The following is a 243,793-nucleotide window of genomic DNA, read 5'->3' as shown; positions in this document are numbered from 1 at the left end:
CCCTGAACTCAAGAGGCTAAATGGGGCTCCTTTACCAGAGAGCGCCCTCGGGGCTCGTCTGTCATTGGTGGAGAGGGAGTGGTCGTCCTCAGTTACACGGTCTGGTCGCAGGAAGTAGTCCCTCTGGCTTTGACACACTCATCCCCACTACACCCATCTTTCAGTCTGCGAGACTGGTCTGTTTATGTCCATTTAGTCTGCTTTTTGCCACTTCAGGAAACAGAAAACATTGATGAATCACTAACACATCACGCATGAGTAGAAACGAATGACTTTACAACATTTTTTTTTTAACAAGGTGTTGATTTGTAGTCTGAAGCTTGGCTCTACTGAATCATAATCACCATCTTACTCACACCACGTCACTGCTACGAAGCAACAACTTCACCCTTTCGTTCTTACTTTTTTGGTATTTTTATCCTTCCCAGAACTGATTTGCAAGTCAAAAGATGCCGTATTTGAGCACAGATGTTCATTCCTGACTGCAGGACCACATGTTTGTGATGAAATAGTCATCAGTAAACGTTGATTCTCTGGGTTTTCCTGGAATTTCAGCGAATGGCAAAAGAGGGATTTGAGATATGGCTGAAAGCTCCAGAAAAAGCTAGTAAGTGAGCATTTAGTTTTGTTCATATTTTGGGAAAAATTTGGCTGATTTTGGTAAAATGTAATTGATTCATGACACTGTTGCTTTAACCATTTAAATGACTTTGTCAGTGTGAAACAGGCACTAACTAAACATTGAAATCATAGACTGTATAAAGATGTTTATATACAGTCTACGATTGAAATATAACCCAGGGCTGACCAAAATATGCGATTAATCAATTAGTGAATCAGTCGGAAACATTTTAGGTATTATCAATTAAGAGTTTAACAGCAATCGACAACTATTTTGATAATTGATTAATCGTTTACATCATTGATAAAGAAAAACACCAAACATTTGCTGCATCTATTTGAGAAAGATGAGAACTTGCTGCTTTTGTCTGTTTTATATAACTAGTAATTTAATATTTTTGGTCTGTTGTGCAGACAAAACAAGCAATTTGAAGACATGACCTTGCACTGTGGGAAATTGGTATTTTCCACTATTTTTTTTTTTTTACATTTCATAGACTAGATAGTTAAACATAATTGATAAAATAGTCAATAAAAATCGTATTTGCAACTCCAATATAGTCATAGAAATGCTGTTAAAATAAAAGTTTTATGTAACCAAATTGTCTGAAAAACATCCTAATTTTAGACTAGTAGATTCCTAAATGTGTTTTGATCTGCAAATTTCCAAAACCATGCATACCGGGAGTATTTTTCCTAAAACCTTCCATGTGTTTATCCTACAAAACCCTTCAGCCAAGACAAAGAGGCAGCAGCAGACACAGACACACACAGTCTCAGACCTGGATGTGAATGTCTACATTACCTTCATGTATGTCAGTGACTCAGAGTTTGACAGGGTCCTGACTTCTTGTGTTGTATTACTTGCTCTAGCAGAGTCTATCTGCTACAGATGCCTTGTATTTTCCTCCTCCTCCTCTCTTACTCTTTCTGGCTGCACTTGCAAGCATAGCAAATGATTTTAGTTCTCGCCTTGGGAGAAATTATATCCAATAGTTTCAGAGTGTTGCGCCTCTGATGAAGAAGTCATGGGAGTTTAGTCGGCTACTGCTGCTTGCAGACTACGTTCACAATACAAACTGTTTCAGAATGGCAGCAGAAAATGTTTTGAAGTTTGTATCTCGACTAATAGCTCTGTCCTTTTTCTGTTTTTCCACTGTGACTGCACGCACAGATTCACACTTAAAAGGAGGATGAGCAGGAATAAACAGCCTGAAGACAGATATGTTCTGCTCAGAGTTTCTTGTTTTTAAAAGGATGTTAATTCATAAAAAACAACATATTTAGTCCTTACAAAACCTCTAGTGAAGCACAACCAATGTAGATAGTTTTGGTTCTCTTTGTGCAGAGTTTGAAATCTTTGTCTCTGAAATTTCTGCTTCAAGAAATTCTGATTGTGGCGCTTAAAGCACAGAAAAAAATATTGTGAAAATAAAAATCAACATCATTTCTTACTAGGAACAGTGTCCCCAAGTCTAGATAATAAGTGGACAGTAGTTCTACTGGTTAAATTTAAACAAAACTATTGGCATTTGCTAGATACTACTAGTAGTTATGTATTTTTTATAATTAGGGTAAACTGTCCCTTTAAGGGATCAGGGTAAGGGTTTAGGTTTCTTTCCTGTGTCTATACATACACGCCTACCTGCCGATTGCATGACCATCAAATAATTTCAATATACTGTACATTCAGCATTACATCTTCTCTTGGCATGTATAATCATAGTTACTCACAGGTTTATTTAAAGCCGTTTTGGCTCGATGTGCAAAATGTGAGTTAGAGCAGGAAATGAAAGAAAACAGACACTTACACATGCAAGTGGCACAGAGGAAGACTGCACTAGAGTCATTTTCCATCATTGGCCAAATTCTAGGTGGACTAATATTATTTCCAGCTGTTTTTGCAGCTGATACCAACATTAATCAAACAGCTAAAGGGCACCACCAGCTGTTCAGCAATGGTTACTGCATGAGACAGACAAATTCAAGAAAGTCCATGGAAATGATGCTTTGCTGGCACCCAGTGGATTCACATTGTTTTTACAATTCTGATCAACAAACCCTTTACCTTTAAAATAAATGATCATATCATTACTGCAAGGTTAACCAAACAACATCATTTAATAAATGATTTTGCAATACAAAACATCTGTGCAAAAATGTTCAGACAAAATACAAAGACAAGGCCTCTCTTGGTCAATATGTAAACCTTTTGTAATGGGCTATGGAAATTTACTTGTATGGTGTTAAAAAAAGGATCTAGAATAAAATAAAACAAAAAGGCACAATAATGTTTTTTTTTTTGCCAAATACAAAAATACCTAGACTTGATTAAGATTCACAGTCTTGTGTATAAGTGGTTTTTGCACTGCTATATTTTAGTACACATAAATCCTTTACATGTTGGAGGTCATGTGTACAAACTCAGATGCCTAGGTAGCTCAATCTTCAGAAGAAGCTTCAGAAGAAAAAAAAAAGATAAAGTACAGAAATAATCGACGGCAATGACATAACAACTCAATGGGCAAAATTAACTTTAAATGGTTCAAATCACCTTGGACTGGATTGTCGAGGAATAAAACATGTCTAAATTTGGAAACAAGAGCTGACTTGGAGCTGCTACTATTTCCTTGTGAGGTTACCAACATGGACTGAACAGTCTCAAAACATATAAATTACTTCAGCAAATATGTCAGGTTTTAAGGGTAGATGAAGTAGTTATTGAACAGATTACAGTAATGTTTATCTACATTCCTCAAATGTCTACTGGAAACTTTTCTATTAAACAATTAACACACATTACCATGTAGGCTGTGAGCCATCTTTACTGTGCTTTATGCTCTACACAGCCACAGTGAAACGCTATCGGGGTACCTATAGTATGTGTTGCGCTGAATGTGTGCTTTGTTAACAGATACAGCTGACTGAGAGCATGATAGTCTGTACAAAACACTGAAGTGCAACACATACAGTGAGGAACATTACACCAATGATTGTCTACTTCACAGGTACTGGGGGAGAGTTCAGAGTTTTAACAAAACTAAGGTCACAAATGGTTTCCTAGTTACTGCAGTTGTGATTTTTTTTATCAGTAAGAAAAGAAAAGAAAAGTTTCACATTCACTTGTGCTTCTAATCAACTATCAGCAGAAAGTAAAAGATGGCTGAGGCATCATGTGTGTGATTACAGGACTGAGAATGAATCATTTACACACATACGGTTACCTGCTGCTGGACATTGGACATGATGAAATATAAATACACTTTTAATGAGAGAGACTCACAAAAAAAAAACGTCTTTCTTTTCTTATAAAACCTGCACCTGCCCTCGTTGGGATTACCTACATGTTAGTACAGCTGCAGTAAGGCATAAGAAGTGTCTGATTGTATCTTTTGAGTAAACCTGTGTGTCTTCTCTGCATGATGGAAGTCCAGCGTGTACAGAGACTAATAACAGGGCCAGATGTTAAAAAAAAAACAGCTCCACTTACTGATACAGAAGCAAATAAAGCAACATACCATACATATAAATCTCTCTGCACACAGTGATTCAATTTCTCTCCAGCTTTCTAAATGAATCCTGTTAAGGTGAAACATTCTTCTCTTCAGGCAAGTTTAACATGACATCCATAGCATTTACCTTGTTCATGTACTGGCTGAGCCCTTAAAAATACCCATGCATACAACTTGATAAAAAAAAAAAAAAAATCGTAAAGGTAGTGCTGTTTACTATGAGCCTTCTCTGTTTTGTGTACTTACATGTCTTAAATGCTCTATTTTGTACAATTCGATGCAGAAACAAGGAGAGGAAAGGACAAAGACACATGAATGCAAGATCTGAAATCTATAAGTTCCTTCAAAATTCAAAACACTGAAAACACTCTCCTGTAAAAAAAATTATGTCGAAACGTCATATCCGATCTACATCAAAATAAAAAATAATGTTCTTTTGTGAGAGTTGAAATTTCAGCTTACATTACTGACAGTAAAATTGATGTGTTGAATGAAGTGTTTGCCCTGAGACCGATCCAGTTTAACTGTGGAGGATATGAGCGCTGTGTGCTTTCATTTGTACATCTGTAGGTGGTCTGCTGCAGCCGGCTTTGAAGTCAGATGCTGTATCCGCTTGGAGGGGCAGAAGTGAGAGTAAGAGAGAGAGAGAGGCATGATGGGTCTTGGTGTATGAGAGCCAGGAAGGAAGGGAGGATAAAAAGTCTGATATAGAGTTTAATATCCAATCATAAGAACTCCCAGCTTCTCTGTTTCTCCGCTGAGGTTTGAGCAAGATGAATGTCACAGATGAGTCATTGAGGCTGCGCAAAAAAAACATTCAGGTGTCATGTCCGAAGAAATTTTGTGTGAAAATGATGCACTTAAAAGCACTTGTAGCAAATCTGTTTTAGCTTCAATTCCAACTGCTTCTATGGGGGAACTGACACATAGCTGTTGGCTGTCAGCTTCAGGGTCCAAAGAGCAGGGTATGTCACCTCTACACCTTGCATGAAGCCTTGCAAACTGTTGCTTTTGAGTAGTTCGATGTTGGTCACGGGTTTGTTCAATCTGCTGTTCCCGTTCTTTATAAATGTAGTTTTTTACTGTACAAGCAAATGTACAGCACATTTTTGTCCACCAACAAGCAAGTCACACCAACGCTGAAAGGCACCTCATGATATGAATGTTACCGTCTCCTTAGGATTTCTGCACGAAACAGCCCACAGACCGGGTTGTTGACACAGGAACTTTTTGCTGAGTTGCCTGTCAGTCAGAGGACACAAGATGGACTTTTTCATCTTAAAAGTTTTTTTTTTTCCTTAATAAAATGTTCTCTTGAATATATATCTTTGTATTTCATTCATTCATTCAGGACTTATGTACCGTATTTACAGAGAGGTTAAAATAATAACACAACATTTTCAAACCATGATAGTAAGTACACTTGCTTTAAACAATAAGGCATTACAAAGCTGTGTGTATACTTGTGTAGCTGCGGCAGTGTTTCTCACAAGCCTGTTTGTTGAGTCTCCATATGACCAGAGTATAATTCTTAGACCGGTCCCTTAGTGAGAGGCTAAACTTCTCAAATGTGGGTCCCGAGCTGAAAAAGTGTGAGTATCCCTCTATTTATCTACAGATCTGCGGTGATGACTGAGTCGTTGTACATCAGTACGTCGGAATCAGCAGCAAGCAGCGCTGATGTTTGTGACACGTGGTCCAGCTGCTTCTGAGATAGTTGTCCGTACATCTGAGCCGGCCCTCCGCCGCTCCCCGGCATGATGCAGTGAGACAGCAGCGGCGTGTTGGCGTCATGGTTGGAGCCCGTGGTGGAGGGAACGCCGCTGACGTGACCCGTGCTGGTGGAGCCGCTGGCGCTGCTGGGTGAGCGGCTTTTAGGAGGGGGCAGGTGGTGCTGGATTACTCTGGTGGGTGGGGCCGGGGGAGCGAAGTGGGCAGGAAAAGCAGCGTATCCTGGCGGGATGGGGTAGCCATTGACGGGGATAAAGCGCGGGTGGGTTTGGGGCACAGTCATGGGTGCCCAGGCTGGCATCTGAGCCATCTGGCCTGATGAGGGAATAGCCTGGGCCGGGTAGAGGTACCCTGCAGCGGTGGCGGCAGCGTAACGGGGGTTGCTCAGGTTGCTGACGGGGCTGGCGCTGAGGGAGGTGGTCTGGGTGGTGGCGTTGCCTCCACCGCCGGAGGGCGTGCTGGAGCTGGCGTGAGATGACAGCCCCTCCCAGGCTCGCAGGCGGCCGTGGATGTCCTTGAATCGTGGTCGCCGTCCAGGTCCCTCCTGCCAGCACTCAGTCATCAAACCATAAAACCTGAGTGACAACAAAATTAGTTTGTTATCATTTATGTTTATTTATGTCACAATTATTTTTGAAGCCGTAATACTTTTCACAGTTTAAGTAACACTACTGACTCCAAATCAGTATTTGCTTGGATGTGGTGAATGAATACTTAGTTAATTATGTAATATATAATGCTGGAACAATCATTTTGTTCATTGATCGGTTGATTCAATAAGTTGACTGACGATCATTTTGATAATTTAATAATATTAAGCTATTTATCAAGCAAAAATGCCAAATATTCTTTGTTTAAAGCTTCTTAAATGTGAAGCTGCTTTTCCTTGTTTTCTATTTTGTAAACAACTAGACAATTAAAAAAAAAAAAAAACTGTACTGTGAACTGTGATCATGATTCAGTCTTGATTAAAAATGTCCAAAACTAAAGCAAAATGCAGAGACTGAAGTAAAATCATGTATTTTGAGGAACAAGTCTTTAACAGACATTAAAAAAGCTGTTAGTGACTGAGAGTAGGTATGACATCTGAACAGCAGATTGATTCATATGTTTTCATTTGCACATCTGTTTTCTGCATGAAGGTTCCTCTGGAAATCTGCTAGCTAACATGAGTTTTTTTTTTCCTTTTTTGGCATTAAGATGAAGAATAAAGTCTTCAGTGGTGATAAACAAAATACATACTTATGTGCTTTGAAACACAAGGTGAAGATAAATAGAAGTGACATCATTTATAAGATGTATTAAAGTCCCACACTTTATGTCACACCTGCAACATTGACCTAAACATACCTCGGTGGACAGTCCTCAGGGCAAGGCAGCAGCTGCCTCTTTCTCACCATCTCCATCACTTCCTGGTTGGAGAAGCCGTAATATGGCTGCAGGCCGTAGCTGAAGATCTCCCACAGCACCACTCCGAACGACCAGATGTCTGAGTCTGTGGTGAACTTTCCATAGGCGATGGCCTCAGGGGGCATCCAGCGGATGGGCAGCAGGGTTTTAGGCTGGAGGCAGTAGTAGTCTGAGGAGTAGATCTCTCTGGAGAGGCCCAGGTCAGAGATTTTGACGTGCAGCTGTTCGCCTACCAGAATGTTCCGTGCTGCAAGGTCCTTATGGATGTAGAAGTGACTGGCCAAGTACTCCATCCCGGCAGCCACCTGGGTTACATTAGTTAGAAAAAGTCATTTAAGGATTAATTTGACGTGACAGCAAGCAGTGAAAGGAGCAGTAGGAGGAGAGATGACTTAACCACATTTAGATCTTGAGATGACGCAACTATGTGCTGTTTTTGACTGAGCAAGCAGAGAAACCTCCATTCATCAGCATTTCGAAACGCTTAATACAAATACATGTAATTTATGACAATCCCAGTGATTTAAGTTTAAACGGGTGAGAAATTGGCAGCATGGGAGCCTCCTGGATAATTTAACAATACTATAAGTTTATATTTCATCAGTGGTTGTAAATATTTCTGAGAGGTCCTGTTTTTCCATCAGTTTGGTTTGAGCAATAGCTCGAAATATTAAGGTAGTCATTAATCAGCGCTGTAGCACAATAGAGGCAAAAAATGCTCTGTTTTTGCAATCGGGAATCACATTATTGCTCAATTAATCTGTCATCTGTTTCGCCACATTTCTACAGTTTCAACTTCAGCTTACCCTCGCTGATAGCAGCACACACACACAACACAGTTTTAAGTTCAACCAGGAGAGTTTAATGCCCATTCACACTCTCAAGACACTTAAATCTAAATTAAGAAGCACTGATCTACCTGAACTGTAAGAAAATGTAAAAAAACAAACCCCAACATTATATCCCTGGATGATGTTTAAAGGCTATACTGCTTTCTGATCCCACCTGTATGGACATGTGCAGGAAGTCGCCGTGATCCAGGCTGGATTTAACTGTACCATCCTCGTCACTGCTGCAGCCAACGTCAGAGTGTGGTGAACGCATGATGAGGAACTCGTGGAGGTCGCCTTGAGGAAGAAACTCAAACAGCATACAGACCGGCTGCTCCTGGGTTACCACACCCAGAAGGCACACCACGTTGGGGTGTTGGAGCTCTGTCAGCACTGCGGCCTCCTGTATTGGGAACCAAAACGTACTGGTGAATTTCAAGCGAAAAGAAAGGCAGTTGTTTTGTTTGAATAAGAAATTTGGGGAAAATAGTTTCTTTAGATCGATACTTTTGATATCATAATGGCTCTAATGGTTCACTCTAAGCTCACTCCACTTTTTACTGCTGCTTTTCAAACCTACCAGGGGTGAGTTTTTCATTATCAAAAAGACACATTTTGGGGGGGGAGCATCACTTTAAAGGCTGGCAGTTCAGGTCTAACCTCATTCTCTGCAAATGCAAAGTGATTATTATATTTTAATCCTTCCAAATTTATCTGGACAGCCTGCCAATAGTTAGTTTATTTATTTTTGGAGCTATTTCAAGTGAACATCCATGAATTCATCTGCTGTTCTGTGATTTTTTAGCTGTATACACTCTCCCAACGCCTACCACATTTACCTCCTGTGGAAATATAACAAGTCATGCTTCAAGTCTTGTGGGAAGAGAGATCTTTCCGCTGGGAAAGAAGCGCTTTGCAGTTTATAACAGCATTTAGCGTATTTTAGTACCACATTTCATGTTACCAATCCATGCAAAATTGCCAGTTGGAAGCATGTATTTTAAAATTACTGGCTGTTAAGCCTTACAGCTGTGTTAGGTTGTTATTTTCTTCTTTTTGAGATAAGACTTGTTGCCTATTATTCCCCATGTCGAGTGAATCATCTACCAGCTCACCAAATGGATATCTTTACAAGACTTTGAGTATTTCTTGAAATTAAACGAAACTGGAGGAAGTTAACTTGGGCGGAGATCCATTCTGTACCTGCTGGAAGTCACCCCACTGCTGCGTGCTGGAGATATCCTTCAGGGTCTTTATGGCCACAAGCTGTGCCTGGTCCATGCCTGGCAGGTACAAGTGACCCTTGTAGATCTTCCCTAAGGTGCACTCTCCGAGCTCCTCCATGAAACGCACAGCCGACAGGGGAAGCTCTTTAGCCTTACTCTGCAGAGAGAAAAAGAGAAGGGGAAGGGAGAGACAGAAAAATTAGATCATTAGATCATTATTTTCTTTGTTAGGCCAGTACACGTTCCTCACCATTATCCTTGTGTGGAAAATATTGACATGAAGTTCACATTAGTGCCTCTAATTCGATGCAGGCAAACTGCCTAATACAACACCAAATAAGTGTCTGACTTTGTTTGAGCATGGCAGTGCACGTAAGACAAATACAACTGTAGCCTGGAGAATTGATAATTGTCATAATCAGATTCAATCCATTACATCAGCTCCTAATGACTCCCTTTAAGCCAAGTGGGAAAATCTTTAAATCTGGCAACATGTTCACAGCTTAAAAATGCCATTTAGCTGACAGGTTAGCAGTATTTAGGAAGACGAAGCAATTATCTCCTTTGCCAGCAAGACTGTAGAATCAGAGAGGCTGCTGAAATAACAATGCTCTTTGTGAGGGATGACATTGCCTTTTTAGTCTTTCTCATCTACAGAGAGACTTAGACTGGGGGGGTTTGTTTGAGCAGCTAAATCCAGCCAGACTGAGCTGAAATGTGGGGTTTTAACAGGCTTGCAGACTTTTGAGGATTCACTTGGAATAAATCAAATGTAGGTCTCACTGAAAAATGATGACAGAGAGAAAAAAGGAGACTAAAGGATTTCATACAAACAATTATGCCGTATTGTGAAGGAAAACATACATTCAGCTTCAGTTAAAGAAAAACTGACAATATAAGTTTAAAGGATAAAGATGACAACATATTCATTCATTACTATGAACATGGCCACTTTTGTTTATTTTGAGTCAGTCCCACATACCAGAGCACCAGACATTTTATCCAAAGCCACTTACAAGTGAGGAAAGACAATCAAGCATTAAAGGACAGTGACTCAAAAGAGCCGCAGCACAACTACTCAACTGCTCAAAAGGCTGTGCAATGAGAAAGAGAGCTAGACAGAAGTTTTTTTTTTCCTTTTTTTAAGTTTAAGTAAGAAATGACTGGAAGTAGACAGGTGCATATAAAATAATACAAAAAAGAAAATAGTGCAACAATCAACAAAGTGCTAAAAGATTTAAGGGGCTCAAGTGTTGAGGTGTTCACAGAAAAGCTGAGTATTCAGCCACTAATGAAAAGAGTCTGGATCATTGTGATTACACATTGATCCGCATCTAAAACTAGTCCCCACTTAACTTTTACTCCTGTTTGAGTGTTGTTCGAGTGCTCAACTGTTTAGGGAAATCTTTTGCCTTATTTACAAATGAAACTATATCCTGTATTTGTGAGTTGTTTTTCACAGATCAGGGTCATCAGTAGCAATGACTGGACATGGAGATGAGTTGAGTACAGAGATACAGACTAACGCATTGTTGATTTATGTCTTTTCATGGGATTTGTATCCTATAAAGTTGGACCGAAGCCAGTTTTTTTTTTTTTGATTTCATTACTTAAAAGTTGAGCCATTTCTAACCACCCCTGTGCTACAGATTCAAAACCAGAGTAGATATTTAAAGTTATGTTAACATTCACTGTTACTCGCCAAAACTCATTGTGTGTATCCATGTGATCTACAGATGTGTTGACTCGATTTCCTTCCTCATAAAACATTTGCAAATCTGATTTTGTGTTTTAAATCCTGCATTGTTTACATCCATGTTTACTGGCTCGCAGTCTTCTTCTTCTTCTCTGCCCTTGTTGGTGCATTGCTGTGTTTCTTGGTGCATTAGAGCCACTTACAGATCAGTGGAATGATTGGTAGGACAGTGTATTGCATCACTTGCTTATGTGCAAAACACGAATAAAATCTGTTCCATAGCACTACTAGAGGTCAAAAACTCCACAAGGAACATAAAGGGTTGTTCATTTCAAAATATGCACATCCAGAAGATGAATAATCAGGGAATAAGTGTAACTGTGTGTGTAAATCAGTGTGTGGGTGTGTGTTTGTTTGTCCTCCGTGACTTCAGCTAAACTCTCATATCTAAGAGTTGTCCAGGTGATCACTGAGAGGAAGAGGGGAGTGTGTGTGTGTGCGTGAGAGAGAGAGAGAGAGAGAGAGAGAGAGAGAGAGAGAGAGAGAGAGAGGTGTGTGTGTGTAGCTGTACTTGGGAGAAGATAAAAGGTGAGGAGAGGTTGGCAGAGATTTTCAGATTCCAGGAACTCTGAGATGAATAATGAAATTCCTCGGTGAGGAGAGACACACAGGCCTGTGTGAGCTCTGAGGGGGGTGGTGTGTGTGTGTGTGTGTGTGTGTGTATGAATGTGTGTGTGAGGGGAGCGTGGGGGCCTGCTGATGTTATGAGAGACACAGATGTTTTTAGTTATGGGTTTGTTTCACCCCTTCTTTCCTCCCTACACCCAAACCCTCAGATCCTCCTCACACCACTGCAGGTTGTGTGTGTGTATGTTTATGTGTGTCTAAATGGATTGTCACAGGGAATGGCCTCTGGGTGACCCTGCAGCAAAGCCTGCTGGGTAGCAGCCTAAGCTTAAACCAAGACAAAGGGTAAAAAAAAAAAAAAAAAAGGGAAGAAAGATATTCGATTATAATTTGAAGTTTTACCACCTATCAAAAAGATTTAAAAAAGGTAGAAATCACACATCAGGCTTGTAAATTCCAGTATTTAGATACACGTACTGGCAAACAGAGGTGAGAGCTGCACCTCTGTAAAAGTTTTTTCTGCTTAAAATGGATCATAATGTGGTCTGTTATGTGTAAACCATCTTCCAAACCCTTATTGTCCATAAGAACATTTAAAATCCTCTGTATAATTCCATAACTGCATGCTTGTCACTTTCTCTTTGATCTCTCTGTAAACCTGACTCTTTGCAGATACAAAGTCATCTAAACACAGCGAGGAGAGACTCCCTTTTTAGGTCAGCGAAACATTCGTTCCATTCCGAAAAAACAAAATAAACCCAAAGATATTAATGGTTTCTGACGCTTCTGTGACATTTTGCGGTTCTGTCTACAGCTGTTGACGGTAATATTATACACATTACCTTGAGCATCAAGGTCTGGTTCGCAACAGGCAGACACATTGTCTAGATAAGCCCCCCCCACCCACCACTGCCACCACAAAAATTATGTGGAAAAAGATAAACAGACATGATACGACTGAGTGTGCAACCTTAAAAGAAATATAATCCAAATGTGAGCTATGTATTAGCTGGCAGAGCGGAGGCTTGATGATCTACATTACAAAGACGTTCTGTGAAAGAGGGGAGGGGAGGAGAAAGAGAGAGTGAAAGGGACGGAGGGAGAGACAGAGGAAGAGCAACAAAGAAAGATGGATTAAGTGAGAGCAGGAGGGGAGAGGAGGAGCGTGAAAAAGAAATGTGGAAGAAGACAAGAGACAGTGGGAGAGAAATAAACAGAGAGGAAAAGTGCTGCAGTTGAACATTCCTGGACCTGCTGGGCTCTGATGATAAAGATCTGAAGCTTTGCCTGAGACAGGTCATGTCCACCCAACCAACCACCCACCCACCCACACACCAGTAACCACAGCATGCTGCGAGGTATCCCAGTTGACACACACACGGGGGCTGTGCCAGTGTTTTGACTCCTTCTGCAGGGCTGCTCGTATGACTTCAAAAGACAAACACAGCAAAAAAGAGCTCATTTAGATTCACCGCAGAAGAGCCTAAAATGCTGTGTGAGTATATATGTGTTTGTTTAGCATCTCTGGTGATACGAGATGTTCTGTAAGCAGGGAACGCAAGAGTGACATGATGGCAGGAAGAGTTTACATGTCTGATGTATTCTGAGAGAAAGTGGCAGACAGTGAAAAAATATAGTATATACTGTGAGACAGATGGCTTTCACACCTGTAGTTTGGCTCATTTGGTCCGGTCAATGGAAAAAAACATCACTGATTTTTAGTTTTAGTCCTGTTCGTGTTCACACTGGCTTTTTACAAGCAAACCAAGAGCTGTAAACATGAAGAAACATGAAGTCATATGATTGGACAAAGTAACTCATTGATTGGATGGTTTTGGTGATGTGAAGATCTGCTGCTCTCTTTGTTGTATTTGATAGTAAACTGAATATCTTTGGGTTTTAGACTTTTGGTCGGACAAAACAAGCAATTTGAAGAAGTCATCTCGGGCTTTAGGAAATTGTGACATGATATTAACAGATTATTGCAGTGAAGACACACCAATAGTGTCTCTATTACATAGTTTGTCCACCAGAAAGCACTGAAAATGTGCCGCTCGGTACATATCTAGGTCACACTTATTTAATAACAAAATTAAAGGGATCCTTAGGAAAACTGTTTTGTGTTTTTGTAAAAAAAAAGAACATCGGTTATATCATTAGCAGATGTTTGAAGATCTCAAATTTCATATAAGAAATGTATGTCAAAAACAAAATATTGATATGATATGATATACTCTGCCTGCTTTCACGAGCTGCAGCATAAAAAAAAATATGTAAATGTGCTCAACTCAAATAAGAAAGCATGTTCTTTCCCAGCATCTCTCTACCGCACACACACACACTCAAACCTGGGAGCTGTTTCTTAGTCTCAGTGTGACAGAGAGGAACCTCCATTATTTACATTTTCTACCTTGGGCTTGTACGCAGTTGTGAGCATGGACATCTCAACGTTTTGTCCACGGACTGGTTTGGGTTGGCGGGGTGCAGGAGGTCTGGAGGACTTCTGGTTGTTGCGGCACACGCAAATAAAGAAGAAGAGCAAGGCGATGGCTAAGGGGATCGCCACACTGGGAACCAGGATGTACAAGATCTCCATGTTGCTGCCGCCAGACTTGTCCTTATGGTCTATAGGGATAGACGGAGAATAATATCAGATGTATAGATTATTGTATGTCTGGGAAATATAATGTAAAGCAAACCAACTATCTGCATATGTGTCACAAAGACAACATCACAAAATATGAATCTCCTAAGTACAGACTTATAGATGTTCTAGTCTCTCACCACAGATAGGTATGTCGCAGAGCTCCGTGCGGACCCCCTCGTCCAGCGTGAAGCACCAGGGGGCCTCATTTTTGTTCCCTGGGTTGCGGCAGTACGAATGTCCCCCGTTCAGCTCTGGGTAGCGGACGGCCAGGAAGGTGTGGCTGTGGGGATACTGGGAGTTCCACGGCTGACACTGACGCCCCGACTTAGTCATACTGATGGTCCCGCGGTAGTCTGTCCCACTGTTATTGTAACACTTGTGATCTGTGTGGGAGAGCAAGGAGAGAGTGTGCATTAGGTGTTTGTTTGTGTATGTGTGAGTTAGTTAAAAAAACAAAATCTTGTTTAATATGTTTCAATGCTCCGTAACATTTTCCGAAGCTTACCACACATTTTTAGATTTCCATCTGTTAGGTTTCCTTTTAAAGTAGTCTAGTCTAGACATCTAGTCTAAGGAAACTAGATGGAAACATTTTTGCAGTTTTCCATAGAAGTAAACTATCAAAAACAACTTGAAAAGAAGATAAACCTTTTTGAGATAAGCAAGTCATTACGGTCAACACTTTTTTTTCTTGTTAAAGTTACACCGTTGTCACACATAAATGCAGCTGAGAGCAGGGGGTGTTAAATCTGAGATTTGTTTTAGAAATCTTTGCATTTACAAACTACTTTACCGGAATATCAAATCCAGACATACTACATTAAACATGGATGTTATGATTGCAATCAGAAATTGGCAACAGATTTTTTCAGTGTTTATGCACCCAAAGCTCAGAACATCCTACCTGCTGAATTGAAGTTTGCACAAACATTGTCTCCTTTTAAAAATAATCTTCAGACTCTTCTGTTTAATTTAGCTTTTAATTAGTTTGGTGCGTGTGTGTGTTCATGTATCCATGTTGTCTGTCTATCACTCTGTAACTGTACCTTTAACTTTGACTAGCTTTTGTATGATGTTGTGCAGTCAAATCCCTTGTATGTTTAAACATATTTTGCCAAAATAGTTGAATATGATTCTGATATCGGAGCATCTTTTGACTTGCCAACAAGCAGATTTTTTAAAAGCAGTTAGACAGAGGACACAAGGATGTGTCTCCTCAGATAATAATAAAGCGTAGTATTGGAAAGCAGCAGTCAGTATAGTACAATCAGTAGGAGATCATGTCTTACTCTTGTTAATGGGCTCGGCCATGGGGATGCCGATCCTCAGACAGTTGGCGGCCTCCGGGCTGTCAAAGGCAGCCAGGTCGTCACAGTTTGGCAGCTTCAGTCTTTTCAGTATAATGGGGTTTGAGCGGGCGATGATGTACTCCGTCTTGCACAAGTCGTTCTCCAGGATCTCGCACTCGTCCTTACACAGGTCCCGAGGTTTGTCGGTTCCCGTGCTGCGGTCACAAGTCGGGAAGGCGAAGTGGCAGAGGGAAGGGATGGCAAACTGGGAGCAACGATCGGACAAGTGGTTGGATGTCCCGATCATGGTGAAGGCAGCTGGGAACAGGTGAAGCAAAGTTAGAGTTCGGATACAAAAAAGCTCTCTTGGATTTATCCTAATATATTAATCTCATCCATTTTTTAAACAACATAGTCCAACATCATGACACATCTTTAAACCTTGGATCTGGACACATTTTCCTGTTGCTGTTTTAGAAAAGAAATTCTTTCCCACATTAATCAGAGGATGCAAAAAGAGGACGAGACAAAAATAGTCTAAAAAAACAATCTTGCGCTCACATTTTTTCTTTATTTGCTGTAAAATAACAGATTTAAAAGACAACAAATAGACATTCTTATTTCCGTTATGCTCTTTGAGCATTTACACACACATGGAGGATCAAAGAGGTTGACTGACAATAAAAACCTGCAGCTTTAAATGTATGATTGTATGATTCATAGTCATACGGGACGGTTATTGAAAACATATGCTTCTCTGTGGCTGTGATTATCAGGAGAAGCATCTCTTTGGGGGTAGAGGAGAAGACGGGCGATTAAAAAGTGAATAAGTAAAGTTGGCAATTTTCCAAACCCAAAGCACATGTTTCTCGAATAAGATGATATTCAAGATCAGTAAAGGTGACATTAAATTTAAGAGCACAAATGGCTACTGAATGTGCATGTTCTGGCTTTCTTATGCATGATTTACAGTCCTACTGTAGGCTTATTACGACCCTGCGGCATCATAAATCTTAATTATCACTCGTCCTTGATGTTTCAGATTAGAGGCCGAGTTCATGGCTGCTTTGTCCCCGAACTGTTCACAGCTGACAGCTGTGCGGATGTAATCAATAACATACACATTAAATGGACCTCTCATATATGCATGCAAACACGCAAAACAAAACATGGAAAGCAGAGACGCAGACGTGTGTAAGAGACTGAAGCGGTATGTGGGCCATGTGTGCGCTATACAGAGTGGTACCGCTGCTGAACTTACTTTGAACTCCTTGACTGATGTCCTGTTTGCTTTTCTACCAGATATTAATTAAGGTTCTAAACAGTCCGCATTAGCAAAAGATTTTGATTGATTTAGTGTATGCAGACAGTTAAACTTTACAAAGATGCTATATCAGCCTGTTAACAGGTTATGAAGACAAACGTTTGCAGGGTTTTTCTAATCAAGGCAGAACTGCTAAATGCTGGTTGAACTAGTGAACTCGCTGCATGAAAGTTTTTCCCTGTCGACTTTGTCCTTAAAGAGATATAAGGCTTTGTTGATGCATTTATTATAATTATAAATAAATGTATAAATCTGAAATGAATGTGTCCAAACTATGTCTGAATAATCACCAAACGCTCAGTAGACATTTGTGCATAATATGAAACTTTGAATAGAGAATGTATATGAAGAAAATGTATATTATGAGTGAAAGCCATCCACTGTACATTTATAGGTATTTTTGGACCATTCCTGAGATATTTTTAAGCGTAAGGATAATGTTTTTTGGTTTTTTTTGCAGGAAAGGGGTCAAACACATTCAAATGCATCTCCTGTTTCTCACCTGTGATCTGGGTCTCGATCTCGCCCTGCATCTGCAACGAGTCCACGAAGATGCTGCGGTTACCGATGAAGCGGGCGCAGGCGATGCCTCTGTACGGCTGGCAGAATCCCTCTTCATCGAAATCGTCCCTGAGACATACAGAGAGACATCGGAGAATTTAAAGTCTGTTTACAGGTATCTCGACAATATCAACACATACCGTATTTCTGCAATATTTGTACAACTGGAAGACATCTGCAGATAGATACAGATGCACAAAAATGCTGCAATACACAGAAACGCCACTAGAGGTCAGGCTTTGTTTGAATATGACACAAAACCGACTTGTTGCACTTCTGTGGAGGGAAAGGCTGTTTCTTGTTGCTGGTCCTAAAACAAGAGGTCTGCCTTTGCTTGGATAAAGATATGTCACACACACTCAAAGATCTAAAACACACACACACACACACACACACACACACGTCCCTGTTCATGGCATAGATCTTTTAAGAATGAATTTTTGGCTGTTTGACTTTATTCCTGTTTATGGCAGAGAGTTGTCATCATGAGCCATAATCTGAAACATATGCACACACAGAGAGAAAGAGAGAGAAAGGGGTTGATGATTATGTTTTCACAACTATACAACTTTAACTTCCTTCAGTGACTCTTGATTTTTTGGCCCTTTCATAGTTTACATATTCATTCTCCGTTCTCACCCGTCTTTTTAAATCCATTTATCTCTCTCCTGCTTCCTTGTTCTGCTTCAATCTCTCACCTCTCTCATTTCACATACACACACATACACACACACACACACACACACACACAAACCACATGCTGACTAGCGGGCTATTCGCTCAGTGTGAGATCACTGTGTCATGTGCTTTAAGTCGTGCCATATGGGGACTTTAAGACTAGGCACAACCACAATATATAGGGTTAGTGCACGATGCCACTGCGCATGCACTCACACACAAACACACACAAAACTAAGCACAAAAGAACCATATTGTAGTTATTGGCTGATCATCCTCATACTTTACACACACTGCTGCTCAACTGATGCCAAAAAGAAGCACTCCAAACACTCCAAACATGACATTTGCCTCTGAAAGAGCTGTTTTTAATATTAACACAGAGACTAACAAGTTTGTTTGTTGGTAATTTAATATACATGTTCTACTTTGTCCTTTGATACATCGATGTATTGCTTCCATTTTATGAAAAACAGTAACGCACTGCTTCATTTCACATCGTGTCCAACTGTAAAATAGAGTCTCTTGAGGCTTTATGCTTCATTCGCATCCAATCATGTCTGCTGCCTCTTTGCTGGTGAGAGTCAGGTAGTTAACAAGCGACGTAACAATGTGTCCATTGCACTAATTACTCCACAAAAAACAGGGTGACAATAGTGCAGGCGTGCACATGTAAATGCATGGACATCCATGGCGGCACAAAAACACAAATCATATCGCCTTAGTAACGCTGAGGGTGTGTAAGCATGGTGTGAGTATAGGGTCATTAGGTTCCCTCTCTCTGAGGAGTGTTAAGTGACTGAAGGGCCAAGGTCAGCTCTCTCCCTCTACCCCCGTCTTTACAAATCTAAATGGGCTTTCCAGACATGGACACACACACACACACACAGACACACACACAGAACTACAGGGCAATGGTCTATATACTGCCGATTCCACAGAGATATGGTAACATTACATTTATAGCTTAATACAGGTTTAAGCAGATTTTATCCTCCAAATATGTAATTTCCTACTAAAATGTGGAAATCAGTAATAATGAGTTCATGTTGCGGTGTGCCTGCAGACGGCTTAGCACCCCTTCATCAAGCCACAAACTCCCAAACTGCTACATCTTCAGATATTTTTCCTTTGGCAAAGAGCTTCATCTCTTTAGGTGAAAATCATGTCTGGCAGTGTAGCTGTAAGGGGAGAGTCTTGCAATAAAAAAGCTGCCACACTATGCAGTAGATGAATGATTTGAGGGATAGTTGATTGATTGGGCTGTTACATTCTGGATGTAATGAACCAGAATATGAAAAAGGGAGCTAAAAGCAAACACACACACACACACACACAAACACACAAGATACAGGGTGAAGGCTGGAGTGTGTCCAGGGCAGTTTGGTTGTGCGTCACAGAGGATGGTGGACACACACATCCCCTCTAACATCAAGCCACACACAGACAAGTAAATGACAAGGGAGAGCAGACGATACACCACAATGCAGCCAGATCCCCGCCGGGCAAATTACAACTCTGAACCGGTCCAAACAGCCTCAACCAAACCAGCTCAGCCCAAATCACAAATCGCCCCTCACTGCTTTCTATATTTTAATTTCTTTCACTCTTTTCCAACTCCACTTAGATTGAAAGCCGAGTCTGAGAGGAATTCATGCAACAGCGCAGTTGGAAAGTGTCTGTATCCTGTTCTGTGAAGTAGCAATAACTTACAAACATGGCTAAGAAGATAAATGGAAAGGAAAGACACATCTACAAAAACCCAGTGGCTGTGAGACATCTGAGGGTTTCTAGTTTTGTCTTTGTGCTTCCATTTATTTCTGTGTGCGCGTCTGTGTGTGTTTTTGTGCATGTCAGCTATCCCAGGCAGGGTGAGCCAAATGCGGTTGCTATTTGTGTAAACAGTGGATGGCTGTTCAAGCCTTTTATTTTACACACCAACGCCACGGGCCCTCTGTGTAATGTTTTATAATAGTTAATTACAAGGAGAGGCTTTTCCCTCTGAGACCCGATCTATAATCCAGATCTAAACAGAAAGGCCAGCCTCACCACAGAACCTAAACAAGGTATTGAGGACATTGATTCATTGTCCAATTAAATTTTTTCCAACCTCATTATTTATTGAGGGAAGTGCTTGCTAAGCAGCCATGCTCTTTTTCCAGCACCACCCTGATTCACATCCATATGGTTACATGCATTCACACCTGGGTGGTGCCAGTGAAACCAAGACTGCAGCTCCATTGCTTAAGACAGCCTAAATATTGGCTGTTCAGAGAAGGGGGACAAAGCTTTTTAATACATCCTGAAGGATGGTGATAAGGTTTTTTCTTCTAAAACTGTACACATAGTATGCAGAATTTTATTGCATTTTTTTTTAATTTAAGAAAGAGATGTAAGCAAGCAAACCAGTGAAGAAGTATGGAGAAAGTAAAATATGAAAAGTTGAAACTTTTAACTCAGGTCCTCTTGGTTTGATTATTTATAGAAATTAAGACAACAAGACAAGTTAGGCAATATTTATAAAATGGCAACACCCTAAACATATCAAAAAGGCACATAAATAGAAGCAGAAATAAATAGGTCAAGGATAGTTGAACTAGATAAATACAAAAAAGGGAAACTCAGCCAGAAATCATTTGTAAAAAAATTTTACAAAAAAACAAAACAAAAACAAACTGGCAACATATCTGCAAAGCACCAACAGTATATAATTACACACATGAGCGAGTATTTATTTAACTGTAGGTCTAGAGCTCACACAAAACTCCAGCATATAAACATACAAAAAGACAAGCACTAGTTTGTATATTGTCCTGTTCACTTTCTCATATACACAAATGTATGGGTACACAAAGGAGGCTCAGATCTTTAACTGATAAACCAGAAACTGTTGACATGATGAATCAAGCCATTTTTTTTGTGTGTGTGTGTGTTTTGGCTGCAACCTTATAAAAACAGAAAATTTGAAAGTAGATTTCACTTGAATAAAAATGTTTTAACACAGGAACAGACACACGTACACTTTCTTGACCCCAGTGAGAAACGTTAAGAGTTTATGACTGATGACAAATATAACACTAACAGGAAAGGGAGAGTTTTTTAAAGTTGGGGAGGTTGAATGTTCAAACCCACAAAAATGAATGATTCATTGAGAGTCAACTCTGCACTTAATCATCTTCAGAAAGATGTGCGATTTGGCGCAAAGGACAAAATGGACTGGATTCCTGCAAATATCATAATCGATCAAAATGTCAAGTCTTTCCCTACCTCCGCAGGATCTGCCAACACTCCCCACTCCACCTCCAACTTTCCCTCCACCTCTCTCTCAACATGAGGCTCTCTCCTGCAAAGATGACTCTTCTTCAGTTTCAACTGTTTCAATCCTTCCACCGAGACAGTCAGAGGATCAAACAGAAATGAAAAAAAAGTCCACAAACTCAACGACGTCAGAAACAAGCGTCGGCTTTTGGGCAAAGCTAGTGGCATGCTGGTTTATGCTGCGGCAAAACCCCGACAGTTCTTTTATTAGTTTCATTGTCAGTCTGTGTGATCTGTCCAAACTCCACTGCTGGACTTGAAAAATCTATATTTTCAAGCCATTATTGTTAGGATGCAGAAGGTGCAAAAGAAAAAGGGAATTACTGTATGTACAGCTCAGACTGAACAACTCCTGATAGTATTTTGAATGCATTACTTTCTCAATTCATCAAAACTTTAAGGGGTGGCCTTTTTAACCTTTTGAAAATATTCAAAATATTTGCATCTTCAAAAACACTTGTGTGGAACATCCTCTGTACCACATGCTCTGCTTATTCCAGAATAAATAAACTTGCTTAGGGTTTCATTGTTGGGCCTACACTCTGGTTGAGGTTTTGATTATGGAAGAAATCTTTAAGTCTTGGGCATGTAAACTTGGGTATTCCTCATCAAGAAGCTGTGGGTTGGGATGAAGGGTTTGTGTTGAGTTTTGGGGTTAAGAGGATGTGAAACTCAACACTCTTTGTTGGAGGGGATATAGAAAAGATGGGATTTAAGGGTGAGGAGGCGAGGGGCGGATCCCGATGACATTTTAGATTTCAGGGTTTCGTTTCCAGGAGCTGCTGTGGGTGCTGAGTGAAGAGGAGATGAGCTGCCGGCACCATGAGGTCACAGCTGTTGTATCCTGATTGGGGATGCCCCTCCGCTTGTGCTATATGTGTTTTTTAAAGACACACTCCCTGGTTTTGTTTCGGTGCCAGACAGCAACCCCAAATATCCAAATTTCCTCACAGCTTTCAGATGTTTGGAAGCTCATCTATGAACTGTGGTGACTTTTGGAACAACAATGACCTGGCAGAAATTTCGGGGATCTGAGGGTGCTATTCAACACAAATCAGGAAGTGTGTGTGTTTTTTTTTAAAGGACCAAACCAATGTTTTAACTTATAAACCACAAATTTTATGAGTACTTTACTATCTTGTTATTTCATTCTATTTTAAGGGTGCCTCTTTAAAATCTGTACATGGACAACAGATAAAAAGTTGTTTTGTTGGATAACTCTGGCTCATTTACAGCTCATATTGTTCTGTTGTTGGGCCTCGTCTCTAACAAATTAACCACTAAAATGAATAAAATAAGCTCAAATAAATCATGTATATTTTTTGCAACCAATTATTTTCAAATTCACAATGTATACTTTTTTTCAGTGTGTTTTTTCCTACTGTTCCAGGCAGTCATTGGTTTCCACTGATTTCCATACACTATTCAAATCAAATATTAGTGCAGATTGCAGTTCATACTTTTCAAATCAATCAATCTGCACTTCAACTTTACAAGCTTTACGATACAGCAATAATCTAACACTGACAAAAATGAATGCAGAATTGATTTTCAACATGATAAATTGCACATCTCAGGCAAGTTTTATGTCTGCCGATTATCAAAGGAAAATTAATGTAAAGCAATTAACAGAGTGCATCCAAAATTTCTAAAATACAGCAGCATGTTCTGCAAAATGGTTAGTAGTGATGTAAAGTAAGTTGTTTAAGGTAAAAGACCTACAGAATACCACAGTCTGTTTAAGTCTGATTTGTAGTTAGTGGTTGTGACGAGTGATGAGTGTGTCAATGTATTTCTGTATGATTTTGCAATAATGTAAAATTGAAAAGAATGAATGCAGAAGTGATTTTCTGCATGAAAATCTGTATGATTTTGCAATGAACCTGCTGGAGTTGGTAAGATTAGGTGACGTATGGAAGGGATGACATCCAAAACAGCTCATGACTTGGATTTCAATATGTTTTTGAGCTCAATGACTCACTGGGATACTACTCCCTTGTGCCTTTTTAGAGGGTGTTTGTGAATGTATGTGTTTGTGTGTGACATGGTGTGCGTGTACAGTATTATAGGGAGGGTGTCCAACAACAAATCAAGGACACTTGTGGGTCTGGAAAGGAACGGATGGACAGAGAAGATGAGAAGAAGAAAACAATGGATAATCGCATGGCCGCTGTCCTCAAGAGACTGCATTGCCTCACTCGAAGTAAGTCTGACATACACGATAAAAAAGATCAGAAAACAAAATCTGTTCAGAATTATTCTGACTGTTCACAATTATGAAAAGGTACCACAGAATTAGTACTCAGCTAAAACATAAATTTTGAATGTTGCCAAAGTTTTATCTGTGCAATGCTGGTGAATTGCATAATGATATTTCGCAATGATCAACAATGACTGTAGGGCTGTTTTTGGGCTCTCTATACGGCTCATGGACAGTGTAACTTCATTACCATAGGAGAATTGTAGAATGCGTATGTGGTTGCAGTGTGTAATGATCTCTCACTGACAGGGAGCCAAAACGGCCACCAGAGGCTGAGGTTGATTGGGGTCTGTGGCTGCCAGTGGCCCGTGACCGCAGTGGGAATGAACAGCGAGCAAGGGCAACTGAGGCGCTGCATTAGGATACAATGGAGAATGAAAAGGCCCTCCTGGGTCCTCGTGTTACTACTGCTTACTGACTGCAACAATAGAGACTTCTGTCAGAAGGAAGGACGGAGAGATTCAGAGCGTACTGGCAAAGGAGGGAAGCAAGAATGTAAATGTAAGAGATGGGGAAGAGAGGACACCAAGGACAGATTTAAGTTGGAGTATTTTCTTCTAGTAAAATATATTAAAAATGGTCACATCTGATCAACAGCTCTTTAGTAGAGATCAAAGGAATCATGAAGATTTTTTTCAGTGGGGCAACATCTTTGATGATAAGTGGATTTTTGTGCTTTGAGCTAAATGTCAGCATGTTAGCATGCTAGCAAGTTAAGTATGTATAATGTTTACCAGGCTCATCATTTTAATTTAGCTTTTTAGCATGTTAATGTTTGCTAATTGTTGTTAGTTCGTTGTTGTTAGTCTTGTGGGTATTTGGTGATAGCCAAACTATTGGACTAATTACAATGTTGACCTGATGATGGCGCTAGATGAAAAGTTATTTCAATTCATCCTGGAATGGACTTGAATGTCTGTACCAAATTTTATGACAATCCATCCGATAGTTGTTGAGACCTTTCACTTTAAAACACAAATGTCAACATCATTTTGGCAGTTGAGGAAACATTAGGAGGTCACCAAAGTCAGTAGCATTCATCATCTGGGGATCATAAATGTCTACACAAAAATTACAAAATGGTAATCCATCCAATAGTTATTCAGGCTGGATTAAAGTTGTGGACGGACCGTTGTACCAACATGTAGCCATGCTGCTAGTGTGCCTAAAAAATGCAAAGGGGCTGCACTGGTGTGGACAAGCTGCTACAGATACTGGTGAGGAGTTGAAATACAATCCACAAAGTCTTATTTGAGTAATAGGTCCATTAGTTTGAAGGCTTATCAGACAACATAACACTGCACAGCAGCTTGTAATACAAGCAGACAAGATTTTAAAACTAATTTTATCCTTTGCATTAATGATCACGAGGTAAACAGTAGAATAATGTGTTACAAATTTACAAAAATATAGTTGACTGGCCAGTGCAGTGCTTCTTGGACAATATTGCATTGCATTGTAGCGGGATTTAAGCCAGGTTTAACCTTTTTGCAGAAGCCCTGTGCATCAAAACCCCCACTGTGTCAATGGGGTGGTCTCATTGAAATGAATGACGAGGATGTGTTTTTTCACGCGGCGCTAATGTCGGTCTGAAAACGTCCTTTAGTCACGCTGGCTATCTCCGCTAATGCTAAATATACAGTTCTTGTTCATATTTCAAACAAGCAAGTGTTCCTGCTGCCAAAAAAATGTAAAATGCATGACTTCCAATGAGTCTGAGGAATTTTCCCAGAAAGACATAACAAGCCGTGGTTTGTTAGAACAGTAAAGCGTTATGAAATTGCCAATGGTTGAATTACTCTTGATGTGAGATAGAAAGTAAACATTTATTTATGTTAACATTTCACTGAATGTAACTTGGATACCAATCTTATCTAAAACAGGGCTCAGAATGACTCCCAGATATACTGTATATGCTGGCGCTTGACGTGTTGGACTGCACTCTGCTGAAGAATTTGTTGTAGGGCCTAGACTTTGCCCACACAGGTTGGAAGTCAGGGCTATGAATGAAGCTAAAGAGTTTTAATAATAGGGTTAACACATACATGGTGATTCGACATGCAGGGAGGGACCCTACATCAATCCTGTCACTCCTCACAACGCTCCTGACCTGGTGACATCACTTCCCCTAAGGAGTGCATGGTATCAGGAGGTCCTGATAGGGGGGAGGGGGAGGTGTCAATCTGCCTGTCAATTTGGCAAGACAGGAGGGCAAATATGTCTCCTAAAACCTAACATAAACCCAATGGTGTTTATACAGACACATACACACACAAATAAATGGAGCACAGGGGTTACGCAGTAAAATCCATTACTAAAGAGGAGAATTAGAGGAGGAGAAGTTTTGGTTTGACTAATGACTGACCCACTGGGTGTAGAGATCCCTGAAAACAAATGACACAGTTAGATAGAGCACAGAAAGCCTCGGAAAGTGAAAAAAAAAAAAAAGTAAAAAGTGAAAGAGGAGGGAGAGAAAAGTGTAACTCAGGGAGAAAAAGAGAAAGAGGTTGGGTGATAATTGAGGAAAACAGGGAGACTGAGGACTGGAAACAGTTAGGAGATCTAAAAAAATCTTTTTATTTTGGTACTGTGCATTTATCATAATTTACAGGTGACGAGGTGCCGCAAAAATCTGACTGAAACTAGCGGTATGGATCTTTTTATCATGGCTTTACAGACAATCAATACAAAAGGGTATAGTACTTCAAAATCTATTTTATAAGAAGTATTTTTCCCCCCTGGAGCAGTTTTATAAACTTCATTTTTGTTTTCCATTTTTGTTGCTATAAAAATTCCTGTCTTCGGTTTTCTTAATAGTGTTCCTTGAACTGACTCCAAAACATCCGTGTGGAAATAATAATAACAGGAAAAGCAAAGAGCACAAAAGAAAGAACAGGGGGAAAGAGATAGCCGAGAGCGAAGCTACTTCTGTGATTTAGACAGCATGTAACCCTCTCTCTCTCCACACACACACACACACACACACACACACACTTTCCTGCATGATTTACGACAGCTTATTGCCTAGATCCCAGATCCCAATCTGAACACACAAAGGCAGACACTTAAAAAAGACAGGAGGACACATGTTTTGGCTGACTGGCTACTGACGGAGCTGAAGGAACAAGAATACACACGTTTAAACACAAGCACGGCTTCCTGACGAAAGTGGAATAATCCTTGATGAGAACGATTAAGAGTCACTAAAGGCTCTGTATTGTCGGGAAGGAAAACACTGAGTCCATAAATAATCCCTCTTTACACACTCTGCTGTAAAAAGGCGTATGTAGGACGCAGAAAACTAATAAAAAGGGCTTAAAGACTTGTTAAAGCATAAACAAAGGATCATTTTTACAAAGCTGTTAAACAGCTGTTGACAGTATCCTTCATTACGTCTTTGTCCAATTCAGCATTTTTCAGTTATGTTTTCAGGTATAAATCAGTGGAAAATGTATCTCAAAGTTAAACTCTTGGTTACTCTTCCTGCAGTGATCCAATGACAGTAACCTTGTTGAATGCGATGCAGCTGCAAGATTTACTGATGACTTATTGATGACTACTTATGACTTATACACTGTTCCTCTGCTTTTGGTATCACTACAATAATTACTTTCCCTGTCCTCACATAAAACCCACATCTGACGTTCAGTGAATTCAGGCATGTCGCCTGATGTCTCTGAGGACTGTGGAAAAAATAAGCGGATATCACCTCATTAAGCCGAAGCACGCTGAAGAAATGTGGGCACAACAGAAAGGGAAGTCACAACATTTCATAAGAAAATGACTCCTGGTGCACACTGAAGATCACAGTCGCAGTTATATTAGTGACATTAATCCCTGGCTCAAAGGCTGTGTTCACTATTACACGTCTTAATGCTCAAATCTGATCACAACCGCGTTTTGTAAGTGACATGTATCCGGCTCTGGTGTGAATACCTAAACTGCCACACATGCATACAACGATAACAACAATAATGTGATTTGTGCGACAGTCAAATCATAAAAGGCGGATGGCATGGATGTGCTAGCGTTCGGTTACGATAAGTTCCTTCCGGTTTGTCTTGAATAGAAGCTTCTCCATGAATGTCAAACAAATTCGAAACTTCCTCGTCTCTCCGTTGACCTGTTGCTGTTGTTTTTCCTCCTCCGTGTTTACTGTTACCAGGCTGTGAGGTGCCAACACTGAACGATGACGACAGGCGATATGTGCAGGAAAGTGAGATGTTTAACAAAAAACAAAAAAAAACATGAACACTTATCTGAGTGTTCTGACAGCGCTTGGACAGCTAGAGATCAGATATGAATCAGATCTTGGACCACGTATGCAAGAGACTCAGATCTGATATGAAACAATCTGATTTGGCTTCTTTACACTGCAGTGGAAATTTACTGAACAACTGACCAATACAACATAAAAAGAATTGTTAAACTATGTATAATGTCTATTAAACACCTATGTAACTGAAGTAATTGACTTATACACCGATTTTATGATCTATGACCTTTTTATACTGTAATCACATTGTTTTGTCTTGAGTAGATGTCTCTCCAGATCATGTTCTTTGTCTCGTTTAAGGAAAATTTGATGATCCTGAATCTAAGAAGTGATTGTTATAAAAAAGGGCTCCTGTGTGACATCAGTTTCACACAAGCTTGCACTGATGTACTGCTTTCCATGCCCATGTAATAAAGAAGTCTTTAAATCAGAAGCCTTGATTGAGACTTTTGTTTAATTAAAGATTTTCCATGAAACTACTTCAATGGAAAAAAAAAACAGATCTGTGTCACTTTGAGGCAAAGAAATCAGATTCGTGCTGCTTTAGCATGTAATGTGAATGTAGCCAAAGATAACTTGTGGTGCAACAAGTGAGACTTTTGTGAAAAAATTACAGGGAGGACTCAAAACACACAAACCTGGATAGTTCTCAACAAATGGATAAAATTACATACAAGCCTGAAAACAGACATCTAAATGCATATACACACGCATACTGTACACTCACAACCTTTCTGATAATCTTCCATTATAAAGATAATTTACAGGCTCTTGAGCTCTTAAAAACAAACATGAATAAACAACACATTATTCAGCTGGTACAAAGGCCAAACACATACTCTCAGACCTATCACCCAGATTTTTCAATGTGGTCTAGATAAATATTTACGTGAGAAGAGGTGGGAGCTAAACCCTAAATGCCTCCAAGTCATATGCGTGCAATTTGATAAGCGCCAGGTCAAATAAATACAAAACTGATTGATAAAAGGAGCTCAGCTGAAAAAAAAGGGTAAAAGGGTAACCTTTATCAACACTCCCTACATCAAACTGCATTGATCTAGTTAAGTTCTACAAATTACCAAACATCCTCTGGCTCAGGCTTGCAGGATACATGACCAAACTGCAAACAAAAGCCTCTATTTATACCTTGAAATACTTGAAGCGGGCTGTGTCTCCCTCTGTTTCTCTCATACACTTCACCAGCACCACCGAGGGCAAAGAAAGAACACTCTCTGTGCATACTTGTCTGCATGTATGTGTTTTTTTTTCTGTTCGGGACTGTGTGTGTGTGTGTGTGTGTGTTCATGGGAGGTTTAGGGCAGAGTTCAGGGAAACCCCACATACCCCATCTAGGCCTTGTAACCCTTAGGGAGAAACTATGATTCACACAGACACACACACACGCACACACTTTTTGTTGAACCACAGACTTTACCAGACCTGACCTTGACCAGACCTGCCAACAGGATCACCAACAGACAGACACAGGGGATTCTGGGAAACAGGAAACAGGAGGTGGGCCCTGTCCAAGCTGAGTGTGAAAGCCTCGTTCATAATGAGTTGTGTATGAACCTCTTGATCTAAAGAGTGTAAAGAGAGACTTATACCTTACCTAACACCTGATAATGTAATAATTGTTTTAATGGCTGATTATGGTTCCCCACATGTGTGTGTGTGTGTGTGTTCACATGTGCCTGCCTGTATGTGTGTGAAGCCCCCTGATCTGGGCAGCATTTAGCAGAGAGGCATCCAGGCTTGTGGAGGGAGAGGGGGGGGGGGGCTGTGGTGGGATCTCTGGTTTCAAATAGTGGTGGTGCCCAGGGACCAGGTCATGTCAAAGGCCCTGTCCCTGATGAGTCATATTAGGGCCCTGATCCCCAATCAATCAGCACTGCGCTAAAAAGAATCCACAACAAGACGGCAATTAAGCCCCGCCGAGGGCTTAACTAAACACGTGCAAGAGATAGGGTTTGTAAGAGTAACTGCGTGTGCAGTTCTTAGACTCTGTGTTTTATGTAGGACTGCAAGCATGCACATTTGTGTGACTGCGTGTGTGGGTGAAAGTCTTGTGAAACAGAAAAAAAAAAAAAAAAAGCCCCAGTCTACTCCGGACGTGAAAAGTAGAGGACAGAGTTGAAAAAAGTCTCAGTAGACTGTCTTTGTTTTTCCTTATGTATCACGAACTATATACACATAGTGGTGGCATACATACACATCCAATCATTGAAACCCTGTCCAAAAATAAATGCAAACACAGACAGAATTCCCTCTCCCTATTTTTTTTTTTTTTTTTTTACCTTTTCCCACACAGGTTTAATCCATTTTCCATGTTTGGCAGTTAACAGCACTACGAAGCTATAATGGGGATACTGCAGCGGCTGTTAAACTAAGCTGAAAAAACTCCACTGGTACAAAGCCTGATGAGTTCCAAAGAGAGAGACATATTTTTTTAACAGTATCCCAAATTGAAATAAGTTTAGCAGAACCCTTGTGTTAGTCTGATGTAGAGTGTTGAAGTGGATCAGTATGTGGCAGAGGAGTAGTGCATCCAAAAACTGAGTGGGCCTGTCAACCCCTCAGTCTGAATGGGTGCAATGCTTGTGGTATGGAGCAAATCATCATCAATCCTGGCCAGTATCGGAGAACCACAGCAGTGTTGACACTGGCACCGAGGTGAGGAGAAGTGAAACCAAAATCCACAGTTTCTCAACAGAACATGGGCTAGTTCACAGTCTGAGCTAAGAGCCTATTGTGACCAAAAACAGCATGTGCTGTATGCTGAGGGCAGCCGAGTGGTGGAATGAGATGGAAGAGTGTTTTTTAACCAGTGGGCTTGGGTTCAAACCTGCATATCTCTCTGGCTCCACTGTCCTTAAGCAGGACATGCAGGGCCATATCAAGTTTTGTGCTTCATTTCAGATTCTGCACCTACAATAGGGAGGCACATTTAAGACACCATCTAAAGTGATGTTAGTACACACATGCACCTCTTGCATTCAAAGAAGGATCATGGGAATATTAGGAAGAGATGTAGTAAGTGTCCTGCAACTTGCAAGGGTTGGTTCTGTGTGGAAATGTCTCATTCCTTAAAAAAATGTGTGCAGATACATTAAGAAGGCTGTGGTGCGGAAAATAAAATTAACCTGTATTTTATAGAAAGCAAAGGAGCTGCACTGTATGAAAAACAGTCAATACATGAAAACAATTTTTGACAATAGTTGTAGACTCCAAGAGCAGACAGGGAGCTGTGCACATGTGCTGATTAAACTTGAACGTGACGTTCACTGTGCAGCTAACTCACGATGGCGACTGCACTATATTTATAAGACATTTATCTTGTGGCGACACCAGTGTTAGTCTGTCGGTCTATATCTTTTCAATATCTGAGAGAGACAATGCCAGATATAGCTGATAGCAAAATATCTTTAAGAGATGTTCTAAATATTGTTCTGAGTTAAAACCTCAATTGCAGTTTTAGTAAATGTTTGGACATGTTGTTAAATCATTAATGATGGCTTTGGAAGCTGATGTTTGCCAGACAAAACCCCTAAACGGCTCCTTTTTTTTATCCTCCTACAAACGTGGAACCTTGCAGGCAGCACGGCACAGTGATTGTATAACTACCTGCCATCTTAATAAATCAGATGCTAATTACACAGACGTTGTAAGTACAAACCTTTCACAACAGCTGTAGATGTTGAAGAAAAACATAAATTTCAGGATATCAATCAAACTATTATGAGTACGGTACACACATATTTTAGCACCTAATACCTGTGAGCAAGCCTGAGCAAAGCTTCGAGATCAACTTTGTGTGACATCTTCAAGTCATTACACATTTTGGAAACTACTTCCTTAAACTAATTTGTCAATCAACTCATGCACCGCTGTGGGTAAGACACACACACACACACACACGCTACAGTCCTGTCTACACAAAGTCAAATTACTCCCTCCTTTTAACTCTTTGATGCTTCGACTAGATTGCCAGCGGGCTGATGGCAGTGAACACCTCGCAGTCCTTGTCACGTCAGCTCCAAGGACAATTTAATCCAGTGTTGACGGCTGGCTAATTACGGAGCCATTTGCCGTGTGTTGGTTAGTTTCTAGCTTCACACCACACACACACACAGATATACAGTATATATAGATACATACAAGTTGCGGGCAAGGTTTTACAGTATAAACACACATGCAAGGTAACAGTTAAACAAACCTGATTAGAGTAATTACACTGAGTCGTCAAATTACACCTAAACAAGTTCTCAACTGGGAAATTAATTACAAAATTATAGGTGCCTAAATGTAAATAAAGGTCTTACTGTATTACATAGTTATTTGAAGACTATGATCAAATACATATACACACATAAATCTAATCATTAACAAACCAGAGCTTTTCAATTGTTCTATTTATTGTCAAAAGTGGCTTTAATTTGAGAGTAAAATATTCGTCAAATAAGGTCTTTCGGTGTTTGAAGTTGAGTAATGAGGAGGCGAATGCTTTCGGCCATCAATTCTTTTAAAAGGGAAATGAGTTGAAGCAAATGACAGGAAGATTGAAAATAAGCAAGGAGCAGAAAGGTTAGAGCAGAGACAAAAAAGAAGCCAGTAAAAACAGGGCTGAGAGAATCTGTTCTTTGTTAAAACTGTCTCCTTTATTCTCAAGTGCAGAGTGGACAGAGGAGAAAGCAGAGAGGCGCAGTGGAGGGAAAAGGGAAAGAAAAAAAAAAAACGCAGCTATTTTTGTAATTTCTTTTTTTTTTTTTTTTTTTTTTTTGCCAGCGCTGAGAGAAAAGTGGTGAGGAAAGTTTTGAGAAATTTAAACGGCCTTGACAGCCACGGTGTAGTGGTATTAATCTTTTCAAACAGGGAGAAAACCCCTCTATTATAAACACAGACAGAGACTCTGGGATCCGTCCGTTTATCGCTGCTGTCAGATTCAAAACTTTTATATCCAGTAGGTCAAAATTTTAAGGAATAAAAAAGCAAACTGTACACCATGTGTTGTTAGATTCTGATAAATTTCTGTCTTTGTTTTGGAACAGTTTTATTGGTTTTCTGTGATTAATTCAATTGGATCTAACAATGAAAGAAAAAAAAAAACTAATGAAAGAACTGAAGAACTTATAAAAGAAATTTACAGTTCAGTTTCTGCCTGCCTGTTTCACATGTGTCTGATGCAACTGTATTTAATCTAACTGATTAATTCGCTTGCAAAAAATGACTAAGAAAAAAGAAAACAGACCGAAAGGAAAGAGAGATAAAAAAGAAGAGGGAAGTGTATAATTGCGTCTGACATGGACAGTTTTAGGCCTGCTCTGTCAGAGTGTGGGCAGTTTGCACGTAGGCCTCAGTTAGGAGTTATTAACTGCCTCTGATCTGAGCTTACAAGCTAAACCTCCTGTCGGCTCACACGGCTAATCACACCTGAACGCCGCCAACCCTGCAAAACCCAGGAATCAAAGAACAACATGCAACCCTGAGTGTTAATGGTACCATCCTCCTCCTACTCTGCTAACACTGTTTTTCTTTCACTCCCCTCACCCTCCCGCCGTCTCCATCATGTTCTTTTTTTCTGCGAGTGAAGGAAGTGTGGCAGGGTGCGGAGAGAGAAAGAGAGAGGGGGAGAAAGTTAGGGGGTCTAATTTTGGCAGGTGAGACTTTTTCCCCTCACCCTGTGTTTGTTCTGGCTCTATGAAAACATCTCCGAGGAGGAGAGAAGAGGGAAGGAGGAGGAAGATGGAGGGAGGAGGATAAAGAGAAAGAGCATGGGCGGGTGTAGAGTAGAAGCCCTTGTCTGTCTCTTAGTTTACGATAACTGCTGGCATATTGATGAACTTTGGACTGGACATTAACTGGACTCAGCTGTAGATGCAAGGCTCTAGACTTGGACTTGAATCAGGCTTAAAGCGAAACTTCAGTATTTTTCAACCTGGACCCTATTTTCCCATCTTTTTGTGTCTACTTGACTAATGGGGACAACAATTTTTTAAATTAGTCCAGTTATCTGACGAGGCAATTGCACACTGTCAATGTGCATCCACTAAAAGTGCTTGTTTTTTTCCACTGACAGGCTTAGACACAAAGAGATGGGAAAATAGGGTCCAGGTTGAAAAATACTGAAGTTTCCCTTCAAGTCACAAAAATTAGAAGTTGAGAGTTGACTTTTGGGAAACATGATTTTTGGCTTTCTTGCTGAGAGTTAGATGAAAAGATCATTACCACTCTCATATCTATTTCTTGGCCAGGTGCAGTTAACTTCCTGAAGTCTTGTGGTCAGTGTGAGGTAGCAAAGCAACTAGCATGGACTTAAAGTAGTTCCTGGCCAAGAAACAGTACACCACATAACCCCCCATAAAACCACAGCGTGCCATTTTTACAATTTAGTTTTTGTATGGTTTAAACAAACAAGACCTTACTTGCTTTTGCGAGCTTTTGCAGTGGTTGTGAGCAGATTTTTTTACTTTTGGAATGAGCCAGGCTAGCTGTTTCCCTGGTTTCAAGTCGTTATGCTGAGCTAAGTTAACCACCTGCTGGTTACAGTGTCATATTTAATGGACAAATATTGATTGACGAAAAGGCGAATAAGCTTATTTCCCAAAGTGTCAAACTATTCTAGAGCTGCAACGATTAGCCAGTTGACTGATTTGTCCAACAGCAAATTACTCCACATTTTTCAAGCAAAAAACTCAAAACATTCGCTGGTTCTAGCTTCTAAAATGTGATGATTTGCTGAATTGACTATCTTAACATTTTAGGCTCTTAGCCAAAACAAGCAAATTGAAGACATTACTGTGACCTTGTTACTTATAAAAGCCAGTTTTTCACTATTTTCTATGATTTCATAAACAAAATAATTTTACGTAGATTTATCTGTAACGAAAATGATCATTAGTTGCAGCCCTAAGTTTTTCCTTACATCTTCATGTTTTGACCTGGTAAAATCCTTACTTATTTAATCATGAGGCTGCTGCATTGAAAGAACTTGGTGTGTACCAATTTTAAAAAAAACACCATTAATACAGCTCATTTGCTTATGAAAACTTATCACTTGTCTTGGATTTGTCTTAAATGACTTGAGACTTGCCTTGGTTGAGCCCCAAAATTTTTTAAAACCAGCTCTGCAAGGAATACTTTCAAATCTAAAAATGACTTCACTAAAGGAAAAGTTCCTGCCTCAAACTTTCCACCATCTCTTCTCTCTTTCTCTCTCTATCTCAATCATCCTCCTGTCACCTCCTTCTTATATTTCTGCTCTGCTGTAGTTTTATACTAAGGTCTTGGGTAGCGAAGCTGGACACGGGCTGTCTGGATTGTAGTTTAGACCTCTGGCCTGTCAGCTTTGAGTTTGCCTGTGGCTACTCTCAAAAACCCCAACCCTCGGGATACATAAGAACACACACATACTGTAATGTCCCACACACCACAGTGTATACTTAAGCCCGACGTGGAGGTGATGGAAATCAGAGCACAGAGCGAAGCAAAGACAACACGGAGGAAATGAAGTTCATGTTATGTTCAGGTTCAACAAGGTGGGTGGCAAGAATTTTTCCCCCCCAATTTGTGAGTAATATTTGTGGGTAATTTATCCCAAGAAAACGGAAGCCACTGTGCTCTCTGTAACCCTCTCTGCTGCATATGTAGAGGTTGGAGGAGAGAGAGAGAGAGAGAGAGAGGGAGACACAAAAAAATAGTGGAACGAAAATGAATAAATTTCACTTAAACTGACAAGCTTCTGTGCCAGATGTCTTTCCGAAAACGTTGAGTCAAGGAGGAGAAGTTTTGACGCTCAGACAGCTGCAGCATGAGGTAAGCGGTACACAGTTCATCGCGTGTCATCATTAGGTGACCTTGTCTTCTTGACGCCTGCCACCCTACTTTACATCTAATAAGTTGCCCGTGACACTAATGATGAGCAGCAGTGACGATCAGCCCACCATCACCGCAGCTCCGCCGCTGTCAAAGGAGGCCCCTGTCCGTTTAAATGAATTCTGCAATGACTATAATGAGACTCAAGATCTCATGCTGTTCTTCGCTCCGCTGCAACACTTTCCTTTACAAGTTGGCTGGAAAAAAAATAAGGGGAACTTAATTTATTTGAACTTGCAAAGTAGAATTTAGCATCTGGCGTGTTGAAGCAAATGTGCCTTAACAAGTTTTAATCTTTCTAATGCTACATCTGGAGCAGCCCTGACGACCGGACAAGAAGCTTCTGTGGGATTGAGCTGGAACGTCGGCCGTTGAGTGCTTGCCTTGCACAAAAACCCACAAATATAATTCTTGCTGTACAAAAAGTCCCATCGTGGTGATTTCCATGGTACTAGGTCCAATTAAAGAAACTACAGCCTGACTGATACTGGATTCTTTGAGGCAGATACTGATATTTCAGTTTCTAAATCACTTAAAACATATCTTTGGCGTTTATGTACGGCAATTTCTTGCTATTTTTCAGACAACATACACACCGTTATGATATATCTGTATTAAGTTGGTCGATATGTACGATGCATATAATTTCTCTATCGGAAGGGCTCTAAAAGAAACATAATTCATTTATGGAAATACGTTATTTTATCACTAGTTGATCATTTGAAGCCTTTTATAAACCGTCATGGCCTCGAAATGTACCTCATGCATCAAGGCCATGAAGAAGAAAGGTTGTTTTTTTTTTAATTCTTGAAAAAGGTACAAGAGAATCCAAAGTTTTCACTGGAAAAACACAAATCTACACAAAAGCTTACAGGTGTGCATGGACTTTAAGAAAGCACATATAGACTTAAAATATCCCGAAAGAGTAGCTATAAGCAGTGACGAAGTTAACAATTATCAGTTTTCTTTTTATTAGATTGTTGCAATATCTTCCCTCTAATATGAGTAATAGGTTTACAAAATTATCAAACACAGATCAAGGCAATGTCATCATGTTAATCTCTTCTTTCAACATGTTCAGTAACTTTGCCAAAATCACATCCTCCTTCACTCATTTCGCAGTTTAGTTTATTTCCAATATCTTCACTTTGCTGGCTCTGATGCCACATTCGCTTTCAATTCTATTGATAACTCCCGAGAGAAAACTGCATCGTGAGCCAACTGTCTCATCTAAGAAACAAGCTGTAATTTAGTCGTTCAGGAAAAATTAAAAACATGTAAACAAAGGAGTGGTAGAAACAGATGTTTGAGAAAGAGCATGCGTACATGTTCAAATGTGTGTGACTGTGCACGTATTTGTCTGTGTGTGAGTGGATTTAGTAAGTGTCTGTTACCCACTTTGTGCCAGCAGTTTTGATTCACAGAACGCTGCATGGAACATGGCAGTGAGCCTTCCCATAATGTCATTGGGGAAAATCATCCAGCTTAGCTCCTTTGATCCTGCGAGAATCAAATGAGCTGAGAAAGTTCATAGAGTTTTATCCCATAACGCTGGGGAGACATCTAAACAAAGCAAAGGAAGCTAGCCAGACTCAGACACAATTTTTGATTTGGGCAGCAGCGTTACGATCGCCAAAGAACATGAAAATGTTTTAGTGGAGTGTATTTCTTGATTCTTTCTGAAAATATTTTGTATCGTTTGGTTTTATTTGCTACTCTCAAGGCCCCCCTTACATTCATATACATGTTCATGTTACGAGATCAGAACTGCGGTTGGATTTGCTGTACATTCAAACAGCTGGCAGCTAATTGGGTAACTATAAAATGTTACATAACAAAAACCACACAGACAGATGTGGGTAATTTTTCTACACTGCTTGTTTCAGGCAGCAATATTTTTAAGGAGACTTCAGTTAATCAACTAAACTCACCAGTAGACACAAGACATTCACTCTTAATTATGATAATGTAATTATAGTCCTGAAATCTGATGAATGCATCGTTATTACCCTTAAATGAAATTAATAGCACATGTTTTGAATTTGTTCACATTTTAAGTCACGTCCTGTTTTCTGTTGTGTGTCTAATAGGCGCTTTATGTCAACATCTGCTTTAAGCCCCAATTTGTGATTAGTGCATAAAGTTGTTACTGCCCAACAGTCTACATTCCAACTGTGGTCCACAGCACAGTGTTCATACACAGAATATTCAAATGTGAACCATGTGAGCTGTGATGGTTGGGCAGTGACAGCGGTGTACTAGATCAAACCAGCAGAGATTTAAAGGCTCATATTAAATATTCATTTAGCCACACTGAGACCTGCACCAATAAAAATGGAAAATTACAGACCCGCCCTTCATATTCTGTGAGTAATTACTCAATGAATATGCTGTATAGTACTTTTTAGGCTGGCTCTAACTACGCTAGCAGACAGTAAACTACTATAAGAAGTATAAACAGGCCTAAAACGATTATCAGTACAGATAGAAAATCATGATTACTTTGTTTATTCTCTCTCGCTCTCTCTCGCTCTGTCTCTCTGTGATCCAGGGCCTCGTTTCACCAAATTTTCAACATACAAGCTGTGATTTGCAGCTGGAGATCCTTTCCTCTTGTCTTATTTTAACACATTCGACTTACGCATCAACAAGGCAAGATCCTTGTAGGATCTGGAATAGACATGTAAACAGCGCTCACAAAATTGGCGCAGTAAGTACAGCATTGATAGACTGTAAGAGGAAAGAAAACTAGTTATAGGATAAGAAACTTACGTTGGCCTTCCTGCAAGAGGTGTAGGGAGTGGATCTGGAAAAGAAGACAAGGGGATTTTTTAAATACAGGATAAACAATATTGTTCCCAGATTTTTCTCTCCGCAAGCTGCCAGCTATAAGCAAGAATCAGCAGTGTTGCTAAGAGGAGCCAGATCTCTGGTAGGAAATGATGAATAAGAAAAGATTGTAATTCTTTGTCACACAAAGTGCGTCAAACACTTGTCATAAAGCCAGTTCATTGTGACATCTGCATGCCAGTAAGTCTTTAAAAGGCTTGGCTTGGCTTAGATTGTGTAGATGCTACTGTCACACAACTCTTCTTACCGAATTTGACGAACAGCACACCTGTCGTGGACACTGTACCCTGGGTGTTGGTGGCTACACACTGGAAATAGCCCGTGTCGGTGGTGTCCAGGTTGCGGATGCGGAGGCGTGATCCAAACGGCGTGGACCTGTAGGAGACCCGTCGTGGCTCCTGTACCACAGGGGCGTCATTCTTCAGCCAGCGCACGGTGGGCTGAGGGTTGCCAGACACGCGGCAGAGGAGCTCAGCTGTTTGGCCCAGAGAGGTGGTGATGTTGTTCATAGGAGCATCAAGACGGATAAAGAAGGACCCTGGGAGACAGAGCAGTGTAGAACAGATGACAGGAATAAATAGGAGGTGGGGGTAGGAGGTAAAGAGAGCAGGGGAGGATGGAGAGAGTCAGGAAAAGGAGTGAAAAGAAGAGGAGTAGGAAGAAAAAGCATCAGGAGTGAGAGGAAGACAAAATGAGAAGGAAGAGATTTTATTACACAAGGAAAAGAACTAAGACATAAATCAAACAACACTTACTGTAAAATATCAATGCCAGACATTTCTAAAAAAACATGCTGCTGTACAAGAAAATAGTGGTAAAACAACTCAATGTTTTCAGACACACATATTCAAAGTCTTGGTTTTGCAAGTTATTTTGTGGTTGCCACTGTGGTGACACCTAATTTCACTTTTCATCAGGGTTGTAGGATGCCAGAGGGTTTTCCCCTGGCTTGTGTAGGAGCTTATGAGGCAACATCACCTGCTTGATGAGTAAAGACTTTTGACTTTGAAGAAGAAAAAAAAATCTCGAGGAGAAAACAAGGCAATCAGAACCCACTGTGTGATGCCCCGCTGTGACGCTGATGAGTTCAGAAGGTGTTGGAAAAAAAAACAGCACAACATTTTTACATGGTTATCTCAAGGGCAACATTTTTCCTCGAGGTAGTTAGAAGAAAACAATCTGGAGGGCCACCTAAGAGTTTAATGTGCAGGAAAAACATTGGTGTTTATGTCATGAAAAACCTCTGGAAAGTTCCCTCAACCCCAAAACCCATCTTAGGTATGCAGAAATGCTTCTGGTCACACAAACTGGCCAAAACAAACAAAGGAGGAAAAGTACATACAGGGGAATCTCAAATACTAGTCAGACAAACTTCAGTGTGTGTGAATAGAGAGGCTGATGAGTAAATATAGAGGAACACACTTATATATTCAAGCGCACCCACACTAAAACATTTACTATGCCATGCAAATTCATTAGTTAAGGCATCTCTGCGCTGGACTTTTAATATGACCGAACTCTCCGACATGTTATTTGACATTTCTCATAAAATGTCTATATTTTGAGAAATCTGTTTGTCTGATGAAATCACATGGAAAGGTTAGGAACAGAGAGTTGATTGAACTCATAACTTATTCAAAAACATCTCACAGTAGCCAAGTCTTTTTTCCCATCAAGGGTTTTCCCTACAAGGACATTGCTGTCTTCTACAGAGCTGCTATCTGTCTTACTCTGTCTCTCCTCTGTTGTTCAGTGTAAATACAGTTTAAGGTTTTATGTGTTATGCAATACTGGGAATGTGACTTGCAGATTCTAACCAATAGTTTTATTGCTCCCTGAAGTTTCTGAATTTTGACATTGTGTCTCTTAAACGTTTTGATGCTCTTTGCCATTACATACTGTAGTCATTTTAAAACCATTTGCAGTAAAGTTAAAAAATTGCATGTCAGCAGGATAAAATGTCCAATAATCAAAATACAATCACCACCAGTATTTACTGTAATAATTCTGTTAGGAACAACAAATAACTTTCAGTCAATTAAAATCAATTAATCTTCAGTTTTTTGTTGAAAGGTTAATTCTGCATCATTCCTATAATAATTGGTATGAACCTGCCTTTTCAAGTCAGCTTTTCTTCCCTGAATTAAGTCTGTCAGGTAGTCGAGAATGCAAATGCTGTCTGAGAAGCCGGATTAAGGGAAAAGAAAGGCCTTAAAACATCTATCTATTTGTGAGGAAGCTGATTTGTTGAGGTCAAAGTTTGATTTAGTTTGAACTGTTCTCCTAACAATGTCTCTAAATGAGATAATATAAAAGAGCAAGTGATGATGGCATTTTCCTATTGATTGGTTACTGATCGTCAAGAAGGCGGGTCAGAGTTAAGAGTTAACTCCAATGCAAGAAAGATGGGTGTGCTGCAGAATACCGAATAACTCCTTTGTTGAGACCTAGATGGATAACGAATAATAACGCTGAGCTGTGAGCAGTCAGTGCACAGGTGGGGCATAAGAGAACACCGCCATCCAGCTTGACTGACGCAACAGCGCAGGGAACAAGTCAGACTCACCGGAGCTCAGGTAAGGCTCACATCCTATCTTTGATGTCTGCAACTGAGTTCTACCTGCGCCATGACAGAAGATCATATGTGTATACCACTGATGTGTCATTTTATAATTGTTCTTAACCTTAGAGCCGTTGCAACAAACAGCTATCTTACTCACTATTCTTACTTGGCTATTCTCGGTCACCAGGTCATTTGACTCCTAACATATTGTCATGAGGTGCGCAAAGTGTTTGTGAAACAGAAAAGACGGCACATTTGTCTTGGCATATAGCCTTGGTGTGTGTGATTGTTGGACTGTCAAACACACTCTCACACTGCTCTCCCCTGAAACCCCAGGTTTAACACAGCGATGTGGTACTAACAAGTGTGTGACAATATGAGGAGACTCCCACCACCGCCATTCTTCCCTCACCCACTTTTTATCTGTCCTCCTTTCTCTCCACACATAACTGTCTCCCTTATTTGTACAGTCCTGTTTTTTTTTTCCATGTTACAGCACTGGAGACAAGAAAACCTCCGGCGAATCAATGTTCAAATTATCAATAAAAATGATATCAGCGTTTTAGCGAAATCACTACATTGCTACCAATAACAATGAAATGGTTTACTACTGCAGAGAAATGGACCATCCCTTTCCACTTTCCCATCTCTCCCCTATTTATTTTCTCCTCCACTCCCTTGCACATGTGTATGCCATAAAAATGATATCTCACTTAGGTGTGTGTTGGGGGGATGCTCTTGCATTACATCATATGGACACCATGTGTAAATAAACACAATTTATTATTGTGTGACTGCCCTTTCGCAAAGCTTGGATACCAAGAAACTTCCAATGTTTGGTTTTGTTGTGTTGGGTTTATTTTTCTCCAGACAGCAAGACACACAAACACTTAAATCATCTTTACTGGTCAGACACAGACTCCTGTGTTTTCTCTTTGCTTTAATGAGCCTTGTAAATGGATTTTCAAGGGAAAATTTGATAATAAAACGTAATAGGTGGTGTAATGGGTTGTACATAATTGACAACCAGGTAAAAATCTGATATGATCATAAATTAAGAAGCATAAAATGTAACGTGTGTGAGTGTGAGAGAGAGACTGAATTAAGTGAAATATTGACTGCAGTTCATTTGTGTCACTTGTTTCATTTCATAAGTTGTTTACTCTGCTACTTTGTGTTTTGCTTTATGTTTCAATTTAATCTGTCCAGTCTGATTATGTTACCATTTGTAACCACTTTAAATGTCATGAGACAACTGTAGGAGTACTGACTTGGAGGACATGACTATGTTCCTTAAGGTAGGATGCATTAGCCCTTTCACCAACGTTGCCCAGCAAAAACGTCTCATTAAAATTTACTCTGCTGTGTTGTTTACATTGAATTTTTCACATTGGTCGACTCCAACGAAAATATCATCATCTCCAAAAGGTAAAAATGTTCCATGACTTTAAGTGTGGAACATGCTACTAGGCTTTAATTACCAAGTGGCAACTACCACGGCTTGAGGCTGAAGTCACTGTGGAAGTACCTTTAACTGCAAAGCCACTGACGGCTGCTAAATTCTGGCTCCAAAAAATCCCTGGCTCTAAATGACTGCCATTCAAAAAGTGTCAACTTCTCTCAAGAAATACTAAGTCAATTTTTTTCAAGAAGTCTTTATGGTATCAATTGCTAAATTTGGTCTCTCTAATAAGTGTGCTGGTGGATATTTAAGAAATTATTGCTCCATTAATAAGATTTGAAGATGTATAGTAGCTTCAATGTTTGTTGTGTGGACATTGATTGACAGTTGGCTCACCTGCTGCTCTCCCAGGCTGCAGGACTTGTGTTGACTATTGTTGCAACATTTCGGTAAGTTTAATGTTACTTGATTACGATAACTGCCCTGTTAGCACAATTTAGCTAAGGTAGCTAACATGAGCCCAAGTGTGCACAGTAGGCGACTCTTCCCACCTTAATCTGACTATTGAATCTGACTTTATTATCTGAAAAGCGTTTTATATATTAAATGGGAACAGACCCGCTCTTAATAGACTTGTGTGTTTTGCCAAAGGCAAGAAGGTCACAAAAACCGAGTCATTTTATCGCTCATCTCATCTCATTAGTTGAGTTGATGGAAAAGAAAATGGTTTTTGGATCTGTGTGCCTGCTCACTTCATTAGCTGTTATAATAACTGACAATAAAGCAGCGGGGAGCAGAAGGAAGGAATGAGGAGACAAGAGGGGTCGATGTGAAGATAGGTGAAGAGGAGAAAGATGTTCTTCCAGTGTCTGTGTAACAAAGCCACTCTGTGTAATTGTCTCGTGGTGAGTGTTGTGGTATTTGGCACCAGGAGCTCTGTGAAACTCAAACCCTTGTTGCGGACTGTCCCTTTAATGTGGCAGGCGGCTAAATGGTACCCTGTCATCAGCCTGCATATTCTCACAGTGGCTTTGTACAATCAAACACTCACACGCAGGCACACATATGTAAACACACGCACACCCACACGACCGCAACACACACAAACAATTCATGTTTCAAAGTAGACTAAATCACACAATACATTTTCATTTAACCAGCAACATTGTATTTTATGTGTGAGTCATCATTCAATAACACACACAAGACTGACGCTGTGCTTCGCAGGCTGCTCTCAGCAAGACACAGACCCAGAAACCTGAGTGGCTGCACAGCTAACTAAACAGACTCAGTAGATACACTGAGGAGTCTGCACTGCCAGCTATGGCTAAAGGTGAATTTCATTAAAGTTGGGTCACTCTCCAACAGAGAAAGGGAGAAAAGGAAGGGGAGAAAAAATGAATAAAATGAAACAAAGAAAAAGAAAGGAGGACTGAGAGAAAGCTCCAGGGGAAAATGAGTTCAGTAAACTATCATCACCCCTGATTTCAGCCCAGTAATGAGCCTCTTTCAGCATGATAACTTCCTGCTACTGATGCATACTGATAGAGCCACGCTACCTGAATGCTGTCTGCTCGGTCAATCAAAACCATTCCCTGCCTGCAGACAAAACAAGTGGTGCAATCACAATTCATCCATCAGATAAGAAACAGATGTTAGTCATGGGGCTGAGCTCAAAATGACACACATACACACATACACACACAGATACACTGGGTTGAAAACATTGGGTGCGCGCATGCACATGTGCAGCGTTTTTTTAGGTTTTCATATTTCATCTTGTTGTGGAAAAATAAAGCTGTCTCTATGATTTGTTTGGAACTACTCCTCATTGTATTTATGACTTTTTAAACATCCTTGATTGGTCACCATAATCATTATCTTGACTAAACTGCTCAATCATGCCCAAAAACTACTGCCTTCCAATGTGCCTCTGTATTTAACAATGTCTGTTTTTCTGTACACAGAATTTGTTGTGGGATGGATGTTGTGGGAGAGTTGGACCCGCAAGAGATGAATTAAACAAACCAGACAAAATGAGAGAGCGAAAAAAAAGGTCTCTTGTTGAAGGTCTTCCAAGTTAGGGTATCTTCGTGGGGGATTAGGAGGATGTCTGCTCTCCAAAGCCCAGGGGAAACTGAGGAGAGGGGGTGAGATATGACTGATAATTCTGGGCAACAGTGTTGAGAAAATATCTAAAAAACTTTATGGATCTGACTCAGTTGTTCCTCCAGTGCTCTCAGAAGAGCAGCAGTTTTAAATGCTTCCTCAGTTGGGATATGTTGCTCTAAACCTGGGCAGCTTTGGGACACATGACCATCCTCGCCACAGTATGTAAACCGGCAAGAATCCTTACTGATCAAGGAAAGGAAGTAGTAAGCTGTGCTTGATTAGCTGACATAAAAAGTCCATGTAAGAACAGCCTTCAAGACATTTCCTTCCCTATATAGCATCCCACAGTCAATTCTCTTGGGGGTTTGATCCAGGTGCAATGCACGTTAAATGTGACTTGTTGACAGGTTTGATCTCTACAAGCCTGTCAAATGTATAAGTCATTGTTGGACTGTGCAGCTCCTGGAGATATTGAGCACATCTGTCCAGTGCAGAATCTTCTGTGAGGAGGAAGCTCTCTCATGCATGTACATGAACCAGCTCTGTAAAACCGATTGAGAGCGCTGATAGATTTGTTTCTAAAGTTTAACTCTTCATTTTCATGTGCATGATGGCTACCACAAGTATCTTGAGTCCCTTCAAAGCATAAGTTGTGTGCATCCTTTGAAATTATATCAGAATGCCAAGTAGGGTCAGCAGGAAACTCTGACCAAACAATGGCTGACAGTTTTAAAAAGCTTGTTGCCACTGCCACTTTTTCAGTTATGATCTTAACATTAACAGTATAATAACATCATCAAGTGTCACAGTTTTTAGTTACGTTCATGTGGTGCAAAATCTCAAGTTCTTAAGGAAGTTATTCGATAGTAGCTTGTTACCAGACAGTGGTTGTTTCCCTCGGTTGGAGAAACAGTCAATCAATCAGAGCTTTATAGGCGGGATTAAGAGTTGGGATGTCACCTTCCCAAAAGGCTAGTTAGCTACCTCGCATCATCCATCAAAAATAGCCACAGTAAAATGGCCACTTAAATTGACATCTTCGATTGATGTGAAAAACTGCTCTTCGCAACCGCTACCACAGCTTTCATGCCAGTGGAAAATTACACAGGCAGGATGGATATATTGCTCACTACTGATTAGTTAGAGCAAAACAAAACAAAAAATAAACCTTCTTCCCGAACATAATTTGTAAGAAGCACAAACATTATGTCAGGCTGAATGAATGAACTGGCAATTCAGTTTGATTATCAGGCTAATTCCTGTGTTGACCAGGGATTCTGCCCTGATTTGCCCCCTAGTGGATGTAAATTAAAAAGCAGACGAGTATGTGATCAATGTCTGCACACAGGCATTGATGAAAAGCAACTACAGTATATCATGACCCTAATGATGCTTTGTGTCCATATGTAAGTAAAATAAGCACCAACATTTCAATCGCAAAGTCACACGTTCTGTGGGCTCTCTCAGAGGGCGTTTTGGGGCAAATGAAGGAAATTGCTATTTGAATATTGAAGTAATGTGTGCCTTATCTGATTCTGCTACCGCTGCTCAGTTACAATCTCTATCCTGAGATCTGCTCCAGCAGCACATCTGCAAACAACTCTGGGTGTCTGCTTCACCTGAACACACTTCATATTTCCTGTATATTCCTGTAAGTTTCCTGTATGGGATGGAAATGGCTGGCTGAGTGCGAGTGTGTGTGTGTAAACTCAGCATGTTGATGAATCAGGGGAGTTACTGCATTAGTCAGCAGAAATATACTTTTATTGAATATACAGAGCAAAGTGTAAGAGGATGTACTGAACACACAACGTGAGGCTCCACTGCTAGCGTTTGCTTAAGAGAAAACTTAAAGTAGGTCAGTGGAAATTAGGGAAATGCAGTGCACCTGTGGCTCTATTTCCACATGTTGAGTAGATCAATGTGTAATTCGTTCCATCAATTATCCTCTACAGTGGCCTGGGCCGGGACAATGGGTGTTGCCTGGGTTGCTGAAGGTGACCATTCACAGAGGATGAGTAATTTTCAACACATCATCGAATGTAATTTCAGACATCACACCTGGGGTAACAGTTCAGCACACCATGTGTTATTTTCACAGCGAACATGTAATCATGTACTGCCTGTAACAGATGTGTTTGCGTCTATAGTTTTCTAATTTAAAGATGGCTGTCGAGGATGTGTTATTATAAATTAGACCCTGCTTTCTGTGAGTGTGTTTAGTATGTGTGTGCATTTACCATCACTAGAGGTGTTCCATGAGGTGGCAGCTAGCACACTGGGGTCTTGGGGAAACTCAGACCCTGTAAACAGAGAAAATGGAGCAGTCCATTAGCATGTTTCTGAATTTTGAATCATACAAAAATACAAATATAAAAAGGGAACGAGGTTCTATAATTAGTTCCATTTCGCTGGGTGGATCATGAACGTCTCAGTTAAAATTTATTGCAAAGTATTTAGAGTATGTGAGTGTCACTACAAACAGCAACAACACACAAAACCGCTCTGTCAGACCTTCTGGACCAATGGGATTGCCCAAAATTTAAGATAACAACAACAGCAAAGACGGGACGAAAGGAGTCAAATAACAAGATAGACAACCAAATGGAGGCTAATTCTGTTTTAAATGTATTAAATCAATCAAACAAACAGCTCAAATCTACAATTTCAAATGTTGCTGCCACTTTTCTATGTAAAATAAAATCACTGACATAAATACACAATGCTTAGATAGTTTTCCTGTCTTGAATGCTCACTGGTGATAGCACTGTACATTTGCTGGTGTAGATCAAAGCTTTAAATGTATAACAGGGAGCCTATCAGCGAGCCATGTGGACCTAATGCTGTGTTATTACCAGCTGACGACAGAACAGCCCTCTGCTTTTCATTACGGGAAGAGAAGAGACAGAAAATGGGCTTCAGTGTGCACCGCCACAGGTCACAAGGTGATTCCTGACAAATGAAAAAGCCTGTGCAGGACTTACAAGATGCAGGACTGACAAAGATGGAACCTGACACAGTTTTATCTTTAACTCATGCTCCGGGGTCAGCAGAACTGACAAACACTCAACACACATACATTATTACACGGTTACAATCAGCTTCAATGCTCAATTTAGCTCTGCCTTTCCAGACCTAATGTGTGTGTATCCTGGTGCAGGCTGGGATAGTTTAACTTGACGAATGAACAAATGGCTGCCTGCCAACTTCAGACATGCACCTTACATTCACAAACACATGCAAAAACGCAAGCATGTGTCCTCACACAACTGTACAAAAAAATATATCTGCAAACCCAACCTTCCCTATAAATGCTGTACTTGTATATGTTTCAATATCAAAGCTGTAAACAACTTAATTGAAACAGTTTACTTCCCCTACATTTGCAACTTTCTTGTTATGTGTGCGGCATCCATGGTGACAGTCTGAGAGTTCAAGGAAAGAAAGTCAAACAGGACCAGGCGCCTGACACAGGGTCATGCTAATTGGGTGATAATGTGTTGTTTCACACGTGCTGTGTCAGGATGGTAACGACTGTGTGGTGGTGCTTGTGAAATGAGCTGTGTTAATGAGAAGCACTCTGGGCCTCTGCACCTGTTAGTGAGGCAGTCTGGAGGCTTGGCAACAGGCTGGCAGCTTTATGAGTTAGATTCAAGACTCTGACAGCGATATAGCAACAAGAGTTGATGTAGAATAAAAATAGGAACAGTATGTGTTCATTATGTTACCTCTTTTCTAAACTGGTATTTATCGTTTATTCAAGCAATAACTAATAACATATCCTTGCTAGGCTGTTGCCCTTTGCTTTCACATGCTTCCAAGTTCACTATGGGGCCCAAAATTACTTGCTTGTCATTTTGCTCCTGAAGGCTCCTAACACAACAGTGTATTATAGCAAGTCTGGGCCCCAAGGTGAGTCTAAATTTACTTCGTGTTCTGGGTTGATAGAGTTAAAAAGGCCAGGGGCTCCATGGTTGACAAAGGACAGAGGAGAGAGGACGTTGCAGCTCACTAGCTTCACTAATAAACAGCTACTCAAGTGCAGCCTGGTGAGAGCTCAATAGAGGGGACTGGACATGGGAATAGAAGGGGAATGGGAAGGAGGAGGGAAGGAAAACAATATGGAGGAGGCAGGAGCTGTAGTGTTGGGTCTGTCCACTTATAGGAATATATATTTTTGACCTGGTTATCCTATAATTCAGGTACAAACAGTGGCGCATGAGATTTCAATTACATTGACTGTGCAGATAAGACAAATGTCCAACTAGTCAAAAGGGTTATTTACAACTTTTTCTTCTACTTCTCTTTATCTCCTCTCTATTTAGGTCACATCTGTGAGTTCTCTTTCATTGAGACAATCATCTGGAATATCTGGGATGAATTGCAGAGTAATTTTGAGATTAGCTTTCTAATGTTTCTCAGTAATTGAGGGAAACAATTGTATTAGGCTCATTTATTAATGAGGGCCTAAAAATAGGAACCGTCACAGTGCCTGTCAGTTTAAATCAGCAGTTCTTACAGTTGCGGTTCTGGTCCCTGATTGGATCATGAGACAGACTCTGATGGTTCCCCATTTGTTAACTGGAGCTGTGTATTATAAGGATCCTCTTCTGCCAGTATGAATCAAAGGATCAATAGCAGAAAAAGGAAGTTCCTTAAGTTTTAGCTGAAATACTCACACATACTCGAACAGCGTGTCTGACTTGTACCTATTTTTTGTTTCGGTATGAAGACTTGTTGGGCATGCCATCCTGCAGATGGAGGCACCAGATCAGAAATTGTTCATGTGGGTCCTTTTGGAAGGAAATGAAACCCAAACTAACAAATGCAGATGCACTTATGCATATATCATAAAGCAAGTAAGCAAGATATGCTGTTATTCAACTCTCTAAGAGACATTGTCATGATGATATAGCAACATATTTTAAATGATTTAAAATACATTAACTGTGTTTCCTCATATGTATGCAGGCTAACTGATTTTATCTAGAAGCTGATCTCAACAACCTGAGGTGCACTGACAATTTCACTGACTACTTGATGATGCATGACATAATATCAGCAAACATAAACAACAACCCCAGTGCATTATTTATAATTAGCGCTATCTTCTTAGTCTATTAGTACCAGGCTAGCTGGGACTTAAATTGTTAGTTTTTTGCTGCCAAAAGTATATACCACAGTCAAACTAAAGTTGAGCTTACATATAAATACCTTCCCCCTTTTTGTAATTAGCTGTCAATAACATTTCTGTCCCTTCATGCGTATGCGGTTCTACTGTACCTCCCGAAATCCCCATTTAATGAATTGTGTCACCGAATTGAATCAGTTTATCGTCAGTCCACGTCTGTTTCGTGCTGTCTCTCATGCCAAGAGCCAAACTGCCTTTTAGCTGGTTGTCTACCATTTCAAATCACTTCTATTTGAACAGCCACAAGTCAGCTTCCCATCTCTGATACCATCTCTGCCTATTGGTTTTTATTAGGATGACGATTATCTGAAGTGTTAAAAACCCTGATCTTAATTTCCCTTCCTTTAAGCAGCTTCAAAGAAAAGCAATATAACGTGGATCATACAGCCATGCACATATTTCCATAGCATGTCAGTAGTGGTATGTTAAACTTCAGAGGCCATTTTGGTATAGCAGTGAACACCCATCGAAAATCTGGATGTCTGACAACCTTTATTATAGTATCACTTTCCCCTCTTGGCTGATAATGGCATATTTCATGCAACTGAAAGTTTTGGAACTTCTTCTTTCATTTGACTGCCACTCATTTACCATCCTAGTGGCAAAATATACAGTAAATGGTTTACATGAAAGTGTCTTTGAGAAGTCCAGACACAGAAATATTCTATTAGAGCAGCCTCTGATCCCCATCCAGCTGTATTTGGCTTATGATGATAAAAATCACACAGGGACATGAGCTTAACCCCTATAAAGCTCTGAGAATCTGATGTGACTTTACTGTGACAGCGGCACATGGGAATTAGTGCAGAACTTCAAACTATATGGCATGGGAATGAGGGAAAGGAATGAAGTAAAGAAAAGCAAAGAAAAAAGTGAGAAAGAGGGAGTCTTAAAGGGTAAAGCTGAACCAGATCAGAAATGTTCAATTTGAGCGGTTATGCATAGCAACTAATATGCTGTTATATGGTCTGGGGGGCTGTGATTGGAGCCAGGGTGGTTGGTGTGGTGAGTGAGACTGATGTATGAGCTCTCCCGCTCTGTTATTAGGGCCTCTCCCAAGGTCCTCTTCCATCCCTATTAGCTGGAAAACTGACCTAACTCAGGGGTTATCTGGAAGTACAGCAAACCCACCGTTTTCACAATGCAGCTCTGTCACATTTATGTCTTAAAGAGGTGAAAGATCGATATGTGTAGATGAGGAAAATTCAGAAATGATGAACATTTCCTTCTCAAATCTGTCTCCATTGGAGCTTACTTTCTGACAACCAAGTTACAGCTCTTTTCCCCCACTAACCACTGTCTCAACTCACCCCTCTCATGCATGTTTACCTAAAGGAAGTGGTTAAAATTTTTATGTGAACATCTACTCCTTTCATATACCCAAATGTGCAGTTACAGACAATGAGAAGAATTAATCAAACAGCTAATGTCCCGGCGCTGCATCCAGAAACGGCCAAACTGCCATATAGGGCTCAAGATGACTTAATGAAATATTAGCACAATTAGGCTCAAGATTGGAAAACGAGTGGAAAGTTAGAGTCTTGGCGAAAGGACAAGGATTTGAGAGAATGCCAAAAGGAAGAGGAAAAAAAAGTGTGTCAGAGAGCGGGGGGAGAGGAAAAAAAAGTGGGATGACGGTAAAGAAGAGTAGAGGAATTAGAGATAAATGGAGAAAAGAAGACATGGAAAATGTGAAAGTACAGACAAAAAGACAGCAAGAGAGAAAAAGAAAAAGGGAAACTTCGTAATAAACCCAGAGTGACGGCAATCGTAAAATCGTCTTTTTAAGAAGTGGGCCTCTGTCCCACCGGGCAGAGTGCAGGTTTATGTTGGCTGGAGAGTTTATCCACTGTCATTGTGTAAGATATGAATAATCGTTAAACTGGTCATACATGGCACTGTCCAATGTAACATTTTTTTCCCCGTTGGCCCACTTGGCCAGCAGATCAGAGTTTTGCTGGCACCTTTTATATTTTCACTGGCCCGACAGCCCAAAAATGAAAATAACTTGTTTTTTTCCATAATTTTGGTGATTTATTCATTGTATACATAATACACACAACAGTGAAATTCCTCAGGGGAACAAAGTCAGAGGGGGCAAGAGACACAAGTGATCAAATGATCCGGGTTGTAAACAAGCCAGTGCTCTATTTACAGTTCAGCCAGATTATCTAGAAACCTTTATTTGAAGGTAAAACCAAAAGTATGTGCACCTGAAGTTTGAGTAGTAATCTCTAATTGTACAGAACATGGTATGCATTCACAACTACTGCATGTACAAAAGATTAAAGTTGGACCACGAAGTTGCATGCATAGGAAACCGTACACTGGTTTACAATACTTTTACTTCTTTGTTTTCTCTTTGTTTTGGCTCACCCGAAAATTGCCCAACTGACTGTTAATATTTCATGCTCCATCTGACTTCTGACATTTTACCATGTTACCCTTTAAAGAGAGACAGAGGAGAGAAGACAGAAAAGTTAGAAAACTAAAACCTAAAAAGGATAATGATATATACCCCTGCCATGTGTGTGTGTGTGTGTGTGTGTGTGTGTGTGTGTGCTTGTATAACTGCACCTGCATATGTGTGTGCAGGTGTTTGTTCTCAGGCTCAACTGGAGCGTACAGAGGAATAAAAGCAGGCCCAGTTCAGGGGCTGACTGTTCACCTGAGGACATCATGGACCAAAGAACACAGGAACTGCTAACTTACACACACACAGCCCACATTGCCTCAGAAAGTTCTGCTGTGTAACCTTATAAGACCACAGAAGGGGGAGAGAGACAGAAAGAGAGAGAGAGAGAGAGAGAGAGAGAGAGAGAGAGAGAAGCGGGAGGGCTGAGGGGGAGAGAGATGTGAGCAGGGTGGATGACAGGAGGGTGCGTGACAAGGCTCTTTTTGGATCAGAACAATAGACAACAAGAGAAAGAAAGGGCTCAAGTTGCAAGACATTTGTGCTAACATGAAAAAGTACAGCTGAAAAAAAAGAAAAAAACTATTACTTCCCCTCCTAAAAATCACAAAAACCTGAGCAGGGAGGATGTTTTATGCAACGTATACCACACATTGTGGAAAGGTGTGTTGTATTTGGAATTATAGTTTGGTTTGAGCTAAATTCTCCATAAATTTTATTAGAAACTTCAGCTATTTCTTTGTGTTAAACATGCTAAAAATACCAGTTTTTTTTAAAAGTCTTCTTTTTTAAATATTAAGGATCATGATGACTGGTATGTACTTTCTGGAGGCACAGACTGATATTACCCACTTATTTCAGTGACATTTTGTGGGAATAAGACCAATTCAAGTAAAAGAGACTTCTCCAGTCTCAGCTTTGTAAATACAGCAGGGTCCAACAGTCTGAGTCCACTTTACCAATCACTTGAATAGGAAAGTGGTCTCAGACTTTTGGACCCTACTGTATTTATCTTTAAAATAGCTTTGTAAGTACCAAACAGTGATCGGTATTTACATAGCTGTATCGCTGACCTACTGAACATCAAATCTGGACTCCAAACTACCTCGGAGGGTTTTTTCTGCTGCAGAGTGACTTCCGAGGAAACTTGAGCACACCCAGAATAAGCTAAAGCTGACACAGACCAACGAGATGATTACTTTAAACAGCAGCTTGTCACGTCACCGAAAATTATCTCACAGCAACAGGCTCACACTGACAACTGTCACTACCCAGCATTCCTAAGTCCATGTTGGGGAGCATGGCTGAGTGGACAGTGGAGTAGTGTAGTGGGCAAGAGGGTCACCACTGAGCTGGGAGACCAGCCAGATCTCTGCTAAAGGGATTTTAATGAATCAACACCAGAGACCAGGATGCTGGTCTGTAGCAAATTCTGACCTCTGACCTCTCTGGAGATCATAAGCAAGCGAAAAAAAAAAACCCTGCATCTATAGGGATTTTCCTGTCATAATTCTGATCTAGGCCAGTAGTTTAGTAGTCTCCACTACTAGTCTGCCTAACAACACACGCTCACACAGGGGGAGGGGGCTCCCACGACTGTATTTGCACTGAAACCCTATAGTGGCTTCTCTCCCACAAGGCCAAATTGGGTGGCGTACCAATACCATGTCAAGTTCTGGTGATTGGACTGGCATCAAGTGTGACCCTTGATGGCATTGTTCATTTAACCTTTATATATGTAAGATCTAAATTAGCCAACACAAGGGATGGGAATTGCATCATGATGACACTGTCATATTATCACTTAAAAAGATTTTGTTGTTTAATGATTCCAAGCAAATTGCAATTAAAAAAATAATTATTAAAATTTGTTGTTGAAGTTCTTTTACTGTATTATTTGATAACAGTTTTGTCTGATGTAATACATAAGAGTGGAACACACAGAGCTTCCAGTCTGCTACGCTCCTTGCGTGTCTTCAAAATATGGGAGGAAACCTGAGAGTGCCAAGGATACCCACGCAAACACACGGCATGTAAACGTCACACAGAAAGGGCTGCAGCCTGGGAATCAACTTATGTTTGTCTGAATTTATGTACAATGGCAAAAGGCAATTTCACCCATTTCCATTGTACTGAAAAATTGGCTATGTCTGATGAATGAATTAAGCTACAGTTCATCTAACACATTTGTCTGTTTCATCATGACAGGAACTTTGCTCTCAGAGTAACTCCATGCTGTGCTGATGGCTTTCCAGAAGCCCAGCCTTGCCCTGTTTGGCCCTAAAAGGCCTCTATTTGGCCTCAAAGGCTTAACAGGATAATGCACAAGCCCCTGCTGTCTCTGTGAGGATCTGCAATGGAAACCACGCTGATGTAAAAGGCCTGGTTAGCCCATTTTGGGTGAGGCTCCCCTAGGCTCCGATTACCAGCGGCGTAAGCAGACTAGTGAGGAATGTGCACAAGCATGTTACCACCTACTGTGTAGCTCATCTGTTTCCACCTGACAGGTCCAGTACAAGTGTGTGTGTGCTCAACTTTCTGGAAAACCTGATCACTTCCAAGCAGATAGACTGAGACCTTGACGTAATCTGCAGAGGTAGCCGTCTGTCTGTGGAATGTGAATAGAGTCATCACACCTGCGTGTTAGTGTGTCACTTTATTGCAGAGGATGTGCAACTCAGTGCTTTGTGCAGAAAGAACATAGTATTTCATGATGTGAATATGGTGCACATTAACGTGGTGTCCATGTTGAGGTCTCTGTGTGTCACGGGTCAGGTGTGGAATGTGAGATTTAAGACCTAAAGTCAAAGTCAGTCAGGCTGTCTGTGCGGGGGACATGAATATAGTCATCTCTCTTGGCTTTTCGTACGTGGCTTTTCTCTAAATAGTGTATCATGTGTGCTAACAGTGCGCATGGTGTGACAACAAGATACTTGCCATGTTGCATGCCTGCCTGTGCATGTGTGTTGAACAAAAACCTGTGTGTGTGAGTGTGTGTGTGGGGTCCAGGTATTCCTCATGTTGTGGGGATGTAAATCTGTTGACACAGTCATTTTGTGGGGGAGGCATCCCTTATGGAGTCCCCTTAACGTAAATCATTCATTTTAGGGTGAAGTTAAGGTTAGTTTAGGGTTATTTTAAGGTAGGGTAAGGGTTGGGGTTAGACAAGTAGTGGTAATGGTTAAAGTTAGGATAAGTGTCAAGGAAATTAATGTAAGTCACTTTACTGACAGAAACATGACTGTGTGTGTGTGTGTGTGTGTGTGTGTGTGTGTGTGTGTGTGTGTGTGTGTGTGTGTCTACCCAGGTGCAGTCAGGGACACGTACACATTCTATAAGCTCACGGACGGCATTCCCAGATTCCTCCAGGATGACAAATTCAAAAGGAGAGGCCCCTAGCAGATGGAATCTGGGAACGCCGGGATAATGCTGCCGGATTTCAAAACGTGACTCGGATTTAGACATCATGTGACTACATTTGAGCCGGGCGTCATTCCAAAACCATTCTTTACGTCTGTCAGTATTTCCTCACTCACCAGACTGAATCTCTCCTTGTCTGCGGGACATATAATGACTGAAAAATGTTGGCAGGCTGACTTAAATCAATGAGAGTATTTAGCCGAGATGCTGCTGATGAAACGCAGAGCGTGACCGTTTCAAGCTAAGGATGTTATACATGACACATCAAGCGCAGTGATGGTGTAATTTGGGGAACATTAGCATTATTATCCACGTTACTGCGGGTCTGTCTTCCATCAGGCTGCCGGCCATGCTTGCTTTGATTCTTATGAATGAATATGAATGATATACTGTGCATACACATCCAATAATGCAGTGTGGTAAACATCTGTGTATTTCTCTGTTTGTATTTCTAAATACAATTAAGATAAATGCTTTTTTTCAGTCATATAAATAAATGTTCATGGTCTTTTTTGCTTTTTAAGCTCTACATGTTTTCCTCCACGTACTCCTTTCATTTAACCACTGTGATCAGCAAGTTTTCTCTTTACTACCACTGTGCTAAATTGAACTGATTTACCTGATGTGTGACAAGGGCCACTGATTGTTGGCTTCTGGCTGCACAGATAAATTGTGTTGAATGATTCTGGGATGCTTCTGGGAAACTGGGTGTGAGACATCATGTCTCCATCAACTCATAAGACTTAGTCAGCTCTCAGCGGCTGACGCTAGGATAGACTCAGCCACAAGAAATCTGACTCGAAGCCAAAGTGAAAGTTAGAGTGGGAAAGAGGAAGAAACCGAGATAGAGACAAACACAGAACAAGCAGTGGGAGAAAAGACAGACAGGCAGATATACTGGAGAGACAAAGACAGAGGAGATGAAAGTGAGAAAGAAACGCCATGCTTGCAAGAGATATTCATTCCAGTAAAAACGTCCTGTGTTATTCTTAATCTTTGGTTTTCCAGCTCTATATTGGGCTGCCAACAGTGAGAGTCCGAAGCAAACACTGAACCTCTGAGCCTTTCCAGCACGCTTCCCTGTCAATCACACCAATGCTCTCCGGGAACCTCTCCTCGTCCCAGGTTAAGAAAATAAGCACCAGCATTCCTCGGCTTGTTTAGAGGGAAAAGGTAGCCGGCTAATGAGGAAGACAGGAGGATGGAAGAGAGAAAAGGACAGGATGAAAGAGATGAGTGGTGGGAAGGAGAAGTGAGCGCTTAGTCCCCAAAGGGAGAGCTGAAAACAAGCCATTGAGACAAACCCACATTGTCGACGTCCAAAACACTTTCCGCTACTGCAGAAAAAATTATCTAGAGCCAGGGAATTGGACTGGAGCATTTCCACATCCCATACCACAAAAATAGATTTCACATATATTTCAAAATGCGCTGAGAGATACAGTATATTTTAAAATATACAAATGTTGGCCAAGACAGTAAATGCATTTGACATGTTGATGGTATTCATTCAAGATATATGATGTGTGTGTTCAAGTTTCATGCTGTACTGGTAGATAGCCAATTATTATAAATACACAAATGTTTTCTGTGTGGAAAAGAAACTTTATATTTGACAACGTCATTTTTCATTTATCCACTTTTCTATGTTATTCTGTGTAGTGATGAATCTGTAACATGAGAGATCTCACCTACTATACTATGATCTGTGGCATGTCAATCGTTTTTGTAAATATGAATATAAATATAAGAGTGAAGACAACGAGGGACTCAATCATTCAAAAACACTGTCATCAATTTGCTGGAGACTCAAAATAATGGGGAGGAAAAAAAGGGATGGTAGGATTTTAAATCTACGATTAGTCGGCAATGTAGATTTGTAGCCCAGAATGACTCACTCACCATTACATGTGGAAAACACAAAACACACATCTCATTCAGAGAATGAGACTATGAAAATATAATACTGTGTTACAGACTCAGCCGTGTCCATTTCATGCCATTAAATTCAAAATAGAGTGTCACATAATCAGCTGTTGACAGATGAGACTAAACTGGCCCACCATTGCAATTTGAAGAAGTTAACTACATGTGTTACACTGTATATCAAATGTATAAAATTGTATTCAAAAAGTGATGCAATCAAGTAAAAATAATGCAGGTCTATTAAAATACAAAAAAACAAGCAATTACGTGTAGTTCAAATTTTATGGCATTTTTATGGTGCTCCTATAAAAAGATGTTCTGCAAGACTAGTAGTCGATCTTTACTCTTTTTAAAAATAACTAGTTTATTAGAATTACGGTTATAGTGTTGCTGCAATACCAGAATTTTGACTTTCACAATATTGAGTTTATCACTTTCTGTGTAAATTCATAACTACTAAAGTAATCAGGAAAACAAGGAAAACAAATCGCTGCTTGTACTTTTAAATAAATCTGTGGCATGTCTGACAAAGGGGTTTTGATTTGTTGGTTGGGTTTCCATTTTTGTTGGCTCAGAAAACAAAGTAGTTTCATATCAACACTCACTTTGACAAAAAAAAAGTTGAAGTGAGCTGGCATCCTCTGGGCAGTTTGGCACCGCTGACATGTTGTCAGCTCTAAAAGACTGCTCGGTCTGTTCCAATCTCCTTTTCAGTCCATACTGCATGTATACGCCCTCTAGAGGTAAAATTGTAATCCCTTTTTAGCTTGCAGAAAAATCTTAAAAATGTTCGATTCAGCTTTTTTTAAGACAGCACGCTGAACTCATCAATTATAAATACGGTAAGTAAGATACAAAAAGGAAAAAAGAAGAAGTGCTTTTTACACATGTGGGGGAGGGTTCAGGTGATTCAGGCGCTCATAAAGCTCCCCTAATGGAGAGGATTTGTCAAAAAGGATTCTCTTTTAATGAAACGTTCCCTTCCGTAATAAGTGAAGAACCAGATGTACCAAAAGTGTGTGTTTATGTGTGTACACACTGTGTGCGTGTTTTGGAGACAGACTCCCTGGTTTCCGATTCCCCTTTGACCCATCTCTAATATCAGAGGGAGGGACACCTGCTCCACATCTGCCTCAGTTTGGAAAAAAAAAAAAAAAAAGAGGGCAACCAAATGTGAAAGAAGAACAAAAGAGGAAAAATAAAACGGACAAAATGTCAAGCGGATGTAAGTGATGAAAACTGTGGAGATGATATAATGTAAACTTGACGTTGTGGGAAACTCACTGCGTGGAAACACAAGCTGAAAAAGATTCCTAAATGGTATGTTGGGAATCATCAGTGTGTGCAGAGAAGAATAACAAAGCGCAAAGAAAAATTCTGAAAACTATCAAAGGGAGGCAGGCAGGGTTTGTAAGAGTACACAGTGATGACAAGACGGAGGGAAGAACGATGGAAAACCCAGCATGGAAAAAAAACACCAGGCACCGCTACGAAGAGCTGCATGCCAATCTAAAGGATACAATAACGTTCAAAGTCCTAAGATATACTTGAATGTGGTTTCTCATTTATGTAATAAGTGGGAAGCAATTGATTTAACTCACCCAACCCTCTAAAAATAGATAAAAGTTCATTTTAATGTCCCAATAACAGTCAAATTATGTTAATTATTTATTAGTAGTTAGGTAGCTGCAGTTGTTCTACTAAAGCCCATAGTGGAAATATCTTTTACTGTAGATATACAATAAAATATTTTAAATTTTATGCTGGCTGCTTTGAAATGTTACCCAGTAAGATTGTAAAGTAAAACCTTTGCACATTTTTTTTTTATTTTTGACTAACATCAAAGTGTCATCTTTTTATGGAGATGATTTATGATACACGAAGCTTCACAGACACAGTTCAAAACAAACAAGTAGCTGCTGGGTGGAACATCATGCCTGATCTCGCTTTATTTGACGCAGTTTTCCATTGGCTGCAACCGGGTGCTGATTATGAAAACACTTCCATCCAGAGTTGTCTTTATGAATTGAACATTGAGAACTTGGAAGAGGGAGTGGGGCGGGGCTGGGGGGCTGGGGGGGGGGGGGGATCGCTGAGGGATTTAGAAAGCCTGGATTTTATTAGAGCGGGCAAACTACAGAAAAGAGTGGCAGAGAGAGACACAAAATCTTCCACAGGAGACAAAGACGATCACAGTTCTTCTCACATTTCCAAAGCTTGTTGTAATTTCCATCTCATTTCACCAGATGACTGGTGCGGGGGCTGACTAAGCACACCTTGTAAAGCATCCCAGCTTGCTTCTCCAAACACAGTCTCACCTCACCTCCCATAAACCCCCGCTCTCTCAAACACACACTTCATAACTGATCCACCTCCACCCCAGACGATGGAAAGGAGGATAGGCAGATGGCAGAGAAGAAAGAGGTGTTAAAGGAGGAATACAGGCACAAAGATCTCTATTGTATTACCTCATTTCCTGTCCAGAATCTTCCAGGTTGCAGAGATGAAATCTGTTAGATCCCTCTGAGTGCAGGATCCCACCGCCTGCTACGTACCATGTTATTACTTCTCATCACTGTGCCAGACCTTTGAACCCTAGACTTTCTAGACTACATTCACTTCATTTTTGGATGAATACGTTTTGAGTTTTGGCATTGCCTTAATGCTTTGGGTGATGCAGTAAGTGAGTTAGATGTGGGCTTCACCTGAAACAAATGTTTTACTGCCTTAATCTGTTTACTTTGTGGCAAATCCGCGCCGTCGAAAGTCAAGCTGCATTAGCTGCTAACGGTTTGAGTTTTGGGCATGTTTATGTCTTTATTTAAGTGGAGAGAAGATACGAAATGAGGGAGAGATGCAATAAAAGTCGCCCGGCCGGAGTCCAACTGGGAACATTGTGGTTCATGGTTGGCGTCTTGACCCCTAAGCTATGGAGGCAATCAAGTCAACTTTATTTATATAGCTCAATATCACAAATTTGTTTCAGGGAGCTTTACAGTCTGTACAGCATACATCATCCTCTATCCTTAGACTCTCGATTTCAATAAGGAAATAACTCCCAAAGAAACTTTTAACAGGGGAAAAAAATAGTTTGTATCATAACCACAAATGTATAGTGGATGTACAGAAAATACATCAACTGGGTTACTTTTGATACTAAAAAAAGTTTGATCTGAAGTTATAAGGAGCATCTTTTTATATAGTTTTTAAATAGATTTATGGAAAATTATCCTCAACAAAGATGGTAGACAATGTTTTTATTAACTTATTTAATCCTTTACATTAACAGGTAGTCTCACTGAGATCACAATCTCCTTGTCAAGAAAGACCTGTCTACAAGGATAAACATATGCAGCATATACAGTTAACCCACGGTGATTTTTGATGGAAAAGGCAGGGCATCAGTGTAAAAAGCAAGAAATATATGTAATCCCGGTGCTTTGAGACAGTATTATTTGATCTCTGGCTCTCTGTCACTCCAGAGCATGCTGTAGATAAAGTGGGATGACAGGTATGACTGATATACCTGCAACAGTTTCCCGCTGATAAGATGACATGAACTAGTTGGCAGCTAAAAGATCACCGACTGATCGGCGAGTTTTCTAGTCCTCATATTTACTGTCGGTTTTTTTTATGAGACTGCTGTGTACGGAATTTAAAAAAGAAAGGGTGGGGCGACAAAATGTGTGCAATATAGGCCTTCAAATGTGGTGAGCTGTGTGAAGCCTCTTGTCATGAGCGAGCCTGTGAGTGTGTGTGAGAGAGTCCAGTGTGCAGTGTCTATGTACGTGTTACAATTGGCAGCAGGTTGGGGTATTCTGGCCTCCATTAGGCGTCTCTTTCCAGTCCACCAGTCGCTGAAAGAAGCAGTGAATTACGCTGCCATCTCGGCGGTGTAATTGGGGACACATGCAGCCTTAAAAGCCCTCCCTCCCTCCTTCTCTCCCCCTCCCTCCATCTTTAGGTCAAAGCAGCAGTAAGATCAAATGCTCTCCTCGGCGGAGCATTTCTCAATAAAACAACAAGCGGGCAGGGGAGACGTGGGGAAGAGAGACAAGGAGTGAGTAAAAGGAGAAAGAAAGGAAATCAAAAGAGATGGGGCAAGACAGGCAGACAGCAGAAAAGGAGACAGAGGTGGAGACAGTGAGAGAGCATATGGAACATGTTTACAGTAATATCGCTGGGCCCTGATGTTATCGTGGCGCTTCATTTGGTGGATCAGAACTCCTCATCAAATTGCACTATCATCTGTCCTTTTCTCTTCCCCGCCGTGTCACTTTTCCTCTCCCACCCTTACATAGTTTTACTCCATTACCTTTTGCAGGAATCCCCACTTTTTCAAGTCTATCCCACCAGCTTATACTGTATACAGTGTCTCTCTTCTCTATACACATTACGCAGCGTCCTGGGTTCTTTTCAAAGCAATAAAGCCATGATGGGCTCAGGGCTGGTTCATACTAACATAAACAATCCTCCCTCCTCAAAAGGCAGAGAGGAACAGAGATTGAGAAATGGGCTGCTAGGCTACTGAAACACTCATTCGAGATCTGCAGGGACAAATGTGGGCACGGAAATAGTCTGGATGAAAGCGATTGCAAAGCTTGTGAGAGCACAAAACAATTTGTCATGAGTAAGGACAAAGTTGAAGAATTCTTTTCCCGGTTCTATCCAAGTCTTTGATGATACAGTCGGAGTCTGATGACGCACATAGTCCTGCGCTGTCAGAATGATTTCACAGGTTTCTTTTTGCCGTTTTATAAAAAGGCATGAAACTGTTGTCTTAGTAGGAGGAAACCATTTAGGGGATCAACTGAACCCGTGTCTTGGATAGTAGGTTGATAGATAGTGAAATTGAGCCAGTGAGCAAGTGAAAAAGACATAGGAACAAAGACAGAGTAAGAAGAGCATGGGAGACCACTAAACTCCCTATGAGGAAATGTAGAGATATACTATTAATTCTCAGTTTCATGTCTGAGTGTCTGTGAATGTTCCCTGCTTGTCAGTGTGTGTATTGTATAGCTCCAGGCTGCCGACAGACAGCACAGACACTGGAGTGTGTCAGACTCCACATCTGGTGGATGGGCTCTGTTAGCTCCGTCTGTCTGCCTATTATTATGTACTATGAAGCCTTTGAACTGCGTAGCCACTGCTGACAATCACCAGACTCCAACAGACTGGGTCAGTCCCTGATTTTAAAAAAGGAGACAATGCAGTTATTTCCCACTAAGTGTTTTTTGTGCTGTAAAGAGACAGTACAGCTTGTTCATTTTTCCTCAAACTCAGAAAATGTGACAGGTAGGTGGAGGGAGAGGAGGAGAAGTGAAGCAATGGGGAAAAAAAGGGAATGAGCGAATCAGGAAAAATATCTCAGTTTAAAAAATGATCCTGATGTTACAGATGGAGGTGGTGGAGAGAGAAAAAAGGAGGAGGTGTGTGTATACTAGCCCCCGCATGTGTGTGCTGTCCTTTTTTTTTAAACAGAGTGAAGTGAATTTCAAAGGAAAGGAGAAAGTCATAATGTTGCTTCACAAAGATCTGCAGACCAGCTGGACCTAACAACTATTTCTTAATGTGCACCTGTCATCACTTTGTATGGAATGGCCTTGAAATATTGATGAAGTGTCTCAACACATTTTGATACACACAAGGCCTTCATACAGTAAGTCTTTTATAATGGGAGACTAAATGTGGTAATACTGGGTGGGTAAAAGACCATCCATTTCTCACTGGCTGCCAGCATGACAAGTTTTGGAGGCGTTCAACTCTTCCTGCTGTTTCTATGAGTCAGTCCAGCTTTTTTATGCCAGTGACAGTTGAGAAAAAGATTTACTTGAAATTTAAGGCCCAACACTAACATTTCAAAGACATGCTTTTGGTACTGACAAAAAAAATTAAGAGGTTAAGTATAAGACATGAAGTTTGAAACCACACAGAGATCTACTAAAATGAGAATTTTAAAGTGCGCTGCCCTTTATGTGCAGCCAATTTCAAAGGTCGAAAATCTATTCGTTTATTTCAATTTCAAATCCAGCTCTGACAATGAAGTTTAAATGTTAGCATGATTATATTTTTAGGATACATTCAGTGATATCTCTTTGAAGCTTCATGCTATATATGAACTTCTCAGTGTCTCCAGTCTGACTTTATCAGGGTCAAGGTTTGTGGTGACTCCTTTCTTGATGAGCTGAGCATACAAAGCTAAGTAGAGAAACGACTGGAGACTCAGACTACTGATGACATTTACAGCCCTGCTCAGCCTGTTTGTGAGACCAGGGTTTCCGCCAGTGTATTGCAAGCCCGGTGTACCAGATGTGCTTGGCCTGCCAGATCTGCTCGGGGTCCTGCATTTACAGATGACATCGCACATTATGACTGGCTGTATGTCGGAAAGTGTATGGATGCCGTGTGTTTCCACCGCAGACGGCCGCAGACTTACCGTTTAAATTAGCAAATTTTTATGGTGTGACTGAAACCTCAGTTGTGTCTCCAGCATTCAAATTTCATACCAACTTTCTCTTAACGCAATATCCTAATTAAGAGTCTCTCCTAGAACCATATATTCATCCCAAACCGTCACGGTATGGACATTATGGTTTGGTGCATGCAGTCGTACAAAGAATACGCTCTGTGACCCAAACAATTACTGTCAAGATAGTTTCAAAATACACTTACTCTGATGTGCGGAACAATAATTCTATAGTTCCACCCGCAACATTTTGGCAGCGCGTCACTTAGCTGTAGCATGGATGTATGCTAGAACCCAAAAAATATATATATACTCTATAGCAAGACACACACTAACTCCAAACAAACAAACAGAACTTGTGACATTTTGTAGAGGACAATATTCTTTTATATTATTCTTAGATTAGCTACCTAGTTAACGTTAGCTTATGTTAGCTAACAAATGAAGACCACAAGGAAGTAGGTCATCATTAGTCTGCAGGACACCTGAGCCACCCAAACAGATCCAACACCAGTGGCCTGCCAGGCCTAAAGCATTGGGGGATTTTTTAAAAACGTATTTTTAAGATGTTTTCTAAACTAAAATGTGTTATACAAGTAGTGTGGTTCCTTTAAGGAATAACTCAGCATGTAGGTTGTGTGTGCAGTGAGTGTGCAGTTGAGAGAGAGTGAGAGAGAGAGTGAGTGTGTATGTACAGTATGTACCATTGACTGTATATAATATGGATCTCCACTTCTTACCGCCATGCAAAAGTGAAGCCAAAATATCTCCTTTACAAGAGCCGCCATCTTGCTTGTGTGACGTCATTTGGAGCCAAAGTCTGTGCAGTAGAGTTGGGCGGTGGGATAATGGCCTGCGGGACACGCCCTCTCAGCTGTCCCACAGAGAGTGCCTGTCGCAGCTGTCAATCATGACTTCGCACCCCTTTTTTATATCATCAAATAACTAATTAAAAGCAAACTTATCAGAAGAATGAGCACTTGGGCATACATCAGTGTGATAAGAACTACCTGAAATGACAGAAACCATCTCTGGAAAAACATTTTTTTGACATGAACTTCAATATTTTTGTTTGGCTCATGTCCCATTTGCTAACATGGACTGCAGCCAGCCACCAGGGGGTGATCGACATGTTTTGGCTTCACTTTTGGGGAGCCATCATGACATCTGTATTTATATACAGTCAATGGTATGTACCCTTAAACGATGAAGCACGTGAAATCAGTGAGATAAGGACAAGGAGTGAAGTCAGTAAACATCCAATTTTCTGCACAGGAGACTGAATAAAGCCATATTTGCAAAGTAGGCTGTGGAATAAACTAGTAGATCACAGTATCACTTCCACATGTGAAGGGATGAAGTCGAATGGAATTAAAGTGAAATCTGAAAACAGTTTACTTGTCAAATTTCACCAGCCAACAGCTCCAGCTGCAATTTTACACAGATAGTTAGAGGGTAGCGTGTGCAAGTGTGTGTTTGTTTGTGTATTTTTTTTTGGGATGGGGGGGGGGGGGGGGGGCGATAATAAAGCACACAACAAACCAACCAGGTCTAAGAAACCATATAATGCAGTGAAATGACTGTGAAACAAGCAAAGACATACACACACACACACACAAGCCCCGTCACACAAATGTCTTTATGTAACAGAACCTTTATTCCTCCACTTGCACCACACACAATCTGTGAGTGCCCCCCTCCCTCCCACTCACACACACACATTACACTGTACTGTCAGCCCCCTGAGTTAAATCACTTGCAGGCTCGGAGTTTTCCTGCTCTCCAAATGCCTTATTACTCCTCCTTTGTTTGACTGGAACGTGATTTGAGCTCAGGCCCTTTTACATTCTTTCATTACTCTCCAGTCAACACACAGGCACGCCAGAGGGACTCTATGATCCACACTTCACTTGCTTTGATTGTTTTTGGTAGAAATTGCTATTCTGGCTGGCACTCTGCTATTGGTGCAGCACGCCTGGGGTCTGGTTAAGTGGGATGATCTGTTCCAAAGTATATCACTGTTGCCCGATGGAAACCTACACATGTTTTTGTGATTTTTATATTTTAATTTAAATGGAAGGATTACATGCTTTTCTAAAGGTTATAAAATCTCCAACCCTCGGGCTTATTAACATAAAGTCCTGCTTTTCTTTCAAGGCTGTTCCTGAAAAGCTGATATTCTGTAGATGAATGTAATCTCTGTGCTTTAGTGTCTATTTAACTATTTGAACATTTGAAGGATTTAATGGTCACAAGCCTGATTTTTTTGCAAGTATTTATAAAAGGTCATCAGTTTTTGATCTGATTTGGCATAGAACAGAGAGAAAAGTGTGAGTTGTGTCACTATAGTAATGTATTGTGTATGTCTAACAATAGCATTCAACTCCTCATTTGGTTGGTTGGGCCCCATGTGGACCCTGCAAGAACCCTTGAGCTGTCCAGCTGGACTGAGAATCCAATATTGGTCAAGGTCACTGCAAGGACAAACTATTAAATCCCTTGGTGCTCTGTTTTTGCTTTCAGCACAGATGACAAAACAGCAGACATAACGGTTGCCTATCAAGGCATAAGAGCAGCGACTGTACCATCCATGACTATCTGACCTTTCATTAGAAGCAGAGTGACAGTGAGGCAAGACAGCTGGGCAGAGAGGAGAAAATGAGCAGTCACTCAGATTATGAATAGAGCTTTGTATCATCTCCTCTGTGCAGGAGAGGAGAGGAGAGGAGAGGAGAGGAGAGGAGAGGAGAGGCGAGGAGAGCAGACTAACAGGGGGAAGGAGTGACCTGGATGGTGTTAGCAGATAGGAGGAGGGTTCTCCAGAGTCCTATTTAACCAGTTAGGATCTGAGGGATCCTCAATGCTGTAAATCCACTGGAATTCAGAGTGTGCCCGCTGCCTAGAAAACAAAGTGTGTGTTTTCCTTTGGCCCTGTCGTTTAATCACTTGCACATGAGGGGGAGGAACAACAAAGCTGGAACAGCAGAGACTAAAAGAGAGGGAAGAAGGGAAGCACGGGGATGAGAGCAGGAGACCACTCGGGGGCCAAAGCCTTTGATGCCCTTTCTGTCTTTGAAGCTTTCCAACAGTTGGGGAGGACAGAGAAGACAACCAAGCAGCCGCACAGCAAGAAAAGACAACATAAAGAACCAAAGACAGACAGTATTTGGCATAGAGACAATAAGAAAAAAACATGATAAATTGGGGAAAATAGAAGGTGAGATCAGCTTTATCAACACATACATATGTGGTGACTGAACTTAGAAGATGTTCTGAGAACTTTTAAGATAAAGTATCCCTCCGGGCCACAGGTGAGATCACATGAACTCCACCTTGATCATGAAATACAGTGTCATTACTTGACATATTCCAACACTGACATTATAATACAGCCTCCTTTAGTATAATCAACAGGTGAAAATGTTGCACAACCCTGAAACCGAACTCTTCAACATGCTCGCCTTTAAATAATAAACTCCTGTACCCCTCTAAACTCCTCATAATAAACCTGATAACAATCCCTGAGCTGGGGTTAAACACAACAGACTTTAAATCTAGTTCACTCCCCACTACATGTTACTCCTGCTTTATATTCTTGCTTGGCTCATTCCATTCATATCTATCCCAAGGATAACACTGCAAAAAAATAACAAGCATGCAAACCAGGAACATTGTCATGCTTATCAGGCTCGTTTTTCTGACGTTAAAGTTTATTTCATCACATATTTAAAATCAGATTATCTTGTTGTAGCTTGTGGACTGTTTTGTTTCATGGTAATGCCGCATCCCTCAACATATTTACTTCAAATTTGAGTGTCCGAAGCCAAGTTTTCTCTTTCTAGACATTTTCCTTGGTGTACGACAATATGATGTAATAAGTAAATTTTGACTTGCAATATCTTAAAAGAATCATAATGTTTATTTTGTGTTTTGTTTTCGACTGCAGACCTCTGCAAATCTGCTATATCTGCAAATGCTCAAAGATGAGAGAGCATATCACTGTAGCTCTGGTGTGTTTTTAAACCCTGCAGTTTAGCTGATTTAGACAACTCCCAAAAGCCAACTATGGCACAGATTTTATCTGAATTTGCAAACAGTAAACTGCTGCTGGGAACAGATGATGGGGAAAATACTTATATATATATGTAAGAAATGAAATGAGTGAGTGACTACTCCCACACTGTAAAATCAGTTTGAATTACTGCAGTTGATGGCCAAGAGCACAGCTGTTACTATGAATTATAACTATATTGTCTTACAGGATTCCCCAAACACCTTTCATAACTTATTTTATATTTCATTTATGTGTCTGCTGTGCTCCTCCCTTCTCAGTGCAGTAATCCGCTTCGAGAAATCTCCTCCTTTTTCTTTTCTTTTCTTTTCTTTATTATTACTCCTTCAAACATTCACATTTCACCGGGCACTTGTGCCAATCATCACTTTACTTGAAATTCTTGAAAAGCAAAACTGTAATTTACGATGGCAGTTCAACATAAAGACAGGAGCCACGGTTCTGCATTCTGGGGAATGTGAAAGACTAAACACAACAGCTGAGGGTCAGAAATGAATTTCATCTTCTCCACACACGCAACCTGTGCGTAACCTTTCCTTTGTAGTAGGAAATCTATGCTGCTGATCCTGGGTTTAGTATCTACAGTATCTAAATCTGGGGTTCTCTAAAGTATCTTAGACCCAAGATCTTACAGTCCAGTACGAGTGCAGGGTCACTCAGTTTTCTAGGTTCAGTAAATTCACTAGGTTCAGTAAGGAGACTTGGCGGCAGCAGACCCTACAAAGAGACATTGTCTGTCAACCCTGAGTGTCTTTATGACATCAGTTCTAGTCAGTGGTTAGTCTGTCTTGGGCCCAAGAACAAAAAAAAAGAAAGATCTCAGGAAAAAGCACAAAAATAAAATAGAAATCTCCTTTGTTAGGTTTCCCTTGATTTGGTTCCTTCCGCCCGTTTAGAACATCACAACGTCCACATGTCAGCATCCCGACAAGATGAAGGCATCCACAAGCAGTGGGGATGATCTGGATGGCAGATGAAGTTTTTTCCAGTTTAGCCTTCTAACTTGAATGGGGATAAAATAATCCAATTGTGAGGATCTTCTAGACTTTCTGAATATTATCAGACCAAATGGATCAAATTCTGATAGTGAAACCAGTCATTTCAGTTGTGACGTGTCACAGCCGCTACTTTTTTCATGACTGTGTGCAGGAAAAAATGCCTTTTGGGCCCAAGGTAGACCCGGAAGTTATAATTCCACAGTTTGGCTACTATATCAAATTGGCTCCAAAGCCTGGTGCACTTCCTGGGGCCTTGCTGAGGGGGGACTAGCCACCTAGCTAGCATCTACCGATAGCCTGCATGCGAGGCGTTTAGTGGACAGCTATAATTTGTAGCTACAGAAAATAACCTGGGCTACACTGACACATAAAATAACTCAAACATTCAGCCTGAGCTTTTCATTGCACGCACACACACACACAAACACACAAGCACACACACATACACACACACTTTGCTTTATTACTTTTCATTATCTTTGATGGCTATCTGTACTGCCAAATCCAGCTCTATGTTGTTCTTTTGGCTGTGCAGCTAATCCAGTGTCTTGAAAGACAATCCTCCTGCGATTCAGTTTATACTTCAGCTTTTATTTCATTTTAAACTAAATATTTATGCTTAGCAATACAAGCCAAAGATTTGCTTACAAACTGGCCCTAGGTTTTTCACTCTTCCATTAACACTACCAGGAGCATTTTTAAACAGTTCAAGTATCATTAATAATTAGTCACTATAGCCACTGACACATCACTTATTAATAACTCTACTGTGGAGAGATAGCTGCACACTAGTGGCAAGCTAAGTAAAATCTCCACAGAATAATGATGAATAAGAGATTGAATAAGAGTGTGTGGGATATGATTTCCTTTTTGCATTATCTTATCACTATTTCTGATTGGTTAAAATGACTGCCTACACTTAAACTCCTGGCTGAAAATAGAGCAGAAGTTTCCCTGCCAAAAAAAAGTACAAGGCAGCCAAACCCAAACGCTCTTTTCTGAACCAAATAGGAAAATCTGACATGCCCATTCCATGTGATAAGGGGTTTTCATGAGTGCTTGTGAATGGGCACCGCATTCCTTATGTTTGCCCTGATGTTTCTGAGCCTTATGTTTGTTTGACTCTTCAATCTTCAATCCCCATGGAAAACTCACTATGCTTGCAATGTTAGCTACTTTAGAATCTCTGAAATCCCAACAAATCCCATCATACCCACCCAGAAGCCAAACTAGGCCACTGCCCAGGTCTGAGAACACCAGTCATAATACTAACAATGCTGGACTCGCACCATTAACCCTCAAGTGCAAAATGATGGCGTGGACAATAAAGCAAAGTTGTCTTTGTGGCGCAAAGCCAGTGTTATTAGAAAGTAGTCAGCCTTGGCCTCTGCCCTGCTGACCGCCTGTCCACATTAACTCCCATTGCTGCATTTATTCAATTTGGTACACCTGACTGCAAAGCCTTATTGTCTCTATTACAGTGATGTCCATTGTTCCACATTAAGCATCTGTGCTAAATTAATCCTACAGTCCTTTATTCATACTCTATTTAAACTGCAATCTGCTTTCAATGAAGTTCTCTTCAATGTCTCATGATGGTCTATGACCAAACATCCATCTATCCATCCCTCTACTATCAATACCTGCTTATCTCATGTAAGATATGACCAAAACACAACTATGTTCATGCATTTTATGCTGCAGCAGTTCACCAACTTTTCATTACATTTCATTTGTCTGTGCATAGGCCTTACAGTTGTGCATTAAGTTATACTGCTCTACTGTTTTGGAAGCTGGAGTCAAGGTTCAACAGAAACTAACACAGAGTGAAGGGAAGAGAGGGAAAATGCGGGGATTTTATACCTTCTGAGCCAAGTAGGGATTTCTGGCACAACTTCACCTATTTCCAAGTTGCAGGGAGAAGGAAAGAAGTACGAACAACTTAATAAAGTTTTGACCCCTTCAGATTTTATACCTTATTCAAGGCACTCAAGACCATGTTAATCAAGTCAAGACTAAGACCAAAGCAAAGTGAGTCACTTAATACCAAACAAGGAAGTAAATAAAGTACATGTCTTCTTCAAATGTCACATTTATGCTCTACAAGGACCAATAGGTGTATAGATCTACCTGTGGAAGCTCCAGACTGAATCCTTCACGATTAACAAATGAATCTGAAGGATTTGGTCTATAAATTAAAATATATTTGATACTATATACCCATGAAATCTCTTATTTTCTGTCAGGGCTACCTACAAGAAAATACACAATATTGGAGCAGGCGGAGAAAATGTATCATTAAAAACGAAAAAGATAATGGGCTCAGTAGTGGCTGAGGCGAAGATGACTTCAGTTCAAAATAGGCAAAAGAGAGCCAGACAAGTTCAAGACTTCAGAGAAAATAGCCAGACTAGGTTCAAGCAATAAGCCATGCCTCCTTCTGTATGCGCAGTGTTGTGGGCAGTAGAAACTATAGTTACACATAATGAGGGTGCTGCTGTAATCTACACCCAATCGTTCACCCGCTCATAACTCTTCATCCAGTAACATTAGAAGACCTGAACCATTTAAAAGCTAAGCCCTGATCTCACTATTTATGTATCTTTGCCAGTGCCAGATGTTATGAGGTCCTAAAAAATGCTTCGGTTCCCTATATGATGTTGGTTAATATGGATTTGTGGCGGGCGAACACAGTCCAAACACTTCCAGAGTCTGGGCCTGTAGAGCATTTTGCGGGCTGTTAATGTTGCTCAAAGGACCTTTCTACCCTTTTGCTCCCTCCTGCCCTGGATATTTTCTGGTCTTGCTGGCAGACATATTACAGTACATAGACATCTGTCTATCAGTATGTGTGTGTGTGTATTTTGTTTTGGCTGGAAAAATACTGTATTGTCTATATTAACACCATAGTTGTTCCCAGTTTTGGAAAATAAGAGCTTTTTCATTTTCCATTTTGCCCCAAGTAAAGAGGTCTGACAGCAACAAGCTCCAACTGCAGCTTCCAACAGTGACAGTCTCATAAAGAGAGGCCTCCTAAACTTTTACAGGCTGACAACAGCCTGGCTTCCACTAGCAGTACTGCTAGCCCAAATAGTCCCAATCAGGCTTATATAATTTCTGTGTTGACAACTTAAGCAGTAACCTCAGTAGCTCTAAGAGCATAGAGCCAAAAATAAACTTGAAAAAACAACTGATCAAGCAGCAGTCATCTCATCATCACCACTGTGGTGCCCTTGAACAAAGCACATTGTATAGCATCCTAACTAATCTGTGTGAATATGGAAGAGGGTCCCACTTTTAAAACTCAAAATCAGTTGACAGACTACAGCTCAACATACGCAAATACAACACTGTTATCTGTTAATATGCTCTCTAATATTAAGTTTGGCAAAAACATCCAAGATTATTTAGTATAACATAACAGGTAGACCAACATTAAATCAATCAATGTCACATTTACAAATGCAAACTGAATTTTACTGAATGGATACATTTCTAATTTACTTCATAATGTCATACAAACTGTTTAAAATTGCCTTCAACAAAGCCATAAGTGAAACTAGGCTTTTGCAGCATGTTAAACACCATACATATTAGCTTGGATGCCACCGTACTACACTTGAGCCCCTGCTGAGTGGCAGTAATGACAGAAAATGTGTTACTCCTGTAGAACTGCTATAAAAAGAAAAGGCATAATCGCCAGTCTGAGTTGCCTAGTCTGTGGAAAAGAACTTCAAGCTGCTGTCTAACAGATTTGGCATTGCTCTCCATCCGTCTGCTCAGACGTACAGCCTGGCAATGTTGGGCAGCGTGGAGCCAGATCCGATTGCAGGGTTTACGCATGTTACTAACATTGTCATTATCCCCAGAGGCCTTCAGAAAAGCCGTGCCCTAGAATAACTGCGAATAATAAGCAGGAATAACTGAGAACGGCTGGTCATTCCTACTGTGATTTATGAATGACAATCGACAATATGTGTGCGCCATCTGAGGGTGATTGTATATCTGGATTTATGACTGTATTTTCCTGATCAACGCCTTGTCTGCCTATATCTTTATCATTCTCAAGAGTAAAATCTAACTTTGTGTGACAGCTTTTTACGTCATTAAGAGTAGCTTCTCAAAAGGTCAGTTTAGTCGTGGTTGTGTACTCCTATTTTCAACGGGCCATTAAACCGAGGTCTCTACACTGTAAACCATATCTGGGGAGACCAGAGGAGGAAAGAGAGAGTTAAAGAAAGGAACAAAGATTGAATAAAGAGAGGATTGCAATGACTCATCAAACCAAACTGTGTGTCACGAAGCACTTTCACCTTCACAGTGGGAGAAATCTTAGGAAAGACAGAAAGAAAGGAAAGGGAGGGGGAATAGACCCAAAAGAGAGAGGAAAAAGTCAAAGAAAGCTCATAAAAGCAGCATGCATCTCTTTAATTTTCACACTCGCCGTGACTTTTACAAGCTGCTGTGGCAGAGCTGGGAAGCGGGTGAGTAAAAAGGGGCAGGAGCGAGGCCCCCGGGCGCCCACATCGTACTGCAGCACACGACCCTGCTCAGGCAATAATGTGATCACAGGTGTAGGGCAGGTCCGTTCCTGAGCATAAACGATCCAAAAGCGGCGCTGTGTTAAAAAAACACGTGTCGTTTTTAACACGTCTGCGAAAGGTGTTTGGCGACAACACGTCAACACACGAGCTTGTGTTAAGAACAAATGAAGAGGTGGCAAGAGGGCGTACATGAAAATTCGACTAATCTTTTAATGCTCCACCTAAACACATAATCTGCCCTTATCTACAAATGGGACACACTTTTGCAATAAGCAGACATCTGTCAGCTGAATGTGCTGATGCTTGTGTGTGTGTGTGTGTGCTGTGGGAGGCATGTCAATGTAAGCTGTGTGGTATTTAAAGAGGGTGTATGTGATCTCATTGGGGCTTGGCGGCAAATTGGTGTGTTTACAGGTGTGTGCGAGATAGAAAGAGAGGTGCGTTTGTATTCAGAAGTGTGTGTATGCGGAGAAAATGGTTGTCTGGTGTGAGTGAGTGGTTAGGTGATATTGGGTTTAAAAAACTGCTGACTCAGAAGTTCTATCTCTTGACTAACCTGTAATTTCACGCTCGTAAGTCGAGATCAAGGTAGGAGGAACATCGTTGGATGGATTTGGAGTGTGTATGTAGAGCAGATAAAGAGAAAGAGTAAGAATGACGGCAGGTAGTTCACGTTGGAGTGTTTGTGCGCGGCAGCATGTAGGTTATGTTTGACTACCTTTTTGTGTGTATGAGATAAGGGCTACTTTAGAGAAGAAGCCTCAAGGCAATTCAGGGCTAATAAATCTGTGTGTGTGTGTGTGTCTGTTGGTGGTATGTGTCAATCTGAGGGCTTGGTGGGTGGAGGACAAGACACTGATGTCAAACTTGATATGGTAACAGCTGGAAACTTCACTTTACCTCCGCCCTCCACACGCTCTCTCTCTCTCTCACCCTCTTCCCCTCAGGGCAGTTGTTCTGGTTGGCATGTGGCTAATTTGGCTAAGTTCTGCCATCTGTCTACTTTTCAGGGTCTGCATGCGTGCACGTGTTTGAAACACTGTGTGTAATTTCATTTTATTTCTGTGGCCTGTTGCTGGCCAGGTCATTGTTAATTCTCTGCAAAAGTAGGTTCAAACTGAGGTTTTATAGAGTTGGCAGCCTTGTACTTCTACCAGGCTGTGGTCCAAAATCCACGTAGATAGACACGGTTTTGTGTGTGTAGACAGGTCAGACATGATTAACTAGATAATTGTGTCTTCTACATGAGTTAACTTTGGACATCTCCATTACCTCCATGTGTTGTTTGTGCTCTGAACTCCCTCTGAGCTCTACAGGGAAATCCAACCACCAGGATGACACAAGACCTCAAAAATGTTGCCCCTGTCACCTCATTAAAACCAAACTGTTTCATTTGACTCGTGTATGATGAAACTTAATTAACACCTACAGTAAAATTTCAGTGAGATTTTTCCCCCTTTCATTCAACAATGACAGACATCTCCAGCAACCTTTTGATGACTGAACAGAAGGCCAATCAGACAGTTATTTACTGCCTTGTTCTCCTGACCACTCCCTGCTGCTACTGTTGATAAGTGGAGTGAAGGAGATATCACCAGATTCCTCTTTTATCTTCGCTATCTCTGTCCATCTCCCTCTCTTTACAAACCACAGGTTGCACAAGCTGCGTCTCCGAGCTCTGCCATTTTCTTCCACTCCTCTTTTAGTCTCATTGTATTTAGTCTCTTTCTCAGAGTTTAGATGAAGACTTTAGATAACAGGACCCATTAGCTGTTGGTGGACCGCATCTGAAAGATTCAAACATGTGACCTTGTGGCAATATGATGATCTCTGTTGGAATTTACCCATTACTTGTTATGTCTAAACTCTGCACATTTTCTACCAATCAAGCCATTGTTAATTTCTCCGCTGCTCTCCATGTCTTCTTTCTTCCTCCTCATTTTCCTTTAAGGGAACCCTCGTCACTGTCATTACACCTCCCACCCTGATGAAAACCTCACAGGACCCAGCAGTAACATGCCCGCTTGTTTTACAACCTTCTCCCTACTAATAGCTCTGATCCAGCTGCCTTCAAATAAAGCCTCTGTCATTTTCACCCAGTCTGCCGCTGTCTTGAACATGCACACATATATACACACACATACAGCGTAAAAATGCAAGACAAATTACACGCCCTTGCATTATCTGTATGTTTATCCTTCCAACTTTTTCTTGGCAAAGAAACTTATTATTAATTGTCGATCAGGGTTTTCTGTTGCTTCTAGCCACAGGAGAAATGTACAAAAACAAGATGATGTTTCACATCTGGGAGGTGGAGTGTAATTCATAATGGAAAAAAAAACAATAGCCGTCCTATACCAGCACATACACACAGACTGGTGACAGCAGGGCTGGAGAGGGATGCTGATTGCAGCCCAAAGATTACAAAACACGTTTTTGTGACGTCAAGTTCAATGTAGCTAATTAAGTTAAGCTGATGTCCAACTAATGAATCATCAGATTCCAAGCCGTCCAGCCTATAGACCCACACAGTGTCTTAGAACAATCAGTTCTTTAGTCTCTGCATTATTGTCTGTCATGGATGAGTCTCCAGTTTGTATTTAACAGCGACGAGGAAGCATTCAGATCCTTCACATAGCTAAAAGTAGAAATGCCTGTTTTCAATTTGGACTGCCAAACCTCCTACACGCAGCAGTTGTTACTGCTAAACTCTGTTTAGGAGGATGTAGACAGCAAATTGCCACTTCCATGATACCCTTGGTGTCACTAGCTGCTTCTTTTCATCCACTAGTGAGGAGTTTCATCAGTCTGGTGTAACTTGGTAAGGTTCCACCCCTCACTGCATGTATTAGTATATTAGTATATTATTTTCGTGCCACTCATGTTTGTGGGGAGATTGACTTAGCCAGAGATGGACTCTTATGTGCTTAAAATTGTGCAAGCCTGAATAAGTTTTTCAGTGTGTGCACTCAGTGAGCAAATTTGATTGGAATAAATGGGGTGCCATCTTGAAACACAGTATCAAGTTCTCATACTGCATCAATGGTTAGAAATATGGCCAAGACAGAGATGTTGCTAACCATATTTGAATGCCAGCCCTGCAGTGGCGGTACATCTGCACCATGCATGTGCCTCATATGCTAAAATGAATTAATTCATTATAAAAATAAATTCAGACAAATCAGCGGTTTCCTTTTTGCGTGAGTGGCTAAAAATCTAATCAAATAGAATCTTTGGATAGTGAAAGAACAGGCAGCTTAATTGTGCCAACTTTACTTCAAAACTTCAGTTACAGTTCAATCATGTTTATATCATTTAACAGCCAAAGAAGAGAGTCTATCTTCAGGGTTACGAACATATTGCAGTGTAGATGACAATGTTTCATTCTATCAAACTCACTAATGCACACACACACACACGCACATACACACACACAAGACAAAGGGCCCATTGAAGGCAATGCGGTAACAGCCCTTGGTAATAAAGGCAAGCTGGAGCTGACTGAAAGAGAGAGCACACAGCCAGGTCCAAAGTCTTCATGAAACTGGACATTCGATAGCTGCTTGCGGGGCTGTTTGTGTGAGATTGTGAAATTGATACCTTCTAATAAAACAGCCGACTGCATCCATGCATCCAGCCAGTTGAAAGGTCACTCCTAATAGGTCAACCTTGGACAGATGGGCATGGACAGAGAGGATGGTGTCAGTGTGTGTCTGACTGTGAGTGTTTTTGGTGGTTTATTCCCAGAAAACAACTGAGCTCCACAGGCACTATACTGCTTCCTCTCATTCACTCACACAAGCTGATATTAAAAAGGTCAAATGAGAGAGGAAGCTGTATATATATATGCACACTTCATTAAGGAGACCACAGCCACCTCTGCTATGGAAAAAAAACATGGTAATGGGACAATAATGATAATAGGAGGACCAGTAGTCTGTATGGTTGTACACTGTCTTGCACAAATATGAGGAGTAAGGGGCTGAGGTGAGTGTGTGTGTGTGTGTGTGTGTGTGTGTGTGTGTGTGTGTGTGTGTGGATATGAACAGTAAGTGTGTGGTAGGTGAGTAATTTTGTGCCATGCTGTGTTTACCATCTATTTGGTACTGCCCCTGTTCCTACAACTTTGTGAAATTACTCCCAGATTTAGGATCAGTTAACACACACACACACAAACACACACACCCAGCATCAGCATAGCATGCTTGGAGAAGGTGTGTTACGCTCATCTGTATCCCTTTGTCAAGCTATGACGGGAAATATACAGTTGTATACAAAAGTTTGGGAACCTTTTGACAGATAACATATTTTGGTGATTTTGTAATTGAAAAGATGTAAACACAGTCTCTTTAGGATATGGAAAAAAGAACAATATTTTCAGCAAACATTAATGCATGGTTACTTTTTATGTCATACATTGGTCAAAAATTTCGAAAAAAAAATAAAAACATCATTGTGGCATGTTCAAAAGTTTGGGAACCCTAAGAGTTCCGAAGTCTCGGATTCTGTTTACGAGCTCAGACCTTAATCAGCTCATTAAGCCTGAGGCATGTCAACAATTGTCATTAGGAAATGTCAGCTGGTGCCAATTTAAAAGCTTTACAAATACTCTGACTCTTGAAACCTTGTGCGAACACTCAGCAACCATGGGTTCCTCTAACCAGTTGTGTAAGCCTCTGAAAATTAAAGTTATTGATGCCCACAATGCAGGGGAAGGCCACAAGAAGATAGCAAAGCGTTGTCAGCTTGCAGACTCCACAGTGTGAAATGTAATTAAGAGATGGCAGTTTTGGGGAATTATGGAGATCAAGATGAGATCTGGAAGACCAAGAAAAATTTGGGAGAGAACTGCTCCTATGCTGGTCAGAAAGGCAAATCAAAACCCCCATTTGACTGCAAAAAACCTGCAGGAAGATTTAGCAGACTCAGGAGTGGTGGCGCACCTTGCCACTGTGCAGAAATGCTTGCACAAACAAGACCTTTATGGAAGAGTCAGTAGAAGAAAGCCTTACCTGTGTCCTCATCATTAAATCCAATGTCAGCAGTATGCAACTGAATATCTACAGAAGCCTGATGTGTTTTGGAAACAAGTGCTGTGGACTGATGAAGTTAAAACAGGATTCTTTGGACACAATCAGCAAAGGTATGTTTGGAGAAAAAAAGAAGCAGCATTCCATGAAAAGAACACCTTGTCAACTGTTAAGCATGGGGGTGGATCTATCATGCTTTGGTTTGTGTTGCAGCCAGTGGCACAGGAAACATTGTAAAGGTGAAAGGAAGAATGGATTCCACTAAATACCATCACACTGTCTTTATGACATAAAAAGTAACTATGCATTAATGTTCGCTGAGAAGATCCAAAAATCACCAAAATATGTTATTTGTCAAGGGGTGCCAAAACTTTTGCATACGACCAGTATATCCATATATTAAATCTGCATGGCCATGCCTGGACTTTCTTACCAAAACAAGAACAGTGATCCAAGAATCACATTTTTTGTTTAAGGAGAAGTCCAGAATGTGTCTTTCTCTTCCTTAAGACATGCACAACTTAGATTGCATAGCATGTCATTTCATTTACATACGTCAAGAAAGAATGTATAAAACAAAATATTAAAGAAAGAAAGGATGCTATATGTTCCTAAGAAGAAGAAATATTGACTATGAACCTCACAGTGCAACAACTTCAGACCATGTACTGTTGACAAATTGTTTCAACGCTAGAACACACATACGCAGTTTTGTTCAACTGGACCGAGGAGAGAACAACAGAATAGGTGGAAGACTGACGTTATCGCGCGACAAAGGTCAAGGGCCAAATCCAAACACACATGATACATGTTATTTGCTTAGACTCGCCACACCACAGGGTACCCTCGGTCTCATCGTTTTCTCCCATTTCCCCTCTTCATCTTAGTGAAGCATGAATGAATGATGCTCTGGTGGAAGCAGGGGGGAGTTCATAGCAAGTCTTGGTTCAGGTGAAGTGAAGTGAAGAGACCCTGTCCCGGGAGAGTTACGGCAGATTACACATCCAGACAAACTTGGCAGATGTGGGGAAGGGGGTTGTGGGTTAAATAAGAAAAGGTAGGAAGGTGAATAGAGTGAAAAGACAGAGAAAATGAGAGAACTGGGTAACCCTGCACTACAGGGAACTGTTGCTCAATTTGACAGGGGAGCTAGTTTTCTCGGATAAAGCCAAAGAACACCCACATATTGAGACACTTCTGATTTTGTTCAGTGAAAAACAATGAGGCTGCATTCAGACAAACTGAACCTGATGGTATGCAGCCGCTCGCTTTGTGAATGCAAGTGCTGCTGACTGAATAAATTTTAGCTTAAAATGCAGTTTATAATTGCATGGAGGTGTGGGTGATGAATAAAATCTTCTATCATAGTATATATGTAGTTTTAGGTGAAGATATTAATATGCAGTATTTTGTGATATATTTAATTTTGTGGAAATTCAATTCTATTTTCTATTTAACCAGTGAATTAAATACCTGCTTATGAATTGCAGTGGCTTAATACAACCAGATATATCAAAAGCAAGCAGGTAGCTTCTGGTCTGAAAAGTGAAGCCAATGCAGAAGTGCCTTAGACCTGCATTATTTCTAATGGCCAGCAGGGGGCGATTCCAAGTCTGATTCTCTGGAAGTCTATGAGAAAATGACTCTACTTCTCACTTGATTTATTACCCCAGTAAACACTTTCCTAATGACTTTATGGTCTCAATCGCTAGTTTCAAGTCTTCTTCAATACAGCATGATATTCATTTTGTAAATTATGGCCCAATTTAGAGTAAAATAGACAATAAAGCAGGGTATGCTTTACAGCGTGGCTACCTTGTGATTGACAAGTCGCTACTGCAGCGAAAACGTTGATTACGTAATGTAACCATGGCGTAACCCCAGATTCAGACAGTATAGCTGTAGCTGTCGCTATTTCACTATTCGCTATTTGTGTTTTCAGTTCACGAAAGTTAACTGTAATGTTTTGGTCACCTAAAAAAGTCTTGTTCAGCATTTGGTTGTACTAAAAGACTCTCTAAGGAGTCGGCTGTTCAGTTTTTCTGGTAAGTACATTTTGTTTTAATGGTTTAAACCCATTTTTCGCTAGTGAAATGTAGCATTAGCATTATCACAGTTAACCATAGACTGTAAATGCACTTTGCTAACCGAGCTAGCAGCAGTGCTAGGATCAGCTCCACCCTCTCATCCAATTACGGTCACTTCTGGCTCTAAAAATCAAAGCTGGCGACGGTCGAATCCAAATAGTGTCAGTCAAATCGCCAAACTCAAGGCTTCAAAACAGCAGTCCACATATCAATGGGTGACCACATACATATTTTTTTTACAGTCTAAGACCAAAAGGGATTGTTAGCTAACTCAGTAACAGTACAGCAAAATTTATCTCAAGATACATATAATCATATCACTCATAACCCTAACTGCATGTGATGTAAACAAAACACTTAACTGTTCATATCAAATGACTCCTGTTTGTGTCCATTTGTGTGCTTACAGTACATGTTAAACAAGTAAACTTCAAAGCACAAGCTTATCCTGTATGCTCATTTCTATTCTATGCTTCATTAAAGCATCAGATGACTTAAGTTAAAATCAAAGCAATGTGATCTTCAATCTGGCATTAAGGTATTTTACATAAGAATCCACTAATCCCACTTTTGATCTTCTGCAGGGTCATCAAACTACTAAAGTAGAGATGCATAACTTTGGCAAGCCACATAGAGTACCAGTCAAAAGTTTGGACATTCTTTCTCATTCTAGTGAATGGGAAGGTGTGTCCAACTTTTGAATGGTACTGTACAATGTCCAATCAGCAGGGTAATTGTGAGTAAAGACATCTATAAAGATAAATCAGATGTGCTTTAGTCCCAGCCACTGCATTCCAGGTTTGACCAGTCCAGCAACTGCATACCTGGGAGGTAAGTCTGGAGGGATTTCAGGAAGACAGATAAGACAAAGATTGAACTGACCAACAGAAGTCAGGCCTTTCATCTCAATACACAGGGTCAGATACTTCAGTGTGCGTGGTACGAGTGTGTACTATCAGTGCTCCATCTACACGCATTTTAAAACATGTTCTGACAGAAGCTTAGATGTTATCCTCTTTTCTCTGACACACAAATGCAAACCCACACAAGTCTGTACTGTATTTTTCTGTAATGTTTATATCGTGAAACAAACAAGGAACAGTTGTGCTATTTGTTGATGCACTGTGCCAACTATGTGTGTGATGTCCTCATGTCATCCTGAATCTTCCTGACTATATGGATTTCAAATTCTCTGAAACCAAAAGCACTTTGCTCACAAATAACACAGAAACACATGGCAAAAAAAATCCAAGTAACAACCCTCCGTATCAGTTTCAAATCCCTGTAACAGTACAAAATATCAGACCTCACTAACATGCCCTGATGGATGCCAAAAAGCCATTTTACCACAGTTATAATACTGAGTTTCAGCACTTACATCATCATTTAGCTAGGCAAAGTTTTCCCATTCACATGCTGTTATGAGGTGTTTTCCCTTGTAGCTGGCTGTAGTCAACAAGCATCTGGTTGCAAGCAGGCATAAAAACAAGCCCCCAAGACAAGTGAAAGCAGCAGTGATTTTCAATTAATTAGAGGTTAATCACTGCCGGATGTCTCTCTGGCCAACCTGTGAGGGTTGAGGAAAAGCAGTAGGATGTGTATTAGGTAAAGAGGAGAAAAAAAAGTGGTGAAAGACATAGACAGTAGTTAGACAGTTAGCAGAGAGATGAAGAGAAAGCAGAGACGAACATTAAAAAATTAATGGAAAAGGGTGGGAAGGATGAGAATGCAAACTGTCAACACCTTTACTGGAAAGCTAGAATATCCCTTTAAGAATATACTCTTCAGCTACAAATACAGTTGGCAGTATGTGTCTATGATCTAAAAGATGTATGGGTGAGTTTCCATATAAGTCCTGGGTCAACGGCCGTGACAAAGCTCCTTTCTGCTGTCAAGCTGATTCAGACTAGGTCATGGGTTTAAGGCAGAGAGGTCAATCATCTGTGAAGATTCTCAGTCATCCAGGTCATCGTTATCCAAGGAGGGTTAAATCGAGGGCAAGTGGACTTGGTTGTACATACTTGAAGATGTTTCGCCAAGGGGCTTCTTCAGTTCTAACTGACTGGCAGGGAGTCCCAGGTATTTAAACCTTTGTGGGGTTGTTATCAAGGTTGTTGATACCACTTGGCTCGTCAGTGCTCCTGGCTGTTGTAATGACAATTGTTAAGGTTGTTGAAGTGACATGAGGCCAAGTGTGAATGACACTCGTTGTTACAAAAGTTGTTAAATTATGATTTTGCCTTACTGTAAGCTACTTACAGGTTCATGACATGGAGGGTGATGGTCTCATAACTTTTGATGCTTATTCTTTAGTGCAGCCTTATTGATATGGCTTTTATTAACAGAAATATGTACAATAATTACTCTAGAAGCAATATAATTTCAGATTGTAAAGTTATTCTATCCATTTTACAAGTTTTTGTGTAATCTATGAAACAAAGACATTCACACTTCACCATGACTACATGCCTGTATACCCTGAAACAATACACCTGCAATATGCCAGTGTGAGTACAAAGCTACACAGTCTTTGTGAGTGTGAGCTTTAGGGATGCAACTAACAATTATTGTCATTATTGATTAATCATGCGATTATTGTCTCAATTAATTGGTTAGTTGTTTGGTCTATAAATGTCAGAAAATGGTAAAAATGTGAATCACTGTTCCCAAAGCCCAAGGTGAAGTCCTCTAATGTCCTTTGTACCAACCAACAGTCCATAACCCAAAGATATTTAGTTTACTATCACACAAGGCTAAATTTTAAAAAAGAAATGAGGAGGAATGAGAGAATTTAGACATTATTCTTTTAAAAGTCACCCAAAAAAATCGATTATTGAAATAGTTACTGATTTGTTTTCTGTCAGTTGACTAATCGATTAATCGTTGCAGCTCTAGTGAGCTATTTCGCTTCCATATTCACGAGGAAACACAAGCTCTATGTGAAAACAACTGTTGTGTTTTCAGCTAATATAATTAAGTACAATCTTTTTCAACTCATAATGTTTTAACCAGCTTTTGTATCACATTTACAAAAAAATGTTATAGCCCGACCCAGAGGGAGTGTGAAAAGTGAGTCAAATGGTTCCATACAGTAACTGCAAAGCAGACTAGTAATAAATAGCAGTGAAAGAGCAATAAAGTTTAACACAGAACAATGCCAATAATAAATGTCATAGAAAAAGACTGGAAAGATGGGAAAGACACTCCACAGCGGAAAGAACTTACACACCAAAGTCATGACACAGCTATTTTCATCAGACTGCTGGAACAGAAAGCATGAACAAAGCAAGGTAGGCTAAGAACAAGCAAGAGAGATGAAGACATTTCAAAGCTTTCATCTCAGAATACTGTTATCTGCCCATCATATCACAGCCCAGAGCAGCAGGACAGCTTCAATCACATACACAGAGCTCTTCTTCTCTGGCCTGCATGGACACAGCATACCTGGGATTCCTGCATGTGTGTGTGTGTGTGTGTGTCAGAGGAGAGGAGAGACAGAGCAAGAGATAAAGAGAGAGAAGGAAACAGAAACAGAGGAGGTGAAGCGGAGGAAAAACATAGGCCTGTAACTAATGACTATTTTCATTATTTAATAATCAGTTGATAATTTTTCAATGAATTGTTTGGTCTATAAAATATCAGAAAGTAATGAAAATGACGATCACCATTTCCCAGAGCCCGAGGTGATGTCTTATTTCGTCCAACAAACAGCCCAAAACCCAAAAGTTTTCAATAAACAATGACTGAGAACAAAGAAATCAGGCAATTTTCACATTTGGAAGCTGACTTTAAAGCATTTTTGGCTGTTGAACGACTTAAATGATCTATTATCACAACTATCATGACTATCATGACTATGACTTAGCGATTAATTATTTTGGCATTAAACAAAACACTAACCATGAGGATGTTTCTTTCACCTTCTTAGCAACAAGCTTACCTTGCCACTGTCCTGTTCCTGACTGTCTCGCCCATCCATCTACTCCAGAAATAGAATTCACAGGAAGATGTAGACGTGTGTGTGTTTATTTTTGTGTGAAAGCCAGAGAAGGATATATGCAGAGACTTGTCTGTTATGCCTCTCAGATGGCACCTCAGGGTCGGATATGATTTCTCACTAACACACAGACACACACGCATACACGCACACACACACACACACACACACACACGCACACACATACACACACACATTTGATTTACTGCTCTGAGACAGATTTCACAGATTACGTGGGCAATATACAAATCTTTCCCCCTAGGTTTTAAATAGGCAGGGTTCAGTAAGTGGGAGGTGAAGACCATGTCACAGCACTCACAACCAAACATAAGGAAACTGGAAGCTCTTTAAACGCCTTGGGCGAGGAACACATGCCAGTCATCCTGCATGGTGTTTGAGATTTTAGATGTTGCAGATGTTTCTTATGTAGTCAGAGAGGAACAAGACAAAGAGTCCACAGCCATGCTAGCAGCTTTGTGAGGCTGTATTCATAGGCACAGCGGTGCTTTGAACTAAATGCTAACATAATGCTAACATGGTGATGTTTAAAAGGACCAGTGTGTAAGATTTAGGGGGATCTACTGGCAGAAATGGAATATAATATCCATAAGTATGTTTTAAGTAGTGTATAATCACCTGAAAATAAGAATCGTATTGTTTTCATTACCTTAGAATGAGACCTTTATATCTACATAGGGAGTGGGTCCTCTTCCATGGAGTCTGCCATGTTGCAATGCCATGTTTGTACAGTAGCCCGAACAGACCTTTTGCATTTTTCACGCATTTCGCAACCACCGTAGTTCTTCTACATGCTTGGAAGGGGAGGAGGGGGGGGCGATATTCAGTTGGTTGTAATCTGAAACCTCACAGCTAGATGCCACTAAATCCCACACACTGGTTCTTTAATACCGTATGTTTACAATGTTCAAAATCAGTTTAGCGTGTTAGCATGCTAACATTCGCTAATCAGTACCAAGCATAAAGTACAGCAGGGGCTGATGGGAATGTCATGAGCTTTGCCTGTATTTGGTCATGAACCAAATTATTGGGAAAATAAAAATGTTGATCTGATGATGGTGCTTGATGAAAAGCTAAGTTGCTAAGTCACCAGGAGTTACATCCTGAGGTAAACATGAATATCTTTACCAAATGTCATAGAAATCCATCAAATACCTGAGACACTAAAAAACACAAAAGTCAACCTCATTGTGGCACAAGAGGAAAAGTCAGGGGATCAGTTTGGTTGGCTGGCTAAAAAAAGTTTCCATTTATTATCTTTTTAAAAAGACAACAAATTACTATTTATGCAAGTAATGTAGTAAAGTTACTAGTTAGTTCTCACATCCAGCTTTTATTAAAAACTCAGGGCTACATTATGCTTGAAGGTTCAGTTTTTGCCAACTTTCAATGCCAAAAGAAAAATTTAAGGAACAGATCCGTTTTCATACTGATTTTCACACAGATTTTATCCAAAATTTGCTGTGTTTATTGCTGCAAGAAGACACCGACCATCAAAGTTTACAGTAAACAAGATTCTGTTGCAAAGAGGACAACTCAGAAAATCATCTGGTAATAGAAAGTGAAGGAGAAAAAAAGAAATAGAAATGTAAAGATTTATTTACTCATCTTTAAAATAATGATCTCTGATTGTGCTCCTTTTTAGTACAAACCCATCCTGCATCACTAAATCACAACCTGACATTGGCATAATTAGCACAGTGAAACCACATTAATCTGAACTTCAGAATTCCCAGATGCCTATGTAACTGAATAGGTGAGCACAAAACAGAAAGATAGGGGTTTTTTGCTCCGGCTATGAGACTCTTGACAAAACCTGAGACAGGAAAAGTGTGGAGAAACAAAAAGAAGGTGGAAAAGAAAGAATGAAGGAGCAACAAGGGAGCAGAGAGACGTAGGGAGATGAATGGTTGTGTTTTCGCTTAGAGTAGAGCTTTTCCAGCCTACATTTTTTTGCAACAGGGGTGTAAGGTATCCTGCTGTATAATCCTCTGGTGGTGACAGACACAGACACAGAAAGATGGAGGGAGTGAGGGATGGAGGTGGAGACGATGTGTGCGAGTGTGGTTGTACGTGCGTGTGAGTCCAGATGCTTGCAATAACGTTCATTTGTCACTGTGTGCCTACTGTATGTCGATACAGTGTGTGTGTGTGTGTATCTGTGTGTGTGTGTGTGTGTGTGAATGCATGATTTGACAAGCCATCTATCCCCCTCTGAGAGCAAATTAGTCTTGTTCACCTTCACAGTCCTGCTCTCTCTCTATTACACTGTAAAACCCATTTACACTCACTCTGCACTGCAAAACCTGCTGGTTCAATTTCAAGTTGTGCAGCTGCACAAATACTCAATTTAAATCACTTGCGACCATAAGCTGATTAAATGGTTTTTTGGAGTCTAGTATACCTGGGGATATCACGGCTCATCTGACATGGCTATTACATTTAGATGCACCTCCAAGACAGTTAACATTATCTTTTGTTTTCATGCGTGTATAGTAGGTGTAATGTTGAAGAGAGCAGTTTGAGACTGCTGACATAAACTGTAGATTTAAAGTGCCAATTAATCTGAACTTTTATTATTATTACTGTTATATTTTATTAGATTTAAGTGGTCACTGCCACACTTTTTTAATCTATTAGTGTGCCTCATTCTGTGACTTCAATTTCCTTGGATCATTTTACATTTATCTATAATTATTTGTTAATCACATACTTTAAAAAAATGTCAAAAATTATGACAAATGCCCATCACAAGTTAACAGTTATGTCTCACAATTACATTAAACAAAGATGATAGGAATATGAAACTTGAAATAGATAATTAATACTCTAATTTATGAAGCTATAACCAGTTTTACTTTATACATACCTTAAAAACATAATATCAAAAGCATAAAAATCAATTTTCTATTGAACTAACTGATTCATTGTTTCAGTATTACAACTGTGCATCTTTCCTTACACTTTAAATACTAACTGTACATGGACAAGATTAACAAAGAGCTCCATTTGTCTGTGCCTTGTCACCTTTTTGGTGACCCCTCTGCTTCCCACATCTCCTCCTCAATCTATTTTGTCTTTATCTCTGTCTTCTCTCTCGGGAGATGTCAATCCCAAGCAACACCTCGTCCATTTCCCTCAGGCATGGAAGTCTATTTCAGTATGCCTGTTCACAAACTCAGCAAACTCCTCTTCACTAGCTGTGACCTGGGGTCTATGGGGGAGGGGAGATGCAACCTTCTGGCCAAAGGGAAGAGATCGGAGCCTTGCAGTCCTGTGAAGTCTGCCTCTGTAGGTTAGCTGGGGTCAGGGGGACAAATTGTCAAAGACTTCCTGCCTCTCAGTGTCTGCTTTGAGGGCCCCAGGCATCTCGTCCATCCACTGAGAACTGAGGATCTATACAGGGCCAAAAGAATTACAGCAAAGCAAAAAGGTTTTCCTACACTTTGCGAGGGCTTGGCTTGAGCAGGATGGGAAAGTAGCACAGGTAATGGCTGCCAATATAAATCACTGCTAAGTGAGGATACCCTTAAAAAACGCTGTGTGTGCTATGTGTGTGTCTGTAGGAGTGAGTAAATGAATCAGTGCTAGAGAAACTTCCAACCCTGGATGCCATGATGATTTAAAGGCTAGGTAAGCACTGAGATGAAAAATGGTGACCCAGAAAGACTTATTTGTATTGATCAGAGCACGGGTAGGAAATTAGTTAAATGAGCGGACACACATCTGGTAAAATACACAAAGGCAAATATAGTCATGCAGCATGTAAACCTGAGATGGTGACGATTGAGGTAGTGATTACTACCACTGGGCAGACCAGTGTTACATCTGCTATAAAGAGAAATCCTGCACAATGTACAGCCCAGTCACCAGGAAAAATGTTGGCATTGTATGTTTCTGCAAACCATTGATACGTTTACTCTCTACGTTTCAATACATTTAATACTTAACAACATTTCTACAATATGTATCATAGGGAAAGCAACATAGTTCAAAAGCATCAAAGCAGCAGAGACCACTGTTCGAGACCACTGGTCGCGTCCTGTTTCAACTGACAAAACCAGGTATTTTTAGCGAGACATCGGGACATTTATAGTTGTTTTTCTGGTGACAAGACCGGGTATTTTAACCCAAACCATGATCTTTCCATAGCACTAACCAAGTGGTTTTTGTGCCTTAACCTAACCAGACCTTAACCACGGTGCTGTCACACCATAAAACATGATTATTCAACCGATAACGGCCATTTAATGTGGCGTTAAATGACACGCGAAAATCTTAAAATGCAATCAATGTTGAAACATAGAAATTGAAACGTAGAGATTACAGAAATGTATATAAAGATTGGGTTGCAATGTAGATGCTGTTTCAGAGAGAATCAGAGAGAGCACATTTTACGTCTAGTAGTGATCCTTTCATTTTATTTTATTTATTTATCAGCAATGTGGTCATGTGTACACATGCATGAGCATGACTATAGATCACTAAACAGTCTTCTAAGAAATCTCCAGTCAAATCAAACCAACAGCCCCACAAAATCAAACAATCTACATAAACCTAATGTTAACATGAGTAAATGGAGCTTGGTAACATTGGTAGTGGAAATGGTGGTCACCTTTTTCAGAAGCAGCCCACTGTGCATGCTTTAATTGAACAGAATCAAAATGCATTTTTCTTCCTTCGGAGACAGATGCTGAATTGAATTCTCTATTTTACCTTCTCAAGTTCTGAAGTAACAGGATCACTGTAGACACAATGATATTCCCTCTGGCTGTGGGTTTATATGTGAGTATATGTCTACCTGTTGGCAGTTCAACTGTCTCTATATCTGAAGTTTAACCAACAGGTGGTCTGGTATTCTTTAAACTCAGAAGAGGGACCAAATGTGCGCACATCCAGCCAAATTATTCAGGCGCAAGACAAAAAAAAATTCATTGCAGGGTATAAAAGAGTGAGGTCTGCAAAGTTTTTATTAATTATTTATTGGGAGCTTAACAGTGTGCAGACCTCACTCCTGTGTTTTCTTGAAATTCAACCATGGCGTGAGAAAAAGGCGTTATATTTGACCCGACCAGAGCAAGAAAAAGACTTGGAAAGTGTGTATTTGCAAGAGTGTGTCTTCACTGCAGCCTGAAGTAGAGAAGTCAGTGAAATATCTATTTCTAAGAGGAAGTTGCCAAAACATTTTTTCTAAGAGAAATTGGTGAACTTGTTATAAAACTATTGTGCAACTGCAAGCTCTGTTTATACTCTTATTGCTGTGCTTTGCACGAAGGAAAATATTTAAATCTCTACTCATACAGAAAAATGTACAATAATCCTAAATTGTAAACAGGCCTCTTGAAGAGCAAGCATTGAGTTAAAACCTTAGTTGCGTCAGAATGGGTTAATTTCACTTACACTCTATGGCTTGTCTCTCTGTGTATTAGCAGGTTTTAAAATTACTGCAGCATACCAGGTGTAAAAACTCAAATCTAATTTCTCTTATCATTCTCATATCTCTTGGAAGGTATGGAGCAAACTCTCAGATTATGATCTCCATCTCTATTAAGACTGTTTTTTTTTTCTGACTGGGATGAGGAGTTGTACAGGAGGGGGACATTAATCACTGACAAGAGCACAGAGGTCAGCAGCAGTTCACCGGGTAGAAGAAATTGAGGGAAAGGGAGGGACTTAAAAGATAAAGAAAAGAGGTAGAGAGGGAGCAAGAGTGGATTAGAGGTTGACTGCGTCAGAGCGAGCAGCAAAGAGAAAGATAAATACAGAAAATAACAGCGTTAACACGGTAGGGCAAGGAGCATGAGCTGATCTTAGACTTCTAAGGAGTCCAATTACACAAAACTAATGATATAAGTAGACCTAAACCTTAAACATCTTTATCCTTTTGAAGTCTTGTCCATCCATACTGCAGCTATGCAGCTAAGAAGGCCCTTGTGTTTCTGCCTCTCTCGCTGGTTTCGTTTGCTATGAGTTATCTCCCCACTGAGGTGTATTTATTTGTTGATTCGCTCCCAGAGTTCCTGTTTGCGGATGTAAAATTCTGCACGCAGCTCACAGAGCAGGACTGAGGATATACTAAAACAGCCTGGGGTGATTTAAGAAAGGATAAGAGGATGGCGTCCCCTTGTTAGTGTAATTTACTACATGCACTCTCCTTATTTTCCAGAAACTAATTTTAGAGAGAAAAAAAAATTTCCTCCTCACCACATTTCACCTTGTTAAATCTGAGAGCACAGCAGCCTGGTTTTTGGGTGTTTCTGCACAACGAAGGTCGCTGGGGAGAACTTACAGGCTTGTGAGAGAAAGTTATACACAGTATCAGCACTGAAGGTTATTTGCTGGTGCTTTTTCCTTTTAATGTTCAGCAAAAAGCAAAGCAGAAACACATTTTATCATTTGGGAGAAGAATATTTCCCAGCTATGTACTGCTGAGGAAAATTCTAGCGTGTTTACATGTCTCACGCAAAGGTTTCTCAGAGACAACTCCCTCTTGTTTCTGGACCCTCTTAACTTTGCATGAGCAGAAGTGGGTAAGTTTCAGGCAACGGTCAGATCACTACGCTTTAGTAATCCTCCCCTGGGTGTGCGACTGTTCCTGGATCAGTGACCATAGCAGACTCCGTGAGGCCAAAGTGAGCAGGCTATAACTTAGAAAGGAGCACTGGGAATTCTCTGTACAGTCTGAAAAATGGCAGGGATAAATATGAGTGGAGCCTTTTTTTTTGAGTCTGACACATACACATGTATACGGTGCTAGATGGTCTTCTGGTCTGTGCTGGATCAAATTAGGCTTTGAGCACCTAAATTTATCAATGTATGAACCCTTAAGACGTTTGAAAGAAAATTCGGTGAGGCATGATCATCGACTATTCCAGTTCCAGATCTGCTCGGTCTAACTGTGAGCTGAGGAGTTTTCGGTATAAGTGAAAGCTCATAAATTACCACAAGTAAGTGATTGAGTTCAGAATTGCGGCTGGAGGGACGATACTCAATCTGACTCCATGTGGAGAAAGGAGAATTGTTTCACAAAGATACTGACAAACTGTTTCAAAATGCACCCGAAATATGTAGCTTTTTCACTGGAAATGTCAAAAAAAAAAAATGCAAGGATTAAGAAAACGCTAGCTAACAACTCTGCAGTGGAGAAAAAAACATGCATCATGTTTTGTAGGGTGATCATATGTTGTTAATAATTGAGTTAGAGTAAAAAGTACATTTCCCTCTGAAATGTAAAAGAACAAGGACATAAAACAGCAAAGAATGGAAATAGTCAAGTAAACTGCACATATCTCACACTTGTACATAAGTACAGTACTTGAGTTATTTGCACTGCGACTCTGTAAGCAAAAAAATCTCAAATAATGGATGAGGATGTTAAACAAACTGTACAAAAGAGGAATACTACAAATTGTGTTTAATTAAAAAATAACAAAACCTAACAATTCATTTAAACTAATGCATAAAATATGAGAAACACCTGCTCTCTCCTCACTAGCGTTTACTGGCATGAGCCTTGATGAATGGGTGTGTGAGAAAGTAAAGTGGAGCAACAGAGGAAAAGTGGGGGCTCATATTTGATCTGCTGTGAATTAGAGGTTGATCAGGAGGAGTTGGGGGATGAGGGGGGGGAGGGGGGATGTCAGGAACCACAGTGGCCGGCTAACCCTGCCTGAGGCTCAGAGCTGAGGAGGTTGATGAGGGGAGCAGAGCCCTGGAGAAGAGAATCTGGATGGCTACAGTATGCAGGGGTTGTAAAAGAACCATAAAACAGGGTCAACCAGAGGGGACACTGAGAGGTCTGGGAAAACACACCCTAACACACTCAGCATCCTTCACTCCCTTCTCCGCTCGCTCGTTCACTTGTCCACATTCCTGCACCGTCTCTAAGTGAGTCTGTCTCTCTTCTCTCAAACCACCGAATCTATCATCGTCACGTCCGTCTGCTCCCACTGTACATCTCTCACTGTACTCATCTCCACCCATTCCTTTTGTTTCGCAGTGCCAGAAGCCATATTAGTGTTTCCTTTATAGTCATTTAGATAGAATACTTCCAGGTGGATGGAAGATGTCTCGTGGCAGATTTGAAGGAAAAAAAAAAAAACAACTTAATACAATGAAAATTCATGATCTGCCTTTTCTGCTCAGCTGGTGCTAATTACAGCCCAATCACACATTTATCTAAATATAAATATCCAAATAAAAGCTCTAAATCTATGGGAACCGATTCTGGAAGAAGCCACTAACAATGCATGCTAAAACCAAAACGACCCCCCCAACACATTTGACAGTCAATTTATCAACTACACTAGAGCTGCAACGATGAGTCAATTAATTGATCACTCATTAATTGCTATTTTGATTATTGATAAATTGTTTGTAGTCATTCTTTAGTGGGGAAAAAAGGCCAAATTTTCTGGATCCAGCTTCTCAAATGTGAATATTTTCTGGTTTCTATGATAGTTAACTGAGTATCTTTGAGTTATGGACTGTTGGTCAGGACAAAAGAAGACATTTGAGAACGTCATCTTTGGCTTTGGGGAAACAGTTTTTCACCACTTTCTTACATTTTATTGACTAAACAACTCATTGATTAATTGAGAAAATAAGTGACAGATTGATCAATAATGAAAATAATTATTAGTTGCAGCCCTAACCTAGACAATCTTCAGAAATATAAAATACATGAATCCTTTATCTCAGTTTTACATGACTATAATTTGAACACTTGGGGGCTTTCGACTGTTGGTCGGACAAACAAGCAATTTGAAAACGTCACCTTGGACTCTGGGAAATTGTGATGAGTATTTTCCAATAGCTTCTAAATTTTCTAAACTGTTAATTAAAACAGTAATTGATTAATGAATTGATAGCAAAAGTTGTAATCCTATCTTTTACATTGATTAATACATCTACAGGAGATATTGCACATCTATAATGTGGGCACAAAGTTTTCTTTGGCTTGTTAAAGCTGAGAAAAAATTCTCACAGGAGCGAACCCTGACCTCTGTGTTGCCTTGTTCACTCACCCATCATATTAGGTGCCCTCCCCTCTCTCCTTAAATCCTTCTCTCTGTCCTTGCCTCCCTTCCTCTCTGTCCCTCCTTCCCACATGTTGATCCACAGACTGATAAATGCAGCTACTCCATTATCCCTGACAGCCCTTTCTCTCTCTTTCCCCCCCCCTTTCATCCCTCCCTCCTGCATTCCTTTCCCGCTCATCCTCAGTCTCTATCTTCAGGCCCGCTCTGATTACCCATAATCCACCCCATCCCTCCGCCTTCCAGATGATGTGTGGGCAGCGTTCAGCCTGCTCTGTCTTCAGTTCATGTTGATGAATGGTGATTTGACATCACATCAAGATAAGCAGGTAAAAAGATGCCAAGGGAGGTGTAGAGTGCCTGCTTGTCATGGATAGTTCTTGGATGACAGTGAGGACTTAGATGTATTGTAATGTGCATATGTGTGTGTGTGTGTGTGTGTGGGTGTGGATTTAATACGTTTCACTTCATTTATCTTTTCTGTGATTCTATTCATTCCACAATTACTGTCTATTTTTCCAGACATCTTTTTCTGAATATGGCTAAATAATCAACCTAGGCTTCTTTCCATTTTGATTTTCTCTTTTGGCTCAACTTGGCACTGACGTCTTCAGTTTTGCATTGCATTAAATCACACTGCCAATATTACTTGATCCCACATCTTTAATAAACATTTACAAGATACCACATCCTCCTATAGGAGATCATGCTTCAAAGGTACAGACTTGGAAAAGCATAGACCCTCACCTTCCATAAAGTCATTTTTAAAAGTCATAATTGACTTTCCAGCAAAGCAATAAATAAGTACAGTCTTGGTTTTTTTTTAACCAATAAAAGCTTGGTATTTAAAAAGGTAGGTCACCAGATGATAACATGAATAAATTTAAAATTGTCAGGACTTTTTACTGGACTCTCTTTAGCATTTAGCAATTTCAGCCAAACGTGTACATGTAAATCCCAACTAGCTGGAAGGACAAACGTAATAGGAGTCAGCCAAAATAAGAAAGGTTTAAAAACTTTATTTATTGTTACATTTACTGTTAATGAGAGGAATCTGAAAACATATCTTTATTTAGATTTTGGTTGATTTCATCCACCCCGTTTAACAGCTCAGTGTCTCCTCCTTCTTGTTCTATTACTCCCTTGCAAAAATTTAAAATAATCAGCTGATGGAAAAAAATGCTGAAAATGACAGTTCGCCCGCTTTGAAGATGCATTTTTGATGAATGATCGGTGAGTGCTAACCTTGGTGACAAACATTGCGTTTTCTGTGACTGCTTCACAGTAAAAGCCTCCCCGAGTTTTGCCTGGCGAACACTTTTAATGTGACGCAGCGGCAGAAGAATGTTTGCATTGGTAGTACAATAATAATAATAATAATAATAATACTGCTCTGGCAGAGTGCAAAGACAGGAACACTAAACACCGAGACTGCTATCAATGAAATAAAATTGCGTTGGATTACATGCATGCATCATTTTCTTGTGAATCCTCCATGCTTGGAGGGTTGGTTGGTAATCTGAATCCACTAAACTACTTTATAGAGATAACTGCTGAATGTTAGTACACTGAATAGCTATGGCAGAACAATGGCGACTATAAATAGTATCAAAAATGGGGTTTGATTTTGTGAAAATGTCAAGGATTGTAACTCAAGTCAATTCAATGTGAGGTATGTTGAGCATGACACAGGCTGATAGGTTGATGCATCACAAAAGGTTAGTTTTTCTGACAAACCACAATATTACTTTGGGATTATACTAAAGGATATTGTGAAAATACCCCTAAAGCTTGCCTATTTTATTCTGGTATAGTTCACACACTATAACAGCTACTAAGAACATCTACAGCCACGGTTTCAGAAACTGCTGACGTGGACACAAAGCTTAAAGCACACTGTAGCAGTGGGTAAAGGGACCGAGGGGGGGGGGGGGGGGGGGGGGTGAGACACTGTGGCCATTTACCCATACTTCCGGCTTAACACTGAGCCCCAACACACTCACCCAGTAACTCCCCCCTCGCCCCAGCTGGCCTTGACCAAGACACGGTGTGTTCGGCACACAGTCCCCCTCTTGCCACCTGCCCGTGGAATGTTCAATGTGTGCAGCTGTGTATGTACGAGGCTCTCTAATTGGCCAGCACCGGCTCAGGTTGGCTTGTTCAGAACTCTAATTGATTGCTGTAGTGACCCTGGGGTGGGTGACTGAAAGCTCATTAGTCCCTGAGCACTACTGGCCCGTGACCTGGCGGGGCCAAGCAGTGGCTGGCTGCCTGTTTAAACTTTATAGTTATTGATGATAGAAAATACAAAGACAAGGTCAGAAAAAAATGGTGGCAAGACAGTCAAACTGAATGCATCATTCTTTCCTCTCAAGTATGCGCTGATTATGAATGTATTCAGTTCTGTTTTGCACCACACTGTCCTTCTAACCGTGTCATGTGAGGTCTTGTAAAAGCATCATTGTGTGCGGCAGTGTTGTGTAACGCTGTATCTAAGGATCAAATTCCTTCTGTTTGTATTGCATTTGGCAAAAGAAAAACATTCAGATTCAAAAATATGCATCCTTGATTACTTTAACAACTTTGTTGTCAGTAGGGTTGACATATGATGGCCGATTCCTCGTTGGATTGGATTCCAAGTTAGTGAAATAAGTTCTTTATTATGTTTGCTAAAGCTAAACATGCATAGGTTGTATATGTAGGGATTTAACAAGGCCATCAGTAGTGCCACTGAGGCAATGGAAAGATCTTCTAGATGGTTTTGGATGAAATGGAACAAGCGTGAAGTATAAGTGCTACTGGGACACAAGCCACGGCTTGAATCAACCCCGGTGGGGGTCACCCGGGTGAAAGTGTCTGATGTTGAAAGACACGAAACACTCAGTGACCCCTGGTTACGTCACTGATGATGTGTCCCAGTGCATCAAAGGATGTCATGTGTCAAGTGGTTCAAATTCGATAAGCAGATTCAATAGTGTATTCAGATTCGATAAAATGCCATCAAACCTTCACCCTTGTAACCTCAGCTGTCCAAAACAATCTCAGAATTTTTAATCAGAATCAATTTTATTGATAAATACTCACCCTGCAAGCTGCTCCTCTTTCAATATTATGATTTAGAGTTTTAATTATTCTTCTTTTAACTATTAGAAAACATATAAAACAACTTATTCTATGTAATGAAACTGAAAGCACATTATTCTCTTGCATTTCTTCTCCCTCTCATCATTCAGCACCCAGAGGCCACACTGTTCCTCTGACATCATGCTGAACAACCAGGCTACTTATTCCCATACTTCTCTCCTCAGGGCGCACCTGGTTGATTACCAAAACAATACAGACACTCTCCTCTGTTTACTGTTCAAGCACACAAATAGTTTAGAACATGCATAAGGCATCTGTCACAACTACCCCCCCCTCCAATTTCTTAGACCTCGATAATCTGAGGCATTTGATGTCCCATGGGTGTGCCCTTGCCACACGACACACATTACGGAAGCAGTGCCAAATACATCGAAACCCCCATGGGTATCTTTATTATATTCTCATGTAGTTCTTCAGATGCCAGTTTAACTCATGTGCATCATAAAGTGCTTAAGCAATGCGTGTGTGCTAACCCCAACTCTGCTAAATGGCGTTGCGTGTGTGTGAGCCAGCTATTGAGGAATGCGGGTCACACATGATGCAAGTCAGCATGCAAGCTTGAGCGTGCACACACACACACACACACACACACACACGCTTCACACTCTCTTTCCACCAACCCACAAACAAACTCAATCTCCAAGTGCTGCCGACCACCTGATATGTGTGTGTGACCGTGAGAAAGTGTGTGTTCAGCCTATTTGTATTTGTATGCAGGGGTTTGGATTTCATATACGGCACTATTTCTATGCCAGCTTGTTTTCAGCACTTTGAATCTGACATGCTAACTAGATACTCTTCTCGTTCTCTCTGCCAATGGCCATTTGCTAGGAGAGCCCAGCCCGTTGCCAGATTTAGACCCATTAATGACAGCTGTCACATACAACGTCAACGGAGAGAGGGAGACCGGAGTCAAAGAGGGACACAAACATAGCGGACGAAAAAGAGAAAGAGAGTTGATGGACCGAGGCCATGGTCGACGGAACTGACTCCGGTCTGGCAAAGCAATTTCACTAGAAAACCGGGATATGTACAACTTAAAATCTCATCTGTCAACATCGTACTGATGCACGAGTGTTTTGAATATCATCCCTGTCCAGTGACTGCTACTTCTGCCCTTGACCTATTTAACCAGCCTACCAGATTTCTATAAATCCAATTTAATAGCTTGTCTCCAGTGATTTAAGCCAGGAAATTGTCATAATCTATTCCGATGGAAAACAAGTGGATAACTTAAAAAGCTAATTGCCTTTGGGCCTGGCGGTTTTCAGAGTCGGGCTTAAAGGAAGGTAGTGGTATGGGGAAGAAACAGTGCAGCGCAGAGAGGGACAGCGGGCATGAATGAACACTCTGTGGAGTGTAGGGTCAGTAATGACATGCAAATACAAGGTCCAGGCCACAAAATGAGAAGACAAATATCCTCCGTTTGCCTTGCCCCTACTTTAGCTGTCTGTCAATGCAAGTTTATCTTGTACCTTCAATGTATCACTGAAGGTGTCAGCAGGGGGGTAAAATGCCATTCATGATGTGTGTATGTTTTAAAAGAAAATGAAAGACGATTTAATTCAAATGTATTTATTTTCTTATTGGACCTAAGATATTTACCAGTAGTTCACCATCGCCATGGGATCTAATAAAGATATGGCTTGATTACTAACCACAGCAGGCCAATATATTATTTTTCACTTTTCTTTCCAGGAAATTATCGACTATAGCCCTATTCGCATGGGACTAATATTATCATATGACCTCTGTGTTTGGCAAAATATGGCAGGTAATTTGTGCTGAAATTTTTACCTCACAAATTACGGACATGGCAGATTCGCACAGGATTAAGATCACAGACGACCTCTGCAATTCTTTCAAATTACTAGAGGCCCCAAGGTAACACTAGTCCTGTGCAAATTGGGCTGATTTCTCTAGTTTAATCCTGCATTTTCCAACATGAGATTTCTGCAGTACACTAATAATTTGGACTGGCTTTTAATAGACATTTTCGCTGACAGATAGTGGGTTCTGCACACTTTATGGGGTTGGACGTTGAACGTGTTTGTGACCAACAGTCAGGAGGCCTCCAAAAGGCAGCAGGACTTATGACACCCCTGTCAACGCTGCCACCACAGTCACCATGAATACACACAGACGACTGTCCTATGCTCCCACTGGCTTCCGCTGTTCTGTGTTGAACATCAGTGTTGTTCAGTGCCCTGCTCTGCAACTCCCATAAAAACAGAGATATGGAACCCATTAAGACCATTGAGACTGTATTTTGGACTGTATTTTTTTTTCCATTGCACAGATGAAAACACAAAACTGATCAAGGCTCGACATTTTACGATTTCATATAATACAACGAGAGGGACTAGTTCCAGAAAACCTTGCCAAAGGTCTTTTTAATGCTATTTATTGGGGAACTGGAAAAGTGAGCCGAGGGGTGAATTAGTGGGCTGTGAGGGCAACCAAGTGGTCTCGCTGGTTTCGTAAAAGAAACAGGAAAAAAGACAGATGGTACAGGTAGGGCAGAATTAGAAACAGATAGTATGTGTCTACTGTATTGGAGTAGACATTTTCTGGAACTGGAACTGAATTATTAAGAAAAGTTCTGGCTAAAGAAAATAGCATTTAAAATTTTTTTAGTGGTGTGGCGGTGAGATCACTGACACATTGTGACTCATAAGACTGCAACTCTTCAGAAACTGTTTGATTATAATGAGATGAGACTCAAAAAATAATCCAAATTCAATACATGATTAGGTTTTATCTTAAAAGTTTGTTTTTTTTGAATGAAAGGTAGTCTTTCCCATGTCCTATCTTTTCATACAATTCTTGTGAATTTAGTCCATATACAGTGTTTGACAGAAAGAATGAGCAGTTCTATCAAAGTGTGGTTAGTACTGTTGAGTCCGAGCCAGGTTCTCACCATGCTAAAACACTGTTTTATCCTTTAATATGAGGGCTGTAAAATTTTTTCAGATTGAGACCAAGAGGAGACACTTAGTCTCTTGGCCTTTGGTCCAGAACCATGAAAGCATATTTCTCTATGTATCATGTGAGAAAGGGGACCCAAAACAGGTAGGCCTGTGGCCAAGTGTGGGCTCCCCAACCCATAGTTTCAGAAACAACATTTAATACAATCCTCCGCCTATACACTTTTAAAATAGAGCTGTCAGTCTGTTGAGGCACTTAGTGTTTAATATGATCGAATGTGGCCAAATTTGTGCAGACTATCCCTGGCTCTCTTTATGATGCGTGTGAACTGGTTAAATAATGGGGATTCTGCATGTGTTTCAGCTAAGATCCTTCTTTTAATCTTTAATGTGTTCTGTAAATTAGTATAGCTGGATTTATACTTGACATGTTTTAAGGGAGTTCTGGTTTTGGTTTATAGTTCTTTGTTGGAGCATCAGACGGATGTATCGTACATGATCAGAGCATATTGTGCTTTAATTGTATTCCCCACTTTAATTTACGGACATTGTTTTATTCATTGTGTCGGAGCGTGTTGATCGTTGTGGGGTTTTCAGTAGCGATGGCTTTACTAGATGAGTTACTGAAAAACAGATTACTGAGCCTTGTTTGAACTTGCTCATGTTGATTTCACTCTCAACAATCTCCACCGGCATCAGAAACTTGTAAGAGAAAAACACAAGCTGGCCAATCACAGTTCATGCGGTCTTCTCCATGTGGTATCTCTATAGCAACCATAGCCCTGATGAATAGCAACATTTTTGAGGAGCCGCATATTGGCTACAGCGTAGCTACTGTGGCTATGTGCACTACATGCGTGGACTCTGTAGCGATGCTGTAACCTGCTCATCAGTGCCAACAGCAGAATGATCACTGTGTTGTGTAGATAGCTCGCTATGTACCTCGGTAGTCACTCTAAAACAAAACTTTAAGCACAAATTCAAGAGGCTTTCCCAAAGTTAAGCACATCATCGCTTAACAGACAAAAAAAACCCCTCCGTATCCTATTCATTCAACTGTATTTTTGTAGCTGCACACTTTCCATGAATCATGAATTTATTCAACACTCTGTAATAACACATGTCCACTTACTGTATCTGGTCTGACACAACCTCTCTTAACCCTGACTGGTTTCCACACACATGCCTCTCCAAAAATAGCCCATAGAATTGTTACATTACATCCTGTGTTTTGCTCAATGGATATATGTTGGATGTAAAGATATTGCTTAAAGATATTTTTGTAACCTCTTTACCTCTAATATGGATCAATGTGCTTCATGCAAACAGTAAATTTTGCATAAATATTAAAATAAAAAGTACATTTTTATATATTATTTTAAAAAGCTCTGCCTAATGTATGGCAGAATACCAGATTTGTTCTATTACATTGTGCTATGCTGTGCCATGTTGTGTTGTACTGGGGTTCCCATAGGCAGGAGTGGCCTCCTGAAGCTCTGGTCTCATGTGAGCATGGTATTAAAGGTTCGTTCCCCAGCACTAGTCCTGCTCTCCTCTCATTAACAACCTATCTATCAAACAGCCCGCTGTCAGCCCGCGCTGCACCCTGTCATTTAGCTCACAGCGGAGCTACAGCACACTTACTCACACTCATTACTGTCTTCACCAAAGCTTGGAAAGTAAAAGTGCACTTTTGGACAGGAGTTGTGTTTTTTAATCACAGTTTGTGAATGCATTCAAGTGGAATTTGTGTTCGTGTGGTTTCTAAAACATACTTTCACTTCTACTACATACCCTTACAGTGATAACCTCAACGCTGGGGGGCAATTCTTAACCAAAAAGAGGAGGGGAGGGGGGTGGGGGACGGACTGTCTAAAAACAACTGCTTGTAAGACTAGTAAAAAGCACAACGTCTAATTCACGGAGAATGTGAACCATTTTGAAGTGGCTTGTAAATGTGGTCATGTGTGGTTTATGTGAGCGAGGCTGCTTTCCCCTGTAAAGGTTGGGGCTTCGTTTAAATTGAGCAGACTAAGGTGCTTCCCATGTGTTCACGCTCTGTGGATTTCAAATCCAGCTTATGACCGATATCACATTCCTTCTTCCCAATCTTTTAATTTTCATTGTATTTGATCTGATGACGCATAATAAAAACATACTCCTCTTCACTGACTAATGTCCTCCAATACCCTTTGCTCTGCACAGCATGTAGACGTCTGTGTCTGAGACAATGTGTGTGTGTGTGTGTGTGTGTGTGTGTGCAACTCCATGACTAAGCTGACAGTGAAATAAAACAGAATAGTGAGATGGTAAATTAATACTGGTCTTATTTTCTACAAGTTCTGGCCAATAAGCGAGTTAAAGAATGATGGGTCTGTATGGGAGACCTCAGTATGCTCTCTGACCGAGACAGGACTGGGAATATGGGAAATCACACACACACACACACACACACACAAGGTCAGGCCTATCTCTCTCTCTCTCTCTCTCTCTCTCTCTCTCCCCCACACAAACATACAGGGACACAATGCACCTGGTCTCTCTCTCAGCCCATGGTTGCAGTGACACACTGCAGGTCTCAGACTCTAGAGTCCAACAAAAACAGCAGTGAGTGTGTGTCTGTGTGTGTCTGAGCAGCGGTACACTGCGCTGTATAAGGCATGCACAGCAATGTCAATAAACTGTGAGACGATGTGAAACCAAACAGAGAGAGCTTAGATTAAATCTACAGTTTGGCGTGTCTACCAACCTCAGAGAAATGTCTCAGGACTGGGCTACTTCACAGTCTGAAGACTCAAAACACCCACTATTACGTTTTTAAAATCTAACACAATTCTGTAATCCAAGATCATTTGACGCCAGCACAGTAGGCACCCTGGAAGAGGAGACACACATTACAGGATGCAATCTGTTTATGAAGACACATGCTTCATGTATGTTTTGCTTCAGACGTGTCTCTCTCCGTCTCACCCCCAACACATAAATCAAGCGTTTTCCCCACTGCTTATTAGTCCAAACTAAATGTTTGTGAGTGAGAAATCCAAACTAGAGGAAAGTTAAACTTGACTTAATTTGACCCTTTAACCGGGGTTGGAAACTAATTTTAAAACCGGTGACAGACCCTGCTGAGATTTAATTACACGTAGTGACACAATTGACAAGACTTCTTCCAAATATCAAGCATATGTAATACAGATGGGACTTGCAGAAACTGCTGGGGGCCGAATATCTTAGCCAAGAAGCGACAGGGCCCTCACAAATTCACTGAAGTCTCAATTAAACCTGACATGAGATTGTCACAACTGTAAATAGTCACCCATCTCTAGGCTAACTCACTGCCAAACAGCTGTAGGGAAAAACACTGACGCTTTATCAAGTTTATTTTAAGACTGTGGACCATTTTTTATTACCATAGATGTTATATGGAATATTTGTCCATTGAATTGAAAGCTCATTCTCAAGATACTTTTATGAGTTTTTGTGACAGACTGCAACAAAATCCCCATTTATATAGAAAGCTGAAATCCGACCAACAAAAACATGCATCTTACACTTCATTGGGGGGAAAATTTGACATGGAGAACATGTTAAATATTGATTAGCATCCAATGCTTTGAACAAACTTCCCAAAAAGGTACAGGCATTTAGAAAAGACCGGAAAAAAAAAAAAAAGTAGGACAGTGGTTAAAGTCGCAACAAGCAGTCGATGCCAATACTTTTTAAACACAAAAGGAAAAATCATTATAAAACATTTAGCCGTGTTTGCAACACCCGCAAAAAGATTCTGTTACTGAAAAAATATTTTACTATTCGTTCTCACTGCAATCGTGGTTGTCATTTCACTGTCTGCGGGTCCCAACAAATGTTCAGCATGATGGAGAGAATAACTTCCTTTTAAAAACACAAATATAACGCCTCTTCAATTGAAAACAGCAATGGATTTGGAATACACTTGACCAGCTTGTGTTGAAAATATTTTTATGCCTTTTCATGCCGTAGCCAAGCCCCTGCCTTTTTTCTCTCCCTCCCGCCCTTCCTTCATGGTTTCAGTTAGCAAGAGATGCCTGCATTTGATTAGGGCTTCAATGTCAATAACGCCTGTTTTGAAAAACACCCTCAAAGAGACCTGGAACAAAGTCGAAGAAGAGGGCAAGTGGGTGAGAGGGAGACCGAACGAGAGAAACTGAAAGCAAGGAGAAACATAATAAGGTATTATAACGTGACGTTCATGTGCAGTCCACATGTTGCTGTGCTGTGTTTGTTTGCCCCTCAGCGTGATATGACAGGTCCACTTGAACCGCTAACAGCACCAATCTCCAACCACTAGAGCCATGGAAACAAGACGGGAAAAGGAGAGAATGAAGCAGAACAACAAAATCTGGGATATTTATCAGTGACAGATAAATGGGAGAGGGGGTAAATAAACAATTTCAGTTTATGAATGAGGTGCTAAAAAGCAGCAGGAGGAGGACATATTTCTCTGGCACATTTCGTAATACTGACTGTTGGGTCATGTAAATGTTTATCTGTATGTTAAATTAAGATAAAAAAAAATTTAACTCCTTCTCCTCACTTCCCACTGTGTGCTGTGGCATTAAAATGTAAAAACTTCTTACATTTTATTCATTTCATTTAAAATAACAGAAACTTCAGCTCAGCCAATCAGATGCAGAGAAGTCTGTCTGACCCGCCTCGTGCTATGCACGGACATTTGCGGCTAAAACACGTTTGACAAATTTTAAAAAGTCTCGTTTATTTCCATCAAAAACACACACACACACACAGGTGCACACACACACACAGAACGCAGAATAGTTTTGTGATGCTCAAACTATTTGACTTGTTTTGTTTGGTTTTGGGTTTTTTTCTGCATTGCTTTGCAGCGACGGGGCTAGCCAATCACGGCCCACCCTGAAAGAAAACAGCCTGTTGTTTTTGAAATTCTAGGGAAAAAAATCAGTGATGGTTGAACGCTTTGCAGCTGAAATGCATCGCGATCCAGAAGTCTAATGTGTGCGTGTAGGGTCATGCTACAATACTTGGCGCTCACTCTGCCCACACTAGATGAGTCAAGCGGTCTCTATGAATCAGCAGTTAGCTGATTGACAAACATGGAGAGGAAAAAAAAAAAAAAAAGTGTTTATATAGGATTTTATGTTTGAGTGTATGATATTGTATTTAGGTTTCACTTATTATGCATGTGTGAACAGACATACTGCATGTGTCTGTGTGTGTACACAAGGGGACATCACTTTCTTTATCAGACACTTGTGTAAATCAATGCCACGGCAGAAGTGAGTATGTATATAAAGAGAAAATCCTTTGCATTGGTCCCACAAGAGCGGCTAAGATAGACAGTGTGTGTTTATTAGGAGACTATGGGTGGTCCTTTTTTTGTTACATTCATTCTCAGAATAATAGCTTCTTTCTGAGCCTTTTGTCCCCGGAGGAAAATCACATGATATCACAGACATCGAGCTGTCACTAGTAAGTTTGTGTATTTTTTCTGTTAAGAAAAGAACATTTTAATATCAAAGATCACTGATGTTGCCTCGAGCGTACACATGTTATTTGTGACTTTAAAAATGAGCGTATCCCTCGCTGGGTCAGTATATATTATTCACTCAGGGTTGAGAAAACAACATACAGTAAATACACTACAGGAAATATTTTAACCTCTCCTTTGGGTTCAGCACACACCATGACAGGCGTTCACCCTCCAACTAAACATCTGCAAACATACAGCGCTCCTAAACAAACCCGCAACCTCCAAATACACCCGTGGCTAGCTTTGATTTTTTTTTTTTTTTTTTCTTTCAATCCACCACTGACGGGAAAAAAAAAAAAGCTGTCTAAGGAACCAAACAGCAGCCATGGTGCCTGTCCACATCTCTGCACCACGATTAATCAGAGTCAAGGATGATGCAAACCAATAGGGCATTGGATTTAATGCCGAGGCGTGCTGCATTGTGGGTATTCCAGAGGGTAATCCACCATGCTGGTAACAAGGCACAGCATGTTTCGTACACTTTGAATCAAAGAAATGCATGCTACATTAACAACATTGCTCACAAAAAGGAAACAGACACAGGACAATTCAACTCCTAAAAAAAAGCAATAATAATGCAAAAGCAACAGAATAAAAGAACTTTTTGAGGCTGCTTTTAAAAGAAGAGTTTGAGCACATTGCAAGTCCTTGAGAAGTTTAAATTTAGCAACTAATAGTAGTAGAAAAACTAAAGTCAGCTTCACACGACTTGGAACTGACCCTTAAATAGCAATAAGTCCAGCAGCAAATGAACCAAAAGATGTTTTATGATATTTTTGCTCCTTAAAGTCCACAATATTATCAACACCAAGTGCGTTCCAGTTATTTCCTTCACGGTTGATCATTTACTCATTCATAAATAATGAATAACTTATAAACTATAATCCAATAATGTGTAAAAGATGGAAGGAATAGCTGATGAAAGAAAGTTGGATAAACAAGGAAAAAAGAAAAAAAAAGTCAGAATCAAGAGAAACCTGTTCGTCACTGTGAGAAAATAAATAGATTTATCCGACCCCGATTAGAGAAAGCATATACTGTGGCAATATTTAAATAAAAGTATGTTTTACAAAAAGTATGGAAAGAAGCAGAATATATGCAAACTCATTCAAATGTGCTGAATCTGACTGAGCAGACACCGAGCAACGGCTCCATTTCACAGCAGCGAGCATGAAATATGGCAGGGAGGTTTCTCGGCCTTTTAATACAAATACACATAAGCACACACACACACACACACACGCAGTGGCGGTAGGGGTAGGGGTGTTACACCGCATGTCTCCCTCAATAACATACCAAATGCATCAAGGTGCCCCTGCATCCAGTGCTGAAGGCTGCCACCGCTGGAAGCACGGAGGCTTTGATAAACAGCGCTGCGGCAAACGAAGGCTTTGTGGATTAAAGCGCATACAGTGTGGCATTCATATCATGTATTGACCCACCATCGTCATTTTATAATCCCATTACTGTCACATGCTGTCAAAAGATGAGCAAATGAAGAGCATGGGAACTTTTATGAGCTAAGATCTTATTTTATCTTGGAAAAAAAAAAAAGTTTGATGTTCTAAAACATACATTTGACAGAAGATTGTTCTCATCGACGTTTCTATATTTCTATTTAGAAACACAAAAGTTAGGATCTTACCAAGACTAAAGCTTAACTACCTTGCGTAACATTTAAAAAACAGCAGAACAAAGGGACAGTGATGCAATAGAAATGTGGAACACATGAATGTAATATAATTAAATCCATATCAAAGATTAAGCAGGACAATTATCTGCCAATTCAGACTGTCTACTCGCCAACTATTACATAATCTTAACTGATTTACTAATGACCACACTATACATAAATGCAAGAACGCACTTTTTTATTTGGAAGCACATACCGCACCACACAGCAGCAGGAAAAAGGGTGCACTCCGAAATGAGCTATGCAGGAAAAAACTATCTCACTGTTTACACAAGCCGCAAATCAATTAAAAGTTATTGCTTTCATATAATTAAAAACAAATGAGATTACTAAAAGTCACTTCATTTCCTGGAATGTGTCTGAGCTTGGCCGGGTCAGTACAGCTGACCCAGATAGCGGTGGGATTCAAACTGCGGCGGGACGGGGGGAAGACGAGGAGAAGAGAGACATACATAACTAGTAAACTAATTCATCACACTTTAAGTGACGGCGTACATGTTGCCCCGCTGAGCCGCCAGACAGTCCCATTTTTCCCCGCAGGTAAAAATGTGAACATGTGTCTTTGCTTTCTGAAAAAAAAAAAGGAGAACAGAGATGAAGCGGAGCTGAAATTTATAGACAGAATACAGGAAAAGTAATGCTGAGAAAGATTTGGGGGGTGGGGGGATGGATGTGTGTGTGTGTGTTGGCAGAGGAGGAGACAGAAGGAGAAAGAGAAGCCTGTGAAAGTGGAATGTTCCCTGTTGGTTTTAATAACTAATCTCACAAGACTGAAGCCTTTATATGACAAGCCAAGCTCTTCGAAACTCGGTGGATGGCAGAAAGATGAGAGATGGTGATAAGGATACTGTACACTACCTCAGTGGTTCTTCAAATGATACGGTTTCCTTCAGAACCCAAGTCTCACTTCGGATTTCATGAGAGATGTGAACCGAGGTGTTGTTGATGAATGAAAACTTGAAACTAACAACATGATTCATAGCGGTTATACTGTATCTTTAAAATATAAAACTGAAATTGGTTTACTCAACTCTGACCTTATAATAATGATACTTTTTTTACAGTCCCATACATACAAAGCCTGAGTTTCAGTACTTATACTAACATGCTAAAATGCTACTGTTTTGATGCTTTATTTTTAGCAATATGAACATAATTTTTCCATAAAACCCTTCGGTTAAGTTACCCAAATGTGAAGTTTTTATCAACACAAGCAGCTGTACGAGAACTTAACCCAAATAAAATAAACTAAAATGTGTCTAAAAAGGGAAAAGTGAAGAGGATTACAAATCTGACCAACGTTAGGAACTTTTCAACACTCTTCTATCATGGTTGGAACCAATAATATTGAGGTTCGGTACTTAGAAGTACCTTTTAGTTGTAAGTAAATACATGCAAGCGGCTTTCATTGGGCCTGTAGATTCATCAATAAATCAGGTTTATTATTTAGGGACATTTACCACCAAAAGAGTCTATCTGATGGGTTGAAATCTTCCCTCTGAAACGCCCCACTAGTAGGATCATGACCTGCAGAGAAAACACTGTGCAGTTACTGATCCGCCCTGCTGATAAGTCACTACTGTCTTTTTAAGCTAATTAAATAACCTAGACACCCTAAGGAGTCCCATACAGGGTGCACTGCTCCTGAAGACATTTATTATAATCCTCTTTTATTACACGTTGTATTGACATTGACAGGTTACAGTTGCTCCTCTGTTCTCTCTTTAACAGGGAAATAGTTAGGCGACTGTGTACAGGGTGAAGTCCTACAACAATCATGTCAGCAGATGTGGGATTTTTAGCTGTGTTTACTGTAGGCTGCAAGGAGAGTAAACAAAGGTTTGCTCTAACATTTCCTACTGTCACCCTTATCACACCACAGCTCTGATCACTAGTCCATCATGACACACACACACACAGACACACACAGGATGTCTGTCTCCTGGGAGCCAATCAGCCTGCTATCCATCAACAGTCTTCTATTCACACAGACCCAACTGCTGTGAACCAACACGTAAAAACACGCAAGAGAGGGATTCCTGTGTCCGAGCGCAAACGCACATCACTGTGGACTAAAGAAACACACACACACACTCTCTCTCTCTCTCACACACACACACACACACATACACACACACACTGAGGCGTCTGACCTGTCCGCCTGTCAGCACACCAAAAGGCTCCTTTGTCCTTTGATAACCCTTGTCCAGCCTCCTCTACAGGAGGCTGTCTCCGTAACAAGTCTTGCCCATGGCAGGAGCTCCGAGTCGGGGGCAGAGAGCAGAACAATGCCCTCTCTCCTGGAGGAGGACCACTGACACAGGGAACCTCTAATGAAATCCGTGTCTCACCAGCCTTTCCCAACCTCTAACAACTCCCTTCCTCCTCCTCCTCCTCCTCCACCTCCTTTTCACCTCTCCGCTGATATTACGTTTCCTTCTTCTTCTTCGAGGAATTCATTGATTTCTTCTTTCCTGTGTCTCCATAGAGATGCGGCCTGAGCGCAAACAAACCAGACGGCGAAGCGTTGCAGACGACCAACTGCACTATCTTTTCAAATCCTGGCAATAATGACCGCTACACTCTTATTTTCCTGCCAGGTAATAGAGAACAAGACTTGAGACAAGCTTTTGGCCTAAAGTGAGGAGATGGCTTTAAATCATCTGGCCTTCTGGATTTGAGTAAGATTCATTTCCAGAGCCAGAAAGCAGAGAAGGAAATTGTAAGAAAGGCAGAAATAAAACAAGACAGGCAGATAAAAGAAGGAAGAAAAGCAGAGGCAGCAGGGAAAAGGAAATGCTGACCTCTGTTTTGTGTGAGATGGGTTGCGAGGAGTGAGAAGTGGCAGTCACTATAACAATCATTCAGCTGTCCATGAATCACATTTCTCTCCTTTCTCTTCTCGGTTTATCCTTTCGAACTTCTCAACTGGCAGACAAAAGTATGAGATATGATTAAAAAATAAATAAATTCAAGTAAATTCAGTAAAAATGATGCCAAAAGCATGCTGAAAGAAACATGACATGATGTCTTGTTGTTAAAATGTTTAAAGGATGACCAACATTGGCCAAAAACAACTTTCCCTGTCTCAACATTATTTTATAGTTTTCCTCTTTCAAAGACTAAAATTCTTGTTAAAAGCAAACGTCGCCAAAACTTTCACCCAAATTGAATTTCTTCATGTTCTCCTCTTTAAGGAATCTATCAGATTTTTCTTTCAGCCATTTTCAAACGCGCCTTCTATCCCAAAAACCGTCAGTGACACGGGCCTTTCGTGTTTAATGTCTCTGTCAACACTTTAAAAGAGTCGGCGGTGTTGTGAAAAATGAGCCAGAGCATATAGTGGAGGGAGGTGATTTCCCCTGAGCCGCTTGTAATTGCTTCAAGCTTGGACCAGACAGGACAAAACCAGGAGGCCTGGCGCAGGAAGCTGGACAGGAAATGGTTTGGATTCAGCCAGTGAGGCAACACGCTGGCTTCTCCTAGAAGTGGAATGGCTAGATGTATCATGACATTGCCATCTTTCATGGTAAGTGTGAGAAAAAGGCGCATCGAGTTTTGATATTTGATATTCATTTTAGCGCAAGGCATAAAAACAGACAGATCTATGAGACGCAAATGTCAGCAAGAGACACTGCTTCTTCTTAAGATACCTTCTATTTAAGAAATCACCTTCTCAACATGTTCGCTTCACTCAAAAATGTGTTTTCTACTCATTTTAAGTCTATGTAAGTCCTTGTTCCCTTAGCTCCCAGTGGTCTGGTTCCTATCTGGGGGGTCAATCTGATGCCGCAGCCCTCTCCAGCATTCATACAGAGGCTTTGAAGATCTGCTTTAAATCAAAAAGCTCAGACTCTCTCTGTCTCTCTTCTCATACTCGTGATTGAAAACATAAATGCTCACGCACACTGATAAACACAGCACAATAACTGTCTACACAACAGATTTATAAAAGTTTTACATGCCCATGTGTAAGACGTACAAACATTCAAAGATTTCCCAGCGAGGAAGAAAAAGAAGCCGCTTCTGTCCGGGACAAATATTCAAGATACAGATGGCTCTAAGACATGGAAATGATTTAAGATTCTCTGCATAATCTACTAAATACCGCAGAGAACTCGTATTTATTTTACTTTCTGAAAAATTCTGATCTAATCTAAAATCACCCATCCATTTAGAAACAAAACAGGCCGAGGTACGTGTTTGTTTCAATATAAATGGCCCTTGAGGGTGAAAACGGCATTACTCACTCCCCTCAGGACTAAAAAGACAAGTGAGCATTGGGCCATGCAGACTGAGAAAAGCTGATCTAAAGGACTTCACCTCTCAAATAGTCCAGCTGTCTCATTAACTCCAAATGCCTCGATAACTGAACAGAGACCAGTTGGACCACCAGCGAAAAAGAGAACACCCTAAAGCCATAGAGAGAAAGCAGGTGAAAGTTAGAGGGAAACTAGTGAATGGGAAGAGGATTTTTCTCAAGCAACCCTTTCCATTTCTGCCCAAACCCTGGGACCTTCCTTTGCCATCCTTTCGTCTCCTCCCTCTCTCCCTCGCTTTCCACATTTTCTCCTTTCTTCCAGCTAGGATTAGCTCAGCAGGACACCAGCATTCCTTCTCTACTGGTAGTCTTTGTCTTGACATTCCCACTCCTCCCAGTGTCCTCTGCAGCCCTGCGTCCAACCCTGAAAGCCAACTGTTCCATAAACTGGCAACAGGTTTTTTTCTTTTCTTTCCCCACCCCCCCCCCCCCCAAAATGTAACCAATTTCATCTAAAGTTTTCAAAAATTAAAGTACATATTGATTCCATATGAACTTTAAAAACACTGGTGGGTTACTGATCAAAGTGGTTGGTGGATCTTTACTGCCAAATATACTCAACTCTTCTAACATTTAGACAGGGTCATGTCTACAGAGGCTGCAGAGCTGCTCAATGCGGGCCTCGAGGTCGGGGGTGCCCTCGCGCTGACTTTGATCTGGAGTCAGTTTTGCACTCCCGACTACCTGTTGTGAGGTTTTTGTACGGGGGTAAGATAACTGATACATGATCAGAATAAAAGGGGGGAGCTAGACTTAGGGTGGGGCACACGCGCATATTGTTGCAGTTGTGCAAACCCTGTAGCTTTAATTCTTGATACTGATGTTTAACTTGGAAGCTACGTTGAGGCGACAGCTGCAAGGATTAGTCAATTATCTATTAGATGTCAACTATTAAATTAATCTAATCTGACTGTTTTGATAATTGATTAATCGTTTCCAGATTCTCAGATGTGAATATTTTCTGGTTTCTTTCATCTTCTATGACAGTAAACTGAATATCTTTGTGTTGTGGACTGCTGGTTGGGACAAAACAAGACATCTGAGGATATCATCTTGGGCTTTGGGAAAACTGTGATCGACATGGTTCACCATTTTCTGACATTTTACAGACCAAACAACTAAATCAATTCATTGAGAAAGTAATCAACAGATAAAATAATCGTCAGTTGTAATCCTAGTTCAGACTACAAGTTCCTTCTTTTGCCAAGTTTCAACTCACTATAGGCCTTTGAAAACCATCAGCCACAGGTAGTATTTCAGTGTTAATGTCAAAAAGGGTGACACGAAATCAGTTCAGGTCAGTTAAACCTATTTTTAGGGTTCTTTGTACAAAGGCAAGTAAGTAAAATGAAATAATATGGGAGTAGTAGTCAAGTCTGATTGTCAAATGTTTTCTTTTTTCCCCTTGGCAAGGGACCGATTTAGCCAAACTGTAATGTTTAAGGTCATTGTAAGTCATAGAAAGAGTTAAGAAAACTGTTACTGTTTATTAGGTACATCTGGTTTTCACATGCATAGTATAGTGATGTATTGATGATGATATCTGTATGATCTAGCTACTGTAATCACTTTGAAATGTTACTGTTATTGTAATTTTAAGCGGCTACACACTCTTCCGATCTAGAAAATAAAGATTTCTGTATGCTGGAATACTTTAAGGAGTCACATATTCTCAATAATAGCCCATAGGTTTCTTCCACAGCATGCTATACTGCAGTAAGGGGGTATCATGCTACAGGTACATACTAAGAGTTAGAGAGATGGAGACTAGCAAGGATTTACAGCCGCAAGGGGGAACAGGAGACCACAGGTATAAGAACCATCTGCTCCAAAGGAAGAGGCTGTATTATAACAATGTGACAGCTGTCAGCAATGATATACCAGCCATAGGATAGAGTTAGGTTCTGCATGCAAACACACATGCTCACACACACAAAACTAAAAAGCACATGTTGTGCTGGAAAGCAGGAAGATGGTAGTTTTCAGTTTTATTTCATAATCGAGGCTGAAATCTGTGTATTCACGCTACTTGACTTCAGCACATAAAACTGTCATAGAGAAGACAACAGGGAGAGAGCGAGAGAGATATGATAAAAAAAAAAAAGTAAGATACACACATACTGTAGCAAAATGGGAATGTTAGAAAATGGTGAAGAAAACAGGCAACCTGATAACGTGCAGACATGAGGAGGAGACAGATGATTGATGGAGTATCTCATACAAATGAGTGTACTGGCCTTGGGCCTTGACCTATCACTGCTTAATCCTTTCACCTGGCTTTAACAACTGCACAGACACACACAAACACACACACTATAGAGGATACACAAACATCTATTCTGCAGTCCGTCCTGAATAAATGTGCACATGTCTCTTGCAGTTGGCTCCTTGCGTTGTCTGTTTAATACTAGAGTGGATAATAGTTTTATTAGCACCACTGATTCTTCCACAGGGGCTTTACCTCTTAATCTCCACGGTGATGTGGCTTCACTGCAGTATGAACACGCATTGCTCTCGTGTGCGTCTGTGTGTTAATTACACAGACAGAATTGTTCATGCAATTGGTCCAGGTCCCAAAAGGTCCCGTGTGTGTGCGCACTGCTCCCAACCCGCCAGCTTAGTTTACACAAGAAGGTCATTTTAATCAGGCGAATACCAGGCCGCCTAATCTTCGGGTCTTTGCCTGAGCATAAACAGAGGATATCCCCGGGCTCAGCCAGGATCACATACCTGGAGTCATGGAAAAGTCATTTCTGAGAGCTGACCGGAGCAATCACATAACCTCCTGCCCTCCCGCTCCCTTTCTCTCTCTCCATCTCTATCACGATCAAATGCACACTCTCGCTCTTATGTGTCCGTCTTTCAATCCGTTAAACATGACTTCCCCTCTCTGTCTCACTCTCCCCTTTTATGCAACATTATTATAGTAATGGTGGATACGCGAGACCAGAGTGTCAAATTTACACCAGTGTACAGAAATAAAACGCATTCACTCAGGGCTCAAGAGTGAATTCCACACACTTGGGAGGGAACGTCAGACCAAAAATGGCCCCATTTTTCATCACAACCTCTTATCAAGTTCATGTCAACAAACATGTCCTAATGCATGTCGGAAGGTGAAGGGTCACTGGTGGCCCCTACATCTCCATTTGCCATTTTTTCTTCTCTCTTCCCCGATCATCCCATATCTCTTTCTTAACATACCTCAGACGAAACAAAGGCTGAGAGATACAGACAGAATTAAATATTACAGTAATTTTAGCAAATTCTTCAATATCGATAAAGAAAATCATCAGTATTGAAGATATTAAGATCAAAGGCATTTGCTGTTCACTTAGCTAGAACATTCAGAAACGTTCAGAGAATAAACTGTTACTCAATCTTTCAGACCAGGAAGAGACAAATCTAAGCAAAATAACAATCCTGCAATCACTACAATCTTGAGTCTATCACAACCCATGATATGGATATTATTTGAGTATGTTGCTCACTCAGCTAAGCTGGGTGAAAAAATTTAAGTCACCCTGACATCTTGGCAAACACAGAGCCCTAATACAGCCTGAGCAGGTCTAGAGGGAATGTACTTCTTTGTCTTGGGCCTGGACATTGATGAATATCCCAGCTCTTTATTCAGTTTGATATATCTCCGGGATAAAGACATCTCTTTGGCTCGCTTAGCCAGAAACACCACACAATGAATAGTTTCTAGCATAGAGGGTGGAAAGTATTGTGAGGGAAGCGAACACACCTACCACCTCACATTAATCCTGCAACAAACTTTAACAACAAAGTACAATTAAGTATATATATATAACAAGACTATGACTGAATTATTAATGCATACATAGATTTGTAACAAACTCTCCCTCCCCCTCCATTCCCTTTTGTAATTACTGCTGTCTGGCATGTTGCCTCTCTTCCTGTCAGTGATAACATATCAGCAAGGTCTGACTCTTTATCAGAAATGGACACCAGTTAAGGTAGTGGGGCAGCCATGAAGTGGCGACCTTGTTATCGCTGTGTGACTTGAATTTGAATAGATAGACATATTGTCCTGAGTGTGTGAGTGTATGTGTGTGTGTGTGTGTGTGTGTGAGAGAGAGAGAGAGAGAGAGAGAGAGAGAGAGAGAGAGAGAGAGAGAGAGAGAAAGAGCCAATATACACTGCATCAGGAAGCTTTACTTCTCTGATACAAAAAAGAAAGTGTGAAATAAGATTATGTACAACAGTAGAGATGTGTAGGTTGATAAGAATTCATTATGAAGACAAAGGCCACCTATCCATAGTTTCCTTTCTGGGAGAAATGTTTAAGAACAGGAAGTAAACAACAATCAATATCAGATTGGTTGATTCTGACATTTAACTGCTTATTGGAACTGACTTTTAAGAAAAAAAATCAAAGCTACACAACAACCGAGATAAAACCTCCATCAGAAACACCTCACACATAGAGTAATACACAAACAATAATACAGTATGTGCTGGTAGTAGGCTGTGCTTGTTGACTAGAGGGAAACTCTGCATTGTTTAAGTCTTTAATCAGTACCAGTGTAGTGACTTATTGCGGTTGTTACTATTCTGGGTCTGGCCCTCATCCATTTGTGTCTATCACTGCTGCTCTCTTCTGGAGGGGTCTGGAGCCTCCGACAACCCTGGCTGCTTAAGTGCTTCACTCTGTGTTTGTGTGTGTGTGTGTGTGTGTGTGTGTGTGTGAGTGAGTGTGTTGGTGTAACACACTGAAAAAAAACTAATGCCAACCTTCAGAGAAGTATATGGAAAGAAAAAGCAGGTGGAGAGTGAGAGGTTGTAGGAGAGGGGATGAGACGAGATGAGACTGAAAAACAGACAAGAGGAACTCTCAAATTTATTCATCTTGGTAAAGAAGCTCTCAGTGAAAACATACCAGAAGTGGGTTGTGGGTGAGGGTTGCTGTTGGATGCTTGATGGCTTAAGTGTGACAGAGAGTGTGTGTGCAGACATGCATGTGTGTGATGATAAGTGGTGATTCAGACATTCAGACAAAAGAACAACAGCCATGTGTCTTTCTTCCAGATGTTTGACCGAAAGTGACTGCTGTCTGAAGTTGCTGAAAGACACAACAAGAACCAGAGAACCAGTCACTGTAGGACTAGAACCAACTGTGTTCATGGACTAAAACATCACCTTTTCTCTCTGCACAGACACAGACACACACACACTCTATATATTTTGGCAGACCAGAAGATACGCACTTGTCAGTCATAACAACTTCCAAGCATTCCATGTTACATTAAATGTGCACACACATCAATCACACAATAGAGGCTTTGTGAGTCAAAGGCAAAGGGGTCAAATGAAAGCTATGGTGTCGGCTATTAAGAATCACTCATGAATCATCTGTCCAAAGACATTTTACCATAACAATACTACAATTCCTACATTGGGCCGTCACTCAGTAATGTCTATACACTCAAACATTCTCATTTCAAGCTAAGATGGATTTTGGTAAGACTTAACTTGCAATTATTCATTTAGAGAGCCTTTGGGACCATATGTAATATGTCACACTGTGATTACAGTATATGGAAACACAATAAATGATGCATACGTTTTGTGTATTTTTAAAAAATGTAATTAAATGAAACAAAAATGATTCCCAGAGGTTTCCAATCAGCAAATCAGCAATGCATGAGTTAACCAAACCTTTTAGTGCCCACTTAGGTCAATCAGTGTAATTTTTAAAATGGCAAAAAAGGAGCAACAGCACACATCATACTACAACATATCCTCAAAATCCAATCAGTGGGGTTGAAGATATTGTGTGTGACAAATGGAGTGAGGCTGCTTTAGAAAACCAAAAAAGGGCGTCTTTATCAAGAATCACAGCATGGACGCCGTATTTTAACCTACAAAAATGTGATAGTTACGTGCCAAAAAAAGAAAGCCATTGGAAGGGATGCTAACTACATTACATTTGAAAGGGCAAAATGTATAATCGCAGACTGGCTTTAATTTCATTTAACAAAATTACCAAATGACATCAATCATGCGCTCCCTGTTTTTCCAGCAATCAAAACTGGATTTGTGTACTATTCCGCTCTAGTCTTGAGTCGGGAGTTTAATAACCTCTGGAACACGATGAGAGAACACAATTTCTACGTCAATCGTAACTAAATTAATTTGCCAGCTGGGTCAGGCAGAGTGGAGCAGTGGGAAAACTGTCCATCTACTTAAAGCAACAGGAGTTTTATACGATTTCAAACCACAAAGCCAGGTGGTCCTGCAGCAATGGGGAAAGCACACAGAGGAGACTGTGGAAAGAAATCTGGGATGAAAGGAAAAGGGTGCAATTTGGTAGGTTAGATTAGATCGGATGGATAAGATGGATGGATAAAGGCTAACAAAAGAAGGTAACAGAGAAAGAGGGAAATGACTAACAAGTGTCTGTTCTTGGGCTGGTTTGCTGTACTCTCAGCGGACCAGTGCTGGAGGAGGGAACTCAAGTAAAGGAAAGGTGGGGGGTTGTAAGGTTTGTCATGGAACACCTGCCTCCACTTAACCCCTCTCCCTCTCTTTCTGCTTGAGCTGCCTCTTTCAGCCATCTCCTCTCTGTCTACCCCGCCACCCCTCCTACCCCATCATTCATGCACCGAGTATCCTACAGGCTCACGGGCCCTGGGCTCCCTCTATTCCCAAACATGGGAGGGCCCCATAGCCAGAGCTGGGGCCTCACTAGGCCAGCCACCCAGTCAGCCATTGACCATAGCTCCAGTAAGTGGTATTATTAATAATAACGCTGATTCAAAATGACTCCTTGTAATGAGAAAGAATTTCTATTACTACCAATCCTACTGAGGATCAACATCCAACTCTGAGGCTTTTATAGCTTCTAGCAGCTTTGAACATATTGTTTTGGTTTACACGTCTGGATTGTTGTCTCCCAATGGCTCTCTCATGGGGCACAATTTGAGACAGGTGTGTACGAAACCTGCACTGCACAAAATGGCAGAGAGCCCAGGTGCTTTTTTCTTAGAACTTGGTGGGGCAAAAATTGGATTTCAGTGGGAAAGTCAGAAATGGTTAGGTGCAGTTTTAAAGAAGGAAACAATGGCAACATGTGCATTCATCACAATACCCTCATTACACTTTCAAAACTGTCATATTCTCATGCAATTTTAACATATATATATAAAAATATGTTAATAAACTTCAAATTAAGCAAAACAGCTAACCAGACAGCCATAGTTATACTCTTTTAGATCATATGAACATAAATGACTCATTGAATGTGCACTACCAGGCATAAACACGATTGTACACATGCATTTACATTCATAGATGATGCACGCGCTCTCCAACACTTATCTCAAACTTGAATCATTTTAAAAGTGATCACAGAACGTGTGTGTATTTTCTCACTTACACACAACACAACAAACTTAGCACTCCATCCAACTGGTGGTTATACCAATTAAAGGCCTGTGTTAGGTCAAGAGGTATTCATTTGACATTAAAGAGGACATGGGGTCCATCTATTCAGACCCACCACAGGCATCGACTCCCCCCTCTCTCCTCCTTTCACCCCGTTTTCCATGCCTCATAAAAGATTTGCCCCCTCGCCCCCCACTTGCTCTCCCCTCTCTCTTGTTTGCTCGTTCTCCCTCCGTCATTCACTCATTCTTTTCCTCTCACTCATTCTCCTTCTCCTCTTCAACTAACCCCCTCTTGTTGACCCCGCTTACTTTATCTACTGGTGCGCCGTATGACTTACAGTGACTGACAGCAAATCATCACAAGCAGATGTTACAAAACCATATTTAAATGATTACCAATAACCATCTCTCCCTCTCTTATTCCCTCTCTTGTCTGGCCCCTGCCCCTTTTCCATTTGCCCCCTTTTTACCCTTTGCTGGCCTCTCCTTTTTTCTTTCCATTCATGGATGGTGACTAAAAATAGAGCTGGAAACATCACCATTAGCCCATATTTGCAGAGCCAGTCTGACAATCCTATCCCACTGTTTCTGTTCTTATTTCAGCTAGCGGATGTGCTGTACATAAGCCTCTGTGGGACACATATCCATATACACAAACCCATGGGCTGGAGGGGTCACTAGCTCTCACTGTCTGCTATACAGTAGCTCTCCCAAAGGTGTTTTATTAAACACAGCGTTAAAAAAAAATAGACACTAACATACAGACAGCTTCTCCACTTTCAATGTGTAAATGCATCATTGCCCGACTGGCGGTCCAGCTGCTTTCAATGTTCTGTGAATGTCTTGACTTCTTCCCCTAGAAACACCAAATTCACAAACACTCAGACAAAAAAGCAGCCATGTAGACAAGAATAAGTGGGGGCCTGGGACCTGTAAATAACTGACATAACTGCTCAAAGCACAGATGCCGAATCAAGACAAATCAGAACTGTTTTACCCTACAAACACAGTGTATCGGTCACTCTAACAGCAGTTAAATGTGGTCACCTGACAGCTCTTTAGAGAAACGAGATAATGCAGACATTTCAGACAACAATTATGACCACTAGTGTTTGTAAGTGTAATCGGTTTCCTTTTTTAAAACGACACAATACCTGCCTGTGTCTCTTGGCCTTTTGACTCCTGACAAATCCTTAATAGTTCACCTTACTGTAAAGCTTTATTATTCTAAGCCAAACTGAGGTAACAACTTAATCGAATTCCACAGTATTTACCAAAACAAGTGAAACTTAGGTCAAAGCTATGTTTAAACATGGATATGTTTATAGAGAGTAGATCAAAAATAAATGATGGAAAATGTCAATGGAGGCGCTGAGCAACAGAAATGAGAGACAAATGTATGAAAGCAAGACAGAAGTTAAGAATAACATACAGGGCTTTAAGACGTTTGTCCTGTAACTAGTTGATTAACACCTGGTCTCAGGATATCCACTCCAGAGTCACTGCTTCTGCTCAACTCTGGTTTATGGAGGCTAGTCAAGGGGCAGGTCTGGCTGAAAGCTTGGTGGTCCAGTGACACTGCTGGGACTAGGCAGAGTCAGATTTTGAGGAAGTGTACTGATTTGCATGGGCTACTTTATAGATCCCAGTAGGGACATTTTCTTTTCATTTTCCCCACTCTTCAGGGACATTACAGCGCGGGGTCAGCTAATGTAGAGCTCTCCAAGGGTCGGTAGGCATTCTCTGTATTGTTAAGAAACATTTGAAGGGTGTGGGTGTTCACCAACACACGCTCTTGAACGTAGGCCCTATGGTTAAAAAGGGGCTTTCCTATTCACTGCAGTACACCACCGTGATGACTTATGATGATCTATGCTACTTGTAGATGATTCACTTTAAACTCCTAACAGGCAGTGCAACAGGGAGAAAATTTAATTTAGAGCAGTGGACTGCGGCAGATTTATGACCTTTGAGTAAGAGAGGGGGGGAATAACATCAGAACAATGCTGGGCGGAGGGTCAAGCTTTTGTGCACAAGCAGCATCTAGGAAGTTGCATTATCGTACAACCATATCATTGTTGACACAGCAGAAGGTAAACTCAGTCGTGACATTTCAATTTCAATTGTCTGCACAAGGATTTTAGTCATAAGAATGATCCATGTGCTCAATGAATGAGTTTACATGTACAGTACGTATTCAAGAGTAGAGTTTAGCACTTAAGACCTTCATTATATCAGTTTCCAGGATACCATCATCATATCACATAAACGTAATTAGGGTTTAATAATAACATCACAGTTACTGTTTGGCATATTGGCGTCAAAAACCTGAATACTTGAGCTTTACAACAATACTTTAAGTAGGATATCAGTGTACATGTAAATACACTCGGCAGGATTACAGTGTAGTCTAAATCTTGTTTAGCTCTCCTTGTAACAGTAGCTGTGTGTCTGCTGTAGCACCATTTCCTTGTTTATGCAGTACCCAACTGGTGTGAATCCTGGAAATCCTGAAATGACGGGTTAAGAGCGAGAGGCGGTAAGCCTACTAAATCTCAGTTGTGAGCCTCGCTTTGATAGACGTGGTGTCTAAAATTACTCCCCGGCTAAGATAGCTTTCTTCCTGTCTGGGCAAGAGAAGGACAAGATGAGAAATTAAATGACACTAAAAAAATGTAGTGCCAAACAGGCAATCCTGTGAAAGGAGGAAGTCAAGCCAATGAAAAGAGTAGGAATTCAATAATATGACATGAAAGTAAGAAAAGAGAAAGGGATGTCTTTGGCCGCTGGTGAAAACTTTTTTAGCGAGTCGACAGAGAGGCTGAAGAGTGCAGATAGCAGCTGACGGAGCCTCCCGTTTCTGGATGCCAGCGCTAAATGTTACGGTCCAGGCTGAAGACAGAAAATTGATAACGTATCACGGCTGAATACCGGAAGAGAGACTTTTCTAAATTCTCCCCTCAGAATAAAGTGCGCAGACATACTTGATTTACACAGTTTGGACGTATGTAACTAAGATAGAGATGTTAAATTCAACATGAGATAAGAGTTAGAACAACTTGTAACCCTCTCTCTCTCTCTCTCTCTCTCTTTCTGCCGCTCCCTCTCCAACATACAAGCTAACCCCATCGAAGACTTATCACATTGGTCAAGGTCGTTGTTAATCTACAATGTAAAAGTTGCATAGATTTATATATAGCAGTTGGTGTTTGATCTATAGCTAGCAATGATTCTGCTTTGTTTACTTTGCATTTCAAGTCTTTCATCTTGTTGATTTTTCCCTCCCTTTTCTTCCCCTCCTCTTTTTTTTTTCCCCTTGTGTTGTGCGCTCCTGTGTTTCTAGTTGTGCCGTATAATTTATGATTTGCTGATAGAGCGGGCAGGCAGAGGTCTTGGAGGGTCGCTTGAGACAAAAGCTGCTTTTCAGCTCTCAGACCTGATATCTCCCAGCTCAGCTCCCTTCAGATAGCCGAAATATGCCGGCTAGGGGTTTGAGGTGAGGTGTGGGAGGGGTGGATGTTGCTTCTGGCCTGCTCTTCCCACAGCGGCCGAGGTGAAAATGACTTTACCATATGAAGAGGCTGTGGTTGATCCCGCTATGCATGTAAGCCTGCCAAACTGTCCTTGTCTTGTCTTAATCTGACTTCTGAGGTTACGCTGGGACAGAAGTACAGAATATTTTACTACAGAGTATATTTTTCTACAATTCATGTTTCGCGCCAAGTCACGTGGGCCGTTTTCCTGCTTGTGCATCCTTTGTTGTTCTTAAAAAACTAATGGCATATTCTAAAGAGTGTCTAAACTCTGAGGTCTAGAGTCTAAAGGTGTTGTAAAAGAGTGAGGGGAAAAATGCAAACACAGCATGCAGTTTAGAGACCATTTCTGCGAAGATGTGCGTATATATCGACATGTTTTGTTGAGAACAATGCGAGCGAGGGAGAGATGTGGGCAACACAAAAGAGTGTGTCAGATAAAACGAGGGAACTTTGGCGGCTTGACACCAGGTGAGTTTTCCTGAAGACAGCTGGGAGTATTTTTCCCCTCATTTAGCAGTTCATGAAAAAAAAAAACCACAGGCTGCCAGATGTGACAGAGGGCACGAACACTGCTCGTTCACTGTAAACATACGCACACAAAACAACAAAAAAAAAAAACTCACACTCAGAGGGAACTCAATCTAACCCGATGCGAATATGTGTGTGGCACCGATTTACTGTACTCCAGCATAAGTCGGAGGCAGATCTCTATCAGGGGGAATGTCCGTCTCATTAAAATGAATGTCAGATGAAGTAAACGGAGGGTGAAGACATCAAAGAGGCCTGCGGAGAGCTGAATAAATCTGGATTTAAACTTGCTACAAACCCATTTACGTCAGACGTTCACCTATGAACCATAACAAGAATTCCAAAAATCATCTCTTAGAAGCTGGAGAGGTTAAAAAACACATTTCTGTTGCATTTGTGTTGCAGTATGGTTCTTATTTAGTATTTTGATGTGTGATGTATTTTAGGATTTTATTGCTAGCGGTTATGGGCAGTATGACATCAAACCATGTTGCTGCATACAGCTCTTTCAAATGTGTTAACTAGAATGGCTTATCAAGAAGAAAAAACACATTAGACCTACAAATATGTAGGTAAAGTTCCTAAAATACCTAAAAACCTCAATGGTTGAGATAATGACGCATGTGGAGTTCAGCATTAAAGAAAAAGTGAAGGCCACACCGTGTACCTATGGCTCACCGCTGACCTACATTCCCCTTTGTTATTCCACACATATCGGCACTGTGTAAAACCACTGGCTGCTAATTGCTTTCACATTACAGAGCAGCCGGGTGATCTTGGTGGCGTTCCAAGACCACCAACACTGGGACATGGGGCGTGCACATTTGCAAACGCATACCACCAATCAGACTCTGACTGCATTAATGTGTAAGCACAGGCCGAGGGTAAACACGCCGCCCGTTATCTGCTACGTAACCAGCAGTAAAAGACTTATGTACTATTGTCTGGGACCCTCTGAATTCCTGTTTTTCTTTAAGTTTTATTACTTTTGAGTCAAGGAAACCCATGTATAACCGACTTCAAAAAAAATACATAGCGTCACATTTCTGGAGGCACTTTGTGTAAATGAGTGATGTAACTCATTTAGCAATAGTGTTTGACCTCCTAAACACATTTACAGGCTTACAGTACGCTCATTAGCAATGGGTTATTTGCGCCAATTAAACAAGAGGGGCAGCAGGTAATTGTTCCTTCCTTAAATAACCTCACAGATCTACAGTTAAAACTGAGGCAGTGTCTAAAAATATAATGCGACTGTTTTCATACCCTTTATCTCAAATGCTTATCTCATAGCAATGCACCTAGAATATCTTCATTTAGAGCAAGTTTCAGACAACTCACAATCAAAACACAGAAACCAAAGAGCCGATTTCTCCACGAAATTATCAAGAGGCTGTTTTTGGAAGTGACCATATGAGACACTGGTTTGTCAACTTATATTAATATTTTTCTCTTGAATCAGCCTTATTTTGCAGCAGTGCTAAAACAAACACTCTGAACCACAAAGCCTACCAATATCTCCAAATATTAATCCATAAATTCACAGCAACATTTTTCATTTTCATCTTTTCCACTCCTAACAAGCATTTCCATTTTTTTAATTAGAAAAAGTTTACCACAACAAACAAAACTGGCCATAAAAGTTGCATTAGGATGCTAGATGGTTCCTTTTTCAGTCACAAAGGCTGATAACACAGCAAGTCAATGGAAGAGTATGAATTGTTATAGCAGCTATTTTCAGCTACTGTAAAGCAGCTCAATACTTGGAAATGTGTTAAAGTCGGAGAGAAACAAATGTTGGAGGTACACATCAACACACAAACAAATAGCCAGACAAAGGACTCCCGCTGAGGACCATCATGAGTAGAGGTTAAGATAGCCAGCTGGCCAAATCAGGTTTAAATTAAAGAGTTAATGGACTAACAAAGCCTGGGGTGCAAAGGAAGGGCAGTCAGGGACAACAGGTCACTGCTGTCAGGTCCTGGACACACAGGCAGTTAAAGAAGTAACAATAACTGTGAGCCAGAGAGGAACATGCTCCAGGATATACCTGGAATAGCTGGAATATAAGCACTAAATTTTCATAACAAACCCTCCGCTTTGGACAGAGTTTCCAGGGATGATGGAGATGCAGACGTAAAAAGTGAGGGAGTAAAAGTGAAAAAGCTTAGATAAACTCTCCGTGTGCCAAACTCTACCACAAGACCCTGCAGTGAGCTGACAGTGGTTCAAACTAGGGAGGGATGTCAGTTTTTGGTTTATTTTGCTTTCGACAGACGCCCATTAACCAGTAACTAACCGGTTTACCTGTAAGAAAAGTTGTGATGTCCAGCAGCCTATGGTCAGAGCTAGCTTGTCTGCCCTGGTTAGCTTGATTTTCAGCTCATCCTACTTCACCTCAAATTCTTAAGAAAGACATTTTTACTCTGGTTACACAAAGCGTGTCCAGATTTTTCTCTGTATTCAAAATGTGTTCCTTCTGCTCCAGCACTGCCAGGTTGTGAGGCAGCTGCGACAGCTACTGACGGTAATGTTACCAACATGGGGCAATTTTTAATTCGCAAACATGTCACACATCCGGCTGAGTCACCATCAGTTGGATATGAGAGTAGACAGTCGCTGACCCTCTCCCGGTCTACCCTGCGCCTAAAAAAAGCTACCAATGCTGTCATAGCGCATGTTATTTTAAACTGTAGTATGCAGTACATTACATGCCATGAGATGGTGAACTGTGACTATGTTATGTAACACTGTTTATACTTTTGAAAATAAAATCTGCATTGAATGGGTAAAAACACTCAAACGGTTTTAATGTGTAACTCGGATTATAACTCAGTGTGAGTATTTTTACCCATTAAATGTTCTTGCATTATAAGTTCAGCTGCTTTAATGAGAGACACTGAATAATGGTCTGTCATGCAACACAGAACTAAAGTATTTCCCATCATTTGAAAAAAAATCGCCCTGGAAATGATCCAAAATGCCCTGAAACATTTTTCATGAGGGCAAAAAAAAAGCCGTGGTAAAGAAAAAATGTCCTACCCCGAACGGGACCCTTCGTCTGTATTATATACAGCATAGACAGAGACAGGCCTCTGCCTTGTTGCAAAACATCATTACACAATGCATGCAAAAGTATAAACAGTTGTGAAAAGCTCAATAAATACTATTTAAGTGCAGCGGGACTGTGGCTAAATGTCTCGACAGATGCTGAAGCTGAGCCATCTCTCCTTTGCTCCAATCATACTTCTAACAACATGACAGGTTTTATGTTCCTTTAAAGATTTCTGTGGGACAGTGAAATGTTGGCAAACTGTTTTCTTCTGCAGTTAAAAAATAATGTTGCCCTGCATGTATTCCTCAACATTTTTCCAGATTTAATCCTCAAAATGTCACTATTTTGCAAGCCGGAGTGTTGACATGACATGAGGTTTACTTTCATATTTTAAGAGCGGGCGTATTTTTCACAGCGCACATCATATTTTAGGATGAAGGGCTTAATACTGTGTGTAATCAAAGGCTCTTAAATCCGTGTTTCGGTTGCTACGACGGCTGGATGAAAAAGTAAGAGAGACGGAGGGCTGAGAGGTAATGAGCTCTTGTGGGCAAAGCTTAGCACTGCTAAGGCAGCCACGCAGAGGTTAAGCAAACAGGCAGTGGGATCACGCGGGCCTAAGCCTCTTATACAGGCCCCTCTGAGGAGAAGATCATTGACTTCTGATAGAGGGATGAAGGTCAGGAGTTGTCAAAGATAGAGGGGGCCACCGGTCCTCGACGAGTAAGAGCCCCCATTTCTTCACTGTCGCTCGGTGGCTGTTTATTTCTCTCTAGGTTTCTGTCGTGCGTTCTTTGAGTGAGTCGAATGTTTCAGATTTTTGATTGATATCGCCGGCTGAGAGTTAATTTAAGCCTGCTGTCGGTCAAACGCCTCTATGAAAATATTTTTTCGTCTCAGTATCGTTCTTAGCCCTCTCAGCTTTCTCTTAGCTGAGCCAGGCCCATCTCGATCCTCAGTCACATCCTCAGACTATCAATCTTTTCATCCCCTTTTTAAAAAACTAGTACCGCACTTTTTTTTTTTTTTTTTACTCAATGAACCTCTTCCTCTTTCCCTCCCCTGGTCCCCCTTCTCCTGCTGGGAGTCGCAGGGCAATGCAGTTTCATTTCCTGCCCTGTTGAAATCAATGCTTTCTGAGAGAGAGGGAGGGGCGCGGGGAGAGAGTCGGGGGGAAAGACAGAGACAGATATATAGGGAGACAGGAAAACAAGAGTGAGGTGTGAGACGACTGTTGGCATGCAGGACACAACCGCACCAGTAAGTTAACTTAAACTCAGGTTCCAAGTCAGTGTCAGCTTTGATAAACATCTACCGGGAAATTAAATAACTGTTCAAAGTGGAAATATGAAAAACAGGGGGGGCTGCTTTAACTCAATTTTCCCCTCAACACTCCCCATCGTTTTTTTTTTTTTTGTTGTTTTTTTTCTGCCTCAGAGAGAGAGAGATCCAGCAAAGGGTAAGAGTGGCATTCAGCATCCCACAGGGATAAATGTATGAATTCCTGGTCGGGAGCGTCCCAGTTGACGAGATTCCTTTCCGCTTGCTCCAAGTTAAAAACAGAGTTTCCCTACATGAGTTAAACTCTCTTACTGATTGAGAAGGAGACAGAAGTGGGGAAGATAGCATAAATTTTGTCACAATAACACAAAGACAGATTCCTGCCCTATGACTATTCCATACCCTTCCATTACCATTCCTGCAGATTTCACCACAAAAAAACCCACATGCGCCTAGACATCAAAGACAGGAATCCCTCAAAGATTCTACGAGCCTCTGGTTAACGCATCTGGACGGTCAGCGGTGCAAAACGACCGACTGTGTCCGTGCATCCTGCTATTCTTCTCACTCACTTGTTTCCTTCTCAAACCTGCCCCCGCAATCTGGATAATTAGGCTACAAGCACGGAAGTCAATAACTCTAATAACACCTTTAAAAGAAGCTGCTGTATGGTGAGGCCATCAAGCCAAAATGGTTTTAAGAGGCTACCAATGACTGTGTGGGTATGGTAACAGCTTTCCCTCAAGACTGTGAGGAAAGCTTTGAGGGTTTGCCAAAACTCTTGAGTGTTGAGCACGCCATAATCTGCAGACTTTCATATTCCCGACCACAGTTTCTGGAACAAGAACCAAGAAGTGGGTGATCTTTATAATCTTAAAACTTGAATTTTGAGAAATGCAACTCTGACTGAGAGACTGACTTGATCATTCAAACACTTTTCCAGTTCCCTATCACCAAGTCTGATTGATGAGACGATACTTGACCACTACTGATGCCACACAGGGGCAAGGCTTTCCTGGTTGGCACTGAATTGTACAGATGGCTCGCCAGTAGTGGTTTGCTAGATGGGCACTTAACGAACGGTACTTCAGAATTACAGCCAGTGGGACCTTTAACTCCAGATTCCTTGGTCAATGTGGTCAACACAGGATTAGAATTTCCATTTAAGTCAAATTTCATATGGCCTTTTGTGACTTTTTTCTATCTGTGCTAAGTCACTGTTTTATTTATGGTGTTTTCAGCAATCATGCTAGCAAATTAGAGCAACATTGCTTCTACTCTGGCTAGTTAAAGGTAGTACTTGTCTTCCTAATGTGAAAGTTTCAGATCCCCTGGACAACAAGACCGAGCCACCAGTTCAGGTCAGCCCCTCTTGAGTCTTTTGTGTGTGAATGAAGTGGCTGGGTAAACATTGGCTGCTGGTTAATAGGAGGTTTGCTTAGAGAACAATGTCCCAAAGCCTTTGGTTAAACAATAATGCTAAGGCTATGTCCACACTTACATGGATACATTTGAAAAACATTGTCCACACCAAGCGAACTACATCTAAAAATGCGTAATTTTCCTTCCATTTTGGCTTTCTGTGCACGCAAAGTTACTGAAGTTGTACAAATGGTGCTTTTCATCAAAGGCATTCCCACATGTAGCATGGATGAGTGGATGGGAAAAACAACAACTCTTCCAAAATTATGGCCCATGACGGCTTAGCAAATAGTACTTTGATCAATGGTTGTAGTGCAGAAGTGTATAATTTACAGTTCAATTTCAAGTTAATTACAACGAAGCCACACACGCCCTGATTTAATGCAACTAAATAACATTACAGTACCACCTAACAAAGGCTTATCAAGCACACATGTCAGTAAAAAACACTGATACCGGAGTGCCCCAGTCGCCGAATGGTTACTGGGCATGACACATAACTGAAAGGTCCCTGGTTTGACTCCAAGCAGGGACCCTTGTTGCATGTCACACCCATCACTCTCCCCTTGTTTGCTGTCTACCACTTCACTGTAATAGTGAATAATAATACAAAGCAGTAATAGTAAAACAACACAATTTGAAACACACAACATAAGCCGGCCAAATTTCTTCCAAACTTTCAATGGAGCAGAAAAAAACATATTACACAACATTCAGTCAGTACTCACAATAAACAAACTCCTCTGATGTGAGGAAGACAAAGAAAGCTTGATGTTTTTCATGTGAAATGAACAATAGGTTCAAGATTCGTAGTGAGCAGATTTCACAACATTCAAGAGCTGCATCACAAAAAAAAAATCAAACTGCCTTTTAGATGAGACAGCATAATCTATATATATTTTTTCGAAAAAAAAAAAAGAAAAGATTTTGATGGGGTGATAATCTACAAGAGTCTTGAATGACCACAGCACAGTTTGTGGCCTCAAATAATGCTCAAGAAACGTCTTGACTTAGAGTCTCCTGCTGAAAACAATGGAATTAAACAACGGCTTAGACATTCACAATCTTGTTGTTATTACTTTAACAAGTCGGCTTGTTCACCTGGCAGCTTAAAAGTAAAACCCATTTAGAGGAACTAATCTTCAAAAGACAGAATTCCTCAACTTCAAGCTACAACAGGATTACGGTTTCTATAGCTACTGATTGCAATTACAAATAAATAAAAAGATCAGACACTCTTCTGTCTGTATGTTACACCAACATAACAACTTCCAGAGTTACTAAACCATAAAGATGAACCACAAATCAGACCTGAGCCCTGACAAGCAAATCACACAATATACATGTCTATATATATATATATATATATATGTATATAGACATATATACACACACACACACAACCCAGACATACATGTGTGCTTGTTGAAAGCATGACTAAAGAAAAAGAAACAGAAAAAAAATGCATGTTGGAGTTGCCAAGAATCACTTTAGAGAAAAAAAACACATGTGATAATATTCTATTAATAAAAGAATGATAAGTTAATACAAATGTCTCAGTGGAGCTGATGGTCCAGTGCTTTTGCAGCATAACATCAGGACCTGCTGGGCAAGAGAACAGACGCGGAGCCGCAGAAGCATATTAAGACTGATATTGAGAACGCCAAAACTGGACAAAATATTCTTCCCATAATCATGAATCATGAATTCATAACTTAAAGTACTAAGTATTTCTACATCAGCTGAAATCATTAAAGATGCCTGTTACTCAAATTAAATACTGAAAAAGCATTACCAACAGCCTGTATAAGCATTTATCATTGTGTCTCCATTGTGTCCCTGAAGAGAGTAGGAGCTGTTGTGGAGCCCCCCTCCCTCCTCCCCCCCTGCCCCCCCCTCCCCACCCAACCCTGCTCTCAGTTATTGTTGAGTAAACACACACATACAGCGTAGCCAAGAGCTGCATGTCAGTCAGCCAGACAAGAAGAGCCAAGTGGAAGAGCCACTCCACGGCCAAAGTGAACTGTACAGACAGAGGAGAGGGGGGGGGGACTCTGTGTATCTGTGTGTGTGTGTGTGTGTGTGTGTGTGTGTGTGTGTGTGTGAGAGAGTGAAATAGAATGGGAATGTCATACTGCCAAGAAAGTGGGAAAGGCAGCAAAAGGGGAAAAGAAAAACAGGGAGAGAGTGCCAGCGTTTGTCTTGTGCCAACCAGATAAGAGGAGTGCCAAGGAGTTCTGGTGTCATGCTGATGGTGATGAGGTTACGGAGGGGTTGACTCTCCTCTGATCTTCTAGCGGGCAAAAAGTATGTCTGTGTGCACTACTGAAAACATACTGTGAGGGACAAATATTTACTCTTTGTTTAAAAAAATAAAATAGATCATTTGTATCAAATATCAACTCATACTTGATATTTAGAAAGCATGGATTCAGACACAATATTATGTTCATTCACTTCAAATTCACTTAAATTATACAGATCGTTTTGTTCAGTGTAATTTAACTTCCTCTGACTAACTTGTTAAGCCATGTATTTAAGAAATGTTGTGAAAAGGATGAGCAAACATAAAAAATTATAAATGAAGAAAAGACATCTGGACAGAGATTTAACAGCAGCACATCCACAAGGAATAAAGCTGATGAGATGGAAGAATTCCTCCATTGACTGATAAGTATATTTTTTTGAAAATAAGTACTAATATTTTTGGCCGAGAGGTCCATAAAGTTTGGGGTATTTAATACTATGGAGGGAGTGTGGTGTTGTACAAAGACCTAATTGTGGGTGGAGGGAGATCTGCCCGTCTGCTTGCAGTGGGGGTTTCTGAAGTCCTTAATGCAATGCAAACAGGGTTTAAAAAGATTTACTCTGACACATATACGGGAATTTAAAAAGCCATGTTTCATCCTACCCCCTATTAAATGAAATGTAGCATGATCTCCACATATTAAGCTGGTGCAAAGCTAGCCGTGGAGGACGCTAGCAAAGCAGTAATTTGATAAAACTGCAATGAAGAGTGGTCTCAATGAAATTTAGAGCCCTTTAAGCCACTGCTATTCCCTGCAGTCCTCAACATTAAACCGTGCCAAGTCCATATGGGAAATTGATATGCAGTATGTGTGGCTTATTCCATTAGACTCATTAAAGTGTCACTTTGTCATCAGCACACTCTCGCACTTACAGCTTGCCTTACAACTGCAGCAAAGGACTCATTGTATTGTGTGTATAAAGTACAGCAGAGAACATTTTTTATGTGGCAGGCGTAATTTGTCTTCCAGACAGCAGTCGAAAGACATCAACATAGAAAGTATTGAATGGAGGGTGTAGAAAGCAATTTAATTTGTAGCTGGGCGTATATTGATGGAAAAGGGAAAATATCATTTTTGTCTATTATTGTACGAAACAGTTTAAACAAAAAATATTGCTATCTTACTACAGATTTTTCCTTGACTGGGTCCAGACGTTCCCTCTGTTAAAATCATTGGAGTGCCACACTGTCATCTACACACTGGCTTTTCAAACTGCAGCTCTAAAACCTGAACCAATGTTTTTTGTTCCTCTTCTTAATCCAGCGCCACATTTCCCTGAACCCTGTAGAGGTTTTTCTCTCTCCAGCAGACTGACTGACCTCCTGTGCAGACAGTAAATTGCAGGAAAAAGGTTTTCACGCTTGGCTACAGTTTGTAGTGGTAGAAACTTTATCAAACGTCTCCAGCAAGGATCTGAGTGAACTGTGTTTAGCCTTTGATTAAACGCTGCCTCTCCAAGGCACTCTGACCGCTAGAAAACAAACGTGCTCCACAGAGTCCAATTTGAGGAAATAAGGGCATTTTTCTGCCAATATTACAGAAATGCGGGAAATTTACACTTCTTACCATTCATAGAAAGGCTTTTGCCTGACTTGGCAGAGAGTAGATCTACAAAGAAGGAAAACCTAACTCTGGCTCTCCTTCCGAAATTCCTCTGTCAACCAAGCATTGACGACATCAGGACATTCCAGCCAGCAACTCAGTGGAAAACAACTGTACTAATCACACATCATAAGGAAACTTCATATCTTGTGAATTCCATAGTAATCAATACGGCTTGTCCGGCTTGGGAAACAACAACCACAATAAGAAAGCAGGAAGAACCGAGAAAAACACTAAACATAAGTTATTTGATACATTTTTGAGAAGACAAAAAAAAATGTTCAGCATAGTTTCTGTAACAGTTAAAGCAAATCGCCCGCTGGCTGTACATCAGTTAAACAATTAGCACACAATATTCTCCAAACAGTTCACCCTATGGCAACACTGAACCACACTGAGCTTTGGCAAACACATGTGCTTAATAACGAGTGGGAAGTAGGTAATTGCCAGTGCACGACGTGGTTTACACACCGATGTTTTAAATCAGTGACATAAAACAGAGTCCGAGTGTATGATTTATGGGTATGTGCTGATTAATTCATGTCTATGACTTTCTTTCCCATTTCACACACTCAAAATGGAGTCGAACTGTCTCAAAAGAAAAATCAACCCCCTCCCTCTAGAAAAAGACCATACATCTGTTTCACACATACAGTTCCTGCCACATTCTTCTGTGTCTGCCAAAAGCTTTTAGGGATGCACACCACTTGATGCCTGAGTTAGTGTAGCGTGCACTGTGCAGAGTGGGAGTTGAGTTTTAAACACAGTAGTCATCTATCTGAGAGAGATGTACCATTCAGACCCAGACGGAGCCCAACATTTCCCAGAGCATCTGGATAAAATGTTATAAACTGAATAGAGTCACACTTTTAAGGACGGATTAGCGCGGTATCACAATCGTAAAAAGCACTGAGCATATAAGAAAAATCACTGAAGGGAGTGGCTGACTTGCACAAATTTAACAAGAATGAAAGTGCTAACATTTAGTCTAACATCCTGAGTACAGCTCTAAGAAAAGGCCAGCAGACATGCAACAGTACAGATAGACATCTCAGTAGCAGGGAGAGCAGGACAAGCTCTTACACACTCAGCCAGTAGTAGCGAGGATTTTTTCCAGAGGTGAAGTGCATTTAGTGTCAACAGTGTGTCCTGTTGAAAACTGTACAGAGGCAGTTCCACCCAACATGATTTATAGCCTTCCTGAGTGTTATTAAAAGGCTAAATGCAACTGTAAACAGATTTTACATAGACTCTCTGCTCTGCAGAGGACCTTTTATGCTCAGAGGTGGATTACCCACGTTCAGAAACATTTACACAGTTTATATAGTTGGAAAACATTGCCGTCAATTTATTTTTATGAGCATGTCACAGATTATTACTTTCGGGCTCAATGGCACAGTCTGATAGATGGGATGACAGTGACCGTTTTGAAATGATGCTGCACCTATCTTGTTTAAACAAAAGGTGCATTTACTGGTCCCGATTCAGCAGCATGATGCAAAACCTGGGCTCAATTTCACGTTAACTGCTTAAGAATAAACCCAGTTGGCATAATTAGATTCCTGCTGGGGAAAAAAAAAACTAGGCCATGTCAACCTCCAATTGGATTGTTTTAGTTTTTCAATTGTGTGCGTATGCATGGAAAAGACCTCCAAAGGAGGACAGTTGTGAATCTGAAGTGAAGCAGTGCTAATGAGAATAAAATCTCACGATCTGTTCGACATGATTCCATCCTTGTTTAGATTAGCACCTGTGAGGGTGATAGTGATGCCAGTGTTGTTTTTGGCAGGAGTAGGGAGGACTCAGAGTGCTGACAAAAGTGCATGTAAACAGAAGTTATAAAATAATCAGATGATCATAACATGTATAAACCCATTATCCAATTTCCTGCCTCGACCTGATCTCTCACATTAATTGGAAAGTTGTGAGCATCTAAAGATAAGATGAAGAAAAAATGTTACATTGCTTTTAAGGATCGTATCTGTTCTGTCACCAGCAGTCGGTTTCAGTTGAACATTATGTTGCTATTGCAACCCCTGCTGACACGGGTCTATTGCAGTCGCTGCTTAACTGACACTGGTACATCCTGCCTATTATCAGATCTGTTATCAGGCAAATATTGACAGACATCTTTATCTACTCCCCAAAAGTCCTTGTTGGAATATTATCTCTTTTTACTACACCTGTTTCGTGATTGTTGATTTGTAACTTAGTAGAACTTAGTTTTAGACCATCTCACTGTTAACCAAGCTAACCATTTTACCAGTTATCTGAAGCTTATGTTTTGCTAATGGAATTTTCTAAGACCCTGATCAGACAGAGCACTTCATAGCAGCCTTTTTGTAATTGTTTGCTGGCTGCTTTTGCGTTGCTGAGCACTTCCACTTTTTGCAGGAACGCCCTGAACACGTCAACTTGAAAAAACTTCAACTCAGAGGGGAAAAGCGCCCAATGTCATTTGCATTTTTTCCCCTTTGTCCAATTGGATGAATTGAGAAGCCGGCCTTCTGTGGTGGTGATGACAACGAATGGAGATAACCAGACCGGTCTGGGACAAACTAGTGGTGTCTGTTGCTGGATACCTGGAGCTATATAACTTTACGAATTGTAATGACCATGATCTAAACAGAAAACAGCAGGCCTGGAGTGAGTTTACTTCACAGCAAAAAAACAGTTAGGCTTAGGACAGGTGATTTGGTGGTTGCCTAGCAACAATAAAAAAAAAAAAAATGCAGCAAACTGTTCTTTTTTCTCCAATTGTAGGCTTCAACAAAAAAGGCGCTGCGGTGTGCCTCATGTTTTGCAACCTGCAAAAAGAGCTCTGTCTGATCGGGGTCTAAGTAGACTGTTTTATTGATCTTAAGTTACTGGAGATACTTTCTTTCTTCCTGGCATGAACAATGCAACTAATTTGACAGCTAGTCTATACTTTTCTGAATCCGGTTTCCTTTTAACTGTACTTATTCATGTTTACAATAATTTTGGTTTGACCGCTGCTGATGGTATCTTTCTCTGATTTGTGATTACCATCATTGAAATTGTTGTCCATTAATACTTTCACGGTTTCAAAATTGTCTCCAGGAAAAACTTCAAAGGTAATCCGCTGTCTTCGACCTTTATTGGAAGTGTTTAGTTCCCTGAAGAGCTGGCAGAAGAGCATGCGGTCTGGACTGCATTTTGTGAGCCAATCAATCCTAGTTTTATGTATCGTAAGAAGCCAAGGGCGCCGTCAAATAAAATACAAATTACTTCAAATGCGTGCTACATAAATCATTCATGCATGCATGTTTTTATTGTTCAACCTTTGTCAAGCCTACAATATCAATAAAATACCAAATAATTTGAACAGGTGGTTGCTGTGGTGACCAGCGGGAGTCTTGATTGTTCCTGGAAATATTAGCTTTTGGAGTAATAACAGTCCAGTGACCTCTGATTGGAACTTGCTTGATCAGTAAGCCAGACAACAGCAAATAAAGACAGACAACCTCCCCTTTCAGTTTCTTCTTTGTCATGTTTGCTCAGATGCTTCCACAATACAGCCACATAGCAGCCACTGTCCACTGACCACAGGGTACTGTGCTCTTCTCTTCACATTAGATTACAGTTGAACCACACGGTTGTTTCTCCCTGACTGTTCCCATTACAGTGGGCCAGGAGAGACAAGACTCTCAGTGTTATCACCTGCAAACATATCCTGGAACTGCTTCATTGGCAGTGAATTGGAGATCAATTTCGTGGATGCAAAGGAACAATAAAGCATCTTAATGTAATTTTCGTGTCCACAACTTGACTCTGAAGTCAGTATCAAAATCTTCATTCAGAGCAGCTGCACAGCATCTCTGAAATTCTCAGAAATTGAAGCATTTAAATAGTTTTCTTGTTTCCAGCAGTCGGTGGGAGTGCAAACAGAATAAGTTTTGCTTCATGAATAACAGCACTAGCATTTGAAATTCAATTTCCAGAGTAGATTTTGCCTCTAAACTGTGCAACTGACATGGAAAAGAATGCGGTCATTTCCACTTGTCTATTTCCAGATATGAAGTAGCTGCAGAGGCTGAGGCCTCGTTCTCTTCCACTCCATATCCTATCACGAAAATTTCATTAGAAGAAGTTATAGCTAACTCATCCATTTAAATAATTTGGATTAACTTTTCTCCCTGCCTCAGAGCAAGAAAGAGAGGCCCGATAGATAAAGAGAAGAAAGAGATGGCAAGAGAAGAGCCACAGCAGAGAGCTTTACGCTCAACACAGCATATACGGTACATCTCCATTGTAAATAATGTATAAAAGCATTTAAGGAGGACAGAGATAATCCAAACAAACCCGGAAAACCCTTCCGGAGATAATTCATCACTACACATTTGGGAGGGGAGGACTGTTTTATACTTACGATACACTCAGAAGCCAGAGAACAAAAAATTAAAATGCTTTCCCCATGAGGCTTCATAAACAATTCAAACTTAATTTAAACTGAATTCAATCATACTTATATTAGTCAACCAAAGAGCAGTTATACATGACATCAGACCACCCTTTCTTTACTATATGGATACCACACTCAGCCATGTAAAAGGCCACGGTAATACTGATCCTAAAAAAAAAGAAGAAGAAAAGAAAAAACAATCTATAACTCCTTACTTTTAAATACACAGATAAATAAAATGAAGCTTAATTTTAGAGTTACAAGGCAATCGAGTTTCCTAGATGTCACAGGCTGATCTATTTTCCCCAAATGTTTTCCATCCTCATCTTATTTCCTAAAAACAGGTAGTATTTGCCTTGTAAATGAGACTTTATGTATTCCTTATCTTTACATTGACCCAAATTATTGAGGGGGAGGTTAGAGGGCACAATAGCTATCCAGCTGACTAGTTAAGAGCCCCCCATTGTCTGTCAATGGAGTCAAGTCTTTCCCCGTGCAGAGGCTTCAGAATGACAATAGGACGATAATCTAAAAACCAACCATCATTTACATGAGAGGGGAGGCTGAGTGATGGCGCACAGCCCTGCTTTGTATGTATGGAACAACAGTTTGAACTACATGTATGAGATGATATCAAAAACAAACAGAGCGGTGTTAAAAAATTTTAAAAAAAACATGTTACCCCATTGCAACATGGTGAAGGATGACTTAAACTGTCTTTAAACTGAGATAAAGTCACTATAGAGCCATTGGTGAGCGTTCAAAACAAACAGCAGAAGTAACTGTAACGACTTCTCGTCAAGGCTGACACATCGTTGAATTCACGCGCGTGTGGATGAACCACAGAGACAGTAAAGCCAGCAGAGAAGCAGAGGAGGAAAAAGACGGGCAATGATTTCCAAAGGGAGGAAGAAGACTTGAGACTCACCAGACGCGCTCAGGTACAGGACGCTGTGGAGAAGCAGGGCGATCCAGAGAGCGCAGGCTGGACATCTCCAGAGACGCTGGCTCGCTGCTGCCCGAGTTGGATACATTCCTCCGGCTCTGTGTTCAACCTTCGCCCGCTTTTAACATCCACTACACTCAAAATTTAATTTCGAGCCCTTCCAAAAAGTGAACGACTCAAAATACAGTGCGTTGGTAACTTGTGCGCTATACTCCGCCGCTCTTTCCAAGCGCACCAAAACACTCTGGGTAAATATATGAGGGTCTGGAAGAGAAGTTGTCTCCGTCTCTACTGGTTTCTGTCTCTTTCCTCCTCGCTGGAGCGCAGTTCACTTTGCCCCTCTCTGTCTGTCTCCCGCACTGAGCGCAATCCTTCCTACAAACTTCACTGACTATTGCGCCCACATGAGCCACATGGCTCTGATTAGCCATGTGTCGCCACCTTGTGTTTATTACGGGAACGGTCAGAGAGCAGGACACGGCCTTCCAGGGGCCGTACCCACAAACATTCAGAGAATACTCTCACAGAGCTTCTAACTTGGCCTAAAAAAATTATAGCAAGGAGTCCCAGCTTAGGAGTGATTTCGGAAAATTCTCAGAGCAACTGTGAGCGAGGAAGAGACAGAAACTTTACACTAGTGAGGAGGTGTGGTAGACCCCGTCGCTGGGTATGACACTTTAAAAAAAAGAGGGTGTGATCGGTTGCTCAAAAAAAAAAAAAAAAAAAAAAAAGAAAAAAGAAAGAAAGAAAGAAAGAAAGAAAAATGCCTTCTAGATTAATAATGGACAGTGAAATTGATCGGCCTAATCATAGAATTAAGTCTCTATTAAGACAGGGCGTAATTATTAATACTATTTTATGTATTGTATTGAATATATGGTAAGTCATACTTTAAAAATAGCCTACAAAATGTTTGAAAACTACTTACGCAGTAGCCTTCTCCCATGCTGATATTTTCTTACGTTTATTTACCATGCTGGTCATTTCGGTACTCAATCTATTTGATACTAACAGGAGGAAATGGCTCAGCTTTCATCCATTTCTGTGATTGCTGGCCAGTCTGTATAAGTAGCAGCGTTGGTTGGCATGTAAATATTTTTTTATTTCCAGCTGCCAGCAAATTCCAAATTTTTTCCAGTTGCCAGATATCTTAAGTGATGTGATTACTTTCATTTCTTTATAGCATTGGGTGGGAGATGTGAGTGTATCTCTAATGAGATCGACCACAAACATCCCTGCACGATCCAATGTGTAGCGTTTCATTAACTCACTGTTATTCAGCATTTGGAGAATATTTCTCCTACCTCTTTTGTCTCTCCACCATCTTTCTCCTCTGCTTATGAAACTCTCGAGCCTCTTAAAAGTCTTCCTCCCTACTTCCCTGCGAGCTCTCTTAAAGATGCTTTGTGAATAAACTTTTATCTGTACCAGGATGTAGTCTTAACTGTGAGGGGAAATTCTTAGAAAACGTCATAATTCTAAGAATTTTCTTAGAATTTCGTCACAAGAAGCAACTGTTTGTACTAGGAAGAGTTATAAATACCGATCCAGGTCTCATATGAAGGATTTATTCGTAAAGGACAGGTTCACAATTTTTCAAGTCTGTCTTAAAACAATAGTCTGGTGTTAAAATGATCTGGCCATTAGAAGATCCCTTCATAATGTACTTACAATGTGTGTGACGGGGGGGCCAAAATCCACAAGCCTCCTTCTGTGCAAAAATGCATTTAAAAGTTCATCTGAGGTTAATATGAAGCTTCAGACGTCCAAATTAGTCAAATCAAGTAGACATCTTTCAATGTTAGTCTTTTTAGTGCCAAAGTCCTTCTTTTGGTTACTATACTTCCACCACAGCTCAACAGGGAAACACTGTCTGAGGAAACACAAAGAGGGAATGTGATGCTAAAAAGACTGTGAATGTGGCAGATATTCACATGATATGACTAACTCAGACTGCTGAAGCCTCATATAAGCTTCAGATAAACTTTAAAATACATTTTTGCACAGAAGGAGGGCTGTGGATTTTGGCCACCATCACACACATTGAAAGAGTATTTGAGGGGAATTTTTTTAAGGGTCAGTATAAACAGGAGGAAAGATTACAGCGAGGAAAACTTCTTTCAGTGTTCATATGGGCTGACTGTTGTTTTAAGACAAACTTGAAAAATTATTTTTAGTTTGTGATTTGAATTTGAAAAATGTAATTAGCTGAACTACAAGTGTACAGGACCCGTGAATTAGAACATATAAATATTTTCAGTTAAAAGTTAACTTAACAATGTGCCACTATGCACAGCAGTAATTGACTACAAAATCTGACTGTCAAAATGACCTTTAGGCAAAAAATGTTAATAATATAAAATAAAAAAAAAAACAATACATAAGTTATAATATAAAAGCTTCAGGATAGATGCTCTGATTTTGTTGTACAGCCCCTATTGCATTCCCAAACTTAATTTGTTATAATCCCAAAATGTGTTATTTGGGGTGCTATGGGCTCTATAGTAAGATCAGAGAGTGTATTTATAAAGTAACCGTAAGGCACTAAGAAGCTGTTTATTTGATTTATGCGTCAAGCTGTCTCCTGTACTTGATTTACAAGGAACAGTATTTACAAGGAGGAAAATATTCCCAAATGAAAAAAAAGCACTCATATATACCAATACTGAATTCAGGGACTGTGAATAGTGAATTCAGCACAGCCATATGATTTATTGCACTTGTGATATTTCTAAGTATATTCCTATACATGTTTTGTTTTCTGAAATAATAATTTACTGTAGTATAACTATTACTTTTTTTAAAAAGACTCTCAGAAAAATGATCACTGTATATTTTGCCACTTAGCTCTGTACCTGACAAGACTTTAAGTGTCATGACTCTGAGTTCTACTGCTACTGTACCTGTGATAGCTTGACCCAAGCTTATGAAAATATGCTATTTCTTCAACTACACACACTCTCATTTCACTACAGCAGTTCAGAGTGATTTGAATTAATAAACAACTGTTAATTGATCTGAATTTATCTCTGGATTATCTGATAATGATCCATCTGGAGCTGATTAGATGATCGCATGTGGTGACTTTAAATTTCACCAAGTAGATGCTACCTTTGTATAATAACTAGATGAATCACCTATAATATTAAAACCATATCCAAATGTTTAACCCAGTGAACTTCAATTGATTTCCCTCCATGCATAACTTGTACAAAGACAAAGACAGATGAATGGTGGAGAAGGAAAAGCGAGTATAAAGAGACGCGGTCTCCTGTGCCTTGAACAGTCACGCCTGCAGACATGTTGACCGCAGCTACAAACACACACACACCTTTACAGAATTATTAATTCCAGAGCCTTACAGTATTATTAACCCACCTCACCTCCTCCTCTATAACCCCACACCTTGTTTCATTTTACTCTACTCACTTCTGGCTTTTGACACATACTCTGTCTCTGCATGTGAGTCTGCACACACAGAGCACTTTGAAAGACTAATACCATCATTTTTGGGGTAGGAAAAGAATGGTAGCAATTTAGCATCTCCGGTTCTCTCATATTGCGACCTACCCCTGCTCATTAGAGGGCTCTCTGAAGTTATGTTTTGATTGAACTGTAACAGAGTAAAGAAATAGCCAGTATGGACAATGTTTTAGACTGGTTTACTTTTTGATTGAGGACCGGACAGAGGGGTAGCTGGAGTGCCTCTGTAGTGGGTTTCTCACGAGTGTTAGGGCTTCACCTCTAAAGTCCCTGCTCCTCGTCAGGCTCGAGAGTCTAGGACCGGGCCCATGGCTACCTCCTGAGGGCTTCTAATAAAAACCTCTATACATATTCAGAGTCATCCCCAGAGAGATGCTACTAACCAGAGTGTGGAGATAACACAGCTCAAGCTTCCTGCCAACCTTGAGATAACGCAAGATTGTGTCCAAGTGTGTGTTGGGGAGAGTAAAAGCTTGAATTTTCCACATTTTGTTTGTTCTATAGCATTCTGTATTCATTCATAGGCGGCTGTGGCTCAGGAGGTAGAGTGGGTGATCCATAAATCGGAAAATTGGCTCCTCCGGTCTGCATGTCGAAGTCTCCTTGGGAAAGATACTGAGCCCCAAAGCGCTCGCGAAGAATCTGCCAGCGATATGTGAGTGTGTGTGTGTGTGTGTGTGTGTGAATGAGCATTAGAAACTCCTCCCGATGAGCAGGTTGGCTCCTTGCGTGGCAGCCTGTGCCATCAGTGTATGAATGAATGTGTGTGTGGGTGGGTGAAAGTGTAAAGCACCTTAGGTGGTTGGAAGACTAGAAAGGTGCTATATAAATGTAGCCCATTTACCATTCAGTAATTCATGTAATACTGTATACTGCATTTCAGCACGTCTTTGCAGTGTCCCTGGTCTAGCATTACTTAAATAGTTGTGGAAATTAAGAATATGGCGATTATGAGGGTTGAGGGATACAAAGCAGCCGGCTGCGAAAGCTGCCAAAAACTCTGATCAAAAACAGGGCTGCGGTCAATTCAAGCAATTCAGCATGTAAACAGAGACTGCAGTTCATTTGCTAATGATGAGTGAGTGCTCAGTCTCACTTTTAATAGGTCGGGCTTAACAACTCTTATATGCTGGGGGTTGTGATTTTGAGTCTTTTAGAAGTTTTTTTTATTTAAATCCATTTCAAGTGAAAATGACCTAACATTGAAACATGTACATTCCAGGCTCTAACCTCTTCTTGAAGGCTGCAATTTCAAGGACTTCAAGTGGTCTGAGTGCCTACTTCTGGTCTGCTTAAGCTTCTTTTGGACCACAGAAAGATAGTAGCGCTCCAGGAGTGTGTGCGATTGTGTGCGTAAATGTGTCTATGATTCCACAAAACATTTCAATTAACACAACAAACAGCCACACAAAGAACAAATTCAAACAAAATATCTGTAAATAACTGTCAAACCAAAACAAATTGGGCATGACTGATTGCAGTGTGGAGAAACGTGCGAGGTGATGTACATCATATGTCAGCTGTGTGTCTCGCTGAGGCACCCTTTTAAATTTGCCGTTTAAGCAGCCAAATGAATTTAACCTAAGCTGTGTTTAGGTGGTTTTCTCTGTAATAAGGAGCCTCAGAGGAGTAGACGTAGTTTCGGAGGGGGAAGACCTCACTGCTGGGCCGATCAAGTAGCGAGATTATTTCTGACATTGGCCTATTTTTTCTCCTTGATGTCTATCGACTTCATTTTGCCTAAAGTAGGATATGATTATTAAAATTGCAACCATGCATGGTGAAAGTCATCTAACTTTCATGGTGGAGTGGATTAGGGTTCTGAAGGTCTCTTTGAAGAGCAGATCCCTGAGGCTTTCCCCAGCAGCTACAGCACATGGACAGGGAGGCTCTTTGTTAAAGAGTTGGCAATGATGTCTCAGTCAATAAAAGAGAACCAAGGGATGAGGGTGACGATGGCCTTTCAAAAATATCTGCCACATCTTCTCGGCATTTTTTTTTTTTTTTATGCTTCTCCGAAACTGTTTCTTTTCCTCCTCATACTCAGATGACTCTAATCATTTGTGCTTCTATCTCGTTTTCTTTGCGTCTCTCTGAAAATGTGTTAGCACTTTACGCATTCTTCAATCAGCGGATAACTCAAAACAGTTTCCATCCCAGTGTAGACATCATTAAATGGCTGACAGACCATATTGGCCTCACTGCATCCTTTTCCTCCCCACACCCACTCATGTCTAACCCACAGTTTAATTCGGTACTACATATTGCATTTTCATGGGCTTACCTTTCAAATGGCCTGTTGCAATGCTACTCTATTCCCACGAGGTGTTTTTTGGAACATACTGCAATCAGTGATAATGTACAACAAACGCAGGATGGAGGGAACCTTTCAAGTGTGGCCAATAATATAGTCTCCCTGCATTACAAGGAAATGGAAATCTCTCTCAGTGTGTTAAAGATAAAATATTACAGAACAAACACTACACACCGCAAAAGATTACATTTCCTGAGATTGTTTTTTTTTTTTAAATTTTCAGAGACTCAAGAAAATAGGTAAATGTATGCACTGATGCAGAGGCAACTTTAGATTTTCCCATTCTTCTCTATCGGGCCTCCGAAAACATTTCGGGGAGCAGGACAATAATTACTTGCAGTTGAACACATGCAACACACAATACATCACTGGGTTTGATTGTGTAGCCTACTACATTTCCCTTCTTTTGTTTGTATTTTTAGTGCAGCACATATGGACTGGAGATAAATGAGGCACTAAAAGGACTGATTTTTTTTTTTTGTTGTTGTTTAAGATTAAATCAGGCGAAAAGAAGACCAAACACATTGTATTTTAACATGCTGAGTATTTCTGGTACAACATAAAGCTTCAGCATCTGTGTTCTCTTTCATCTCAAATCCTACAAAAGGTCCAAATAGTCTCAGACGTACACTCCAGAGGATAATGGCGCATATAAATGTAAAGTCTTGTGGAGTATTTATCTTCTTATTGATTGAGAGCCAGATGAAGAACGGATGGGAGGATACAAAGCAGCCTGAGGACACAATCCAGCCTCTATTCCGCACTGCTCAGTTCAGCTGTGTGGTCAGAAACGTACTTACACATTTTCATCCCATTGCTGAACAGTTTTTATGGCCTCGCATATCATCCTGTACACTTCGGCTCCAGACCTGGAAAATGGAGAGTGTAAAGATGGTGATGACTCATGTAGAGACTCTACATCCATTGATGCCAAGTTTTTTTGGATAAGCCTATGTGATACTTTTTTAAATTCACACACCCTGTCAAAGCTTGTTCACTTCCAGTGGATGAGCTAGGGGAAATATACAGTAGTATTGTTTTAACAAGACAGACTGTAGTTTAGTGCACTAACTCTCCAGCTTTGGTTTGGCATAGGATTAACTCAGGTTTCCAAATAGCACATAATAAATCCAAAACCTGCACATTTTGTATTTCTTAAATTGAATGGCATTTGCTGTTCCAGTAAATAATAATTATTTTGTTACATGACCTGTAGGAAAACAACGTGGACATTTTGGAGGGAAAACTCAGTGTTTTTCCGTGATTTTCATGGATATAAGTTATCTTGTTTTAAGTGGACATAATTAATTTGCCTAAAAGCAAGTATAGTATGCATCATTAACATCATTCTGCTGGGCCACTTCATACAGTAGCTACATGGCAGGGACCTTCCTTTGGGTCCTGAACTTACTTCAACTGTGACTGTTAATGACCGTTATATTGCTGCGATTACCTTTTCAATAACAAGTAGCTAGTGTAGAATTGCAAACTGTACAATTCAGTAATTGCCATTACAGGTATTATTACCCATAATGCACTGAAATTTTGTGTCCTTTGTATACTTAAACCTGCAGTGCAGAACTTTTGTCTCCCCCTTTCTGGCAGTGAATAGTAGTTACCTGGATGAAACTCCAGTTCTATGAGTACATGCATGAGCCGGTCCCTGTCGCTACTGTTGCGGCTGGAAAACGTTGGATAAATTGTTCTGAGCGTCACAACCCTCACGAAATGAATTTGAATGAATGAATTTGATCCGTTCGGTCTGATAAGATTTGGAAAGTCTGGAAGAGCTGCACGATTAAATTATTTTATCCCTCAAGTTAGCGAGGGCTAAACTGGAAGTTACCCGGCTCAGCCAGTGGAAGTCTCTGGTGCGCATGCTCTATGGGCACCATTCAGCTCTGGCAAACCAATCATTGCTGGTTGACATAAAACGCATTACTACTGGTGTGCCAGCGCAGGAATGTCGCCACAGACAACAGAAAAACTCTTGTCGAACTTGGACAACACCTTTGACTGAGCTGGACTGAGCAACGTAAAGAAATGTCCTTACTTCCAGGGTTGATTAATTATTTGAACATTTTAATCAGTAATAATGAAAAGGTAAGATAAATATTGGTAAGCTGGGTAACAATGGTAAAAAATAACCGATAAAAATAAGTAGTTGGGAGGATAATTTGGGAATCCTAGCTTTGGATCTCATCAAAGAACAGGTGTCACAACCTTCTTGGTTGGTTTATCACAAGGGCAAAGCAGGCATCACCCCAGGGGCCCCAGACCGCCAGTGCCCCCCCCCCCCTTAAGTTCACTATCAATTGATTTAGAGTAACATGGTGAATTGAAACTTTGTTTCAGATATGCACCACTAAACATCAATATGATAAGGGCCTTCAGATGGGTCCTGTGTCAAAATGTAGATTTAAGACCGTAAACATTTCAACTGATATGGTTCTTACATGGTACATATACCTAAATAAATGTGTGTTTAATCAGATGAACAACATATTTGGAGTCATGTAATATTTCAGCACAGGGTGCAATGCACAGAAAAGGAGAGGAACAAGGGCTTATTTTAGCCCTGGAGCCCACAAAAAAGATTAATCCGGCCATGTCAACCATTATAACTTCCTAGAGAGCAATGTTGTATGCCTGCAAACATAGTTCACTATCTTCATTGGCACCATCATGAAGAGAAAACATTGTAAAATACGGTGGTCAAGTTTTCAAGTGATGAGGACATAAATGGAATTATTAGTTTTGGAAGAGACGGACTGGGTTAAAATTATTTAATGGCCAGGTGTTATCGAAGCTTCACTTTTAAAACCTCTTAATACTGCATCACTTGACAGAGAATATGTGCATAAACAAAAGAGAAGAGGCTCACACAAGAACCAGAAGAGTAAAAACCTGACCCTGACCACACAGTGCAGAGCCACAGCATATGCTTTCCTTAGGCCTTATTTGAGGACTTTGAGAATGATGTCTTTGTCCACCGCGTTGCCCTCTTCTTGCAGGAGAGCATTGAAATAGGCCGCTCTCAAAACACAAGGCTCCATGCCAGCTCCAGAGAAAGCCATTTGGACATCTAATAGCTATGGACCAGGCCAGCTTAATGTAAGCCTTATTGTGATTACCTGATGTAATGACAGCCAATCCAAATACAGCCTGTAAGCCATTACCAGCTGAACAAGAGGAACACATTATGCATTGCACTATGTCAGCCTGACAGGGTCTGAACAATGCAGCATGAAAAAGTTTCCACCCCGTTGTTGTGACGCCTTAGGGAATAAAGTGGAACTGTTTAGGGCAGTTATAACATCCCGAATGCCACAGTCTGTACCTTTGAAGGCTGGCAATAGGGCTTAAAAGCCATATCCTCAATTGTAATGCAAACACAGATAAAGGATTGGAAACATTTATTCTGATCTGGCTCTTAATCATCGACAACGCCATTTGAAATGTGCGCCTCAAAGCTTGTGTCAGTAAAATCACAGGAAATGTAAAATAGCAGTAATAGTCAGCTATATCATAATGTCGTCATACATCAAACTCTTTAGATATCTGTGAGAAAATACAACTTGATTGACCAATTAGTTCCAGCTCAGGAACTTGAACTATTTACCATGTGGTTTTTTTTTGGAAGGGGGGTGGTGGGGGTTTAGTGCAAACAGGTAGAGTTGATTGTGTTGGTCAGTGTGTATGACATTGACATGCATGACAGAAATTGGCGGAAAATGTGCGATTTGTGATTGAGGCCAATTTTCCCTTTCGTGTTCAGAGAGAAACACAGAGCATTTCCACCCTCACTCCTATTAACTAAATTGTAGCCAATTTACGTCCAGATATGGAAGTAGTGTGAGGAAAAAGTTGACACCAATCCAGTACCTGTAGAGTCTCAAATAGTCCAAGCTGCTTCAAACATCATTCACTCATTCCCCTTGTGAAAAATCACACTTCAAAGCATTTCCAAAACTCAAATCTGTTTCAGCTCTTGCCTGTTTATCTTTAGATATGGCCTGAGGGATCCCCTGACCTCCTGACACTTTATAACTAATTGTTAATCAGGATTACACTGACTATCTCATTACACAACAAGCCTTTTGTGGAGGAGAGAGACAATTTATCAGTTTATGTTTCTCTGCTTGCCTCAGGAATGTCTTTGGACAGACGCTGACCCTTTCGAAGAACTTTATTCTCCTGGAAGCTTGTCCTACGACTTGGCTCACTCACTGCAGGACAGGATCTTTTCGTTTATCTAGAATAATTTCCCCGGCAGAAAAGAAGCTATCATTAATACCGCCACACACACATTTGTTTTAGTGTCTCTTGTGAATGCTAAGGTTTCTAAAGCCAGGTCTGCTAAAGGCAATTTTTGTTGGCCTAAACACTCAGTCAGCCATGCTAGTTTCTTGAAGAAAAGATACAGTATCTATACATACCTGTGAATATTGTGTGTTTATAATAGACATCTGCATTAAATATTGTGCAACCAAAAATTGAGAAAAAACAGATGATATTAGATTGCAAAACATGACCACAGTTTTTCTTTTTTAAGCTTCTTTTATTAATGGTGGATGTATTAGATCTCAAGACTTTAACTGTGGTTTCATGGTTCAGGTTCAGAGGCTATTTTGGTGGTTTTGGAGAACAGAGGGTAGGGGAAGGCACCATGTCAGCACGGGACAAGTGGAGGGAGAGGGGTGAAGTTACCCTTAATTGCTGATTTATAGTCAGTTCAGTTATTTTTTAATTTAAAAAGGTAGAGTTTCAGAACAGATCTGGACGATAACACAGTTGAATATGGCTCAAGAAATTACACGTTGCACACTCAATTTAATCTTAAAAATATCAAGACAGTTCACTTGTTTCAAATGCCTAATCTTTTTCACAAATGTGACAATGTCTGCATGTGAGGCGGGTCACTTTAAAAGTGCCGAGATAAATTATTTGACCCTTTAAGATTTTCTTCCATGCTTCAACAAAACAACATATTTACAGTCATTTAGACAATGGCAGTGGATAATAGTCAGTGAAAGATAAATCAAGTGCTTCTTGTGTATTTTCTTAGTAGTCGACTTGTATTTTCAGTTTCAGTGTTTCGTCCAGCTCTGTTTTTTTTAGGAGGGCCGAGAACTGAAGCAAAGACAGCATTCAAGGGCAGCTTCACCCCCGAGACAGCAGAGGTATCCTGTTGCTGAGGGTGAGTGGAGGCAGTGTGGCAGAGGAATCATGTGATCACAGTGGGGCCGGTGCGTCCAGTGTTCTCTTGGAGCTGAGAGACCTTAAGGGCGATGTCCACCAGGGGAGCCAGCATAACCTGCACAAAGAGATAACACACACACAAAACATATGATTTCCTGTTCAGATCATGCCGTTCTCACACATCCTCCAGTACAAGTATATTCTCATGTCTGCAGGTGACAGAGAAGATTATTGAATCTAGAGTAATAATTGTTAAAATGTTTTCTTTAAAGCAAAAATGTCTAAGACTGAGTGAACATAATTTTAACTTTTTTTTTGCGAAGTTCATTTCTAAACAAAAATATGATTTTAAGACTCTTCACAAGGCTAGAGGACTGAATTATGGCCATTTTGCAATTCAGCTTTTCTCACTATCATAGCCAAAATAGAAATGACTTATAAGCTTTGTTTATTCAAACTTTAATTCTCTGGTTCCAGCTTCTCCAATGTGAGGATTTGCAGCTTTTCTCTGCTTTATGTCACTGGAAATTGAACATTTAGTGTTGGCTGAACATAAAAAGACATCTGAGGATGTCATCTTGGGCTCGGGGGAAATTGTAATGGGCGTCTTTTTAACTGTTTTTAGACATTTTATACATAAAGCAATTATCAAATAATAATCGTTAACAGCAGTGCTAATCACTTTTACTGGGCTATAGGTGAATTTTACACCATTACTACCCTTGTAATTTGAAAAACTCACTCCAGATAAAAGCATCATCGAAATGCTGAATGTTAATGACGTCAGCTACCCTGGCCCAAACACAGATCTGACAGAATAAGACAGAATACACAACAGGACTATGACCATAATTTAAACATAAAACAGTGTGACGGATCGGTAATGAGCACAACATACTGAATACACAACCAATTTTGGCAGAAAGTGCGTTATGAATTGTTTCCTCTTTCATTCAAAACCTTCTCATACATCAAGGTAACCTTTCGGATGTGTAAATCAAACCTACACAAAGTCAGCCAACTGAACCATTAACCCACTAGCCATTTATCTATCAGATTAAGTGTCTGAAGCAATATGTTTCTGCTTATCTTCTCATTCATGATGTGTGAGCATCGAAGAGGAAAAAGGCCGTGAAGCCTTTTATTCCCTTTTTTCAGTCTTGTCTTGCTTTCTTGTACTACATCACCTCCCTGTCCACACCAGTCAAAACGACTTTATGAAGTGTCGAGCTGGAACTCGCACTCTTTATTTTTCCCATGTGCTATGGTTCCCTCTCTTCACACTGGCCCTGATAAGCTGCCATAACTCAAGATTTGGCCAAACACCTCCATCATGTCCCATGTTGAATACAAGCTCTGGAACTCGTTTTTGGAGAGCTCCACCCAACGCAAGCTGGCTGTGCTTGCAGATTGTGGATCGTTCCAGCCAGCCTGAAGGGTTTTTGGAGCCTGTGTGAGCTAACCTTTTGACTGCTGCCACCTAGGTGGATGACGGGGTGACAAACTAAATTAACATCCTTACTCTTTATTTTCTTTTCTGTAATTTTTCAAATCCAAAGCTATTCATGAGAAGAGAAAAAATCTCGTCCTGTTGCTGGTCCCATGGATGTTTTAATTTCCCATCTGATGACTTCATTGTCTAATATTTGTCTCACTGGATCTAGCTGTCTGAGATCGTCCTGACCTGTGGGTCCTGGTTAATCTTATGGGAGTCCTTCTCGTAGCTGTCTATGTAGAGCCTGATGGTTGCTCCTGCACTGCCTGTACCGCTGAGACGGAAAATAATCCTAGAACCATCAGAGAAGATGATCCTCAGGCCCTGAGAGAAACAGAAAGAGGAATGAGAAAAGAGGATGAATGGAAATGTACAGTAACAGGAGAACATGTGGAGCAATAACTCATGCTGATGCATGTTAATGTTTATTTATTGGTCATAATGTATTATAAGGCTTTAACTTCATTATGTATTGAGTAAAAATTGGAATTCAACATATACTAATAATATACTATTTTAAACAAGGTGGTATAAATTCAAAATATTAAGGTCTGAACTACATCTGATGATAGATGGAAAACTGAGGGAGCATGGTATAAGATTTTAATGAGCAGATTGCTTACCTGATTTTTGGACACACTTCCATCCACAGGGTCCGTGTAGGCGAAGTTGTCAGCGATAGCCACCTCATAAGTCTTATCACCTGATGACAACTTCTTTCCAATAAAGGCTTTGTCGAACATTACTGTCTCCAGATGCTTGATCATCTTGTTGGCAGCATCTGATTCAACCTCCTCATAGTCATACCTGAATGAAAGGTTCATATACCTTGTTGATTGAACATGTTGATTTGGTACAATAATTACATAAAAACACTTCTAGAAAGGGATTTGTAAGACTGCTATATGAAAACACTTGTGTATTGCAGTTCTTGTAGATGCCACTAGAAGGTGCTAGGGTAGTACCATTTGATCGACCAACATCCCTGCATCATTGCAGGAAGTGTTCTTAGAATTGTTTAAACAAAACCATGTCATGGGACGAACAATTGGCAACCTGGCAAACTGAAATACTCCTCTTTTGGGGCTCACATTTCATAAACAGTTCTACATGGATCATTGCTGACCTGGTGAAGAAGTTCCTGCCAAACTTCTGCCAGTGATCCTTCATGATATCTTCCACGCTCTGTTTCCTGTGGGCTAAGATTGACAACCATGCGAGCACCGCCCACAGACCGTCCTTCTCACGGATGTGATCAGAGCCTGGTTGGTTAGCAGAGAAAAAGGAGAAAGAAGAGATGGGACGAATGAGTGAGTAACGAGCACTGCTTTCTCTTACTGGAACTCTGTATTACTAAATATAACATCTTTCACTCACCAGTGCCGAAGCTCTCCTCTCCACACAGGGAGAGTTTGCCAGCATCCATCAGATTCCCAAAGAACTTCCAGCCAGTTGGAGTCTCGTACAGATGCATCTTCAGGGCTTTAGCCACACTAGAACAGATTGGAACAAACAACTGCATTAGAAAAAACTGGAGTTCATGGCTTTCTCAGTTTAGTTCATCCAGGAAGGAAAAACAATGGATTAGCTGTTGTGTAGTTTTTACTTGTCCAGGGCTCCACTTGTGGGCATACTGCGGGCCAGTCCCTTGACACCAGTCTTTTGGAAGTATGGGATGCTGGTAATGTTGGCAGCGATGACAGCCACTGAGTCTGAGGGGTTCACGAAGAATCCGTGCTTACCCAGCACCATGTTACGGTCCTGAAGAGGAGCACAACAAGGGGCACAGACAGACAGGGATCAACAACCACAAATAGTAAACAGGATTTGTGACATGTAAGATTCAGGTTCCTGAGCTGTGATGAAAGACTGTACAGTAAGTTAAATGGCAGCAGGACAGTTTAGTGCCGGCCCTTCTGGGGAATTGACTGAAAAAGATACTGAATCCCTACAGACCCTGTTCTGCATATGACATTTTACTCAAAAGACTATTTCAAAATCCAAAACAAAAACCGTTTTGTACAAATATGTCTTGGGTCACACTATGAGTTGTAAATTTTGGGCTGTTCTTTCATTAAACATAAACATGTCAGGGTGGAAAAGCTAGATCAGTACAGCTAACTCAAAACATTCACTGTCCTCATTAAAGGCTGTGCCAAAATGAGTTCATTTCAGTCTCACCAGGAGAGCCAAGCCCATTATTTTGGTTATTGACTCTGGTCAATTAAATAGAGAAACTTAAAATTATAAACTTAATGGACCAGAGTCAATTAAATTTATGGGAGCTGACATCATAGATTCAAGTCCAGTTCAAACTCCTAACCAAGTCACCATCTCTGCTCTCGCCTCTCCCCAGTGGCGTTTGATTAATCAGCTGTAAAATAATCTTCCCAGAAGAAAAAGTTAACTTACACCATCACCATCAAAGGCAGCTCCAAAGTCATATTCTCCTCCTTTCATGGTTTTGACCAGGTCTGCAGCATAGGTCAGGTTGGGGTCGGGATGGTGGCCTCCAAAGTCTTCCTGGGGGACACAGTTGACTGCTGAGTTGGCTGGAGAACCCAGCTCTTCACAGACAATCTTCTTCACATAAGGACCAACCACTGGAGGGAGAGACTGTGTCATTAGGAGGGGCCATCACACCTTACTACAGATTTATATAAGCAGCATACGCTTCCACAATATTGCTCTTTTACATTGTGATGCTCTAAAAATATGATATTTTACACTGAACTTGCTATGAGCAAGTTTCCACTGCTGAAACGTTGGATCCTAAACCAGTTTTGCAGGCTATTTTACCGATCACAAGTCTCAGCCTGTGCTGTGCTGTTGCCTACCTCCATGCATTGCATCCAGGCGGACATTAATGTGATGGGCTCCAGAGAGAAGCTCCTTCAGTGCAGCAAAGTCAAAGATGCCCCTCAGCATCTCAGCGTAGGCCTCAACAGAGTCCACAATCTCCACTGAGACAAATAAAAAGGAAACAGAGCACAATTAAAATAGCAGCAGATGTCAAGATAAGTACTTTGGGTTGCAAACTAACTTTTACAATTGGATTTTATTAGTCACCTAGCGCTTTCATTCATCGTTTAAAATGTGCAGATCATGTTTAAGAGCAGCTAAGAGGCTGTTTGTTATCAAGAAAAAGCTTCATTTGTCATCACAATGCAAGATACAAGTATTCATTTTCAACTCTGACAACAATGAATTGCAAATATTCATTTCTCAGTTAACGGTAAGACTCCTCTCCATGCCACTGTACCTGTGAACGGCTTAGAGTCCACTTCAAAGCTCTGCTTGCCGATCTTGGACAGATCCACTTTCAGATCTGGGCAGATGTGATACTCATGCAGGCCTTTGCTGATCTCATAAATTTTGTTTGTGATGCCCTCTGGAGCAGGACCTAGGAGGATAAAGTGAAGGTAAATAGGATGGTTAGGAATAAAAGACATGAGACACAATATACTGGGCAAATTGCAGATAATGGTGTACCACAAACAGAACAGTGTTCTTCAAATAAAGTCAGGCACATTAGTGTTGCTTGCAGAGCAGCAAGCATGTAACAGGCTAATGGGTTGGAATAAATGGATCTTAATGGAAAGCAGAGTTTTCACTCACCTCCACTGGAGATGTTGTACTTGATACCAAAATCTCCATTGGGGCCACCTGGGTTGTGGCTGGCTGTAAGGATGATCCCCCCCACTGCCTTTATCTTGCGGATCACACAGGAGACTGCTGGGGTGGACATGATGCCATTCTGACCGATCACCAGATGTCCAATCTGCAGGAAGTAGCACATGTGCACAGGGATGCACGGATTAATGCACACATACATAGACACAAAGGCAAAGTGAGAACAGTGTTGTTAATAATTTGAAGGACAGGAATAGCTGCAAGCTAAATGTTTGGTGACGTTATTTAAAGATTACCATATTTGATTAAGGCTCTACACTGTTTGATTTCCATTAGCGAGCTGACACTTCTTTTCCCCAAAGCTAGAAACATAATTAATACTGAATTGAACATGTCTAGTAAGCCTGTCCCATTCATTGTCAATGGGTATAGCTTCAAGATGAAGCTATACCCATTGAAAAATATATTACATAATATTATATTCTGCCTCAGCTGCAGTAATTATCACAGTCAAATCAGAGAGCAAACTATGATTGAGATATTAACACAATTTCATGTACTGTATACTTTCAATAATTGTGTCATTATTTGCTATAATGTCAATAAATTTTAAAAAATATTTTCATAATGTCATTTTAAAGATACTGCTAAAGCTTCATATAATCTACACAGTATTCCTCTGATGTATTAAACAAATTAAAAAAAAACTAAAGGTTGAAGCACATAGTAAACTCGCAGAGAGGTTACATAACAGTAGCCTATGTGTATCTTGTAGATGACTCTATTTTTAAAATCATGTCATGGTCTCCAGTCCAGGAACTCTTGTCTATTTAAACATCCAATGGTTTGCTTTGTGTAAACATACCAAGAGCTGAGCGCCTTTTTTGTCTTTGCACCTTTCGCAATGATTTCCTGCCTTATTTCCTGACTGAGGCAGTGGGGCAATGAAAATTTGCAAAAAACTAGCCCAGATAAGTCATCTTTGTGCAACTCCAACCAACTGTGATCGCTGATGTAACGTGCAATCACAGCGGGTTGCTTTTCTGCAACTACAACAGCGACAGACTGGCATTCATGCGAGAGAAGGTCACAGGGAAGACAGCGACCATAATTCCTGGTCCAGATGTTTTGAGACTGATTTATGCTTGCAATTTTACATACTATTACAGCTGGCATGAGAGCATAGGGTGGTTTAATGCTTGAAAACGTTGATAAACGCAAACGTACTGTATGTACCATTCGGACATATGCAGAGCAACGTGACTGGCTGCACGTTGCATATCACGCCCCCTGCTCGCCTAAAACCGTTCCAGTATCATCATAGTGCAGGCAGCCAGTGGTATCTCACCACAGTTCTTTATGAAACAACACTGGGTTAAATGCTTCCTTTTACAACACTCAAAGCTGTTTTTTTTTTTGGCTCATTTGTAAAGCTGCAAAAATGCAATGCAAAATCCTAAGTGAGATGTTTTGAAATGCACAAAAGGGTTTGAAAGTCTCGCGCTTAAGCTAAGAAGCTGCTATTTAGTGTCAGTGTGTAAATGTCAAAGGTAAGAGATTGACATGCGAGTGCTCCATATGCACTTTATCCAAAAGATCACCGCGGTCAGGCTGGCACCGGAGACACTGCAGGGAAATTAAACGGGGGGCTGATGACACCTGTCATTTTAACACAAAGTGAAGGGTCCACTGTCTGTACTGGACGTTATGATAACCTTCGGGTAGTTTTACATAGGCATAATCTTAATGAAATATAGATAAAATATATAAATACATAGACTGACAAGCACAAGCAGGAATGCCATCCTCTCATACCAGAGGAAACCTTGCAAAACCTTTAATATGGCTAACAACCGTATAACTGCTACATGACATATTATTATTACTATTAGGAACTATTTGCTTGCTTCAGGAACAAATAACCTGTTATTACCTTGTGCAAAAAAAGTGACTCAATGTCTTACTAGCTCACAAAGTATCATACTGTACTGTAAAAGCTGTACTGGAGACTTAAGTTGTCCTAACTTGACAGCTAGCTTGATGTTAACTTGCTAGCCGACGTGCTAACCAGGAGGAGTGTGTTTTCTTAGCTAACGTCAGCAAACATACACACACACAGAGGACAGTAATTCTTTATCCTACTGACCCCGTTGGCGGCAGCAATCTGGACGATCAACTGAATCGCGTCTTTCATGAAAAACCTCCCATCTCCTCCCACTACCACAGTGGCAGCCTGGCGCTTGTCAGGCTCGATGACGGAGATAATGCTCTGGATGAAGTTTTCCGCATAGTGCTGGTTCTGTTGAAACACGGTCACCCTCTTCCTCAGGCCGCTTGTACCGGGCTTCTGGTCCGTGTACGGCTTGGTCTTCACGATCGTTGCTTTCACCATTTTCGACCCCCAGTGAATACCTATAGTCGTCCCGTGTGATCCGCAGTCTTGGCCGGCTGAAAGCGACTGCAGTGACAGAGCAGCCACACGTACACACCGGCCAACTCCCCCCTCATAGACCCGCCCTCCCGGTTTAAAGGGCAAGGAGGAGCCATAGAGGATTTTCTCACACTCAACATTGGAGTTTTCATATCTAACAAGTAGTTTACCATAACTGTTCATTCATTCTTGGGTAGTTTATAACTAATAAATAAATAACAATTTTGCTACATTTATAGATAGCAGATTTATTTATTTATTGACTAATTGATTGGTTCCAATTCCAACATGTTGAGCATGTTTTCCACAATTTAGGCTATATTCAAGTTGGTTTCCCATGTACCGTATGTTATGTAAACACTATATTGACTGATATTGACATTTATGTGATTGTACTGAGAATTTACACTGTAGGTCTTGAGGAGCTCAGACACTCCTCACACTGGAAGGCCATGATGGGCCAGAGTGCATCTGATGCTGATGTTGACATCATTTTGCTCCTAGATTGACAATCAAAAAGTAATAATTATTACACAAATAATTGTACATCTCTCGCATATCAAGCACAAAACAGTGCAACAGTTCTACCAACGTAATTTCTAAAAAAGAAAGGAAAAGAAAAACCCATAGTTGCCACAGTGAGTCTGACAACTATATTACAAAATATAGCTGGCAAAATTAATATATGAAAATGTTTTCTGTCATGATTCCAGATTTTACAGACTTTCCAGGGTTGTAAAATACTGACTTATAGTATTATAAAGTGCTGTGCAGTGTTTTGGCATCAGAATAGTCTCAAAACTCATGGATCTATCCCTCAAACTGCACTTCCTATATCATTTCAGTCTGGTAATAGGTCAGTGCCAAAAGCATTGAGTCCACCTATTCTTGAATAATTCAATACAAATACTCTACTCCTGATGCAGTGAAAGTCAAAATTAAAGCTATAATATGTAACTATTCTGCATTAAAATGTATAAAAACTACTAGACCTATGTTATATATTTTGTTGAGTTGTGTACTTACATTATCTCAAATGTTTCCAACAATTTTCAAACCCAGAGAAATCAGTAATTTTAATCAAGGTAACGGTCTGTTTCATTTGGTCGCCTGTCAATGCCATCATACCCCCTCTACCAAAGAGAATACGCCTACAAGATGCATGTGTTGGATCGCTGTAGAAACGGCAGCGTCATTCAATTTGATACTACGGGAAGAGATTTAATAAAAAACTATGAAATAATTTGTGTAACGGTCCTAATTCCTAATTTTTCCAGTTAACAAAGACTTCAGTGACTTTTTAAATATGAAATGTAACTATTTATCTGACTTACAATAGCTGCTTTCTGCTGAGTCAGGTACTCTGTAGTCCTATATGTGGACGAAATACATGAATATGAACTTTTGACTAGTTTATAAAATAACAGCCAAGTAAAAACATCAAAAATGTAATGTGGGCCAGGTTTGAAGTAGAACTACATTGTTTAGTCGATTAATATATAAGTTACATTTAAATATTGAGTAGGCTAGTTGGTGGAGGTGGAGGTTTTTGAATCATGTTCTGTTTCTAAATAAATATCAATAAAAGCTTCCTCTTAATCACACAAGCACTCTCAATACCCAGTCGAATAAGCACTTTCCCAAATTAACTTCTCTTTATTTCAATCTCCTGTTTTCCCCCAAACCTACAACATAATCACTGAAACGACACATTACATTATGGCACTATAATATCTCTTAACTTATGGGATTGTACTAAAAACAATCCTTTCATCCCCATGTCTAAACTCTATGAGTGTCAGCATGTGTGTATCTAAATACTGTAGGTCAAGGCTGATAATTAGTTTGATTGTGGCAAGTGGCAGCAGCAGCTGCCAGCGCAGCAGAGAGTTGGCACATGTCTGCCTGGAAAGTGGATTTTTCACCAATCTTCACCCAGCAAATCAATAGATGAGTTCCTTTTTGCTTTGCTTGGTAGCACAGGCAAAATGAATTAGATTTCCAATCAATTTGAATTGTGCTATGTCCTTACGTCTATCATGATAATGATTTGGTACCATGCCATCTGATCACAACATTAAACAAAATAAGCTACTTTACTAGTGTATATTTTTTCTTTAAAGCTGGGCTTACACCAGAATTTGAAAATGCAGTCCTCCTACTGCAGCTCTCCCTTCAGTATAAGGTAAATAGGACCACCTCTCACCTGTTTGAAGTCCACCACAAAAGTAAGGACTGTCCCATCAAGTCTCTCACTCTGGTGTTGTTGTGAAGATTATGCACTGTTCAGTTTCCCCCTCACAACAGGCAATAGTCCGATGATCGCAGGTTACTTTTCATACTGCTTTCTGTTGATATTCCTGTCTTCTTTTTCTCTCTCCTTTTGCAATTCATACAGTCCCATCACTTCCTATCCCTCGGTATCCGCTGCTCACCTGGCCTTCAAACTTCCTGTTTTGAAGACCCCGGTCAGGCGCAGTGAGTGCACGGGCAGAGTGCGCACAGTTTGACAGACAAGTAGTCCGTCCAGTCATTTCATGCGGGCCGAATGAAATGATTGGACGGATTTATTACGCGTCTGAAACAGCTACAGATACCAGATTTTTATTGTCAGCATTTGATTTATTGATTGCTGTCAGGATGTAAAGAGAATTTCAACAAATATAACAAAAATGCCTCTAAAATAAATTATATACCCTAGCTTTAAGCCTGAGATCTATTCTTTGAGATTCTTCCTGATTTATTAGCCAATCTTGATGTTTTGGAGTTTTTGCTCAAATGGTTTTCTTGAAGTGATTTTAATTCCAATCAAATGCAAAAAACGTTGGATTTGAATTAAGTTTTGAAATCAGAGTCTTGCTAACTAGCTACATCTGTACTGCTGCTAAAATAGTCAATCATATCAGTGGCAAGTCAACATTTCTGAGTGTGGACTTGTGATTCTGATGCTCCAAATTACATGATGAGATTTTACTTTGTTTTATATGCTAGCATCTCAACTTAATTTTATTTAGATAAGGTCCCATTGCTATCTGTGTAGTATTGTGTACCACTTTCTAACTGATTAAACTGTTTTTTCATCCCTAAATCTCGCAGGAAACCCTGGGTTCTGGACCGAGCCTTCGCGGTCCTTCACAGTCCTGTTGGCATCCTTCCCTGGCTGCTGCTGTGTCGTTGTTGTTATGATTGTTGTTATTCTGCCCCCCCCCCTTCTCTCTCTCAACCCAACTGGTCAAAGCAGATGGCCGCCCACCAAGAGCCGGGTTCTGCTTGTCGCTGTCGCCAAGTGCTTGCTCACGGGGTAATTGCTGGGTCTCTGTAAATTAAAGAGTACCGTCTTGACCTGCTCTATGTGAAAAGTGCCTTGAGATGACTTTTGTTGTGATTTGGTGCTATATAAATAAAAATTGATTGATTGATTGAATTGAAATACTAGTAGATTTAGTACTATAGTGGCTTATATGAAACACATCAGCAATTCATAGCAATATTCCTAACTTAATCCTTCAGTGTTGCATCTCTGGATGGATATTTTTTACATAAATACTGCAGTCTTCCTGTGTTGTGGGTATCACTTTGGACAATATATTGTAGTATCTGTATTTTCAATAGTTACAAAATACTGAAACTTCATATTCCTCAATTCAAAAAATAAGCAGGCTGAAATTGAACCCCAAAATTAAAGTATGTCAAACTAAATAAAAATGCCAATGGGCAATCCTGCCAATGCTTATGCAAGTACGACCCATAACCTCTAACACCCCCATGTCTTTTCTTCTCTCTCCCAGTAGGGCCTGAGAGCAGAATCACACCAGCATGCTCTACTGGGCCCTGTGGAAGGATGCCAGGTTATGACAATGTGTTCCATGAAAATTGTGTGATTTTCATGTCCCCAGGTCAATGCTGCCATTGGCCTGTGTTCCATGAAAATCAATGATAATTAATCAGATTACATAGCAGAGGTAACTCAGATCTATAAACTCACCTCGCTAGAGCAGGAGCTTGTAGCAGCAGCAGCTGATGGCAACAGCTAGTAGCAGCTGCTGCAGCTGGCAGTCTATTCAGCCAGCAGCAATCATGTGCATTTTCCTCACCTTAACCTTTCATTAATTTTGGGGTATTATATAACAAATACATAAATAACAATTTTGCAATATTCATAGATAGCAGATGTATAGATAAGACAGTGGTAAGCAAATAGTGGCTTGTGGGACAAGTCCAGCCCTGCAGAAAAAAAATATTTGGCCCTCTGATGAAAGTTTTTATTTATTTAATCCTTTATTTAAACAGGTAGTCTCATTGAGATCAGATCTCTTTTTAATGAGAGTTCTGTGTACAAGAATAAACATATACAGTTTAAGACAGACAGACAGACGCACAGAAAATTCAGACACAAATTAGACATTATTTTCACATTATTAAAAGCCATTACAAGTGGGATTGTAAATACATAAGTGCAGCCTTTTAAAATGTTCAAGTGAAATTAGAGAGTGTAACTTCATATTTTTTGCAGCTCTTCCATTTGTATGCAGCAGAGTATTTGAACCCACTCTCTCCAAGTTCAGTGTGAACAAGAGGCCTGACATGACCTGACATTGTAAGTACTGAATTTAAATGTAGCCAGTGAGCAGAGGTAACTAGGCAGTTTTTTCAGTAGCGCCTTATAAATAAACAACATACAATGCTGCTCCCTTCTGTTTGTTGATGACCATCCCACCTTTTCAGATAAGATGCAATGGTGAGAGGAATTTATCACCTGTGGTGAAGCGCAGTGCACTGTAATACACAGTATAGAGGCTTTAAGGTGGAGGGAGAAGCATGCATATATATAATATCACCATAATCAAGCACAGGCAGAGTTGTAGATTGTACAAAGTTTTGACTTTCATAGTTTACATCAAAACTTTTACATACTTTTTTTTTGCAAATCTACTGTAATAAACACAAGGCTCCTATAAATCCTAATTATTGTAATATAACCTTATTAAATCTAATACTGCCCCCACATGAGGAGAGGCATTAAAACTATAGATGTGCCCTGCTATTTGAACAGTGAATGGTGCTAAAATGAAACACAAATGGTTAACAGTCGAACACATATGGTGTGTTGATATCGTTTTTTTCCCCTCAGATACAGTCCTTAAGTGTTATAAATCAATTTTACTCTTAATGAATTAAAAAATAAACAAGATAAACTTTTATTGTCTTGGACTGAAGTGTTGCAGCTGCATATAGAAAAATACAAAGTACACACAATATAGGTACATAATCTCTATATGTATGTATAGAAATACTGTCATGTCCCACCAGGAACCCACAACCACCCTCAGGTAATTTTTCAAAAGTATTTTTCCATTTCTGTCATTTCTTGCCTTTATTTTATAGCATATATACTGTATAATCAATATCAGTATATCAAAAGTAGAGAAGTGACATAAAATGAGGGGAGAGAGAGTATAAACCCATCTTCTGACTTCAGCCCTGCATAAAAAAAACTGCAGCCCAACTTATTCATTTGAATGAATATTGCATCTAAGGCCACTCCATAGATTCAGTGGGAATGCCAATGCAGAGAGTTTTGGCAAAAGTTGCAGATTTGCAACTACATGTTCCTGATCTATATTACTTTTTAAAGTTAACACTTTATTTCTACGGTTTACCTCTTCATTTCAATCGCCATGCTGAAGATACAATAATTGCTACAGTGACATCTTTTCAGTGCAATAAAATTATGTTTCAGAGTATCCCAAACTGCTCTGCAGTGTTTTGGGATCTGAAACTCTTCAAACTCATGGATCTGTTACTCAAACTGGACTTCCAGGACCATCTTTCATTGTCTCACCCTTACCCTTAGATAATTTTGACCAGACAACCCCCCAAAATGTCTCTCTCAATTATACTTTCAGTAAATTTTATTTACCAACATGTATGTTTAAATGGTGTTTCAAGACTTTCTGCAAATTGCGAGGAATGGAGAAATGCTGAAACATATTTATATTTTTGTTGCCCTGAGAGATTTTAATTGTATATTGTAAACTCTTCATGCTAAACTCTAAATAAAGAGGACATGATTTGAGTGTCCTCAACGGTAGTCATAGTGCAACATAACAATCTTTCACACTTTGCGGCAGCATACAACCACCCTGCTGAAGTTGCTTTGAGCGTGGTACTGCTCTTACAATCATCAGGGGTAAGTGACATTGCAGTCTAACCTACATATCGACATGTGGGTGAAAAAACAGCATCCTCTAATGATGAAAAGGATCAATGGAGCTTTACATTTGTCCATGCTTGAGCAGACCTTTGTACCATTGAGGTCACGTCCCATGCACAGAGAGGTCAATGACTGCAAAGTTTGTGGTCCAAACCTTTACAACAGGTCGGAAAATATGAACGAAAAGTGAATAGGATCACTAATTTTCTAATTACTACGTTATCCTTAAAAATACTTAAAGATGTTGGAATACATGATTCTATTTCAGTGAAAGGGTGAATTTCGCAGGGAGAATGTTGTGAAACCGCCCACTTCAGGCCACTACTTGTTTGCCTGTTGCATCAGTGTGTTTGATCATCTTAAGCAGAACAAATTTGAACGTTAGACCTGCCATCACAACAGTCAGGTGTGTGTTTATGTGTGTGTGTGCGGGAGTAAGGGAGGGATTTCCTCATGTATTTGTATATAATGAATACGTATATAATTGTATCTCTCAATATCCTTAAAAGCAGGAGAAATGCAGAGTATATGCCAACAATAGAGTTAACTCCCCCTCAGTTACATTAGTTCATAGCATGAATGATTGATTGATAAGTGATTGATTCTCCATTTCCATTTCTACCATTCAACAATTACTTTAATGTTCAAACCTGAAGAAAGACTTTCAATCCATTAAGTGAATTAAAATTTCCAAAACAAAACTACATTAAAGTTAATAAAGTTCTTGAAAAACATTTCATAATGAATTTTAAATTATCATACAGTACTGATAGTCTCACAATATTCAAAAAACCCACTGAACATTGAAGCCCAACAGCCCTGAGCACTGGGGTGTTACTAACTCTCTGTGTTGGACAAGGAAGAGCAGACAGGGGCTCGGGACATTAAATACATCTCATATGCCATGTGACATTTAGTTAGTCGGCTCTACTGTTTCACCAGAGAAAGTCAAAGGGCAAATAATGGCTTGAGAGCTATAAATAGGAGGTCAAGACTGTTCTCAGCTGGAAAGGCCAAGGGCAAATAAAGTTTAGACCTGAGCGCAATGCTGAGGAATGCATTTCATTGCCAACTGAATATCCCCATATCCAAAGGCAACCGCACACTGCATTATTAGTATGGAGTGTGGTGACCAATAGCGATAGAGTAACACCGATTTCATGCAGGCTGAAACAGGCTCAAAGTACAAGAACTAAAGCACAATCCTTGATCTTAATGTAAAAAGGTATACCCATGTCGCATTGTCGGTATGTCTACATTACATCTTACAAAGCCTTTAAACTGCAAAATGTTAACATAAAGGAAGTCCTGACTACATGTTACAGTACACTCTATTTTGGGTCCTTCCTTCCTCACATATCCAGCAGGACAGTGCTGACATACTGACAAATAACTGTTACTCATAACCTAGATAACTAAAACACTTTCACTGCAATGCACCATTGTTTCTGTTCATCAAAACCATCTTCTGTGTTTTGAGGAGAGCTAAAAGAAATCCAGGATCCCCATGATCTTTGTAACCATCAAACTTGTGTAATTCAAACAGTGTAACCCTTGCTGATCACTGAAGTCACAGTGAAATGGCATTTGAAGAGTCTATGTACTTCCCGTAGAAACAAGACGTTAATGTGGGACGTAATGAAGGGATGGATTCAAAAGTGAAAACAACAGATATCAGTTAATGAAGATGTGATAGAAATATTGGTTGGACATTTTTATTTACATGTGCTGTTACATGATGTGAGTATTAAAAATAGCATTCACACTGATAAATCTGAAGCAAAATACTGTATATAAAAAGTCAAAAAATAAAAAATTCAGTTTGTTTATGATTACATGACTGTATATTGTGACATTAAAAAAGTAGCTAACAAAGTAAAATAGGTTTTCTTTTAACTGTGATTTTAAAATGTTGGAAAACTGTGTGATGTATCAACTAATATGAAACTGCTAGTAAAATCTATGATACAGCCTATTTACATTGAAAATATACAATTGGTTAATGATCATTAATATGGTAAATTACATTCTATTTTAAACTCGTTTAAATTAGTACAACAAAATTCACATTTAGATTTCTTCAAATAACAGAAACAACAGCAGGAAATAAATTGCACAACAGCAGCATGTAAGCAGTAACAACTATCATCATTATCAACTGTACCTTGTGTGATCACCTCTTGCTGCCACTAATGCATGGGACTTCTGATACAGCAGTTGGGTGATGTTGTCTGATTTGTGCAAGTAGGGCTGAGGAATCTGCTGGCTGTAAGTAGGCAGAGTGTCTCAACTCCTGATGTTGTGATCGAGGATATTCCACATTTGAGACTTTACAGAACACACAGCTAAGCTTTAAGTTAAAATAATAAGGCATCGTACTGGTTGGACTTTCATATAACTGGACTGTGATTGCACTTAGTACACACAAACTGTAACTATAATTTTCATATAGATATACAACACTCTCTATTCTTTGTGTACCACTTATGAAACCATTGGTTAATGAATGAACTCGGCCCATCACTATCACTAGTAGCTATTCTGTATCACTAGAAGACCAGTGAATCCTTTATGGGAGTACAGCTTTACGTGCAGGGCAGTATAGTCTCCACACAGTTGTAGGTCCAATCCTGTTTCTCACTGATGGGCAGGACGTGTTGGCACACCTGGTGGACAGCACATATTTTTGTATTAGCATCCAAAATACCACATAATTATTCCATTAAATCATCCCATGAGTACTTATTTAAATCTAAAAGTAATAATTTACTTGCAAATTTGAATGTAGTAGAATGGAAACTATTACAATATCAAGATGATTATGATTTGTTGATTATAATAATAACAACGGAGACCGCTTTCACAAGAAGACTTCATACCATCTTAGTCCTGGCTGGCACCTCTACAGCAAACACACTCATGCCTCTACTGCTGCAGCAGTTCCTGCTCTGCTCATTGTTCACATGAACCGTCACTTTCTGGTTGGACTGCAACACAAAAGTTATTGGTCACTGCACTGGTCAGCTTTCTTCACTGAAATCAAGGAATATGTAGTATATGTACAGTACACATGTAGAAATTGGCCGCAACAGCTAAACAATCTGACAATTTAATTCATTAATAGGACTCTATAATCTAAAAAAATAGCATACTCTTCTTTTTACATGTAAAACAATGTAATCTACCTTGTTTATATTTCAGGAAAACTGCATCTCTACGTGACTACTGCCATTTGAACACAACTATAGCTACTGTGGATACATGTGGTTTGCAAGACTGCTACATTTAAGACATTTAGTCTCCAGTGCTACTAGTGTCATTGAAGTTTAAATGTAAGACTACACATAGATATAACACAAAATAACTGACAAATCAACATAAACACTTTCATGATTACTGGATAAACTGGTCATAATCTAAACCATTTCCCCTGTTCAGTAGTTCCTTTCAGTCACCAGGCCATTCTTTCACAGTAGCTCCTGTTGCTGTGAGAATGGATACAACCACTGCATATCAATTACAAGAGAGGGTGAATGGTCTCTGGCAACCATAGACTGTAGGAGTTGTCAATACTGAGACAGAGTGTTTAACATAAGTCTAGTAAAAGATGCAGAAATATTCTCTAGACAATAATCAAACACTCTGATGGTCTATGATTAGTACCACTTAGCATTCAGTAATTTATGCTAAGAATAATAATTTGTCATTCTGTCCATTTGTTTACTGGTTTGCTGCAAAATAACTTACAAACAGTATTCACTCATTCTGAGTTGGACTATCATCCCCCCTAGTGGTGATTAGGATACATAATTATTTAAGGATCACACAGGAATGTTCACATGCCTCTTCTTTGCAATGCTGCTAAACTGTGTAGGTAACTTCACTATACTATATAACTTCATGATCTATGACACTGTATGTCCCCAAGTCAGATTTTGGATGTCTCAGTTTCAGAATGAAAATCACTCAGAGACAAAGTTTGTTGTGTACCTTGTTGGCTATGACAGAGGAGATCCTGTGTTCTCCTCTGTAGGTGTAGATGAAGACGTTGTCGTGTCCTCTCAGTGATTTGGCCCCTGTCCTGGCTGTGATGGACTTCTGGAGGGCCTGGTTCAGAAGCTTGGGCCCCGAGTCCATACTGAGTGGCTGGATAGATGGCTGAGTGCCTTCACAGTGTGCATCTATCTGGAATGGACAAGCCTGATGGAGGGGGACGTTAGTTATTACAGTGGAAGTGTGTAATGAAAGTCTGGATGTGTTTTTCTTGATGTGTGTGTTAAAGTGCATTTATATTTCAAGTGTAAGCTTTTAATTGTGGCATATTTGGACTATATGATGCCATGTCATACCAAAACTGAAATCTGTGCCTATATTTGATTGTTTTGAGTGAAATCAGATGTGTGAACCCACCTCCACAAGCTCCAGCATCCGGTTGTAACCCATTGATTCCAGGGTGACCCACAGGTCAGCAGGATCTCCGTCTTTCTCTGTGGCCTCCATCAGGTTCAGCTCCATGAAGCCCTGTCGTGTCAGCTGGTTCTTCCTCATGTCAAAGTTCTCTGTAGCCAAAAAAAACAGCAAGCAGAACTGTAATGGGCCCCTCAATCCAATTCATTTTACATCAATTTTGTGAAAACAAATTTTATGTGATGTACCTTTGCAGACAGCCCAGGAATCCTTGTCACACTTCTCTCCACTTGTCCTCAGCTCAAAGAAGTTGTACTCCTCCAGACTGAGCAAACCATTCCCATCCAGGTCTATCACCTCAAAGATGTCAGACAGCACCTCCCTGTGGCAAACAGGGAGCAACACACAAAAATGTCATACAGGTGCAGTGTGTAGGATTTAGCGGCATCTAGTGGTGAGTTTGCAGATTGCAACAAACTGAATCACACAAAAAAGCTTCAAATCTTCACATTTGAGAAGATGTAACCAGCAATTTTTTAACATTTTTGCTTGAAAAAATGACTAAAACGATTATTCAAATATCAAAATAGTTGCCAATTAATTTTCTCTTGATCGACTAAATTGATTCACTGATTAATCGTTGCAGCTTTACTATCAGTCCATCTATGCAAATCAGCCCAGACTTTTGTCCAGGCTAAGCAGGGATCCAGATGTGCTTCAAAGCACAGATTATGTTACAGTATGTCTTTTCCCAGGCTAAAACCCTGATGTTATTTTCAGATGACATATATGTTGAAAGACAGTTGTAAGTACAAATTTTATCTATAAAAATAGTCTAAAGTTTTTGGTCAGTAATCAAAGCTGGTGAAAATAGGTGAAGATAAAACTAACATCCAGCAGATAAGTCATGAGCTTTGCTTTGGACACAGACACACACAGACACATAAACACACATATACAGTATATACAAGCACACAAGCAAACACACAGACACACACACCTGAGCTCCCTGGTGAGGTCTAGTTCTCCAGTGTCAGTCTTGTAGACGAGCTCTACAGGTTTATTAGAAAGGCTCTTTCTGCTCTTTTTCTTTAGTTTGCAGCCACTGGAGAAGGGAAGCAGGTAGTAAGTCCCAGCATTCAGTTCTCCTTTCCAAGCATACTTCTGTGGAAATAAAAGGGCAAAATAATTTAAAAACAATACATTTTTTTTTGATCACATGTTTTTCCTAAAACAGCAAAACAACAAAATGTCTATAAAAATATAATAATCCAAACTTCATGTATCCAGTCATATGTTCAGTTTGTGTGTCCATGTATTTTCACTAAAATGCTGCTGAGTAAGTCAACTGAACTAAATCCACTCATACCTATATTTGCATTTGACTCATTACTTAAGGGTGCTTTGCAAAGTTTTTACAGATATTTTTTACAATGTTTTGCTGTTGTTAAAACAAGTGTCATATCAACTTCATTATCTCAGGAAAAGTTTCTACTTTTGGAATCTCCGTGCCTGGCAGGAAGTCAGTGGACCCGCAATAACTTTCATGTGGCATTGAATGAATGATTTAGAATTTAACAAAAAATGTACATCTCTCAACACACACCCACACAAACATACTTCTTTGTCTTTTGACTCTGTGAAACACACAAACATCGAGTCCTCTTTGGTTTCCCCAGCTGACATGACAAAAATGGATGTGTCCACTGTCATCCAGGAGGAAGGCTTGTCTGAAAAAATAACACATGATTCAGCTTTTAAACCTCAGAATTGCATTTGTTTGTATGTATAGATTATTGTATGACATGTCCACTTTGATTGTAAATATTAGAAAATTAGAAAATATTAGAACAGAACAGAAAAAAAACAAGATTACTTAAAGGAATATATGTTTTTGTGCATGTTGTGTTACATGATTGTGGCCATTATGTAATTTCATACATATTTACAACATTATACCCTTAATATATGTTCATATGGTTGTTAAGTACCATAGACTTTACTATACTATACTGTATATTATTTTATGTGACAAATACAGAACAGCCATATACAAAAAATAGAATATAATGTATAAAATAATGTACAGCACTTTTAGATACAATAAAAAGTAATACATGCAGGTTTTTGTAATCATTTTGGCTGAAATCAGAAAATGTTATATTTCTGAAGTCACTTTACAGGCTAATATGAAATGAAGTCCAGCTTAACTAACAAGCTTAACTTTGATGCCTGGACTTCAATATGAGAAAGTTGATTCTTCGACTAATCGTTTTAGTTTTTACTAAAGCATATGACCTAAATCAGTCCATTCAATGTTACTACAGGTTTATGAAATGAACAGGACACTCTTCTGATTGTTTCTCATAAATATGCTTCCACTGTGATGGAAAACAATCTACTTAATATCCTACAAAATCATTATTTATAATGTCAAAATTACTGGAGCAAAACTTTACTTGACAATTATACAAAAAAATATATGCAACAATACTGTATGACACTAGAAACAACCCATGTTCAACAAGGAGTGGAGAAACTTGCAAGCAAAAAGACACCCTGCCTAGAGTAAACAATACTTACTACGTTTTTGACTATTATTATGAATTGTTGATTTCATGTGTAATATAAAACAGTGAGAGTACCAGCTCTGTGACTGAGGCTGAGGGGTTGGATGGTTAGATAGACGCTGGTTGTCTGGGGCAGGTGGAGCTGGTACTGCAGTGAACTGATACTCCCATCATCCTCCAGAAAGAAACATCCCTTCATGTAGCTGTGATGCCACTCCTGGAAGCATAGAGTTTAAAATCTGTTTAACTGACAGGCCTAGGGCATTCATAAAAACTAACATAGTGTGGCTAATCGATTCCTAATCTATATCACAGCTTATTTGCTTTCATAAGCCCTTTGAAATATTCTATATACAAAATATCTTTTTATGTGTATCCTGGTATGTTTTGTGATCTGTGGTCTCAGTTTAGATCCTGAAAAAAATCCCAACAAACTGTTTTGCTGCTTGACAACAAAATGCATTTATTCATTCAACAGAAACCAAAACTAATTTGCAGTTCTTATTAAAAGGAGGATTGATCTTGTGACAGGGGAAGTATATTTTGGCATAAAAAAAAAGTAAATTAAGCGGTCAATCACAGCAGTGAGGTTGCTCACTTGATTAACAGAAACTGCCGTTGTGATAATTACCACTGCAACCTTCAAGGGGCATAATCATTATTACAGTGTTTATGTGGGCTCAGCAGCACGTAAATACTTGTTATACTCATGCTGATCCAGAGGAGGGCAGAAGTGTTACACTACATTTCTGCTAAAGGCTGAAGCAAATCTCCCTCTTGGAACTGATATGGCAAATTGGAGTCCATTTAACTTTGATAAATACAGCCTTTTCAATCTTGGGCCACCGGTCATTCAAAACTATCAAGAGGCTACTTTGGCAATATTTATGAATCCTAATATTTCTCTCATTTTGTTGTTCCTTTGTCTGGCAGCACAACTGAAATTAGGTAATAATTTGAAATTGAACAGGAACAGCAAAACAAGAAAGTTTTCATTACACTCATTGGAGACACATTAAATGAAAACACAGTTGATGTGGACATGCAGTAAGAGGACACCGAGGGCCAAGCGAGTCTGGAATAGGCTATATATCCTTTTAGTGGACAAATAAATCAGCAAGTTAAACAAAGAAAGTACCATAAAGACGGAGCATGTCACTCCTTTAGAGAAAAGCCATTTTCTCAGAGTATTTATCTTGGGCTGTGAGAAGCATAAAAGATCAAACCATAACACTTCAGTGGTTTGTCCAGACAATATTAAATGAGGGAAATTGCCATGGGCACCTGTCCACTGCTTAAAGACATCAGAATCAATGCCCCCATAGAGAGAGGGTCAGCCTGCAGACTAATACAGGCGCTGTCACCTGCTCCGGCCACGGGTCTGATTTACTGCTACGCAGAGTGTCGCAGGACACCAAGCCAACCCCAAACACATACATACACATTAAATTACAACCTTTACTTTATCTGGTAATTTTTATAATCCTCCCTAATACTTTAAAAATAATCCTTACTGGTCAGGTTTTTATGCATAAAGACACTTCTGCATCCCACAAGACACACAAACACATTCACACTGCTACAAAAACACAGTCAACCCTCCACCCACCACCTCCCAATTATTAGCCCGTGGCAATATAGAAGCCAATATAGCGAGCAGAACTTCCCCCAGATGTAATCTCTAGACACACATTCTTTCACCTCGATGATGTCTGGCCCTTTCCAATCTCAACACGGCGCTTGGACCTGAGAGTTGGAGCAAGGGGCTGTTATTTTTATTTATTTATTTACTTTTTTTTCTCCCCCTTGCTGTAAAGCAAACCAGCCGAGGTTAAGCCAAAAAGAGTAAAAACAAAGAGCGTGGAATCAATACGGTGTATATCTATCCACTCAGGGCTAAATTCGCCCATCAAAAGAACTGGGTGACAGTGACGCTGGGGGAGCAGTAGGGCTGCGAGGTCCTTGTTATCATGGAGTCTCACACAATACGATTTACAGGTTTTGTCAGTGATGGTATTAAAAATAATCTTTCAGATTCATAATATAGTATATTGCCTATAGAAGATAATAAACACATACGGTAAATCATGTAATGGATGAGTTCTTACTATAAATTGCTGTATTAAATTAAGTTTTTCTGCCGACAAATGCCATTTATAAACATTAGTAGAGAGGAACCGACTGGTTGCTAAAAAGTGATATATTTTACAAATGTACTTATATTATTACTTTGTTAAATATTAGAAAGTAGTTTTCAAACTGGTTCTTTCGTGGATGACAGAAAAAATAAATTAAAAAAATCTCTAAAAGTCTTTCTTAAATAATTTAGAGCTGAAACAATTAGTCGATTATTTGATTAGTTGTTTGACAGAAATCAATCTGTAACTATTTTGATAATTGATTCATTGTTTTGGTTATTTAATCAAACAAAAATACAGAATGTTTTCTTGTTACAACTTTTCAAATATGAGGATTTGCTGTTTTTATGTGTTTCATATCACTGTAAATTCAATATCTTTGGGTTTTGGACTTCAGGTCAAACAAAACAAGCCATTTATATGATGTCATCTTGGGCTCTCTGAACATGTAATGGCCGTTCTTCACTACTACTAGATTAAATGATTAATCACTTTTTATGGAAAAAATAACAGATTACAGATGAATCATTATGACTATAGAGAGGGTTACCTGTAAACCAGAGGGCTCTGGTATCTTGTTGGTCTTAGTGCTGCTGGATGTCATAGTGATGGAGTTTGACAGGGACGACCGTCTGCTGCGAGCGGAAGAGGGACGAGAGGATGATCGGCTATCTGAAACGTACGTACGCACACACACACACACACACACACACACACACACACACACACACACACACAAACATAAAACTCTCATAGACAGATGCTAGCCCATAAAAACTAATGCTTAAAGTACATGTTATAAAATTGTTATAAACAAATTAATAAATGGTAACATTGCAACAGCAAAACAGAAAGCTAGATTGACTGTCTGAAATATTAAGTACTACCCTCCCCTGTGAAAACAGTAGACACACTTTTAAAAGAGAGATGAGCTGCACAACATTATTGACACTGTAATCTGTCTTCTCAGAAGTCCGTTCCCCCGGTTTAAGTGAGAACGGCTACTTTGCATTTGGGTTCTGAGAAAGTGCGATCTCAAGTTCAACCACCTTTTAATTAATTATAGAGGCATTTTAAATTACAAATGGCATAACAGCATGCTTTCTGTGAACACTAATTGAAGACAGAAAATATCAATTCACTAATGAGGGGTCTGATTGTTTCCAAGCCTGGGAAATCACGATGTGAAGTAATGTGATAGGCTTACAAGCAAATTACTGAAGCAGAGAAACAAATAGACCCACTGTCATGGTATTTGTCATAGATCTATTTTGTATTGATGACAGTATTTTAATCTAGAGGATCAAATTGTAGCTGTTTTGTGTGAATGTGGACAAAGACGCACTGAAACGTGGCCTAACAAAAGCTCCGATGTGGATTTATATTGAATGTCGATATTTTTCCAACACTGGTGGTTCAAACTTAATCGACCAATTATCACAGAAACACAATGACAGTTCATCTGCTGGTCTAACAAATAAATATTAGATTCAAAGCACCTAATACATTATTAATACACATCTCATCAATTATTTTGAACCATATGGAAAACACTCCAAAGTGACCCATGCTGCATACAGTTACAATGTATTTCTCAGGGTCCAAATCAGCAGTCAAAACTGTTTTTGAGCTCTAAGAATAACCCATTCAACGTGTGCGATCGTGTAGCATCTCATGTCATCGCCTTGTTAAAATGTAACAGGTATAAATCAATACGTGGGTGAGGCACAATAATGTGATAATCCCGACTACTATCTGGGAGCTCATTTGTTTTTGCAGCGGTGGTCGACTGGGCCCTCCTCTCGACCACCGTCTAATCCCTCATCATCTCCCCAGTGAGAAGTGGTGGAATCCCCCGAATCAATAACATGAACATGGACTGACCACTTAAATCAACCCCATCTATCTTCCCACAGTGAGCCTGTCCCCGGCTCGCTCATCCAGGATCTCTGTTCTTCTCTTCCTTCCCTCAACATGCTGGTTCTAACAAGTTAAAGGTGAGGTATTTTACATTAAAAAAAAACTCTCTGTTGGCTCATTATCTGACGTGGCAGAAGGCTGAAGATGCACTCGATGCCAGCCGGGCCTTTCTTGCTTGTTCAAGTTATGAAAACACATCTTTTTGGCAAGAGCTCTCTCTCCAAATCCAGAGTTGAAAGGCAGCATTTTTCATCCGTGCAGATAGAGCTTCTGTCAATCTCTAAATGGCAAAAAATGATTACCCAAATCACAGCGCTTTACAGTCTCCTCCCTCCAAACAAGCTGCTCTAATTGTGTGGCTATTATGATGTATGGACTGTCTTAATGAGGTGATTTGTCACAGGGGAGTGAAAAATCGATCAATAACAGAGCTATTATTTATTCATCAAAACTAATCGGTGAGGCGTATTGGGGCAATCGGTGCGTACGTGTATGCATCTAAAAATGGGAATCTGAAGTATAGCCGCTGAACAGCCACCATAGGCTGCAACTTTGGAGCCTTTGTTAGTGCCACGCAAACAGATTCTTGTTCAAAACATTATAAAACATACACTCTGGGGGTAGGGTGCTTTATGTTACAAAGTTCTGGGAAGCCACATGTTGTACCTTTCTTGAGTGAAGTGTCTGATTCTGCTCGGGCTGTTTCTGGAGGCTGAGGGTGAGTTGCTGCTTGGGCTGCTGATGATACCGATGACATGGAAGGTTTTGGAGGGCTGTATGACTGGCTGCCAAAGTTCTGTCTCTTCAGCTTGGCATCAGCCTCGAGCCTCTCCAAAGCAGCTATCTGACACTGCTCTACTGTAGACACAAATAATCTGCAGAACTGACAGCAAAAGGAAACCAGTAGTAAGAGGGTGATACATGAGCATTGTTTTGAGGCAATTTAGAGAGGCAGAATTGTTTATGAACAAAGAAGACAGTTTAAGCAAATCACAGGAGAGCTAAGATGTTTACCTTCAGTTGTGTTTTCTCTGACACGTCTACTCTATGTTTTATCATATATTTTATATTTCTTAAAAAGTGAAACGTAAAGATAAATGACTCAAAAAGAAAGACATTTTTATAATGTACTTTCACTGGTTCATAAAAATAATAATTTGTTGTAGCAAGTAGTATAATTTGGTTGTAGTTTAAAGTTTTTTCTACACACATCTTGGGATAAAAACCATTGTTCTTGGGCTGATATTTTTAAAGTTACTCTACAGCATTAATTATCTGTTGTTGCACAATGAAATGAAAAAAATGAATGACTGATGCACAAATAGGACAAACATATATACACTTTTCATAGCCTTGAACACACAAGGACCTGACCGATGTGTCACAGACACGGAGAGCAAAGTGGTGATAGAAGCAGTATGAAAAGAAGACACCACATGCACCACATGTCCAAACTTACTTTTGAATAGTCCAATTTTCCATCCTTGTTGATGTCAGCTAATGTGAAAATAGCATTCACTTCCTCAGTGGTCATTTTCTCTCCTCTCTGTAAGATTTAAAATGTTTTTTCAGTAGTGGAAACACTAGAAAAAAAACAGCTCCTCAGCTCCTTCAACATGAACAATTATAACCAAAAGTCCTTCTCACAGAATACATATATGAAAAATAAAAGTTAAATCAAATTGTAGCCTACTGGTTGCAAATGTGTCTGATGCAAAATGCTTTAAGCTACTCACAGTGGTAAGAGCCTTCTCCAGCTCACTATGTGTGATGTAGCCGTCACTGTTCACATCCATCTTTTTGAAAGCTCTCATCAGCTCATTTTCCTCAGTTTTCCTCTCACACTTGAGAATATCACAAAAGTCATCAAAGTTCAGTTTAGAAGTTCTCGGCGTCCAGTATTTATTGAGAGTGGCGTGGGATGGATTTCTACCAGCCTGCTGGAGAACTAAATAAGACAAATGGGAAATGGATTGAATCTACAAGTAAAGAAGACAGGTGGCTGTGTGTTCTTCTTTTCTGGTAAGTTAGCTTCTCTGACAGACTTTTAAATCACATGCACATTATTCAAAAATTAAAAATCCTCCACAATGAGACCCTTTTTTGCACATTGTAACATCTGTACCTCTGATTACCACAAACAACGTGCACCTTTCTCTCCTTTTATTTCCCCTTACGTAGCTTTGAGGTTAAATCAACTTATTATACAATCTTACATTCTGTATCAGCTTGTTCCAGCTCTTCATCAAAGTAATATATTTACAGTGACACACCGAATTAGTGGCCAGCAAAATTGATTTTTTGAGATATCATATCCAGTTGAATTTTACATAACTGCATGTTATATAATTATATGAAACAGAAATATATCTAAGCTGGATAATTCCTTCACATTGGCAAACGTAGCACACGCTAACAGTTGTCTAAACAAGCTGCAGACAGCACTAATCATCATAAGTTAGCTTACCACGACATAACTGCTGTCTCGAAGCGATATTTGTCAAACTAGATCTGAACACAGCAAGGTATGCGGCTCTACACTGCATGTAGAAAGCCTCTTCCTCATCAGCAGACCGAGGTGACTCTTGAAAAGACATCTTTGGAAGAAGATAGCTGTCAGATATCAGTCTGGCTAACGTTAGCTTAGTCCTATCTAGCGTAGAAACCAGACGACAGCCAGATATGTCAACTAAGCTAGGCTAAATTAAAATATTTCGGCGCTTCATCACACCGTAATAATAGTCTGAACGCACGCAGAATACATTTTATTGAAACCAAATTCGCTCCCGCGGTGACACGGTGATTTGTCAAACACCGTTGCTATCTGCTGCCTGTTGCTAGGTAAACAAAAACGCACCAGTGTTCCACCGAAAACGACACGGCAGAAACAAACGTTGCTGTAAAAAACTTCAGCGCAATGTATTTAAGCCATGTAAGAAAAGTAATTCACTGATAAAAGCGAGCCCAATTTTATAAACTTGAATAATGATTTTCTGTTTGGATTCAAAATATCTTTTACGTATTTCGAGTCATTTTTGCAAAAAGGCGCCACCAGGAACTATATAAGCAACAGGTCATGTTGTACACGAATTTTTTGAGTGTAGCAAAGGCGCCAGTTTCATAAATTATTTTGTGGCAAACAAACTTCTGTTGGCTAAAACAGCTCTTCACTAACTCGAAAATGCCGTGAGTATTGTTAACAGTGTCTTATTTTACTTCATATTTGTCGTAATGATGATGTTACTCCAAGGATGCCTCTGTTATATAAAACTAGTTTCTTTCAAACGTTGTGAATGCAATGAGCAGTAGTGGAAGAAGTATTCAGATCCTTTACTTAAATGAAAGATAACAATACTGCAATGTAGATATAACTTGCTCCATTACACGTAAAAAGACCTGCATGAAAAATCCTCCTGAAGTAAAAATATATAGGTATTAGCAGCAAAATGTACTTGAGTACAGTACTTGAGTAAGTTAAATGTACTTAACTTAGTCACTTTCCACCACTGGCAATGACTGTAAACAAACAGTACAGTATAACGTTATATGGACTAATGTTATATAGTCTGTGTCTACACATCAATAATTTTGTTTTATTGTCATAGGAACTGAATGGTGTGGTTTGCTCATTAGAAAGTTTTTTGTACCCTCATCATTGTGTTTTAATTTGTCGCGGTGTTACTGTAATATTCCCAGAAAATTACACACTTTGGTTTAACTGATATTTTACTTACCAAAAACTTAAGTAGCAATTGTGGTCAAGTTTGTGCCTCTCATGCACTAGTCACTAGTCATGTCATTAAAGCAAATGTAATGAGGCCGTGGGGCGGGTAAGAGGGGCTACTGCTGCAGACTCATATATGACCTTTCTCTACATAAATATTGTAATTCTTGTTTTGGGTTTGTTTGCTGTTGTATAAAATGAGGTTTCAAATAACCAGGAATTGCTTAGGTATATATATAATTTCTTAATAAATAAGGCGGTGCATTGATACTGGATATTGTTGTTTTTTTTTTTTTTTAAAGGGCCAAAAGACCTCTGGGCATGGACAATGCCACCAATGTAAGTAAATAAGTTGTCCTTTAACAAGGTTTACTGGCATTTTTTGAAATTTGATTTGATATATTTATGGATTAACAAATACTCCAATTCTAGAGATAACATGTTAAAGTGAGAGCACTTATATCCAACACGGTGTCCCAAGGTGTTAAAAGACAGACACAAAACATGTAACATGAAATGAATTAACTGATCATGGCTAACATACTGCTTTCACAATTGTTTATCACATGGTTTCAAAGTTTAAAGTGTAGGCCTCTGGCTGTCTATGGTTTCTATTCATCTTTCTCTGGATTCTCAAATGATTGAATGAATCATATTATCACAGAGCCTATTTCAATCTTATGTTGTCTTCTCTCTGTCCTGAATAGCATCCAGCTTCCAAAATACCAGTACCATCAAGAACCCACCCACCTTCGACTGGAACTGGAAGTTCTCAAGCAGGTGTGTTGACATCGGTCATTACACATTTGTGAAGACATGTCAGTAATCAAATACCTCTTAAGCATTAGCTACACATAGAAGCAGGACAAATGTTTCTTTATTCACATATTACGACATCTTATTTTCTGTCCAGACTTGTGCAAAATTGTCAATTTGCTAAGAATTGCAGAGAGATGTCTGTCATTGTATCTCACACCCAAACAGTTTATGGCCCCAAATCACTTCAAACAGGTGTGTCTTAACTAATTGCACACTCAACCTCAAACAGACCACACCTCTCAATTTTAAATCCTGATTTTTAAGAGCTCACTGTTGTGATTGTTTTTTCTCCAAGACAACTTGAGAAGACCAGTCTCAATAAGTATGGGGCAACTGGGGCTTAAAAATGGTAGAAATGGACTTTTAATCAGAGAGTCAGCAGTTCAGACTCCTTAAACAGGAGTTTATAATCTTGGCAGGGAGGGCATGGCTGGAGAAGTTCTTTAATTCTAAGTAACCCTCTTTTGCATAAATAAAGATTTAAAAGACAATTGATTTAACATTAAAAGAATTCAATGTCACCTATAGTTCTTCTGTCAGAGAACCTCCACCTCATTTTTACAGGGTCCATTCTTGGAAATGGTAGACACCTGTGCAACCTGGGTTTTTATCCTCCTCTGGAAAAAGAAATTCTACAGGACTGTGACTTTAAATTGAAGTCATACTGTGTATAATGTAATCTTTGTATGGGGAAATAATACTGCGTTCTTGTCGGACCACAAAGCAACAGCAACTTGCATATTGTCTACTCTAGATTGTGTTATTTAGGATGTTGTCTTTAATCAACAGGCAAGGCTAAAGTCACCACATGTGAACAAGACGCCCCAAAGACAGAGTTGGAGAAGTGAGTATCAAATTAATAGATTTTGCAATTTCCTTTCATTTAGACTAACCTTTTCATCAACAAGTTGAATTAGCGGTAAGCTGCAAGTAAATTTGGAACTGCTAATACACGGAAAGCCAAAGCCTCTAAAAAGCACAGATTCAAAGGGTTACAGAGAACTCCCTTTTATGAGTTGCCATATTTCAATTGCCACACTTTCCTGATGGTCATAATGACATATCAGAATTTAATGACAGGAGACACGGAATGACGGAGATTCATCATTGGCCAAATTATCAGTGATTTACATAGCACTAAAAATAGTTGTATAAGAGTCACTTAACACAAGAACCATTTCCTTAGCCAAGGCAGACATTTGGTGTCAGGCCCATCCATCAAGACAAGCATTAGTTTTTTAATTTTATAGTGCTGTCACTAATACGTTACATGAGCTCAGTTTACAGTACATTCATAACACTCACTTGGTTATGTCATATTAGGATATATGACATTGAAGCACAGCAGTGTTTTATTTATGGTTGGACACCATCAAACCATCAAAATACAAAATAATACATTAACATACAAGTAAAATGGACAAATATAATTGATAAACAATAACTTAAATAAGTAAAGAACAAAAATACAAAGATGGAAAAGGGCTAAGGTGTGGCTACACACACAGATAATTAATCTTTTAGTTATAGACAGCCTTTCAGATCATAGAAAATCATAATTTTGAACAAAAAGAAGTACAAATTCAGGATAAACATGAAAAGATTCTCTTAATTTTATGCTTTTATGCTTATTATATGCACCATCTCTTTGAATTACCTGCCTTTCCACGCTGGTTTTCAGTCTTTTCCTCTTTTCTTTAGGCTGAGTTCAGGATCACCCAGTTAAACGAATGTTAACTACTGATCTAAACATAATAGACAAGACATAACTAGTCAGTATGATGCTATGTATAGGCATATTTATTCACACTGCCAGACAATAATATGAGGAAATCTGAAGGTGTCATTGATTGTATCACTTTCTCTCCGCTCTCTTTTGCCGTGACCAGATTGGACTCCTTGCGATCTAAACTGGAACAATCGGTGGATGCATTCATCAGAGCCAGAAAAGAGCTAGAGGAAATACTGGTGAGAAAGACTTTTTCTTTGCTCTTAAATCTTTAGAATAGGCGGAAATGTGTCTGTCTCCATCTTATCTTCCGATTGAGAGATGATGGTTTTATTACATACTGAATATTCACTTCTGACATGGCTTTTCCTTTCAGAGTGACTGCTCGCAGGGCTGTGTGTGTTTTTTTTCATTTCCACTTCGGTGTGCTACATTTTTCTTGTGTGTTGCTGGGGGGTTTTGTGCTTTTCTTATTATCTCCTTGATTCTGTATTTTAATTAGTCAGCAGAGGGCAGCAGTGAACAAGGACGTTTGCTCACTGGATCTTCTTCTGACCTGAAGACAGAGCTGAAGAGACACAGAGAGCTGAGTAAGTACGCAAAGCCACCGCTGAATATGAATATCAGAAAGTACGGTCAAATCTGAGGTTGAATAAGAATTCTCTCCATTTTTTTCACTCAACTGGGTGTGAAATAGATTTAACTGGTTAAGATTTATTTGTTCCCACTTAAAATAATCGCAATGGTATTTGTGTCTTTGCAGCATCCAGAGCAGAGTCGTCTTTGAAGGGAAATCACAAGAATCACAGTCAAGGTACTTTTCCTGGTAATAACTTTAATAAACCCAACTCAGTGTTAGACATTCATGTGCTCTTACGCTTTTACACCATCAAGATAAGCACACCTACAGTACTTATCCCTGCCTGAATACTATCTCATTGATTATTCTGGGGCTTTTTATGGCCATGTACTAAGTGGATCTGAGATTTGAACACTATTACAAGATTTACCGAAGATTAAGCCCGTCACACATGTTTAAAGGATAAGAGTGGAAATTCAACATTTGTGTCACATTCTCAAATTGCACATTGATTTTGACAACTTCATTATTTAGGAATTTTATAGCAGATTTCCACCTGTAAGTTACGTGTCAGTTATGTGTAAGTTATATACTTCTTTGAGTCAAGCTACTCCGCTCAGGGTGGAGGGTCGGTATCCCCACTTTTTATTCATATCAAGACTGTTACGGTCACATTATTTTTCAGTGGTAGCCTTCATTAAATAGACTGTTGTGATTATGACCTTATCTGTAGGTCTTTAAAGGCCAGTAAGAAAAAAAATTCCGTCCCAATTGTTCAGTCGAGTTCAGGATGAGCAGGAAAACAAATGTAGTCACAAGGCTGTTTGATTCCCAAGGACAACCCCATCCGTTACTACTTCACTGTTTGATTTGCTTCTTGCTTCATCTTCTTTGCTATTTAACATTAACAACATCAGTGGATGCTTGTTTGAGTTGCCCAGACAATCGTGTTCTCTGCGACCTTTGGAGAAAAACAACATTTTGTTATGGCTACACAAACAAGTCAATGAGCAGATTTCCTAGGGAAAGAATTAATTTGATTATTTTAGGCACATATTATGCCTGCAGCAAAGCAATTCTTGTGATCCAATCATACAATGGTGACTTGTAGAAAATGAATAGGGGGTATTGTCAGAAGGCAAGCTTGTTTTCCGATAAGGTTGTTAGAAATTATTTTAATTAGTTCCAGTAAGGGAGCTGAACATACATGATGCATTGTGGATCCACACCCCAGGAATGTCACATTTTTGTCACATGGTGGATCCGTGAAATTTATCAGTTTTGCATAAACCTCCTTACAACAACAGACTTCACAATGTCAAGGCAGATAGCTGTGGGAGAGAATTGGTCCTCTATGTGCATTGAGACACACATTTTAAGTAAACAAACTGTTATTCAAAGCTGCTGCAGAGTTCCGTCCTATATCTGCTTTGAGCGTGAAATCCAGACAGATGATGCTGATGGTATCGTGAAGCATGATCCTTCTCTAGTGTAAAATGTTTGCTTAGATCCGCTGCTATGGCCTTAAGGCTTCGTCTCCATGTGCTGAATTCAAGGAAGAGGAGTGTAACAAACTCTCGGCTGAGTGCATCATGAGGACGTATACTGTACGTGCTGGTTGTTGGATGCAATATTATATATAATTAAGTACAATATTATGCATGAAAATGATAAGAAACAAAAGAGACGGGTTGCAACAGTGTGTATATTATTGTATATCTTTACTTTCTTTATAGGCATATCGAAATACCACAGTGAAGCACTAATATATGCATACTGAATATGGATTTGACTTATTTCCCCACCACATCGGAGGGTTTTTTTTGAAGAACACAGTGGTGATCAATGTGTAAATCATTGTATAGATCATTGTAATTAACTGTTTTCCCTTCATAGACTCAATACTCGATGAAGTGAGCCAGAATCAAATTTTCAAACCGGATTGTTCCACCCCCACACTACACTTTTCATAAAAATCAGTGATGGAGGTTGGTCATCAGTTCATTTACTTATCTGAGCAGTTTGGCGGAGAGGCTGAGGGCATGTTTATCTAGCTTCCTGAAATGTCTACAGATATGCAATCAGGCATCTTAGGATGTTTTTCATGATGTCAGGTGACCAGGCATAACACTCTATAACATGAATAAAACTGTAACTGTTTAACTGTTTAAATAGATGTAGATGCTGTTCACTTTCAAATAAGAAGTTGTGTAGACTAATATTACTGATGTACTAATTAAGATATGATTTTGATATTGTCTAATGCTTGTTCTTTCAAATTAAGACTATAATTCCCACAAACTATCCTGTGACTCTAGGCTATTGTAAAAATTGTCCCATCTCTTCAGGGATATCTGAATGGTGAGGGAAACCTGCAGTAAAGCAAATGACAGATTTTTGACTGAATTTATGTCTTTACCGCCAATTTTGCATATTGTCTATGCTTAAAATCATGCAAATTTGGAAACACAACTTCCACGGCAGCCATTACACACCAGGAAGAGCTCTTTCTCCGTATTCCGACTCTGTACGCCAGGCTCTCCCTTTCTTAGGTGCCAAGTCGAGCCTCTGGCACCTCCACCCTGCCAGGGCAGCTGAGTAAATCCATGGGGACATTTAAACCTTGAAGGCCAATCTTCCAATCCCACTTCCCTTCCTCCCCCCTTATGTCTTCTTCCCACTCACTTTTTTTTTCCCCTCTCCCCCTTTTTTCCTGCCTTGTCATCCCCCTTTTTCCACCTTACGCTTGTGATAGTTAAAACCACTTCTTTCCTCAGACTGAGAGCACGGAGTTAAGAAGCGCTTACGACCGTCCTTTAAGGTTAACAAAAGTTTCAGTAAGCATTCTAAAGAAGTCACTTTTGGTGAGCAATCAGGCTTGGGGCGAGCATAAATCCTCAGGGTATAGTCCCGGCATTACAAATACCCACCATGCCTGTATCTGCTGATGACTACAAAATTGAAAAAGAAAGGCCCTAATAATTCTGAGGCAAGTTTCCCTCAGCAGTAGGTATTGATTATTTGTGTGTGGTGAGAGATTTGGAAAATTCAATTAAAGGAGTTGTGCAAAGGATTCATAAATTCAGCCCCTCCAACCCGTATCGAGACATGGTTATGTTCTAAATCAATGCTGCACTTCACAATATATTTTCTTAGGAACATAAAAATAAATAACATTTAAACAGTTCTGCTTACTACAGAAACAAATTTTATTTTCTCTGAAGCTTTTTAATAACAGCCAAGTACTGACTGGTGCACATCTTCAGGGTGGTGACGTATTTTTATTGCGTTTTTCCCATAAGAAAATCCTGTATAATGTGAATTTTGAGATGACAAAATGAGGGGAAAGGGGACGGCTCAGCAGTATAAAAATTGATCAGGCCATAGATGTGGCCACGTTGGGAAAGATTTGTATGTCAGCAGTAATGGGCTGTATTAAAAAGAAGATTCCTTAAGATGTCATAAAAGTGATGGGGCTGTGTCGCAGGGTCGTGGGCTGCCAGCCCAGGCAGCTCCCAGACTCTGGCACATCAATCCTAAGAGGCCTCACGGACAGATGCCACCTACCCACCGGGAGTTTTATGCTTTCTGATTGAACACACGGTTGCAATTAAAGGAGGGAGTTGTATATTAGGCTGTTTTGGTCCAACTGAAGCCAGCGGCCTTCGATCGACACTGCGGGTTGCAGAGTATGCAATCTTTTCAGACGTGATTTCTGATTTAGTGAATGTCATTGCATTTCATCTTAGGGTGCAAAAAAATATACTTCCATGTTTCTTCGAAATATTAACAGCAACCAAATAAGTATTTTTCCACAGCAAATATAAGTTAGGGTTGGGTTACAGCTTTAATTAGCATTATTAAATGATATAATGACTTTGTAGACCTAATTTACCTGATAATAATTTGTCCCTGCATTTGCTTTCCGGCATTTTACTGCCTTTTGTGTTTTGCCTTGATTACAACTCAAGTCATTTTCTCAAACAAGCATTGTTACTTATAATAACTATAAATGTTTCACTTTAGATTTCATCATTTTTCTTTTTAGATGGCATGAGGACGGGTAGCTCCTACGACTTTCTGAAGTCCATTATGGGCTGAGGTACAATAATCCATTTCTTCTCTAATTTTGGACATTGGAGGTTTAAATACTGTAAGTAATCCATTGCTATACATCATGGATTGTTACCAGATAACACCCACGGATTATAGAAAATGTAGCTCATGTTAACTTTCTTCTTTTGTATGAACGTTCAATCTTGACAGCGACTGCGGTGTGTGTAATATCACCAAGTGCCAGTGGGGTTACAATCATGTTTTTCCTCTCCCATATTCCCCAGGTTTTTGTTAGCGAGGCATCTCGGCTGTTGACAGCTAATGGAATTGCTCTTCACCTCTTGTGTAGCACCGTGCGTATGATCCCACGGAGATACGGCAAGAGATGAATGTGGAATCTGTGCTGTCAGTTGTGAGGCTGAGATGTCTTGGAAGCCGTCATTCATTTGCTGGAGAAGTGTCTGCAACGGTAGGAGCGAATCCTCTGACATGTTAGCCCCCCGTCTACCCACCGGAGCCTCTGCCTGGCAGCTGACAAATGTTGATTCTACATTAACCACAAAGCTGCAACGCTGTGCAAATAATGTTCTTTCAAATGGCAACCCTCATCCCCTTTATGGCTAAAACTATGCAATCCTCCCCACCTGTGCAGTTTAACACCTTTGAAAAGTAAAAGTGCGGGGGGGAGGGGGGGCGCAAACTGTCTTATAACACAGTAGTCTCTTTATTTGGCAGCGCCTGGGAAGGCCGAGGCCTCTCACTGCCCGAGTCGACCTAAGCAACAGCTGGTGTTCACAGCAACATTTCCTATTTCTGCCTAAGGTGGATCGTGTAACTCTCACTTTATCACCCTTAGAGGCCATGTGAAGGACAAAGCCAGCACACCCATGAACAAAACTAATGTTTTGATACAGGCCCCCTTTGGAGATTGATAGAAGGCTCCATGGTGTTTTTAATACCCTCTGACCACCACTGCTACATCACAAATAATCTCTTACCAATGGTTTTCACTGAGGGAGATGTTCTTTATTTCTCAATAAGACAAAGTTTTAGCTATGAGGATACAGTATCTGCCTCTAATCCAAGGTTCATAATCACAGTAACTCGGGATACGCCATCCTGGTGGCCGAGTGGTGACAGATTCCTTATTTTCACCATGGCTTCAAAAAGAAACAGGCCTCGCTTCTGTGTAAAGATTTTGATTTAATAACTTTTTTTAACACCCGACGGACACATGAACTTGATACTTTATCAAAGACTGAAATTGCTGAATGGGACACTTATATATGAGTTTCCAGTCGCAAACCTAATTAGTGTAAACAGAGCAGTGTGAACAGTAACACAGTTTGTTGCTTCAATTAGTATTATTTTTTTGTGCCTTTTATTTTTAATGTTTGTGACTCGGAATAAAATGTCATATACTACAGGCTTTTACATTTGATTATCTGGTCTATATTCAGGTTTTTATACACTGACATACAGAATATTTCATTTAAGGTTTGCAGCTAATGAACTTTAATTATCAATTAATGTTAATTTTTGATTAATCCATTAGTATTTGACAGAATATAGGGTAAAATGACTGTTACAAGTTTCCAAAGCCCAACATAACATCTTCAAACTGCTTGTTTTGTCCAATCATTCACTTTAAAATGATATGAATTGGAGACAAGCATCAAATTTTCATATTTCAGAAGCTCAAACCAGAGAATCCTTCACATTCAGGAGCTGTTCTGCAGCTTTCAGTTGTATCACATGATCTTCCTCAGCAGATGGATTTGCCAAGTTGTCATGGAATTGTCATTTTCTATGGGTCGACATATCACCTTCTAATCTTATCACTTTAATTTCAATAAATTATCCCATGAATTACTGATTTGATGGATTTAATCATTTTTAATATCTTACTCCAGCTGTATTAGTTGTTTCACCGCTGCTTTATTACTTGTTCCCATTTCAGAAGTGGGAGAGTGAGTTGTTATTTTCCCCTCACATCTTCCCAGATGAACTGCCGTGACGTTATATAAATGTGTAATAGAGGGACAAACCAACACCTTTCATGCCTTCTCCAATGGGCCCCTTGTGTTCATGTCCTGTTGTAGTAACAGTTAACTCAGATCTTGGGCTCCTATTTGTCCCTGTGGCCCATTATTGGCTACAGTCCCAGAGCCTCAGATGCACAGGCAACCCTCACTGACCTGATAACATTTATAGTTGTAATGGATTTTTTTATGCCTGTCATTAACTTGCAGAGAGATTGGGGAAAGAAATTGCTTGTACCTTTTTCTGTGGTATTTCAACTTTATAGCATTATGTTCAGATATGTCACCTTCCATCATCTCTTTTTAAGGCCTTTTCTGTCACTGGTTTTGTTTTAAATGTACAGGTCTTTTGCGCAGGACCCTTGTGGTATCTGAGACTTGTAATGAATATTTAATGATGTTGAGTAAAAGCTTTGAAGATATAATTTCTGTCCAATTATTGGCTCTGTCTCTGCCAGACAGTTAGGGGTGATTTAGCGGACTACTTGGTAAATGTAGACAGTTTATATGAAGCTGCTTCATATCATATCATTTAACAGCATGGCAATAAAACTGATGTTCACTTTAGGTCGTTGAGAAATTTTAATTTATTTTCAGAAAAACTAAGTTTGTACAAAATAACTTTGATGATAGGTAAAAATGTACAGTAGAAAACCGTAAAAAAAAGTTCACATGAATCGATAATGATCAACCATTACTGAAAGACCTGAGTCCAGTTCCATCAGGTGTCCATTAAATTACAAGGAGAGCATAGGATGGACACAATAACAGGGACACCTAACGGTAACTATCTGTAGCTTTTAAAGTTTCCATGAAGTTTAATTGACACAGTCTCAACCATAACTGATCAGTACAAGTGTCTCTGTTGTTGTGGCTACCTCATAGCTTGAGCATATGGGCATTGTGTCATCTGAATTCACTCCTGTGTCTACCAATGTGACTTTTAATGTTCCCAAAGGACTGAGATTGGCCTGCTGGGCAATAGTAGCTTGAAGACTTCAGTGTCAATGGTCCGAATGGAAAACAATGTTAGAAATACAATGTGGTTAATAAACAAATGTAGGCAAATGCTACAATGTGTAATTTTCTAGTAACAGGGAGGATTTTTTTAAATTAACTCATGAATTTATTTGGTCCAAACTTGAAAACTATCACTATCCTTTCACTTGATGTCTCAGCTCCCCTGAGCCCACAATACTGTATGCACTAATTGTGCTATCTGCATTGGGTACATGATGGCATGCAGAAAGCCCCCATACACATTAAGGACAGACATGACCCGTGTGCAAAACTGGCTTTCCAAACTCAAATTGAGCTTGAAACGTCTTGCAGTGTATATCACAACATTCGGCACCATTCAGTTGTTCTTCTTCTGGCTCTTTCTGCTCGGAGGTGCGCTGAACTGGACGATGTTGAAATATACAAATGATCCCAAGAAGTGCATGAAAGCGAAAACAGACACCAGCACAGGAAACAAGTCAGGCAGATGTGGTGGAGGGACGAGTGCTGCGCTCACAACGCTCAAACCGGCCATGGCTGCGATGCAGATGTAGAACTGCAACAGAGACAAACAGAGTGAGTTGACCACAGGATCCAGCATCTCTGGAGTTTGACCCACACTAGGGACTAAGAGTCAGGATATTTATGAGCCGCTGCAAATTGCTGGAATACCCCTTTAATGATTACTCGTTGCCAAACTGCTTTACGTGATGAGAGAATTAATATCCCATACCAGAAAGTGTTTCTAGTCAAACAATGAAAAGACTGGGCACCTCAGGCTACGATCAAACTGTTGGCTTTTCCCGTCATTTAAAGGTCCAGTGTGTAGAATTTTTTGGCATCTAGTGGAACGGACTTGGCAGAAATGGAACATAATATTCATAAGTATGTTTTAATCAGTGTATAATCCCATGAAAATAAGAATTGTTGTGTTTTTGTTACCTTAGAATGAGCCCTTTATATCTACATAGGGAGCGGGTCCTCTTCCACGGAGCCCGCCATGTTGCACCGCCATGTCTCTACAGTAGCCCAGAACGGACAAACCAAACACTGGTTCTAGAGAGCGCCTTTTGCGTTTTTCACAGCCACCGTAGCTTCTTCTACACGTTTGGCAGGGGAGGGAGAGGGGTATTCAGTTGGTTGCAATCTGCAACCTCACTGCGAGATGCCACTAAATCCTACACACTGGTCCTTTAAAGTGTGACCATAATATAAAACCAATTAACGATTTAATTTACCTCCAGAGTTGCAAAAATAACTGATGGTGCGAGTGAGGTAATTCATGTGTCTATTTGGGCTTTATGAGCCAGGGCTAAGTCGGTGAGTAAGATGGAGGAAACACCTCGTGCCCACACCCGCCCTGCCACCCCAAACCCATGAAACCCTATCGCCATCATTGGGGCTCGCTATTTATGCTGCTTGTGTAAATAAATATATCTAGGCAAACCTGTGTTAATGACACGCGCTATAAAAAGACACCTTCTCTTAATCTCTGACACCCTACCAGTGCCCCTGTCGCTAAGGGGCTGGCGGTGCAGCCACTTCAGATGCGGTGGAAACTTAAATAAGTGATAAATAATTCTTTGGCTGGCAGCAGCTTTCATCCCTGGACAGCTTACACAGCTTACAGCGGCACATGATCTTTATTTATACAGTTGGGTATATCTTCTCACACGGTTGCAATTTAGGTCTAGTGCCACTTTCAAAGTACAGGCCACCTGGGATCCTGAAATCAGCACCGTTCTTATTACAAATGCATCAGCTGCACATCCTCCTCCATCCAAGTACAAGAGCAGACATGAACTATTAACATAATCAAGCAGTAATATATCTGCTTCGTTTACCGTCAGTCACTGAGCATGTGTCTTATCTAAAGCAAGTCTATACCTGGAAGGAAAACACACTTTAAACTTAAAGCCGCTGTGTGTATGATTGGAAAATGTGTAATTCTGACAACTCCTAGTGGTAGTGTGGCAGCAACTCCTGTGGCAGACAGCAACACATGACACAGCTGACCTGGTAACAATGAGCTGAAAGCAACACTGATTTTTATTGGGATTATTTAATTTCTTTACAAACAGAAATTTAAGCCATCAGAGTAATTTGGATCGTTTTACACATAGGGGCCTTAAGTTTTTATATCAGCTCTATGTGTTTGTGTTGGATGAAGATGAAGACATGCAGTATTGCAATACTTATCTGTCTTAAAGGTATAAAGTAACTTGTATGACCTTTACTAACCTTACTGAACCACAATGATAGAAGTTACCTCCACCTATACAAACTTTTGGAATTGCCTCCCCCACCTATCAGCTGACATAAATCATGAAACCAAACTTATAGTTACTAACTTGTGTATTTCCCCTGTGTGGATTTAATCTTTCACATACAAAGCTGGGCACATACAAGTCTTTTACTCATTGCCAGACACGTGTTAGGAATTTCTTCATATTATCTCTTTATGCTGACATTTACCCAAAACTCATTTGGTGATTTAAAGATTAAAAGCCGTTTAGATTTCTATGTTAAAAACGGGTTTAAATTTGTTTAAAAACTTAAGGTTTTTAGACATCTAGGTTACATAAAACTAGAGCTGAAACATAAATTGATTAGTTGATTGACAGAAAGTTAATCGACAACTTTTATAGATTCATTGTCTCAACAGCATTCAAATGACTATAGTCACTGAATTGCTGATGAAATGTTATATGTGTACAAGTCTAACTGTTGTAACCTAGCTGTCTAGATTACTTTTGACCTGCAAATCACCAAATCAATGCTTACTGGGCACCATATTGTTAGTCACTGTACCAGCAATTAGACACTGACCTTCCATCTCACTATACAGGCCAGGTCCATTTTGGGTAGGAAGAAAAGCAGCTTGCGGTAGTATCCCAGTCTGAGCTCTTCCTCTGAACTGTGCTCCAGTGCAGACAACAGATAAGTGCTGAAGAAGAGAAAGGCCATCGAGGTCACAACGTAGGGCACGAGCAGACCGTCTTTCAGAAACAGAGGCAGCATGCTGCACGGAGAGACAAGGACAAGAACAATGGTGCATTTACAGTTTAGAATTTTTAGGCATTTTCCGGATGTCTTTGTCTAGAGAAATGTACAATGACCCCAAACAGAGTGATGTGTAATGACTGCAAGGACAGGAAACAAGAATCATATACAGATGTTGCCTTGTGCAATGTTAATATACAGTACGCAGCGCAATGGTGATTGTTACGGACATATATTAAAAAGAAATCATCTCTATCCTACATTTCAAAGACGACACACACATAATAGATTTTCATGTACATCCATCCAACAGTATGTCATTAAGTTTAGTATCATTTGTTGAGTGAAGGGCAACATTAAACCACGGAGCTTTTATCCAGCAGGCCCGCACAAGCACTCTGTCCCTTGGGTAGAGATGACTGACATTCATGCCAAGCGTATCTTAGTTTAGCAGAGGGGCATGGACAAGAACAACAGTTGACTCATAGTAAATCGCACATCACCCCAGCTTATAAAAACCTATCCACCAGCAACAAACCACTCATTCTGATATTTACTAAAACAAAAAAGCTCCATTCAGCAGATAAACATTTTAGAAATACATACTTCGTCAATTTAAAAACAGACTGGCTGCATTCTGTCCTCTTCAAATTGCTATGCTTGAGCAATCATGCAGCCAATTATGCTAACAAAAGATGTATTTTTTTTTTAAATGGCAGAGTGCTGGAGAGGATGCAGATTATGTCCATGTCAGACTGTACTGAGAAACAGCTACAGAATGACCCCCTGTCCCTACACAACGCACACTTAGACGGCAGGCATGCAGACTATGCTGTGTAATCCCCAGATATCCTTATACTAAACCACACGCACAACAATTAGTGCTGCCGGAAGAATTTAACAACAGCTGGTGAAAGTTAGATGGAGCATTTGCAACACTACTCGTCTTTTCCATTCACGGTCCTCACCTTAACCCAAATCTCCGATACATTTGGGTTTTTAGGATTATTTTTATGGCATTTTTCATTTGACAGTTAACAAATGAGAGACGGAAAAGACTGGGAGACATGAAGATAGGTGATATGTGATAGAGGAATGCCAGATTTATGTGGTTTGTGCCAATTTAGCTGCTAGGACTGTGGCTACAAGTGGCAATTATAGAATATGGGTAAAGGATAAAACGTAATGTCACAGTAACACAAGTAGAATAGTAGAAGTAGAAGAAAAACAAGTCGGTGTACTGACTCAGTAATGTCTGGCATCATTTTTTATACTATTAGCAATTATAAGTGAGTGGTCATACCAGACCAAGTAAGGCTGTAGTTGTAAAATCCCTGAGTGTATTCAGTTGAGCAAGGATGCAATTTAATGCTTACTAATTAACTTATCATTTGTGTTATTTCCTCTTTCAGCAATTACAATAGTCTCACTCCATAATTTCAGGCAAACTCTGACTTAGTTGATCTTATCCCAATGACAATAGGAAGTTCTATTTACTTAAAGCTTTCTGCTCTTTTCCACCATCATTAATAATGATTGGTATTGAAAAAATGTTCCAGCTACAGCACAGGTGGCAGACTTGTTGTGGATGGTTGCATGGAAACCTGATGTTTATTAAATCTCGACGGAAATGACAGCCAGTTAAGTTTCGAACAGACTTTACAGGCATTTCTCAACAGCACGGAATGAAGGGCTGCTCCAAAAACTGTCAATGTGCGGCCAATATTTTGTCAAACAAATGATGACTTTATTGTAGTAAAACATAAATTAAAAGAAAAAAAATACATCTTTAACTAAAGGCTGAGACTCAGAATGAGTCTGTAATATCTATCTGTTCCGCAAAACAAGAAAATAAAATACCCATCTACATCCTGCACAGAAAAGCTATTGGACCTCTGACATGAACAACAATGGAGACTGATATCCAGCTTTCATCCGTCTACTAGCTGTGTTTAGTTACTGGTCCACAGTTTGAATGTGACAGTGGTCCTTCCCCCCCATGCAGTCTCACCTGAACGTAGAGGCCTGCAGGAACCAAATGGCAATCAGGGGGAGGTCGTTCAACAGGAGGCAGACGGGCCTAGAAAAGATCAAAGTTGGACGTACACACTGTTATGCACACTCTACAGTAAGGACAGATTAATATTAATTTACAGTCAGGCGGGAAGAAAGGCCATGTTAGGTCAGAGCTGGATGTGAACTGATATCATGTGTTTAGAATATCAAAGCTCCTGACCAGATAGGACACCCGCATGAATTGATTACTGACAGTACTGTCACTGACCTCACAAGGCAGTCAATGTTCTTTATACCATATAATTTTATATCAGTCTATGCCCTTTAGTGTATGTATGTATGACACTGTAAAAGTTTCAATAATTGAGGTTAAAAATCAAACTTCTACTTGAACTAAATATTTATTTTCTACATTAAGACCAAATATTGCCACGGTGATAAATTTATGACAGTTTGCCTGCGTCAGTGCTAGCCCGGTGATAGTTGTACACTGTGCTCCGAGGGGGGCACTTTCCACCGGTCCCTGAGCCCATAATTACAGCCAGTGCTCTTTGGCGATCCTGTTACAGCCCAATAATTGATCCTGCGCAAACAACGCCCCGAGCTGCCGCCTGCCATTCTTTCCTAATCCCTGGACATGCATTACTGATTGATTCAGGGGGACAGGTGGGAGATATAACTCAATAGTTAATAAAGCAACAATCTACCCTAATCTAGATTAATAGATGAGCCCAGATCTAGGAGCCAAATCCCTTGCTGTTGAATCTATCCAAGGCTTCACTCTCTACCTACAGCAGCCACAGCTTTATACATTGATGGGAATGGTAATGAACCACACACACACATGCACATCCTCAGGCTTATGTGTGCAAGTGCTGCATTTAGTCTTGTTAAATATTACTGTCTTACACACACACAGTACATATCATGACAATGGAAGCTGAGAGGGCTGCTTTTGTGTCTGTGCGGCACAGAGTATGATGACAGAGGTGAATAATACCTCAGTTAGCAAGTCTGTACTTAAATAGATTGTTGCTCTGCAACTCTGGGAGTACAGCATAGGGATGACGTCACGTTTCATAAAGTGTTAATGTATTCAAATCATTACTCTGCAGGACCGAGAAGTGAAGTCAGGAGAAGGGGAAGGGCTCCTTTTTGAGTAGAAACTAAATCTATGACTGTGAATACTTGAGATATCTCTAGATATGGAAAGTACAAATTGTACTCATTGTCATCGCTGCTTTTACATGTTAACAAATCAAATCACCCAGTGAGACAAAACCTCAAGAAGTAACAGTACTTACAAGGAAGCCAAAAGGATGGATTTCTCATGGACTTGAAAGGAGAAGAGGAAAAATGCCAGAGACGAATTGACCTAAAAGTGACAAAGATTTTTTAGTAAAACAGCTGCTATTGTTACTGAACAATAATACTTAATAGCATACTTTTAAGTAAAGCCAGTAAAGGAAAGAAATGTGTATGAACAGAGCCGTAAAACATGTTCACATTGTAATTATATATTGATAATATGTTAAAAAAGATATTCAAATACAGAAAGATCTTAAATAAAAGATAAATATTAAATAAAATATCTGATGTTTAGCCTACAAAAAGGTCTTTTTCTCTCTGTAAAGTGACGGTCAGTACAATCGGCTTGCTATTATTTTGATATCAGTCAGATAGTCTGTTCTCACCCAGGCCTAAATCACTCACCAGGGCCAGTTTAAACTGCCAGAAGGTGGGCTTCGTCAAAAGTCTGAGGCAGGACGGTAGGACTGCCAGGAGAGTGCAGGCAAAACTGAAATAAAGAGCATTCAGGTGATCTCAAATCAGCATTATCAAATACATAAGTCAAAAAAATCCACAGTGGAAAAATTAAATTAGCACAGCAGAAAAAAATGATTACACAGCAAAAGACATGTAGAGTAAAATAAATTATCTATTATGTTGAAATGCCTTCATGTGGAAACTGACCACTACTACTGACTATATAACTAAATATAACAAATACACACAAACAAATCAGATTTTAATGTCAAATGCAAACAATCAACATCAAACTGTGGATCCGTCTCGCTCTTTTCCCAGACACCGCCTTATCTGCAACTACTATAAGGCGTCAGCTATGTGGGGAAATGACCAAATACTGGCCCCTGTCAGAGGGTTACCAGGCATTAGTTTAACCCTTCAATTGTCACCTGCTGGGGGGTGTAGGCACTGTAAGCGAGTGACTATGTGTCAGTGTGAATGTGCATAAATGTGATGAGAGGTCAGGCAGCGAGTTTGAGGATGCGAGAGCAACAATGTGTTTGCACTACGAATTGTATTGAAAGCTGTTATGTGAACACAGACAGATGCAGAAGGGCCAGAAAGACAGACTGTAGTAATAAATAAACAGCAAGTGAGTACTTAGTGTGTATGAAAGCGAGTGTGTTATGCATGTGTTATGTGTAGGGCAGGGTTTTGTGGTCCGGAAGGACATGGATCACTTTTCACAGCTGATTCATTCTATGTACACAGTACACCCACACCAGCGCATTTAGCAATCCACTCCCTCTGCCAAAAAGACAAGAGTGTTTTTCATTTGTTTGAAATGCACTACAGTCAAAGAAGTCCCACTTGATCCCTGGACTTAGCAGTCTGGCAGAAACGTGTCCATGCTGCGAACATAGGACTCCTAAATTTAGCGTGCTGGGTTATTTAAGCGGGCTCCACCATGACACAACTGTTGCATCAAGTTTTTCTCACAGTGGTCGTACAGGTCCTCAGCTTTTGGTCAAAATGACTTATTCAAATACTTCCTAGGATGCTCTGTGGAGACCAAAGGCCGGTGTCTGATGTTTCTTCAACTCAACTATGTCTTCTCATTTGTTTCTCTGTGTCATCCACTTAAATAAGTTCTTCCTATCAGGTTCATTAACTTAGCTTCTATCTCTGTACATGACACATGCTTTGATAGCTCCTCAAGCAATTCAACCTCTTGTCACCACATTTCCAAAAACAGCTGTGACTTCATGTTCAGAAGTTCCTCACAAGATGTTTCCTTGAGGGATGATCTTATTTCTACCCTGCTGGATCACAGTCTTCATTCCCTTGGGCGAGCTCTGCTTTCCCAGGAAATGAAAGGAGTCAAAACAAGAGACAGGAGGCAGGGGTTCCGATAGAAAGACAGAATGACGCAGCAAAAGAGAGAAGCAAACCATGAAAGATAGAGGAGGAGAATGAAGTGAAAGCTTGTTAGATAGATAGATAGAGGGATTACCTGAGGTAGAGCTGGGAGTCCCTGGACAGAATGGATCTGATCTTTATCAGGATGTTCAAGCTGCACCATGTGTTGGCCACCTTATCCTGTCAAAACAAGTACACCACTTTGGTTAAATGAGAAATGATGTCAGGTCAAAACGACAAAAACTGTTTACAGTTTAACATTAAAAAAAAAAAATCCATTTTGAAGAGAAAGCAAATAAGTGGCATTGCTGTAAGTAATTATTTCCCTTCTGAACATGCAATAAAAATTCCTCAGGGATTCCAGGGGGACATTTGAACAGGACGGCTCAAAGTTCGGAGCAGTTGTAGTTTCTGCATAAGCAGCAGATACAGACCAACCACAGAGCTCTGCTTCACTGACTCTGATCAACACATCATGTCAATATGTTGAACAGTTCTCTATATAATTACATTTATTAGTTTTTATAATTCATTCAAATGATATTTATGAAAACTAGGGCTGCAACTAATGCTAATTGTCACTGTTGATTAATCTGCCAATAATTTTCTTTATTAATTGATACATTTTGTTTTATTTAATTTTATTGTTTTATTCTATTCTAACTTAAAATGTGTGTGTGTGTGTGTGTGTCTGTGTGTTTAGCGTGGATGGGGCTAAAACTGCATTTCCTTCTGCAATCCTGTATTGTATGACAATAAAACTGAACCTTGAAAATTGCTTTGCTTATAAAATGTCAGAAAACAGTGAAAAACGTCCTTCACAGTTTCCCAGAGCCTGAAGTCACATCTTCAAATTTTATCTGACCAACAGTCCAAACCCCAAAGAGATTCTATTTACAACGATATAAAAACAGAGAAAAGCAGCAAATCCGCACATTTGGGAAACTGAAGCCAGAGAATGTTCAACATTTGTCAAAAAGGACTAAAGCGATTCATCAAAATAGTTGCCGATTTATTATCTGTCCGTCAACTAATTGATTATTTGACTAGTCGTTGCAGTGCTGGTGCTAGTTTATCTCATGTGACACCATCTCAGTTCTGTACTGGTTTTGTGAATAATCCGTAAAAATCAATCTTTAAAGGTTCGTGAATGATATAGAGGATATGTTACACCCTTAATGCGAGCCTAAAAAGACTTGTGGTTTATAAGAGATGAGGAGGGCGTTACTGCGCGGTTCAGTTGATTTAAGGGTTTAAGCAGTTGTGCAGGGATCAGATGATATTGAGGCTCAAGCCGCCACTGTGCACCATGATATCACACAACACAGAGACAGCGTGACTAGATCGACTTCATCACTCCGCTGTGGATGGTTTCGGTGTGTGGCCCTGTCTAGAAAGCCTATTTCTAGCGTCCTCGCTCTCCTCCATGCTACAGCTGCTCACAGCACAGCTGTGTGGATCTTAATGGCAGCCTAGTCAGCACTGGGCCTTTCAGGATTGTGTTGTCTCAGCCCCATCATTCCCTCTTTCCTCTCAGCCTTCCCGCTCCAAATAACCACTACGGGAATGTTCCTGGACGTCGCCTGAAGGCAACACATGAACGAGGGGGGGTCTCATCAGCAAATGCAGGAGTGAGAGAGAGCGGCGGGGCTCCTTCACCTATATGCTAGCATGGAATTTCACAGGGGGAAGCATTTGGTGCCATTTTTGTGAGCAGGCAGCAACGTGAGACGCCAGAATGCAGCTCAGTGGGTAAACTTACAACTGCTCCCTCCCAGAAGCCGCCACGACCACCAGTCACCAGCCCTCCTCCTCCTCCTGCTCCCCCACCACCCCTTCTCACCCCTGTCCCCTTGTCCAAAGCTTCTGCTTACGTGCACAATTTCACAATTAGTTCAGGACGACTCGCCCCAGCAGCCTCACATGCTGTCGTCACAGGGGAGTATAGTGTCTCTCACACCCTGTGTATTATGTTTGCATCATTTCGTTGAACAAATACTGCCACAGCGCACGCTGCCATCCACTCCCCGGGTAGAATTTTCAATTACTTCTCACATCCATGACACCTTGTGGTGGGTGCCACCTCGGGGAACGGGACAAGAGGGGGGTTACAGGGTTTCAGAAATGAGAGCTGCAAACCTTGGCCTCTGAGCTGTCTGTCACACATGCAAGCACTGCCACACACACACACACACACAGCTACTTTACCTTTGTCGCCTCAATGACAGCTTTCAACACTGCCGGCTGCGGACGTGTTTCAAGTACTCCTTATCACTGTTCACTATCCCTTTCCTTTTAATTAATATCATATTCCAAGATCCTCTCTTCTCTTTGAGGCTATGACTGTCTGACCGCAGTATACAAATATGTGTGCGCTTGTACAACAGTCAAATATACACGTCTGATTTCCAAAACTGTCAGTCGCGGGGAGCAGTTGTCGGATGTGCTCTGATATGCCTAAAGTGCAGAGCTGGCCTCGCTCAGCGGTCCATATGGCTAAAACATGGCTGTGCTATGAAGTGCTGAAAACACTGAGGCCATAAATTAGTTAGATTTATCTGTATGCTCCTACACCTCCCAGAGATAGAGTGAAACTGATCGCCTGACCTTTTCACAATTTTATTCCTCTGTTTTCTTTGATCCTGCAGGGTATCCATTTCAGACTGCATAAGCACTGAAGGGTGGAAGCGTGTTTACCATGCTGAGAATATGGATCAGTGTGTAGGGCACGAGGAATGCCACACAGGTTGTGTCTGACTTTCATACAAGCATTAAAGCCTCGTGTTATATAAACTGTAAAAAAAAACAACAACTATGAAATGAAGACTTTAACTTCCTGGAGTGCCGTTAAAGGATAAGGCTGCTGATTTTCTATATTTTCTTATGGTCAGCAAATCTCATGTGCAAATCCAAACAAACAATGAACTCATCCTACTTGCAAGTATTGTGAGTGTATCTGAAGTCTGAAATATCTTATTCCTCACTGCCGTAGAACTTTGTTGTTGTCCAAAAACTATTCAAAACATGTCAGTGAGCCGCACCATTGTCCTGGGTGACATATTCTTTCACCACAAAGAGTTTTAGGCACAGTAGTTTGATACTCCAAAGACTAATAACAGCGTGTGTGTAATGGTGTGGCTCATTGACAAGTTTTTAAAAGTTATTAGACAACAACGGAGGTCTACGGAACAGAGGAATAAGATATATCAAGCTTTGGATACACACACACGATACTTGTGAGTCAGATCAATTCATTCATAATAAGAACAATATAGAACATTGTCAGCCATCCTGCACAATTAGGCATAAACAGAAAAATCTGACTAATAATGCCATTTGCAAAAAAAAAAATCCTAAAGTGTCAAACAGCCTTTTTTCTTTTTCTCTTTATCTGGATTATAATTTAGATTGATACCTCACTGTATTTTGTCTTATGATGGATCAAATACTCTGTGTCAAGATAATATCAGGCGTATTATGCAAAATACTGACTTCCAGGACCAACTGTTCATTACTTTGAGTGAGTGCCACAGTCTTTTGCCTAAAGATCAGCCACAAACCAATGTCAAGAAAATTATGTTACATATACCCATTACAGTAAGAGGCTTTAGGGTAAACAGAAACATAACAGCATCTCTGTTGGATCATAATATCACAAAAGACGGAATTACATACATTTTTATCTTTAAAGCCATAAAAAAAAATCCCACAGGCTTATTGAGTAAAAATGCCTAACATATTTTATTCATGTTATTGATGGAATTTGGAATTTCGGGACATTTTATTACTATAATTATGGTCACATTTAATCATGAATTTCTCAGAAACTTCCCTGGGACACACATTCTTATGCATACCACCAAAAAAGGTTGTGAGAAGGTTAACCATCTGCAGCACCTCAGGGGCAGGTGAGACTTCAATGGAAACCGTGTACAGAAGTGTACACATGACCTTCCAGTCTTTGTGTGGCTCCTCTAATCTCCAGGCCACCCTATGTGTTTCACAATATTACCCTCTTCCACTTTAAATGACATATTTGGATCGCGTGTTACAAGCTACTATTCTTAAGAGTACAAGTGTTTTTTTGATAAGACTAGTTCTCAAGGGAAGATTCAACCACTCAGATGTGGTTTTTTTTAGGCTTTTTCATTCAAGAAACTCCGCTGTACCTCAAACAGACCACGAGCCACGGGAAAAATCCTCCTGACCACCTGCAAGGCCTGGCTGGGGTCAGACAGGAAGGGCAGCCAGCAGAGGGCAAAAGTCACCAACACTGTTGCAGCAATTCTCACCAACTGGAACATCCTACATGAAGAGGGTCACACAGAGAGACATGCATTAACTCAGAGATTTACTGTAAAAAAACACATAAAAAAAAGGCAGTAAAGTAATTTCTAGCATAATTTTGTCTTTTTTTTTTTGTAACTGAAATTTCTAGATTTATGTCTACTTGTATTGCCGAAACAATTAGTAAGTACATGTCTGCAAGTCCTAAATTTGGGATTTGACCCTTCTGTTGAGGAATGCAGTGAAAGCCATGCATCAGCTGAGAGTCTTTAGTGTAGGTCAGGCTATCTTGTCAGCTGTAACTGTGAAGCTGCTGGTTAAGTTGCACACACAGGCATAGCTGAGGAGTTTGGGCATGGCGAGAGTGTCATCTGGACATATCTTTCCCCCCGGCTCTTCTAATCCAGCTCTCCATTTGCTACTAAATGCCCTTGGTACATTGTTACTAGATAAACAGACACTGGACACACTAGTAACAGCATCCAATCTGATTACCTCAGTCATTCTGTGGCTCTCCTGAGAACAGCGCTCTCTTACAGACTGACCTTACATATCTGCTTTAGAGCATTCATTTGACGCTTGTATGCAGAATGATAAAACAATATAATGAATGCTGGCTTGGGACATTTTGTATCTAAGGTTGTAGTGATGGGGTTTGCCAGGGGGGTTGCTTTATTCAGGCATAAGTTGGGATCATCGCTGACTGCAAGAAAGAATATTTAGAAATATGACTGTCTTTTACTATACTTTCTAGGGCTGCAACTAATGATTATGTTCATTATTGATTAATCTGACTATTTTATTTCTCTTTTTGTGTGTAAAATGTCCAAAAATTGTGAAAAATGCTCATTATAGTGGTAGTGACATCTTCAAATTTCTTGTTTTGTTCAACCAACAGTCCAAAAGCAAAAGATATTCAGTTCAGATCCTCACATTTGAGGGGCTGGCACCAGCAAATGGCGTTTTTACTATAAAAATTACTAAAACGATTATTTGATTATTAAAATAGTTGGTGATTAATTTTCTGTTGACCGACTAATCGATTAATCAGCTAATTGTTGAAGATCTAATCCTTTCTTAAAAGAAGGTAGGAAATACAATAAATCCCATCTGTTGCTCTCCTTTTTTTGTTTTATTTCTTTTTCTAGTGTCTCTCAAATGATTTAAGCCTTTGATCACAATGTTTTATGAATGCACTGTGGCTTTACCTCTATAATAATGGTTGCTCACCATTTTGGTGATTTACGATCTAAAAGTTGCTAACATTATTGCTCTAGATCAGTGATTCCCAACCCAGGGACACTAGAAAGGATCTACATGGAAGTACATGGAAAGTAGCTCAGATAATTAAAAAAAAAAAATCATGATTTAATGATATTTATCCACATATTGTGTTCAGGAGGCAAATAAAAAAACAAACAGTATTATAAATTGTGGGATGCCAATCACAAGTGAGAGTGTGTGAAAACTAGTTGGCAGAAAGAGAAACCTACAAAAAGCTACAAATAATTGATAAATGGTTGAAATGTCCAGTTCCTGCCACTTTGAATGGTAGTAGTATGAATACAAACTTGACTGACAACTGAAAAAAAGAGACCAAGTCTAAACTTCAACCATTCCATTATTATGTCTTGTATGGACTCACATATGCCACAGATCCACCACAGCTACTATGTTTTCTCTGCGGTGAAATACCTTCAAACTATCACGGGTGTGTGATGAAGGGTACCTGAGCCCATCTGATAGGGCTGTGTGGGTAAGCTGAACAAAAAAGGGTCAGAGCCACTGCTCTAGATAACTGCATACCTCAGCTGAATGCACCAAAATGTAAAGAAAATAAATGTTAAGTTTAGATGTGAAAAGAAAGAAAAGATAAAGACACCAACAAATAGACTCACCCTCGCCCCATCAGGCCCAGTTTGACACACTTTCCCAGTAGGTAGCAGAAGAAGGGCAGCGCATGGTACAACTCCATCTGTTTGTAGTTGAGAGCCAGGGAGAAGGCCATGGAGCCCAGCGCGTCCCAGCCCAGACCCAGAGCCAGAACCCCCCACAGGGCAAAACCCAGGCTCACTACATTGTACCTGATACTGTTAAGGTCAATATTGTATCAAGAGCATCTACATGAAGAAGGTCAAGTCTGTTTTTTGTGGAGGTAAACAACTCAATGAACAAATTTTTCCCTGTTAAAGGTTTTTTTGGGGAGTTTTTTACTTTTTACTTTATGGTTTTTGTCTCGCTTTTTAAAAAAATTGTGTCTATTGGCTCTGTTGGTTCTATCATGATACGACAGAATGACGAGAAACCACATGAACGAAATAAGATTACTGCGTCTAAAGTCCACTAGTGTTTCTTTCCATTTTATCTCATCATCTTATGTTATCATTTTATTTTGATAGTGACCACCTCTATCCAGGAACAGGCCTTTAAAGTCAATGGCTGCAACTTTGAATATTAGCATTTCACTAGATCACACTTATTTAATGTAATAAATGCACCTGTACACAAAGGATACTGGAAATGTCCATGGTCAATAAGAATTAGCCCTGGATAAAGCAGGAAGCAGAGCAGAGTGCAAACCTGGGGAAAAAAAACACACTGAAATGACAATCTGATGATTATTATTAATATAGCACCATATAGGCACAATGACTCTTGTGTCATTTAGACAAATCTTAGTTGTTCTATTCATTCATTAATCCCCTGTACTTCCTTTTAGGGTCATATGGTGCCAGTCCCACCATTCAAGCTGGTATGTGTCTGTTGTAGCTACTGATCTTGTAATAACAGTTTGATAATGTTGGACCTTGTGAAAATATTCCAAAATATCCCTCTAAACTTAATGAAGACCCACTGAAATGCAGAAACTTCCTGGAAAATGGAATAGCATCATATTATCATATTGCAATAATGACTTCATAATTCGAGCAGTGCTGTAATTTGTTTTAATAAGGGCGAGTTCAGGCTGAGAGAAAAAAGGGCTCATTTTGGTCTTTTAGATGAAAACTGTTAGATTCCATACTCTGCGTGTGTCTTACCTTTTTCTTAGAGGATCCATCACTCAGGCAGAAACAATATAGAACCACAGCAGGGATGTATATCAACAAATCTGCCACCAGGACTGAGACAGAAAGAAAGAAGCGTATCATACAGTGTTTGATTTGTGTTGCAAATAATGTATTTTAATGATGTTGGCTGGATGACACCACACCAGCTTATCATTCAAACTACGAATCAATTGCTGCATATAAAGTCTTATCATCTCAGCAGGTGTAATGTCTTCTGACCCGTCACAACACATTGATTACAGTCAGCAAATTAAGTATGTCAATGATCATGAAGCACGGAAGATCTCTGTTCTACTTCCTCATGGTTACTGTACCTGTAGCTCTCATGAATAACTTGTGTTCTGGACTTTCATAACCTCTGGATTTATGGAGCTCCACCCATTCAGGGTTTATTATCTTGGCTCTGCAGGAAAAAAAATAAATGATTTAGATTGTTTTTATTGTTTCGATAATACTGAAAAAGACACTAAAATGCAGGTAATGGGAAGTGATTTTGACCAGTTCTCACATACAAGAATACAGAAGCAAATAAAATATCAATGTATGCCTTATCCGCACTGGCATGACTACACAAAAACTCTCTTGGGACCTGAAAATGTGCATGATTGGTCCTGTTCTTCATTTATCTTTATTTTAAAATAATACTTACATATGAGCACAGATCAGACTGTGGTAGGCAGTCAGAGGAGGATAGTCAAGACCCCAGTAGTTCAAGTCATTGTCAGTGGTGTTGAAGTACCTGGAGGAGGCAATATAGTACACATATTTATTCTGAAACTCTGCAGGAAATTTATGACAAGCTATAATTACAGGCCGAAGGTTTTATCGGTAGATATTTTATATTGCATAGTCTCAGATTGGGCTGCACTGTCACACTAAAGTATCTTATCATATTAATACATGATGCATAGAGAATACCTGCATCATGTTTCTGATGAGAAATATAGCAGGTTCAAATTGTATTTTTGCTTAAGTGAGCTTTTTTATTCATCCCACAGTTTAGGTATTTTCATAAGGACTGCAACTAACAATTACTTTCATTATCGATTAATCTGATGATTATTTTCTCCATTAATGAATTAGTCTATGAAATGTTGAAAATTAGTGAAAAGACAACGTTCACAATTTCTCAGAGTCCACTGTGATGTCTTTAATGCTTCGCTTGTTTTGTGTGACTAACAGCTCAAAACCATCAGATATTCATTTTACTGTCCTATATGAAAAACAGCAAATTGTCACAGGAGAGATTATCAAAATAGTCGTCGATTCATTTTCTGTTAATCGACTAATCGTTGCAGCTCTAATTTTTAGGCCTTCTGGTCCTAGCATTAGATCTGCCTGTCTGTGTGTTGAATCAGAACCACTTCCTAATAAGTCACCCTTTAAAAACGGTTAAGAAGTTAACTTATGTCTTTACTAAAGGTTATAACTATATATTTGTGCATTATAGATCGGTTATAAACCATTTAGAAGAACAACTTTTGGGTTGCCATTTCATAAAAAAAAAAACTTTTGCTGGTTATCAAGTCTGCAGTCACAAATGTCAGTAACTTGTTCATAAAGGAAAATAGTAGTCTGCAGTTAATAAATCATAAATAAAAGGTATTTACAACAAATCATCCTGTCTACAGTACTCAACAGCAACATTCAAATAATAATGAACTGCACAGCAAGTTATAAATACAAAGCAAGTATCATGCTGGAGGAGGGTAAACACCAGCCAAAGGGATTTTTCACAACCTGGCAACCCAAAGGTTGTCCTGATTATTGGTGGAGATCAATAAAGAATTAGTGAATCATTTAACATCAATAAAGCCATTTGGTACAACTCATAAACCTTTATATAGGGTGCATCATTATTAAGTGGTGCCCTTGAGTCTAATCAGCACAATATTTTTCCACTTGTCCCAATGAGGACCTGAAAAAGACGTCTCACTCTTTTTGGGGGCATGGATGCCTAAAACCAGGGCTCCAAAACAAGACACAACTTTTAAAAAGTGGTGGAGTGATTGGACATAGGACGTTTCAAACTGACCATTCCTGAAGAGGGAGGTTATAGGTGACTTCTTGCCAGTGTCTTTGAGCTTCGTAGTCGCCAAACATGGGAGATTTCCCCGCCCCTGGAGAAAAATCATTCAGCTGTTAGTCTGATGAATGGATGAAAGACAGCAAAGAGCCAAACACACACATCAGACTACCGATGACAACTGCTTCAACTCTTAAAGGATGGGTTCACAATTTTCAAGTCTGTCTTAAAACAACAGTCAGGGGCCCATATGTACACTGAAAGAGGTTTTCCTTGCTGTAATCGTTCCTCCTGTTCATACTGGCCACATTTACAGGTTTTTTACCATCAAACTCCCTCTTTATGTTTCCTCAGACAGTGTTGACCTGCGGTGGAAGTATAGTAACAAAAAGAGGGACATTGGCTCTAAAAAGACTGTAATGTTGAAAGAGATCTACTTGGTTTGACTAATTTGGACGACTGAAGCTTCAGATAAACTTTTAAATACATTCTTGCTCAGAAAGAGGACTGTGGATTTTGACCCCCATCACTTACATTGTAAGTGCATTATGAAGGGATCTTCTAATGGCCAGTACGAACAGGAGGAATAATGACAGCAAGAAAAACCTGTTTTAATGTTGATTTTAGCACCTGACTGTCGTTTTAAGAAATACTTGAAAAAAATGCGAACTCGGCCTTTAACATCGCTAATTTGACCAGCTACAGTCTGAAGTATCAGACTGTTTATTTTCTGTCAATATTTAATGTAAATCAAAGCAGCAACAGTAAAGCAGACACATAAACAATGCAGTCGTTGAGCTGCACACACTTCCTACCTGAATACGACGTTAACGAAACTCCCCATCTCACCACAACCCCGAGCAAAACACAAATGGACACGAGACTCCACGTTTGCATAACTTTGAGAGGTAAAACGAGCTTTTATGGGAGAAATGAAAGCTAAAAACCTGTTCAATGAAACAGGTATTAGAGTCTGTTTACGTTTCCTGTTCACGCTGTCCACCAACGCTTCGTAGCGCGTTCTCATTGGTCGATGGACGCTGACGCTCAGGCTAAAGAGACATGAGGCGTTCAGGAACACTCAGAAGAAGAGGAAATCTTCAATTCATCGAATAATCGCTCAATAACTGAGGCAAGAATAATATTATCAAGCGAGCTTTAATAGTGGCTTTGCCAGATAGACTTAGAAGTGTTTTTGGGGTTACCCTAAAGGCCTGGTTACATCACTGCATTCTTTGTTTAATTTAGTTTTTTAAAAACAAAGTTTCCCAGGTACGTGAATGCATCATCACTTGAGATGAGATTTATGACAAATTATTAGATATTATGCATTATTTAGTGTCTATTTGTCTTGTAATATCACAGTGCTGTATTTTTGATGGTGAATTTAGAGGTTAGTGGTTGCAGAAGTGTCCTATTCTGCAACAAATGAGTAAATAAGTATGCCTGAACTCATTATAATATAATAATAAAATAGGCTAATAAACACAGACTGAGAATAAAACTGATAAATGAATCAAAGTCAAGTGTAATTGCCCTTTTTACCTCATCTTTGCTAGTAAATATGTTGTTTTTTTTCCTGAATAATATCAGGATCATAAAGCCGGCCCATGTCTGTCAGACAATTTAAATATAGGCCTAACAATAACAATAACTGAAAACTATTTATACAGTATAAAGTCTATATTTATAATAACATATATTTGAGGCATCTCTGAAATACAATATAAGGAACTGTTGTTGTTATAAATGTAAATATACTGATGAGATGTATCTAAAATCCTGAAGATGGTATCTAACATCAAAAATAGCAAAACTTATTTTTAATGTCAGCAGAACGCAAACTTTTGTAGACTCCAGTTTATTTTTCTGTAAATTAGGGGCAAATAACTAGAGCTATGGTCTATGGTGTGTCTGGCACATATAGAAAGTTTTTTGTAGCCTCCTAAATTCCACCATTTTTTGGAATTTTCACCTATTTGGCATACCCAAATGGAAAAACTTATAACAGAACTGTGATACCAAAATGCATGTATTAGGCTTCATTTGAAAGGTAACATCTTCTAGTTTTTGGAAATGTGCTTGTTTAGCATGTGGCTAAAACACAGCCAAAACTACATTAGTTCAAATATGCCTCAAGAAAGTGTTTTTGGTCCTTGTCTATAATGAGTCATATTTGAATAACAATAACTAGGACACACAGGTGTGCTCTTGTCAAGCACACTTGTGTAAAATTCCAGACCTCTAGGCCTAACCTCAGGGGAGTTAGGGAGTTTTTAGTTTGTGGTGTTGCCGGTGTCACCACAAACCTCTCCAAAACATTTCCAAGTGGCCAAATTGTGCCAACTGCCTTTTCTTGTTACTGTGTGATGCTAAGCCGCTTACAACTAGTTTAAGCGGGTCGCTGGTGACCTGGTGGATGTTAAGAGGTTAATAAATGAATGAATGAATGAATGACAGATGTACTTTAGCTGCAAACAGAACGCTATGGTCATTAAAGATGAGGAGTGTCTTAAATTAAACATACTCTGAGTTCAGAAAAGTACATTTTTGCTGCCATTTAATAAATACTCACTTCAAAAACTTGAGAAACACACCAGGAGCATTTTATTCTCTGTATTAACTACATCAGAGGCAATTAAATTCAAACTTAGGCCAGTTTTTTCATTGTAGTTTCAATTAGGAGGCCACTGTTTCATAGGTGTTGTGAAAACACAGGCCTGTATTTTTCCAGTATTTTGTTTTTTTTATTTCTATTAATTAATTTAAGAATATAATTGGCAGATAAAACTGTTTCCTCTAGGGCTGTATCCAACAGCAAATGTCATTTTTTTCCCCCATTCATAAGTGAATGGAACAACAGAAACAGAGCAACTTATATTCATACAAATTTGACAAAAATTACTCATGAAAATGTTTCCTCTGTGTTAAACTACCAGACTACAGATGTAATAGTTGATTTGCCATCTACTGACAGTTGATTAATGTGAGAAATAGCAAAAGTTTTGATGTAAACTATGGAAGTGGAAAGTTCCGCTTTCTTCAGGGGCCAAATGTTATTGCTGGACGGCCAGATTTGGCCTACGGGCTGCTATTTGCCCACCACTGAATTACATGTATGTCAACTATTTATTAGCTTTGTGGCAACATACCATAACATAACAGCCTCCAACACATGTAATCAGCAGTGGGCGGCCGGCCGGCAGTCTCATGTGTAACTAGTTTGTTGTAACCTTCTGTATACAGACGTGTGGTTGTAACAGCCTCCCCTCGCCCTCCCCTCACAATGTAAATCTCAGCCCAGGGGCTTATTCTCCTCTGTGACCTTTTCTTCTGTTGACACCAACGTCTTTGTTCCCAAGGTGTTTGGGATTTGTTGGCTAAGACATGTTCCTTGTGGTTCCCGCATCAATTATGCATAAATAATAATAACCTCGGACAACTGCTGATTTGCAATGACACTTTCATTACAACAGGAGCAGCCAATAACTCACTGGTACCCATTAGTTATTAATGCCTGGCCACGCCAGCTTTACTTTGTCATTTATTGCTTCATCTCTATGCCTTTTTAAATATTCAGTAACTGCTGTACCTACATTTACTGTCTGTGATCTCCCCGCAGGAGAAGGCAATAGCTTGTGGTGGAAGATGACCTAGTTATTATGGAGGCCTGGGCCTTGCTCGCCAATGCCGGCGTAGTCTATCATGTCATGTTCACAACAGAGCGTCAAAGTTGATCTTTTCTGCTATTTTGCCACATGTTTCACACTTAACATGACCTATAATGACCTATAATCAAAAGTTTACTCTTCTGTCAAAAAATCGTGTGTGAATATATTATCCTGTGATGACTTAAAAATATATTCTGCAGATTATTTACTTGAATTAATGAATTCTGGAGACATAGAAGTCCCACTAGTGGATATGCTTTTAATTGCATCATCAGTGAATTGTTTGGATACCGTGCAGCACTTGTAATATGTACATCCAGGTTTTTACAGGATCTGAGGACTAATTAGGCAAACAGAGTTCACAATCACTTCTGTCTGAACCTTTGAAAACCAAAATTATACCCTCTACTCCAGGAGAGTTCACTGTTGGACAATGAAGATTGTGACTCTGATGCAGTCTGTTTCAGTGACACTCAACATGCTTTTTTTCTGATGCAGAAGGTCAAAGGTGACACATTAACACCTGTCTTTGAAAAGTCTATCATCAAATATCCAGACATGATAATGGGAAGTTTCGACAGTGTGAAGGTGCAATGTGAAGACATGTATTCCTTCATAGACAAACACAACACTGATATTAAACACAGGTACACACTTCCTAATGAAATAGAAACAGCCTCATGAGGCTTATTAGATATGTAAGTAGCAGATAAAGAAAGTTGTTTCATCATAATTTATTGCATGAAGAAAAAAACTTGAAAGAGATGTGTTTCAAACCACATTTTTGTCTATTTTCACACCTTGTTCCCCCAAAAAACATATTTACAGGGATTATTTGATACCATCTATATAGTTTGTTCATATGATTCACTATGTATTGGCTGATAATTATAAAAAGCCACACATGGATGAAAGCAGTACTGTTCACTTGACTGTTCAGGCAGCTTATCACACACAGTGGCCCTCAATGCTCGAGCACATAAATCACTGATGCTTTGATATTGTTTTAGGTTGGACACATAATCCAGATCACATTGTCTGTGTGAGATAATTTAATTTAAGAGTAAATTAATCACATTGAGAGATTTGGCTGTATATAACCGCAGCAGTTGCAATCTGCACTGTACAAACAGCTGACTCTAACCTGTTTCTCACTTTGCTCAGGTGTACTGAACATGTATTAAGTGATGCTGCCACAGCCTCATTCTATCACAATGAATGAGTGAATCTGAGGAGGAAGATGGAAATTACTTTACCCCTGTAAAAATTTAAAACAAAACAAAAAACAAACAGTTATTTTCAGGCAATTTTACCTTTTTTTTTTTTATTGTAAGATGACAGGAAATGAGGGCAGAGAGGAGGGATGAAACGCAACAAAGGTCTCCAGCTAGATTCAAACTGGATTGCTGTTACATGGTCAGCATCTTAAACCGCTCAGCCAACAGGACACCTCCTCATCATTCAATTCATTTGTTCTTCCATTTCTGATGTAAAGCATTGCAAACAGAGCTGGCGCCTTTGTGCTATGAGTATTTGTATCTTCATCTTTTATTCCTATCAGACATTTAAAATCTCAACATTGAAACTCAGATATTAAAGCTCCATCACAGAATTTTAAAGAACAATGTTGTATGATTTCCTTTGATCATCTCAGCAAATTAAGGTAATCAATTAACTGTGATTTTTTTCCTCCATTTTGAGGTTTGACACCCTAAAAACACCCTAAATCACCTGGTAGTGGAACATGAGAAAACTCAATATGTTTTTTTGACAAGAACCTGAGCTGTTAACCTGAAATGTTGAGTCTGAATGTATGAAGACATCATGCATGTAAGGCGGCAACCAGATTTATACTTTGGTAATGTGTTAGCAACAGATGGGTGGAAGACAGATGAACTGTAACCATAGTATCACTGAAGAACCCCTTTACATATTGTATTAGCAGCATTCAATGGGTATCTATGATACACAGTATGTATGACAATAACGTTAACAAAATACCCCAAATGACACCCACATCATCAACAAAAACTTCACTTTTTTGTTTGATCTTGTCAAAATGTTCATCATTCAGCTCAATTTCAAGGTCGAACTTAACTTTGATTAAATATCATGTAGATTTAAAATAAGCTAGTTTACACCCAGTTCACTTTTTTTTGCAAATGAAGTCAGTATAAATTACAGTCACTGGTTTCTCTGGGCAGGTTTAAAGCTTTGCTGCAGGAACTCTGTGCATCATCATGTATCTGCCAGTGTCAGTTGGGATGTTAGGAGGTTTTTTTATGGCTCAAATTGCTGCTGCTTCTCAGTCCAATTCTAGCATTAAGGCTGTGTTTTTAATTTCTGTTTTATTATAATATTCTTCATGGTTGTATTATTTCATGTTGATTAAAGAGGGGTCTGTCTGTATTATTTGTTTTATGTTGTTTGTCTGAAACTTTATGTTGCTGCCTGTCTTGGCCACGACACACTTGGAAAAGAGATTTTTAATCTCAATGAGGATAAAATAAAGATAAACTAAAAAAATAAATTTAAAAAAATCAACACTCACAGAGGTAAAGTAGACATTTTTGTTTATTTATTTGTTTGTTTATTTTTTATTTTTTGTTTTACAATTTTACATACTGTTGCTTGAGACTAATATAGACAGGCTGGCGGAGCTGTGGGAACCACCATCCAGGCTTTTCGCCACCTGTGCACAAGCACGCGCAGCTGCGAAGCTCATTATGGAATGGGTGCGTTACGTGCGCGCGCAAGTGTTTGCTCTTCAAATGAGTGTATTCCTCCAATCAGCAAATTGTATCGTTGGCGACGTAATAACACGAAAAGAAATTGTGTTCGTTTTCGATTCACCAGCATTTTTTTTATATTGTTGCCAACATGAATTTAAATGAATTGAGTCCTTTTTGTAAAATATCAGACTCAAATTATAACACAATGAAGGATATTTTAAATGTATTTCCCGGCATACACCTGGCTTTTATTGCCAATTTCAGTTGAAGAATGCAATGCTTTTGTCCAGTTAAGATCAGGTGGAATCTGCTGTATTCAAATGTATTTTTTCTCCATCAGCTGTTACTGAAGCTTCAAAAAGAACCTGACGAGCATCAACAATTTTAGTGTCCCTATAAATAAATCAAAATCACGCTCAAACATCTGACCTAAGTCTGTGAAGCAACGGAGTGTTGTGATATCGAGGTGTAAAAGATTTACAATAGTTCTTTCACTGATGATGAGGAAAAAACAGCAATGAAAATAAATGACTAGATCGGATATTCACTTATTTCTTCTCCTTCTGCATATGTAGTCAGATTGCACAATAGGCTCAGATTCTAAAGATGAATAAAACACCTTAAAAGGCCAGAAAATAAAACGGATTATCTTGGTGTAAGAAGGTTCATCCTCCACCTCATTTAAGGGTTGTGATGTCTTCCTAAATATTTGTTATTTCTCATATTCCTAATGGAGAGTCAGAGGTGTGAGTTAACGCCCCCTAGCGGTCTGAATCTCGTCCCTTCCGAGGTGTTGTCAGCCCGCAGCATCACCGGTGCAACATCACACACACACACGGAGACTCTGCAGCTGGCTGCGGGCTCTCTTATCCGCTCAGACCTGCATGTGAGCTCCACAGTTTGGCTTTAAGGACCTGTTTGTTGTGGTCTGAACTTGGATCTGTAACCACACAGGCCTCAAACATGCTGTGATAAAAAAAAAAAAAATGAATAAGAGATGGAAATAACTGATAACCCTGTTCAGCAAGTGCAAGACTTTTGTTGTTTCCTATGATTTCATGTTTTTTTTTCTTATGTCATATACCCCCGAAGAGACATATTAAAAAAAAGCTGCAGTTAATAATAATTTTGCTTTTCCAAATACACCTTTAGTCAAAATGACATTGCGTAGGTGTAGCCTGAAACTGACCTCTTGTAGCCTCTTTCACAACCGATTTAAAATGTCCTTTAGCATAAGATGTGATTTTTTAAATAGCTCCTTAATTTACAAATTAAGAGTCGAAATATGAGAGAAAAATATGATGATAGGAATGATTATCGAGAGCCAATTACACAGCCTACAGTTTCTATGTAACAATTTATTTTTTATGATCATGTTTTGATTAGATGAATAGTCAAAAACAGAGAGGATAATGAAGTGCATTGACGAGCTGGTTGGTTTGGAAATAAAATTAATTCAATAATAATAATAATAATAATAATAATAATTGTAGTTTGGTAGAAATGCCACAGTGACATTGGAAAAGCCTTTTGCATCATCAGCACCTTCTTCAGTGTCTGAGAGTGAAGTGAAGCAGAGAGAGAGGCTCCTTTCTCTTTCCCATGGGGATCACGTAAATATAGCGCCTATAACCCCCCTCACACACACACACACACACACACACACACACACACACACACACACACACACACACACACACACACACACACACAAGCCCGATCACCATTTGCTGTTTGTGTAAAAGTGATTAGCCAGACACAACTGCGAAACTGTTACGTTTATAGTAGGCGAGCCGCAGAATATCGTGTAAAACGAGCCGAGCAGTGATGTAACGGTGGGTTAAAAGGTGTCTAAACTGTGACCTCCAGTCAGAGATCATTATCAGGAAAACAACCATAAATATACTTTAAAAAACAATTAGACTGTTTTATTATTTCCCTCCTATAAGCTAGGCTCACTCATATATTTTTTCACCGGCGTGTTTTTGAAAGCTAAAATATGATATTAATTAGATTTATATCAGTCTGGAAAAGTGTGTAAATATTGCGCAAATAATCAATTTGTGTGTATCTGCAATATATTTCAGGATTTACATAATAATCTTCTTACCTATAGAGCTTTACATTTCAAATCCATATAACTTTTTTGTAGAAATTCATTATTATCTTTTATAATTTTGGCAACAATTCTCATTAAATTAAAAAAAAGGCAATTCCCAAAAATCTCAGATGACTGTTGAGCTTTTGCCGTAAAAATATAATTCAATTTTCTGTGTGTTGCTCGTCAAATGTAATTATTATAATAGACTTTTAAATAAAAATGAAATATTAAGAGACACATTTAAAAATATTGACTTTTAACATCGTGTAAATGTGATGATATTAATTGTTGAGTCTAAAAAAAATGACTTACATGATAAGACGACTTTCCTTTGATGTGATAAAAATTTCTAAAAGCCAATTTTATAATATCTGCACGTCAAAATGACATTTTCTTTTTATGCCTCCACTGCGTGACATATTATTTATATAACAAGAATATTTTCATTGTTCTCATTAAATCTGTTGTCGAACCATTTTTGAATATTAATGATGAGAATTTTGAATTTTAATTCTTTCTTAGATTTATTTACAAATAAATTCAGTTTACAACACAATATAGCTACATAGAATTACATATATTTGAATTTTTTTATTATAAACAGACTATTTTTTTTTCAGAGCTTTTTGTGTCTTGTATGAAAAGGAAGCCAAAAAAATTGTGTCCACTTGTGTCTTGAGCTTCCAATACAAAAAGAAAATGTAAAATAATTATCACAGATCTCAATCAGGAACAAAACAAAACAAAACAACAAAAAAAGACAGGTAAAAGTCAAACAGGTAAAATCATTCTTCTTTTTTTTTTTTTTTTTTTACAAATATTTACAAATATTACCTGTACAGAAATATCTCCTTTTTCTTTTTTTTCTCTGTGTTTCAACAGTCTTTACATGAGTCCAGTGCTGCCTATTGATTTGTGCTGTTCACACTTCCTCCAGTGATAATGTCTCTATATAAAAATAAGTTTGTTTTTTTTGCTTTGTTTAAGTCACTGTGAAGGCCATTTGGACACTGCCGCCGCCGCTGCTGAGGGTAAAACGTGTCCAGAAATAATATTTGAAGGTACACTGAGGATGGGAGCGATAGCGGCTGAGGTCCGGGTCAGAGAGAGGGACTGAGCGCTCAGAAGGGCCGACTGAACGGTCACCGGAGGCCGCAGGAAAGCCTGAGCGGCGCCCGGTGAGGACGAGGAGGCGCTGGAGACCCCGATGATGTTCTCTATACTGAACGACGGTCTGTTGGACGGCTCTGATTTGATCATGGACGCCGTGCTCAGACTGTTGAGCTGCAGTTGAAGGCTCGGGCTGAGCTGGGAGTTGAACGCTTTTCTGCTAAGCTCCGCGGAGGGCAGGAGAGGGACGCCCGGGGGCAGCATGGGACCTACAGGGGGGATGTACGGGTACTGCAAAGCCGCCGGATGGGAATATGCAGCCGGGTGGATCCCGTAGTGCCGCCCATAGGGCCCCCCAAGGCTGTACGCCCCGAAACTTTGCATCATGAGAGCAGTCTGGTCCCTGAGCATGTCCGGCTGAACCCGCTTGAACCTTTTCCTCCTCCTGAGGAAGCTGCCGTTGTCGAACATGTCCTCGGAAGCCGGGTCCAGGGTCCAGTAGTTGCCCTTGCCGGGGTTGCCAGGTTCCCGGGGGATTTTCACAAAGCAATCGTTGAGAGACAAGTTGTGGCGGATGGAGTTTTGCCACGCCGGGAACTTCTCCCTATAATACGGGAAGCGGTTGCTGATGAACTCACAGATCCCGCTGAGGGTGAGCTTTTTCTGCGGGCTCTGGAGGATGGCCATGGTGATGAGGGCGATGTAGGAGTACGGCGGTTTTACCAGGCTACTTTTGGGCTTCTGAATCCCACCTCCCGCCGCTGCGCTCCCTTCGTGACCCTCTCCCTTTCCGGTGCCAGTCTCTCCCTCCCCGGAGCTCTCGCAGCACGGGCTCCCTCCGCCGGACCTCATCTCCTCTTTCTCCACCTCGATCTCGTCTTCCACCTCCTCGTCGCCTGCTTCTCCTCGGAGGTCGTGCAGGATGCCTCCCCCCGGGCTGTCGCAGTCGCTGTCCACCCTCTCCATGCACTCATCGTCTCCCTCGCCCACCACGTCGATATCCACGTCCTCTGCTGTGAGCACAGTTTGGCCGGACATGTCGCTGGCTCTTTCGCTGCCCCCAGACAGGGTCATCTCACGGCTTACTTACACTTTTTTTTTGTCTAAAAAAGTCTACCGGAGCCAAAAACAACAGAGCAGCCGGGTGAGATGGGTAGGTGAGACTGGCGCGGTCAGTGCGCACACACGGCGTCTCTGCTGACTTCTGGTCGCCCCCTGTCAAGAGATCGGATGTCTCCCACAATCTAAATGCGGTGTAACCGACAGCAAGTCAGTGAAGCCAAAGAGAAACTTCAACTTCTACAAATATTTCTCCACTCGGTAAGTGAGCAGGCCTGTGTAAAGCGACGCGTCTTGCCTGGAAGTTGTTTGGAGGTGGTGCGACTTTTTGCGCTTCGGCGTCCTTTCTCGGCGCGTATATTTCCTATAGGAGCGATATTTGGAGACGCAAGTCGAGATGACACATGCTTTAAAAGGCCGGCGCTTTTAAAAGGACTGTCTGATAGATTACTTTTCCCAGTATAAGATATACTATCAGTGCAGGACACGTGGTTCGGTGACGACAGACGCCCCCATCTCGTCCCTCCCTCCACCCTCCTCTCCTCTCCTCTCCTCTCTGTTAAACCATGCAAACTGGAGTTGTTTCATGGATTTGTCAACAATGGGACATCAGCAATGCTGCTTTCCGCTGATTTCTGTGTTCGTCCGTCATAGACCATTTAACGGTGGCAGAAGGAGGAGGAGGAGGGGGAGAGAAAATTGGCCTGCATGATTGAAAGATCTGATGCGCATTAACATGGCTGCGTAAAAACAATCCAAAGCTTTAACTTTGCTCGTACAAACTGTGTTGAAAGCTGCAGAATGAAAACGACGACAGCTAAGTTTACTGAACACTCCTTTAAGTTTATTAAGTGTTTTTTTTTTTATTCTTGTTTCACAATTTAATTTAACTAAGTGTCCGTGCATGCTATTTTTTTTAAATACTTTGTGGAAGATAATTAAGGATTTTAAAAAATGTAACGTTGTTTATTAGGTGCTGAAATGCATGACTTGATATTTCCAGCTTTATAGCCCGCCATGTAAATCAAAGCTGCGAATGCAAAGCATGAATTCAAGTCTATTTATTCCCGCAGGATTAGCCGAAGGTGGGAAGAATATTGAGCAGCAGCAACACCACCACCACCACCACCACCAACGACAATGAATGGAGAGAATAAAGAATTTCCTTAAAGAGTTTGGAAGAGGTGCTAACGACCCCGATCATTGCATGTTTTTACATTTGAAAAAAGTAGGAAATGCGGCAGCGGGTGAATGCAAAGAGAGCATTTATTCACAAGCATGAAGGTGAGCGCTGTTAGGCTGCTCTGAGGGAGAGGATGTCGGATCCAATACAGAAGGGGTGAGAACATTTAGGAAAGAGCAACTAACGTTCAAAGCGACTAATATTACTATCTTATATAGAAAAAAAATGCACAGTTAATTAACAAAATATGGAATTAAATATATTATGATGTGCCACAAGCGATTAAAACGTTCAGTTGATTTTTTTTTTTTTTAACCTTTAGCAGGTTAATGAAAATATCTATAATCAACACCTGTCTGTTATTTGCGACAAACGCTTTATTTGAATAAATGAAAACATATAAATTAAGATATTATGCAATTAAGGATTATTTCTCAGATACAAGCTGCTCTTGTCAATTTAAAAAAGGTGTGAGGTAGAATCATTTTAATTCATTACACCTGCATATAATCTGAATTGTAATTATTATTATTATTATTGTAAAAATGACAAATGTCACCCCATTAATGAAATATTTAACATTAATTACTTAATTCGCCTGATAAAAGTAGAGTTTATCCTTACAAAAAAAACAACACATTTTTATGAATTCATTTTGAAGCCGCTGTTGTTTTGTGTCTTATAGTTTGGGGGAGTAAATGTGATCCTTTAATTGCCCTCAGCAGTGCGAAGAGGCGCTGTTTTCTGCGCCACCTCTGACACCTCCGCTGTCGGGGATGAAAGTCGGATTAATCAAACGCTATCATTAATAATGCTCGCGCGGGTCAAAGGAGGGAAACGCGGTTTCCGATTAGACTTGCCTCGTGTTAATCTCTCGGTGACCTGTGTGATCTGCAGGTCCGTCAATACGCGCTACTTAGCAGATGAAGCCGGAGTCTGCATCAACTTTCATCCCGATGACTCTCATGCAGGCCGAGTGCGCACTTTAAGAAAAAAAACACGTTTCTCTTTCGTTCAGGCCATAAACCTGGACATTTGTTGACGGTTATTTGTTTGGGATATTTTATTCAGATCGAAAACTTATCTGAACAAAGACTTTATGGTTCTCAGTCAGTGATGCTGATTTGACGCGTTTCTTCATAGCAACAGTGGTCCATTGAAGTATTTTGGATATTTAGAGACGTTTTTGTGTGTGTGTAAATTGTTCTGCGCCCTCAACAGAAAGGTTAAGATGACCAAACCTCTTTTTTGGTGCCTTTTTTTAAAAAAAAATGTAGCAAATAATGTTTTATACTAATAAAACAAGAAAGCTTAATGGACACTTTTTCTTATTTTTAAGGGCTTTTAAGGAATCAAAGGGTCGCTGCTTTAACGAAACTGTCCCCTCTCTCTCTCTCCTGTTGTATGTCAGTGTGTGTGTGTGTGTGTGTGGAGACAGGTGCAGCCAGACTCCCTTCCTTAACCAAAAAAAAAAAAAAAAATCCCAGAGTTGCAGTGTTGTGTGAAAGGCGGCGTAACTGCTGATATAACCTGCCTGCAACAGCACCGAGAGGGGGTTTCAAACCCGTCCTTCCTGTGATCTTTTGAAGCCTCATAAATCCGCTTTTATACCTCCGCAGTTTGTTAATGAAATGTACGTTTTAAGCACACATGCACGGCTTAGCGCGACAAAACCTTTTAGTATAATAAGCCAACTCGCTCCGGCATGAAACCATTAGTTGGGAGGGGGGGGTGAGGGGGTTGGATGGGTGCGGGGGGGCGGGGTGGGGGGTGGTGGGGGGCAGCACAGGTGATGGAGAGGAAACAGTCTCCACATGTGATCGCTGCAAACTACCAGCAAGGTCACCGAACAAATAATTGTGATCATAATAACGTGATGCTCTGTTGATTCCTGAGGGGGGGGGGGGTCTTATTTATTTATTTATTTTTTATCTGCTGTGTACCCCTCTGTCTCTCTCACACACACACGGGGTCAGAGGTCAGGGTCACCTGTATAGACTGGTGGGGTGTCTGTGCACGCGCAAGGACACTTCAGCATTGGCGGATGCTTGAGATTTGAACCATTTCTACTGTTAAAGGATGCTCTCTCTCTCTCTCTCCCTCTCTCTCTAAATTAATGAATGAGTGTGAGAGATACAGAATACTGTTCATTCAAACACAAACAAGTGGGGAAATTTTTCACACGCGTGTTTCAGGTGTAAATTAAATTGTTTGGAGACTTTGATGGATCGGTTTTCCTTAATTTTTCTGCTTCACAATTTCAAAATAATGGAAATTCTTTCAAAGGAAATCTTTAAAACTGGGGAGAGAGTGCGCATTTTCACGTGTTTTCGAAGGTCACAAGACCAAATATGAAAAGATTTGAAAGCATTTTAAGACTTTTTTAAAAAATGCAGTTTGTATCTTTACACGATCTAAAGATCAAAGGCTTTCAGTGGGAAAGTCAGATTTACGCGAAATGTGTTTGCTACGATTAATATTGGCGTACAAAACCTTAATAATTACCATAAACAGGTGCATTAGCAGCTTTCACTGTTTGGAAACATAAATGATTACACTGTCTTTTAATGTCTGATGGACTGAAGCCCTTTACAAAGGTGGTTGGTGATGTTTTTTGGCGTTTAATCAAAAGGGACTGTTCTTTTTACGCATTTGATTTCTTAGTTAAAAGACGCGTTTTTAAAGAAGACTATTGGGTTTCAGTATTAATTTGGTACATCTCATGTGTTTTTTTGGTATCATTGCAGACACAACCCATGTTTAAATCTCTGCCACTCATAAATTCATAATTAAAATCTCCATTAACTTGAAAATATTCGCGTTTGCTCTCCGTTCACACTGATAAAACACGAGTTTAAGCTCAAAATGCAAAGACATTACGTCATGGGAAATCTAAATCCACAATAAACTGCACCTTGCTTGACTCGCATGCTTCCAACGAAACCAGCTGTTTGTAAAAACAGATTTTTTTAAAGGCAACTCGTGTAATTAATTAGGTGAGTTGGGGGCAGCAGCCAGTAAAACGATATGATAAATTAATGGCATTGTTAGCGCGCCTGTAATTACGACCATTATGTTAATTATTTTACATCAGTGGCCAAATCTTCAGCTTGTCAGATTTAATAAAAACAAGATATTCTCCAATACAGCTGCGCGTCACACATAAGAGTTTAGAAAAATCATCTAAATATTATACTTTTTCCTCTAACTGGATTTTTCATGGTCGACGCTGTGAAGCCCTGGAAGGCAGGCATGTGAGCTCTCAGCTGTTTTTTTCCCCTCCCTCTTCCTCTTCTTTTTTGGAAACCCCCATTTTCAGCCCTTCTCCAAGAATCCACTCTATCAACCTGCGAGTTTCTGTCAAACAATATGATGGAGCTCATTTTTAACCCTCCCTCCTGCAAGATGAGCCGGGGCCAGATCTCTCCGTCACAACAAAGCACAAAGGGCCTAAAATAGAAGACACTGATGCAGGCGTGCGTGTGTGTGTGTGTGTGTGTGTGTGTGTGTGTGTGTGTGTGTGTGTGTGTGTGTGTGTGTGTGTGTGTTGGACGTCGCATCTGTTTGACGCACCTGTATAAAGACAGCAGGTGATGCAAGAAGACTCATCTCACTTTAGCTTCTAAATACTGTCATGGTTCAACATATGAACAACTATGATACTGAGCTTTATAATAAGAGCATGTTTAAAATGAAAAATACATATAGTATTTCTTTCTTTTTTTTTTTTTTTTTAAATGTATGACAACCACCAGTTCTGATTATTTAGCCTAGGCCTATTGTTTCCTCAAATTGGTGTTGGCAGGTTGGGCTTGAAAAAAATATAAAAAATGCATTAAAAAAACCACAAAGCGTTCGGGTTTGTAGACTCAGTGGACATCAAGGTTTACATTCATTTTTAACAGGCTTGTCTGTGGCCTCTTTGCTTGCAGGATTTAGGGACATCACCATTTGGAAATTGTATTTTGGCAAATGTGCTTAATCTTTTTGGAAATTCATAAAGGCTACATACAAAGAGAGATTAATAGGATGCAGTTGTAGGTGTCTAATCTGGTGATTTTGGTTGGTGTAAGGTGAAACATATCGTAAATAATCAAATACAGAGAGTGAAAAAAATGAATAATTAACAATACAGTTTTGATTATTACTAGAAAAGGTCGTTTTTTGACGGTTGTTTCAGATGTATCTGATTACAAAGAATAGCCCATTAGTCACTTGACATACATGGTCTAATGTAAAATCATCCAGTAGTCCAATAATCTGAACGAAAATCTTGTTTTCATACTGACACTTCACATAATCCCACTATTGTCTTCTCTGATTATTAGGCTATTTTCCAGTTATATTAATTAATTGAGAACGAATTCATTTTCATCTGATTTGAGGTAAAATACAATATATATCTGAATTCGCTTTATAATGATAATCTCGTGCGTCTCATTCTGCAAACTTCTCCAAACACGCACCGGCGCGTCTCTGCGCGGCCCCTCCGCCCGTCCATCGCTCCTCTCCACCCGGCTGTCCGTCAGTGGCAAGACCCCGGGAGGCTGCATGAAACTCGCGGCAGCTGGTGGGAAAGTGACACCTCCAGCTAAATGCAGCCGGATTACCATGCCAATGTGTACTTGTTAAGTACGTGCAATGTCACCCAGTTTGTAGGCTTTTTGTCATTCAGATAAGGCTGAAAGTTGCACATCAGTGTATCGTCGGTGTTGTGTGAGCGCGCTGATTCAGGCTGTAAACGGTGCAAATTGGCCCTATACCAGGCATTTAGCACGGTGTCAAAACACAGGCAGCCCGGCTTTGCATGAAATCATAGTCTGCATAAAACGACAGTAAACAATGTGCTAATACTGCCGCGGGTGTCAAATGGTTGTGGTCACTGGAGTATAATAAATAGAGACCAAAGCGAGCCACATTATAACAAAAGTCGCCAGAAAACTTTGCAGAAAATGACATTCAAGGCCACAACAATGTTTAAATATGCTATTTATAAGAAAAAATAATTATATAATTAATTATAAATGCACAGTTATCAGTTATTTATGACTTGTCATCAGAAATCTAATTGATTATTTTAATGTTTTTGTGCTAAATTAGGACACAATGACACATATTTTACAGTTAACTGGCGCTCCATCCAACAGCAAAATTACAATTTGTGTACAAAAAGCACATAAATAAAGAAAAACCTCAACTCAACATGGTTCCTCAAAGAAGTGTCCAATTTGTAAGTTGTTACTCCCCCTCATGCACCAGTCTTAATGTTTGCATCTGCATTTCTTACGGGAACTCTCATTCAGTGCGACCCCTGAACTCAATATCCTCTTGCCTATTGATGCATACATATATGTAACATCAGAGTAAATTACCTCTTACATCCCGCCTGATCTGCCCATAATAATACTCCTTCACACGATCTGTCAAGTTCCTCACAGAGACACTTTACCTCTTCTCGAACCCAATTATAAGAATTGAAGAGGAAGATGAAGAAGACTTGGAGAGGAATGATGTTTTGATATTAGGATTGACTGAAATGTCTGTTTGTTTATAAAAAAGCTCTTGTATTATTTGTGTGGTGGGAAATTTAAAGGCCCATGAATAAACTATCAAGCTAATATCATTAACAGCCTATAATAGTCTATAATATTGTGTCTTTACCTTAAGCCAAATGTTTCAATTCATCTTAAAAAACACAAATATTTCTCCTTTTTACTTTATGTTGCACTTCCTTATTTGCTTCATAAAAAGTGTCCTTGCCTGTTATTCCAGCGGGGAAGTGCATATCCCACATCCTAATCAAAGTCGTTGTGCTGTCTCTTGAAATTAAGGACTGCACCTTTAAATTGTCAATTACTCTGAGGTTAAGTGGACTGAATAGACCCAATGATTCAAATCAGGTGTTACAATTTACTGCACATAGCCATCTGACTTCATTACATTTTGGCCTGAATCTCTTTGGCAGACAATGGAGCACAAAGTAAAAATACATATTGTATTTTTGGTCTCACTAAATGCACAATTATTTACTAAATTACACCTTTTTATATATTTTTAAGAAAGATTACAAATAAAATTCTGTTAGCCTATAATTTAGCTAATTTTGCTCCTATTTTGACCACAAGATGAAACATATCTGAATAATAAAGTTAAAATCCAGATAAAGTTGCCACACTGACACCCACACTGAGAGTCCAAAGTCAGGCACACAAGCATCAATATTTTACATTCCCTCAAGAATCCTCTTTAAAGATGCAATCAATGCCTCCTATTCATTATCCATATGTATGTCTTCTAGGTATGGCCTTTGTCATTAAGCAATAATTCTCCCTTCCACAGTCCCACATTACTCCGCTGCTCCATACTTTTACAAATGCCTCGGGGCTATAAATACTAATGAAATCTCTTTGCTTAATTTGATTTTGCTGGTACACTTGCAGTTATGGCTGAACTTTCCCACGAGAGAGGCTGATTGAACACTTTCAAGTCCTTATGGAAGCAGGAAAACATTCCAAAGAGCTGGGGAGATCATTTCCATAATTACCCCGATTGGCAGCCTAATGACCTTCTGTGACAATAAAAAGATCTCTTGTTAATTCCATTTCTGTCGCTGACATTCAAGAGATTCCTATCTTACATGTTTGAGGGTTCACAAGATAACAAGTGTACTTTTTTTCACCCCCCCCCCCCCCCTCCAGTTTTCAGCCAGCGAAAGAGCAGCCCCATTCAGTTATGCTCCCCCCAACACATTGCAGTATGGTGTGGCACTGAAAGAGATCTGCTTGTGCCTGCACGGCTCGTCCACCCTGCCCCAAAGTTGGATAATTTATGGGCCTGGGGGAGATTATAAAGATGGATCTTTGAGGCAATCAATTCTCATGTTGCGTTTTGAATGGTGGGATAGAAATGAAGTGCAGAATAATTAAAAAGATCACAAGTCCCCCCTCGCATGTAATAATGAGTGGCTCCAGAGGCAGTGGGCTCCGCCACAGTGCCGGAGGAAGCGCCTTTGATTTGACTGAGAGGACACCCGGCCCGGTCCAATACACCGCCGCACAATGGGGGAGTTTCACCATCTCCGCACACTGAGGCTGCACTGCAAATCACGCTTTGACAACTGTGTGGCAGATCATAAGCAGATACTGTTGTCAGAGGAAACAGAGGGGGGGTCTTGTTGCTTGGATGTCTCAGTCAGGATGACTCAGATCTGGCTTGAAAAGCGATGAGGGGGTGGTAGTTTGGAATATGTTACACAGTGACCACAATGCTCAGAGTGTTATGGGATGTTGTGCTAAAATAAAATCCATCCGTTCTTTGCATATGAATCGGTGTCAAAATGTACCATTAGCCCACTGCATGCACAACTGTGAGCTATTGTGCGCTGACGAATTCAAATAAGACCTTTTTATACCTCTGAATGTATTAGACTAATGTGACACGTGCAGCTTTCTATGCTTTTTTTTTTTTTGCAAGCTGCTTAGTTTTGTCATTCCTCTTCATTTTCTTTCTGCAAAGGAAGAGTTTGTTGGAAATGCACTTCTAGCACCTGCTACAAATGTACACAAATATATTATGTTCTTATAGTTAACATAAGGTGGTAAAAAGGGGGTAAAAATGCTACAGACCCTCAGTTATGATGACAAAATAAAGTAAAAGGACGCTGCGCTGAGCTGGCCGGGGCATCCTGCAAACAGATGGTGGCATGTGTGGCTGCTTTTATCTACTAGAAGGGGAAGTTTAATGATACCTGGCAGCGAGCTCACATTGAATATCTTTCTGCTGGTCACTTGGTCAACTCAACATTGGCATGCTGCACACACACACACACACACACACACACACACACACACATCTAGAGACAGTGTTGCAGGCAGGAGTTCATTTAGTGTGGATTTCCCTTTTAAAGATGTTAACATCTGGTTAGCGGTAACCTCAGATTGATTTCCTCCACACGGTGCATGTTCGAGATATGTTAGTCTGTGTGTGTGTGTGTGTGTGTGTGACCTGTTCTCTAACATCTCTAATTATCCTGATGTTGTTTTTGTAAATTAAGGCAGAAGATAAGTTTTCAGCCTTGATTGGCTGTGTTTTTGACCTGTACACGGATGAAGCTTTTTGGTGATAAAAATCAAATATCACTCAGCTAGGATATAAATTTAGTTATGGAAACAGATATTTGGCAGCATTGAGCATGTTCACAAACATACTTTAACTGGGTTATTATGATTGTCAGGCCTGGTGAATGAATGTATCTATAAATCTTTGTCTCATGAATACCTGTAATGTAATTGGCAGATTCAAATAAAGGTATTTCAAATATTTGTGTGTAGTAGTGTGCTTTGTTGTCAGTTGATGCATTTTTCAAAAGCTTTTTTAAGATATTAGGAATGTCTCTCTTTTACCTTTTTTTTTTTTTACTATTCTGTGCACACAACATCTATTGCATGTCTGTCCGTCTCAGAAAAGGGATCCTTCCTCTGTTGCTCTTTCCTGAAGTTTCATCCATTTTTCTCTGTTAAAGGGTTTTTTAGGGACATTTTCCTTATTCAAACTGAGGGTTGAAGGATAAAGGATGTTGTATTACTTGTGCAGACTGTAAAGCCCCTCAAGGGAAATTTGTGATTTGCAATATTGGGTTATGTAAATAAAATTAGCTCGACTTTTTACATCCAATAGGATAACCACCTATTCACCTCCAAAATAAACAACGCATTTAAGACTCTCTATTTTATATTATTTTTTCTGTTAAAACTGCAAAAGTATCCAAACCTTTCCTCTTGGCAGTAGAACAACAAAGCAGCTCTCATGTCAAATTGGGACATCTTCAGATGTATCCGCCTGTGTATGAGCCACTGTCCTGAAATCTGCAGCTGTCTTGCTAAGGGCACAGTTTCATGCCATCTATTGGTTATAACAGGTAGTGAGAACAATGATGAGCATATACACAGGATGTATGCTTCAGTATCAACTGATATCTAATTATAAAAATACCATACAGTGGAACATTTTTGTGATTAGTCGTGTTTTACTGTAACTACATGCAGTTTCTCCTTCAAAATGTAACAAAAAAGCTGTTGGAGCCATTTAATCAGCTGCACTGCACCACATCTATATGCAAATAATGAAAGTCAGCAAATAAACTGTAGGACAATCTTTTCATTTTTACTTCTGATTGTAAACAAAAACAATCTGGGTTTCACTTTTTTTTTTTTTTACCAGCCAGTGGCTTCGAGTTCACAGAAAGAACTCGTGGAGAGTCAAGCCAATTGTATAATTTAAACATGTTACAGAATCATCAAAGTGCTGCGGTTAATAGTTATTTGGCCGGTTTCTTCTTGGCCTGTAATGTCACAACTCAAGGACCAAAGGGGGAAGCTAAATGGCTAATGGGGCCATGTGACTGGACTTGAGAAAGAAGCTCAGAACAGCAAATTCAATTATCATGTTAGAATTCTGCATGAAAACAATCTATACTAGAAATTAGAGGTATTCCTGTCAGATGACTCGTGTTAGTGGGGCTAATGTCATTTGGAACAGCCGTAAGCCTTTGAATGTTATCAAATGTTTACAAAAGGGCTTAATATGCTAAAATGCAATCAGAGAATCTGCTGCTTATTCTGTCCTGGTGTTAGCACTGAGCAGTGTTCCTTGGGGTGGCTTGGTAATGCATTATGGCTCAAATTAAGGGGATGCACAATGGGAGGTGATTCTTTTTTTCTCTTCTGTGTTTTTTTTTTTTTTGGAGTATTAGACAGCAGACAGTAGAGGTGTGATCAGAAATGAGGGGAGAGGGAGATCAGGAATAAGATGAACAACTGCCTGAACTCAAAACAGGGATGTTGTAATTACAAAATCAGCTCCTTAAACTGTTAAGCCACAATTAGAGATGATTCTGTGATGACCATTCCTGCACAAACCTTCCACATCACTGTAACTGCATTTTGTGTTTGTCTTCCCATGGTTGCCGTTTGGCAAAGTGACTTTTGTTTTATCTGCTCAAAAGGAGTTTGATTTGTGTTTAAAATTGCCTCTCCGGCACAGATGTTCAATTCGTTTGAAGGTTATGGAACATCTTTTTATGTCACTTCGCGAAGGTAAAGCCCTGAGCAGCAGCTTCTTTGACTTCATTCTGCTGCCACAGCAGAAATGACAAATGACCTTCATTTCTATCCCGTTGTAAATTATAATATCACAGGCATGAAATAATAATGATGATACGCATGAGCACACAGATATAAAGACTCGAATACTTATGTACTGCACCTTATCTCATACATCTTTCTGGTTGAGGACGGCATTAGCTGCCCATAAAGCTCTACTCTGTGCCATACAGTAGAAAGATTTTCCATTAATTTCCTAATGTGCTCTTCTTTTGTTGCTTAGTTATGAAGTATTTGTTGCACTTATGTAATGATTTCTCTTCTTGTTTCCCCTACAGGGACTTGTCCTCATCGGTCAGGTTTTGCTGCATCCTGCGAGGGGCCTTCAAATTTTTGGAAGCTCACAAAGGCCTCATTCTCCTCTGTGTTGCTCTTCTTCATCACCCAGCTCCAGGGCATAGCAGATCTGCTCAAACCCCGGCATTGTCTGTGCAAAACCACATATTAAATTTGCCCTGCATAAGCCATTTCATTGAGCTGTAGCAGGAATTCCTTTGCTGGGTCATTCATCTGTGTACATGGTTTGGACACACATTTGAAACAAAGCAAGCCAGTCAAGGATAATATTGAGGAAGTTACATACATTTCAAGTTTTGCAGCATATGTCATTTGTTTCGCGCTCTTTTTGGCATCGGAGTTGTCCGTGCAGATCTGTGCAGGGGGGACAGAGTGAGACTGTGGCTGCGAGCGATCCAAAATTTCTCCCTGCATATGTAATGTTTTGTGCTTCCTTAGGAATTCTGGATTTTCCCCGTCAGGAATGTCAACTGAATAGAAAGAGAGGGAAACTAAGAGAGCTCTCTATCCACAGCAAACAATTAACAATGAATAATAAAGAGAAAAAATCTGATTCAACCAAACCAGTGGTCCTAATTCATCAGTTCTGTATTTGAATATGAGTTTATCGCTTGTTTGTTCATTTCAGTTGAGAATAAGTTTCTCATTCCATATCTGCAACTTCATCTCTGTATCTGCATAGCATGGTTTAGCTTATCACGTTATAACCATGTTAATGACTTATGTTGTGCTGGTTGTTGTTGCTGTAATCACAAGGGTATAGCTTTTATTAGTCATGCAAAAAAATGACTTTTATCAAATAAAAAGGAAGGAAACTCTGAAAGGAAACACTGTCTGTAAAGAAACATGGGATGCCATCAGGACACAAGATCTGTAGTCTCTTGATGTTGTGAATTGATGTTTTATAGTTTTGTGGGCTTACAGAAGTTTATTATGCAAAAAATGAATCTTGAAAATCTCTTGTACAGCTCTGGGAGACAATTCTTCACATGCACAAAACTCTCTGTTGGGATTATACAGTATACAAGCAGCAACAACCACATCTTGAAATTGAAGCCAATGCGGAAGTCCTTTGAAGTGGAATACCACTGACACTGTCGCTATATGCTGGCTATAATAGACTCCCATTCAAAAAGCGTCAACTTCTCTCTTGAAATACAAAGTCAATACATTTTTTTTAACGAGTCATTATGGTCTCAATCGCTAAATTCGGGCCCTCTAATAGGTATGCTGGTGGTCATTTTGGAAATTATTGCTTGTTAATAAGATATAAAGACGAACAATAGCTTTGATGTCTGCCTTGTGGGCATTGATTGGCAGCTGTGATTGACAGTTGGCTCACCTGCTGCTCTGGGACTACCACTGAGTCGGACTGTTGTCGCAATATTTCACCAAGTTCAATGTTACTTGATAATGATACCTGTCTTGTTAGTCAGCTAATGTTAGGACAAGTCTGCACCATTCTGTGTTCCCGGTAAGTTAGCGTTAGCTTCAGTCTGGGGTAGTAGGGTAAGAATAAGGCTGGCAATTTTCTATATTTTTCTTATTGTCAACAGATCTCATGTGCAGAGCCAAACCAACAAGTATTGTGTGTGTTTCCAAAGCCTAATACATCGTATTCATCTGTGCTTTAGACCTGTGTTGTTGTCCAAAACCTGTTAAAAACACCTCAATGAGCAACACCACTGCACTGGGTGACATGTTCCTTTGTCCATACTTACATATCACAACCTCTTGACTTTATACTACATTATACATTTCTCAAAGAACTTCAGTAAAAAGTCCAGAGGTTGTGATATGTAGCACAACAAACTAACGAACCATGTTCCTGCGCATGCGCATGCTGTATTAGGAACCTCTCACCTGAGAGTTACGATCTTATTGCTGTTTTTACTGTTTGGAGCCATTTCTAAACAAGCTACGGTAACCACTCTTTTCAGGGACGAAGGAACATGTCACCCAGTGCAACAACGTGGTTTATTGATCTGGTTTTAATAGTTTTTGGACAACAATGGAGGTCTATGGCACAGAGTAATACAAAATATCAGACTTTGGATACACACACAATACTTGTAGTAGAATGAGTTAGTTGTTGGTTTGGCTCTACACATGAGATTTGTTAACGATAAGGAAATACAGAAAATCGCCAGCCTTATCCTTAAAAACTATATTCACTGGGCCTGGGCCACAGTATGCAGGATGCACCTCAGCTGTTTAGTGGCGCAAATTGCAACTGATCTAATTACCAAAACCAACTGAGTTGTGGTAAACCTGGGACTTTTGGGGCCCCTTGAAGTCTGGGGCACTGGGACAGTTGCCTGCTTTGCCTGGTTGATGATCCAACCTTGCAAATAATCAATTCCACACAATTTCACAGTGCAGAGAAAGGTACACTGACCAGCACAGAAGAGAGACTGAAAAGTATACAACTTACTTTACAGCAGTCAGCATGTAATTCCTGCAAGTTCAAAAAGGTCAAATTAAGAGGTCTTTGCTGTAAAATGTTGTTGAGCCACATCAAACAACTCCCAGCTACTTCACAAACTTTGGTAACGTGGTTTACAGTGGACCCAGTGTGCGTAAACCTCTGTGACCCTTAGTTATTGTCCGGAGATTCCTCTCAATTTAGCACATTAATGGCTCTGTAAACATTTGATTTATTTCAAAGACACTTCCAGTTACCTTAAATTGTATTTGTCTGAAACCAAAGTCATCTGACAGGAATTCCTCTATATGCTGCTGCTGCAGTCCACACAGAACTCTAGTACAATCTAATTATCTTCGCTGCAGCTCCATTACATCTGAGAGGTGAGCGGCTGTGGCTGACCGTCACCATCTCACATGTTAAGCAGCCAGTTGTGTTTGCAGATCAGTGGCGTTTTACAATAATGCATTCAATTTAAGACCCAACTTATTTATCACTGGCTAAGCAGTAAGGTAAATGTGATTATACTAGCTGAGGCTAAACCTGGAGGAATCAAATAACCGCTGTTAAAGGCAAAACAAAAACAAAACAGGTTTCAGAAGACTGTTTTGTTTCTCCATGGTAAGTTTACAACCAATTTTTGACCAAAACAGATTACGTAGCTGGTCTAAATTTGAAGTTTCAGTTGGAGCCAAAACTATTTATACAAAATGTTGTATGTGGATTGATGTAAAATAGTGTTATCGAAAGGGAGATGAGAAGCAGCGGCAATAAGAAGTTAGCTTTATGTGAAAACAGCACTAAAAGTCAATAACACTTTAAGTCCCCCTATTTAGCATAAATTATGTTTTGAAATGTTTCTTAACATACAGATTTGTCAACAATTATAATCTCTCCTATGAAGTAATAATGTTTTATATTATTACAACTCTCTTTTACTATATTACTATATATCTGTTTGTATACCAGCATCCAGCTATGGATGAGGAATTATAGTTGTTGACCAATACATTAGTAAACACTCATATGCTGCTTATAACTACATCATGGTGTGCTATAAACTGTTTATCAACTATTTATATACTGCTTTTAAATGCTAAATGGGGGTAAAGTGTTACTTAAAGGTCTGTCAGCATGCTAACATGCTCAGAATGACAATGCTAATATGCCGACTTTAAGTCGATATATTGTTTACCATGTTAACCATCTTATTTTAGTGTGTTAGCATTTTATAATTGCAGGTATAATGCAGGTATTTGGTTGTTAACCAAATTACTGGACAAATCGCCAAAGCCTTTAAAAATCATCCACTGGGGAACATGAATGTCTGTACCAAATTTCATGACAATCCATTCAATAGTTGTCGAGACATTTCCATTAGAGGGAACATCAGGAGATTACCAGAGTCAGTAGGATACATCTTCTGGGGACCAGGAAAGTCTGTACAAAATCTTGTGCCAATCCATCAATTAAATGTTATGATATTTATCTAGATGTGTGTGAAACCTTTGACCTGCTGGTGGCTCTAAAAGACATGGCAGATGATCACCAATGTTCTTGGAGTTCATCCTCTGGTCACCATTAATGTCTGTACCAAATTCTGCGCCAATCTATCCAGTAGATGTTGAGATATTTAAAGTGGTGGATCAGCTGACCCACCAACACTGCCAACCCTAGAGCCACATTGCTAACATGGCTAATACTGAAAGTGAAAAGAAGAACTTACCGCACAAATTATCTTTAATGTCACACTTTTTATAGCTTTGCCACAATGCCGTGCCATTCCAAACAGTTTTTTTAAAGCAGTGGCACTGATGACTAGGCTAGGAGGACATCTACAGTAGCTGTCTCCCACCTTGTGTCAACACTAATGTCCTGTTCACTTAAGGAAGAAGTCCACTGGGGACTCATATGTCCTCACTCAGGTCGCACTGACATGATCCATTCAGTTGGCATCTGTCCCATGATCCCTCAGAGTCCAAAGTTCACAGAGTGCTGGTGTCCGTCTGGTGTAGGTCATGATCTACACCGCGGCGATCCCAGAAGAAATATCTGTCACTATGTGTGTGTTTGTATAAACCGTGTAGTTCTTCTGCATCTTGTGTAAAACTGTCAAACTTATCCCTTTACGCCATGCAAGCATCTGTGTTTTGATTTTCCTTTTCTCAGTGTGTGCGTGTGTGTGTGTGTGTGTGGGGTTGTGTGCGTGTGTGTGTGTATGTGGTATCATCTCCCCAGTGTATTCTAGGCCTCTTACTCAACTCTCACGAGGATGACACCAGGCTTCTGGTTTCACTATAAAATTAGGTTGACATCGACAGAGTCACAAATGTCACCATGTGGCCACCCTGCACTTCACTACAATACACAGAACTTACTGTAAATGAACCAAGACTTGACTATAGGGCCTTTCTCTTCTCTTCTCTTCTTCTTGTGCATCCGTCGGTCTGTGTCATCAGCCGAACCATGTTGGGTTCACCACAATTAAATCATTCTTATTTTTAGGTGCAAGTGACAGTTGTTGGCCATAGATTTCTGAATCTGTCACACTGATTTGGTCACGAAAAGATTCAATTAATTATTCTGGAGATATTGGATATTTGGAGTTATTCGCAACGTAATGCTGCCAACTGACCGTTCACTAACCCCCTCCCCTGAAGAGGAATTCTCCAATCATAGCTTAGCAACCGTAACTATGTATAGCAGGTCTGTTGAGGGTTCTTTGGTTCTGCAAATGTTAGCATGCCTGGCTAACCAGTGGTGGAAAGTCACTACCAACTACATTTTCTCAAGTACTGTACTTAAGTCTAATTTTAAGGTACTTGCACTTTACTTGAGTATTTCCATTTTATGCTACTTTATACATCCACTCCAATACATTTCAGAGGGAAATATTGTATTTCATGGTTTCATTTTAATAAATGTTCAAATGATCCAATATTTCACCAAAAATCAAAGATTAGAGAAACAGTCCAAAAACTGAAAACAGATATGTGTGTCAGAACTTTGTTTTTTCTTCTTTCCTCTCCAATTAATCATCTCACGGCCCCTCAGATTTATCTGATGACACTTTGGAGGGACCCAACGCCTAGGTTGGGAACCACTGGACTAAACTATCTAACTGTATATAAAGTAGTTCAAACTAGCTCCACCTCCAGCAGCTACAACAGTAACATGCTGCTCTAACACTGATGCTTCAGTATTAATAATCTAATGATGTCATATATAATAATATATCAGTCAGAGTGACTACACAAGTACTTTTACTTTAAGTACATTTTGCTGCTAATTCTTATGTACTTTTACTTCAGTAGGATTTTTAATGCAAGACTTTTACTCGTAATGGAGTATTTTTGCATTGCTGTATTGTTACTTTTACGTAAGTAAAGGATCTGAGTACAAAGCTGGCCTGGACTGTATGAATAATATAATCTGATATCTTAATGGTCAAATTCTTTGGCTGATTAGTCTTTTGTCATATTGCACAATTACCCAGAAATGCTGGAAGCCCAAACATTTCAAACCCACTCCTGTAATACAAAGTAAACCCCAGCAGCTGAGTAGTGTTGCACCACCGGCCGTGAGTTGTTGCCCCTCCCTGCCCAGATCATTTGTTTCCAATGGCTGAAGGTCTCTGTTGCCCAGTCTGTGGCAGGCCCAAATTAAGAGGTGCACCCAGGATGGATGAGTGTAGAGCGAATGAAAGATTGGCGGGCAGGCCAAGATTTTTTCTTGTTTTTTTCTCCCTTTTCTCCTTTCCTTTTGCTGCCTTCTGTCAGATAGATGATGTGCGAGGGAAATATTATTTGTACTGTTTCCACTGTTGATCCTCCTCGGTGTTGCTATCTCAATTTGTATGACAGAACCAAGAGATGAAGCCAAAGTAAAAGACCTACGTAAATGGCTGCTATACTGCTGCAGCTCCGCAAACAAGAGGAATTAGCTAAAGTTGCAATGCAGGATGAGGAGTCTGTGATTATATCGTAGACTCCTCATCAAACAGGGCCAAAATCAAACTGATTTTGGTACCAAACTTAAAAGGAATACTTTGACATTTTGAGAAATTTGTTTATTTGCTTTCTTATTGAGAGTAAAAGAGAATTATATAGTTATTGCACCCAGTCAAGAAACTGTCCAGCACATAACCCCCTGTAAAACCACAACTAGTCATTTTTACATTTCGGTTTTTGTATGGATTAAACAAACAAGATATAGTGCTTAATTAGTGATCATTGGCAGATTTTGTTACCTTCGGACAGAACCAGGGAAGCTTTTTCACCGTTTCCAGTCTTTATGCCGAGCTTGTCTGCTGGCTGTAGCTTCATATTTCAGCTTCAAACTACTGCTTGTTTTGGTCAGGTGTGCCCTGCCACGTTCGTCATTTGGTTTGTAGAGTATAAAATTTTAGGTTGCAATACTTTACACAACCATAACTTCAAATTTGGTAGTTTTCAGACTACAGACTACTGACATGTTAAACTGTATAAAGAAGACAAAAGAGGTTGTTTTTTAAGGCATATTATTACTCAATTGTATGTGATCTGCTGAAAATAGTTGCAACTTTTTTTTTATTTCAAAATTTAATAAGAGGATAAAGCCCTTGAGATGCACCATCTCGATTTCAACGGGGTCCTCAGACTCAGTATTTGTATGATATATTTCTGACAGTACAAAAGCGAAGACCAAGAAAGTAAGAGAGGTAGGCGTCAATTGCCACCAACATTGTGACAAGTGTGCAACAACTTCCAGTCAGTGTTTACTACTGCGGAGCTCTGTGTCCTGTGGAGCGAAGAGGCCTTTGCTTCACTCAGGGTCAAAGGGCGCAACTCTGTTCAGATTAAATACTCCATAGCTTTTAGATTTCCTGCTTGGACAGACAGAGGGGTTAGGTCACCAAATATATATTGATCCAACTGTCACACAATGTCGCGTTTGAGTAAGGCACGGCTGCCAAAAAATATAATAAAAGATAGCATGAGGCAGAATGTGAAGCAAAGATGTGTTTTTTATTCTAACAGAAGCCTTGCTTTAGTGTCAACAGCAGGTTGTCTACTCATAGTTTCACAGTTAATTAATTAGTGTGTATGAACCTCAATGCTAATTAGCCATACAGTTCAGAGATACTTGCTGTGGAAATGACAGTACACATTCAACTCGACTGTTAATCAGCTGTGAAATGTGATACATGATTGTAAATTTTCTGAGTATCTAAATATCCAGATGAGTGTTTCATTATGACTTTGTGCAGTTAATAACTATGGAGGTATGCACTATTATTACGTACATAATATCACAGAATGTTTTGCAATAATAAAAACATAATCTGGAATTGCTTCTCAATAAATGTGATTGGCTTCTAAAAGGGAAATCCTACAGTTTCACAGTGTAACATTTTTAAAGATTGAGATCAAAAGTTCGTTCTTGACCTTGGAAACGGTAGTTGTCCGTGTTTCTGTGCATTTTAAAGACTTCTCATCCATGTTGGCTTAAAAATTAAGATTGTAAATAAATAAGTACAATAATAAAAGGTTTAGATTGTGGTGAGATTGTTTTATCAGCTACTGTTTCTAAGATCAACAGTAAACTTTCAATGTTAACCTTTACACCAACATTTACAATTCCACCTGCTGATGAAGATTGTGTGGTTCGATCAAAAGCTCCAGAATGGCTACTAAATGGACATTTATAGTGGGATTGATTTGTCAGTCTTTAAAGATATTTGAGAATATCTTTTGTGGATGTAACCTAAATTATGGATTTTTTTTTGTTTGTCGTATTATAATTTATATTTTTTTAATAGAGTTGAAACAGTTGTTTAATGAAGAGCCATTTGGAATGAAATCATCTCTAATTTCCTGTAAGGCCTGAGCTATAGGGCATACATAACATTATGTACAGTATTTTTCTTCCCAGAAACAGTGGTCAGAGTCATGTGACAGTGTTGTTGAGAGTGGACTGAGTCACCCGGTGGCTATGAGATCATCCTATAAAGACCGATCATCACCCCAATTACAATAGAGCAGGCTATGTGTCGTATTTACCGCTACTGTAATATGTGTGGGTGTTTCCTCTAAGTGTTAGCCCTCATTTTACGCCCCTCTACCACCATCAACATCATCACCTCTACCACTAACCTTAACTGTCAGCGGCCTATCTCCTAATGGTCAATTAAATGCCTTGATTTTAGCCAAAACGACATGGCAAGGAATTACTTACCAGAGCTTGCTGGGTTACTTATCTGTGAATGGTGGTTCCTTAGCATTTGGTGGCATTTGGGGGGCCCCAATCACAGGATAACTGCAGGTCATTTGTATGTTAATGACTCAATGACATGTAGTTAAGTTAGGTGTGTAGCTGAACGCCTCGCTGGAGCGAAGAGTAGGGGCAATGCAGTCAGAGTATAGAATAGAATAGAATAGAATAGTACATAGTATTTCAGAAGGTGACCAAAAAACAGTTGCACAGAAGACAATAAAACAGCATGGAATAAAAGAGACAGGAAGGAAATTATATAAAATGAAGGACACAAAATGTACAAACAAATTGGTTGACAAAGCAGTCTCACCTCAAGGTCTGTTTAGTAGTTGTTCTGGAGCATTCGATTATATCACATGATCTTCATCAGTACATGGATTTTATAGGTGAGTGAGCTGCAGAAATGATTGTATGAAGACTCAAAAAAGAGAGCTTGAGAGAGAAGTTTAAATCCTGCCTTCCTCCGCACACTTGGCAAATTGCTGCGTAAAGCGAGTAACTGTCACTTTTGGAAAGGTGTCAATGTCGGACAATTGTCCACTTCTCGTTGCGATTGGCCAGGTGTTCAGAGGTGAGTAAGTAGGCGGGGTTTTACCTTCTCTCTCAAGCTCTCTTTTTTATTCATTCTTCACACAACTACTCCAGTCACTTGTGTGTTCACTCTGTGTGTTCACCCAAGTGCAACACCATGAATGCATTTCAGGAGAGACTATCCAAAGGTTTCCGCCATTATCCCTATTTGAATGATCACTCTCAATGAAGACTGGCTTTTCACACCGTCTTCGAGTGTGGCCTGTTGAAAAAGGTATAAACACTTTTGCCGGCATGTTGTGCAAACTAGTTCTTTTCAAGCATACTGGCACCTTTACAAAAATTAACGAACACAACCCCATCTCCAAGCAGTTCAGTTGAAGCATACTGTTGCCTTAATACACATAAGTATGCATGCACGTACAAAACCATTATAATAGCCCATTGTTGCTACGGGTATGTTATCATCCTGTTGCATTAGGATGTGAATGCAATCTTTGTCAGGATCAGTTTTAATCTCTTTTATTAGACTGAAATGTAATACAATGTTTTGCAGTAAAGAAATGAATTGCCACCTAATTCTATAATCACTCAGACTTTGTTTGCTGTTACCAAACAATATAAAATAAACAGTTTGTCAGAGAGAACTGTGGCATTGTTTTTAATTCTAAACAATTCCCATATGTAATTTAACACAGTGGAGGCCTCTTTCAATAAGCACCGGTGCAATTGTTCTCGCCTCCTTCTGCAGCACTCCTAAAGAGAAAGCAGAAAGTTGTGTGAATGTTCTATGCAAATGTTTAGTGTATTAGCATACACAGTTGTAATTAAAGCATAATTAGAGAGACAAATGGTGCTGTGAAGCTCTGCGCCTTGGCTCAGGAGTCTGTTTATCAGCAGCTCCTTGTTTAGTTGGCTAAAACAGGTTTATATGAAACAAGCGCCGCCGACTGCTGCATTAATTGTTATCATTGCCTTGGAAAGCAAATAGGTGCCATAGCGCCGCGGACTGTGAGAGGAGGGAGCCGGAGAGGGACCGGGACAAATTAGTGTAGAAAATGAGAGTGTCGAAATTGGAGAGGGATTAGCACAGACGATAATGAAGCAATTAAAGAGTAAGCGCTCAGCACTCAGGTGCCTTTACTGAGCTGGTTCACTCCAGCTGCTTTCAGACGCTCCAATGCAAATATATCCCCAACGGTGAGGGGAGGTAACACTCTGTTCTAATACATCACTGATGTAGAGTGAGAGGAGAGAACGCAACACGACATGCTGCAGTATAATGCAACGTGACACAATCTGACACAACAAGACATGAGAAGATAACAAAACATGACATGACATGACATAATACAATACAGCAAGGTACAGCACAATAAAACAACAAGACAAAATGACACAATGTAAGGCATGGCAACACAACACAATACATGATGGTGCAACACAATATCATGCATCACAATATTTCACGGACACAATACAACACATGCAACCCATAATGGTAGAAATGATAACCCAACACAACAATACAGTAAAATAAACACATGATGAAATCACAGAATGCAACACATTTGGACTGAGTATTGAACCTGGCGGTTTGTTGGTACCGACCAAAATGTGAACATATCACAGAGTATCGCAAACTGTCAAGTACAAAAAGCTGGCACCAATGTGTGTCAAGATTTTTAATGCTGTTTACTTATTTCTTGATCAGATAGATCCTGATTTGAGTCATAATTTTATATGTATTTTACTCAGGGAACACCCTGAAGCTGCATGTGTTCAGACGACATTTAACATTTGATAACTTTAAAAACAAAACAAACAAATGTCCTTTAAGTAAGGTGTCTCAAAAAGTGTTGTTTTGTGAGGAGTGCATGCAACATAACTGCAACATCTCAGTTTGATTATCAGCTGGGCGCCTTTGTGGCATGTTGTACATCTCTCTCTTTTTCTCTACTCTTGTTTCCTGTCTGCCTCTATTCTCCAATAAAGGTAAAAATTTCCAAAAAAAACTCATCTTATAGGAGTAGAAGATTAAATGAGTAAAAGATTATCTTTAGAAGTATCATGTGGTGCCAAAACTGGTATTGTATCATCACTAGTATAGAAAATGTTCAAACCAGCGATAGATAACACAACGCTACATGATGAATCAAAACCACTCTGCAATGCAATGTAATGAAAGAAAGGCAGACTTTCAAAGCAGTAAAACACAGTGCAGCTTTGTCTGAGATAACACGACAAAATACATCACTACTCTGACTGACATGACATGGAATACAAATGGACACAAACAACATGAAACCTCTGCAAAAAATAGTTTGGTTCACAAGTCCATGGTTCCTCAAGATTAGAACATGGGTGATTTTATAATATTTGTATACCGATTCTGATTTTCTAAAGCCTATATTAGAGAACACACACAAACAGTAAGACAAAATACAGTAACAGAGAGTAGAAAGACGGCACACCGCAGAGCAGTGGGCCTCACTGAAACTCAAAATGTCACATCAAGTACAGCCGAGAGCTGTCTTGAGTTACCGTGTTGTTTGTCTCATTGCTGAGATGATATTTTCCTCTATCAGAATAATTCTTACTCATATTCAGACAGTCAACCCAACGCTGCCTAATGATGGGAGAGAAGGCAGCAGGAGCCAGAGGTAGGAGGGAGTGAAAAAAACTGAGAGGAGAGAGGAAGGGACAGGGGGCTGTCTATAGCGATGCCAGACATCCATGGTTGGGGGTAATAAAGCCCCTCTCAAAGTCAACAGTTCAGAAACTCCTTTGTCCTCCTAAAAGAGCTTTTAATTTTTAACACAAACTTGCACTTAGGTATGCATGAACTTTGGTAAAATCCTGAGACATGTGTATAAAAGGCTTTAATAGATGACGGTCATGTGCTCTGCTGCCGGGTAATGATGTCAGCCCCTCGATCTCATTCCCTCCCTGCCTCTCTTTTGGCCTCTTTGATAGAGGAGGGCCTAATGTAAATTTAATTTGGAGTGATGTATGGCAGGGACGGGTGAGTGAGTGAGAGTGGGGTTCTGGGTTTTGGTCGGTGTGTGTGTGTGTGTGTGGAGGGGGGGTGATGGGAAATTAGGGCTTGTGAGAGAAGGTAGAGAAGGCTGAGGTGATCAGAGATGGAAGGGTGAGGTGGTGGGGGTGACGGGGGTGACGTGTGGGAAGGTGGGAGGGTGTGTGTTGGGGCGGGGAGTCAGATAGGGTGTCTGAAGTGTCTCTGTGGGGGGGAGCAGCTGGATTGGGGCGCTGCCACTCTGCCAACACTGTCTTCTTTAAGCAGGATTAATGACGATGTACGCCCCGTACCCATCCATGTACGTGCGGGCCTCCCTTACGCACGAGCACGACCGCACACACTCTCGCCGCCTCACACACTCTCTGTGTCTGATTTACACAGACATGCTCAGCCCCCGCCATGCCACATTTACCTTCAACAATGCGGAGGGGAGGGACGGTTGCTTTTGGTTTCCAACAAGAGGGTGACATCTGAATGGGAGGAGGCTAAACACTCCCCGGTTTTGCCTCTTCAAAGACCCCCCCTCTCCCAAACCCTCCCTCCCCTGTCGCCCCCTTGTCTCACTTCAAATCAAGTGGACAAATGCTAAATCAATGTTTTTAGTGGTGCTCATCACCATCTTTATCCCTTTCTCTCATTGTTTCCTGGCAGATTGAGAGGGTATTGATGGCCATGACTGTCACGACTACGGCTATCAAGGTTTTCGCCTCTTCTCTTAATGTCCTCTGGGAGTTTGTTCAACACTCGTGCTAACCATGAGACACGTTTAAATAGAAACAATCAATGATGGTAGAAATCTCTCCATCCTCCATCTATTCTGCATTAATGCTGCTGGATTTTCCCAAACAATTTCTTCATGTGCAGCCATCAGCAGGAGAGATGAAACCCACATCCTATCTGTGGATTTAATGAGTTTCTGCAAACGATTGTACTGTAAATTGACATGGGGTTATTAAACAAAACATGGAAATTGCAATAATCACATGCAGAATGCAGGCATCGTTTGAGCAATAAAATCCTTGTTCATTAAGTTAGAATTAGTTCGATAATGTTCAGAATGCCAAGAAGCCTGGATTCAGTCACCTGCAATGTTATTTTAGCAGTTGATCTCTCTGGCTCTTGTTCTTTATATTTACAATACTCAGACTGCTGAAAAAGAACAAAGAAGAAGAAAAAAAACTTGCTCAGAAACTCCCAAGTTTCATTATACTTTTTGTTTAACCAAACATTGATCAAACACATAATTTCAGATTTGCTTTATTGACAACATCATCATCATCATCATCATCACCGTCATCATCATCTCCAGCTCCACAGACTGCTGTAATGAATACAGGGTAGAGGAGGATGAGCAGGGGCTGAATGAATAGTGAGTGGTATTCATCAGACCAGGGGAAGCGGCAGCCAAGATCCAATTATATATATTCATTAAGTGATAATGATATCATGGTCTTTTAACTGAGAAGAAAAGGGAGCGTAATTGAATAATAACAGTTGTACAATCCCAGAGGATTGGACCCCCCACACCCACCCACCCTCCCCACATTCCCACCACCACCACCACGCAGACACACACCCCGACATGGTGACCCCCCGAGGGGTGGGGAGCAGGAGGGAGGGCAGGGAGACTGAGGAGTGAGGATTGATGGAATTCTATTACTCCCTGATAGATTTATTATGAAGGCCCGAGTGGACTCTCTGCTCCACTTTGTCACTCACACTAATCAGCGAAGGGGAGGGAGGGCACCGCTGCATGCCCCCCTTTGTGTGTCCCCACCCTAAACCCCCCCCCTCCGCTCCTGCCCTTCTGCCCATCAGCAAAGACAAGGTTAGCAGCCGTCTGACAGGCAGACGCGGCGGGTGGCCATTTTGGATCCCCGTGAGTCGAGAGATCGCCGTGGCAAATGGGCCAGCTGAGCTCCCCTGACCTCCAGGGTGAGCCCTTCATTTGTTTATTAATGGAGGGCCATGTGCAACACCATAAGGGCAGTGTGTCATACAGAGATCAACAGCCTTCGCATGGCAGCTCATTCTGACCGCTTGCTACCTCCAAGCAACCCCCACAAGTCACACCAAAACAATTTGTAAACACTTAGCATGGTGATGAGGCACTAGCTGACACCCCCCTTCTGTTTAGACTTATATATGAGCTGGCAGGTGAGGGCAGGGCGATGCATGCTCACTGACGTTCAGTGTGTTAACATGGACTTAAGTAACCAGTTTAGTGTGGACATCCTGTAGTAACCTGATTTTCTGAAATGAAATACTTAAGGTTGGACTCAGTGACAAGCGTTTAAACTGTTTATGTAAAATGTAAGTTTATTTGGAAAGCTAGGATACTTGTTCTGCTTGTCCCAGTGTACGCTGTGAGCGCATGTGCATAACAAAGAATTCAGACAGAAAATATTTCTGTGAAAACATTGCACTGGAAACATAAGTTATGCAAAACTATAGAATTCAAAGTACAACTTCAGATCATATATGGACAGTAAGCATCTTCTAGAAGTCTAAATAAGTTTCCACAGCTGAACAGTTGACCATTTGTAAAATTCAGGCACATTCACACATTATTGAAAACCAGTGAACCATCAGTTTAAATACAAAAATACAGAAAAATAGACAATAATAATAATAATAATAATAATAATAATAATAATAATAATAATAATAACAATAATAATAATAATAATAATAATACCAAAGTTTTAAAATAAAATAAATAATAAAAATAAAAAATAATAAAATAATACAACCCCCCCCCCCCTCCTACCAAAAAAAAAAACAAACAAACCAAGGAAGCAGCATCTCATGTCACTGGTACACTTAAAAGAAACAGTCTATGGCTCTAAAATGAATTTAATCTGATTACTGACCTGCTGCATGTAAACACAGGTTTTACAGTCACCAGGTTACTGCAGTGCTTATTATTCCTCCGTCTCCCACAAAATCTACTCACACTTCTGTTCAAGTCAAGTCAATCTTTTGAGCTATATTTATATAGCCCAAAATCAGAAATCAATTAATTTGCTTCAGAGCGCTTTACAATCAGTACATCTACTGTCCTTAATACAACCCTTTGTATCTATTGTTTTAATGTCAATTTTGAAGCAACCCTCCTGTGGAAATCAATTTATCCACCTAAAGAATGTGTTTAGTAGGTAGAACCGGTAGGTCAGGCACTGATTTCAAGTATGTTTTCCAGAATTACCTTACCAAAAAAACACGGTGGGGAAATATGACTGTTCTTTCATTTGTCTGTGTTTGTGTTTGCATATTTAAATGTTTCTGCTGGCATTAACACATGCATGTGTGTGTCATCAGTGCTTCATAGGGAGATCATCCAGCGAGACAGACAAGGTCATGCCGCTGTGTGGGTTTGATTCCCGGATTAGTGCGACAGACTGAGTGGAGCTCATTGTCATCATTGTTACAATCCCAACAGGCTACCTCTGTTTTCTGTTTACTCTCCTCTTGTCTTACACCACTCACTTCAACACCACACGATAAAGACAAACAGTCCGGCTGCAGCACGTGTTTATATTCCCAGGAGCGTCATGTCAGACATACTAAGATGTCCTTAAGACCCCAGAGAATTGGAGTGTGTGTGTGTGTGTGCGTGTGTACATGTCCAGCAAGGTGTAAGTGAAGCTGATGGATGTTTGAGACTCAGTTGCTGTTTCATATATATATATATATACTATATATTTATATACTATAAATGTCTAGATGTGTGGCTGATATACATATCACAAG

General features: G+C 40.0%; 6 protein-coding genes across 9 annotated transcripts; 1 reads left to right on the top strand and 5 right to left on the bottom strand.

The window, feature by feature from the left end:
* Positions 1 to 2,723: 2,723 nt before the first annotated feature.
* On the bottom strand, positions 2,724 to 139,528 carry ror1 (receptor tyrosine kinase-like orphan receptor 1). 3 transcript variants are annotated; one of them, XM_067596428.1, is made up of 12 exons: positions 138,135 to 139,528; positions 47,046 to 47,108; positions 38,976 to 39,266; positions 38,651 to 38,684; positions 17,416 to 17,543; positions 15,590 to 15,907; positions 14,438 to 14,683; positions 14,055 to 14,278; positions 9,308 to 9,487; positions 8,280 to 8,507; positions 7,215 to 7,579; positions 2,724 to 6,439 (listed from the first exon to the last, which is right to left on the bottom strand). In XM_067596428.1, exons 1-12 carry the CDS (start codon positions 138,238 to 138,240, stop codon positions 5,746 to 5,748), a joined length of 2,877 nt encoding a protein of 958 aa, XP_067452529.1. In that variant the 5' UTR covers positions 138,241 to 139,528; the 3' UTR covers positions 2,724 to 5,745. The 3 variants fall into 3 exon arrangements, with proteins under 3 accessions (XP_067452529.1, XP_067452530.1, XP_067452532.1); XM_067596429.1 differs by having other exon boundaries at positions 14,064 to 14,278; positions 138,135 to 139,527; XM_067596431.1 differs by lacking the exon at positions 47,046 to 47,108.
* A 9,317-nt stretch (positions 139,529 to 148,845) lies between these two features.
* pgm1 (phosphoglucomutase 1) lies at positions 148,846 to 156,753 on the bottom strand. The gene is made up of 11 exons (XM_067596423.1): positions 156,426 to 156,753; positions 154,265 to 154,427; positions 153,909 to 154,049; positions 153,484 to 153,609; positions 153,059 to 153,249; positions 152,253 to 152,407; positions 152,024 to 152,139; positions 151,773 to 151,908; positions 151,270 to 151,453; positions 150,836 to 150,970; positions 148,846 to 149,266 (listed from the first exon to the last, which is right to left on the bottom strand). The coding sequence occupies exons 1-11, from the start codon at positions 156,669 to 156,671 to the stop codon at positions 149,177 to 149,179; spliced, it is 1,683 nt and encodes a 560-aa protein (XP_067452524.1). The 5' UTR covers positions 156,672 to 156,753; the 3' UTR covers positions 148,846 to 149,176.
* Positions 156,754 to 164,634: 7,881 nt separating this feature from the next.
* efcab7 (EF-hand calcium binding domain 7) lies at positions 164,635 to 176,833 on the bottom strand. The gene is made up of 13 exons (XM_067596424.1): positions 176,427 to 176,833; positions 175,696 to 175,907; positions 175,419 to 175,505; positions 174,626 to 174,842; positions 172,590 to 172,711; positions 169,977 to 170,118; positions 168,952 to 169,061; positions 168,332 to 168,495; positions 167,580 to 167,713; positions 167,335 to 167,483; positions 166,915 to 167,124; positions 165,804 to 165,911; positions 164,635 to 165,590 (listed from the first exon to the last, which is right to left on the bottom strand). Exons 1-13 carry the CDS (start codon positions 176,554 to 176,556, stop codon positions 165,510 to 165,512), a joined length of 1,866 nt encoding a protein of 621 aa, XP_067452525.1. The 5' UTR covers positions 176,557 to 176,833; the 3' UTR covers positions 164,635 to 165,509.
* Positions 176,834 to 177,042: 209 nt separating this feature from the next.
* Positions 177,043 to 228,348, top strand: itgb3bp (integrin subunit beta 3 binding protein). Of its 2 annotated transcripts, XM_067596427.1 has the most exons (9): positions 177,044 to 177,145; positions 177,986 to 178,022; positions 178,391 to 178,463; positions 179,292 to 179,346; positions 180,392 to 180,470; positions 180,734 to 180,821; positions 180,995 to 181,045; positions 184,860 to 184,913; positions 185,152 to 185,873. In XM_067596427.1, the coding sequence occupies exons 1-8, from the start codon at positions 177,141 to 177,143 to the stop codon at positions 184,910 to 184,912; spliced, it is 441 nt and encodes a 146-aa protein (XP_067452528.1). In that variant the 5' UTR covers positions 177,044 to 177,140; the 3' UTR covers position 184,913; positions 185,152 to 185,873. The 2 variants fall into 2 exon arrangements, with proteins under 2 accessions (XP_067452527.1, XP_067452528.1); XM_067596426.1 differs by lacking the exons at positions 184,860 to 184,913; positions 185,152 to 185,873 and adding an exon at positions 227,771 to 228,348 and having other exon boundaries at positions 177,043 to 177,145.
* Positions 187,473 to 206,488, bottom strand: alg6 (ALG6 alpha-1,3-glucosyltransferase). Its single transcript, XM_067596425.1, has 14 exons — positions 206,292 to 206,488; positions 205,486 to 205,570; positions 204,100 to 204,189; positions 203,765 to 203,853; positions 203,421 to 203,503; positions 202,898 to 202,962; positions 202,281 to 202,466; positions 200,265 to 200,400; positions 196,190 to 196,275; positions 194,641 to 194,725; positions 194,232 to 194,302; positions 192,923 to 192,991; positions 190,738 to 190,930; positions 187,473 to 188,464 (listed from the first exon to the last, which is right to left on the bottom strand). Exons 1-14 carry the CDS (start codon positions 206,371 to 206,373, stop codon positions 188,267 to 188,269), a joined length of 1,518 nt encoding a protein of 505 aa, XP_067452526.1. The 5' UTR covers positions 206,374 to 206,488; the 3' UTR covers positions 187,473 to 188,266.
* On the bottom strand, positions 214,486 to 216,600 carry foxd3 (forkhead box D3). The gene has a single exon (XM_067596422.1). It carries the CDS (start codon positions 216,162 to 216,164, stop codon positions 214,968 to 214,970), a length of 1,197 nt encoding a protein of 398 aa, XP_067452523.1. The 5' UTR covers positions 216,165 to 216,600; the 3' UTR covers positions 214,486 to 214,967.
* Positions 228,349 to 243,793: the final 15,445 nt, after the last annotated feature.

The sequence above is a fragment of the Thunnus thynnus genome, chromosome 8, assembly GCF_963924715.1.
Source record: "Thunnus thynnus chromosome 8, fThuThy2.1, whole genome shotgun sequence".
In the NCBI taxonomy this organism is placed as follows: Eukaryota; Metazoa; Chordata; class Actinopteri; order Scombriformes; family Scombridae; genus Thunnus; species Thunnus thynnus.
Note: the sequence above shows the minus strand (reverse complement) of the source record. Positions and strands in the feature narration are given on the sequence as shown.

Coding starts and splice junctions, on each gene's coding strand:
- alg6 (XM_067596425.1), bottom strand. CDS start 206,373: ATGCAAACGTGGAGTCTCGTGTCCATTTGTGTTTTGCTCGGGGTTGTG. Junction 204,190..205,485: donor AACCTCCCTCTTCAGGAATG/GTCAGTTTGAAA, acceptor TGCCTCCTCCAG/GTACTTCAACACCACTGACA. Junction 188,465..190,737: donor CCTGTATAGTGAGATGGAAG/GTCAGTGTCTAA, acceptor TCTCTGTTGCAG/TTCTACATCTGCATCGCAGC.
- foxd3 (XM_067596422.1), bottom strand. CDS start 216,164: ATGACCCTGTCTGGGGGCAGCGAAAGAGCCAGCGACATGTCCGGCCAA.
- efcab7 (XM_067596424.1), bottom strand. CDS start 176,556: ATGTCTTTTCAAGAGTCACCTCGGTCTGCTGATGAGGAAGAGGCTTTC. Junction 174,843..175,418: donor GAAAATTGGACTATTCAAAA/GTAAGTTTGGAC, acceptor TTTTGCTGTCAG/TTCTGCAGATTATTTGTGTC. Junction 165,912..166,914: donor CCTCTGTCATAGCCAACAAG/GTACACAACAAA, acceptor TTTGTGTTGCAG/TCCAACCAGAAAGTGACGGT.
- itgb3bp (XM_067596426.1), top strand. Junction 178,023..178,390: donor GCATGGACAATGCCACCAAT/GTAAGTAAATAA, acceptor TGTCCTGAATAG/CATCCAGCTTCCAAAATACC. Junction 180,822..180,994: donor GAAGAGACACAGAGAGCTGA/GTAAGTACGCAA, acceptor GTGTCTTTGCAG/CATCCAGAGCAGAGTCGTCT.
- ror1 (XM_067596428.1), bottom strand. CDS start 138,240: ATGTATCCAACTCGGGCAGCAGCGAGCCAGCGTCTCTGGAGATGTCCA. Junction 47,109..138,134: donor CCTGTACCTGAGCGCGTCTG/GTGAGTCTCAAG, acceptor CTCTGTTTACAG/GGTCTGAGTTTCCCCAAGAC. Junction 6,440..7,214: donor CCTGAGGACTGTCCACCGAG/GTATGTTTAGGT, acceptor GTTGTCACTCAG/GTTTTATGGTTTGATGACTG.
- pgm1 (XM_067596423.1), bottom strand. CDS start 156,671: ATGGTGAAAGCAACGATCGTGAAGACCAAGCCGTACACGGACCAGAAG. Junction 151,454..151,772: donor GGCAGGAACTTCTTCACCAG/GTCAGCAATGAT, acceptor CCTTTCATTCAG/GTATGACTATGAGGAGGTTG. Junction 149,267..150,835: donor AGATTAACCAGGACCCACAG/GTCAGGACGATC, acceptor CTCTTTGTGCAG/GTTATGCTGGCTCCCCTGGT.